We start from the raw sequence: 287,216 nt of genomic DNA, 5'->3' as shown, positions 1-287,216 counted from the left end.
TTAACTCCTGTCTCAGACAACTTTTATAAAAAATCCTTTCTTTAGGATTTTTCCTCCTGAGAAGCTGAGAGGCCTCAGGAACAAAATGTAAACAATGATTATCTGCTGCTGTGGAATGCAACAGGTGGATGGATCTTTGATTGCCCCATCTTTGATGTTTATAATTAATGGCCAATCACAGCCCAGCTGGCTCGGCTCTCTGTCCGAGCAGCAAACCTTTGTTATTCTTTCTTTTCTATTCTTAGCTTAGCTGGCCTTCTGAGATGAAACCTTTTCTTCTATTCTTTCAGTATAGTTTTAATGTAATATATATCATAAAACAATAAATCAAGCCTTCTGAAATATGGAGTCAGATCCTTGTCTCTTCCCTCAACATAAGACCCCTGTGAACACCGTCACAAACTCCCTATTGTTGAGAATTCCCCTTTTTGTCAGTACCACCCTGCCTGCTGCCAGGTGGATAACCCTTCTCGGACAGTGAAAGGAGGGGACATCGGAGGGCATACAAATGACCTCGGAGCCAGCATGCCACGGGAAAGCCATCCCACCAAACTTACCAAAAAGACCCCAAAAACAACGAGCCAACACAGAATTAAGAGATCAAAGTGATGTCTGGACGTGAGGAACAAAGTCCAGAGCCTGCAGAGACACTGAGACCCTTTTTTGCCCCTTGTCCTAGCCAAGGAGGACTTCAGCTAGTGGCGGGACCCTGAAGGTCAATCCAAAAAAGTGAACAAGGGATTTCCCGATGCTCTCATGTGGATGGAACCCCCAGCTCTGCCCACAGACCAATGGACACAGCTGCACTCTTCCTCCTCCTCTGAGTCACTCCTGGGAGGCAGCAGCAGTGTGAGTGCAGACCTGTTGGTTCTCCCCAACCGAGCTGATCACTTTTAATAAAGGCATTAAAAAGGAGAAAATTCTCCTGCCCGTGTTTATTTCAAACAGCACCTGGGAGATGGACACAGCAGCAAATCCAAAGGCATGGATGGGGCCAGACTGCACGCCCATGGCTGTGCTGGTCTGGGGTAACATTTGTTTTAACTGAATTATCTAGTTTTTGTTACAGTGCTAAGTGAATTAGCCCTCCATTTAGGTTTGTTACAAAATGCAGAAGAAGAAAAAGTGTATGGCAGGAAATTCTTTTTGTCCTCCCAACTAAAGCGCAGCAGGCCATGGGTCTGCAAGGGCACCATGGTGAGCAGAAGCCTAAAGATAGGAAATGCCAAGTCATGGTGAACAGGCTAGAAGCCCCTCTTCTGCCTTTTGGAACCCCTCTGTAACCCTATAGGTCACTTTCCTTTAACCCTTACCATTGGACCATTTCTGATCCCCCTGTACCCTATATAAAGGGCTGTTTTTGCCTGGTTCTGGTAGAAGATCTGTCAGTGGAACCCTTCACAGAAGAATCAACAAAGACAGCAGTGTGGAGCCCCACATGGCCTTCTCCTCTCTCTCCCTACATCTGCCTGCCTGCAGCACCTAGCAAGCTAAGAGCTAAAATCACAGGGAGCTAAAAATCACTAAATCACTAAAAGAGCTGATCTCACTTAAGCTTGCTAAGGTTGCCCGTGGCTGAGAACTGCTTGGGAACTTGGACAGTCTGTCCCAAACAGGACTGAGCTATCTGGACCCTGCAGCCTGCTGGGGACATCCTGAAACCCAGCAAAGGTGCATTACTAAAGGTCAACAGCAATGACTCATCTGGCATGAAATGTTCCTATCCTGGGCTGGTATCTCAAAACTTGTAGCACTGTTGACGTGCAGGAGGAGAAATGGAAAATACTAAGAGGATAAAATGAAATCCGGGTTGTCTGAGATGAAATAAAATCAGAAACTTGACTTTAGACTTTCACATTGATTCAAATCGGTTTGGATGTTATTGCTCCTGAAAAAAGGGAAATTTTGGTGTCTTTTGAAGATAGTCTAGATGTTCAAGATAGCACTTTTTTAGTGACATTCCTACAAAACTCGGGACAGAAGATTTCACCCAGATTTCCCTGCTTTCAGCCCAACACTGAACTGCTGGAGGTGAAGCCCTAAGTTCCATTTGAAGTATTATATCAGATTCTTGTTATTTCTGTCACACAGGGCTTTACAAACATTCACCAACTGATGGAAACTGTGCATTTTGAACTTTATATATACATAACTTGCCCAAATGGCTTTGACAGCTTATCTGTGATCCAAGTGTGAGCAGGCACCCAAAGCCATGTGCTCAGGTCTTGAGTGAAAGAGCAATTTAGACAAAGATAGCTGTATTGGCTGAAAGGTTGAAAAACTTGGCTAATGGTTGATTTAGGCTCAACATAAGTTTACGTTCCTTTGAAGCAGGTATAATCTAAGGAAATGAAGCAGAACTACACCTAAATGAGGACCAAGCCATGAAGATGCAGGCAATCAACTGAAAGCTGAATAAAATAACCTACTCCAGCTGAAGTGCAGGGAATTTAAGTAAACCAATTTTATTTCACATTGCACAAAGCAGCAATCACTGGCACTCAGCTGAGGAAGTGAAACCACACATGAGCTCTGTTATTGTCACCATGGGAAAAGCCCCCAGAAAACAACCCACACAGAGCTAAGTCTATTCCAGGTTTAATTTGGACATGAATCTTTGCTGAGGCTCAGAACCTGTTGTATCACACAGCAGACTGGAAAGACTGAGCCCTCAAATTCCATGTATTTGGGACACAAACCATTTGCATGTATGTTAAGCCTTGATGTTGTGAGCCAAAAAATATTAGGAATAGTTAAAAAATATATATAAAATTCCTTGAAACCACAATGGCTATGAGCTATTATTACTGATTACAATATTTGGAGATCTTAGACATGGATCAGAGAGCTCCTTCACTCTGCTAAATGCTGTGCAAAGTATCCAACAGGTTCATCTGCCTGCTTTTAAGGAAGGAAATAAAATAAAGAGATGAGTGAGCATTGGAAAGGTGGGAGCAAAAAATCTGCTTGCTACTTCTGAAATGGCCAAGGTAAAAATCCCCAAAGTGCCCCAAGAAACCAGACTGATCTTAGAATAACAGAGCAGCAAGGAAGGATCCAAAATAGAAACTGGAAGCATTCAGGTGTGCTGAGAAGCCCCACAAAAGGAAAATGCAGAAGGCACCAAGGGGTTTTTGCTGATTTATCCAGAGTGACACAAACCTCTGCAGAGCCTGCAGCATTGGAATCCACAGCTGATGATCTCCTTTTCTTCTGCACAAAGATGGATTTCCGCCTCTTTCTGCGTCTGGCTGGCTTGACATGGCCACCTTTCATGTTGTTATTTTCCCCAATTGGTGGCTTAATGATTTTTTTCCTCTTCCCATAATAATAAGCTGGAGAAAAGAAGCACAATGCCCATTAAAAGCTTTAACCACCCAAAGAAGGGAACCTTGGCTCGCTCCTTGCTACAGTTTCAGGAATGTACTCTAAGTGCAATTTAAACTTTAAAATACACTGATTTGGAAAAAAAAAAGTACAGCATAAATAGGTCATGTTGGACTAGCACAGAGTGTTACAGCTCTTATGTATCCAGATTTATTGATGATGAATGAAGACTTGAGAATTTAACAATGTGTTCAGGCAGAGCTGAGCAGTGATTTGGAGGGAAAGAGGCCAACAAGTTCCAGATTTGATCCAATGCAGTTCTGTGTGAGGTAAAATTGCTGAAGTTTTCAGCACAGAGGGGAGAGGGCCAGCTAGCCTCAGTCATGTACAAAGGAATGGGTTTTTATTAATTTAACTATTTTGTGGTCCAGGTTGAAATGAAGTCCTCTGACCTTACATTAAATGTTTGTATTAAATGCCTTAAGACACACTGTGGGGATGAAAGACACTGTCCTTGACCAGCAAGGGTATCTCAGGACAACTAAAATGGCCCTTGGCACCCATGGCAAAGTTCATAACTGAACTGAGCCTTTCAGCTAATCAATGGATTTCTGAGGAAAAATTCATCCAGTCACATAAACCACCAACTCTGAGATGGGACAACCTCAGCTGGAGCTCCTCCAGCTCTCCATTTGCTACCAGGGGAGCCAAGACTCCAGCTCAGGTGTAGATTTCTACAGAAACCCATCCCCAGGGATCTCAGTATCCCCCTGAGTGTGTTCCTCCTTCTACTGGCACCAAACTCAAGAGAATTGCTTTAGATCAATTACACTGCTTTTTGCAACCTTTGTGGAAGAAGGACAACACTCACTTCCACTTTCCTGACCTGTTTGAGAGCCAATAATACCAATAATATTGACAGCAAAAAGGATTGAACACTAACAACAACCTTCCTGAAGAGGCAGGATCATGTTTAAATATCAAACACTCTGAGTAGAGAGTCAGTGTTCAAACCTTCCAGCACCTCAGCACTGTGGTTCTGTCCTGTGCTGGTGTGTATGCCAGAAACTCATTACCAGGAGGATTCATCTCACCTAACAAAGCTGTCTCAGATGTGGCAAGTTAAAATCTCAGCTTCCCACAGCAGGTTCCTTTTACGTGCTCCGTGTGTGAACTTTAGATATGAAGAAAATTCAAGACTTCCAAAAAGTGATGATGTTCAAACAGATGCATTAGATGGAGTGAGAGGGACAGTTTTCTAGTAGATGATTCTAAGGGAACCTGTAGTGGCCTCAGGATTAAATAACTGCCCTTAGATGAGATGAATCCTCATCAGCATTGACATCATATCACACAACTCCTGTTCTTCACCACACACCACCTCCCACTTCTCTGGTTCCCAGCCAGCACCAAGAGGCATTCTCCCAGTACTCACTGTACTTGGTTTTGGTGTGGATGGAGCAGTTCTCAGGGCAGACTTCAGCCACCAGCACAGGGCTGAAGAGGTTGGGGCAGCACTCGAGCTTGGCACAGACCCTCCTGCAGAAATCTGCCACCTGGTCCGACGTGCGCACGATCTTCACCGTCGCCCTGTACGTCTTCCCCCTGTACCTAGGGAGGAGCACAGGACCCCACGTCACCCATCCAGCAAAATCCTGTGGTGCTGCAGACCAGACCCTCCTCTGCCAGGGAGAGATCCTCCCCAGGGACTTCTGGGAGAGTGTCTCTCTTGGTAATGCAGGCAGAACAGGTGTCTGCTTTTTTTAGTGGCTCCATTTCAGATGGACTGGAGGAAGGAAAGGGTGGAATAAATTGAAGGTGTGGACATGAATCTCAGTAGGCTTGGTGAGGATACTGCACAGGACAGCAAGCCCTTATTGTGAACTGATGCAAAGGTTTTTGGAGAGGGATGCAGTGTCTCTTCATATATTGACTCATGGTCAGATGCTTATACACCTGGTGACCACCCTGTGTTTGGACTGAACTCTCTAAGCCCTCAGTGCACTTTGGTTTTCTCCACTGCCATCTTTCCTGCTCCCATATCATGTTCCAGCTCCCAGCAATCCCCAAGACTCATGGTGCCAGCTGTGGCTATCAGGACACACTCGTTGTGAAGAAATATCTGTGTGAAACAACAATCTCTGCCACCCCAGGACCAGATGACTTCGCCACTCTGAGATGTGAGCACTACAAAACCCAAGGAACTCATCAGGAGTCTCTGGAGTTATTTAACAGGGCTGCAGCAAAGGTCCTAAAAACTGATTCCTGCAGGGAATGCTTGGAGCAGAAACCTGCAATGAAAGGTTTGTCTTAAATTTGCTATGCCACTAAAACATTTATTTCAGTGTTTCATATGAAGTGTTTCTGAGTGATAAATGGCTGAGAAAGATACAGTTACATCCCTGCTGTACTACATTGTAGATGTGAACCCTGGAAAACCAATTATCCCTGTAATTTATTAAACAGCAGCAGCAAGCTGTTGTAAACAGTGAGATAAGGTTTTTAAAACATCTCTTACGTATCCTGAGGAATGCAACACGAGAAACAACCATGCCAGAGGCCGGTGCTGGCATTACAAATGTGCTCACAGGAGGGAAAAGCAACACATAACCAAGAAAAAGAGGGAACAACAGTGGAAGAAAGATTACTGGATGGGAGGCAAGGAAAGAGAAAGATACAGTCACCAGGAAAAATGAAACAAAGCATTTGTCAGTGTATTAAGATCTGCAGTTTCCTAGCAGCTGCTGATAGATATGGGAGAGGAAGAGAAGGAGGTGGTGAAATAAAGATGTGACCAGAGAGTTAAAACATTCAGACAGCTCTTTCTGAAACAAAAAGGTGTGAGAAAAGGGTTTGAAACTGGCACATTAAGTGTTATAAAGGGGAAACCCAAATGAAACTTGGGTCTGAGAACAGCCCAGTCCAACCATGCTCAGGTCGCAATCCAAATTATCACCTCAGCATAAAACCCGAATGAGCACTCCTGCAAGGTGCCAGGCTCTGATACCCCTTTTGGTGCCAGGACAGTCCTGGATTCATTCACCTGAATGCATTAATGACTTCATGAGCCACCTTTTCACACACCCTTAAAGACCTGGCCAGATGATGTAAAAGGGAAAATGCTCCCTTCAGGTACAGAGCACTGTTATGATCCCAGCTTCCCCATGAAACAGCTGCAGAGGCAGGCTGGCTGAGCAGGTTTGGCAATACCTGATATACCAAAACCACTAAATGCCACAGGCATTTAAATGCACCTACTTACAAAAGTTTTATATTTCTTTTCAATGTGTTTGAAAAGACTCCTGCACTTATTACTTCTCCAGGAGCCATGACGTTTAATGACAGCCTGGATTGTTTGGTCAGTGAGTCTGCTCTCTGAGATTTCACTGTGCGGCTTTCACCTGGACCCAAATAACTCTGCTTGGACTAAACCAGCACTTCCAGACAAGCACCAGCCTCAAGGGTCTCCCCACTGGAAGAATCATGGCACAGGGAGCACCTGTACCTACACCTCATTTTATGTCTGGATGCATCTGAATTTAACTCACATTTATTTGTCCTTGTTCTGACTTTCAGCACTAGGATGAAAAGACTGCATCTGGTTTTGTTTCCCTGCAAAAGCACTCTAATCAAATTGCTTCTTGATCTTCTTTCTTATAAGCTAAGAAAGCTGCCTGATGGGTATTATTCAAGGATGGCTGACTTTTTCTAACTGTGTGCTTCCTATTGTGTTTGGCTGCCCAGGAAGGACCCATTGTACTGCAGTGACTGCTGAAAGGAAAAGATGAAACTAGGAAAATGAACAACTGACTGATTTCATCGTCTGCTTTGAATGCAACACACATTTTAATTAACAGAGAGGATGGCAAAATGGAGATCTCCATGACTGCAGCAATCAGTCTCAATAACCCAAGGTGCTAGCACTGGCCACAGCAATATTTTTTACATCATTTTGGTCTTGGCAGCACCTCATTCAACTATAAACCAGGTTCTCCTAATATTTTCCATATTCCTCACACACTAAAGATTTTTAACACAGGCACCACCAAATGTAATCTGAGCTGCTTCTAGGACAGCCATGTAGGAGCTCCTTTGTCAGAAAACATTTTCCATTAGCATCTCTCAAAAAGTTACCAACTACTGATGCTCCTATTTATGTTTTTACACCAGGGCTCCTATCTTCTCAATCACTTGCAAGCAGCAAGTATCTACATGCACAGCATGGCAGTACTGGAGACTCGGAAAATTGCTATGTCAAGGATAGTATTTTTGGTTTTCTTAGAAATCACTGTTCTTTTTTAAAAAAAATATTTTCCAACTAAAACCAAAGGAATCTTTCTTTCCTCTTCCCCCTTCTCTGCCCTCAGCTGCCAAACTCAGAGAAAACCTTAAGGCTGGAACTATTTCCATGAAAAATACACTTGCTGATCCACGAGCAAAAATATTAAATGAACATCACTTTGCAATAGAATTCTTCTGTTGAAGCTCCCTAAAATAGATTAGAGGGTCATGAGAACATAGTGCCTTCCAGAAGCCCCAGTTATGGACTGCTGTGTGATGACACAGAAAGTATTTTGCTGAAAAACTTCAAAAAGCAAGAACATTGAGAACCTCATTTTCAAAAGTCCCATTCTAAGGAGTTCTGACAATTCTTGTGACTAATTTGAGCAACTAAAAAGTCTCAATTTCCTTTTGGAGGACTTAAAACTCCTTTCTATTCTTTGCAAGAAATTTCTATTTTGTCTGTCTACCTTGAAGTCTGCCAAACATAAGTAGTTAACTTCCTTCAAAGCTATTTAATCATCCAGTGGCATTTTGTACTCTTGAACACTGGATTCAGAAAGGGCACTGGAATGCTCTGGTTGTAAGGCCTTGTCTCATTAAGTCTCCTAATTAGAGAAATAAAAGGTTTGAATAATTCCACTGATCCTGGCTTGTAAAGCCTTGCTCAAAATGAACACAAATTAATTTCCACTGTTTCTTCCTCAACCCCAAACCAGTTACCTCATCACATCAGGCACAACTCGCCCTTTGCTTCTTGCCAATCCCCTACTGGTCCTGCATGTTCTCAGAAATGGCTTCCAAGAGGATCTGGCTAATAACCTTTCCAGGAAAATTAATCTGAGAGCCTTGTTACTTGGATCCTCCTTCTTGCCCTTCCTAAGGAGCAGTGTGATAATTGTCTTTTCCAAAAATTAGGATTCTTCCCTCATCCTCATCAGCTTCCAAACACGCCAGCGAGCGGCCTTGCAATGACATTGGCCACTTCTCCCAGGCAGAGCTGGCTGCATCCCAACTGCTTCCATGCACTTGTGCACATCCACTTTGCTCCCAGGGTTTTTAGATTCTTTTCCACCTACTGTGGGTAACACCTCACTCCCTCAAACAGGATCAGGGCTCTGGGAAGCCTGAGAGCAAACCCTCACCAGCAAAGGCTGAGGCAAAGAAGATTTCAAACACCTCACCTATCACAAGTTGAAGGCAGTCTTCTAAAGCAGCTGCAGTGAAAAGAATTTCTTTGAAATGCTGCCTCATAAATAAGCAATGATGTCTGGCATAGGGGTAAATATTCCTGGAGTTCAGCTACTAGATTTGAGCACCTCTCAGGATTTCATTTAATGAAGGAGTCAAGGAATACTCATCTTTATTATTTTGATCAACTGGGCTTCATACAAGACCCAGGAGACAACTCTGTGCACACACTGCTTTTGTGTCCAAAGCCCTGCAAAAATGGGTAAATCCAAACAGCCCCTTTATCAGCCCTTAGAAATGAAACCCCTTGAAAAGCATGAAGTCCCTTAAGCATTTTATGTAAAATTGGGAAGGCAAATCAAGATGTAGGCACTGCACTTAAGAGCATCAAAACTATAAGGGTTGAATGCCAACAGCTTCAACCAGCCCTCATGGGAGCCCAGGTGGATCAAGGCTGACATTTCTAACTCATCATCACCAATAAATCAGGTTTGACTCTTCTCACATAGAGCCAGCAGTGCTGATGGGAAGCAGCTGCCATCACACCCTGCAAACACATCTTTCTGGACAATCTAAATTGTTTTATCTTCTTTGCAAGGTGAGTGTAATTGATTCCACAGTGGTCACTCATGGCAGCAGAGTGAACTAAACACAGGCTGCCCCAGGACTGAGATAATACATTCCTGGCAGTGCAAAACCTGGCTTTTGGAACAGTGGGAAAAGCAGCTTTCTCCTCACCAATCCCTTTGCTCCACCCTGCTGCAGGCACTGCAGACAAACAGCACTGCCAATATCCAAGGAGGTGCCAGCCCACGTCAGAAAGAAGGTGACACGATGTGTCCCATCACAGCTGGCTCTGGAGCTGTCACCCTTAGCAACAGGCACCATCCAGAGCCCATGGATTGGAAGTTGCTCATTGTAGGCCTGTGTTGCTCATTAGAGGTCTGTGTTTAAGATTCTGGAGCACTGTCACACCTGGTGGAAGATGTCATGTGCTATTTGAATGTTCCACAGTATCTGGTTTCATGACTGTGTTTTCTTTCTTGCTCCTGAAGAACCAAATGCAATTAAAACTTCAGAATGGAGCAACTCAAGCAAACTAAAAAGGAAAAAAGAAGGAAGTCCTAGGGTAGCTAGACAGTCTTGGGGCATGTCAACCCTCTGCCATCCACTCTTAGAAGTACTCAAACTACCCACAGGCAAGCTGGCACCAGCACCAAGCACTGCTCTGTGAGAAGATCAGCCACAGAAGCCAGAGAGCTTTAAGAACCAGGCACTGTCCAGCCCCATGAGCTTTGTCTCCTCAGGAGCCAGAGGGCAATGCCACACTGGAGGAGAATCCTCAGAAATCCCTTCAAAACTTGCTGTCCTGGCTCTGAGCCTGTGATGATCCACTCTGTGGCTTAATAAAGGTGAAAGATGCTGCCTGACTCCCTGCAGAGTGAGGTGGATGCCTGCTGGGGCAGCCAGCACACAGGAACACAAACATGGACTGTGACTAAAATACTACCATGGATGGTCAGTTAAACATCTCCCAGGCTGTCTCCCATTAGAAATATGGATTGCAGCTTTAAGAAATAGGTGTTTCTGCTTTTGCACCAGGCAGATCCCCACACTCAAATGGGAAACTCCAACAAAATCCTACTCAGGATACTGCTAATAGGAAAAGTGCCTGTAAGCTCAGTTCCTTGCAGAAGAGGGTGTTAAGTAATAAAGGGCATCACAACTTGATTTCACAACTGCTAAGTACCTGCAGGAGTGAATTATCTGATATTTGTAGCACAAGATGTGGGATCCTGGAATCAATGAAAACCAGGTCATGGACAAAGACCCGTTTTAAACGAAAATCTGCATGCACAAAGTTGACTTTTAGACTTCCATCCACAACAAACACAAAAGCCTGATACTCCACATGGGTGAAAGCAGAAAATTAAAAATAGGATGTTTTTAGTAGATTTTCATTTCAGTTTGCAATCCTCCTTACAGGAAAGCAGTTTAAGTGTACACAGAGTAAAAGTTTCTCAACTCCCTCCCTCAATCAGAGAACACATGAACTCTCTGTAATATCTGCATGGGCAAAGAGCAAATGCAGTAGCCATCAATAGTGCTGTGTTTGGTAGCTATTCATATCAAATAACCAAGAGAAAATTGCTTTTCTTTGAAAAGGAGTCACAGAGTTCAGTACAAAGTGTGAGATTCACTGCATTTAACTACAGTACTTAAAAAGTCAAGGTGACCATTAGTCAACAAAGAAAGCTTTCTTCAAAGAAATATTTATTGAGATCCATCTTCAAGTGGGAAGAATTATTCTTCAGGACTCTGGAGAGAGCTTAGGTAAGACTCCCTTCTTTCAGAGAGACAACAATTGTTGAAATACATCCAAAGTATAGTGCCCATTACATAAAGAAGACATAAACAGGTAGAGTTTAATGCTGGAAGGAGGAATTCAGTATTCTTTTGTGCTGTTTAGAAGAGAATTGAAGAATATATTCTAGAAATCTTGATCTGAATCTCTGATCTGTTACTACTTTGCCCTAATCACACTCCTGTTAAAAAATGTGTCCCTGCTAATCTGTTTGAACTTTTTTTGGTGCCATTCACTCTCACCAGTTTTTTCTGCATTACTCTGACAGGCTCTAACTTAAAAGCAGCCATACTCCTCCATCTAGAAAGCCAGGAATTTAGTTCATTCACTAATAGCCAAGCTTATAAGAACAGCTTATCATAAAACTCAGGACTTGACTTCATCAAAAACTGGATGGCTGCTTGGAGAAACACAAAAGAAATGAACTGTTCAGGAGAACATTTCTGAAGTTGCTACGAATGAGTCAAATAATTCAATGAAGCAAAACGATAATTAGAAAAGTAAAACTCTCACAATAGAAAAAAACCCTTTTCTTATATTTTTTCCCCAAGTCAGTTTCTTTTCTGAAACCTCCCAAATAAAAGAACACACACTGAAGACTTACTTTGCTTTGAGTGTTTCCTCCTGAAAATTCCACTGAGGGTCTTCCACAAGCTGCAGTTCTCGTAAAACACTCCCTGGCTTGTAAGCTGCATTGATCACCATGCTGAGAACCTATGGGGAGATAAAAGCAACAACAATGATGCCTTTAAAAGCAGTCCTTGACCACACAGGTGCTGCACAGGCAGGAGCAGCTTGTTTCTGTCCTGGTTGCACAGGTTAAGTGCTGGATACAAGGAGGAGAGATCTCAGAATGGATCATTATATATATATATATATATACATATTTTGCCATCATTGTTGCCATACTATAGATAACACCTGAGTCTAAAAAGATAACTGCATTAAATGCTGCTGTTTAACCCCAAAAATCTGCTAAGCAGTGATTCTGTCTTTGTGAAAAACCCTCTCACCCAAAGCAGATTGCACAGACTGCACCCATCATGGACCAGTTTAATAAAAAAATGAAAGCAGAAATAGTTCTGAAGGCACAACCAGGTACAGGTCATGTGCACCACCACACAGTGAACACTGAAGGGGAAATTCACACATTTGAAGTCAGCAATGTGCTTATGAGCCTGAGAGTTGTGTGCCTTGACTGTATTAACAGAATAGCAATGAAGTCTCCTCAAAAAGAGTTTGCAGGAGGTGTGCCTGGAGCCCAGTGTGTGTCCACTCTGTACAAGAGAGCACATGTGCCAATCCTTTTAATCCAAAGTCACTGAGAATAAAAATGATTCTTGCTATTGGCTCAGGAAATGCAAGCTTTAATAGCCTACACTTGGCATAGGGAGATAAACACAAGGAAAACAAATCTCTTAACAGCACCAGACTGTGTGTTTGAACACTCTGCATTGTATGCACACGAGTGATCCCACAGTGAATCTGGATTGGTTTTCATCTAATTTAGCTCATTACCTAATGCCTGTTCTTAATTCCTTGGGGGCCTGCAAATGATTTCAGTATGATGAACATGAAGTTTATCCAACAACCATGAACAGAGTTCACCAGAAATGAAAAAAATAACTAGGTCACACTGCAGTGACCAATGTGTTTATGTTTGTTTGGTTGGTTTTTTCCGGGTTGGTTTTTTCCCCCCTCTAAATCCAGCAACCTGAGGATTTGCTAGCATTTTGAAAGCCCTACAGGATTAATCATTTTCAGGCAAGGGCTTCACTTAATGCTGCAGAGCACTCTGTAAAATGGCACTGGCTAGAGTTTGCTTGGATAGGTTATTTACTAGAAGCAAAATTTAATTTATCATCGGGCCCTTGGAAACATAACTCAAACCACTCTTCAAAAAAGTCCAATTAGAGACACCAAACACTGACAGAAAGTAGATTTAGACTGGAAATGAGGAAGAAGCTCTTTCCTGAGGGTGGCAGGCCCTGGCACAGGGTGCCCAGAGCAGCTGTGGCTGCCCCTGGATCCCTGGCAGTGTCCAAGGCCAGGTTGGACAGGGCTTGGAGCAGCCTGGGATAGTGGAAGATGTCCCTGCCCATGGCAGGGGGAGGCACTGGATGATTTTATGGTCCCATACAACCCAAACCATTTTAAAATGCTATGAAATTACAGTTTCTGAGTGAGCCCTTCCAGCTGCTCACCCACATCTTTCTTGCTGGTCTCTCCCCACACAAACTGAGGAGCACTAGCCTGTGACACCTGGTGTCAGGAAGCCAGACAGAAGTGGGTTTTCAAAACATCAAGTGTCTGGGGAGCTGCCACACTCCTTCACAGCTCATCAGATGCCTTGATCAGCAAATCCAGGGAGTTTTAACCCCTGTGCAGGTGTGGGATCTCAGCACCTCAGGATGGAGGTGCAGAGTGGCCGAGACCACCCTTGGGGGGCTCGGGAGTCCTGGAATGTTGCCAGAAGTGTCTGGTGGCAGGGCTTTGATCCTACACAGGAGACGACACCTGTATGAGGATGGGAGGAATTCACTGGGTGAATGGTGAAGGGATAAGTTAATTAGAGTGTAAAACACAGGGTTTAGGATTTCTGTACAGGGGGGTCTAAAGAAGTAAGATGGAGGAATTGGGGCGTGTCCTGTTCTTCTTCTTCTTCTTCTTGGCCTCCATCTTCTGTGGTGATGTTGGCACTTTGGGATTGGTTATTACTAGAAGTGCACCGGTTAATAAGGGTAGAAGGTATTGGGGAAAAATGATAAATATTGTACACGTAACTTCGGGTATAAAGATAAGTGACTGCCCCGGGGGCTCGCAGTGTGCCCATGGCTGACTTGCTGTGCAGACCTCTGTCGGGCTGAAAGAAAATCTTTTAGATAAACAATTAATAAACACCGAGACCGAGACAAGATCAGAAGTCTCTCCTCGTCCTTTGAAGCGTCGGCTCTTCAAGGCCATCCCTGGGCCTTTCCAGGCCACCTAGACAGCACAGAAAACTTACAAGCCTAAACAGCCGAGAAACTGAGCAAGTGGCATCCCTGAGCTATCTCCGGACATAAATCAGCAAAAAGAGAAACATGAAATCTACATGCAGGTGTTTGTTTGGAAGGCTCTCCTTGAGCACACCTCTACACTCACCCTGGCTGGTGTAGATATATGGGGCAGAAAGCATCTTGCTGACCAATTTCCACCAGTGAAATGGTGCTTGTATGAGTTGTCAGAATAGCTGGGAAATGAGCAAGAAAAGAAAAGAAAACCCAAGCCTGCAATACCAGTGTGGCCCTGTCTGGGCGTTCTCCCAGACACCTAATCAACTCCAGCCCTGCACAGGCACCCACAGTGCCAGGACTTTTCTCAAAGCTGGCTTGTCACCAGCAGGACTCTGTGAACTTCTACACTCAGTTCAAAAAAATGAGTGTTTTGTAAGAACAATTATTTCCTTTTCAAGGAAGGCAAAAAAAAAAAAAAAAAGGAATTAAAACCTCTGGTCTTAAAATTTAAAACCTCTGGCTTTTACTCATCTTGTACCTCAAGTGAGTCACTAGGTTTGGCAATTTACCCTACAGAAAAGGTCCATCATCACAGTAACAGTGGTACCTTCTAGCAACAGCATCACTTCATATTGCACTCTATTAAATGCAAACAAACAGAATTTTGGAAAAAGAAATTAACTGTGATTTAAACAAAACCAGTGAAGAAACCTAGACCAGTTTCCAACTTTCTCTGGAGATGGAAAATTACATCAACCATCTCAGGTCAAATTTCCTTTGGCTGGAGCGTGACCAGTCAGAGATTTTGGTGGTTTCATTTCAGCCCTCTGCATCAGGATTGGTTTGGGTGCCTTGGAGCACAGGGGGGATTAGGCAAGCTCAGCCTCTGCTGTTATGCATCAGTGAGGTTTTATTTTGATGCTGCTGGCCTTCAGATTTCCAGAGCTGAGGGAGCTGGAGTCACACCAGTGAACACGATCAGGCAGCACCATCACAAGCCTCTGCCCCACCTCACAAGCACCTGATGATGTTCATAAAGTTCTCCAATGTATTTTCATGTGCACAGGGGCTCTTTTTGAGTATATCTGGTGTGTCTGATGCCACTGGGCAGTTCAGCACTTTTGTTACCATCACAGCTCTCTGGTGTTCACACATTTCCCATTTCCATCCCCCTTGAAACAGTCTCAAGTTTTGAGATGGATGAAGTTTTCTTAGGAGAACTCCTAACTTCCTTCCTAACTTTCACTGTCAAGGTACAGCTAAAATATGATCACAACTCTTTTCTCTTATTCAAGACCTCAATGATCAGCATTCTTATGAGGAAAAACTCCATTTCCTTCCTCTATCTGAGATATAATCCCATACTCCTAACAAGAGATGCTAAATCCTAGGGTGGCCTCAAAGCAGGGCAGTAAACTTATTTTTTTTAACTTGGAATACTGATATATCTGTGGGACAGAGAGAGGAGAGCAGAAGAGTTATCTGTGATTCTTTCATTAGATGATCAAGGATCTAAAGGGCATCTTTTGTCATGGTCCATTTTCTTTTTAAATAGAGAAAGAGCAAAGTGTCTTAAAAATAGTAAGAGCAGTAAGCAATGAAGCCAATTAATCTTTACAGCATATTTCTCTAAAACATGGGGGGCTTATAGATCATCTGGAGTCTTAAGAAGACACCTTGTTTTATTTTACAACGTTGCTGAAGAGTTCTTGGCACATATGAAGAACTGTTTGGGCTTCTCAGATATTCTGACCCCAGTACCAAAACTAAAGCTGACAATGTATTTATTTTAATTTAACTTCAAGTCAGCCTTTATTAAATAGAGCTACCTTACAGTCACCACTTTTTAGCCCAGGTGCAATGCCTGCATGGCAGTAGCTGATGTCCCCATTGTATTTGGCTCCAGGTTTCAACTTGTTTTCCAAGAAAATACTTCAGAAATGAGACAAACTTTGCAGCTGATGTCAAACAACAGGCACTGCCACCTCACTTGCCTCTTCCAGTGAAAGAAACCACAATAAACCAGTGGTCCCAGCAGAAAACCTGTGTTGGCACTGGGAATAATGAACAGCAAGGCTGTAAAAATAAGTTTGGTAATAATAAACTGCATAAGAGTTACTTGCTACTCACCTAAAACTTTGGGATTCAAGGGTACACAAATAGGATGATGCTTCATTGCATCAGTGGAGGTAACAACAAGCCTTAGGTGGAAATGGCTGAGAAGCATCAGGAACTTTAATTGTGCTGCAATTTTTCACCTCCATCCTGCCCAGGGCTCTCTGTGCTGCTGGCACCTCCCTCATCTCAGCAACAGCTAGCAGGAATCAGGTACAGCAACACCCTGAATGTTTTCTTGTCACCCTTCCCAGAATTTGGAACTGGTTCCCATGGCCAGAATGAGCTTGAGTTTTTCTTGAATATTTTCTGCAAAGTAACCAGTGCTGGGCCACTGCCATTGTCCTGCTCCTTGGGAGATTGTTTATGTCTCCAAAACAAGATGCCCACATCTCCATGACACTGCTGTTTGCTCCTGTGTTGATGGCAACCCACAGTGAATTTGCTTCCAACCAAAAGAACTCCCCATGCTTGAAAAGTTATCAGCTCTCCCATCAAAACCCACAATGCAAAACCTGCCCCTTCTTCCTGGCTTGCAGTTTGCCTCATGGAAACCACCCCAGGACAATTTTAGGTGCACTGTTTGCTAATTCTGGGTCTGGCAAGCCATGACCCAGACTTTCCTCTGAAACCCCCCCAAAAGAGAGCTGGGCCATACCTCCTTGAGGACCAGCACACACTTGCCAGGCCCCACAGACTGAGGTAGCTCTGCAATCCTGCCTTTGTTTAAATAAGGACCTGAGAAGCAGCGGTGGTTGATGTAGAGCTGGGGGCAGCAGTACCTCCCATTGATGGTGCCTGCAAGGAGAAAGCAGCAGTGAGGTGCCTGCAGCACTCTTATACCAAAAAATCAAGGGCATGTCTATATTATTATCATTGTTTTAACTGAAGAGATGGGACTACAGTTGGTTTAAAAATTATCTATTATTTAAATAAACATTAGTCTTAGAGTGTGTGAGATTTAAGAGAGTAAGTAGTCAGCTGTAGCTCAAAATGGTCTCAAGTTTTTCATTACAAGATAATATATGACTTTCTAATCTAATGGATAGCTGCCACAAAGTTTATTTGGTTTTTCTAACTTATCACCTTTACTTCTACTGTAATGTGTATACACTTTCATCTAATGGGTTACAATCACATAGTACATACACATACTTTTATTATAACTTCTAAACTCTTAGCTTATTGTATACAATTACACCCTTACATTATAAACCTTTCACTATCTTATCAATACAGTTTCTCACTTACTTAAGGCATATTCTTACTTATAACTATAGAAATGTAAGTTTATAATTTTTCTGTTTAATGTCTGTATACTTTATTTTTACATCAATTCAAGCTTCTTCCCAAGGCTGCAAATTAAACCATCCTGTGCCTGTGGAAGTTTGTATTTTTCTATTTTCCACACTTCTTCCTCCTGGATGTGGGAAGAAGGGGAGGAGTAAAAAGGAGGAACAAAATTCTGCCCTGGGATAGAGGGTAGGGAAGTCTCTGCTATTCAAATCCATCCAGCATGGGAAAATGAAGTGGTTTTGATAGTGACTGATTTGTCTGCTGAAAGGAGGACTGGGAAAGGAGTTAATCCATGACATGAGCCAGGGCTCTCCCAGAACTCACACTGCAGGGGGACACAAGCACCTCACTGCAACCTGCCAGGAGGGGATGCATGAGCTGAGCCTCACAGACAGGGGGGCAGCTCAGGGAGAACATTCTCTCAGTGAAAGAGCTTTAGAAACTCCTCTTCAGCTCCTGTCCACCCACACAAGTCCTGCAGTGCCATTCCCTGACCCAACATGGGTCTACAAAGCAGTTTTCCTTGTCTGGGCCAATTACTCTGGGCTCCTCTATAGACCATGGAGAGAAATGTGAACTTCTAGATGTGGTTCACATGCCTTCCAAGTGGTTATCCACTTTTTTTGGTTATCATACCCAAAAGGACCCTGATTCTCCCCATTTGATTGTAATGGGGTGTTGGCTGCAATGCCAACATGTGTCCCACAGCCTGCTGAAATCAAGTGAGTTAAATCCTGTCCCTGCTGCTAGGTTTACACCATTAATTGGATGAATATTGCACTCAGAGCCTCTTGCCTCTGCTAAAGGGGAGAGGAATTTGCCTCTGGCAGAAGCAGCAGCCACACCACACAGTCCTGACATAACAGAGGGGACCCATCAGGTCCTGCTGTACCCAATTTCATCAGTGTCAATTAACAACCTGCACCCATCTCCACCAGAGAGATTCATTAGCCTTGTCTTAATATCATCATATCAGCTGGGCAAGCTCCAGGGGAACTCTGATAGCCCCAGCAGGACATGTGGAGAACCAGACCCTCACCTGCTGTACATCAGGTGGGTTCACTCCACCTTACACCCCCTGAGGATGTGGTTCCATCTCCCCACCCCTACTGGAACTCACTGCCTTTTGGGGTCCTCCCCTTCCACAGAGGACATGGGTCTTTGAAATAAGGATCCTTACCTGTTGTGTCTAGCTGAGGAACTGGGCAGAGGTCATGAGGTATTTTCTCAACAGGCACTGTGGATGGTAACCTGTTAAAAGAGGAATGGGGTGTATTTAATAGAGTATTTGGTGTATTTAATAGCATCAGACAGGACAAAGGGCCAGAACCAGTCCCCAGGCTGGACCAAAAGCTACACCAGCAGCAGCCTGGGATGGGGAACAGAGATATCTCCAACCAGGGTATTGCAGATGAAGGAGCCAGATCCACCCCTTCTTGGAAAATATACTCTGATGTGTCAGCTTTAGACACCCAGGCTCCAAATATCTCCCTTAAATCCCTTAAATTCAAGTTTCTACAAACTGCAAGAGCTAGACAGGGAAATGCCCTCTTGGTATATGTCCATCTTCCCTAAGCATCCCTTGCTGGCCATCAGACAGGGGCTGTACAGCCCCAGCCAACAAAAAATGGCTGTTACAGAGACTTTCTAATATGCTAACAAATATTTCAGCCTTAAAAGAATCCTCTTGCTGGCTGTGCTGCAGTATCTGAGCAGTAGTTACTGAGCCACACAGCTGCTGTGTATTATCCCCCCTGGAAGACCTGATGCATTCCTGTGAAAACACCACCTTAAATAACAAAAAACCCCCAAACCAACTTACTGTTTTTCTGGCTGCACAACTGCAATTCTCCTCTTCCTTCGCACTGCAAAAATGAAGCAAGAAAGAAAAAAAGAATTTTGTCCCCTTCTGTCCTGTTAAGTACACCCAGAATGCATAAAAAGCTGTGTAAATGCACTGACTATAAAATGACTTTGAACACAATGAAATGGTACTTAATTACTATCACCATCTTTTCTTGGTATTTTTTAAGTAAGTCGCTACATCATTAAAACCTACTTTAAGGATGTAATAATACATTTAATCTTTCCTCTGGAATGCTAATATTGTGTTTTATGGGATCAGCATAAAAGAAAAAAAATTAAAATAAAAACACAAATATTTTTCCATACAGAAACACATATGGATAAGATTACATTTTACAAGCATGATTACCTCCAGCATAATTTATCCCCAGCAATAACTTGTGATAAGGCTGCATAATGTTGCCATAGCAGTATTCTCCTAAATTAGGCTCTGGCTGCCTGATTTTTAACTTAAGCATATTTAACTCTTTGAAAGGGATGATACATTTTAAAATTTGCCTTTCAGATGTTAATTAATATAAACAATGAGGCCAATTTTTCACCTGGTGGCTTGAGATTGGATATGTTGGAACAGGAGAGCAGCACCAAGCCACTGAGTTCTCATGAAATGCCCTCAAATGCAAATAGAAAGGAAAGAAATTTGTCTTAATGTGCACTGGAGGCAGGACAAAACACTGTGGGCTTAATTGTGCTGTGGGGGGATTTAAACTGAACACAAGGAAAATCTCTGAGTTGGCAAGGGCAGTGAAATAAGGGACACATACCCTGGGAAAAGGCAGAAATTCCATCACAGAATGGCAGCAATTATTTCTCTATTTAAATGAAGCAGATCCTGCTTTGGAAAGGGGCACCTGGATGGCCTCTGTCTGTCCACTGCACCTGACATTTTATGGTTTTGTTTTTTTTTCAATTTGAGGTCTTTGTCCCCAATCCACTCAGTTGCCTGAGTGAACCTGGCTCAGCACAACAAAACCTGGCTTCCCTCTGACAACCCCACTGACCAACAACCCCTCTGCAAACCCACAACCCCCTCTGCAATCTCAAACCATGGAACAGCCTTCTCCACCACAGACAACTCCCATTTTTGAAGGGGCTGATCACAGAGAAAAACACAAACTGTATCATTCCAGTCTGGTCACTAATTAGATTTATTATGATTTATTGCAGTACACTTGATTGTGTACTGTAAATAGCCTGGTTATTGGTCTGCTGGGTAGGTTGATAGTGTCAAAAATGGGATTAGAGACCTTAGGAAAAATCCCTGTTATCATCTGCACTTCTCAGGTCTCCATGTACTTACAAACAGCTTTGTGTGGTGGGGTGAGGTTATAAGCATTTGCTTCACACCAGCCAACAGGGAAAATGTCCATGGACTCCACATCAACAATGTACTCTGGAGAGGGCATCTGTGAACCTACAAACACAAATTTACAATGGGATTTAGGCATGGGAACACCAAGCTCAGAGCCATCCAAGCACCCATCACAAGCCTGGGGAAGCAAATGATGGAACATGTAAAAATAAATCTGCTTCCCTGCACCCAAATCAGGCACCATTTCATCTTCAGCTCTGCACAGACAGCAAGGATGGGGCTGCTGCATTTACAGTGCAATGTGGTTCAGAGGAAAACCCCATTAAGAGCACTTTGAGGGTGTGCAGTGAAGCAGCCAAAAGCCAGGGAGGTTAAACATACGTAACTTCCCTCAACCAGACAGCCTGGCTGACCCCTGGATATTTTGTGATGTTGCACATCTGAGTTAGAAGGATGTGTTGAATGCTTGCTCTTAATGGCAGGAGAGTGCATCCAGGCTTTCCCAGGTTGGCAGCTAATGTGAGAGAGAGGCTTTGATGTTCCAGTGCTTCCCTGAAGCTTTTTTGTGCAGCTCTGCCCTTGAGTCCCATTTTTTAAGGGTGAGAGGTGGCCACTCCTCTGTCCAGAAGTGCCCTGAATTCTCCTAGGGTTCATCACAGGAAGCAAGAGCTGGTCACCCAACAGGACAGAAGCAGTATGAAAATCCCAAGTGGGGCACATGCACCAAGGTCTACGGCACAATGCTGACTCCAAAACTTCACCTGAAGTCTCTAGTTAAAGCAATTATCTTCCAATTTGGTTATCACAGCTGTTTTAGAAGACAACCTCCTTTCTTCATTGATGTGGGTCCCATTCACAGAACAAATTAATTATTTAGGTTGGAAAAGACCTCCAAGATCATCAAGCCCAACCACTAACCCATCACTAACCCATGATGTCTCTCAGCACCACATCTACATGACTTTTGAACACTTCCAGAGACAGTTATTCCTCCACTACCCTGGGAAACCTGTTTCAATGCCTCACCACCCCTTCAGTGAAGGAAAATCTTCCTACTTTTTTTCCTAATTAACCTTATTTCCACTCAAAGTCCAATTAAGATATTCATGCTGGCTTTGAGTTCCTTCTATAAAACAACTCTTGTGTCCTGAGTCAAGGCACATTTAACTACTCCAATTCAAGCTGCTGGTACAGCTGGGCCAGCAACTTCACCTCCTCCCTCTGCCAATTCCACCCCAGGACAGACAGCTCCAGCACCAGCATGGGGTGATCTCCTAATAAAAGGGACCAAAGGATCAGCAGTTCCCCCTGCATCACCCTTGCCTTGGCATCTGTTAAAACATCTTTGCTTCCTGCTAAAGGCAGCAAGTGTTTGACTGTGCACAGCCAGAGGACTACAGGGAGCTTCTCACTAACGTGTGTTCATCAAGGGCTTGTGGTGTAATTGAAACAGTAATTGAACTTTGAGATGGGAACAGCACTGAGGCTGAGGTGCAACATTTGGATCAGTAATGAACCTGCTGCTCTGAGACTGTGGCTGCAGAAAAAAGCCTCCTCCTCAAAGGAGGCAGGGAAATAGGTGCACACTGCTGGAGGAAATAATGAAAAAAAATGCAATTATGATGTCTGTGTAGATCCAAGGATGTCCTCATGGTGTTTCCTGAGCCCTGCATCATCATGTTCATGCACTATCCACTGAAAATACATACTGGTATGTGAGGAAGAGAATGGGATGAAGGTATAGGGGAAGGACACAACTTGCTGAACACAAGATTTCAGCAGCTAAAGTTCCCTGAAAAACCATTTCCCTCCACGAGATAATACCAGTGGTCACTGCTCAGTTTGAACCTGATGAAAGCTCCAGTGGGGAGCTCCACTTCCACCTGACACAAATCCAGGCAAGGAGCCCATGTGACAACAGTGAGTCAGTGGTAAGGCATGCACACAGTGAGCAAGTCATGGATCAATGGCAAGACATGCAGACAGTGAGCAAGCCATGGATCAAGCCCTAAACACAGCAAGAAATCAACACAGCCCCCACTGAAATGTCACCAGTGGTCTGAGAAAACCAATTACTTCATTATTGTAATGGTGTTCTTCTGACAAAACAGACTCAATTATTTTAGAGGTCCTTTCCAACCTAATTATTCTACAATTCAAAATTATTATAAAGTAACCAGATGAAATGTACTTTCCTGCTTACAAGAAACAACAAATGAGACGTGAAGGGTCTTTTCCAACCAAAATGGTTCTATGAACATTCTGCTTCTGAAGTTTACAGCTGCAGCCACCCTGAGGAGCAAGAAAGCAGCACAATGCCTGTTCTCCAGCAACACTTTTGTTCCTCTTGCAAGACATATTCACAGCTCCTCTGTCCTCCTTGGCACTGCTTCTGCCCTCTGGCAATTGATAACCCTGCTTTCCACTTCCAACATCTCACTGCTTCCTCTGGCCTCACTCACAGGAGTGGAAAACAGCTTTTCTGAGACTCATTAGTTTCATCTGTTGCGTTTTATGCCGCTCTCTTCTCAGAGCAAGAAATGTCCATGGGAATTGAGAGGTTAAAGGGAAAACAAGGAAACTGGAAACAGGGTGAGGAAAATGTCTACCATGAATTTTACAGGATGGGTAGAACAGAGCAGCAACTCCAGAAAACTGTAAAAGAGGAAATTACAGGAAACCTCCCTGGAGAAGTGATTAACCAAAAGGGTTTTCCTCAAATTCCTGGGCTGTGCAGGGAGCGTGCATTATTACTTGTATAAATTCACAGCAGAAAGCTTCAAGCTCTAAAATCTAAAATGAACCAGTAAAAATTAACAATGCAGATGATGAGTAATAAAGTAGCAGAGAGCACAGAGCATCCCATCAGTCCTGAGCTGCTCCTCCACCACGGGGGAACCACACTGCTGCTCATTAAACGCTCGCCTTCGAGTTTAGGGTTTTGCTACTGTACAAAGTGTGATTTATCACACAGCCCTCCCCCATGTCTAACTCAGCCCTGCTTAACTCCTGTGCTCCTGGTTTATGGCTGCAGCCTGGGCTGTCCAACTGGGAAATGGGGAGGGCAACAATGAAAGCTGCAGAGGTGCCTGTGATAAATGGTGAGACCTGAGGTCTTCAGTGATGGGATCCTGTGGAAGCTGGGCAGCCTTGCTGCTTCCAGAATATAAAGAATCAGTCAGAAACAACACTATATTAATGGAGTCAAAAAAACCCATGCCTCACTTCAAGCCACATTTATTTTTCAACTCTGCAAGCAGTTGGCTGTGGGTTTTTTTTAATGCCTGCTTTTTGCATAACACTGTGCATACTGTAGTGATGTATTCCTAGAGCAGCAAAGATTTCTTTTTGTTTTTTGCAGTCTTATGCATCTTTTCTGTTTACAACAGATCATTCAATTCCTGGTACTGAGATATAAACCAAGCTTAAAGCATCTATATATCAGAACTCAAAAGAAAGTAGATGTACACAGGGCTTTTTTATGGTAAGTTGTAAAAAAACATCCTTTAAGAAATTAAAATAGTAAAAGGCAGGAAGAAAGAGATGAGGGAAGGAAGCAACGTGGGAGTGTGTTGCCCTCTTCCTGCATCTATCTACATCTTTGGCACATACAAGTGAAGACACCTGGTCATTTAAGAAAAGAAGCTGCCAAAATGGAACAAAGTCCTTCATCAGATAGGTGTAAATTCAACAGCAGCCTTAGTAGGAATGAAATTTATAACAATTAAAAAATAATATTTGCCCTGTGTCCAGACCAGGCTCCAGATAAGCTTTTGCTACCTTGAGCTAGAAGGCAAACAATCACCTCTGAGTTAAAAACCAAAACCTGCCATTGCACACAGCTCTACCAAAGGCAAACACTTGGGAGGAACTATAATCCTTTGGGTTACCTGGCAATGTTTTTACCAACTTTAAGGGCTTTGATTAGAGACCTCTCCTCCTGTACAAACTGTCAGGTTGGGAACTGCTATAGAAGTCTCTGCTGCACAAGTGAGGAAAACTATTCCTAGGATGAAGGTGTATGATGATGGCAGGGAGGAGGGTGTTATCATGGTGATAAAGACCATGTGGATGGAAGGGTGGAGGAACTTGCAGCTCCCCCAGAGAAAGAGCAGGTAAATGTAATTCCTCATAAAACATAAGTGGTCAATGTGTACAAAATTGAAAAGTTGGAGAGAGCAATTTTGTGCAGAGAATGAAGGACAAAATTGAGTGAGTGAGTGAGTGAGTGAGTGAGTGAGTGAGTGAGGCAGACAAACACCAGTAGCCTTTAGGGCATGTACCTTCCAGGTGCAGCCACATCAGCCGTCCTTTCACTGAGGTGATGGAAGCCACACAAATCTCTGCAGGGTTCCTGGGGTTCACTGCCTCCAGCTTCATGTTCTTGGTGAAGCCACGGCTGAAGGATGTCTGAAAGAGGCAAGAGACAATGCTGAAACATGGCACTGCAGCACTGCACAACTTCACCCAGACTGCTGGGAAGCATAGATTTAGCATGGTTTGCTTTCTGCTGGAAGGGCAGGATACCCTGCAGAATGCAAAGGCATCCAGAGCCAAATGAGAGCTGTGCTGGTGCAGCCCAGGGTGAGGCAGCTGTGCCCCTGCAGCACATGGGGGTGGAGATTGCTGCCCCTGAGTATCCCTGTCACAGGAGATGGATACCCAGAAGAGGCTGGGACCCTGGAGAGAGGAGCCCGTGCAGGAGCAGGTTTGCACCAACTGGAAAACTCAGTGATGAAATGCATGTCGTGTTCTATTCCTGACTCCTAGGGGACTGGGAGGAGGTTGCTCCACATCAGCTCCAAGGATGCCTGAATGTTTGCCAATTATGCATTTTCTGTTAATGTGATACTACACAGAGGGTTCCCAGAACTCTTGTGCTTAAGCATCTCTCACCTTGCTAGGAGAAACTTTATAAAGCAAAAAACCATCTTGCTTGAGACCAGAGAAACCTCTTCAAGCATGCAGTCACCCAAGCTGACTGAAGCTGAAGATATCTGAGTAACCTTTTCAAGAATGCTTTACTTCATGAATTTTTCAGGATGGACCTCTGAGCAACCAATCTAGTGGGTGGCAGCAGTGCCCATGGGATGGGAGGACTGGAACTAGACAGTCTTTAATGACCCTTCCAACCCAAACCATCCTATGATTCTATTTTAAGCTCAATGAACAAAGCTTTCAGGTACATTGGCTGGAGTGAAGATGGATCCAGCTGTGCTCATTACCACTGTTCCTTCCAGTGTCCCCTCCTGTCACTTAATTCGCAGTCCCTTCCCAGTATCTCCCCACCACTGTCCCTGCAAACACATTTATGCAACACGTGTGTCCATACCAGGGCTTCCTCTCCTTGGATTTCCCTCCCCTCTGTTCCACCTGCTCTGCATCTCTCTGCACACAGTAGCACAGAAAGGGTTCCCTCTCTGAGATAAGAGTTTTTACTAATAATAATTGGGATGGGTAATAATTGCCACTAACTCAAAATTACACCAAACCCTCATCCTGGAAGCCAGGCTCAAATTCAACCCTTCTCCTACTGATACAACACCAAGGACCATGGGCACTTCACCTTGAACAAGCATTGAGAGCTCTCTGAGAGACTAAAAACTCATGGCTTTGGTCTCTTTTCCATCCTAGAACAGGCTGCTACTCTCAAGCACACCTTGGACTGCCTCAAGCCTTGCTCAGCACACAGATCAGCTTCACCCTGCAAAAGCTGCTAATGGCCAGGGCTGCAGGAATGCAGGCTGAGTTTGTTTAAATGCCTTTTATGTTGCCTAACAAGGAAATGCCATTTATCATCACCCTGGCTCCTTTCATTGCAGTTCAGTGCTGGAGGCTCATTTATACAAAATCAACGGCAAAACAGTTAGGTGGAGTTTATTTTACTAAGCATTTGGGCACATCAATCCATTCCATAACTGCCTCTCCTTGTTAAAAATCCCTCCTGGGGAAACAGCTTCAGCACCTCCACTGCCAGCACCACGTCTGGCTGCACGAGGTGGGAGATGCAAAAAAAGCTTCCATCAAAGAGCCCCTCACAGCCACAATTCAAGGGGATCAGCCAGCCAGGAGGCTGCACAAGTGACAGCAGAGCAGTTCCCTCTAAAAAGAATTGTGTTATTGAGAGTGGAAGAATAAGAGACACATGTTCATCTGGTGAATGTTTCCTTAAAAAAAAAAAAAAAAAAAAAAAAAGGACCAAAAAGTGCCCAGACCTTACTTAATCTTAGAGGATATTATGCAGAGACTTTTCTCTGCTGAGAGAAGAGATTCACTACTTGGCAAAATTAAAAGAGATATAAAGAAAAGGTAGGGATGCTTGCAGAAGAGAAATGCAAAAACAGCCCCACTGTATTTGTGTGATGCAGCTTCCCTCAGGACTGCTGGAAATCTTTGCTTTAAGTCCCTTCAGGAAAAGGGCCTTTATGGGGGTAAGAAATCCTTACCCTGGTTTGACTCCCAAGTCAGACTCTGTTCATGGTACTGTGAGTTCATCAATAAAAAATTGACTAACTCACCCTCAAAGCTTCCAAGCCAGGCTCCCCCTAGGCCACCACAGATGAGGAAGGCATGGAAAACCAGAGCTGCTGCCTGTCTCCATTCTGCTATCCATAAACACCACATCCCTCAGTCCTGTGACTTCTGAGATCAGTGAAAAGCTGTAACAATCCTACAGAAACCTGTCTGTCCATCATTCACCACATCACTTCATTTTGCAAAGCTTTCTGTGCTCATTTTAGGTGCACCACTAACATTTAGGTACCACCATCAGGAGTATTTTCAGTTATTGATGGGATCTCAACCTCCATCAGCTGATGGGCACTGAAGGAGAGCACCAGGTTGCTGGGAAAGGCAGAGGCTGCATCTGCCTTTCCCCAAGCAATGAATCAGACTGATGTCAGATCAAGCCACACAGGACTGTCATTGCCATAAAACAGCCTGCAAAAGATTATTTCAAAAGCTGTGAATCTCAATGGCATCTATCACTCTCACATCACTGTTGCTACATCAAGGAAGGACATGAACTGTCCCAATGACCAGAGCATTCATGAGGGTTAATCATCTTCTCCGATATTTTCAACATTTAGCATTTTAATACATGTGGTTCGGTTTCTCTGTATCCCTGGGATACAGAGAGAACACCTAAAATGTAAAAAGGGACAAATGATACTCTGCAATTTCTTTACCTGAATTATTTTTAGTAGCACTTGAATTAATAGCAATAACCAGATGAGATCCTTATAGTGCTGCACAAAACCAGAGAGGGGATGAAGAGCAGGATAATTACAGATAAAGACAAGACTAAAATAAGTTTGTTCTCTTTAGGGTTGAAGACCTGGAAGATTTCCCCAGCTTCCTTCCTAAGGCATCCTCATGGTGCTCTGGAAGAACCTCTCAAAGCCTTGCAGCATTTCTTCTGTGCAAGCTGTTTTGTTTCACATGGCTGGACAGGAGCAAAAGGAAGAACTTACATTTCTAAAGCACAGGTGAGGTGCTGCCTCAGCTCCACACTGCTTCTGGTAGTCTGCCCAGTCAAAGTCCTGGCCAGAGTAACCTGCAGGAGGACAAAACAAAAAGAGCCATCAGCCACCACTCCACACCACAGAGAGAGGACAAAACAGACCACAAGCAGATGAATATTTGTGTTTCAGTATCTCATCCTGCCTCAGTGACCCGTGCAGTGTCAGCAGGGCCCCTGGTCACACACCATGAGAGCCAATGGCTCCTCCAGCCTCCACTCACACATCTGCATTTCACTGCCAACTCTCCACCAAAAAGTACTAAGACAATCATTTCCCTTATCTTCCCTTTTCTGTGAGCATCTCCCAACTTTTAACAAACCCGTAACTAATGACAAGTGCCACTTTCACAAGGGCCAAATTTCCACATGGGGCTAGTTATGGACTTCTTTCTCTTGCTTTTAGCTGTCTAAAAGGTGGATGGGGTTATGGAGCTGGACATGGGATATTTGCTGCTCCCTCAGGAGTGGACAGGGAGGGGATCAGCACAATCAGGAGCTGATCCATCCTCCCTTTCAAAGCAGGAGATAAATTCCCCTCTCTTCATTCATGCACCCTTTCTGACTGGCTCCCCAGCAGCTCAGGGTGTGTGAGCTGAATCCCATCACAGTAAAAATGGTACAGAAATCTGGAGCAGAGCAGGAAAATGAATGCAGATCTGCCTCAAACAGCCTCAGCAAGCAGATCATCCCTTCAGCCTCTGCTTCCAGGTAAAGTTAAGAGATTCCTTTATATGAACATCTCTCAAGGAGTCCCATCATACAAAGACAAATCAGATCTCTTGCTCATCCACTATTCCTACTTGGCAATTTAGCAATAAATTCTTGGGCAAGAACCTTTTGGGGGATTTTTCATTTGCTTTTGGGAGCTTTTTTTTTTTGGCCTTCCACTTAAATTTCTATTTTTGCAGTGCTTGAAACCAGTGAGTGCTAATCCTGTCCAGGGGCTTGAGGATACTCTAATGACATTACTGCAGAACTACTCCTACTGGAAAGTTTCAGGAGTCACCCAAAGGCCAAATTCTCCCCTCAATCTCCCTAGAAATCTCAGCTTGGCCTCATTTCACAGAACATCCCTAAATGCCTTTTGCATTGATAGTCAAAAAGGGACACTCAAGATCAAATGTGAATGAGTCTTTTATGACAATGAAAATTGTGGCTTTTTTTTTTATAGGCAAGAACTGGAATACTGAGTATAATCCCCTACCAGTCTGCCAGATCCCAAAAAAAGGAGACAAAATTTTTGCAAACAACATGCCAAGCATCCTGCTAAGATCCAAGTATCTTGGATAAGATGATTTCTATTCCTAGTAATTGCATTCATGATAAGCAAATTGCTGAGATAAAGCCTTGAGCTATGATGCCTGTCTCTGTGGGGCATTAAAGTGCATAATAATTAAAAAACTAAACATGCACAGGGAAGGAAAAAAGGGTAGTTACTTATAAAAAATGTTCCTTTTTTCATACAAAAAATATCCTTGCACTGTTTTTCAACAATTTCTGCAACAGTATTTTCTTCACACTTTGTGGTGTTTGTGAGGGTTTCTAGGACGAGGTGAGAGATGAGAATCTGGTTTCTTGTTTCCAGAAAGCTGATTTATTATTATATTATATTAAAAAATGCTATACTAAAACTACACTAAAGAAAGAAAAAAGATAAAACAGAAGGTTTAACAAGAATAAATAATAAAACCCTGTAATTCCTCAAAACCTTGACACAGCTAGACCATGATTGGTCATTAAATTAAAACAATTCACACAGAACCAATCAAACATTCACCTGCTGGTAAACAATGTCCAAGCCACATTCCAAAGTAACAAATACAAAAGCAACAATCAGATAATTATTGGTTGTATTTCCCTCTGAGGCTTCTCAGCTTCCCAGGAAAAAATCCTGGGCAACAAAAAATTTTCAAAAAATATCATAGTAACAACACTTAATCTCTTTTTTTTATCTCCAATTTAAACCCCTCAAGGTTGGGGTTTGAATCCTGATTTTAAGCTACGCAGATGTTAACAGAGTGGATTGAAAAGGCCCACTAGAGGTGTTTTGGTGAGGTACAAAAACCAGACTGTGCTGTCACCACACAACTGCCCCGCTGTGCCCTGCACCACTGGAACCACTGGAAGCCTTTTCCTTCAGGCTTCAGCAGGAATGGAACCCAGGAGGGCAGCTGGGGAGGTAAAAATAACTCCCCAAAGCAGCACAGGGAGGGTTCCAAGGGGGGAAACACCCAGGAATTGATTTCACATGAGCCATCTCCATTCCAGAGTGTTTGTAAGCCTTTCTTTTCGGGTTTACAAGGTTCCGTTTCCCTTCCCGAAAGGAAATTTCCTTTCGGGAAGGGAAACAGAATCTTGCAATTTCAATGGGGACCAATAGAGGAATCTTTGGTGCATGTCCCTGCCCTTGATGGCATGCCATGCCTTTTGATGGCTTTGACTTCGGGAAAGATTTTTTTCTTTTTTTTTTTTTTTTTTAAGTATCCATGCCATGTCCCTCATATCTTCCCCTTCATGTTGTGTCTTCCTCTGATTTTTTTCCCCTGCTTTTGCAACATCTGTGAGCTTTGTTTTGGCCTGGTTTGGTCCTTTGCACTGCACCTGATATAATCCCAGTCCATTTTCTTGTAGTCACTAATTTTCCCAAATTTCTTTTTTTTCCTCCTCCAATTGCAATTTCCTTTGATGGTATCTCCATTCCAGTGTGTTTCTAAGTCCATCTTTTCTGTTTTGGACTTCAGTGGGGATCAATTTTGGCAAGCTTTGCTGCATGTACCTGCACTTGATGGCATATGGCCTGCCTTTTGATAGCTTTGACTTTGGGGAAGATTTTTTTCTTTTTTCTTTTTTCTTTTTTTTTAAGTATCCATGCTATGTCCCTCATATCTTCCCCTCCAAGTTGTGCCTTCCTCCTTGACTTTTTCCCCTGCTTTTGCAACATCTGTGAGCTTAGTTTTGGCATGTTTTGGTCCTTTGCACTGCAGCTCATTTCCTCACAGACCATTTTTTGAAGACACTAATCTCCCAATTTTGGGGGGGTTTTTTGGGTTTTTTTCATTTGCATTTCATTTGGACTTCAAATGAGCCCTGACTTGTCTGTGGCCTTTGCATGGTGAGGCCGCACCTTGATGGCTGTCGCCAGTTCTGGGCCTTCATGGCCACAGAGCAGGAATGGAACCTGGGAGGGCAGCTGGGGAGGTAACAATAACTTTACTGCAGCACTACAGGAAAGATTCCAAGAGGGGAACACCCAGAAATTAATTTCAAATGAGCCCTGATTTGTCTGTGGCCTTTGCATGGCAAGGCTGCACCTCCAGGGCTGTGGCCGGTTCTGGGCCTTCATGGCCACAGAGCCCTGGAGGGGCTGGAGCTGTCCAGGGAAGGGATGGAGCTGGGAAGGGTCTGGAGAACTTGAGGGAGCTGGGAAGGGGCTCAGCCTGGGGAAAAGGAGACTCAGGGATGCAGACCTGGTGCTCTGCACAAGTCCCTGACAGGAGGGGACTATTGTATTGCAGGATTTGCCCCAATGAAAGAAGGAACAATGAATCTGACTCCATGTTTTCAGAAGGCATATTAATATTATATTATATTATATTATATTATATTATATTATATTATATTATATTATATTATATTATATTATATTATATTATATTATATTATATTATATCATATCATATCATATTATATTATATCATATTATACTAAAGAATACAGAAAGGATACTTACACAAGGCTAAAAAGGTAATAATGAAAACTCGTGACTCTCTCCAGAGTCCTGACACAGCTTGGCCCTGATTAGCCAAAGAATCAAACAACTCACAGCAGAATCTAATGAAACAATCACCGTGGATAAATAATCTCCAAACACATTCCACATGTGAGCACAACACAGGAGAAGCAAATAAGATAAATGAGATAAAAACTTGTTTTCCTTTTTCTCTGAAGCTTCTCAACTTCCCAGGAGAAAATCCTGGGTGAAGGGATTTTTCAGAGAATGTGAATGCCACAGGGGACAGCCAGGGGACTGGGCTCTGCTCCCAGGGAACAGGGACAGGAGGAGAGGGAACGACAGTAAGCTGCACTAGGGAAGGGTCAGGGTGGATATTAGGAAGAATTTCTTTGACTAAAAGGGTTGTCAGGCATTGGAATGGGGTGCCCAGGGAAGGGGTGGAGTGCCCACCCCTGGAAGTGATAAGAAACAACTGGACACTCAGTGCTGTGGTGTGGATGACAAGGTGGCCATCAAAACTTGGATTCAATGACCCAGCTTGCCTGGAGGTCTTTTCCAACCTCACTGATCCCTGATTCTGTGGTCCTGCCTCCCTCAGCACACAGAGAGGTGCCAGGTACCCAGTGCCTCCATCAGCACATGGCACTCACACCCTGCAAGGCTCAGCCCAAGGGACAGCACTGAGAGCTGTGTTTGCACAACTCCTCAAACATGCAACACCTTCACCATGTTTGCCACCTCAGCTCTGGGCATGGAAGAGCCCAGCATCAGAAGCTAATTCAGAGCAAATATAACAACACAAATGTACTGGAGGATTTGGAAGTGGCTTTTCCTTAGTAAGCTTTACAACAAGGAACATTATCAAATGTTGTTTTTTTTTTCCCCACTTAATAATAGCTCATAAAACAATGATTGTTACTCTGAAGGGAAGTGGTCTATAAATCCTGCTCTAATAAATACAAACAGAGCTTGTTCAATGTTTATACAGCAGCAGTTAATGGGTATTCATTTTTGGCACTGTACAGGAAAATACTGCTCTCTATTTCGAGTAGCAAATATTTGCACCTCCTGTTCATGACCCATTTACTCTTTGTTTGTCTTCAATAAAGCCAGATAAGCAAAAAGGAAAGAGAATGGATATCAGACAAATAAAGGACTCCAAACTCCAATATCCCAACCTGGCATATTGTTCTGACCAAAAAAAATCAGTTGATTTTGAGATCAGAAAACCTCCTTGTCAAGACTATATTAACCAGGGGTTTGGATGCTTTTCACTTTCCATCTGCTTTCTTTTTTTATGGTTTTTGGGTTTTTGTTCTGTTTAGTTTGTGCTTATTTTCAAATGACTCATTCTAATATCTGATTACATTTTAGTAACTCAAAGAAAGTCTCTCCCTATAGAAAAGGTTTTAAGGTGCTAAAATTCAGTTTGGACATGCAGCCCTTATACACAGTATAAAAATACAGCAACACATAGAATGCATCTATTTGCCACTGGCTTTTTGCCTTTTTAATAGCTTCCCCCCAGGATTTCTGATCTCAGAGCAGAAAGCCAATTTGATTTTCACCAGGGGAATAAGGAGAGACTTTCTGCACCTCCTCAGGTGCCCAGGTGGATCCCAATAACTAGGAACCACACAAGATCACAGAACCACAGAATCACAGAATGGTTTGGGCTGGAAGGGGCCTGGAGGGTGACCCAGTTCCACCCCTCTGCCATGGGCAGGGACACCTCCCACCAGAGCTCACCAAGCTGAAAAATATTCACATGACAGATGCTTCAGATATGCCTTCAAATGCTGGCATCTAAAATAGACTTCACACACACTTGACCCATAAACCAGCATCTCAGACAGGCTTTGTGTCAGCATGGATTGGAAATTTTTAAGCCTTATGGTCTCCTTCAGTTAATTATCCTGCCTGGGCAAGCTGCATGTAAATTTGGGTGGAAAATCCCCAAAATATTCCATTTACTTTGACTTCTAGCAACTTTTCTGGCCAGTATCAGTGAGTGCTTACACAGGACAGAGCTGAAGCCCCAGACAGCAGATTTATTTCAGCAGAAGCAGCAGAGCAATCATGGATGCACCACATGCAGCTGCAGGCACAGGGCTCCAGGACTTTGGTGGGAATTTCAAATTACACTCTGGATATACATAAGAGGATTCTGAATCTGGTAGGGAATAACCCTTCCCTTCCCTGGCTTTGGCAGCATCATGCTTTTTCCAAAATGAAGGCAAAAGTTCATACACAAAACTTAGCTTGATTTTTTTTTTTTGAGGCATTTCTTACTCCCAAGCAACATTGATTTCTGGCAACAGACCAACAACCCAACCAGCTTCAAAAACCTGAAATTCCAGCGAACCAACACATTTTGCAAGCAAAGAAATATTGCTAGGGCACCACAGGTGGTTGTCTGAAGTTGAGAGTAATTAACTGCAGTGCTACAAAGTTGAGGAACAGCAGGGCTGGAGGCTGTTTCTCCAGGCTCTGACCTGAACACTGCTTGCAGTGTGCCCTGGGATTTGCTGAGACAGCCAAGGAAATCCCTCCACACTGCCGGGCAGGCAGCTGTTTTTAGCTCAGACATTCAGATTTAGGAGCTCTGCTTGGCCTCAGTGTTGTACTGACATGGATGAAAGAGGGTTTGCCTCTGCAGTGATTGGAGTTTTAATGCTGCTTTTGCTCTCTACACACACAAAGAACTCTAGGATTCATCCCACAGGAATTCATGAGGATTTCACAAGCCTTAATCAGACTTCAAAGCACAGGGACATCAATCCACCAGCAAGAAACATTTGCTGAGATGTTCATGTTCAGAACAGCCCCAATCACTCCAGAGAACTACTGTGGCTTGAGATACTTCAGCTGATGCTCTGCAGCAACTACCAGCACAATTTTAAAGGCAATAATAACAAGCAAACGTGCTTCAGAGTAAACCCAAAAAATCACTGAGAAGGAATACAAACCCTTGGGAGGTGTGAGATTGACTCCATTTTTAAGGCACCACTGTATTGGCAAGATCCCCAAGGAATCTGCATGGCAAAGCATTGAGATTTTGCTGGGTTCAGGTCTCAAATCATCAATGGTCACTTGTAAATAATGATTGTTAAAAACCTAAGGGGTGAAAAAGAAGAGACCAAAATCAGGGGTTAGATTTGCTGCAACATTAAGTAACATGGAAAGCTGAAACAGCCAAAACCTGGGGATCAAACTACTGAAAATAATTTGCTTTCACCTAAACCTTTTCATCAAAGTGTTTCTACCCAAGAGACCAAAGCCTGAGTTTTAGAGATGGGAGAAATGAAGCAATGGAAAGTGCTGAGGTTCAGGGTCCCACAGCTGAGCAGACACTGGAGATGATCCTGAAGACCCCAGAGCTTTCCTCTCTCTTGTATTTGAGTGTGTGGATTAAATATCCAGCCACCACCTGGTGCAGCTGTTTTATTTCCAAAGGTTTCTCAGATGGGCAGGGAAAATACACATTGGATGGAGGGGAGATAAAGACAAAAGAGGGATCCTTTTTTTATTTTTTTTTTTTTGCATGCAAGTGGTAGATGAACATGCTCATCTCCATTGGTTTTAAGTTCATGGAATCAGATGGTAATGCTTGTGGGAAAGAAAGAATTAATTAGGAACATCCATGGATTTTAAACCTATTCCTTAATGTGTTCTCCAGCCACTTAAGTACCACTCTTTTTTTTTTTTTTTTTTTTTTTAAGTACCTTCCTGATTTCCACTACATTTTCCTAAATGCAGTAGAAATCAGGAAGGGTTTCCCAGACAGGTTCTTTCCATCCCTCCTTTCTGAGCACTCACCTTGGTCACTGATGCAGGACAGATATGAAATGGCTCCCTCATATTCACTGCCTCCAGCTTCATCCCCACAGTGAAGAAGTGGTTTCTCAAATCAGCATGGTCCTGTGGGAAGAGGAACACGTGGTGACACCAAGAAGCAGCCAATACATCTGAAAATCTGTTTGAAAGACATCCATGTGGGTTTTGTCAACTCAGCTGGTCCTGTGTTCTTTCCATGCCAACCCAGCCACAGAAAGAGAGGGGACAACCTCAGTCCTAGAGGACACATCTACAGCACCATGCCCATCATACCTAAAGCACAGAGTTTATGCCCATCTCAGGCATCCCACCAGAATTTGGTCCACAAGAATGTGCACACCAAAATGAGGACCTGGCTGAGAAACTGCTGCTTGAAAATCTCCTGTGGGCAGAGCCTCTCCACCTCTGTCACCAACATCACCCTCTGGGAGCAACTGAGAGTCCAGAGGTGCCAAGACTCAAACTGAAGCCCCCCAGGGTAATGCACAAGATGGATGCAAACAGCACAGCATGGTCCTGATTTACCCTGATGGATGTCCAGCACCTGCAGGGCACCAAAACTGGGCTGGAAATATGGAAAGGTATTTTTTTCCAGCGAGGAGATTGGAAATGGATTAGAGCCTGGACAGTGAAATCAGACCCAAAATGTGGGCAACCAGAGAAGATGATGGTAGGAAAACAGGCAGTTGTGTTCAAGCACATCCCCAACACAACACTTCCACCTGGGATAAAACCTGGCTGCACCACAGGCTACACACAGAGGGCTCCCCACAGCAGCTCTGGGGATGCAGAATGCAGTCCTGAAATGCAGAAGCAACCCAGATTCAACTCCCTGGTTTGCCACCAGTTTAGTTTAACACCTAATTACTCCATCCCTTGTGATCCCTATCTAACAGGCACACAAGCTGCCACCCTAATTCCAGGGTAATGACTGCATTTTGTGTTCATTCAATAAAAATGTCCCACAGTATTTCTAAACCACTGGTGCATTAGCCAATACAAGCATGAAGAGAGATGATGCTGTATTTAGCACACACTCACAGCCTACTCCAAAATACATGCAGAAAGCTTGCTATCTAATAAGTGGTTAGCAACAACAATCCCATCTACATTCATTGCTACACGTGGTATTCTTGCTCTAAAATGATTTTCTATTGATCCAAAGTTGTGTTTCATTGTGCTTTCTTTTCCCAAGAACTGTCTGCACTTGTAAGGGCTTAACAACTTCTATTTTGGGATCTTACATTCCAACTGCTGCTAGAGATAAGAATTTTTACAAGCTCCAACCACAGCTAAATGAATGGTTGTTTTCATCCTACCAACCTGCAGTGTGACTGAGCCCTTTTTGGTGAGAAACAAAAAGCAGAAAAACCAACAGAACAATAATGAATTTTGTCTCAAAGGAGAAGAAAATACTGATGAGGAATATTTAAGAATAATGGCCCAGAGCCCAAGGGACTAATGGTTGAGGATGGAGCAGACATCCAGGAGTTTGAGCATCCTTTTCATAAGGGCATGCAATGACAGGATGAGACAGAGTGGTTTTAAGCTGAAAAAAGGCAGATTTAAATCAGATATTAGGAACAAATTCTTTACTGTGAGGGAACTGAGTCACTGGGACAGGTTTCCCTGAGAAGTTGTGGATGTTCATCCCTGGAAATGTTCATGGCCAACAACCTGGGATAGTGGAAGGTGTCCCTGCCTGTGGCAGGGGAGTGGAAGGAGATGAGCTTTAAGGTACTATCAAAAACTGCCACCTTTAATACTGAAAAGGCTTCAGAGGGAAAAGATGATGCCTGCAAAACTCCAGTATCATCAGCACTGAACTTTAAACCCCTAAAGGAAAAACAGCATTTGGACTGGAGGGCTGCCTCCTCCTGCATGAGGATCCACACTCTGATTCTCTTAATCCTTGGGGTGGGGCTGTAAAGAAAAGGCAACTTTGCAAAATGTGCTCCTGGAATCAGCATCTCCCCACAAACGTTCCATGATTCAACTCACGCTCAGATCCAGCCTCAATGTGTAATAAGCCAAGATCCACCAAAGTACTTAATCATGTTTATCTTTAAACACACAAGTAGTTTAATCAACTTTTAAAGTGATTTGTTGATTGAGACCAAAATATACTGACACCAAACCACACTGCTTCTCCTTTTTATCTGAACCATTTTCTTTGGTGTTTATCCTTCTATTTGTTTTGGCTTTTTTTTTTCAAAGGGGAAAAATAATCAGATGGGGAAAAAAACCCCCACTAATAATATTTAAAAGTATTTTACTTCAAAAGCACTGTGTACCTTGGGATCTAATCTCCCTTGTCTTTCAGCACAGCAAGTAAATATTTTTCCCCATTAAATTAGTAGCAAGAGTGAACTCACAAGGGGAGTTCACAGGATCTCAAGTATGTCTCCCTTTTGAGGGTCAAAATCCTCTTTGAAGCAGAAACATGCATTTCTTTGGAGAAATGCTGAGGATGTAAAACCCTTTCTGTGTTAAATGTCATTTTTGAAATGGAAAAGCTTTCATGGAGAAAAAGCCTTTGTACTGCACCTCTCTGGAAAATGGTCAGGGTCTGGATATTTGATCTGTCTCATATACTGGCTAAAGAGAATCATTAGAATTTACCAAAGCAGCCTTATATTTTTGCAGCCATAAAAGGAAAGAAAAAAGATTCCTGATGCCATTCTCCAGTTCCAGTGCTGGAGCTGCCTCAGCCAGCAGGGAATTACTTAGGATTTGGCATATGCTCCTCTTCAAAACTCCAATTAATTTACATAATTTCTAAGAATAGGTTCCAGAGAAGTGATGGCAAAGCTTTTAATTAGTATTAGACTCAAAGTGATACACTGGATAATGAACTGCTCTCTCTTCCCTTTATTCACGTTGACAGGAACGACGCCTGTTTAATAAAAGCAGCTACAAGGAAAGGACTGGAGGGGTGAGACTTTCTCCTGGTCCCCGCCAGGCTCTGCAGCCGAACAAAAGAAATGCCTGACATGATAATGGGTGGCAGAATTCGACCCTTCGCTGCTATTTCACAGCATTCAATGCCACCAGCGAGGATGTCACCAGCCATTATTTTCTAGCAACTTCTCCCAGTGACTCAATTTCCTTTGAAATGGAGATCAACAGGCAGAATAGTTTTGACCAGCTGGAGCATTTTAAAGCCTCGTGCATGGTGGGCTTTTACTCCTGCTGGCTGTCAGTGCTTCCCAGGAGCAGCCTGGCTGACCACACAGAAGTTTGCTCTGGATATTAGGAAAAATTTCTACATTGAATGGGCTGCCAAGCACTGGCACAGGCTGCCCAGGGAAGTGCTGGAGTCACCATCCCTGGAGGGATTTAAGAATTGTGGAGGGATTTAAAAGTTGTGCAGATGTGGCATTTGGGGACATGGTTTAGTGGTGGCCTTGGCAGTCCTGGGTTAATGGTTGGACTCGATCTTGGAGGTGTTTTCCAAACAAAATGAGACAGTGATTCTGTGATTCTATAATTTACACCAGAATGCCTGTCCTGGGGTTCACAAGCCCTGAGAGGGCAATGCAAAGACCCTCTGGCTGCTGAGGAGCAGCCAAGTGACCTGGACTGACAGTCAACAAGGGTTCAGAACTCAGAGCAAAGTGAAAAACCATGCCACAAAACATTCAACAAATTAACGTGGCACGGGCAGCACAGCTGCTCACTCCAAGGGTCACAGTCTCCAACATGATGGATTACAGCTCAGGGGTAATGAGTGGAGCACTGCAAAAGCCCTCAATGAACGTCTGTCACTCACAGTCCAAACACACTGGCAACAGCCAGAGCTGTCACAGCTCTCACTATAATCCCAAAAAAAGCAATTAAACTCAGCCCCATGCTCACAGCCTTAGAGCAGGGGGTGCATTTGCAAATGCACAGGCTGTGACCCTCTGGGCCACCTGAAAGACAGCCCTGCTTTGATACACATCTGCACCCTGATTTCCATCTTTACGTGGCTTGTGTTTCTGTAATTATCCTGCAAAAATTACTGATGGGCTTTGCAACAGCTCACTGCATCCAGCATCACACACAGAACTGGGAACTGCACATCTGGAGGTCAACTAACAAGTTAGCCACAGTACTGGGAGCAGAAACAGGCTCCAAATTCCCAGGTTAGGGAGTTTATTCCCTTCCCAAATTCCCTTCTTTCTTTAGAGTCTGAGATAGCCACATAATTTTCTCCCTCACAGCTAACAAGCCACCAGCAGTGTGGATTTCAGAAATACCAGGTGACATGGAAGCCTAAATGTCACTCCAAAAGAGATCCACAAACAGATTTAGAAAAGCATTGCAACTCTTCAGGATCTGAGTAAGCCATAGGGAAGTACCTGTGTGGGTGACATGCTTAAGTCCTGATAATTACGCCAGGAAGTTTTAGTTTTAGGTGATGAACTCAGAAATTTCAAAATCATCATCACTGCCACTTGCCCAACCTGGTAGCTAAATACCAGGCCTACAAATGTAATTTCTGCTAAAAAAGTGCCATTTGGCTGTAAATAAACTCAATTCTGTCCATGTCACAAGAGTGGAGCTCAGGTAATTTTACAGTGCACTGGGTAAAGCTGATAGAGCAGGGGGACCTGGCTAAGCTGCTTTGGTCTGTGACACTCAGGGAAGCTGCACTCTGATAGAGCTGGCTGCTTTATCTGTGTCCCCAAAACCAAGGAAGGGCATCACTTTCAGACTGTGACATGTCCATTTTTAGCCCCTTCTGCTCAAGACCACTGGAGTAATATAATTTTAAACACAGCAGCTTACACAGTGTATGAAATGAGCAAAAGGCATCTAATTTGCATTTGCATCTAATTTTCAAATTTCAGGCTTATTTTCAAATATTTTTGGAAGTCAGGGCTCTTTTGGTCCAGGACAGTCAGATGCACACAATTTACAAAACTGCAACTCCATGTAAAATTCAGAACTAAGTCTGAATGCTGAAAAGCTGCAAGGTTGAGAGGCTAATTAGAAACACTGACCACTTAATAAATTACTGACCTGAGCCTCCTTTAACAGTGTGAACTACTCTTGCCTTCAGTCCCATCTCTCCTGGTTTACCCCAATAAAGGACACAGAGGAGCAGGCCCCATCTGGTATAACTGGGAACATATTAGTTGATTTGGTTTTTATTTTTGAAGAAATCATTTCCCCTCCATCTTTTCTCTCTAATTTCTCCAAGAAACTGGCTGTTCCTAATAGCCTAATTTTAATCACAAAGCTCACGTGTGGGAACTAGTCACAAACACAGTAATAGCAGTGCTTAAACTGCCTCCACAGGAATCTGGCATTTGTTTTTTTAATTGAGAAAAAAAAAAAGAGAAAATAAAGAAAGACACGCTACCCAATGCACCCTCTATGTTATTTGCAGATGAATCAGTCTTGTTTGTGATTCACCAACTTACTCTGCTAAACACAGAGCAATTTTCCCTGAAGGTGCACTCTCTGCAGGGAGACAGAAATCCCTGTAAGACACAACATGTACAAACTGTCCCCTTGCTCTGACAAGAGCCATCAGAGGAAGACCAAAATGTAGAGATGTGGGGTGGGATGATGAGGAAAGGGCGCTGAGAGGGACATTTTAGAGACACCACAACCCTGAAGCAACGAGAGCCAGCTACAAACTGCACCTACTGAAGAGCCCCTTGAAAATCTGCAGATGCTTCTGCCGAGGACTGCATTTAGCCCTATGGATTTTAAGCTCCTCTTGTTGAATAAAAAATAGTTACCATAGAAACAGCAACATTGCAGAGTAGCCGGTCGAAATCCAAGCACACCTTCTCCGTATGGCTCGGGCCAAGGCAGATGGCATTAGGGCAAAGATCCCCTCCCACACAGCGCCTGCTTGGCTCTGCCTGGCCACTGGAAGCATGGGCATAGGTAAATGAGATGCATATTCATCCACTTGGGGTTTTTTTGGTGTGTTTGTGTCCTAGGGTGATGTTATGATGCTTGTATCCCCATTTGTGTGTTCTGTTTATGCTGGATATCATGTTCTGTGCCTTCAAGACTGGCTCTGAAGAATGAGAGTTTTGTTTTGGTTTTGCTATCAGCTGCTCCCCCATGGCTGGTGGGACACAGAGATGGGGCAGTACATAGTGCTGCTTTTGCTTTTTGCTTCTGCTCATTAGCTAGTTTAGCTAAGCAGTCCAAATTTTTGCCTGGACTGTTTCTTCTTTCCCTTTTTTTGGATCTACTCAAACCTGCTCCAGACTGGGACCTGGCAAACCCCGAGAGTTTGCACCCTGTGGCCTACTGGGGCCTACTCTGGGCAGCAGCTGCCCCAGTGCCAGAGGGACTGATAACAGAGCGACCACCCCCAGGAAAGCGACTTTCTGATTTTGTCATCTTTTTCAGAGTGCTGTCACCCAATATTGTTCATTTTGTGTGCTGGGGGGTGCTGTGCCTGTTAAATAAACAGGTTCTTCGCACTTCTCTCTGAGAATCCTTCCCAAACCAGTTGAGGGCAGGAGCCCTGTGGGTTTGATTTCTGGAGGGGCCCCCTTTGGAGGTTTTTGCCCAAATTTTTCCAAAACCAGGAACAGTTTGGTTTGGGTTTTTTAGCATCTCAGAGCCACAGTGCTTCACAAGCGTTGGTGACACCCAGTTGTGTTACACACCCAGGTCCCCTTTCATGGAGGGTAAAGTCACACAGAAAGGGTGGCACAGGTGGGAACAGCTCCTTGAGTGCTCAGAGTGAAACCTGCAGTGTCTCTGCTCACACCCCCTCAACACACAGCCCCTCAACTGTGAGCAGACTCAGGCTGCCTGCAGTAACATCATGGCAGGAATCATTACTGAGAAATCAACAGGAATTTGTGAGAGCAGAAGGGATCAGGAGTCCATTCAATGCACTCTGTGAGCTGCAACCACCTTGGAAAACAGCTACGGACCACAGCTGCTTTTGCTTTCTTGGAGGACATTAATGCACCTTTAGATCATACAATTGTAGACCCATGGAATGGTTTGGGTTGGAAGAAACAGTAATGGTCACCTTATTCCAAAGCCTCTGCCATGAACAGGGACATCTTCCACTGTCCCAAGTTGTTCCAAGCCCCATCACACCTGGCCTTGGACACTTCCATGGATGGGGCAGCTATAACTTCTGGGCAACCCGTGCCAGGATCTCACCAGCTCTCTATTATGAAGAATTAATTTCTTGCTAATATCTAACCTAAACCTTCCCTTTTTCAGTTTTAAGCCCTATCAGTACATGCCCTCGCAAAATGCCCTAAAATGGGTGACTTCTAGGTATCACTACCCTAAACATGGCAGCAGATGCTGCTGCAGGTGCAGCAGCCCCTCTCAGTGGAAAACACTGCCCAGGGATATGGAAGGCAGGAGCTAAGGATGTCACAAACTCCCTCACACCAAGGCTAGATGCAGTGATTGAACTAAACCAGGCTCTTTTGCTGACCTCTCCCCATCCTGAGAGATCCCCAATGAAGAAAACTACACATGCCAGAGGATGAGGAAGGTTGAGGGACCTGGTTCTCACTCATCCCATCTGCTTGGCTTGAACTGCCTCTAGCATTTCCCTCCCAACCCTGACTTTCATATGGTGCTGCCAAACAGACCCTGGGGGCATCTCAGACAGGGCTTGGCTTCTCCCACCTCCCTGGACTGCTCTCCCAACCCAAATCCCTGCTCAGCCTTGGACAGTCAGGAGGGAGCTGGAGAGGGTTAGAGCTGTTCACTGCTCACAGAGGTAGCACCAGGCTGCATCTCACCCTCTTGACTCCCTCTGTGGTGTCCCATGGTTCTTACAGAGATAAGTGCTGAGGCAGGAGTGGATAAAAACACAGCAGAACAACAGAGGGATTGGGAAGCCACGTGTCCTGGATTGCCAAGCAAACTGTCTTCTATCTGCCATCTGGATGCAAGTTGTCTTCTGTTCAGTGGGCAGTTTTCCTTATCTCTTCCACAACCACTCCTCCCCACTGCATGACTGATAAGAACTACAGCATCCCATTGGGAGATGTGAGCCCAGAGGGAGGAGCCAAGCATTCCTACCTGGATACAATCTGGAGATTCTGGAACACCAGCACAGCTTCTCCACTGGATTCCCCAGAGGAACAGCAGCTGCCTCTTCCACTGGATCTTCAGAGGAAGAGACTGCACCTTTCTACAGGATCCCTGCTCCAGCAGAACCAACCCTGACACTGCAGGAGGGAAGAGCCACAATTCCAATGGGACTGACCCTGACCCACAGGGTGTCAGGTTGGGTTCTGACTCTGTCAGTGTTGTTTTGGTTTGCTGCATTGTTTATTTTATCTTTTTACTTTCTTCCCTAATAAAAAACTGTTATTCCTGCTCCCATATTTTTGCCTGAGAGCCCCTTAATTTCAAATTTATAACAATTCAGAGGGAGGGGTTTTACAGTTTCCATTTCAGGGGAGGCTCCTGCCTTCCTCAGCAGACACCTGGCTTTCCAAACCAAGACCCCCTGTCCTAGCCAGGCAAGCAGCAGCCATGGAAAAGGGCTGGAGAGCCCACAGATGAGGCAGAACAGATGGAGTATAAATAATCTGGCAGCCTGCAGACAACTCGTGGGTTATTAAAGCACGGCGTGCCGAGCCAGGGCCAGCCAGGCCAGCAGGGCATGAAGGAGCTCGAGATTGGGGCTTGGCTTCCAAGGGAGACCAAAGGCATAATCCTTTCAAACTGCTGCAGCAGCACGTGCCCGTCCACTGAGGGGAATGAAGACACAAAAACCCTGTTGGGCTTCAAGGCTACTCATGCAGCCAGGTCAGGATTGTCCATGAGTGAAAATCCTATGAGTTTCTCTAATTTCAACTCTTCCAGTACAGAAAACACTCTGAAGCACCCACAATGTTTACTAAATTCTGAGAGATGTTGTTTTCTGTGGTATTTTCTGCTGCAGTCCTCCATGGCAGGAAGGAGTGAATCTGACTCCATGTTCTCAGAAGGCTAACTTATTATTTTATGGTATTATATTAAAGAATACTATACTAAAACTGTACTAAAGAATAGAGAAAGAATACTTACAGAAGGCTACAAAGAATGATAATGAATCTCATGATTCTCTCTCCAGAGTCTGACACAGCCTGACCCTGATTGGTCATTAAGTTAAAATAATTCACATGAAACCAATCAAACAACCACCTGCTGGATAAACAATCTCCAAACCACATTCCAAAGCAGCAAAACACAGGAGAAGCAAATGAGATAATATTGTTTTCCTTTTTCTCTGAGGCTTCTCAGCTTCCCAGGAGAAGAATCCTGGGCACAGAGGATTTTTCAGAATATATGATGTGACAGTTTTCTTTAAAAAAAAAAATCAATGTCTTGGAGAAAATGTTCCTCTTACTCTCACTACTAAAATGCATTGTTCATCCACTGGAAAAAACTATTTATTTTTTTTGTTGGAAGGAGTCCTGTTCAATATTTGTTGACAGGCTTGTGAGTGTAGAGCTAGAAGCATCACTCTGTCCTGAATTTCAGGGGCAGCTCTTGCCTGGGTGGTGGATGGTCCCTCCATCTGTCTCTTTAAGAGAGATCTGTCCCAACTGATTCCTTCCATGTCACTAGTTTTAGTATTAATTAATACTTTTAACTGGTAACAGGAGACATCCAGAAGCTCCAGTCAGAAACAGGAGAACACTGGGCTGGGTATAATAAAGAAGGGTTTTTGCTAGAGAGATTTAGAGCTGGAAAGAACAAACAAGTTCAGGAAAGGAGGAATGGGACCAAAGGCTATAAAGCAGGAACTTCCACCTCTATTAGATATCTAACACCTCTCTCTCCTAGGTGCTCTCCAAGCAGTTTATCAGGATGTGGTTTAGGGAGGTGGCTGCTAACAGCTCCATCCAAGCCAGGCATCAGGATTCACTTCACAGGAATTTAGAACAGGATGCCAATGTGCAAAATCGATGGAAAGACGACGAGCACCCGAAATCCTGGGTAGGATTCAGCTGCCCAAACAGGTGAGGTGAGGATCCATGAGATCTGCATGGCACCCAAAGATCGGGCACAGGAGATTGGAGAAAGCAGAATGGGAGTCAGAGAGGATCCAGGATCTCCTGTCTGCCTCTCTCCAGGAAATGAAACCCATTCACCTTACACAAGCTGCTGGGCTGTAACTCTGCAATATGCACTGGTTTGTAGTATTAGGGCTGTGTTTGGAGCATGGCTCCCTCTTAGAGAGCACCAGCAATGCCAGCACTGAAGCAAAACACTGAAATTGTTCCACTTAACTTGCAATCAGGCCCCAGCAACATTTTGACCATTTTTATTCACAGCAAGCCCTGACCATTTTATCAGATGTCACCTGAAGCCCAAGCCATCATTTATGACCTGTACCAAACCAAGGGCGGGAGCATCTCAACAGCACTCTGAAATCAGAGCAGACACAGCAAAGGACACATGTCCTTGGGCTGTGGCCTTTTGGAAGGATTTGTGCTCCTAAGCCATTCAAACATCCTTGAAAACCCTGTCTGTATTTATTTTCCTTCAAGGATCAACATGTTTTCTGAAAGGCAGGGAACAACAAAATAGCAGGTGCATTGCAAAAAGCTTTCGTGAGGAGGAAAATTTATTCCAGGATGTGCAGTTTGCAAAACACTATGTTTAGTAGCTGCATAATAGCAGCATTTTGTGACAGTTAAACATCATGTTCCTTTCTCAAAGGATCCTAAAGCATTTTACAAACACTTCCAACATATGGCCAAGTGTAAAACAGCACCAGGAAAAAAAAATAGAGAAGAAAATCCTGTTTGCAGCTTTCTCTCCTGATTTTTGCAACCAGCTCATGGGGTCTGGTGTCTTCTCCCTGGATGCCAGGAGGGGATCAGGGCTGTGCTTCTGCAAGGGGTTTTTCAAGCTGCTGCTGAAGACCACCATGTGCCAAGCTCAGCTCTGCCACACTTGTGAGCATTGATAATTCAGGCTCAAACCCATGGTTTTTGAGCTCTCAGGCAGAACCCAATGCTGTGACACCGAAACTGAGGAGTGTCACAGCAGCAACAGGCTGACAGACCCCTGAGAGCTGCTGCTCCTCACCCTGCAAACGTGGCCCTGCTCTGCCAGTGCCACCTCCTGGGGACAGCTGGATGGCACCACGGTGACATTTCCCTCAGTCAGGCAGAGCTTTAAGGACAACATGGATTTAACTCACAATCCAGCCCAGGGGACGTGCTCATGGAGAGCAAGCACACACCTCCACCCTGCTCAGCCAGGGAATTCTGCAAGGAAATGTGGAAAAAACAGAATGTAACTGCTCAGTGTGCAGTCACCATGTCTGTCTGCCAAAGTAGACACTTTCAGCTTTCCAGAAGATCTCTAAGAGTTGCCAGCTGTCAAACCTTGTGTTTTTTATCTCATCTAACAAACCGCTACAATATCAAGGAGCCCCAGGCACGGTGTAGTGACACTACTTCTGTGCTGGGTTTGTAAATAAAACTTAAAAAACTAAAATTAGAAGGAAGTTATAAAAGACACCTTTGGATACAACACTGTTTGCTGGCATCTGGGATTCTACTTGAAGGTCCCACAGATAATCCTTGGCTTTCTTTGCAAGATCAGTTGAGTTTACTCCCAAGTCTCCTCAACCCTTAACTCATGTTTAAGTCATTACCAGAGGAAGACTTGCTCACAGGCACAGATGACATCTTGTCTTTTTCTCCTTAATAAAGATGTACAAAATGGGGTTGATTCACCCCAAACGGGCAGAATAAAGTGATGCCCACACACAGAAAATCTATTCAGTCTCTTGCCTGCCCAGCAATAAAATCTGAATTCTGTTCATCTTGTGCTCACCTTCCACATTATGATAAACAGATAAATCCTACTGACCTAATCATGGACCCAAAGATTTTGGCCACATTTGGCCCCAGAGTAACTCTACTCTTGGGCCATTCAAGCATTCCAAGGTTTTGCACTGTCTTCTAAGGTGAACATCTTTGCAAGTTCCAAAGCTCCAAGCACACAGCACAGCAACTGGGATTTTATGAATTCAAATTTATGACCTGCATGCAATAATTAAAATAAGTGGGTATAAGTCTGGCACACTGGGAAGAGGCAGCAACACAGCTGTTAGTCATAAACTTTTTTTTAAAAAAGGATGTTTCATGAGCCTCATCAGAAACATTCTTCACTCTTTCACACAGACAGGAATAAAATTTACACATTAGAAATTCCCTTCTGTGATATAATCCCTGCCCCACACAAAGCATTTTTGATCTTGAAGCTGCCAATGCAAACTTTTAATAGAGTTGGCAGATGGAAGCCTTGGATGAGATGAATGGCAGAGACCCAGAACTCCGTGCACTTCACTTCCAACCCAGCACAGGGCTCCTCAAACCCACATCTGTGCCCAAGGCCAACTCCAATCTTCCCTCTTCTCCCAGCCAATGAGCCTGGGCTATTAGCAAAGTGTCCCCTAATTAATGTGGCTAATTTGAGTGCATCCCAGCTGGGTGAGGAGCCTGGATTCCTCATGGAATCCAGGGAGGGTGAAGGTGGCACTGGGGTTTTGCGGCAGCCAGAATGGGACGTGGTAAGAGATTTATTCCAGTAACAGAACCATCAAATTGTTTCAGTTAGAAAAGCCCTCCAAGATCCAAATCCAGCACTGCCAAGGGCACCACCAAGTGCCACATCCACACATGAACTGCACCAATTCCAGGGATGTTTTTGAGCATCCCAGTGCAGTGCTGCTGAAGGACCAGAGGGTCCCCAGGCTGGTGGTGTCCCCGAGCAGGAGGTGACAGCAGAGCCATGGGGCACTGCTGTGCTCCCACACCCCTCCCTGAGCATCCCCTCACTGTCCATCCCACCCCAGCCAGGATGGAACTGCTGGAGCCAGGCAGGCACAGCTGTAAATCAGGATTAGCTGCAGCCACCATGGTTCTCAGCAGTGCAGATTTACATGGGAAATTAAAGGCAGTGCCTTGGGGCTGAAGCACCAGAGTGAGAATTAAAAAAAATTATAAAAAACAAGATGTAGGAACAAAATAATCTCTCACTTCTACTACAGGTCTCTGAAGGAGGTTTCTCTACCTTGTGGCTTGTGATCAGGTGCAAACTTTAGTGTAAGGCTCACAGAAATCTGTCCAGTTTGTGTCAACTTCTATAGTCACAGCCTTACTATTTCACAGTTATGTATGATGTCTTTGCAGAGATTTAACATAGTAAGACACAGGAAAAATAACTGGAGGAATCCCTGCTGGTCACCCCCAGCCCCCAGAAAACACCAACTAAGAAATAAGTCCACACATAAAAAGTGTTTTATACAAACATCCAACTTGTGACCTTCCACGGTTATGTATTATAGCAAATGCCTTTCCAGAGAAAGTTTAACATTAGCTACTAAACATGGCATGATATTTATTCATCACAGGTTCCACAAGCAAAGGAAAAATATCTTTTACCTTGAACACTTCCATTGGAAGAGGAAAATTTGCTGCATCATTAAGGGATTTTTCCAGAGCGCATTTCCACTCAGTTATAGTCTTCAGAGAATAGATATCTAAAGGGATGACAATAACAAAAAGAAAAAAAAAAGAACAACAAAACCAAGAGGTGACTGTTTGGAGATCAAACATTTTTGGAAGACTAAAGTTCTTAAGTCATATGAATGGACAGAGCAAGTGAAATGAACAGTGTCTACATTCCAAGCTGTGCAACATGGATAAATTCAACACAAAAGCAGCTAGCAGGGGCACACTGGATAAAGACTGTGTTTTATAACCTGGAGTAAAATCCAGAAAAATTCACATCCTTCAAATTATTCTGCTGAAGGAACGAGAATCATATTATCTCATTACTTGAAAATAGTGAAAAAACTAATTTTCATTTCTCAAAATACCTGATGTTTCCTAGTTTGAAGAGCCTCAGGTCTTCAAGCAATATTAGTCATATTTGAACAAAACAAATATTATCATTATTAAGACACCTATTCATCAGAAAGTGTTTAGGGTTTGGGTTTTTTTTTTTAATTGCAAGGTTGGGTGGGTGTGGGAAGAAACATTTCAGGTAAATCCCTACCCAGACACATTTTTTGGTATCACACTCAAACCAGAGCATCACAGCAGAGCAAACACTTACACTTATGAATTTTCATCATTATACTTTTAGGGAACATCTTTGTGCAGCTTCACATTGCTTGCAGTGAGTTTCTTTACACAGGTTTAATATTATTAAATCATGATATTAACAAGCCCTTTATGGTTCAGTGCAGTGAAATGCCTATGAATCATCAAAGGGAACAATGCAGGAACAATGCTGTGATGGGGAACATTATATTGGATTTACTCCTGCCCTAGAAAACACATTGTTATCTTGCACGTAACAAGTTATTGCAGAACATTCATATCAAGGCCTCAAAGAGAGAAGATAGGTAGATAGATTGCAACAATTATTAAAACGAAAATGAACACATGCTCAGTAATAAACTCGAGCCTTGATACAGAGTGAGGAGTGTGGAGCTTTTCTTTGCCCAGTCTGGCTCCCCTCATTCACATCAAGGTTCAATTTGGCCCAATTTGCATTTAAATCCTGTACATCTAATAACCACATTTATTTACTAGCTAGCAGAAGATTTACCGCTGTATCTTACAGTTCTGAAAGAGGGAATAAAAAATACGTGTAAAAAAAAAAAAAAGGAATTGGCAAGCACTGTTTCCACCTAGCACTGATGCTACAAGAGAATTTTATGCTCTGAACTCAACAGATTTAAGACCTTATCAAAGCAGGATTTGCAGAATCACTCACTGAAGTGGATGTATTTATACTTCCACTATATCAAATCTCACTACTTCAGAACAGACATCAAGGATATGCATATGAATTTAAACACGCTTGAAGGGGACTGTTAACCTTTCAGGGCAGCATTTTTAATTCCTCAGCTGTCTGGTTATTAATGGGAACATAGATTTCAAGTCTTTGTTTACAATGTGTGCAGCGGGCACAAGTGTTAAGAAGTGTACTCTTTATCTAATTGTTCATTATTTTATAGTTTTGTTGCCCCACTTCTCCCTTGCCTGCAGGAATTTTGATCAGCATCAAGTGCAGGGGAGGGGGATGACTCACCTTGTTTCTTTCTTTTTTGGTTTAATTTACAGGGAAATACTTAACACAACATGATTTTGCCCCATGCTGCAACCAGCCTGTTGTTTCAGGTCTGAGTTCAGAAAAACTCTGCCTGATGCTTCCCTGCTGGAAACAGACACTCATTTTCTATTGTGATGCTAGTGAAACACAGGAAAGTGGAAATTGCCATTTTGGGCAACTCTGGCCAAGTTTTGGGCAACTTTGGCCAAAATCAGTGAAAACAAGCAGCAACTTCTCTGGGCAGTATCAACAAAATTCAAGATACAGAGGCACCTCCAGTGGTTTCAAGGGCCAGCAAGGAATATCAGGTGTACATTTAATTAGTGGCATCTCACTTATGCTGGGCAAGTGTATGGACACTAAATTGCATGGTTAAAAGAGCATAAAGCATTTTATTTAAGTGTCAGGGCTCCAGGTAATTGAACAAAGTGTACTGTGTCAATTTGTATTAGGGTTCACAAGCAGTGAGCAATTAAAATGACTGGCAATTTGTCTTTAAATAGAAAGTGGCATAAACCAGGATGATCTTGTCCTGCATAAACAGCTGAGCTCAGGCCATCAGTGGCTCTGTGTCAAGCAGCCTGTGCCAATTTGCACTAGCAAGGAGGCTTATTCCAGACTCAGATATACATCTGAAGGGAAAAATAAGCTATAACCCCTTTGCTTCAGTTAAATGGGCTTGTGAGATATACAGAGTTGTTTGAAGGAGACAGCTGAGATGCTGTTTCATAGACTCACGGAATGGTTTGGGGTGGAAGGGACCTTAAACATCATCTAGTTCCAATCCCCAGAGGACCCTCTTTCACATTAAGTGGTGTTAGGATGTGGGTGGCTTCAGGAAAGAGACCCCTCCATCCAAAATATTGTTTGGGTCCATAGGATCTCCCTTATCTGAGATGCTCTGCATCCTGAAAGACTGACCTGGAAACCTGGGGTGGGGAATCTATAGAGAAGGATGCACAAACTGGATAAAAGGAAGAGCAGAAAGCAAATGGAATGAACAAAGAGGAAGCACAAATCTCCTCTGGGCCATTTCTATATTCCCCAAACCTATACAGGCCAAGAGGGTTCAGAGATGGTCAATGAAAAAATTGTTTCTCTGTAACACAAAGACTCTGTAAATAACAGTGGGTGATATTCATGCTCTCCAGCACTCACATCTAATTTAGAAGTGATGGGTAACACTGATTCCTACCTACCAGAGAAGAAAAACGCACACTTGCAAAAAGCACTGAGGACCCAAGTCCCAGACAAACTTGTGAACACAAGAATTGAACATGTCAGGGTCAACTCTCCTCATTAAGTGTGAGGGACAGAAGCCACAGCAGAAATACCTTCCCAGAGGAGGGGAACTTTCATGGAAAAACTTACACCCAGAGCACAAAGAAAAGGAGGCACAGACCTGGATGCACTTAACCTACACAGGAGAATGTGGATCAATCTGTGATCCCAGACTGGCTTAACTGCAGCCCCAATCCCTTTCCATTCCAGCTGGTTTGAACACTAAACTCAACCCTAGAGACTTCCAAACCCTAGAGACACTTCATCTCCAAGCTGTAATCTCCTGATGTCATACAGTCTGACAGACTTGCAAAGATTTCAAATGAATTTATTTAATAAGCAATACACTCCACAGGACCCACTCTGAACCCAAATTAGATGGATCTCACCTCCCATTTGTGCCACAACCAGAAACTACTGACAAAGCAATGTGAATGCTGGAAAAGGACAAAGCATCTCAAAACATCAGTGAACACCACAAAGGGAGACAATATTTCTAGGAGGTTCCTTACCTGCAGGTGGGTCCATTCTGTATTTATTCTCTTGACACCAACCGACTGGTCGAAGTCTGCAATCCAAGTAAAACAACCACTGGTCATAGGATTCAGTCTCCTCCAATCCCACATAGCGAAGGCGTAATCTTCCTCCAACATTTTCAACCACACTAACTATCCAGTACTGAAAGGGATTCTGGGAATCCTGCAGCTCTATTAAGGAATCAACTGTAATGAGGTCTACAGGGTTTTTTCCTCGCAGAGGCTGTTTGAATAGAAGCAAAACTCCTTATTTTAAACTTTATTTGAAGACTTCTCAAGGAAACAGATGACAGCAGAAGATTATTTTTGTTTTTCACACCATCATCCAAGCGATCAGCAAACAGTCTGTTCTTCTTCTATTTTACCCAATGTCTTCCAAGTGCAAATTCAGAAGTAAAACAGAAAACAACAGTTGTGCTAATTTCTCAAGCGACATCATCGACAACAACAAAAAAAAGAATAATAAAGGTGGAACAGCTTGTAAGGCCTATCCATTTAGGAGGCTCCTGTACTACTCAAAGCCCAGTTGTATTGAAGGATTTAAAACAAATTATCATTGATTGCAGCTGATAAGAACCAACCACAGGACTGGACCCTAATATTTACCTAGAAGGTGACTACTTTGTGCATGACCCAGAAATTTCACTCTGTGTACTGATCTCTTTCACCAAAGATCAGCTTTATCTTATTCCTACTAGCAAGAAGAGCAAATTATCCCCCCCAGCCACAGATGCAGGAGGCTGTGGGGGTTATTCCAAAGCTCAAAGCCCACAGCAGGTTTGGAGCCAAGCCCAAGGCACACAGGATTTGTTGGGTCAAGCCACCATGCCCAAGAAATCCCAGTGACTGAGGTTATTTGCTTCCACATGGTTATTTTATTTTCTGGGATCCCAGTTTTGCAGCATTTTACACATGTGTGTAACCTTCCACCTGCAAGCACAGGCATTAAAAAACCATGAGATGCTCTGCAGAACAACCCCTTTGGGGCTCAGTGGTTTTATTTTGTGACTGTGAGCATCTCTGTGTTCTCAAGCTTTAACATAGTGGTTAAGATTTCTTATTCTTTTATTAAATACAAGTTTGAATTCTTATGCAATGTCTCAGTTCCGGGGTTTTAAGAGCAGCATTAAAATGACCCCAAGACTTGGAAGCATTGGTCCCCAAAGGAGATGCTCAGCAAAGGCAAAATACATTAAAAACAAAGACTTTTTTTTTTCCTGTGTGTTTGTCTCACTTTTACTTAATTAAACCATATAAACATCTCACATTACTTTTTAAAATATTAACTCTGTAAATCAAGAGTTAGTCCAGGATGGTTCTTTCTAATAGTGGCTACAAAACAGAACAAGGAGAATGCCTTATTTTTCAAAAAGTTATTTTTCCTTCTGAATATTGAAAATATTGAAATTTTAAGATGCAATCGATTTTTGTATGTCTCTCTTAATACAAAGAAGCAGGCAAGAGCATGAGAATATGGTAAAAAATGCAATTAAAATTAACAAAAGCTTATCACATGTACAACTTTAAATAAATTTATGATTAACAGATATTTCTCAGAACAATATATTTGCCATAATAAGCTACTTTTCTACAGTGCAAGCTGCAAGCATCTGTATAATCTCTTCAAATATTATTTCATGGCAAAATGCAGTGTCAGAATTTAATAATACAACAGAAATCCACTTTAATGTGGATTTTTTTCCCCTCTCATACAACTGCTTGCAACCAAATATTCTTTAATATGAAAGGATGGTGTAATGATTTAACTTATTATAATAAATCCCTGGCTGTATCAAAGTGAATATTGCTTTTCTGATTTGTGTGCTAAATTTTAAGCCAATGGGCTGTCACTTACCCCATGAGAACTGAATGGCTAGGATTAATAATCAGCTTGCATGAAATATTAACATTTACCATCATGCAAGAACCCTTCACATGCATAGCTGGCACGTAAAAATTAAAAAAAAAGGATTTAAAAAGTAGCACTACATAGTGATTTAACAGCCTAACAACAATCTGCAGCACTCATGAACAGCAAACCTGTCAACAGGGGCCAACATACATTGCAGGACACAGCACTGAGCACATAAAACACCAGGAAAGGGTCAGAAACTGCTTCAAGCCAACTCAGTGTTTTCTCTCTCTGCTTTTCTGCCTGCAGAAAGGGGAGGTTTGGCACACACAGAGATGGGGGGCTGGGCACCACCAGATTTCTGCATGTGGTAGTCGAGGAATGGGGATGCAGCAGGATGTGGATTGTCTGGGGTCTGCAAGGCTGTTCTTCACTCAGACTGGGGGGGGAAGACCCTAATGGTACAATATTAATTATCCCTGCCAGGTCCATCCATACTGCTTGGGCACGTGGAAAAAGGATGCAGCTGTGGATGGTGGAAGTGAGCAGGGACAAAATGACCAGAAATGGTGCCTGGATGGACACTGGCTTCCCACAAGCCAAATGGGCACTTTCACAAATTCCTGTGTGGCCTTGCTTTCAGCCTAAACAGAGGGACAAAGAATGAGGGGCTCCTGCAGGAGCATCTGTCTCCTCTCCAAAGCACCCACAGCAGAGCAGGGCAGGCCCTGATGCAAAAGCTGCTCCTGGTTTCAAGGTGAAGCTGTGGGATTTTTGTCCAGGATCTGAGGCTGTCCCAAGTGCAAGCCACCCCTTGGATTTGCTGCAGACTGGGCTCTGGGAGCATCTAAAAAATGAACCCTTCTGCTCTTCTGAGGCCACCTCACCTAACAACTTCCCCGCTAAATGTGACTGCTGGATTTAGGTGGAGGGAATGTCCTTGAGGGAGCACTTCCCATATAAAGATAAACCTGACAATGCTCCCCATCAACCTAGCAAACCCCCTCTCCAAGCTGTGCCACAGAGTCACAGAATGGTCTGGGTTGGAAGGGACCTAAAGATCACCCAGTTCCAACCCCATGCCATGGGGCAGGGACACCTTCCACTAACCAGATTGCTCCCAGCCCCATCCAATCTGGTCTGAACACTTCCAGGGATGGGGCAGGGATGGATTGGCAGCTCAGGTCACCAGTTTGATGGATCTACTGGGGCACTGAAGGGCTGAGCTCCCCCTGTTGTGGATCCCCTCCACACTCTATGCCTTTTCTGAGCACCAACTTTGTAAAGATTGAAAAGGCAAAACTCCCCATGACTGGGGCCAGCAGAGTCCAGGCACTGCTGCCATGGATTTTGGGGCATGGTCAGGTCCCAGGGCTGGCAGACACAGACACTGCAAGCACACAGTGAGGAGGAGGAGGAGGAGGAATGCAATCTAATACATACACCTTCCAGCAAATTGGCAGGGGCCGTCCTGGCGCCGGTCAGATCCTGGATGAGGAACTCTGTCCAGTCCATGTATTTCTCCTTGATTGCTGGGGAAGAGAAGGGAAGGGAAGAAAAGAAATGCTTAGCACAGTAGACTGCAGTGACTTGCCATGTGTGTGTCACACAGTGGACCTGGTGTATTTATTAAGAAATTATTCATTATTAGAGGGATGAGGCCCTGGCACAGGGTGCCCAGAGAAGCTGTGGCTGCCCCATCCCTGGAAGTGTCCCAGGCCAGGTTGGACAGGGCTTGGAGCAACCTGGGATAGTGGAAGGTGTCCCTGCTCATGACAGGGCATGGAATGAGATGATCTTTCATGTTCCTTCCAACCCAAACCATCCTGTGATTCCATCAGAAACATCACCTCAAGATTTACCAGCTCTAAAGTTTTGGATGCAGCTGCAGTTCAGACAAAGCAGAAAAGCTGGTTTGTTGTCCAGTTCTTTGGGCAACCTGTTCACACAGTTAAATCCCGAAAAAAGGGAAGGTGTTGCTCCACTGTAGCCACTGACAATGATTTATAACATCATGGTTTATCATCCCCATCTCTCCCATTCAGAATTGGCCACTGCTTGTGCAACCACTCGTTTCCTGCTTATCACCTGGGCTCAGATGTGATTTATAAAGTCTCTCTGTATGTTCACTAATGACCTCTGGGAAAAAAAGAAGCTGTGCAAACTTTCAATTCCTTGACAGGAGACCAGAAACTGCAGGTGCTTTTCCAACAGAGTAGAAAAATCAACCCTGAGAACATCATATATCAGCTGCTGAGTCAATACACCAGCAAGAAGAAAGACTTAAAGTCTTTCCCTTATCAGGAAAAAAAAAAAGAATAATTTCTGAGGTAAACACTGTGAACCAGCATCAATTTAGGACGTGTATGCAGTTTTATAAGGTTTGAACTGAAATATATAAATTTTGCCTCTACGATTCACATTCCAGGTCAGTTCTGGTTTAAATCAGTGGACACATGAAGGCAATAATTCAGCAAATCTCAGCTTGACAGACAGAAATGCTTCTTCAAATGTACTGTGCAGTTGCTATCAAAAATCCAGAAATTCTACTTTAATTCTACCTGCCTGTAGAAGAGAATTAAATTACATCTGAAACTTTGTTTTCTCTCCAAACTAATCTTACTTATGTGTGAGAGAATCATCAGGAATGCAGTTATGCTGCTAACTCAGAAACACCTACAGAAGGGAAAAATCACAAACATTTGAAAATGTAAACATTTCCTCTGAATAAACAACCAGATATGTTATTTAAAAACCATTACCCCATGGTAATCCACAGGACTGAGCATGGATAAAGACACAAGCCATGCCCAGGGCACCTTGCCTCAACCTCATTTCTGAGCTCTGCTCCTTCCCCAAAAGCCAGTTCTCCCAGCTTGAGCTATACATCCCATTTAGCTATCTAAATTCCTTTAAATGTGCATTTAAATGTACTTAAAATTATCAAACCTTAAATGTACTTAAAATTATCAAACCTTGCACTGCTGGACTCGAGCCTCCATAAAATAGTGTTTGAACTTGCCTGGAACCATTCTAACTGTTTTGCAGCACCAGTTTTGCATGATTTCCAGAAGATTTATAACCTTTGCATTATTTAAGATGAAAGAACAGCCTGAGAAGAAATAGTTTGGATATGACACTTCCTCTCTCAACACTCCTGCTGTGTTGAACTCATCAGTTCCTGTCCACCTACCTTAGGATAAAGAAACCAAGCTGAATTTTGGCACCAGGGAGAGGATGGGGATTGTGGCAATGAATGAGGCTGGGGTCCCTCTAGCTCAGATTCTGCCTCCCCCTGAGCACAGCACTGGGTGCAGCACAGAAAGGTGCAAGTTGAACTCGATTCTGGCTCGTTCCCACCAAGTTGTCAGCCAAATCTCTGAATGCCAGAGCTTCGCTACCGAGGAATGACAAATGTGATAAAAAGCACACACTTTGAACTTTGAAAGCTGGCAGGACTGGGGGGGAGGGAGATGGGGGGAGAATAGGATTTTTCAAAGTTGACAACAGATTAACAGATTTCAGGGGCTTCCACTTCCAGATGCCCAACTGGAGATGTCATAACGATGCCTGATTCACAGATCTGCCTGTCTGTCAGTCTCCCAGTGCCTTTCAGAGAGAGAGGAAAAAAATCCCTGTCCTTTTTTAAAAGACTTGCACCTCACAGTTTGACATCTAAATAAGCTCCTCTCCACATTCAGATCTGGATTAGAGACTTCCAAAGTCCAAAAGTCACAAGGTGACCTCTGTTTTCAGACTAAACAGGCTCAGCTGAAAAAAAAAACCTGAGCTGTTCTCAGTTTCTAGGTGGTTTCAGAACCATCCTTCCCATACAAATCTAATTTCTAGGGTTTTCCTTTATTATGCTTTTGTGGCATAGATAAAACGGCTCTGAAAACCTCTGAGAGACAGGAAATTGCACTGGAAGTTGTAGAAACAGGGATTTGTACCTTCCTCTGTGCCTACAGAGCACAATCAGCCCGCTCAGCTTTACAGTTCAAGTCACCACAGTGCAAATATTAATTTTTAGTAGTAATGAAGTGAATCTGAATGATCACGATAGCTGCAAAAGCCTTTGAGGACCAAGCAAAATGTTAAACAAATATATTCAAACAAGGAAAATCTGCTGGATAAATGAGAATAGCTGTCAGTGCCATGCATGGGTGCCCAGCCTGAGCATCCCTCTCCAGAAATGCTGCTCCTCTGGAATATCAGACTCCTTCAGCACTGGGGAGTGAAGCAGTGAACTTCCCATCACTATTTCCCATTTTCCCTCATCATCAGCTACAGGAAAAGGCTCTACAGAACCTCTCCTACTGCTGGACAGGCTGGGAGAATTCTGCTTTTTTTTTGCTTTACATAAAAATAGTGTTTGAACTTGCCTGGATGGGTAGGAAGGTGGCCAGGACAAAGAATCCTGCTCCATAGTGACCTAAACTCCACTAGAATTCCTGTTTTCAAAACATTTTCCCCTGCCTTAAATTAATTCAGTGAGTCAGGAGTGGTCCATGGGCTTCAAACACCTGAAAAAAGACCCAAAATTTCCCTCCCCAATCCCTGAGGAGCAGCTGTAGGGATGAACCAGTCCCAGACTCAGTGATGGGCTGGTGAAGGGTGAACCACTCCCAACAGACCTCAGTGAAATTATCCACACCTGCAAAAGTAAAAATCAGTAAAAACCTTGCAGCTCACTGCCTCCTTCCATGAAAAAAATTATTATTTCAGAGATCACCTTCTAGTGTGGCAAATATTACAGCAAATTCTTCAATAAGAAAAAAGACTTTTCCGACATTAAGACTCAGGCTATAAAATTGAGTGCCCCTTCCACCAAGAATTGGATCATATCCAATATCCCTCAAATTCTTCCCACTTTTCCCTACTCAATTCACCTTGCCCACAACATCTCTGACTCCCATTCCTCTCTCCCCTTCTTACCCACTGCTATTTCCTCACTTTTACTCATTTTCCTCATTTTCCCAAGCTGTGTCCTGACACTCCAGGCTGCATTTGGAGCTGAGGAGCAGGGGCTGCTGCCAGCTGCTCACTGGCTGATGTATTTAGTATTTATCAGGTTTTCCCCATCAAGCCCAGCCTTTTCCCCTTGCTCTGTGTGTGCTGACCATGAAAACCATTCCAAGAGAAGCTGGAAATGCACATCCCATCCCATCCCATCCCATCCCATCCCATCCCATCCCATCCCATCCCATCCCATCCCATCCCATCCCATCCCATCCAAACCCTCTGAACACGTGCCCCAGAGCCAGGACAGCAGCTTCATTCCCTGCAATCCTGTAAATCTCTGTGCCCTGCCTCAGCCTCAGCACATAATGGGTTCAGATTTATCTGCCTCTCTAGAGAAATAAGAGATTAAAAGCACATTCACAGTCCCATGGCAGCACTGAGGCACAGGCACTCCATTCAATGAATATGAGATACTATTATCACATTAGCAGCTCTTGGGATTTTATCTCGTTTTCTAGTAGTTGCTGTTTTGCTGAGAGTCGCTTCTCTCAGGTTTACATGGAAATCCTCATTTTCCTTTTTTTTTTTTCCCCCCCAAGAACGGGACACTGCAAAGTGCAGGAAAAACCCTGAAATCTGAAAACTCGACAAGACAATGGGGAGAACGTGGTTGGTTTTTTACTTTTCAGGACTGTTTTTTTCCCCCCAAGGCACCCACTTGATTGGCAAGAACAAGATTCAGGGATCTGAACTGCTGCATTTGGTAAAATAAAGGAATGGTTGCATAAATAACTTACAGGCATACAGCACTTAAAAATAAGCTACTCCCTGGAAACACCTCAGCATGCCCCATGGATACATGTGCCCAACAAGCAGTAATATCAAATTATGCTCATTTTTGTCCATACCTAAAAAAACCCAACAACCAAAAAACAACAAAACACTCTTCACATTTGGATTTCCTTTTTTTTTTTAATAACCCAGGATCACCAGCAACCTGTCGACACCTCTGCTGGAAAATCCCCACTGGAACCCATCAACCTCTAAACAGCAGAGTTTTAATTTTCTCATACGTGAAGAACAGCATCTTAAACAGCTTTATAAAATGGTTTAAGATCTTTCAGATTAATCTGCTAAGTGACAACACTCTCAGTGTGGGAACTATTTTTATCATTAAAAAATTTAACTCTTTCCTAGGACTGCAACGAACAAAAATAATTAACAAGGGGAATTATAGCTGGGCAGGACTCAGGCAATTCTTTTGCCTCCATTGTGAAATGAACTAAAATACCAGGATCTCATTAAAAGATTAATTTTCAGGATGTTCAAAATTTAATACAGATATAAAAATTAGAAATATATAATACATATATTACATATATTTTATATATTATGTATATATGTTATATATTTTATGTATATATTTATTATATATTATGTATATATATTATATATATGTTATATATATTATGTTTTTATATATATATATATATATATGTATATGTATATATATGTATATATATATGAGATACAAGAATCAGATATACACTTAAGATACATTAAAATAAAGCTGCTGGTGCCAGAAAGAAATGCCCAGAGCCTGGAGAGAAGGATCACAGATCAGCAGGAGAACATCTGAAGGGCAACTCAAGGGAATTCCAGCCACTCCATCCAGCAGGGATAGGTGACATTATAGTGGAGATCTGCTACAGGTCACCCACCCAGCAAACCAAGGCTGGACAGGGCTTGGAGCATCCAAAATCCAGTGGAAAATGTCCCTGTCCATGGCATGGAGGTGGAAAAAGATGTTTTTTAAGGTCCCTTCCAACCCAAACCACTCTGTGACTCTGTGACAAGATATGCAGTTTTTTAAAAGCTAAACAGCATATTGCAAAACCATATAGAAAGCTTACAATATTGACATTTTCTTTTAATTTTAAAGTTGTCACAAATCTGATGCAATATTTATAAGTTACAAAAATATTAACACATAAATGTTGTAGCTATGTTATAAAGGTCTAAATGATGGAGTTGAAATGAGATGTCTTTATATCAAAATAACATAGATTGCTAAAACAATTTGTTTAGACTTCACCCATCAAAACAATTTGTCAAAACTGACATGTTCTCACAAAATATTTCCATTTTGATAAAACAGCATTTTGACAGGAAACGGTTGAATCCCCACATTTCCATTCCTCTTGCTGAACTATTTACATCCCTGGGAACCAGACTGGATGTGAAAACAGGATGGGGGCTGAGTGCTGTCCCCAAGTAAAGGCTCAGCCTGTTTCTGAACCCTCCCCAAGACCTTCAGGGCTGGGAACACAAAGCCAGATCCCCTACTAAGAATTTCCAAAATAAATCAAGTAAAACCTACATTTAAAAAAAATTTACTTAGTGCTTTAATGATTTTTTTTTTATATAAAAAATGACTGTTTGCTTCGAATTCTTTTGTGGGCTCCCTGAAAAAAAGCCAAATGGGGCTAAAGACATCTTTAAACAATTTCTTACTTAAAACTTCAAACAGTCTTCTGTTCTCACAGCAGCAGAGTTCTGTGGTTTGGACTGGATCACAAAATAATGCAAATTCAGTCCAGAAAAGAAAAGGAAGTGCATCAAAAGCTGTTGATCTGATTTCCTTGTGGTGCAGCCACAAATATCATGAGACCCCAACTTCAGAGCTCAGGCACTGCCTTCTACACACCTGTCTTAAATAAAGTGTTCAAGGAAAATAAAATAAAGAGGATTTTCATGGGAGCCAGAAGTCATAAACAACTGTCCACCAAAAAATGCAGGTGCTCAAATGACACCTCTGGACCAGCAGCACTCTGTGCTCCCATTCATGGGAATTTACAGCAGGCTAATGAGCAGATGCTGGAAGGAAGTGTGATGTCTGTAGGAGAATGTGTCACTCTTGCATTCTCTCAGTATTTGATCCTTAAAGCTGTTGATTAATCTGCTCGCTCCTAATTATCTCACTTTTTAAAAAATAAAACTGAGTTAAGTGCAAACTTCAAATTAATGTTTAGCCCATGTGAGCTACTTAATTTAATAACAATATTCGGCATATTTTTTTTAATGTTAATGTTTTAATGTTTTTAAATGTTTTTAAAATTTTCTTCAAGATATTTGGTGTCCTCTGTTTTTTCTATCCAAACCACCTTGATCTCATTTCTAAGATAAGATTACACCGTAGTTTTTGTGGTCCTGACCCAAGAAAGGGCCAGCACACAGACTTTAATCCTTGCACACCCAACTCTGCATGAAAAAGCAGCCCTTGATTAGAACAAAGGAGAAGAAAATTAAAAAACAGATAAAAGCATGAACACATACTTTAGGTTCTCACCTGAACAACTCCCTACAGTTTTTTTCTATTCAACTACACTGAATTTCAGTAAAATTCAACTTTTATCCTTCCTGCTGCCATTCAGAATTTCCAGAAATTATCTGCTCATATCCTCTGGGTCAAAACAATCAAGCTGATGAGCAAAAAGCTGCCTCAGTGTCCACAGGACACTTTGCTTCCCAACATCCTTTGAGCCCTTCACAGACGTGCACACCATTCCCCTTGTGTTTCCCTAGTCTTTAATTAACTGCTATCTTTTAACAATAAAAAAGCAGTGGGTGGCTTGGGAGTTGCTTTTCCATTTCTTGAAATGAAAAATGCACTGGCTACAAACTCCAACCAAGCTGCAGGGACTCTGGGTGGAAGAGGTGAATGTGGGATTCTGTGGGAAAACATCATCAGTGTGTGCAGACAGAATGAGGGATGCTATTATACCGATTTTATTTTTATTATTATGCAAAATCTTGTAAAAATCCCCTCCATCAACTCACTGAAGCTCAGGAAGCTGAACAAGACACTTTGGTCACCACCACCAACTACTGAGGCACTCCCAACAGCAGGATCAGCTGTGCTCACCCCAAACACAACATTATGGATACAGACACACTTTTCTGACATCCCACTGCTGTGGCTGTCTGCTTCCAAGTCAAACTGCCCAAGATCAGAGGAGAAATTTTCCTCAAAGATCCCAACAGTGCCACAAACCCTGCCCTGACTCCCTGAGCAGAAAAACCTCAGGTACCCATCCAGCAGTAAATTATTTAATCATAGTAACTGTGATTAATTACCTTCCTTCAGTCAAAGTCAATACCTGGTTTGCACTGAAGTACTTAAAATATTTTTTTAGAAAAAAGCTAAACAAGAGAAGGGTGCTGATAATGGGAAGGGACTCAGCTCTGTCTTGATGGTGTTACTTATCAATTGCAATCAGATTATGTAGATAAGGAGCAGCAGCAAACCCATCAGCTCCACCTGCACTTGTTTCAAGGCTTCATCCAGGTGTGATCAGCACTGAACTATTTAAAATAACTTTTTAGCAAAGGGGTAAAAAAGAGAGGGGTGTTGATAGTGGGAAGGGACTCAGCTCTATCTTGGTGGTGTCACTTATCAATTGCAATCAGATTATGCAGATAAGAAGCAGCAGCAAATCCATCAGCTCCCATTTGCACTTGTTTCAAGGTTTCACCCAGCTGTGATCAGCACCAGCCAGCCTGGAATGACCCAGACACAGCCCTGCTCTCCCTCAGGATCTGGGAATGAGGGGAGAGAGATGCAGGTGGGACACAGAAAGAGGAGAGGGGAATTAATCTCTTCCCACCCTTCACCTTGCAGGGATGCAGCCAATTCCTTCACCTGGTCCTTCAGCATAACAAAAAGTCATCCAGCCTCAACAGGTTGGAATTTAATGATGAAGTATTCAATTGTTTAAAGCATTTACCACATATTTATAGCCAGGTTAATGGTTGGGCTCAGTGATGTTTTCCAACCCAAACAAGTCTATGATCATTTATTTATTTTAAAGGTGGTTTTACACTGATTTCACCTGGAACACAATTCTGCCATGCTGTCACCTAGACTAGGTACCAAAACCCACCCTCATTAATACCATCAAAACTTGGGAAGGGAATGCAAAAATATCTTCTGGACACAACCATTTTTAAGTGGGTGTCCAGCTTTAGGGCAAATTTTGGGAGGAAGCTTCTGAAGGTATTTTCTTTGGGAGGAAGCTGGGAGGTCTTTTCTAGAAAGCAAATTCAAGCAGCCTCCCACCCCCAACCAGTTTGGGAGGTAAACCTCCTTCAAAAAAAGTGGAAAAAAACCTGTTTATGTAACAGGCAAAGTATTCACAAGCATAAAATTGAATAATATTAAACAATGGACCCTCTCATTGTTCTGAAGAGATGGCAAATTCAGAGAGTCCGTGTTGTGGGGTGTAGCTCAGCTCACTCAGGCTCTTACCAGTCTTTCCTGTGCTGGAAAATGCCACATCCCAGGCTCCAGTGGGTCACAGCTGTGAGCTCCTGATGCTTTTCTGAATTTTCAGTCCAGGGCAGATCAGTTCCAAGAAGAAGAAAAGCCACAGTGTGGGGAACTTCTCTGCCTCACCTAGCTAAAAAACCAACTAAAAGCAAAGGAGAGCTCTCTCCTGCTGCCCATGCTGCAGACAACACAGTCTGTGAGAAGGAAAGCTGAAGCTCTTTTATGTTTTTGCATACAGCCACCTCAGATATTCCACAGCTTCTCCTTCTCCCCCCTTGGCTCCCAGATGTGGTTTTAAAAGCACAGAATTCAATATCCAGCATAAGCAGAGCAGACAACTGGGGATACAAGCAGCATAAAGTCACCCTAAGACAGTGGGGCAGTTATCCATGAATGAAGGCTGATTATTCTCATTTTGTTACAGAATCCAACGTGGCAAAAATGGGCTGATTTTAGTCACAGTTACCTGTGTGATAAATTAGGAAAAATCCTGAGGTGTAACTACAGAGTCTGAGTGTTTCACCCAGAGTTAGTCATTTGTGCTCCTCCAAAATTTCTTACCTAAACATAAACTGCACACTCTTTAAAACAACAGCATTAAACTGCTCTCTGCACCATTCAATTCTAGGAACAAGGTACCTGAATTTCACTGCTGCCAACAACAGCCTTAGAAACAAATCCAACAAATCAGGGCTGGCTGACTGAAATGATCTTGGATGTGCACACAGAGCTCCTGAAAGGCATTTCTGAGAGGCAGGCAGTGCCTGGATTGTGAAAGCTCTGCACACACCACATCACCATGGGGGCTCTCCCATCATTAGTATCAATGACCATTAGGGTGATGGCTCACTGTGAAAATGAGCATCCAAACCCTGCAGCTCCTGGCACTTAACCCCAAGCCTCCACACACATTCCCTGATTATTTTTTTCCTTCCTTGTGCATTAAGCACCGTGCCCAGGGCTCACAAGAGATGGATGGAGAGCTCCAGCTCCCAATCTCCAGACCCAGGAGTCTTTAATGAAGGCCCTGTGAAATCAGCAGTTTGGGAGCTTTCAGGGAAAAGAGGGGGGAAGCTGATATTGTGACTGCAATTTCTACATCAGTTTTTAGCCCACAGAGATAAAAGAATAATAGCAATAACATTGTGAGAGTGCTGTTATCCAGGGAAAATCAGCATCTTAAGCAACATGCTCAGAAGCAAAACCAGATCACAGAGCTCACAGTGACTGCATGAGAAGGTTATGAATTCACCTGTGTGAGAAACAAGTACACACACCAGATTCCCTGCACTCAGCAGGCTTTGCATGGTTATTTCCTTCCAAATTGTAGCCCCTCTGGGTGAAAACTAAAATCTATTTAGTCATCTTTGCAAACCAAAAAACTATTTAGTCATCTTTGCAGGCAAAGAGATTTACTGTGGCAGGTAGACAGAAATGCATAGATAAATGTAACAGAAATTGTAAAATCCCGGAAAGTTTAAAAGTTTCAGAAGGAAATTTTTTTTTTTTTAAAGTATAATTTAAAAGTTTTGAAAGCCATGGGGGAGGATGTTTGTGCTGCTTGCCCAGCCATCAATCCTGGTAAGGTGTTCCTGTAGCATTCCACAGCTCCTTGTGCACTTGCTCCACATCAGAAACACAGAAAGAGGAAAAAAAGTGTGTCTGCAAAGCAAAACGCTGAATTTTAGATAAATCCCCATCCAAGTCAGAATTCCTAACCACAGCCAGAACTACTGCAAGCCAGCCACCAGCTTGGTTGAGAGCTGAATCAGTATTTCTGGGCAGCACGGGCACACACTGGCCCTTGCCAACAGTGGGTGTGAACTGGGGTCTTTCCCATAAAATGACATCGTCCCAGGTGTCACTGATGCCTCACAGTGAAAGAAAGACAACCTGGAGGTTTCCTGAACACCAAACACTGGTGAAAATGAGTGTCTGCCATGCCTAGGCAATGGACACGAGAGGCAGCTCCATGCCCCGTGCCTTTGGGATCTCAGACCAGCCCCAAATAGATTTTGTGGCACAACAACACCTAAAATTTATGGGCCATTCCATGCTGGGATGTCACTGCAGCATAAATATCCTGCCCAGGGCTCTGACCTCACACCTCCAAGCTCCATCCAATTATCCCCCACACTAAGGGCCTCTTCTCACTCCCAAACCCCACGGTCAGTTTTTGAAGGATATTCTTTGGAGACAGCTCTGCAAAACCCAGCAGATTTACAGCAGCACAATGTTCTTACATAAAGCATAAACCAGTTCACTGCACAATTATGTTGTTTCTCCCTGGTAGTGCCAACAGTCTACAGCAAATATCCACTACAAATAAAAGCATCAAAACATAGAAGACAAATAGAGGGATGTAATGTCCAAGAAATCCATTCTGATTTGGGGTTGGGATTTTGGGTTTTTCTTTTTTTTATCTTATTTTCTGTATTCTACAGAAAGAGGAGAATGTGTGGGGATGATGCTTGCAGTTTATTGTATGCATTACATTGTTTAATATACAATGGAAGAAACATCAATAAAAAAAAGGACTGAAATTTTGGTTCATGCTTAAAACTGGGGGAGTTTTTTTAGAATCACAGAATGGTTTGGATTGGAAGGGACCTTAAAGATCCTCTTGTTCCAAGCCCCTACAGTGGGAAGGGATGCTTTACACTAGACAAGGTGGCTCAAAGCCCCATCCAGCCTGGTCCTGAACACTTCCAGGGATGGAGCAACCACAACTTCTCTGGGCAGTGTATCCTAAATTTTTTCCAACATTTTTTTTCAGAGATTTCAAAGTGAAAAGCAATCTATTACTAGTTTCAGCCTGACACCTCCAACACAAAGATGCATCTCAGAGGCAAGAGGCAAAGGGATTCTTGGCTGGAAAATTCTGTCAGGACTCAGGGGGAGGCTGGTGCCACTGTGCTTGGGTTAGTGAGGAATTTATGTTTAAAGAGGCTGACCTGAAACAGAGACTAGACAGAGCTGAAGGAATAAAGTAGGTATTTCTTGTAAGGCCTTCAAAGGATACACCTTGGCCAGTACAAGAGCCTGGCTGTAGGCTCCAAGGTGCACTTGTAAGGTCGGATTTAAGGGTTTGCCTGTGCCTCTCCCCAAATGTCACTGCTCACCACCAGAGCTTGGGACAACAATGAAAATCCAACCACTCCCATGGCCCAGCACCCTCCCAAATTATCATGGAAATAGCAAACAAGCCTCATTCACCACGACTCCAACTTCTGACACCCCATGAAGCAGAAACATATGTTTTCCAAAAAATCCCATCAAACTCATTTCACAATTTACAGTGCGTTCTGTAATTAATCACATTTGTATTGCCAGCTCCTAATGACTGAATCCCGTTTAATCACTCTGGAGCCTTTCAGCTGTGTGATGTGAGCACCACAAATCAGAACCTGCAGGGCCTGATGAACATTCATCATGCATCCTTCCCCAAATTAATGGAACAGTCAAAGCACAGCCAGGCCCCATGAGGTGCTCAACATCCTATGCACAAAATGTAAATTCATAACCATCATCACAACACCATCAAAGAAATACTCCATCAAGGCTCATTTTGTGCTCGCTAGACATGTGTTTTCTTCACTTGGAAACAGAGAAGGGGCTTGAACTATAAATCCCAGGATCAAAAACATCCCCTGAAACTTTCAAGAGTTTAAATCTGAATCGGAGATCAACGTGGAACATTATTGTGAACTGAGAATAACAATGTGCTACAGGACAAGAAATGGGAGCAGCTTTTCCACAGCTCTCTGAATTTCCTTTGAATTACAAAACTTTAGCTTCTCCATCAATCTGGGATATTCTGACTGGAGATGATGATGCTCCATTGAACCCAAATGCCTTCACTGCTAAATCAAATATTACTGCAGAGCCATGGTTCATTCAACTGGTTTGTGAGCCCTTAATCTCATCTTCATCATACAATGCTTCCTCTTAAACTTTTTTGCCTTCTTTCTAAATAAATTTAGATATTCTACATAAAGAGGCCTTCCCAACAGATCCATCTGCTGAGAAGGTCAAATTCAACAGCAGAACTGCTCAAAGCAAAGAAGGATTCTATGGAAAAGGTAATTTCAGGAGTCAAAACATTCAGGGTGTAGATGCTTCACAAGGGCAGGGGACTCCTCATTGACCTTCCCAGAGTTTTTTGGCACAGGGGAATTGCAGGATTTCCCCCGCAGCAGTCAAACATTCAGGGTGTAGATGTTCCACTCCTCACTGACCTTCCCAGAGGTGTTTGGCACAGGGGAATTGCAGGATTTCCCCCTCTCTGTTCTGTACTCATCACAGCAGAGTCTCTTCAGTAAAACTGGTACAACACATAGCAGGATGATTTCCTGAATCTGGAAAAGGTTTCCCCTGGATATAATTCATCTCCTACATCAACTCCAGCCCTTTAGGAAGTAGCTACATTTTTTACACCTAAAAACACTGACTTTCCCCTCATTTCTTCACTCCCAAGTGACAGCATGGGGAAAGAAGCTTTTTTTAGCTACAAACACAGGAGGTGGATGCTCTGCCTCTCAACACAAAATAAACCATCAATCAGGATGGGTTTCAGCATGTCCTTAAACTCATTTGTAGGTCTGGGTTTTATTCCTTCTGTGACCAAAATCAAATGGAAGTGAGAGCACGCACACAGAGACACAGAAACGGATTATCTGGGAATTCAGAGCAAAAGTTCTCCAATCCAGAAGGGCCAGAATTTGCTGTCTGGGTTGGAAGAACTGATTTTTAGTTGTCATCAGGAAAATGCTTCATAGGAGCATCCCTTAAAGCTCTGCTCTGTGTTACCAGCCACCTCCACGGGCTGCAGGAGCATATGGCCTGCTTCAGGAACCCAGCCCCTTCCACGGTGACTGGGAGCCCACATTATCATGCATAATGAAGGAAAAATCAAGTGCAAGTCACAGCTGGCTCAGGATCATGCTGGTGCTTGCATCTGCCACGAGCAGCTTCCCAAATTCACTCCGTGCCTGTTCCTCACCAATCCCAGGCGCACCTGAAGGAAAGCTCTGCTGAAGACATGGCACTGGACATGGTGGTTTGTCCTTGGTCTAAAAGAGCTCAGAAAATCCTCCCTCACTCAGCACTAAAAGATATAATTTAATATTCAAGCTGATCAAACAAAGGTCCACTGCAGAAAAGTGTACTTCAATTTTGGCATGCTCTGGAGCAAATCCCTTGTGCTACTCACCCTTCCCAGTTCCTACCCAATGCACCAAAAATATCCTTCTCTGATATAAACACCCAAAACAGTCTACCTTTGAATATCAAAGACATGGGATTTTTTTTAAGTCTCCACAGATGTCTCCAATAGAGATTAATTAAGTTTGACCATGCTTTACCTTTTATATCATTAACTACCCAAGCCTAGTCTTACAGTTGAAGTGGCATTTCCATTCCAGAACTCCTCTGGGGAAAATTACAGGAGACTGGGGAAGGGAAATTAAATTCAATTATCAAGAATGACTATTTAAAAATCTCTCAAACTAATAATTTTTTAAGAGTATTTTATTAAAAATGCATTTAGCCAGACATTAATTAAATTGACAATTACAAAATGAGTGGTCTGCACCCACTGTTATGCTTTCAGGGTCAATCATCCCATTTTTCTGAGGTTTTTGGGTTTTTTAGCTGCACAGCTTGAGAGCAGATGTCCCAGGACATGGTGTGAGTGTGGAAGAACAACTGTGGATATTCACTGTGGAAGAACAACTGTGGATATTCACTGCTGGATATTCAAGGTGAGCAAGGTGCATATGTCAGTGGTCTTTGCTTGAATAATGACACTGTAATCTCCTCTGTGACCACAAACCAAGTCTACAAATGGGGCTGTAATTCTCCTCTTAGATACTGAACAGATTCTCAACTTTTCTGCATTTTCTTTCATATTCACATGGTCTGAACCAAGGAGTTGGATAATGTCAAGCACTGGTTAAACTCAGAGCAACAGGGCCTGTAGTTCTTAAACTTTTTTTTTTTCTTAAGGAGCCTCGCAGAGGCTAATTATGAAATAATTTCCATCTTGGCACTCAAATGTATTGGGAGGATTTTGCTGTTTCACTCAGTGGATGCAAGAAGCTTTTTGCAAGAACTGTCAAAGGGAATTGTTTTCTGAAATGGTCTCAAAGGTACCACCCAAAAACCAACCCTGCTGCTAAAGAAGGAGGAAATCTCAGGAAATCGACTTGCAGAAAAGCCTGGTGTCTGCTCACAGCCTTTCCCTGCAGTATTTCCTTGGAAATGCAGCTCCTCATTCACAGTCTCTGCCTCAAGCTGCAGTTACTCCTCTCCTGCCCCATCTCTGCTCCTCCAGCACAACCTGCACTGAACACCAGGCTCAGAACCAATGGTTTGGTCACGGTGGAGGCTGCAGGCTGTGATCAGAATCACGAGCAACACAAGGCAAAGCCAGGGGGTCTCACCTGCTCACCTCAGGCATCCTGAACAGAGCCTGAGTCCCACTGAAATGAGATTTCCTTGCAAGGGGTCAGGAGCTGCAGCAGAAATGGGTTCTGCCAACATTTTGGGCTGGATAAATCAGTTGTTGCAGCTCAGCATCACTTGCAAGGAGTTTTGCTGCATCAGCATTTGTTGAAGTTTAATGCTTTTGGGCTTGAGCTTTGATCTACAGAGACAGAATCTCATACGCTGCCTAATAACACCACCCAAATAATGGAATTCAGATCTGTGGGGGTTTGGACAAGCAAAACTCCCTCAGTTTCTAACACAACCTCTCTTCTAATACAAAGCCCTGCTCATCTGTAGCAGAAACCTCATGGGGCCATACTCCATCCAGCCAAGAGGGATAGATTTCAGTTCCCAAAGTTGCCCACTACAAAATCAACTGGTTGCACAAGAAAAAAAAAAAGGAAGAAAAAAAGAAAAAAAGGCACTTTTACTCCTTTGATGGCAAAAGCAGCTAAGAAACGTCTCATTCCATGCAACACCAACCCCAGCACTCCATGCAAGGTGTGGGATTGAGAGGATCCCCAGCCCATGCTGATGCCTTCCCAAAGTTATCTCTACCCCTCCAATCACCCTTGCTTTTATCTCCCTACTTGCCTCATTTGCTTTTTACTTGCTGGTCCAGCTGTGAAAACATCAACTGGCTTCAGTCCTGCTGTTCCCAAGGAGAAATCACATCCCCAAGGATTTTTTTAGAAATTATTGCAAAAGACATGGAACACAGAGCTAACACATACCCTGATGTCCTCCTGGCCATTTGTCATGACTGCCAACCACAAAGAAACTTCACCAGCACACCCAAGCCCCAGCCCTGCCAAGAGCCTGAGCTTGAAGAGAATTTCCATCTCCCTGCATAAATCTGTGATATCCAGTGCACAAGTGTCCAAGCCTCACTGGCCATAGGGGGCCAGACTCCAGAGCACTTTGGGCTTGTTCTGGTCCTTCAAGAAGCAGCAAACTGGGTGTTGAAGGCTTCCAAAACCCATAAAAATCCTATTTGCTTACAATCAGAAATGACCAGCAAGCTCAAGTGATTTTCCTGCTGGATAATGACCTCAGCTGGAGTCCTGAAACACCTCCAGCTGTGATGGTAGAGGATGGATGGCTCCTCAGGTTTTGGGAAAAGGAGAAAGTCAGGAGTTGTCTGCCTTGAAAACCCAGATGCACCATAAGGGCAGGATGAAATGAATCATTCTCTGATATTTGAGCATCTCCCAAACAGCAGAACAGGTATCAGGAGAAAACAAACAGAACCCAGTCCAGTGCTGTGTACAGAAAGGAACTAATATCAAGCTTGACTGGAAAAGTTGATTAAATTAGTTTAATTTAAAAGCCCAAACAAACCCTGAAGGAGGTTCTTTGTTTATTGCTTTTTACCAACAGCACACTTTACAGAAGAAGCACCATGTGGGCATGAAATATTCATTCATTAAATCTTTCATAAAGCTCCACACTATTGGTTTCACTCAGGATATATTTATAACTTGTCAAAGCCCCCAAAAATCACTGCTTTTCTTTCTCCCCCCCTCCAGACTGTTTATAAAAGGATTAGGCTTTCAGTTTTCATTGCAATATCCCTGATCCTCAGCCCTGCTTTTGCTTGTACACAAGGTGCTGCTTCTTTAATCATAACAGGATTCATCATTCAGCCTTCCCAACACCAAAGGCACCAAAGCACCCAAAGGCACCAGAGCACCCAAAAGGGACCCCTATAATGCACCAAACCATCCAGCTGCTATGGGAATGGCAGCATCACTTCTTTATGGGGGAAGGCAGAATGTGGAGATAAAAGTCAGAACAGAGTATTGGTGATATTTTTACCTGATGTCCAGGAGGAATGATGCATCTGACTCCATGGATATCAGAAAGCTAATTAATTATTTTATTATACTATATTATTCGTTATTACATTGCATCTGAACTGAATCTGCACAAGCACTCATCTGCACGTAGTATAATTAATTACTTTATTATGCTATATTTTTCTCTATTACATTACATCTAAAATGAATCTGCACAAGCACTCATCTGCACATAGTATAATTAATTACTTCATTATGCTATATTTTTCTCTATTACATTACATCTAAAATGAATCTGCACAAGCATCCAACTGCACAAAATCTTGTGACTGTCACCTGATAGTCCCAACACACAGACATGGATTCAACTGGTCAATGAATCAAAACACACCAGAATCCAATCAAGCAAATTCCTTCAGGTAAATAATCTAAACAAATTCCTTCAGGTAAATAATCTGCCACAATGCATTCCACTTGTGAGCAACAAGAGGCGCAGCAATTGAGATATTGGTTTTTGCTTCTCTGAGGTTCAGAGAATGTGAATCCCAGAAATATCCTTGGGAAGTTGTGCCTTGATTTTTCTCTGTGAAGAGAAATGTGGCTACAACAGAGAGTCCACCCAAGCCAGGGAAAAGCAGGCAGGGAGTGGATTCATTGCAGCAGGGCCATGTCTGAGGCTTCCAAACCTCATCCACTGGAGAACCACTTCTGGAACCCTTCCCTGGCTGCCAGCCAACCTCCAGATTAACCCCCTGCTCGGAGCTGGTTTATAACCCACTAGAGTAAACAGTGCTGCATTATCCTCAGTGTTAGCTGCAAAACTAAGTCATGTTTTTTACAAGGTTTGCTGACTACACGGCTCGGCCCAGTACAGGAACAAGGACAAGCTACAGTTATAGATGAAAAGTATTTCCACCCAGAAATCTGCAAAAATCCAGGATTTGCATTAGGGGAAAACTGCATCAGTGAAACTGTCAACCCTCTAGGGACTTGCACTGATATCTAACCCAGGTGTAGGCCAAATTTGATTTTTCCAAATTCTCCTCAGTAATACTCTGTTGTGTAGAAGGTGTCCCTGCCCATGGCAGGAGTTAGAATGAGATGATCAGCAAGATCCCGTCCAACCCAAACCATCTTTGGGTTCTGTGATAAAAAAGCACCCAAATACAGGTGCTGAACAGGAAAATGAGGCGCACTGAGGGTTCCTGAGCAGTTCTGATGCCCACAGACACTGCACCCATCCCTGCCTCGCTGGACCACAGGCTGCCTCCTCAGGCCTGCTCCTTCTTCCCTCCCTCCATTTGCTTGTGAGCATAAATAAATATAAATACAGCATAAGCAGATGTTGTTGTCCCTGGAAACTCGGCTTGCTGGGCATGTTTCTGCTGAAACGGCTTCTTAGTGGAAAATTAGGTTTTGATAAAAGTGTGTTTCTTTTCTTGCTTTTAATAAACAGAGCCTGCTTCATGTGCAAGCTCCAGGCTTTCTTTTTTCCACTGGAAAACTGAACAATCTTGCATGGTTTCAGTTCATCAAATGCCTGATCCTCAGCAAGGGCTGGGTTCCCCAAGAGAATCTCATGGGGGATGGAGGAGAAAAACCTCAAAATGAATGCACAAGGAGAAGCCAACACCCTCTAAGATAAAGTCTGACCCAGGCAAAAGGGCAAGGAGGGACCAGCACCCACTTTTGGGGTGCTGCAACTCAACTCAAAGACAGGTTTTTGGGTGTTTAAACCCAAAGACGGCCATCCTGATGTTTTTGAGTGGAAAAACACTAACTTTTTCCCGAAGGAAAATAAGGGCAAGTACAAAGCAGAGGTTTTGAGTTTATGGTTTCATGAAGGGGAAAAAGGAACTTTTCTAAGTCAGTTCCACCAGATACTGAAGAGAAGCAGGAAGAGTGACGCCAGCTGATGAGACTCGGCCTCAGGGAAGAAAACTTTCCCCTGAGCAGGGAGCTGAGAGTGCCCCAAGTTCACTACCTGAGCCACAGCCCTGGAGAGCCAAGGCTGGAAGTCTTGTCCACATTGCTAAAGAACACTTCTACTGCACTCCCTAAACTTCTACTGCACTCCCAAATCACTTTTAAACAAAAAGACTCGTGTTGAACCACTGTTTTTCCTCCTCAATTTTCTCCATCACTCACAGAGCCACAGCAGTGCACACCCTGCATTTCCCACTCAGGAAGTGTTTTTTTTTGTCTGAGTTTCACAATTAAAATATCAGGATAATTCATTTACTCCCCACTCCTCCTAATAAACCTGCCAGCATCTCATCCCTGCAAGGCTCTCTGCAGCTATGGACCAGAAAAATTATATTAAAAGGAAAATCAAAACAAAAAATGTTGACCTCAAGCCCAGCAGAGCTGGAGATGATCAAAACCCTCTGCATTCTGATGAAGTCTACAACTCAAACTTCTTGCAAAGCAGCAAGGTTGTGCCACATTTACACAGTAGCTCAACAATTAATTATATTCCCAAAACACACATGGGGGGCTGTTATGCCCAGTTTACCCCAAAAGGGCGTCTCTTGGCAATACTAAGTCTTCTGAAAGTAACTAAAGCCAGCAGCACAGGAAAAAGATTTACAGTTTCACACAACAGTGAAAAGAACATTTTCCCCATCAAGACAACGTTATCCTGATGCCACTCAAGACACGAGGAGACTCTTGAATTTTCACATCCCAGGCTGAGGGATCTGACTCATGCCAAGGAAGGGAAGGAAAAGCTACTGAGGGCGCTCTGATGAAAATATGCTTTTCTCAGGAGCAAGTCTGCAAGGGGCTACGAGGGGCTGGGTGGAAATGCCAAGCCATGACATGCTCCAATGAATTCCAGCTCCTGGAAACTCCCAAGATACACCAGAGCCAACTGACCTGACTCCTACTACAGCATATTTCAGGCAAACCCAGCATTTTTACCTCCTCTCCTCCCCTTTGCCGTCATCAGGAGAGCTTAGGGAGGAAAAAAAAAATCCAGTTTTTTTATGTGCTCATTAAGTATGATCTGCTAAATGTTCTATGCCAATGCATAAAGCTGCCTACTATGCTAATAGAATATTTAATTGACATTTATTTGCTGACTAGTTATTTATGCTAACGTCATCCCTGCATAATTAATAGTCTGCTAAAGTCGACTTGAAAAGCACACATAAAACACTGCACTAAGAGTCATTTGCAGCGTTTAAAATAAAGAAATCCTGCCATCTATTTACATTAGGCTAGTCTAAACTCAGTTTTGATGGAATAATAGGATAAAGATCAGGCAGAGATTTTAAGAACCAGCCCTGTATACTGCTTTAGAAACATCCACAGGCTTTGAGAGTGCAACCTGCCAAAGAAGATTTCCGAGTTTCATTTTACTTGGCTCGAGGGCCCAGTTCTTAGCTGATGTAAAACAGCATAAGCTCAGTGAATGCCTACTTATTTTCTCCAGCCTCAAGCTCTTAGGAAGTGATACTTCAGGTGAAAGAGCTAAACCAGGGCCAGATCTGCTCTCCATACCAGTCAAAAAGCAAAAGGAGAAGTCCACCTTGCCCATGTGATCTCTCTACCTGCAAGTACAATTTAATTTTTACTTCCTCTGTGATAAAAACAGGGGGAAGATAACTTCATCTAAAAAAAAAACAAAAACAAAAAAAAAAAAACTATATCCATGATCCATGATTATATTTTCTGAAAGGGAATCTCTGAACACCCTCATCCAATGTCAGAAACCTCTTCTCTGATGTCTGTGTCCCTCTTTTGAGAACCTGTGGACAAGCTTTGCATTCAGCAAGGCAGCTCCAAAAATGAGGCTGAAAGCCAAGGGTATGGACCCCAAAAAAACCCTTCTGTGTGCCTTGGAGTGCCATCAAACCCACACCTGCAACACAGCAGACCATCTTGTGGCCATTCAGAATCACCCTGCTATAAATTTCACCAAGTCCAACCAGATCCATTTCTCCCCTCCTTTACACTGCTGACCTCAAAGAGCAGGATTTTGCTCTGGGATAGATTCACATGATAATATATAAAACCAACCAAACAAAAAAAAGCAGTAAGTTGTTATTTGAAGGTAACTCAATATGCCCTGGCACAAATTTTATCTCCCTTTTCCACCATATCCTGCCCAGAATCTGACCCAGCACTTTGAATCACAGTGAAATTTCCTTTCTTTGGCCTACATCTGGGATAAGAGTGAATCTCACCTGAGAGCCACATGAAAACCTGTCTCAAATACTGACCAAATGATGGTGTTTGCCTTCACAGAAAGCCTGGGCAGGCAAAATGCTTTAACTCTACCCCAACTTAATGGTATGTTCGATGATTAAACTTTGTCAAGCTCAGCACCATGAAAGAGAAGGTTATTTTAACTCAGGATCAGACTTCTGAACTTTAATCCTCCTTGTATTGATGCAACAAGGAAGTGAAAGCTGCTTTCCCACACAGAATCACAGTGGGATTGATCTTCTTGGTAACCAAGCCCAGGTACAGAGGTTTCCCCATTTTTGCACCAGCCCACCACAAAATCAAAATATAGACCTGGTTCTCCCCCTGTTGTGTTGCTTCCCATCTCCACAGACCCCAGCTCACAGATCCGCCCCCAAAAATGCCCTGTTTGAATTTCCATCTGTCAATAGCATCAAAGCAGAGCCACTGCTGCAATTCCAAGCGCACAAAGCAATTCCCTCATCCGGTGTCTTTAGCTCATTCCAGGATGCATTACAACAGTGCCAGGGAAGCCTGGGCTCTGTCAGCTCAGCTGGAAATCTGCAAGCTGCACAAAAACCCCCTGAGTGTCAATCACAGGACGTCCCTGCTCTTTCACAATGCATAATTTAGCTACTACACTTGTCAGGTTCTCCACACCCGATGGTGGATATGGCCATGAACTCAACTGTCACCAGCAGAGGAAGACACACATGGAAATGAACAGGCTAAAGGACACCTCTTTTCCTTTCAGTAATCAACAAAGTTTAGTTAGGCTTCAATCTTTAATGCCCAGTGGGTAAAAGGGATGAAGGATGCTCAGTCCAAGGGATGAGGAACGCAACAAACTGCACTTAGAGGAGGAAGAGTTTTAGGTATGACATAGGAGGGGATAAATTCTATCCCTGCTACCATTCAGGTTGATAAAATGGGGAAATTTTAACTAATTGATGGAAAATCTACCTTATATCCCAGCCTTATAGAGCAGGAAACAAAGGCTCCCACGCCACCAGGGCCCTGCCACTGCCAGGGAACTCTGAAGTATGCTGCCCTTCCTCACATGAATTACAAGTGCTGAAGGGCCTTGTCAGGAAGGATGAAAATTTCACACTCAGCTACATCAGGCTGTAGTTACCCATTGCTTACACCACAGTTAATATGCAATAAAGAAGAAATCTCTGTCCCAGGACGTGACATTAGAGCTGATCAGTGCCAAAGCTACAGACCATAAGGACAGCTTCACACTTGCCTCAGCTAGTTCATGAATAAACATCCAATTCATTCAAATGAGTTCTATATTAACTAATTTAAATAATTTTCATTTTGCTTTGAATGGTAAACAGATCTATTCTGCCAGGATAGTTGAGTTTGCAATTCAAATTACACACCGATTTGTAATGAGAAAAATATAATTAATGGCAGAGCTTGAAGTAACTACAATTTTACTCCTTTGATTTCCTGTGTAGGAGGGAGTTGGAGCATGAAGCTCACAGGCACTCGTGCACTCACATCATCCTGCCATAAACCAAGACATTTTATTGTCACCTCAGGTATTCCTGGTCTGGTGACTGCACCATCACGTCACAGGAGGACAGAACATGACTTGACATTTTACTCACAGGCCACAGGCACCATGATGTAACTAATGTCACCCCATAAATAACAGAGCAGCAGTCTGCAAATTAATCAACTTCCTTCGATTTGGATCATAAACTACAATTATTTGGCAGCCGCCTCTTAAAAGCTCTGTGTGTGCTGGACTTTAAATCAAGTTCTATTGATCTGCTGAACTGAACCAGCCCATTTTGTTGCATCTCTCTCCCATCTAATGAAATTCTTTGTCCCATCACTCCACCATTCTTGTCTGGCAGCACATTTACGAGATGAGCACCCATCAGTCCAACCTGACTCATGAGCAGAAACGAAGCATTGTCCCAGTGCTGCCATCCTGGCTGTTAAACAAGTCTATTTTGGCAACTCTGCTTTTTAACCAAGGCCTTCAGCTCCTGATTAAAATCACAGCCTAATGACACACAACCAGCCCCAGCCATGCTGTAGCAAACAGATACAGCCACTGCGATGAAGATATACAGAACTGATGCCTTCACAACTGGGTCCGTGCAATTTAAAGCTGGTTTTTGTTTCTCCCAAAAGTCTGACAACAAAATAGAGATGTTTAAAAAAATCTCTACATAGAGAACATAGTTTCATAGAAAACATCAGTTTCTCTTTTATCAGTGCTTAGGTCCTATGATTCTTAAAGTTCCTGAAGGCTGAGATCCTCCTGGACATTTTAGATGCCTCATTCCAAAATGAGCCAAGCTTGTAAAAGATTAAATCTCCTTTGGAATAACAACCCATGCATTTAATTTCTTCTTTTTGAAAATTACACTGTGACATATTCAACAAAGTTCAGTCACTGAAAATGGGAGCGGGAATGAAAAAATAAACCAAAAAAGCCCCAAACTAACAGGGCAGCTGCCCACATTCAGCACCCTGGTGTCCAGTTACATCACCCACCAGAGAAAATGGGATGCAGGGCACACTGAACACTGGCAGTCAGTCAAGCAAGGCAATTCACACAGAGTGGCCACGACCCAAAGGGCAAATTCCAGCTGATCCATGAAAAGCAGTTGCCGCAGGTTATAAGGGAATTGCTATTTTCTATTATGACATTCAGTAAATTCTCTTACCCCCCTGACCCTCACTTTTGAGATTTGGTCTGTAGCACTGTATACCTTTCTGGTAACACTGATTGTAATCCACATAATAAAATGCAGTTTAAGAGGCCAATAAAATAAAACACCTCACCCCTCACATCAGCTTGATTTACTGGTACTAAGCCAAGAGATTTCTCAGCCGTATTTATCTTCAAGACTTCTTTTTTTTTTTTTTTCTTTTTTTTTTAAGCAATCAATCTTGTGTTTATTCAAAACACACAGACCAGAACAAAAAAGACAAGTTTATCTCACAGTTCGGCACATGCAAGGCAGGAATGTCAGCTTTGATTCAAAGACTGTGTGTACAGCTCACTTCAGGAGGAAGGCAGGGAACACTCACTCCAGGAGAATTCCCATGTGGCACACAACTGGCACATGCAATGGCCACACAGCAAAAAGGGAAAGAATAACTTCAGCAGCAGAGCCCTTAAATGAGACTTTCCTTAAATGTATGCACAAGCTGGAGGCTGAATATTCATCTCTTCTTCCCCTGATGCAGAATAAATGGGATATATGGCAGGAATACTTAGCAGCAACACTGACAATATGCCTCTGCTTGGAGCAATGTAATAGCAGGGATAGACCAAAGCTGCTCTGTTGAGGCACACAGCCTATATATACATTAATATATATATATATTTATATTCTTATACACAGGGGAACAAATTGCATTATTAACAAACTGCTCCACATGGGCCACTCAGAAATCCACAACACTTCCACTCAGCTTTTGTGCATCTGAGAGCTGCCAATCAGGACATGCCTTAACCAATAACAATCAAGTTCTGCTATCTTTAATCACATGGATCTACCATTGGAATTAAAAGCTGACAGAGTCTGGCGATGGAAGGTTTTAAATTTTCAGGGCAAAACAGTTTTGAGTGCAAAGTCAGCTTCTGATTTTGGTTACACCCAAGCTGATCTTGCTTATTTTAGTTTGTTCTCACTCTTGAATTTCACCTCTCCTTTCCACAAGAACAGGACTTCTCCGCGAAGTGAAAATCACAGCATTACAGTTCAGCAGTAAAAAGACATCTCCCTATGGAAGTGCCTTCTGTTGTCACCAACTAAGGCAAAAACTCCTTTGCTGGGAGCTGAGTGGCAAACTGAATCCTGTGGGGATACAACCCTGCCCACATCACCCAACAGCAGCCAAGGACCTGCAGTACCCATCCCATGTGGCATTCACAATCTCTGAACAATCCCTTCCCACAGGATTTCTCTCCTGGGAAGCTCAGAAGCCTCAGAGAAAAAGGAAAACAATAATTATCTCATTTGCTTCTCCTGTGTTGTGCTCAAGTGGAATGTGTTTGGAGATTGTTTACCCACAGGTGATTGTTTCATTGGATTCCAGTGTGAGTTGTTTGGACTCTTTGGCTAATCAGTGCCAGGAGAAAAACTAAACCAATTATTAACTAATTTGCTTCTCCTGTGTTTTGCTCACGTGGAATGTGTTTGGAGATTGTTTTGTTGGTTTCATGTTAATTGTTTCCACTCTTTGGCCAATCAGTGCCAAGCTGTGTTGAGACTCTGGAGAGAGTCAGGAGTTTTCATTATTATCTTTTTAGCATTGTGTAAGTATCCTTTCTGCATTCTTTAGTATAGTATAGTTTAGTATTCTTTAATATAACATAGATCATAAAATAACAAATTAGCCTTCTGAGCACATGGAGTTCTCAGATTCATCACAGAGTCAGACTCATCACTCCTCCCTTCATCAGCGCACCCCACAAATCCAGCAATCCCAGCCCAACCAGAAACCTGGAGCCCAACAGCAGAGCAGGACCCCAACAGAGCAGGCAGAACTCACCCTCTGGGGGCATCAGGACCTTGTTGTTCTGCGTGCACCAGCCCACGGGGTGCAGGTCTGCTGTCATCACGTCACACCAGAAGTCAGCCCTGCGGTCGTCGCCGTAGCCGCAGTAGCGCAGCAGCAGCAGCTGCCCGCACGTGGTGATGATGGTCGCCACCCAGTACGTGTCTGGGCTGCTCTTGTTGGCCACCTCCAGCTTCATCCCTGGCTGGAAGCTGCTCTGAAGGCTGATTTCAACCTTGCAAAAGGAGAATGGAATGGTGTTAACTCTTTCTGCTTGGCAGGGAGATCCCCTCACCTCCCCTGGGAATGCTGCCCTTGAAGAGCAGCCCTGGGATAGGACATGAGCTGGCTGTGCTTCTTAATCCAACCACCTCCTCCTCCTTCTCTCTGGGCAGTTCCAGTCCTACTTCACTGGCTCAGATCCCATCATGCAGCCTCTGAAGTGGTACCTTCAGGTGTACAACATCCAAGAGAGGACTGGCACTCATCTCCAACCCCCAAATGTCCCCAGTGCCTTGGATACAGCCAGCATAACTCAAATGAAGCTTCATTTCCCACTATACAGCTCCACCAGGCACATCACAGGGTACAGAAAGGCAGGTATGGAGCTGTCACAGACATCTTTTATGAAAATCCTTTCCTTAGGATTTTTTCCTCCTGAGAAGCTGAGAGGCCTCAGGAACAAAATGTAAACAATGATTACCTGCTGCTGTGGAATGCAACAGGTGCATCTGTGATTGGCCCATGTTGGATGTTTCTAATTAATGGCCAATCACAGTCAGCTGGCTTGGACAGAGTCTAGGACAGCTGCCTTTGTTATCATTCTTTCTTTTTCTATTCTTAGCTTAGCTAGCCTTCTAATGAAACCTTTTCTTCTATTCTTTTAGTATAGTTTTAATGTAATATATATCATAAAATAATAAATCAGCCTTCTGAAACATGGAGTCAGATCCTCGTCTCTTCCCTCAACATAAGACCCTTGTGAACACCATCACATGGAGCACCTCGAGGAGTTAAGCCCAACTACATTATTTAGTCACATCACAACAGTGAAGCACCTCTAGGGGCTTGATAAGCATCAAGGGTTGAATGCTGTACCAGACAGACCAAGGAGAGAATTTCCTCTGCACCTATCCTCAGCAGCTCAAGCCTCAACCAATTCCCCCATGGAAAACAAGGTATGACCTGTCACTGACAGAAGTAAATTGTCTGGGTCGCTGATGGAGATGTCACTTCCACTCATCTCAGCAGTGACAGGGCACCTGTAATGTGCCCTAGGACACTGCAGATGCCAGTGCATCTCTTTTGGGACACTGCTGATGAACACCAGGGCCTGCTGTAGCACCACCTGTGTCCCAAGCACCAGTGGGATGCCTCTAGCTGTTGCTGATAAAGAAGAGGTGGATGCCAGTGCACTGGTCAGGTGCCAGCCTTGTCTTCACAAAACCATCCAAAATGTAACCTGCCACTCCTCAGGAGTTATTTAAGGACAGGCTGTCACAGGTTTCTTAGAACCTTATCAGCTCCTGAATGCAGAGGGATTATAACTCTAGGTAAGCTTGCCTCTGATAGATTTCCAATTGAAATGGCAGTTTTAAATTACTCTTTTATTTATAAAGACAAATATAACATGGTCTACTTGCTCAAGGATTTCACAGATGTGGGGATGCCAAGCTGCTGAGAAAACACTCCTCTGGTCCATCAGCAGTAATCCCTCACTCATCCAGCTCCAGCTTCTGACCCCAGGGCTGCCCAGCCAAACCCATTTCTCATCTGCACTGCCTGTGCCTTTCCTGGTGCGGGCACTTCCAGCAGAACCAATGCCCAGAGGCACAGAACAACTGAGAGGGACCTTTGGACATGGTGTGACACTGAGGGTGACCTGTGACATGCACTGCTTAATCAGTGCCGAACCAGGACCTCAGAGATGCTCAGAGTCCTCACAAATAATCCAGGCTACAGACTGGCCCATGTCCCAGTACCAACTGGATCTCCTGGCCTCCTCCCAGTACAGAATCGCAGCTGCAGCTCAAAGCACCTCAGCCTGATGCCTGTCACAGACATCTTTTATGAAAAATCCTTTCCTTAGGATTTTTCCTCCCGAGAAGATGAGAGGCCTCAGGAACAAAATGTAAACAATGATTATCTGCTGCTGTGGAATGTAACAGGTAAATTTGTGATTGGCCCATGTTGGTTGTTTTTAATTAGTGGCCAATCACAGCCAGCTGGCTCAGACTCTGTCCAAGCCACAAGCCTTCATCATTCTTTCTTTTTCTATTCTTAGCCAGTCTTCTGATGAAATCCTTTCTTCTATTCTTTTAGTATAGTTTTAATATAATATAATAATAAAATAATAAATCAGCCTTCTGAAACATGGAGTCAGATCCTCATCTCTTCCCTCATCCTAAGACCCCTGTGAACACCGTCACAGATGCCTGCAGAGAGTGATTCATTTACTGGTTTTTGGGGTTTTCTGAGCCCTGTGCTCACTGTAACACCAGCAAGGTACTCTGGAACCAAGAGACTTGTGACTAGAAATCACATCCAGAGGAGAATCAGACAGACAGATAATACAATCTCCTTCTACAGCTTTTGGCCAGATTTTTGAGTTTCAGATTGTGAAGCAGTCACTAAGGGCTGTTCCAGCACCAATCTGTCCCACAATGACAATCCCAGGACTGAGGTGCTGTGAGACACTGCAGTCAGCAGGATCAGCAGGATGAGCTGGACATCTCCTCACAACTGAAGACATCCTTAAGGGCTTCATGAAGCACAAAACTTTCTACTTTGAGCCTGGAGCAGAAATCTGGGACAAGATGCTCTCTCCAAGCAGCTGCTGGATCAAGAATAAACTCCACAATAAGCACTGCCCTGCAGATCTCCAGTATAGAGAATTATGGTCCTTCATCCTGCAATGCTCTGGGTTAACTGTTGTTAACATGAAAGCAAAACAGGAAATAGCGGAGTGTACTGGTCTTCCAGACTAGATAAAAGAGAGGTTTTTCATCCCTGCAGCTCTTTCAGCCCTACAAAACAAGCCACAAAATCACCTGGAGACAAAGGTGGTTGGACCAGGTGATCTCCAGAGGTGCCCTCAAATGCATTTTGAGGGTATAGAGAATTATGGTCCTTCATCCTGCAATGCTCTGGGTTAACTGTTGTTAAAATAAGAGCAAAATAAGGACTAGAGGACTGTACTGGTTTCTCAGACTAGATAAAAGAGAGGTTTTTCATCCCTGCAGCTCCTTTAGCCCTACAAAACAAGCCACAAAATCACCTGGAGACAAAGGTGGTTGGACCAGGTGATCTCCAGAGGTGCCCTCAAATGCTGCTGGTGCTAACACAGAGCAGAGCACAGACCAGCCACTACCACAGGATTCTTAGAACCTTATCAGCTGCTGAATCCAGAGAGATTATAACTCTAGGTAAGCTTGTCTCTGATAGATTTCCAATTGAAATGGCAGTTTTAAATGGCTCTTTTATTTATAAAGACAAATATAATATGGTCTTGCTCAGCTGAGGATTGCTCTACTTGCTCAACCACAAAATTTCTCCCCAAAATGGGAAGATTTTACTTTCAGTTCTCCAGGGAGCCTCTGAAAACCAAAAGAGGGAACGTGTCCAACACCCCCAGGGCTCAGAGGGAGCACATACATGTTTGAAAGAGGTGTGGGGAGCAGCACTGGCTCCTGTTTCCTCCAGGAACTCGTCCCAGTTGAAGTCTGCATCCTCAATGCTGGAGCCCTCATCTGTTCAAGAGAAGAAAAAAAAAATAAATTAAAAAAAAATGAGAGAAAGAAAAGCAGCCTAAAACACAGCCAAAGAAGGCAAAAGTTGTGTCAAAGAGTTCAGGGTGAGAATAGCAACCAGTATAAACATCAACAGAAGGGAAAACAGAAAGCCTGCTTTAAGGATCTGTGTTTTGACCAGCCCTTGCTATGAATTCAGCAGACTCTGGGCTTTTAGCAGCCAACACTGAGACCAGAAATGACTCTGCTTCCATGGCAGTGGGGGCACAAAGCTGTCACACACTGCAAGAGGCACTTGGGCTCTTTTATTTTGCATTTGGTGACTCCCAGGCTGTGAGGGATGTGGCTGCCTGCCCACCCTCACTGGTGCAATGTCCTTGTGCCCTCACAGTGCTCCCCAGCCCTGGTGGTGCCCCAGGGATAAATTACAGGATGTTTCTGTTGGCTGAGCTGTGTGTACACCAAACACCAACCCTTGGGGTGAGTGAGACCCATTCTCACTCCTGCCACCCCTTCTTCTCTTTCCTCAGCATCACTGCTCCCATAAATCTCAGATAAACCCCTTTTACAAGCTACAGCTGCTTTCCCCAAACCTCACCAGACCCCTGCTGCCTTCTTATCCCTGCTCCCCTTCACATTTGGGGCTCTGTGTCCCCTCTCCCCCATCCACACCCCACAGCAAGGGCTGGACACGACCACTTTTTATTTTCTTCCTTTATAACCACACTGAGGCACAGCCAAGGCCACAAAACCATCTCTGAAACTCGCCCAGCAATAATTAAAAATAAATCTTCTTTCACTTCCAGAAAATCAGCCAAATCTGATTGTTTTCATTTTGTTCCCAAGCAATCTTGCAAGCCCAGTTTCATCCCCAGAGCAAAAATATTTACAGTCTGGCAATGAGCTCTTTGCAATAAGCATTTATCAGGCAAACTCTGCAAGACCCTTTACCTGCCCCAGCATTCATCAGCGTGGCCATGATGTAATTAAAGTGACTCATGACAAACTGAATTAAGAACCCTCCCCAGACAGTTTTATGAAGAAAAAGGCTAGGTTAATTTATTGCAATTATTGCTACAGGTCTCCAGTTTCCACGACCAGAGAAAATGATGTTGTGCAAGGGGAAATTTCTCATTATTAAAAGGGGAAGACACAGTTTTTATTTGCTGCCTGTGGCACCAAACCCATGTAGATGAGGGAGAAAAAAGGGGAAAAGAGAGTTTTTGAGAGGGTAAAGATCTGTCTGGGAGTTCAAAGCTGAGCTGTCAACACTATTAAACATCTGCATACTGCTGCATCAAGTCTGACTCCTTGCCCTAAAATCATCTTCTTAAATATGGAGATGCAAACCACCTTTTACTCCAGTGATAAAGAGGCTACCAGATGACTCTCCAACACAACAAGAAATAACCCAACTGCATGATTACAACCCAAAAATAGACAAATTCATGGCAGAATAAAGAATGGGCTTTATTTTGTTTTTTTGCAATCACTGCAAAAACCTCCAGGCTCAGAAGCTGGCTCTGCTTGAGATACCTGACCCAGAATGAGGGGTTTGTTCAACCTTGACTGAATGATAAGCCACAACTTAACCACAAGGTAGGAGCTCGGTGGAACAATTCTGTATCATGCAGGCAGGCAATTTAGATGAACAGGGATATTTTTCAGCCTTCATGCCTGCAACCCTGCAGAGTTAATGTTACTGAGAAGAGCTGTGTGCAGAGATTGCAAAGGCTGAGCCTCTAAAACCAAGTCCATCAGGAGATGGGCAAATATGATTATCCATTCCAGGCTTAAAATTGCTAAAACAACTTTTTACCCTGAGCACAACCCACCAAAGGTCAGAAGCACCTGACATGGAAACTTGAAGAGCATCATCCCCTGTGCCTCATCTCTCCCTGCTAGCTGTGTCTGTGGGGTTGGGATGGGCTGTTCCAACAATCCCAAGGGCATCTCCACCTCAGGACATGGCCAGGACACCTGGAACAGGCTGCCCAGGGCAGTGGTGGAGTCACCATCAGATTTAAAATTCACAGGGATGTGGCACTTGGGGACATGGCTCAGGGTGAGCTCTTGGCAGTGCGGGGGGAATGGCTGGACCCAAAGTTCTCAGAGGTTTCTTCCAACCTAAATAATTCTGTGATTCTGTGACCTCCAGGTCAGCTCTCTGCTCTCCTGGTCAGGCACTTCCATGTCAGAGCATTTCCCTTTCCCTCAGATCTGTGTACTGTCAGTTTTTATTCCTGTTTTTGCTCTAAATTCCTGTGTGAGTCTCTCCTTTAGCACATATCTCCTTTTCTCCAGCCCTCCTCAGCAGCCTTACAGCAAAGATTCATTCCACAGAGGTTTTCAGTCAGTTCAGTGCATCATCCCCAGACCCTGCAAGGAGCAAAGTCTCCAGGCAGGTCAGAGTCCTCTCCAGAATTTGGAAAAAGGCTTTTAACAAATATAAATAGATGCTCGTTATGGATGCATCAAGTCCTTCACAACCTTATTAACCCCGACTGTCACAGGGTTAATATGAAAAATCCTTTCCTTAGGATTTTTCCTCCTGAGAAGCTGAGAGGCCTCAGGAATAAAATGTAAACAATGGTTATCTGCTGCTGTGGAATGCAACAGGAGGATTGTGACCATGTTCACAGGGGTCTTATGTTGAGGGAAGAGATGAGGATCTGACTCCATGTTTCAGAAGGCTGATTTATTATTTTATGATATATATTACATTAAAACTATACTAAAAGAATAGAAGAAAAGGTTTCATCTCAGAAGGGTAGCTAAGCTAAGAATAGGAAAGAATGAATAACAAAGGTTTGTGGCTCGGACAGAGAGCTGAGCCAGCTGACTGTAATTGGCCATTAATTAGAAACATCCAAGATGGGGCAATCAAAGATCCATCCACCTGTTGCATTCCACAGCAGCAGATAATCATTGATTACATTTTGTTCCTGAGGCCTCTCAGATTCTCAGGAGGAAAAATCCTAAGGAAAGGGTTTTTTTATAAAAGTTGTCTGCGACAGTGGATCTTTGGCCCATGTTGTTTCTAATTAATGGCCAATCACAGTCAGCTGGCTCGGACAGAGAGTCCGAGACACAAACCTTTGTTATTCATTCTTTCTTTTTCTATTCTTAGCTAGTCTTCTGATGAAATCCTTTCTTCTGTTCTTTTAGTATAGTTGTAATGTAGTATATATCATAAAATAATAAATCAGCCTCCTGAAACATGGAGTCAGATCCTCATCTCTTCCCTCACCCTCAGACCCCTGTGAACACCATCACACCTGACCTGCTCTGCCACAGAGACTCTCACTGGAAGGTTATTTCACATCCTGCCCAGCAAAACTCCCCCCACCACCTGTTTAACAAAATACCACCCAGATCTCTCCTTTCCAAACCCAAATAAAGAGGTTTTATAAGGCCCAGAGGCAAGGCAGAGTGAGAGCTGCAGCCTTCCCTCGCTGTCAACTCATTCCTCTCTGACACATCACCAGCCTGGCTCCTCCACCAGGCTTTATCTGCAGACTTTATCAGGAAATTACTTTTACAAGGTCTGTAAAAATAATGTCAGAGTACTCATTTATCACAGCATCACTGGTTTATTTTGCTTCATTTCACCACAAGGGATTCTGAAGGGACTGTATGTTTTCTAAAATGGTTTTTCAATGGACTTGGTTCCCTGCTGGAATTCTGGCAGAGCAGACACAGGGATGGGACCAGCCCAAAGGACCCAACACCACCCACAGGCTGCACACCAACCTCCTCATCCATCACAAAAAAAACCCAACTGCTGAGGAGCACAGGACACCCTGAAAGGTGATAAATCTGCCATTAAACTGGTTTTACATACCAGCTCCCTTTCCAATTATTGGCACTTAGGTCCAGAGCTTTTTCTTAATGAAAGAGTCAAGGCTGGCTGCTTTACAATACGGTGATGTATAAACAAGCCCAGGATGACAAATAAAATCAACAAGTCATTATCTGAGAGCCTCTCAATGGCTTTAAAGTGCTCATGCATTGACATTATAAAAATGCAACTGCTCCAGCTGTTAACAGCCCCCTGGAACGTTCAGCTATGGAAAAGAAAAGGTATAAAAGACCCAAACCCTTTGGCACCAGAAACACTGATTTTTTAATTTTTTTTCCCCTCAGGCTTCACTGTAGGAGAAAGTATTTAAGGCAAATTGCTTAGACATCTTATTTATAGCACCTAGATACACATACATGACTTTTTGAGTGAACAGAGCACTGAAATGCTCCCACAACAGGTGTGGGGAGACACACAGACACCTGATCAACCACAAACCTCTGGCACAGCCTTGGGAAAGCCATCAAAATCCTTATCCCCACCAAAATTTAGGCATTGCAGGCCAGTTCTCCTCATTCCCAAAAAAAGTCTATGGTTGGCCAACTGAATCTCGCCTTAGAGATTCCTATCTATCAAAATAGATAAAAATAGATAAAAATAGATAAAAATAGATAAAAGTAGATAAAAATAGATCCAGTGGGGACCAGACCAACCCAGATGTGTCCACTCTGGAAATCCAAGGATCTGGTGTCCAAGGAAATAGGAAAACCACTGAGCTGCTACAAGATGTGAGGAAACTGAAGGCTGAGTGCCCAAATTTCTGACCTGCTGAGGGAGAAGCAGGGAAAAGCTTGGCTTCAGAAAGAAAGTAGGTTAGGTCTAGCCATAATGTACTTTTCCATCATATGACACAGTCTCCTCCTGCTTTGGCTGGATGTGGGAAGCTAAAGCACCTGATTCCATCAAAAATCACCAGAATGAAGCATTTACTTTTCTGCTTCATAGAACACCCAAATTTAGCACAGCAGATCCTGACACCTTCAGGAGCCCATCCCAGAGCATTACAAAGCATCCAGTCATGAGCACAAGGACAATATGGGACCAGCTCTCCTCTCCTCAGTGTTTGTGAAACTTTCTCACCTGAAGCACTCCAAAAAATAGTGAAGGAAATGAGGGGAAAGCTCAAAACAAAGGACAAATGCTGTAAATTTATCTACATCCACTGTTCTGGAGTGGATGTAGATTGTTATTGGGATTAGGCTGATTAAGAAGGAGGTTTGGACTGTGTTTGTAATTGAGTTGGGGGTGTTCTTGACGTTGTTGGATAGAAGTGGAAACAGGATATTTTCTGAATGTTTGTTCTGTCTCTCTTTACCACAAAATTTCAACAGGATACAAAATTGTGGGGAAGCTGGGAGAACACAATATGCTGCCTTGGGAAAGGTTTTCCATGGCTGTTTGTTTAAATTTTGAATAGCTGATACTGCAAATGAGGTCCAGAAGAGGAAAAACTTTTATTGCCCATCAATCACAGGACACAGTCCAATCTTAAGACCCAAAAAAGGGCTTGGAGCTGTACAACCATTCCCAATACCTCCCTGGCTCCCAGATCTACCTGCAAGGAGCTGCAGCAGTGAGGAGTGTGGCAGCTCAGCTGTGGAAACCCAGGGCACAGGGAATATTCCTCTGTCTGCTCTGGGGTGCCCTGACCCCCAGGGCAGCACTGACTCTGACCCCCATTCATGGAGAAAGTTTCCCAGACTTCAAGATAGACTGGAATCCACAAAAGTGTGCAATAGATTATAGAGAGCAGTGTAGGTGTATCACTTGGTGCGAAATTGAGGTTTTGGGATTTTTAGTGTGTTGTGGATGGAAGCAAGATGGAGGGCACAGGGTGTCATCCTGGGTTTCTCCTTCATGCTGCTTGTTCCTCCTTCTCCATGGGTTTGGGTGGTGTTTTGTAGTTGGGCAGAAAAGTCCCCATTGCAGCTCTGTGGGATCAGTTATTGGGTTAAAAGGGAAAATAATCCAGGTGTCAGCTCTTAATTGGACAGTTCAGTCTTAAAAGCCCTTGTAACAAGAGATTGTTGCCATTTTGTGCCTTCTAATGAAAAGCTGCAAAACTCACAGTAGTGAGACTGTTTTACTGATAAGAAATAATAAACACCTGAGTCTGAACATGAACTGCCATCTCAAGTGCCTTCAATCCAGACCCAGAGACACCCACAACTGGGACCCCACACTCACCTGAATCAAAGTGCTCCCCATCACCATTGGCTGGGCTGGGATCCTGCTCTGGGGAGAGCTGCTGGGTCTCTTTCATGCTGGCAATGAAGGATGCCCTGGTCTCCATGGCTCAGAGGAACAGGCTTGGCCTTCCTAATTCATCCTGCAGCACAGAGGACAAGCTGGAAGGAAAATCTGGAAAAAAAGCAATGAGTGATTTATGGTACACCAACCCATTCCCTCAGCCTTTCCCCACTCTTTTCACATCACCCCATCTTGATACAGTTGGAATGAAAGATCTCAGAGGTCTTTTACAACCTAAATAATTCTGTGACCCTCTGATGGTGCCCCTTCCATCCTGCTCTTGTTTCCAGCCTGAAGCTGGGGTTGGATGAAAACCACAACTAAGGACCTTAGTGGCAATAATATCATACGAGCAACAGCAAAATTAATGACAAGAGAGAAGATAATAAGGTAATGAACAGCATCCAGAGGCTTCACACCTCAAGGTTCCCTCCAGCTCACCAACAGAGAGAGAAGGATGAACCCACAAGGCAGCACAACCCATGCTAAAAAAACATCTCCACCATCTTCCAGCCATTTCAGCCCTTGATTTCCAGCATTTTAATAACTAACACTATATCTCACTCCATAAATATTCAAACTTCCAAAGAGGGAGATCTGTGATAATGAAACAGAGGAAACACTGAAGTGAAATACTCATGAGAGACTGGAGTAACTCTAGAAAATAAAACTGAGCATGCAAAGTGCAGACACCTTCATGTAATAGTGCTGGCTATTTATTGAGTGAGGACTGAGCTAAGGTAACTGTACCAGTTTTAACATGCAGGGCAGGAAATAGTAGCTTATTTTAAATTGGGTTGTGTTAGCAGAAGAGTTTCTTCTAGCAGGAGTGACCACAGTAAACTCAAAGTGGAGTAAAAGCACACAGAAATGAAAAGCAGTATGAGGAAGGGCACAATGCTCAGATCTTGCATGAGACTAAATGAGAACTGTATTTCCAGCCACACCAGACAAGCAACACCCCAGGATACACCTTTAGGAGCAGATTAAAAACAACTCCAGAGTGAGCTTTTCAGTAAAACTCCAAGATGCTGATGAATTACGAGGTGTCAAAGGAGAACTGAAAAAGAGAAAGCAGAGCTGGGGTTATGGGCACAGAGGGAAGCAGCTATTCACACAAGATATGCTAAAGCCAAGCCAGGCAGCAGGGAAGGTGTGTGGCCAGAATATCTGATGGGGAGATCTGGTCCTGCTTATTTTATTAGAGGAGCCTCCAAACCCTGCATGACAAGAGAGGACTGTGCCAAATGCTCTGCAAAATGTGTGACTAAAAGTAGGAAAGAAGTTTACAGCCACGGGCCAGGCAAAGCAGGATGTAATAAGATTGTAAAAATAGATGGGATTTTTTCAACTTTTACTACTCTGGAGGCATATTCTAGAAGACTAGATATGATGGTTGTAAAATAGAAAGGAGGAGAGTGTTCTGCTGTGGATTTCTCACTCCCAGTTTTTAAGGCAGCTCCTGTGGCAATTTAAAAGAAGAAATGGACGTGTGTGAGCAGTTATATCAGAACTGAAAAAGATGAGGAGCATGTCAAGTGTCTCATATCCATCAGCTGGACCATGGTGGGAATGTCTGCTGGAGCTGCAATTAAAACCTGCAAAAACCATGGCTGTTTCACAAAAAAACCACTGGTGAAAGCAAATTACCAAGGCAGGTGATTCTACCCCCACCAAAGATTGTTCAGGCAAAGTTAGAAATTTTTATTCCCCACCCCAAAGGAATCTGCTAATGAAAGAAAAAGGAGTATTTTAAAAAATGAAGATCATAACCCAGCTCAGAGCAATATGGTTGTTGGTGTGCTCACAGAGTGCTCAGCAAATCTGAAATACTCCCCAAATATGACCCTTTTCCCACTGCCACTGCACTACATCTTTATTCTTTGTTGACATGAGACTTGCTAATGACTTAAGTGTATTATAGACTCCAATATTAGAGTGCAGCTAACCTCTGAACATACACATCACTCATCCCCAGTGTATATTAAGTTTCAATTAACCATGAAACTAGAAGCAGTCAGTTTACTGAAAGTCAAAAAAAAAAAACCACTTCTCCTTTGATAGAGACACTTCCGTAAATATCATTAATAATAAATTAGCTAAGTATCAGGACTTTACATCAAGCTTGTTAAATGTCAGAGGAGGGGAGATGCCAGCTGAAGCTAAACCTTGGGGGGATGTGGCTGTTTTAATTTTTGCCAGGGACCAGACAAGGATTGAAGATAGTCTGGGTCTAACAAAAAAAAAATTCAAAGAATGGAGAGAAAAAGAAGCTTCAATTTAAACACAACAAATCCATCATCTTAAAGAGAGCTCAGGGTTAACAATATAAATACCAAGAAGAAACATAATCCTCTCAGTATTGTAGTTAAATCTTGTGATGCTTCTATGATGCTGATAAAACAGAGTTATGAGCTGACAAAAAGCTGAAGGTGCCCAATCAGACAACAACAGTATTTGCCTCTTTTTTTTTTTACACAGCCCAAATCTGCCACCAGAGCCATGGGAGGGACTCAAACCCCTGGATCATGGAATTTGCCATCAGAAATGGAAAGTGGACAGGCAAATCAGCAGGAACCTGCCCAAGGTGTCAGCAACACAACTGGGACCCATCCTCAGTGGCCCCATGTGGGACTGGGCTTTGAGCCCACTTGAATTAAAAGGGGGAAATACAGAATCTCTGAGGCACATTCAGCAACATCATCAACATTTTTGGGGTTTTAAACTCTATTTTTATGTGTTTTTTGCTTAAGCTATGGACAATTTACTGGTTTTGAAATGTCATGTTGAGAGCATCCATGTCCCAAGGAAACTGGATCTATTAGAGGCCATTACTTGGTTTATTTTGGGAATAACAAGTTTACCAGTTATGGCAGGAGAGCACTTCAGTATTTTCCCAACAGCATGTGACAACAAGACCAAACTCTTATGCAAACACCAGCCTCAAAACAGCACTGAGCTTTAGTGTTGGTATTACTAACTAGCAAAGAAAGCTGACACAGGGTATTAATTTTTCACTTCTTATTAATTGCTGCTAATTAACACTTCAAACAGAGTCCCCAGCCATCCTGTTAACAGTAGCACAACACATTACACCAGCAGCACACACCACTGTACTCCCAGTGAAATCCACTGTAAACCAAATCAAGGTTTGCTGGGAACAAGGTGATGGGAAACAGCACCAGAAGAGGCTCAAGGTGACATTACACCAGGCAGGAGCACAAAGGAAAAATCCTATGAAATGCATTTGAATGAGCAGGGAGGGGGAAATTCCCTGGTTTCAGATCCCTTGCTCATTGTTTCTGCACAGTGGTGGCTCAGACTGAGCCGATTCTTCCCCCCACGCAGCTCCCATTCCCTTGGTATTTAATTCAGATCCAGGCTCTTAACTCACAGGCAGGAAAAGGCAGGCAATATAATGAAGAATCTCTTTTATTTCCTCCTTCCCACGGCTGTCAGTCTCAGCCCTGCCCTGTCATCTGTATCAATATTGGCTCTTTGTACAAGCACAGCATTGGCTTCCTCACACCATTTTACACTTCTCATCTCCTGTCAGCTCCATCCTGGTTTTCTTCCTTTGGAGCGATCATCTGTAGGGAGAGGTTTCTTACCCACACACAAATCCAGCACCCCTAGGGCTCCTCCTTAAAACTACTCCTGAAAAACTCATTTTCTCCCTCCAATGCATGCTTGGTTAATCGGGATTGACACAAGAAGAAAGGAAAGATGCTGAATCCCTGAAACCTCTAGCCTGAAGAGTGAACCAGGTGTGCCAATGCAATGCTGAGTCCTGAATGATGGAGAAATAAATTTCATTGCTTTCCCAGTGATCTGGGACTGATTCTGGCCCCTCCAAAACCCAGCAAGGGGCACTGACCGGAGATGGTCCCACCTCGCAGCACGGCGAAACCTGAGAGTGGCAGCAGGGCCAGGGAATTACAGAATGTCCTGAGTTGGAAAGGACTTACCAGAACCATCAAAGTCCAGCTCCTGGCCCTGCAGAAGACAACCCCAACAATCCTACCACGTGCCTGAGTGTTGTCCGAACACTCTACGGTCTCTGTCAGGCTTGGTGCTGTGACCATGTCCTAGGATGACGTTATGATGCTTGTATCCCCATTTGTGTGTTCTGTTTATGCTGGATATTGTGTTCTGTGCCTTCAAGACTGGCTCTGAACAGCGAATGTTTTGTTTTGGTTTTGTTATTAGCTGCTCCACCACGGCTGGAGGGACACACAGATGGGGCAGTAGATGGTGCTGCTTCTGCTTTTTTCTGGGCTTTTTGCTTTGCTCTTGCTTCTGCTCATTAGTTAGTTTAGCTGAACAGCCCAAATTTCTTCCTGGAGTGTTTCTCCTTTTCTTTTTTTGGACCTTCTCAAACCTGCTCTGGACTGGGGCCTGGCAAACACCGAGAGTTTGCACACTGTGGCCTACTGGGGCCTACTCTGGGCAGCAGCTGCCTCAGTGCCAGAGGGACTGAGAACAGAGCGAGCACCCCCAGAGAGACTTTCTGAATTTGTCATCTTTTCGGAGCAGTGAAAGAGTGGTGTCACCTGGTATTGTTCATTCTGTGTGCTGGGGGGTGCCGTGCCTGTTAAATAAACAGATCCTTTCCACTTCTCTCTGAGGAATCCTTCCTGACCCAGTTGGGAGCAGGGGCTGTGTGGGTTTGCTTTCTGGAGGGCTCCCCTTTGGAGGTTTTCTCCCAAATTTGCCCTAAACCAGGACAGACCAATTCCCTGGGGAGCCTGTTCCAGTGCTCAATCTCTGTCATGGACGTATTTTCTGAAACATCCCTTGCTAGGATTTTTTCTCCTGAGAAGCTGAGAAGTCTCAGAGGAAAAGAAAAACAATGATTATCTGCTGCTGTGAAATGCAACAGGTGCATCTTTGATTGGTCCATGTGAGTTGTTTCTACTTGATGACCAATTGCAGGTCCAGCTGTGTTGGGACTGAGCAGTCACAAGATTTTATCATTCTTTTCCATGCCTTTCTTTTCCTTCTGATGAAACCTTTTCTTCTATTCTTTTAGTATAGTTTTAGTATACTAAATATATATAATTTTAATATATCATAAAAGATATAATTTTATTTTAATAAAATATATAATAAATATATATAATTTTTATATATTTTATTATATACAATTATAATTATATATAATAATATATAATTTTAATAATTAATAATAAATCAACTTTCTGAAACATAGACTTAAGATTCTCATCTCTTCCCTCATCCTGGGACCATCACCACAAACCATCCTCTGGAGGAAGAACCTTTTCCAAATACCCAGCCTAAACCAAGCCAAGAGAAATCACATCCAAAGGATGACTGCCTTAATTTCAGACACCTGCAATTCCAATGAGATGAACAACCCTCAGGGGGTTCCTGCTCTTGCACAGCACCTGCTAATGTTTTAAATACCCAAATTTCCCAGCAGACAAGCTGCATCAGTCACAGGATTGTTTGGGTAGGAAGAGGCCATAAAGATCACCTGGTTCCAGCCCTGGTGCCATGGGCAGAGGGACACATCAGATTCCAGGTGGTCCTGGTGCTGTTTGTGGAGCAGGATGAAGGAGATCTCATCCCTGTGGGACATGATCCAGGGGTTTTTTTATTATTTATCTGAGAGCTCCCCTCCCCCAAATGTTTTCACTTATATCAACTGACAATTTCTCTTTCATATTGAAGACCCCACAGGATTTTAATAAGGGAAATTTGCTGCTTTGAACAGCTCTGTGTTGCACTCTGGGGTGGAAGAAACAAATCCCATGTACTCTGGAGAACCAGGAATGTTCACAATATTCAAATACATAAAAAACATCTGAATGGGGAAAGAACATAATCTGTTCTCCATGTTCTTCCTGGATTGAAGAAAGCAGCTTGGTTGAAACTGCAGGGAGGGGACAAGATTTGGGCAAGAGAAGAAATCACTTATCATGAATTTGGTGAAGAAGTGGGATACACTGTGGGAAGGGCACAGAGCTCTGCTTTTTGGAGGAGTTAGGATGTTAATTAACTCTTAGTAGAGTTAATCCTGCCCTGGGTTAAGGGATGATCAGTCCAAGTCCCCTCAGTCCCCCTGCTCCAGCCACTCACGCATCCTTCTGCTCTTGAAGTCAGCATTTGTGCAGCAGAGAAAATAAATGAGCAGGGAAAACATGTAAAAATGGGAGGGAAAACATGTAAAACCAGGAAATTAGGGAACCACCAGAGCAGGGATGGTCTGGATTGTCCATCTCAAAGTCAGAGAAGAAAAGGAACCAAACTTCTCTGAAAAAGGGATTGTGCAAAGAGGTGGCAGCCTCTGTAACTCAGCTGGTCCCTGCTCTCCTCTCTCCTTGCACTGGTGCCAAAAGTTTCACACTTCTGATGCCAACAGAGACAAACCTGTTCCACAAAGCAATTTTCTCTACCTGGCACACTCCTGAGTGCAGGATACACACAGAGATAAATGGTAGTAAGATAAGATAACAGAAAGTAAAATGAACCTAATTAGGGACTGTTAACTTGTTTACAGCAACAAGCCCTGCAGTATTAAAAGAAAGAGAGAGAGATGACAGGCAGACACTGAGGCTTGGGTACGCATTACCCTCTTAACTGTCCTGTGTGTGAATAAAACCTAAGGACCTAGAGATGGACTTCAAGCCAAAACCTGCCACAGACTTCTCTGAGGATTAGATCAGACCTCAAAAATTAAAGCACTTTTTCATTCAATTTTCCTTCTCCTGAGTGAGCTGGACATTTTATAGGCAGGGCAAGGGGGCACTGCTGCCCCACCTGTACTCCTGCCACTAGCCCTGGTTACCCTGGACATGCCCACCTTCAGCACCCCACAAAGCATGTCTCCCAAGGACAGGGAGGCCACCACCCACTAATCATTCCTGTTTCCAGCTGTTCTGTCACCTCACAGGTGTCTGCACCTCCTTCATGACTCAACAGGCAATTTCCATGATGTTGCCCCCCACTTTGGTAGAGCACTTCTACCCATGCTAAGCACCCAACATACACCAACTACTTGGAAATGTGGCATATTTAAATCTGGGCATCTTCTAAATCTCTCAGGTGAAGCAGGGCTGTGAAGAAGATTGGGAGAATGTCCTTGATAACAGGAAAATGCCCTTTATAACAAGAAAAAGGAACTGCAAGGAAGAAGCACAGCAACAAACATGTCCTCTCCCTCCTCTGTGTTTGAAACTGAGCTGAAACCAGGAAGAATTTGAGATGGATAACTTGAAGACACAGAGCTGCTTGAGCATCCTGAGACACTTCATCTTGTTAGGCAATATCACAGAACTCAGTGGAGTGGGCTGGGAAGGACCTCAAAGATCAGGGATTTCCAGCCCCCACCAAGTGATGCTGATCACGTCAGAGCAGCAGCCACATGGACCAAATTAATCAGTCAGACCCCCTGAGTGGCACCAATCAGCCCAGAGACAGAAGTCACCCAGCAGGAAACACAAAACACTGTTTTCACAGACTTAATTTAGAGCCCAATTCAGAAGTCCCTCATCAACCAAACTCCCATTGTCCAGGGCAATCAGTTCTGCCTTCTATGTCATTGCACCAGTCAGAGTCATTCTCAAAAAAGAAGAAAAAAATAAAAGATGCAAAGCAGAATCCAGTAAACATCTGCCACCTGATTCCAACACTTTTTAGGAAAAAAAAAAAAAAAAAAAAAAAAGACATTTTACATCTTGGCAGTGTTTGGCTCATTTAAACAGCACAGCTGATCAGCACTTGGGCTCAGTCCTACACACACTCACATCCCTGTGGGTGCTTCACATCCAGAAGCAGCTTCACTGATTGGCAGGATCTGCCAAAACAAGGAAAATTGAAAGAAGATGCAGCCCTCACAACCATCTCCAGCCATCTCAGAGGAATAGGAGAACCCTTCCCTTTGCCAAGCACATGTGAGAGCAGCCAGCACAGCCCTGCCAAGGTCCACCAGAACCACACTGCACAAGGAATTTTAACTCATAGACTCCTACAAGTCACATTTACAGAGCTAATTCCACTCCATTTCTCCAAGGTAAAACAAACTGGATTCCCTTTCACGTGAACATGAGGACTCCTGCAAAACACCCAGGTTTAATGCCCCAGCACCATCCCAACAAAGCATCATGGAGCCTGATCTGACACTGGCACTGAGCTCCCATGGCAAAAACACCTTCCAAGAAACACTTAACTTTTGCTTTTTCCTGAACTTTCTTTAAAGGTGTATTTTTGATGCACCTAGGAGAACTTATGGCTTTCTACCCAAAAAACCACTTATAACCCTTTAGACTTTAAGGATCCTCAGCCTGTGGTTGTCTTGTCTGATCTAGACATCAGGGGAAGGCAGAATGTCACCTCCTGGATTTTAGGAGGGAATTCCACTTCCTTGCCAAGCAAATAAATGCAAGACTTTCTAATTAACTTTTATTCAAATTGGGTCTCAGATCTTTACCCAAGGAAATAAGGCTCTTTTGCACAAGCCACCCAGTGATGCTTAGAGTATTAGTCATGAAAGCAGGAATTGGGAGTAAAAATAGCCAGGATTCTGCACATACTTTTTTTTAAGCCTCACACCTACTCAGAACTGATCTCTGGGTCAGCTGTCAAGAGCTGCTTGGTTTTAGGCTTTTTTTTCTTTCTTTTTATTACTATTTTATTTTAGATCATCACTTGTGATTCATAGAAATGGGAGTAACTGTGAACACATTTTCCAAATCAGCCTTCACAAAAATGCTTTGTTGAGGTCTTACAAAAGGCCAATCTCAAAATAAACTTTTTCAGGAGTTTTTTAAATGTCAGTGGAGAAATCTTCGCTCTTATTTCTGTATTTCCTTATTTTGCAACTCCAACTTTTTTAACCACTGTAGGAGTGGCTTAAAAAGACACAGAAAATAAAGGAAAGAGAAATCTTTTGGCAAAAAACAAAAAAAAAAGTAGGATGGATTTGACAGGTTTCAACAGGGTCTGTCATGATCAACAATTTCAAATGATGAGTTTTAAATATTGACAAGGTACCATCAGCAACTCTAATCCCAAAAAAACTGCTCCTAGGGGCAGATGTTACAATAACAGAACTCGTATTTACAGGTGGCATCACTATTACCAAGAGCATTTCATTTTCAGCATTGAGGGCCCTGCTGCACCAGCTGATAGACTCTGCATCAATATTTATAGTAATAAAATACTTCTGACACCTTCAGGTCATCTAAAGCATGGACCCTGTGGTCACCACATTAATTTTTTTTGTGAACCCTCATGAACACACCCCTGGCTCCTCTGCTTCAAGTTTTGGCTGTTTGTCACAAGTTCTGGGGTTTTTCACAACTCCTTTATTTGATCACTTGGACACAGTCAGGGACAAGCCACCTCCTTCACTCCTTGTAGACCCCCTCAGATGCTCTCCATGCCTCTGCTTACCCCACACCAAGATGAATTTAAGCAGTGAAATGCCCCTGAAAACTCACAGAAACACAGAATGGTTTGAGCTGGAAGGGACCTTGAAGATCATCTCATTCCACTGCCTGCCATGGGCAGGGACACCTTCCACCATCCCAAGTGGCTCCAAGCCCTGTCCAACCTGGACAGCCTTGGACACTTTCAGGGATCCAGGGGCAGCCACAGCTGCTCTGGACACCTGTGCCAGGGCCTCACCACCCTCACAATAAAGAATTTCTCCCCAAAATCTGCTGGACAAATAAGGTGGCACCTTCTCTACCATGTCCTGTTCTTCACTAAAGTCAACATCACATCCCCTCACTCATCTGAGAGCAGCATCCCATGGCTCTGAAAGGCCAGAAGCAGTGACCCAAAATACACCAACTCAGCACAGAACAAACCAGGAGTGAGTGAAAAGCATCCCCAGTCCAAAGTGTCAGCAGTTGTGGTGTTTACCCTATTTCTAGAAACACTTCCATAAAGTTTTAATAAATGCTTCATTAAAACATCAACTGCCTGTCCAGCCAGGCAATTATCACTCATAATCACAGCTATATAACTGTATACTGTCTTCTGCAGATGTTCCTACATCTGTGCAAAACACACTCTCCACCTCTGTCACATGTAACATCTGTTGAATATTTGCAAACGTTTTCTCAATACGGAACTGAAATTATACTGCCTTGCTCATAATGTATTTACTGTCCCACTACCCTATGCACCCCTTAAAAATCATTAAAAAGGTATTTCCTTGCTGTGTACAAGGTACCGATCTCTCCATAGCTCTTTGCTGCATTTATTTAAACGGCTTTTAGATTTTCGCTTAGTAACAGATTACACCGAGCCTCCATCTTATCACAGGAGTTATTAGGACCTAATCCTTTATAAGCACTGAAGTTATTAGACTTGTGAGGATATTTTCTTCCCTTTCATAAATAATCTGTTGGAGAGAGGGGAAAAAAATAAGAAAAAAAGAGGAGGGAAAAAGCCACTTCTTGCATCCCTGCTCACTCAGGCAACAGTTCCAACCCCAGAGAAAGAGCAGGTGAGGCAGGTTCTTATTTTACCAGCAGCAAAGGAAATCAAATTTGTTTTCACCTAAAGGCTTCTAGAGAGGGAAAACAAATTGCACTAAATCCTGGCCAGCACCCTCCTCTGTGTAAGAAGAAGAAGAAACTCCTTGGGGAAGGTGGGATCTCCACAGAGCTTTCCAAATCCCCTCCATCTCCACGTCCCCATCACACAACCAGGTGAAGCTGCTGCTCTGCTCAGACACAAGGTCACATCACTCTGCTACCACACCTTCTTCCCCAGAACACCAGGGGCACAAACTGATTTTAGAAAAGCTGTTCTGTCCAAGGGACAGCAAAGCTGGGGATGGGGAGATCCATGGGGGGCAGAGAGGGAAGATACCTTCCCTTTCTAAAGTTCTTCCAGTCTCTTCCCATCCCAAAGAAAACCCCACTGCAGCTCTTGGATTTTGCCACCCAAATCCCACCACAGCTTGATAACTGCCTTCCAAGCCTCTCTGCTTATAATTAATGCCATTTTCTGCTTTTTTGCCAAGAAATCACAATTTCACCCCCATCTTCTCCTCTGCCCCCCTTCCCCAACACTGCACCCTGCAATGTGAGTTTGAGGGATCCCTGAACCAGCTTGGTCCTGGCAGGGGCTGGAGAAAGGAGGCGGAAATGTGTGGTCTGATGGATCAGAACCCTTTTGGAATGGGAAACCTCACTCTGCAATACAAGGTGTGCAAACAGCATCACCAACCAATAAAACAAAAATAAATAAAACCACAGCGAGATTCTGGGCAGCATCTCCAAGAGGCACCGGGAAATGAGCAGCAGAGCAGCTCCTCAGCCACTCCTGGATTCTCCCTGGCTCCTCCATCCACTCCTGGATTAACCATCCACTCCTGGATTCTCCCTGGCTCCTCCATTCACTCCTGGATTAACCATCCACTCCTGGATTCTCCCTGGCTCCTCCATTCACTTCTGGTTCTCCCTGGCTCCTCCATCCACTCCTGGATTCTCCCTGGATTCCCCATCCTCTCCTGGATCCTCCCTGGCTCCTCCATCCACTCCTGGTTCTCCCTGGCTCCTCCATTCACTCCTGGATCCTCCCTGGCTCCTCCATCCACTCCTGGTTCTCCCTGGCTCCTCCATCCACTCCTGGATTATCCCTGGATCCTCCATCCACACCAGGCACTGACAGTCCACGGTGCTGGAGCATCCCATCCCCTCCCACACTTCAGAACACAAGATGCTCCAAAATTAACACCTTACATCCACGGGGGAACAGCAGCAGCACCTAAATGCTCCCTGCACAGGATCAGGGAAGTTTTCCCTGCCTCTGTAACAACCTCGCTCCCCGCTCCCCTGGAAAATACATCTGGAAAAGGCAGCCGGGAAGGGCACAAACAACTCCGGGAGAACTCTCTGCAAACTCCTTGTCTGGCTTTGCAGAAGCTGCGATTCCATCCCCGGGGGTTTTCAGGGTCTCTCTGTAAGAGATGCAGCTCGCACTGCCCATCTCGCTTCTCTGCCGCCCGAATTTCCGCGTGGAGCGATTCCAGAGCGGCTTTTTGCCAAACAAAAACATGCAAAAAGCGAAAATAATTAAAAAAAAACCACCCCAGCCATCCCCAGCTGCCTGCACCCAGGAAGGTTTGACAGCTCCAACAGGACATCTCATCCCACGACATGTCTACAGCTAATGCAAAATAAATCAGCGCTCCGTCTCCCGGCGCATTATTTTATTTTTTTTTTTTTTTTTGTTCCACTCTCACGGCACGCCTGCGATTTTGGCATTCAAAGGCAAATCGGCCGCGGTTCCAACTCCACGCATCCATTCCCAGCACACAGAAATGCCCCGGTGCTTTTCCCAGCGCCGGGTCCTGCAGGGGGAGCATCCCGAATTGGGGATCCCATCCTCATCCCTCCGCAAGGAATTCACCAGCGCACCTCTCCGAGCAACAAAAGAGAGTTCAACTAAACGCCTTTTGCCTCTTTTTCCCCCTCTCAAAATGTTTATTTGCAGTTTTTGAAGACACCTTAACCCGCCATGTTGAACAAGCTTTATAAATATTCATTTACCGCAGTTCGGGAGCGCTACGGGAAAATGTGTCTAGATCAGGGCTGCACATTTTGGCACAGCTGATCGCTTTCTTCTCCTTTCTTTTCTTTTTATTTTTTTTCCCCTTCCCTTTCGCCTCCTGCAGCAGCTTGTTCTTTCCCCCGCAGATTCAGAAGAAACCCACCCGCACACCCAAAATAACTCTTTCCGAGAGGTGTGCATCACCAGCCTCGTAAATCTGAAAAGAGGTCGCACGAGCGTTTGGCAGGGAAGCAGAAAAAAGATAGGTGTAACTTTAAAAAAATTTTTTTAAAAATATTGAAAAATAAGGGAAAGAAAGATGGGGAAAGGGAAACATATGGGAAAAAAAAAAAAAGAAAGGGGAAAAAAAGAAGGGAGGGAAGCAAAAGAAAGGTGGGGGAAAGCAAGAAAAGGGGGGAAAGCAAAAAAGGGGAAAAAGGCAAAAAAAGCGGGGGAAAGGCAAAAAAGGGGAGGGAAAGCAAAAAAGGGGGAAAGGGAGGGGAAGAAAGAAAGGGAAAAAAGAAGATGAGAGCATGTAAAACGCGATCTCCCGAGTAAAAAAGCTCGATGCAGCCGAGGGGCAGCGCGGAGCTCCCGGGGCGCAGCCGGGCAGCGGCAGCCGCGCTCCGAGCGCCGGTCCCGGCCGGGGGCTCAGCCCCGGCACTTCCACAACTCCACCGCGGGCTCGCCCTCTGCAAAACGGACAGATGAAATACCCACACCCACCTCTAACGCTTAAAAAAAAAAAAAAATAATAATTGGAAAGAATTTTTAATACATCGTAAAAAGGGGAAAGCGACCCTCTCCACCCAAACGCGATAAATAAAATAAAAGGAAATGCCAGCCGGGAGGGTTCGGGAGGGGTGGCTGCTGGGAGCCGTGCCTTACCTGTGCGAGTTTGGGTGATTTGGGGGTGTTTTTCCCGTTTTCGCCCCGCGGAGCGGTGCGCGGCGCTGCGCGGAGCGGAGCCCGGCCGTGCCTGCACCCGCGCCCGCGGCAGGCTCCTTCCAATATGGCATCCGCGCAGTGCGCATGCCTGCCGCTCTTTTTAGGGCGCTTTTTTTTTTTTTTTCTTTCTTTCTTTCTCGCTTTTTTTTTTTTTTTTTTTTTTTTTTTTGCCCTTTTAATATTTAGCAGCCAACTCCTTTCGTTGACCTTTTTCAGCAGTTTCAAGAAAAGGGATAAAAAAAATTAATAATAATAAAATAATCGGGCGCGCATCCCAACCCGCTGCTCCGCGCCCGCGGTGCCTCCGCGCTTTGAGCCGCGCCTCTGCCGGGGATTTGGGCAGGGATGGAATCCCGACTTCCACACGCGGATTCCATCCCTGTCCCCACCCGGGACAGCATGCAGCGGCATCCAGGGCTGGCCGCCCGCACCCTAAATGCCACAAAATACCATCAAATGCCATAAAACACCATCAAATACCATCAAATACCATAAAACACCATCAAATACCATAAAACATCATCAAATCCAAGCCTTTAACACCGGAGCGCTGCCTCCCGGCTTGCCTTCCTCACAAGCTTTTATTTCGCTTTTCCTCCTCGTTTCGCGTCGCCAAGAAACTTCCAAGGGAGGGAGATGGGGGAAGAAGACGGGGAAAAGAGGGAAAGCAAAAAAAAATACGGCGCATCACTCAGCCCAGCCCGTTCCCTCCGCTCCGCCGGGCTCCGGCATTACCTATTTATTCCCTGTTGCGGAAAATAAATAAAATATATCACGAAAAGCCGGCGAAGGAATGTAAAATCAACTGGTGGGCACCCTCCGGTGCACAGGGACACGCACAACTTTCCCTCCTTTGCTCCTCAGGTTATCGGATGGGATTTTTATTTTTTCCTTTCGGGTTTTTTGGTGGTTTTTCCTTTCTTTGGCGAGTGCGGGGGATTCGCGCTGCGTTCGCTGCTTCTGCGGGGGTGTTCGCACGTACAGCCACACTGCGGGGTTTTTTTCAGATTGCACGGATATTCTGTTCTTCCCTCCCGAGAAAATCAGCCCCGCTGCAGGACTGGGAAATCACTCCAGACATCACTGCCCGTGCCCCCTGCTATCGGGGAGGGGGTCAGAAAAATCCCCTGGTGTGGGAGGGATGGGGATAAATCCGCATTTCTGCAGCCGGGGTTTCTCGGGATGCTCCGAGCGCCCGCAGATCCCGGAGCTTCCCCTACCCCTGCTCAGCAGCGGGGCTGGGGGTGAATTTTGCAGGCTTTTCGCCTCCTCCCCGCCCCTTACAGCCCTGTTCAGGGGCTGTGTAAATCATCTTTGATGGGGATTTTTGGAGCTCCAGCTCCCGTTTTCCTGCAGGCACGATTGAGGAATCAAGTGGATGCTTTTGGAGCATCCTCCGAGGTGGGGGTTGGTGCAGGAACACACATTCAACAGGTCTGGAGGAGAGCACAGGGAAAGGAAATCCCTCAAAACATCCCAGTTTTGAGGCAGCAACCAGTCCTGGACTTTGTCTTTTCCACAAACTCCTTTTGGAATTAACCCCAAACGCTGCTATGTCCATCCCCACACCAGGGCTGCCAAATTGACGTCACCCCTTGTGCTTAATCGACCTGGAAACTTCAAACCTCGGCTCAGAAATGTCCAGAGCCGTCTCTACTTGCCTTTCTCTGGACATTTCTGAGCAAAGGTTTGAAGTTTGCATGTTGATTTTGTGAGCATCCCTCCTTGCAGGAGCAGGGAAGGAAGAGCTGGTTTCCCACAGGTGACCCCAGATCTTCTCTGCCCTGTTGCAAGCACCTTTCCACTGGTTCTTGCTGGGGATTCATCACTGAACCTCCCAAACCCCTTTCCCTTCCACTCTCTCCAATCCATTTCCCTTCCACTCTCTCCAGTCCCTTTCCCTTCCACTCTCTCCAGTCCCTTTCCCTTCCACCAGCCTCTCATGGATTTTATGCAAGAAGAGAAGTGAGGGGTGGAATAAAGACGAAGAAATATTTTGATTCTGGAATACATTTGAGAAGATAGTGAACGCTTGGAAAGAAGAGCAAATACTGCAGACAGTGTTTCTTCAAGACAATCCATGTTCTTGCCATTCACACTCCAGAAGGCCACGGGCATGGGCTCAGCCTCTCCTGTTCCAGCAGATTTCCTGGAAAACAAGTACAAATACATATATACATATACATATACATATACATATACATATACATATACATATACATATACATACAAATACAAATCAAGCAGCTCCTATTTACAGACTTTGGGCTGGATGGGATTTCAAAACAGCAAGGAAACACTCTCAGAACTTCAAAACAAGACCAGAACCCCAGCTAGATGCCCGGAGAGCATTGAAGTCCTGTTTATCCAGATGATTGTGGAAGTGGGTGACATTTTCAGCGTAGTGACATTTCAAATTTTCAACATAGTTTTGAAGGGAAGATGCTCTGCAAGCACCATATCTGTGTTCTCTGTCCTTTTAATCTGCTCTGAATTAGGGTACACTGAGATTCCTCTGGCTGCAGCCCCTCCTGATCTAAAGCTGGTGGCATCATCCAGTTCAGGACAGACACAGCCACAGTGGATCTCACAGCACTTTAGGTGTTTCTCCATCTCCTTTCCTTTAACACCAGATGCCTTTGTGCTTTATTTATTTATATATTTATTATCCAATCAGGCCGAAGAGGTTTTCCCAGAAGTTTTGGTTCCTCTGGAACTTCTTCCCTCTTCACCTTGATTTTCTCTTTTAGTTTCATTCAGAGACTATTTCTGAAGCACTGATGGTTCAATTGGCCCTCTACGGGGAGATGTGGAAAAAAGCCTTCGAAGTTTGTGATCTAAATTAGGTTTGTGGATGGTGTCCAAAGAGGTGGTTTGAAAAAAAAATAATAATAGTAATTAAAGCTGAGAACAAAATTCCCTTGGAACTTTTCTAAGTGGCTGCTACAACAAAGCTCTGAAATGAATGAAAAGGTGCAGATTTATATCAGGGCTGAGCTGGAGATGACTCTAACAGCTCCTGTTGGCAGCAGAGACTTTGCATCTTGCTCGTTGCTGAGAATACCAATTGGTTTAGTGGACGTGAGCTGCAGGAATTGCTGAGAGATTTCACTCTAATACTGCCTTTGAGAGCATCACTGGGAAAAAAGAAAGTGCTTTGAGAAATACTGAATTGTGCCAGTGTAGCATCCCAAGATGTAAAATGGATTTAAGCCCTGCAGAAACCCACCCTGAGATCAGCTCCAGTTTCAGACTCAGTGACTCTCAGGGATGAATTTTCCACTGATCTAAGGGAACTCCATTAATTTCACTGCTGTCCCTGATCCTTAGTGCTGCTTTTGTTAGCAACCATGATCTTGTGTTTTAAGTTGGGAACAGAAGTTTCACATCTGAATTTTGCTGTTGTTTTTAACTAAAGCACTTTTATGCAAGTAGCATAAAAAAAGATTTAAAAATATAAAGAAATATCTACCTGAGTACCAAGTACCCAAGCTGTAATGAACATCCACCTGCTGTTGCCTCTGATGATCACTCCCAAAGGATGGAACTGTTCACATCCCAAACTCTCCATAGCTGCACACACAAAAACTCTCCAACCCAGTGAAATCCAGACAGTCCCATTGCTTTAGATCAGATATTAGCAGCTCCTGATCTACAGGATAAGATTACTAAGACACAAAAATTTTCCCATTTTCCAGTCTGCTGCCTTCAGCACATTCATGTTTTTGGAGGACAGATGGAGATGTAAAAAGGTCCCCTACACAAGGAGGCACAAGCACACACACAAGCAGTGATGTTATGGCATTAACACTCCTAATTTTTCTCTTTTCTCCTTGGCTTGGGAAGAGAAATGCTCAGAGGGACACTGTGGGATTTGTAGGTGGTTGTGTGTTTGGTTATCCATTTCTGGCCCAAATTTAAGCAGGTGCCTGAAGGACTCATAAGCTGAACATGGTGCTGACATGACATTTGTGTTCATGAATAAATGGCATTAGCCTTGCAGACAGAGAAATTGAAGGGAAATGAGACAACTTTTCTGCAAATAAAATGGCAAAGTTGAGACTCTGGAGCTTCATCTGTGATAAACACTGTGAGTGAGACTGGGCAGAAGTTCCTTGGTGGCGGCCAGGTTTCCTTCTAACCCAAAGAATGGGGTTATCTCCACTTTGGGAGGTGTTTTCCTGCTTTTGGGGTGCTGATTCCTGCACTGGAAAAGGGGCAAGGCAGTGCAGCTGGCACTGGGGAATTCTTTGGGGCTAACAGTGTCCAGCATGAGTGAGCTGAAGGGTGGAGAGTGTCTGACAGGAGTTTGGTGTCAGAGGGGACACAGGACATCATTGGGGCCACTCCACACTCGAGTGCAGCTCCTGTTAGCTCCTCTGCAATATTCATCTCCTGGCACTGCTCCTGGGCTCACAGCAAAGCCTCTCTGCATTTTCCCTCTCCTCTCAACAAACTGTGGCCTTCAGCTCCCAAGTTTTCACCCCACCTTATCACAATCTTTACAGGAGGTAAAGACACCATCAGCCCCTTATTTCATGACAGCCCCTGGGCCAGAGCTTTCACTTCTACCTTTGTCTTCTTTTTGTCTATCAGCCCTAGTTCATAAAGAAGTTGGTCCCTGGGAGGTGGCGTTGGGATGCTGAAAGACTTGTTTCACAGTGCCATCTCCTGGAGATCCCATTTAGGCTGAATTTCTCTGATACCTTTTCTTTTCAGCGTATCTGAGCTTTGAAGGCAGGTGTTTAAGGCATGATCTAAAGGAGAGATTAGCCTAAATGAAGTTAATCCAAAATTTAAACGCCCTCTTTATGCTTCACAGTAAAAGTCCTGCCTCTCGAATGCTGTGAACAGCAAAGGAATTGCTGGCTTGGGATTCATGAAATATTCATTGGGTTGTGGTCCCACAGGCTTTGCACCTCTTGGCAGCACCAGCCCTGTGTGCAGTGATTGCAGAGGCAAAAAACATCCCCTGGAGAGGTGAAAGGTGCCTTGGTGCAGCCCTTCTCCTGCAGGAACTCAAGGAACACCAGGGAAAAGGGATCATTGTGACCGTGCTCACAGGGGTCTTTAGATGAGGGAGGAGACGAGGATTTGACTCTATATTTCAGAAGGCTGATTTATTATTTTATGATATATATTACATTAAAACTATACTAAAAGAATAGAAGAAAAAGTTCTCAGAAGGCTGGCTATGCTAAGAATAGAAAAGAAAGAATGATAACAAAGATTTGTGGTTCGGACACGGTGTCCAAGCCAGCTGACTGTGATTGGCCATTAATTCCAAACATCCACATGAGACCAATCCCAGATGCACCTGTTGCATTCCACAGCAGCAGATAACCATTGTTTACTTTTTTTTTTTTTTTGTCTTTGAAGCCTCTCAGCTTCTCAAGAAGAAAAAAAATCTTAAAGAAAGATTTCTCATAAAAAGATGTCTGCGACAGATCATCACCTCTCAAATGGGAGCTCTCAGGGCCAGGCACCCCCAGAGCCTCCAGCTGCCCTGCACACCCTGCCCCAGACACAAACACAGACCCACACACCACCTCCACGGCCCAAAGCACTTTATTCACCCAATTTTAATTTATTTTTATTGCTTGTTGATTGGAAATCGCTGCATAGGGGTTGTGGCTGTTCAGCAGAGGAGCAATAAGTGGCTTTAATATTAACGGGAAAGTCTGAGCCAGTACCTCATGCCCGCAGCTCAGGAATGTCCAGCAAGCGTGGTCTCTGTGCTAAACAATGCCTTTCCCACCTTAGCAGTAAATGAAAAGGAAGCACATGCTATAGCCAATAAATCGCAGAGCTGAGGTTCAATACTGAGGCTCTCAGCTATGAGCCTTATTGATCGTGCCAGCACTACAGGTGAGACCCACTCTCATACCAAAAACTTGCTCATTTCTACCATTTGCTAACAGCTTCTTTATTTATTTCAAGTATTTATAGGCTTTGCCTGGGCAGGAAAGCTCCTCCTGGCTTTTAGCTGGTGTTGGGAAGGGAGGCTGGGGAAACTGAGGCAGGAGGAGCTGAGCTCACACACAGATATGCAATTCCAGGGAAAGGCTGTGACAATGGAAATGGATTTACACCTCAGATGCAGCACTGTGGTTACAGCTTTCACTTCACAGAGGTGTTTCTGCTGAGTTCTGTGGTGTCAAACCAGACATTTCCCTCCTGTTTCATACAGGAATACCCACAATGGCAGAACGAGACCAAAACCTCTGACTGACAAGGATGACCAGGAGCTCATGTTTCATTAAAGTGCAAATTATGCACCACATTTGCATTTCTCATCATGCTGCACATGGAGTGAATTCTGTATCATAGCCTGCAAAATATTGAGCTGGTCTGGCTCTCTCAGTGCCCTCCTTGCATGGTGGGCTCAAAACCCAGCTCAGGCACTTCCATGGTTTTGGTACCTAATAGGATTTAGGAGCTGGGCAGCTGTGGGCAGAAATACCCACAACAGCCCAAAAGCCCATCCACAACACAATTTGTGCCCAAAATTTCTCTGGCAAACATCTCACCATGGAAAAAACCTAATTTTGCAATTATCCATTTGACCTTGTCCTCCCTCCTTCCAGCTCCCTCTCAGCACCACCCCCAAATTCACAGCAGCATTGAAAGGTCATATCAGTACTTTGAGGGATGTTTTTGACAGTACTAAGACGAAAATGATGCATTTTGAAGTGTCTTTATGAAGCTGACTATGAAAAGGGCTTGTGGATGGCTTTTGCTCTTTTAATGGCTCCTTCTGTATTAAGGAGGAAGATTAGGAACAAAATGCCACTAATTGCACATAAAGGGCCCAGCTTCCACAACAGAGTAACTGTACATTGTATTCAGCTTAATCTCCATCTGCCCCTAAGAGCATAATTGATTTTTTATTTTAATTTGAAGAGGCTGACACTTCTAGTTCTTCATTGCCAGGTTGCTAAGCACATTTAATAAGCAACTGGAGGAGTCTAGAGGATGCCATTAAAGGTAATAGGTAACATATTTAAGGTTATAATGAGCTCAGGACTGAGTATCTCAGTGCAGGGATCAGGAGGGGAGGTGTTTAAATACTTTTCTTACTGGAACTCTGGGGTTTTTTTTCATGAAGTGAATTTTCTGATCTCATTTCACCCATGCTCCCTTGGTAGTTCATGTCCTGCCTGCAGGTGAGGTGCCCATGGTTTTACCCTAGGCTGGCTGAGCCCTGACAAGGGACAGCCTCTGTGCCTCAGTTTCCCCATCCCTAAAATGAAAAGAATAATGCCCTGGTTTTATAAACTGCTTGAAGAATTCACTGCTGAAAAATCCCATATTCTGTACCTTATAAGCATCCTCTACTTCGTCTTTAGAAAGGAAGCACTGTACAGCTGGGAGATTGAAATCTAGGCAAATTAAAAGCCAGGTCCATAAAAATATTTAATCATTTAAATCCCTCTTGGACTTCCTATTGCAAATAATAGGTTTTAGGAATGGAGGGAGATTTTTAAGGAAGTCAAACAGCTGCAAGCAGCTTTGGACGTGACTCCAGGATCAAGTCAGTTCCTCAAAGTCCTCACTTTTACTATGACATTGATACCATTTTCTCCACTTTTAGACTCTTTTTTAACTAAAGCATTTTTATTCAAGTAGCACTGGTAAAAAAGATCTACCTGAATACCAAGTACCCAAGCTGTAATGAACATCCACCTGCTGTTGCCTCTGATGATCACTCCCAAAGGATGGAACTGTTCACATCCCAAACTCTCCATAGCTGCACACACAAAAACTCTCCAACCCAGTGAAATCCAGACAGTCCCATTGCTTTAGATCAGATATTAGCAGTTCCTGATCTGCAGGATAAGATTACTAAGACACAAATTTTTTTCCATTTTCCAGGCTGCTGCCTTCAGCACATTCATGTTTTTGGAGGACAGATGGAGATGTCAAAAGGTCCCCTACACAAGGAGGCACAAGCACACACACAAGCAGTGATGTTATGGCATTAACACTCCTAATTTTTCTCTTTTCTCCTTGGCTTGGGAAGAGAAATGCTCAGAGGGACACTGTGGGATTTGTAGGTGGTTGTGTGTTTGGTTGTCCATTTCTGGCCCAAATTTAAGCAGGTGCCTGAAGGACTCACAAGCTGTACATGGTGCTGAGATGACATTTGTGTTCATGAATAAATGGCATTAGCCTTGCTTGTTTCAGACAATAAACCTGCCCAGGACATGTCTGGTTACCTTCAGGCACCCCCAGGAGCCTCAGGAAGATTTGGTCCTGGAGCAGCATCTGCTCTGTTTGAGATTCACACCCTCTCTGAAATCCTGCACAGAGACTCAGCTCCTGCATTTGTCACAAACTTGCATCCAAACCCCCCAAAAAATTCAGGCTTGGAAAAAAAAATTGTAACTGCTGCCACACAGAGAGAGGGTGAAAATCCTCAGCACCCACCCTGGCTGCTCAGAAATTCCTCTTAAAGGGGTGAGATGATGATGGGACAACTTCAGCCCCCAAAGCCAGGACTCTTACCTGAGTATCCCATCCATTAAAATGATGAGATTTCAACCATCATTTGGGTAATGCTCAAAATCATTTGTTTAAAATCAAATTATTTTAGCCATCATTTGGATCCCAGTGGGATCCAACAAAAAATCCAAGTTTGGGTGGATCTGGCTGTACAATAATGGCTGCACTTTTTCATAATTCACATACAGGAAGGATCATAGGAATAAAGAACCTGGATTTTGGCTGTGTGCATACACCCTCACACACAGTCACAGTGCCAGGAGAAGAATGTGCCCTCAGGCATCAACTGTGTCATCTGAGTCAACCCCTCTGATTTATGTGGTGGAACTGATCTGAAACCTTAAGACATGGCATGGGGCGTGCTGGCATTTAATGAGACAGAGATTTTGTGCAATTCAACCTAATTGCTGATTCCCTTTTGATTTTAGAAACTGGCACTGCTTCAGGTCAGGATTTACAGTCTGGACAGGAGTCTTTTCCAGTGGGAATCTCCAAACATCTCCTAAATTCTGACATTTATGCCAGCCCTGTGTGTTCAGATGTAACATGAAAAAGAAAATTCTCAGCTTGTTCCTGTCACACATTATAAATATTAACCATCTTTCAGGTTTTCTTTTGGATTGAACCAGGTTGTTCCCTGATGGATCCAGGGTGCATTCAGGGGTCACTTGAAGGAAAATTTCCCTTTGCCCATAATATGACTGAGGATGAGTTTGCCTTTCTGGCTCCCCAACACTATCACTGGGGAAGGTGTGCTTCCAACAGCTGAAACATTTTAACATGAAAAAATTATTCTCCTTCCTTGCTTTTTGATCATCTCTCATTATAAATGTGAGATATGAATGTAAAAGCTTCTTGGCATGGTGTTGGGAAAATAATAGGTTTTAGTGCTCTGAAAAAAAAGTTTTTATCTAAAGGAACACAACTCTACACAGGAAAAATCACTTTTTTATAACTGCTGCTTTCTTGCTCACACCTACAATTTCATAATGCAAAATGAGAGAATGCTTTACCCTGACAAATCTTCTTAGTTCTCATCTCAATGTCCTTTTAAATTACCTCTTTACAAACAAAAGGATGTTGCACAGCTCTGTCAAGAGGAAATGCTTGCTGACAAGCACTGGATTTAAAGTCCTGTTTAGGTAAACAAATCATGATTGCAGTCGATTAATTGATTATGTTACTGTCTATGAAATATCCCATTTATCCAAGATCCACAAAGGCAGCTCATTAGCTATTAGCATAAACAGAGAGTGAAAAGTAGGGGCAAAGGCAAAAGGGGGCTTTGGAAGAGGAGCCAACAAGACAGGGAGAATGATTTCTGTTTGAAAAGCAATGTCAGGGATGAAGGTTTGTGTGAAAATGCCTTCTAAAACTGGCCAGTGCAGTGTCCCTGTCTCATATTTGGAATACCTCAATGGATGTGCCCAAGACTGCATTCTGAAAGATAGAATTGGGTGTTTTTCCCCATGGAAATGTCAGTATTCTGGGGATATTTCCATGCTCTATCCCTGGAAGTACTCAAGGCCAGGTTGGATAGGGCTCTAACCAACCCAGTCAAGGGAAAAGCATCTCTGTCCATGGCAGGGGGATGGAATGAGATGATCTTTGAGGTTCCTTCCAACCCAAACCATTCTGTGATTCTGTAACTTTTATTATTTATTTATTACCTCTATTCCTACGCAATTATTTGTGCCCATTCCTCCTGGATGGGAGCAGTGAGAAATATCCCTGGAGACTGATCCAGACCTGATCAATGTGACAGCACAGGGCACAGAATTCCTGTTCCTCCTCTGCTGAGTAACAACAGGTGGCCAGGTAGGAAAGGACTTTGATTTTCCTCATGACAAGTTTTCAAATGCATTTGATTTTCAGCTCAGCTTTTCAAAAACTGGGGCCAGGAGAAAATGGGAGCACACTTCCTGGCAGAACAGGCTCCAAAGGATTTTCTTTTTTAGAAAAAAGGCAGAAAACTCAGCATGCAAAGTCATTCAAAGGCATTTACACAGCAAAGGCAGCACTCTCAAAGCAGACCAAGAAAACTCAGGCCCAGCAGGAGAGGGTCAACATTTCCTTTGGACTGCTTGGAAAATCCTGCCTGTGTGTGCTGAGAGAGGTGGCCCTTGTGGGGGCAAACCAGGCAATTACAGAGAAACATCCCCAAAAATGATTAGTGCCAGTGCCAGCAGGTGTGAGGCACAGAAAGGTGACATCCCCAGTCACTGGTCATACTCCAAGGATCCATCATTGGCCGTTCTGCCTCCCCATTTTTCATCTCACCGGGTAGTTTTAATGCTAATCTGCTTAACTGCCTTTTTATAGCTGCTAGCTGGAGGCTGGTGGAGTTAAGAAACCTTTACAGCTGTACAGTTTACAGGGCTGCTTTAAGACATGGCATATATTATGTATGAAGCCTTATAACAACCATCCATATCAGAGCTGATGGAGAACATGAAAGCAATCCAGCACTGCTCCTTCCTACAGCACTTTGTTACAGGTGACAAGAGATAGGAGATCCAAAGGCTCAGTTAAAAATGGGAGCAGGAAATTATTTGCTTAAGAGACTTCTAAAGGATTTAATGATAAATAAGACTTTCAGAGGCACAGTGAGACAAAGGGCTGCTTTAATTAAAAAGAAATCTGATCCCATGAAATGTTGAAGGTTGTATTCATCTGTCTGAGCTGGGAGATATTGAGATAAGTGCAGCTGAAGTATTAATCCCCTTTGTAATTGGGGGGAGAAATCACTGCTGGAAAAGAAATTCATCTCCCTCCAGGGTAAATAGCAAATATTTTATCTGTGCTTGAGACTTTCAAACTTCCACGTTTGAGTATTAGCCACAATCTGTCTCAATAAGGCAAAACTGGTTTCCAGGCCCAGAGCAGCCTGTGAGACGCCTTGGTCTGGACCTTTGGGTGAGAAGAATCCCAAACCCAGCCCAAAGCCAAGAAGAGCCCTGGCCCCAGAGATTCCAGAAAGGAGCAGAGATTCCCCACAGGATAACTACTTGTATGAAAAACTTTTGCTGGGACTTGTGAGGTTTGCTCCACTGGAGCTACACTGTTTGGAACTTCTTTGAATTAAACCCTCCAAGAGTGTGGAAATTGGGAAGATTTTTCCTTCCAGAGTACGAATCAGAGTCTGCAAACTGTATTAAATTCAATTTCACTGTAATCCTTTGCAAAGCAGACAGAAGTTTAAATCATCTTCCTCCCTACCCCAAAACAAAGCTCTCAGCTCCTATCTCAATTTCAAGGCTAATTACAAACAGAAAGTCTTGCCCCTCCTGGAGTTTAATCAGTTTTGCTTTCATGCCAAAGACAAGCACAAAAGTTGAGTTTCAATCTTAGTGATTCTGGGCTTTTTCATTCTGGAGAGCTCAAGAGCCAGCTCCTGTAAATAAAACCACTTTCCAGCACTAAATACTTCTCATTTTCACCCACAGAGCACCTGGGGCAGCTTTTCCAAGAAATCCATTTGGTTTCTCACTCCTCGCCATGACAGGGCACACACAAATGTGCATAAAGGCACTATAAGAAGTTCATGAGAAAGACACATGGTGTAATGACACTAAATGAAAATAGATGTAATGAAAGCTTGGAGAAAAACCATTCGCACACTGGTTACAAAGAGCTAATGTCCACTTTAAGTGGCATCAAGAGCTGGAGCAATTGAAAGATAATAAGGAGAAAATGAGTAATGAATCAATTTTATTGTGTGCTGTTGAGCAGTCCTGGCTGGAAGAGAGTGTGTTGATACTGCCTGATAAAATGGATGGATGGGAGCTGACAGCAGCAGGGACAAGTACTCCCACACTTTCTGAAGAAATAAATGATTTCTGGAGTTATTTTTGCCTCAGCCAATAGGATCCCACTGAAAAAAAATGGGATGTTTTCTTGTGGAGATCAGTATAGACACAGCAATTGAGCAGCAGGATATTTATGGAGAGTGAAAATTCCAGCTTTAGTGGAGACACAAACTCACTCTGCATTTTCCTTGAATGTGGCTGTGCTGGCTCCCCCAGGAAAAGGGACCCACCCAGATCTCCCTGTGGGACTCAACTTTGCTGGCACATCTCTCTTTTTTATGCATTATATAAAGCCTGAGCCACCACTTTCCACTCTAGCTCTTTGGTTTGGTGTGGGTTCCAAATTCACGCTTGCCTCCCTGGACTCACAGAAGGGTTTGGGTTGGAAGGGACCATAAACACCATCCAAAGACCATCCAGACCATTTGGTTCCAGCTCCCTGCCATGGGCAGGGATGTTTTCCACTATCCCAGGTGTTACAACCTGCTGCAGGTTGGTGAGGCTAACTCAGGTTCTTGTTAAGAGGACTAGGGGCAGCTTAGAGTGAAATGACACCACACACCCAGGAACTCTCTGCCTCCCACTCTGGGGTGCAAACCTGGCACCAGCAAAGCACAAAAGGACAAATGGAAACCACAAAAGGAAAATCAAAGTCCTTTCCTACCTGGCCACCTGTTGTTTCTCAGCAGAAGAGGAACAGGAATTCTGTGCCCTGTGCTGTCACATTGATCAGGTCTGGATCAGTCTCCAGGGACATTTCTCACTGCTCCCATCCCACCACTGGGCTGGGCACAAATCATTGAGTAGGAATAGAGGAACATAAAAGTTACAGAGGCACAGAATGGTTGGCTCCCTCAGGAAAAGGGAATCTCCTAGATCTCCCTGTAGGACTCATCTCTGCTGGCACATCTCTCTTTTTCATGCATTATATAAAGCCTAAGCCACCACTTTCCACTCCAGCACTTTGGTTTGGTGTGGGTTCCAAATTCATGCTTGCCTCCCTGGACTCACAGAAGGGTTTGGGTTGGAAGGGACCATAAACACCATCCAAAGACCATCCAGACCATCCAAAGACCATCCAGACCATTTGGTTCCAGCTCCCTGCCATGGGCAGGGATGTTTTCCACTATCCCAGGTGTTACAACCTGCTGCAGGTTGGTGAGGCTAACTCAGGTTCTTGTTAAGAGGACTAGGGGCAGGTTAGGGTGAAATGACACCACACACCCAGGAACTCTCTGCCTCCCTCTCTGGGGTGCAAACCTGGCACCAGCAAAGCACAAAAGGACAAATGTTGGAACCATCCACCCTAAACATTGCAGTGTCTCACCCCAGGCTTCTCAGAGCCCTTTCCAGCCTGGCCTTGACTCATGCTGCAGACACACTTATCCAGAAACCACAAAGCTGCTGTAGTACCTTCCCTGTTGAAAACAGGGCAAAATGAGTGCACACAGGCATTTCTTCCTGCTACAGCAAGACTGATTCCTGTAACACCCTGATTTGGGTGTCTTCACTCCAGTCTGAAGGCTGGAAATCTATTAGGCAACTGTTGTCAACTGATGCCTATGTTTCAATTTTTTCATCCCTGTTTAATTCTTCATCAAAGCACCATTTATGCTTAATTGTAGAAATCTGAATCAGTTCTGAATCTCACTGACTAATATGATTCCATCCATGTGTTAACTTGCAAACATCTGTGATGGCAAGCAGATGTCTTCTGGCCTTTGGAAATCCCTGGGCATTCAGGGATTTGTGTTACAGCTGTAACATCCAGAAGTGAGGAGATGGGGAGGAAAAGAACATATGGCCTACATCAGCATCAGGCTAAGGGGTCACCTGCTAAAACAGCAACCCTTGATTAGGGTGAGGCTGAAAATAGAAAAAATACAGTAGAAGAAAGTAGAAACACTGTTGAGGCTGAGTTTGAAATAAGTATTGAAATAAAAATAATTTTTTATTGAATGGTACAGGCCTATTCCTCCCAAGCAAGGAGGAAAAGTCTCCCACTTTGAGCTATGCCAAAAGCTAAGAACTCTGCAGAACTCATCTGAGTCACCAGGCACAAATCTCCTTGAAAAAAAATTAGCTTTTCAGACTGTACAGTTACTATTCTGGTGCAATCAGAATTTAGGCCAGTTAAAAGCCTTTTTTCAATTGCATGTACCAGAGGAAGGTAATTGGAAAACTCTACCCCTTCACTGTCAGAAAAACTTTCAAAGAGCAGATCTGGTGTCAGCCACATAGAGTGACGGGGGGTTTGCACATCACCCTGTAAAGCAATTTTCTAACCCTTTTTGTTTTACAAAGAACTTGTAGCTGTGTTATAGACTCATTCAGATTGGAAAGGTGTGTCTTGCCCATGCAGTTACAGAAAGCAAGAGCAGGGCTGCAGGGTGGGATGCATTTGTAGGACCATCTCTAGCAGCAGTCTTGTTCCTTCAAATATTTTTCTCTTCTCCTGCTAAAGATGGAAATGCAGTAAAAATATGGCTCCTCTGGGATGCTCAGCTTCTCTGGGATAAAGCTGGCAGGCATTTTGTTCAGCTCTGCATCCACACAGAGCCACAGAAAGCTTTGTGTGCTAGCTGTGCTCATGTGAGCACTGGGACTTCTCTGTAAATAACTTTAAGGATCCTTCCAGAAGTTCATTCAGGCACGGGGTGAAGAGGCACGATTTGAGGAAGCCTAGAAAGCCAGTTTGGGCTGCAGGGCTCCATCTCAAAGACCTCAAAAGCAGCAGACCCAACTCCCTGCAGTTCCAGCCTCCCCTCCAGTGCTGAAGGAGGCTCTGGGCTCACAATGTGTGCAGATCCATGCTGCAATAATTCTGCCTGAAAAGGAGTTGTACATTGTGGCATATACCCAGTGTTTGGGAGCTAAAATGTGAAAACACAGCTCTGGTAAATGGATTCTTTCAATGGAGATTGTTTTGTATCAGGTCTCATCTAAGGGTGAGATTTACACATTTGATCTAAGGCTATTGTGTTTGCAGGGATCCCCATGGCAGGGAGGAATGATGAATCTGACTCCATGCTCTCAGAAGGCTAATTTATTATTTTCTGATACTATATTTTGTTAAAGAATACTGAACTATACTAAAGAATACAGAAAGGATATTTGCAGAAGGCTAAAAAGATAATAATGAAAATAAAGTCTCAACACAGTTTGGCACTGATTGGCCAAAGAGTCAAAACAACTCACAGCAGAATCCAATGAAACAATCACCTGTACCCACAATCTCCAACACAATCTCCAAACACATTCCACATGAGCAAAACAGAGGAGAAGCAAATGAGATAAGATTTGTTTTCCTTTTCTCTGAGGTTTCTCAGCTTCCCAGCAGAAGAATCCTGGGCAAAGGGATTTTTCAGAGAATGTGAATGCCACATAAGGCCAGCTGGAATCAGGAAAAAGATTCCCCTTGAGTTCACAAAACACAGGAATGACCAAAGCAACCTCAGCACTTACTGCTTTGGAAAACCACTGGATATTGTAGTGTAAAACAAAATAACAACAGGAAAGTTATTATTTTAAATGAAATGCATATTTCATAGCCAAGTGTTTTAGTAATCACCACCAGATCTGAGGTTACCCATCACAGGAGAAATGAGCAATCCTCCCCTTGGTGTTTTCTTTGTGACTTTTGTTCCTTGCTTAACTAGATGAAGTCACTAAGGAGGAGTTAAACCTAAAATCAAGATTCCAGCAGGTCTTCAGGAAGAACTGGTTTAGCTGAACAGATCTCTGTGCCTTGTGCAGTGCACGCCCAATGTTTGCATGTTGGATAATGAACTGGGGTGGGACTCAAAATTATTGATTTCCTGGGCAGGATCCTGAGGATGCTAAGGGAAGTAATACACAATTCCTTGCTTTAATTCTTCCTCTCATTTAGTGTCTGTGGCTGACACCAGATCTGCTTTTTGAAAGTTTTTCTGACATTGTTTCTCTTCATTGTACCAGTGAAGGGGTGGAGTTTTACAATCACCTTCCTCTGGTACATGCAATTGAAAAAAGGCTTTTAACTGGCTTAAATTTTACTGATTACACCAGAATAGAAACTCTACAGGCTGGAAAGCTAATTTTTTTCAAGGATATTTATGCCTAATGACTCAGATGAGTTCTGCAGAGTTCTTAGCTTTTGGCATAGCTCAAAGTGGAGGTCCCAATCCTGAGACTTTTCTCCTTGTCTGGGAGGAATAGGCCTGTACCATTTAATACCCAACAGGATCATTATGGGCTTTTGTGTGCATGTTTCTCATCAGAGACCCTCTAGGTGAGTAAAAATCAAATTTTAAGACAGTTCATGAGGTTTATTTAGCAATCCCTGGGAAGAAACACTGCAAGTATCACAGGGGCAGATTTGGCTGAGGTTTCTAGGCTGGAGACAATCTTCTTCCTGAGCCTTGAGAAGGTTTGTTTGTTGCGATATTTGTTGCACCATTTCTAATCCAAACACCATTAACACCCCTTTTCTTCCACATCCAGGTATTTTTTTCTCACGGAAATTCATCCATGTGAAATTCAGCCAAGGTTGAGCTCTCTTTTGAAAGCTTTTTTGTACCTGTAAGGATCCATCAGGCTCCTGACCTGTGGCTCTGCAGCTGAGATTGCACAGAAAATGTGAAATGGGGTCCTTGAGCAGGTTGTTAGCTTCAGGTCAGGCAGCATGAGCTGTTTTGGGAGCACCTCAGGAGAGGTAACTGAGGTCCCTTCCAGGATGACTCTTTGCAGCCTGAATGGAAATAAAACCTCTGCTGCAGCTGTAAAAAATGCATTAAAGGGAGAAGAAGTGATGTCTCAGCTATAACATTTATAAAACATCAAGGGTGGCTTGTGAAGGAACCTGTGGTTTTCAAGTGCTAATGGAGAAAGGTTTGGGAGCAGGGAATACTCACCAGGTCTTGGCAAATTAGCATTTTATTTCAAGGCTCCCAGTGAGCAATAGAGCTCAGGGGAATATAACCAAGGTCCTCTCTACATGCTACATTAATGTGAATATTTAACATTTCTCTAGTAGGGTAGGTCTTCATTTCGTAACTGATCTTTTTGCATAAATAGTCACCCAGGCTGTCAGATGCCAACATCCAGACCCACAACTGTGCAGAGAAAAAAATCCTTCTTTTTCCTGAGGCAACCTCAGGTCTGCCAGAGACACAAGAGCTGTAAGGAACAAATCTGTATTTGATTGGATTTTTTCTCTCTTTACCTTTTTTTTATTTTTCATCCTGAGGAGGAATCTGATCCCTCTGAAGTGGAAGGATGTTGAGAGGAGTAAGATCTCCAAAAGCACAGGACTGGGACAATTTCTGTTTGTCCAATAAACCACAGCAACACAAGGTCAGGCTGGAGATACAGGCAGGCAAAAGGGAGCAGGGCAGCCAAGGAAATGCAGCTCATGGGGAATTTAGATCAGCTCATCAATTCTCCCACCTCTAGTAGCAATTACCCAGCTGTCCCAGGGAGAAGACTATTGGTTGGACCAATTAATAGTTGGACTTGATGATTTTAGAGGTCTTTTCCAACCTACATGATTCTCTGATTCTAGAAAGATAGATATTCTTAAAATTCTCCAATGGCAGAATTTCTGCGTCTGCCCCCAACAACTTATTGCAGCTCTAAACTAGCCTTAGTCCTGGAAAAGGTGTCCTGATGCCAGCCTAAATCCACTCTGTTGCAGTTCAGACCCAGGAAATTTTGGCCAGGTCTCAATAGCCATAAATTCAAATATATCTTAAGCTTGAAGGAACCTGCATCTGGCCATTCTTACATAAGAATAGAACAAGTTTAATTTTCAAGGAAGAAATTGATTGGAAAAGCAAATGTTGAGCCATTCTAGCAGTCCTACCCTTGTCCAAACAGTCACAAACCCAAGGATTATCTTAGAACCATGGAATGGTTTGGTTTGGAAGTGACCTTAAAGGTCATCCAGTCCAATCCCCTCCAAGGGCTCACCTTGCAGGAATGTGGGTGGTACATGGCCTCAAGAGAGTCAAACCTGAAGCAGCGACAGCTATTGTATTTGTGGGGTGCCCCAATAAAGGAAGGAATGATAAATCTGACTCCATGCTCTCAGAAGGCTAATTTATTATTTTATGATACTATATTATATTAAAGAATACTAAACTATACTAAAGAATATGGAAAAGATACTTACAGAAGGCTAAAAAGATAATAATGAAAACTTTTGACTCTGAAAAGAGTCCTGACACAGCTTGGCCCTGATTGGCCAAAGAGTCAAAACAACTCACACCAGAAATCCAATGAAACAATCACCTGTGGGTAAACAATCTCCAAACACATTCCACATGAGCAAAACACGGGAGAAGCAAATGAGATAATTATTGTTTTCCTTTTCTCTGAGGCTTCGCAGCTTCCCAGGTGAGAAATCCTGGGCGAGGGGATTTTTCATAGAATTTGAATGCCACAGACATCAGCCCAAGGGTTGGTGGGAGCTGTGAGGGTTTCCCTGGTGCTGTTGTAGGAGCTCCCACTCTGCCCTGGGTGAGGGATGGCCATGCAGAGGAGGGGGCTGTGCCCAGGGGCTGGATTGCAGAGCTGGGGTGTTCTGAACAAGGCAAGGGAGAAAGGGAAGCTGAAACCTTTCTTTCTGCCTTTCCCAGCTGGGCACATCTCAGGTTTCTGTGGTTGAAACGGCTCCCAAGGCATTAAAAGTCTTTTTTCCCAGCCCCAAGGCAGAAGAAGTCGAGATTCCTCAGTTCTGCTTTTCAGGGTTGTTTATTTTCTCCTGTCTATTCCATTCTTTCTCTGACCTGCTGAGATCTGTCCAGCAGGTTGGGTTGTGGCACAGTCCCTGTCCTTGGGGTGGTGTTGGCTTTTTATACTAAGAACTACCTGTACTTTATTTACAATAATTTTCCAATTCCTATCACCTGTGTTAGACAGTCTGTCTCTACTCTAAACCAATCCAGAAGTGTCACCATCCCAGCAGAAGATGGAGGACAAGAAGAAGGAGAAGGACAGGACAGGCCCAGATTCCTTCATTTTGCCTCTTAAACCCCCATTCTGAACCCCCAAAATTCTACTTTTTCACCCTGTGACAAATTCACTATCATTCTACTCAAACTTTTGTGGCTTGTAACTCCTCACACAAGGCTGGGAATTGTTTCCATGGGCTAAAATCAAAGGCACAGGTGTTTGTCACTCTGTGCCAAGGTCTCTGAGCCCCCTGCCAGGGTCTGGAATCACCCAGGGCAGCCAGAGGGATGTCCTGGGTCCCAACAGGCACAGACCTGCAGGTGTCCCCTGCCCCTCTCACTCACACAGCCAGGGTCAGCAAGGCTGGCAATACTGGAGAACCTCAGCTCCAAGCCAGCCACAGGCCCTGTAAAGTGGGAAATTATTCCCATTCATTGCGAGCAAGACATTGAACATCTCATAATAACACAGCTAAATCACTTAGTGAAAATAGGAAAGAATTACCTTGACAATTACTCCTTGGAGTATCCTGCAATACAAAGCCCTGGCTGATACAGAAATTGGTGTTGGCCTCTTGCTTATGAATATAACCTGGGACTGATTGTTCAATGTGTTAGGCCCTGTCAAATGGGTAATTCAGCAAGAATAAAGTCCAGCTACTGTTTAATCAGCAGGGATCACTGCTGCTGGCAGCATGAATAAAGTCTGTTCCAATATCAGCTAAAGGAAGCTTTCCCAAGGGATCTTGTTTTCAGAAGTAATTTCTTCACCACGTGATAAATAAAAGCAGATGAATAATTTCCCTGAGCACCATCCTGGGAAGGGCAGCTTGGTGTGGCCCCCTCTAATTTACCACAATAACCCTCTGCAGACCTGCCACTGTCCTTTCCTCATCCCCACCATCAAGCTGGGGACTCTGGGGGTACAAAACACCTGAGTGTTCTGGGGGCAAGTGAGTTGCAGAAAACATAAATCCTGCTCTGCCTTTGGTGGGAGTATCAGGGTGCAGGATTTGGGCTGGGCTCCCTCCCTGGATCCATCCTGGGAGCAGGCACAGCCATTCCCTGGGTGCTGGTGCTGGGGAAATTTGTTTTTTCTTGGAGCTGTGCCTGGTTTTTGCTTCACTCAGCCTTTAACAAGGTGAGAGTTCCCACCAGGGCTGCTCTGTGCTGTCCCATCTCTGGCCTTTCCTGATCTTGGGTCTTTCCAGCTGTTCCTCAAAGGTTTGCCTCTGTTCCAACCTCCCCAGAGTTTGAATATTTTGTGGGTGTAAATCCTGCTGTGCCTTTGGTGGGGGTATCAGGATCCAGGCTTTGGGCTGTGCTCCATCCTGGGAGCAGGCACAGCCATTCTCTGGGTGCTGGTGCTGGGGAAATTTGGTTTCTCTTGGAGCTGTGCCTCCTTTTTGAAGAAAAACATTGGAGAAAACAATACTGTGTTGCTAGAAAAAAAAAAAATGGACATTGATGCTTTTGTGGCTCTTTTCTGACATGAGGCCATCACTGAACTGCCTGGAGCAAGAGCAGATTTAACTCATCTGACAGGATGGACAAAGGAAGATGTTATTCCTGAAAGAAGTTATTCCTGTCCACCGGCTATGAGAGGAGATGTCTCAAAAAGGGACCTCTGAAGGTGGATCCCACCCAAAGGTAACTTGTGCAGAACAGGGGTTGGGTTTTTCATCCTGTGACCGTACCAGGACTGCGCTGAGGGCATCAAGACAATGCTACAAAAAGGAGTAGGTCTAAAAAAAGAGGATCCCACTGGAAACCAAGCCAGTTTTTCACAGTTCAGTGGCCTTGCAGTGAGGAAGCCTTGAAGAAAAGCCTTGGCCCTCCTCTCAGGTCTGTTTTGAACCCAGGCCCAGCTGAGTGTGAGCAGGTACCTGTGCTCAGTGTGAGATATGGGCTGGACAATTTTCCCAGCGCTGCAAAGCACTTTTTATTTTTTTTTAATTTATTTTTTTGAAACAAAAAAACCCTGACTTGTCTTTTTTGAAGCAGAAAAATTCCAATAACTTTATTAACTTTTTGTAACTGTACCTTAACAGTTTTGTCACAAAGCCTGTTCCTCCAATGACAGCTACTATTGCTGCAGGAGAAAATATCCCATTTCCTTTCTGTTTCTTATTTTCTCAAATGCTTTCCATTCTTCCTTGCTTTCTCCAGACTCCAGCACATCTCTGTGTGATGGCAAAACTGGGCTGAACCCAGCATTGCCCAATTTTTCTATAAAACACTCCAGATCACCTCCTCAAACAGGGAGGTGCAACATTCCTCATTGCAACACCTTTTCTGTTTTCTACTCACATTTTGTCTGCAGGACATTTACATCTCCTGGGATTCTTTCCAGCCACTTTCTGCCTCCTTCCTTCCCTACCACTCACTGCATTTCCTTCTGTTGGCTCTGGAACCATCCCTTCAATTTAACAAAATAATTCCTAATTTTCACCCTAACCCCATGAAGGGTTGCAGACTCTTCTAGTTTGATATTCAGCTTTAAATGTCCCCCTGGAGCCATCACGCTGCTCCTGATGCAGCAGCAAACAGATTTTGGGAGCAGCTGGTGGGGGTTTGTCCAGAGCTGGTGCTCCTGCAGAGCTGATGGGTTTTTATGGGGCAGCAACACAAACCTTCCCCAAGCCAAGATACACCCAGTCATCCTCTCAGAGCAGAAATAAATCCCTTGACATGATTTATTCTAATCAAATCCACATTGGTTGGTTTTTATTACATTCTTTTCTGCTAGGTGCTTATAAATTGATTATTTGGTAATTTTTACCAGTGTCCTCCTGGCTACTGGAATAAAGCTGGTGGGTCTCAGATTCCTGAGGAGCCAAACTTTACCCTGCTCACTTCTCAGCTACTTTTGCTTTGTTTCTTCAGGCCCTTGAATCCATCAGTCTTGATTCCTCTCATCTTTTAACCTGTTTTTGTCTTGGATTATCACTGCTCATGTTTTTTTAAGTTATTTTTACTTGCTAATCCTTTTTTTGGAAGAATGGGGAAATTAAGGTTCTGCGTTTATATTTATATAATATAAAGGTTCTGTGATTACATTTATATAATTTTATATTTGTTATAAATATTCTGTGGTTTCTATTATTTGGTCTTCCATTCTCTCATAAAGTAGACTATTGTTCTTATAGAGAATTCACAGATTTCTTCCATCTTCCATTTTTTTTCCTTATACTTTCATAAATAGCCTGGGTTAGTTTTTACATTCCTTATCACTTGAAATCACTTTGGTGTTTCTGATTTTATGCTTAAGCACGTGGCCTAACATTTTAATTCATTTTTCTTAGTTTTTCTTTTTTTTCTTCTTTAATGATTCCTTCATTAAATTCTACTTCTTGCATAAGTGCTTACTTGACTTGCTTTTTTCTTTTGCTGGGTGTTTTTCAAATGTTAGAGGCACGGAATGGTTTGGGTTGGATGGGACCTTGAAGATGATCTCGTTCCACCCCTCTGCCATGGGCAGGGACACCTTCCACTGTCCCAGGCTGCTCCAAGCCCTGTCCAGCCTGGCCTTGGGCACTGCCAGGGATCCAGGGGCAGCCACAGCTGCTCTGGGCACCTTCTTCTAGGGCCTCACCAACTTAACAGGGAAGGATTTCTTCCCAATATCTGATCTAACCCTGCCCTCTGGCAGTGTGGATCCATTCCCCCTTATCCTATCACTCCAGGCCCTTGTCCAAAGTCCTTCTCCAGCTGCTTTGGAGCCCCTTTACATACTGAAAGAGGCTCTGAAGTCTCCTGAGAGAGAGAGAAAAAACTCAGGGGAAAAAAGAAAACCCAAAAAACCAACAACAACAACAAAACCCCCCCAAACAAACAAACAAACAACAAAAAAAGAGCCATTGGTGAGGCATCTTAGTTGCCAAAATTCTAGCGTTAGCATTCAATAACCAAAGCTGAACTCCACTTGGGATACAGACAAAACTTCAAGAGTTTTAGCACGGGCTCAGAGAACACAAATATTTTGAAGTGCAAACGGTGCCTTTGATAAAGCAGAGCTGTGCTTTCGCGGAGGAGTGAGGAGCACCAAGGGACACTGAAGGATTCCTGCCCCTCCTGCAAGGAGGGGGAATCAAGGCTCTGTTTATTGCCCTCCTGGAGCCGCATTGTTCTCACACATGGGAGGCACCCTGCTCTCCTGTAAAACCATCAGCACCTGGAAATAAGGCCTGGGATAACTCTGTCCTGCTGATAAAGCAGCTGGGAGGAATCACCATTGATTAGGCTTGAGGAAAGGGGAGGAGAGAGAACTGACTCTGAGAGAGCTTTTGAGAAATTGTCCCCTTGGGCAAAGCCCTGATACATCACAGATAATTTGCAGGTTATTCACAGAAACTGAAATTTTGTTTGAGAAATTCTCATCTTGGCTAAATGTCTTTTTTTTCCCCTTTGTTTTCTCCAATTGCTGTGCTGTACCTGGGCAAGCAGAGTCCAAGGCGCCTCCCAGGGGAGAAATTACCATCCAGCAATTCTTGAAAATGTCTTTATAGCAGCGACCTAGGAAATCTGAGAAAATGCAAAAAAAAAGTTAAGAGCCTGAAGAAATCTCTGTTAAAGTGTGTACTTGCTTAATAGATGCTTCCCCATACCATGTGTTCAACTGGCTTACATAAAAGCATCAACTTTAATATTTGATTTACAATTTCATATAAAGGCAACTGACTGCAAAACACAATCAGATTTACCAGCTCAGGGGAATGAACCTTTTTATGAAACTAACAATTGCACATACAAAATCAGCTGAAAATGAGTTAGTGAGATGAAACTTCCACCTTCGTGGCTGAAGCTGTGATTAAACCATGATTGAAGTCAGTGAGCTAAGTGAACAGCAATCAACCCAAGATTCAATTCACCCTTGGAAAAAATAAAATAAAAAATTAAAAAAGAAAAGAGGAAGGACTATTTTTGTTATTTCAGTGATGTGCTGACTGAGTTGAGGAGGAACAAGGCTCCAGCCTAAACTGCCTGGCACTAATGACCTCCCCAGAACAGGGGATTCCCACGCCCAGGAACAACACAATTCCCTCCTGTGTTGTAAACTGGACCTGTTTGGGAAGCACGCCAGCTCCCATGATTTTCTTTTCTCATAACATTTACTGCTGGTTTTAAGGCCATCCCTCAGAGTCATATGACAGGATAAGATTTGCAGCCTCTCTGGTTTTGTAACTAAACAGAAGCTGCAAAATCAGGGAGGGAAATTTCACCATGTGACCCCAGTGCTCCCTGCAGATGGCCTCGAGGGTATTGAAATGAAAGAGAAAACGAAACCTGCCCTGTGGGGAGGAGGCTGCAGAGGGGGGTGGCAGCAGGGTTACACAGAGGAACAAAAAAATGAGATTTGAGGCTGAAGTTTGAGAACAGAACCCCAGCACTCTAAACCTGCTGGGATCCTCTCCAGCCTGGTACCCCAAACCCTGCTGTGAGCTCCCAAACCCAGCACCGCCATCCCTGCTGGAATCCCCCAATCTGGCACCCCAATCTTGACCAGGATCCCTACCAACCCTCCCCAGTCAAGCATCTCAAACTTTGTGAGGACCTCTCCAGCCAGGACAACCCAAACCCTGCTGGGATCTGCACATCCTGACACCTGAAACGCTGCTGGGACTCCCTCAGAACAGCATCTCAAATCCCAACAGGGGGATCCCAACAGGACCCCTATCCTCCCTCCCCAGCCCAGCACCCCTGTCCCACCAGGACTCCCCAACCCAGCTCTCCAAACCTCAACACAATTTCCAGCACCCCCGTTCCCCCCTGGACTTCACATCCTCATCTCCATCATCATCCCCACCTTTACCTCTGTCCTCACCCATGTCCATAACTCCTGTCCCCATCACTGTCTCTGCCTGCATCTCCATCTGGATTTCCCTCTTCATCTCCATCTCCTTCCCCATCCCCATCTCCAGTCTATCTCCAGCCTCATCTACATTCACATTGTCATCTCCATCTCTGTCCCATCGTCATCCCCACCCATTTCCATCTTCATCTCCATTGCATCCCCACCTCCTACCCCTCCACATCCACCCCTCCATCTTAATTTCCATCCTCAACTCCATGCCTCTGTCTGCCTGTTCCCACTGCATCCCCATCTCCAACCTCTTCCACATTCCCATCTCCATCTCTGTCCCCATCCTTATTCCCTTCCCTATCACCACACTCATCCCCATCTCCATTCCCATTTCCATCCCTGTCCCCATCACCACACCCATTCCCATGACTGCCTCTGTCTCAATGTCTGTGTCCACTGCATCCCCATCTCCAACGCCTTCCACCTCCTTCTATCTTCTTTGTCCCTGTTCCCATCCCCAACTCAACTCCATTTCCATTCTTATTCCCATTCATCTCCATCTCTGTCTGTCTCCATTTTTATCTCTCTATCCCCTTTGTATCCTCATCTCCAACTTTTTCCCAATCTCTGCCTGTGTCCCCTTCCCCATCCCTGTCCTGATCCTCATCCCTGTCCCCAACTCCATTCCCATCCCTGCCTCCATCCCCATCCCTCTGTCTCTCTGTCCCCTTTATATCCTCATCTCCAACTTCTTCCATATCTCAATCTCCATGTCTGTCCCCATCCTTATCCCCTTCCCCATCCCTGTGCTGATCCTCATCCCTGTCCCTAACTCAGCTCCATCCCCATCCCTGTCTCTCTGTCCCCTTTGTAACCTCATCTCCAACTTCTCCCACATCCTCTGCTCCGTCCCCATCCATGTCCCTTTTCCCGGTCCCTCTCCCCATCTCCATCCACATGCCCATCCATGTCCCTTTTCCCTGTCCCCATCCCCATCTCCATCCCCATCCATGTCCCTTTTCCCTGTCCCTCTCTCCATCCCCATCTCTGTCCCCATCCATGTCCCTCTCCCCATCTCCATCCATGTCCCTTTTCCCTGTCCCCATCTCCATCCCCATCTCCATGTCCCTTTTCCCGGTCCCCATCTCCATGTCCCTTTTCCCGGTCCCCATCTCCATCCCCATCCCCTCCTCGGTCCCTCCCTCCCGCCCCGCCCCGGGCGCTGCTGCGGGCAGGGCGGGCCGTGGGGCGGGAGCGGCGGCTCGGGGCCGCCTTTGTGCGGCTCGGGGCCGTCCCGTCCCCATTGCCGTCCCCGTTCCCGCTCCGTCCCGGGCTCTCCCGCACCTCTCCGCGCTTTCCCGTCCCTCGGCATCCCCATGGCCGCCCCCCGGCCGGCGCACGGCTGCGGCAGCGGAGCGCTGCTGGGGCGCTTCGGGGTGCTGCTGCAGGCGCTGCTGGCTCTCTGCGCCTTCAGCACCCTCATGCGTGAGTACCGGGGGCACCGAGGGGACCAGGGACACCTCGGTGGGATGGGGTGGGTGCCCGTTCTCTTTAAAAGCACCAAGTTTGGGTTGGGGAGGAAGGGACGCGCTGGGGATGTTCCCGAGCAGCAGCAGCAGCAGCGCCAGATGCTCCTTCTTGCAAACTCCCTAATCTGATGGTAATGAAGCTCCGCGGAAAGCGAGGCTGTAATCTCTTAAAATTGGCCGCGCTTGTGCGAGGCATTGCTCAGTCACTTAGAAAATTTTAATGAGGGGTAAAAAAAAGCTTTTGGTGTGACCCCTGCGAGTGGCCGGGGAGGAGCTGATAGAAACGGGGCGGGTGTCCGACACGGCGCTGCGTGCTGAGCGTGATTTCATTGCGCTGCGATATTGTTTTGTTGAGTTTTCGCTAAGGTTTTAGGGCTTGAGCGACTGGGGAAGGAGTTACAGAGAGAGAACATGTTTTTCTGGTTACTGGGAAGAGCTGGCAGTGAGAGAAATCAGCTGAGAAAAATCACCCGGAGTGTGATTTCCAGAGCTTACCAAGTTACGCTGTAGAAAGTTCAGAGTGGATATTTGGGAAAGCTTTTTCCCCGGAAGGGGAAGGCATTGGAACAGGCTGGAGCCTCTGTCCCGGGAGGGATTTAAAATACGTGTGGATGTGGTTTAGTGGAGCACTTGGCAGTGCTGGGTTAATGATTGCACTTGATGATATTAGAATTAGATATTAGAATATAGAAAGGGGACAGAGAGACAGAGGGATGAAGATGAAGGCAGGGATGGGAATGGAGTTGGGGACGGGGATGGGGTCAGAGGCGGAGATTGGGATGTGAAAGAAGTCGGAGATGAGGTTGCAAAGGGGGCAGAGATTGAGATGGAGACGGACAGAAATGGGAACGGGGAAGAGAGGGTGAATATTTGGAAAAGCTTTTTCCCCGGAAGGGGAAGGCATTGGAACAGGCTGAATATTTTTCTGGAGCCTCGTCCCGGGAGGGATTTAAAATCCGTGTGGATGTAGTTTAGTGGAGCACTTGGCAGTGCTGGGTTAATGATTGTATTTGATGATATTAGAATTCTTTTCCAGCCTCGGTGATCCTGTGAAAAGGTGCGGACGCTGAGGCTGAAGGAGCCGTGAAAATTCCCTGTTATTCTGTGCCGCAGCTGTGTTTTGCTCAGAGCGATGTGTGTGTGTGTGTGTGTTACTGCTCTCAGGGTTAAGTGGTTTAGCACAAGTTGAATCAACATGCCAGAACTCGATCTGTTTTCCTTGTTTAAAAGCCTGTGGTGACAGTGAACCGAAACTTCCAAGTTTTCTGGCTAGGTAGCTGCAGATTTTGAGGTTCTCTTGCCCCCTCTGCCTTTTGGAAACCGCTTTCAAAGGCTCCAGCGCTGCGGTTAACGCCGAGCTGCCAGAGAAAATTGCAGCAAGTTCTTCCAGGGATAGCTGATACCTTCTCCAGCTGGAGCAGCCCAGTTGCAACATGCCACTGCTTGCGTTCCACCAAATATTTTCAGTAAGAATAGTGCTAATTTCTTTTTCTGTTCCTGTTCCCCCTAGTGATGTGTGCATGTGGGTTAATTCTCCCATAAACGCCATGGGGTGTCCCATAAAATCAGGGACTTGAGTAAATCATGTTGGAATACCTCTGTGGATGAGGCTGCCAGAAAATCAGCAACTCTGGGCTAACTGCTGGTGCAGGGGCTGGTATTTCTGTGAACATTAACAGCCTCTTGGTTAATGAAGAGAAACTGAAAGCTGATCCTGTGTGGTTTTGCTGTGACTCAGCTGAGGAGGAACTGCAGCCCGGCACCCCGAGGGCAGATGTGTTTGCAGCCCTGGGGTCCCAGCCATGGTACCTCCTGTGGCTGCAGCTGGGCTGGTGGTCCCTGACCCACCCCAGCTGGTCCTTTCCTGTGCCTTTCCTGTACTCATTTCCAGCTGGATCTGCTGGAGAGGCTGTTTGTGTGCTGACTCCTAACCCAGGGTGGTTGTGGGCTCACCAACAGTTTTGTGTTGGGCATCAGCCTTCAGCTTTTGGGTTGTTTCTGTGGCACATCCAGCTGGGAAGGAGAAGGATCCAATGCCTGGGAGGTGTGGAGGCCTCTGGAGCTGAGACAAAAAAACTTCCTGGGAATTTTGGTTGCACCTTCATTTCACACAGCCAGGCAGTCCCAGCTGGGTGACTCATGTAGAGTTTAGGATGACTAAATGACATCAGGTAGATCCCAGTTTAGGATGAGTCATGACATCATTTATTTAGGGATTTAGGGTGTTGCTGTTGTTAAGTCAGCTCTTTGATACTTCTTTCCTTCAATACTTTCTTCTTTCCTTCAGTGTTCCTGTTGGTTTTATTACTGTGATTTCTTCTTTGCCAGGATGTTGCAGGCCATGGGTTAATAAGTGGAAACAACATCCATGAGGGTGGTGAGGCCCTGGGACAGGGTGCTCACTGAAGCTGTGGCTGTCCCTGGATCCCTGGCAGTGTCCAAGGCCAGGGTGGATGGGGCTTGGAGCAACCTGGGATAGTGGAAAGTGTCCCTGTCCATGGCAGGGGGTTGGAACTGGATGATCTTTAAAGTCCTTTTTGACCCAAACCATGTTACAGAATTCCTGTCCAAACCCAAACCAATGCCTTTTCTACTTTAAAGTACCAGCTCAGATATAGGAACACATGCATTTGGAGGGAAAAAAAATTCCAAATTGTGCAGAAACTGTTCAGAGCTCTTGAAAACACGTAGAGGAACTCAGACTAACAATAATGTGGCATTCTGCTAAGTTTTGCTGGTGTGTGTGCATGGATTGATCAGAGTATTCCTCCAGAATGTGAGTCCCAAGCATGGCCATTGCAAGGAGGATACATTTAATTTTTATCACACCAATTCGTATCCTTGAATTTGTGTTTCCTGGGGTTGTGGAAAGATTCTCTTCTGTCAACCTGGAAGGAAAACCTAATGGAGGAGGAAATTAGTTTTGAATGATTGAGTGGTGTGGTTGCTCCCCATTGCTGTGGATTTTGTGAAATGGATCCTTTTGAGTGGTGAACACAGGACCCAGAAGTAAATGATGCCTGGCCTTGGCAGGGAGTCAAGACAGCTGTTTAATGGGGTTTTATTATTATGTCAACTACCATGAGCAATAGTGGGAACAGTTCATTTTAGCCTACAAACACTCTTTGCTTTTCCAGCAAGGTCTTCAAGGCTGTATTCAAGCCTAATCCCGGTATGACCAGAGCTTGCTCTGTTTGCAGCTTTGCCCCATTTGGGAGTCAAATGGCAAAGAGGTGTCACCCTTTCCACCTGCCTGGGTGGCTGTGGAGCCTCTTTGGCTGTAAGGACAGTCCTGGAACTGATGGCAAACACTTTAAGGCAGAGGAGCCCAGCAGCTGTGTGTGTGTGGTAATCTGGATTCCTGTGCAAGACCCTCCCCTGGGGAGGTCGTGGCCGTGAGGAGTGGGGATAATTGTGCAATCCCATCTGAAGCAGTTTGCAGTGCTTTTCCTTGAGCATCACCCAGCTGGGTGGGGAAAGCTCCTTGCAGTTACCTCAGCTGCCAGGGCTGGGTGAGCCCCTGCAGTTGCTGCTCTTCTCTCTTCTCTCTTCTCTCTCCTCTCTCCTCTCTCCTCTCTCCTCTCTTCTCTCTTCTCTCTCTTCTCTTTTTTTTTTTTTTTTTTTGAGGAAGGGGTTGTTACAAATGATCAAATCGTGAGCCAAAATTATCAAAAATTTAGCAAAGATTTGTTAATTTGTCCGCGAGACCAAAGTTCGGTCGTCGAAACCACCACAGCAAAAAAGAGTTCAGTGTCGAGCCTGGGATCCAGACCGGGTGAACCTGGATCTGACCTCCAGAGTGTCAGAGTCTCCCCAGTTCACACTCGAGGTTTTATACAGTTTATTCTGCCCGAGGCAAAGATGACCAAATGTTCTTTGTGTCTCTTCACGTGCATCGCTGTTGCTTTCCATGTGCAGAGCTGGACAAAGGTCCCATCCAGGTGTGCCATTGGTGTCAATCGACTCTGGAGAAGCCATGTATTCAGATATATCAGGATGGTTATCTGGACAGATGCAATCAGCAAGGTGATAATTGCTCTTAGGTGGCTCCCCGACAACCATCAAAGCTTCTATTCTTACCTTAAGGCATTGATCATTATCTTAACTTGTGTCTGGGAACTAGTTGAATCTGAATAGGACAGCTGCTGCCAGCCAGGGTGGTCAAAAGACGTGGTTTGGATTTCACAATATTTTATACCCTGCATTAATAGCATGAATTATCCCTACCATATATTACAGGGTTCTAGACCAGCAAAAGTTGTCCAGGTTTGCACAGGGGACAGCAAAACTCTTTGAAATGAGGGAAGATTTTTTGTACAAATTACATCCATAGCCTTCTTTGTGAATTAACTAGAGTGCAGGAGAAACGCATTTGGGGAGTTAAAGAATTTTTGTCTCTGTTGTGAATGGAAAAAGTTTTCCCTGGAGCTGGTATCCTCATTTTCTACTCTACCACAAACAGCATTGAGGAAACGCATGAACCTTTGTTTTTCTTCCAGCTTTTTCTGAAACTGTCTTGGAAGTGCTCTGAGCTGCTGGATGAGGTGTAGTAGCCCTTGTGATGTTGGCATGAAAATAGATGTTGCTCTTGGAAAACACTCCTACTGCCAGGCAAGGAGAGCCTGACTGGACTGAGCTCCCACAGCCCCGTGGGAAATCTGGTTTTCAGCTGTACTTTTAAAAATGTCCTGATCCTGCCTCGTGTGACAGCAGCGTCCCTCTCTCCTGTTGCATGTCACTGCTGGACATGCTCTTCCAGCATATCTTGCCTTGAGCTTAGTCTTAAGAAGTTTGCAGTAGGGACCCTGGTGCTGACCCCAGGCAGGAATTGGTGCTGGAGATGCTCTTTGAGCATCTGGGATGGTGTTCCAGACATTGGTCCAAGTAGCTTGTCCTGAGGCAGAGCCACAGAATGGGAATTTGCCAGAAAAAGAAACAGTGTCTCTGTGGTGGAAAACAGTTGTCAGAGAGCATCAGAAGTATCCCCTTGGTCTGTGGCCTGTGTTTTCCTGGTCCCTGTGGATTTTCCAGCTGAGCTTTCAATGTTGATTTTCTCCTGGATGGTGAAGTGGGAGAGAGCATCCTTGTGTTGAGAAGTGTCTGAACTTTGAGAGGGAGTCATGGAAGCTGTTGCACTCATCTCCCCCAGATAAATCAAACTTGACCCACCTTTTGTGACTTTTTACTGGGTCCTTTAGTGATAGGGAAAGGGGCATTGGTTTCAAACTGAAAGACGATAGATTTAGACTAAATACAAGAGGAATTTTTTTACAATGAGGGTGCTGAAACAGGTTGCTTAGCAGAATGATAGATGCCCTATCCCTGGAAACATTCAGGGTCAGATTGGATGGAGCTCTGACCAACCTGGTCTAGTGAAAGGTGTCCCTGTCCATGGCAGGGGGTTGGAATGAGGTGACCATCAAAGGTTCCTTCCAACCCAAACCATGCTGTGATTGTGACCCAGTGCTAAGTTCAGGGTGGTACATAGTTTAGTTTGTTGTCCATAGTTTGTTGTAGATATGGTATTTGTCCATAGTTTGTTGTAGATATGGTATTTGTCCATATTTGTTGTCCATAGCTTGTTGTAGAAATGGTATTTGTACATAGTTTGCTGTAGAAATGGTATTTGTACATAGTTTTTGTAGATATGGTATTTTGTATGTAGTTTGTTGTCCATAGTTTGTTGTCAGATGCTGTACATAGTTTGAAGAGAAGTGCTGTCTCTGTGCTTCAAAAGTATCCCGAGTGCTTTCTGATTTGTGTTTCGACTTGACACTGAAAATCCCTCATAAGTGTGGGTGAAAGTGTGAGTCCCTGCCAGGAAAAAGAAGTAGTAAATGCTAGAGCACTTGATCTGTCCAGCCTTCCATTCTGTTCTGAAACAGATCTGCCCAAGACACAAAACCACTGCAGCTTCCCGTGCCCAAGGCAGGCTCTGCTGCCTTTGCTTGCTGTCACACAAGTGCATGACTGTGTGTGATTTTAATTGTTCACACACAAGAACATGCAAATTCCAGCTTCACCCCTGTAAATGCTTTTGCCTCTAGAGAAAAACAAAGCCACAGAGGTTAACTGTGTCTGGCAGTGTGGAGCCTGGGTCCTTGCTGATTTACATGTAGGTTTGTGGGTTAAGCTGCACATGGCAGGGCTCTCAGCACGTTTCTCTTCTGCTTCAGTACATCTGAAAACTGGCTGAGCTGGAGAACATGTGTTGCACTTTGTGGGCTGGAAGGTCTGTGCAGCACTCAGTGTGCTTCATTAAGCTGCACACAGCTTTCCACAAAGCTTTAGAATTGCAGTTGTTGGTTGCTCTGACCTCTCCTTGGCTGTCGCCCCTCAAGCGGCCGAGCTGAGCGGGGGGTGGGAATGATTTATTTTTAAAAATATGGATATTGATCTAGTACCAATATCCAGGTGTGATGGACAAAAACTCTCTAACAGTTTAGAGTTAGAAAGTGTGTGTTTATTGTACAGGTGATTACAAAGTCCTTTTATCTATACAAGTATTGAATATCCAGAACACAAATGCATATTCATCACTTTGGTACATCCCATTCCCAATATGGATATTGATCTAGTACCAATATCAAAAACTCCTTAACAGTTTAGAGTTAGAAAGTGTATGTTTATTGTGGGATAGCTCCCAAATACCACAATTTACAGGTGATTACAGAGTCCTTTTATCTATACAAGTATTGAATACCCAAAATACAAATACAGAATCATAACTTTGGTACATCCCATTCCCAGCTTCCTATGGTAATTAGTTCAAAAGCTATTAAGCATTTGTTCCTTAAAATGGGTAGGTGGTCCCTTTTGTGGGGAGGGGTCCCAAAATGAAGAAGTAAATGAAGTCTTCTTCATTCTGACCTTTCTACCTTTTCAATGCAAATCTGACAAATGAACCCTTGGTAGGACTCCCATTCCCCATCTTCAATTGGTTTCAGAACAGAGGAGGTCACAATTGTCTTATATTCCTAAAAGCTATTTATCAATTTCTATATTTTTCATTATAAACCCAGCTAACCAAACATTGTGCTGACAAGCAATTATTAGTTAACTACTAACTCATAACTTCATCAAGGCCTACCTATTTATTTTAATTAAACTCCAATAAAGCTTAACTCTAACTAAAATCTTAGCTCCTCTAAAATCTCTAAATTCCTTAAAGTTTATGTCTCAGGGAGCTCCTGGTTTCTGAGAGAACAGGAGCATTGGGGAAGATAAGAAATGAGCTGGCAGAGTAGAGCTCCATGAGAAGTTTCCTGTGATCCTTCACCTTGCACCTTTCTGAGTTGGTTCTGCCACGTGTGGTGAGCAGTTCATGTTATGGGTGACTTAACCAGACAAAAATCTGTACAGGGAAATTAGTATTTTATAATTATGAGGTGGAGCATGCAATGCTTTAAGGAGTCTCTTAAATTTACAGCTTGTTTGTTTAAGCAGCATTTGTAAGAAAACTGTATGGCAGAGGGGCTTTAATGATAAAAGTTGGGTTGGGGTAAAATGCTGTCTTTAATAATAAAATGGAGTAGAAAGTACATGATGGTTAAGGTGCCTTCCAACCCAAACCATCTGTGATTCTTTGACAGCTGCTTGTGCACCACTTCATTCTTCAGGTGGTGTTCTCTTAGTGATCTTGGATTTTATTGCCTTACTTTTGTCTTTCCTTGTCTAAACTCCATTTTCCAAGGGACTGGCTTGCAATGCTTTATATGGGGAGTCACAACTGCCTCCCCAGGATGTTCTGCATTGAGTTGGAGCCCAGCCTCAGTCCAGGTGTCCTGCAGGACTTGCTGTGTCAGTAAATGATGAGTTCTGTTCAAAACATGCAAAGCACAACTGGTGGTTGTGTCTCACAGCTTTGCTTGGTGACCATCTGGCACTCAGCTAAAATAACAGCTTTAAAAATCTGTGTAAAAATAAGACACAAAGGGTAGAGCTTCAGGCTGAGAACCATGCCAGGGTCCTCTGTGGCCTTCATTGGGGCAGCTGGGGTCTCCAGAAGGATGAGTGTTCCAGCTGAGGCTCCAGAGCAGCCTGCTCTGGTGGAATTGGAACGGGATGTCTTTAAAGACCCTTCCTGTGAAAAATGCATTTATTTTATGATTGGTTTTTTGCAATATTATATGTGTTGTGTTAGAAAGTTATGCTGTATTAATTCTCTTAAGTAGTGTGGTAAATATAGTTTTAGGTTATAACATAATGTTAAAATAGAAACTAAGTTATGTAGGATACTTTTTTTAAAGAAAGGACTCGCAGTGAGACAGCAGCCACAGGACACCTGAATCTTTCTGAGAAAAAGAATTTATTGCTCCATTATCAGGAGAAACGAACTTCTTCCTGCCTTGAAGGTGCTGTTGGGATTCAGAGGAAGAAGTTGATGATGACCAGGCAGAATCCTGTATTTAAATGGAATTTATGCATCATGTATGAGGTGTATGAATATAGAACAGGGTATTGCTTTTAAGGGTTAATCCTTTGTTAATGTGGGTCCTTTTTTGTTCTTGTGCTGCCCAGAAAAGGTACCCAGACTGTGCATAACTCTGTCTCTATTGTCTCATATTGTCCTAATTCAAATTGTCCAAATTGTTATTCCTCGAATTGTATTACTATTTTTATAACCATTTTATTACTATTAAACTTTTAAAATTTTAAAAACAAGCGACTGGCGTTTTTCACACTTCCCATCAAACCACTCAGTGATTCCATGCACACCATCTCAATTTCTGCTCCTTCCTCTGCCAGTTTTGCTGGAGGTGCTTTCATCCTCCTCACAGGTACCAGGCTCTTTGGGAGGGAATACAGAAAACACCCAGTGCAGACCTGAGGATGGAGGTCAGCAGCAGTCCGTGCCCTCAAACCACTGACAGCTGCTTTGAGGAGGAAAACCAGGACTTTGGCTGCTCCCTGAACTGATGGGGGATATAATTTCACACTTTTCTGGCTGCTCTCTGCAAACAGTGGCTGCTGCTGCTTCCTCCCATTGTGTCTGGGGTCGAACTGTCTGAGTGGCTGCATGCTCAGGCTAAGAATAGTGCAGACCCCAGGGTTTTGGCTCTGTATCCTGAATGTTGGCTTCTTTCCTGCCTGGGGCTTGGAAACAGCCTGGGAAAGGGTGTGTCCTGCAAAATAGGTTGAGATGTGTTATTGGAGACTGTACTGCTGAAAATAACACAGGGGAAGAGCTGCTGTTTCCTCCCTGGTACAGTAGCTCCAAGTCCTCTCTGGCACAGGCCAGAAATAAAGTCCTGACCCTCTTGCTAATGGGATGTGGCCCTGGATATGGGGTTTATGGCAGTCAGTTTAGTCCCCTCTTAAATGCAGGTGGCAGTATCACCAGTTTGGGGCATCTCTGACTTTATTTTTGATGGACCTTTCCCAGTCTAGGTGTATTAATGCATCTAAAAGTGCTTTTATATCAGGTTCATTTTCAGTATCCACCCCACCCCAGGCCTGCTGCTGTGCTCAGTGGGGTCTGGCTTGGATCCCTGTAAATCAAATCCCAAAAGTTCTGTCAGTTGTGTCAACGCCTCCCTCCCAAACCTCAGCTTCAGACTCCTGTGGTTGGTTGCAGTGAGATCTGTCAGGGAGGTGGTCTGGCTCTCAGCCAAGCATGTCTAACCATATCCCAGGAAGATAAGTTTCCCCCTATAATTTTGGGGAAATCCAGGGCACAGGGAATATTCCTCTGTCTGCTCTGGGGTGCCCTGACCTGCAGGGCAGCTCTGACTCTGACCCCCATTCATGGAGAAAGTTTTCCAGACTTCAAGATAGACCAGAATCCACAAAAGTGTGCAATAGATTATAGAGAGCAGTGTAGGTGTATCACTTGGTGAGAAATTGAGGTTTTGGGATTTTTAGTGTGTTGTGGATGGAAGCAAGATGGAGGGCACAGGGTGTCACCCTGGGTTTCTCCTTCATGCTTCTTCTTCCTTCTTCTCCATGGGTTTGGGTGGCATTTTGTAATTGGGCAGGAAAGTCCACATTGCAGCTCTGTGGGATCAGTTATTGGGTTAAAAGGGAAAATAATCCAGGTGTCAGTTCTTAATTGGACAGTTGAGTCTTAAAAGCCCTTGTAACAAGAGATTCTTGGCCATTTTGTGCCTTCTAATGAAAAGGTGCCCAACTCACAGCAGTGAGACTGTTTTACTGATAAGAAATAATAAACATTTGAGTCTGAACATGAACTGCCATCTCAAGTGCCTTCAATCCAGACCCAGAAAAACCCACAACTGGGACCCCCACAGAAACCTGACTTGGTAGCCTGTTTTGCTGATCAGCAGCTGGTTGATGCTGCAGCTAATTCTGATTAAATTAGGGAATTTATACCTGTGATGCTGCACAACTCTGCAGCAGATCTGCCTGAATGCAGTGTGGGGTCAATGGGGATGCAGGGAAGAACAGCATGAGGGAAAGAGCTGCTGTTGCTACTGTCCTTGTCTTAATAAATTTTTAGAATCAGAGAATTTGTTTAAAAGCAGAAGTAGGCTGTGGGACATTGACTATGACAAGCTCTGGTAATTTCACAGCATTTGTCTTTGTGTAGGGCAGCAAAGCTGTCTGTCCCCTTTCTGCTGCATCAAGAGAACAAACACCATTATGAATATTAACCTCTGTATTACTCTGGAAAAAGAGTGAGGACAGCTGTCAGTGTGCTTTTATCTTTCTGACTATTCCCAGATCTATCTTGAAAGACTCCAGCAAATGTTTTTTTTCTTCTAACTTTTCACAAGGTTCTCATTCAGTTGTCAGCTTCCACCCAGCCTGGTGGTTCTGAGGGGATTTCAAACATGTACGATCTTTATCGTCCTTGGCTGATGAGGAAGGGCTGGGAAGTGTTTTATTTCCTGCCCTCCCCTCTCTGTGCTGTGGTCAGGGGATCTCTCAGATTGTCCCTCATCTTCTTTCCCTTCTGGTTCAGCCTCACAGCTTTTTGTCTGCAGGGGTGGAGTGGGGGCTTGTGAGGGCAGAGCCTGCTGAAGGCCTCATCCCAGAGGCGCTCTGCTCATGTTTAATGGGACAGACCTGGCTCCCCTTCTCCTGGCTCCTACAGAATCTCAGTTGCTGCCATTACATTGCAAAGGTTCCATATTGGTGTCTCCTTAGTGCAAGAGTTTCATACCTCCTTGATGTTTCTCATAGACAGCTTGTCCAAGCACTGACTCTTCCTTCTTCTCCCAGCAGCCAACTGACTCCAATTCCTCTCAACCAACCCATCCAATCTTTTATAGCACTCTTCTTCTCATTGGCTACAGCTGTGGCCTGTTAAAGTCAGGCCTGCTCCTAATCTTTAATAATTAGCCCAGCTGCAACTCCTTAGGGGTAAGATTACTTTCTATACTACCTTTATTTACTTATATTCTATCCCCCTCCACGCAGTCACAGAATGGTGAGCACAGATTGGATCCAGTGCCACCTCCTGCCATGGGCAGGGACACCTCCCACTGTCCCAGGTTGTTCCAAGCCCCGTCCTGCCTGGCCTTGGGCACTTCCAGGGATCCAGGGCCTCACCACCCTCACAGGGAAGAATTTCTTCCCAAGATGTGCAATAACATTGCTTCCTTGCACATGGACACAGCTTAGAAGGGAAGCAGCATTAAAATATTCAGTACTGTGGTTGGGGACACAAATTCCTGATGCCTTCTGATCTAGAGCAGCTGCTTTCCAGTCTCATGTTCAATCTAATTAAATTTAGGTTCTCTTCCATTTTGTGCAACTCTGCGTGCAGCAAACTACATTTTAAATTTGTTTCAGGTGTTTTTATGGAGTTTGATTTGGTTATAGGTGCTAGAACTCAAATATCACCTTTTTTTTTTTTTTTGATGCAGAGATTATTTCCCTTAAAGTAAATATTAAGGATGGACTGGTCTCTCTGAGCCAGGGTAGCAAACCCACCTGCAGCTGGTGGAAAACTGAGTGATTGGAAACACATTTTGAGAAGAACAGAGGAGATTTCAGCCTTTCTCCAGCTGATCCAGCTGAGCCTGTGCCTGTGCATGCCATGGCTTGTCTCTCTGCAGCATTTGGAAGAGGGGACGGAAGCTTTGCTGTTGCTGCTCATTCTCCAGAGCCCTGCTGTGCTCACTGAGCACAAAGTGCTGCTTCATGGAGGGCTCCATCATCTCCTGGAGTCTCCAGAGATGTGGTGCTGCTCCTGTGGATTTAACATCCCCCCTAACCCCGGGCCACAGCTACCAAACAACTCTGCTCCCTGTTTAAGCTCTGGTAATCTTGGCTGGATTTCTGGTTTAATTTGGAGCCAGCCTGCTGCAGCTCTGCACAGTAAATGCCCTATTAAGCAGTTAATTATTTCTCTATAATAGCAGCTTTTATCTTTAATACAACAGTTTTACTGTCTCTGATAATTACACAGTCTCAGATAACTCTCTTAAATCTAATGAGGCATGACAAGCTGTGTTCAACAAGGCACCACACCATTAACTTCTTACCTCTTACTTGTCATTTTATCACACTGAATTACTGTGTTTCTAGCCTGAGTGGCTGTGGATACATAACACGTCACTTCTCATTAAGAAAATCATGAAAATCACCCCTGGTGCTCCTGTGGTTGGGCTAGTGGTCAGCTGGCTGGCCTGAAGACTCCTCCAAAAGCTTTTTTTCAGCATTGTGCTCTTTGCCCCTATCAGCTGAGGGTTGCTTTAAACAATTCTGGCCCCTTTGGTCCATGGCTCTGATGCTTGTGGGTAGGTGAAATGAAAATTGGCTTTTGAAGGGCATCAGTGGTGATGGATCTTGTCTGAGCTGATGGCAGTCATTGCTGCAGGAATGGCTCATGGTGGGATTCCGCTGGGTGAGGGAAACTGGTGGGTTTTTTCTGGACAGGGGTAGGACAAGCTGCTGCAGCAGGGTCTGGTGGGACTTGACTGGTGCCTTGTTACTCATCACTGGCAATAACGGATCAGGTTTTAACAGTGCTGGTTTTCTGTGGATTTGAGACTGGCACCAAATCCCTGCATGTGCCTGACTAAATCCTAGGATTAGGGGAGATCACAGGACTGGGGAATGGTTTGGGGTGGAAGGGACACCTTAGAGACTGTCTTGTTCCACCCCCTGCCATGGGCAGGGACAACTCCCAGTGTCCCAGGTGGCTCCAAACCCCGTCCTGTTGCAGACATCTTTTATGAAGAATCCTTTCTTAGGATTTTTCCTCCTGAGAAGCTGAGAGGCCTCAGGAACAAAAACAATGTAAACAATGGTTATCTGCTGCTGTGGAATGCAACAGGTGCATCTGTGATTGATCTCAGGTGGTTGTTTCTAATTAATGGCCAATCACAGTCCAGCTGGCTCAGACTCTGTCCAACACACAAGCCTTTGTTATCATTCCTTAGTTTTCAATTCTTAGCTAGCCTTCTGATGAAATCCTTTCTTCTATTTTTTAGTATAGTTTTAATGTAATTTATATCATAAAATAATAAATCACCCTTCTGAAACATGGAGTCAGATCCTCATCTCTTCCCTCATCCTAAGACCCCTGTGAACACTGTCACACCATCCAACTTGGCCTTGGACACTTCCAGAGGTGGAGCAGCCACAGCTTTTCTGCGCTACCTTTTCAATGCTTCCCCATCCTCACAATAAAGAATTTCTCCCCAATCTCCCACCTAAATATCTCTTCTTTTAGTTGTACAAAGTTCCTCATTGTCGTTTCACCCTTGTATTTTCATCTATGGCTCTGTCATCTTGCCAATAAAACCAGGACAAAGCTGCACTTCTGAAATGTCAAGGCTCCTGTCAGGGAAGTCCCTGCATCCTTCCATGCTGGATCAGGAAGGCATTTCCCAGGGGAAGGAGCCCAGGCTGCCTTTGGGGTTATTATATTTGTGGGGACCCTCATGGCAGGAAGGAATGATGGATCTTACTCCATGCCTCAGAAGGCTAATTTATTATTTTATGATACTATATTATATTAAAGAATGCTGTACTAAAGAATACAGAAGGGATACTTACAGAAGGCTAAAAAGATAATAATGAAAACTCGTGACTCTTTCCACAGTCCTGACACAGCTTGGCCCTGATTGGCCAAAGAGTGAAAACAACTCACAGCAGAATCCAATGAAACAATCACCTGTGGGTAAACAATCTCCGAACACATTCCACATGAGCAAGACACAGGAGAAGCAAATGAGATAAGAATTGTTTTCACTTTTTTCCTGAGGCTTCGTATCTTCCCAGGAGACGAAATCCTGGCAAAGGGATTTTCCAGAAAATATGACTGTGACAACGCTGGTTGCTTTGCTCCAGGCCAGAGAACAAAATCATGGAATCATTCTGGCTGGAAAAGCCATCCAGGATCATCAAGTCCAACCATTAACTCAGCAGTGCCAAGCCCACCCCTAAACACAACATCTGTGTCTTCTGGACACTTCCAGGGACAGCAATGCCACCACTGCCCTGGGAAGGTCCCTTGGCTTTGTTCAGCTTTAAATTTACAAATGCTCAGGGTCCTGTGTCACTGTCATATTTTCTGAAAAATCCTCTTTGCCCAGGATTCGTCTCTTGGGAAGCTGAGAAGCCTCAGAGAAAAAGGAAAACAATATTATCTGATTTGCTTCTCCTGTGTTTTGCTGCTTTGGAATGTGGTTGGAAATTGTTTATCCAACAGGTGGTTGTTTGATTGGTTTCATGTGAATTGTTTTGATTTAATGACCAATCAGTGCCAAGCTGTGTCAGGACTCTGGAAGGAATCATGAGTTTTCATTAGTATCTTTTAGCCTTCTGAAAATATCCTTTCCGTATAATATGATATGATAACGATATAATATTATAATGTAATGTAATAATGTAATGTAATATTGTAATGTAATAATGTAATATAATAATATATAATGCTATAATATTATAGAAATATATTATATTATATTATATTATATTATATTATATTATATTATATTATATTATATTATATTATATTATATTATATTATATTATATATACCTTCTAAGAACATGGAGTCAGATTCATTCCTTCCTGCCATGAAGAACCCCAGAAAACACCACAGTCCTGCAGGGTTTTTGGGTTGCTTTTGCAGTGCAGGTGGGTGCAGGCTGCACACCTGGAGGGTTCACCTGGGTAATGGAACCTCTCTGATTCTCTTTGCAGTGAAACGATTTAAGGAGCCAAAGGCAGAGCGGCGTCCCTGGAGGATATGGTGAGATTTTTTTCATTTGAAACTTGAAAAAACTGTGTTTCTGATATTTTTTTTCTCTTATACTAACAATCTTCTATGCCCCCTGTGTATCCTGTATGACATTTAATTGTTGAATGAAATGTGCTGCTGCTTTCCCAAGGAAACTTCCATAAAGTAGCTGGTGCTCCCTAGAAATAAAATATCCTGCTTGACTCCCTCAGAAAATCTTGGTTTTTCCTCCAGGTTCTATGATACCTCCAAGCAAGCCATAGGTGCCCTCTTCATCCACTTTGCCAATGTTTTTCTGTCTGATCTCACTGAGGAGGACCCTTGCTCTCTGTAAGTACACAAGGCACTTGCCTTCATGCCCTACGCCTGTCAAGGGGAGAATTGTGTTGGGAATGGTGATGAGCAGTGGAAATGGATCCATCTGAAGCACTGCATGGGGATAAACCCTGCTGAGCTTGTTTTTGTGCTCTCTGTTGCCTTCTTTGCTGGTCCTGTTTGGGAGATTTCTAAACCAAACTCCAGAAACTAAAATTTTCTAAAATGCTGAAACTAAATTTTTATCTGCAAAGTGTCTGAAGTAAAGGTGGGACTTCTACATTTACTTCAGACCTTTGCAGATAAAAATTTAGTTTCAGCATTAACCTCATCTCATTTTGAGAAACTCTTTTAGGTTTCAAAATGCTCCTTAAAACCTTCTGGCCCATCTCCTTTTTATATTAAAAATATTACATTTATAATTTTTTTTTAATATATAATCTGCACCTTGATATGTTTCTTTAAGCAGACACAAGCTTGGCTAGGGCTGCACATAACCTCTCAAATAATGTATTGTTGTTTTTTTTTTAAACAGACAGTGTTTTAAAACAAACCCTCTCATGCTTATGCTGTGCCCTTTGGGTGTGTTGTTTATTTTTCATGTGTGTTTTATGTTTCCCTGCACTGCCTGACTTGTCATCCTGAAGCAGCTCAAAACCCTCCAGCCCTGTCCCTGTGTCCTGCCCAGAATAAACCACCAGAGCTCCATGTCTGCATGGAATGCTCTGATTTTCCAGCAGCTGGAAGCTGTAAAAAGCCAGTCTTGAGCTTTTGGATGTAGAAAAACTTAATGTTATGCATTCAAAGTGGATATCAAAAGCAGATTGCTGTTTGCAATTTCTTGGTTCAGAGGCAGAGTTCTGGAAAAGGAAATGTTCACTGCTGTAGCCCTGTGCTTGGCATTTTCTTCATCCTGTAGAAATCTGGCAGAAAATATTGCAATAATGGAAAACTGCATAAAAAACCACATTAGTCTATGTGATTTTTTTTTTTTTTTTTCTTTTTGGAGTTCATTAAATTACCAAGCCCTGGATTGGAGCTTGGACCCTGCAATCCCCAGAAGGTCCCTGCAGCTCTCCTGCCTCTGGCACTCTGCCCAGGGACCCTTCAGCATCCAGAGCTGCAGAACTCAAACCCATTGAGCCAAAATCTCCTGGCAGGGATGGGTTCAGCTCCTGGATCTGCAGTGGGACCTGAACTTGAGGTGTTTGGGACCTCAGGGCTCTTGCTGCTGAGCCAGGGCCCATCACCTCTCCCAAAACCTGCCTCTCAGTCTGTGTCTCTGCTTTTGGGAGCCTCTTGCAGCTGCTCAGAAAAATGGACTTTTTGCCTCTTCTGCTGCCAGTTTGTAGAGTAGCTGTGGTGCCCAAAAAGGTGCCATTTTCTTGTGTGAAATTCTGGGGACAGTTTGGTTCTGTTTCCTCTGAAACTTGAGATTCCTTTTTTTTTTTTTTTTTAATTAAAAAAAATACGCTGCAAGTGGAAAATCTCCTTTTTGCAGGGGGTAACTTTTAAGAAGTATTTATTGCTATATGAATAAATAAGCAGTGCCAGAGAGTTGGTGGAGCCTGTCCCTTCTCTTCTGCACAAGCTTTTAAACTAAGAAATTGCTGGTAAGGCTCAGAAAAATGCAATAAAAGAGAAAGGAAGCGAATTTGGATTGTTAAGCAGGCTTATTTAAAATCTTGGAGTTTTAAAATTCATTTCCATTATGAAATTAAAGATTTTTGAATAATACTTAAGCACACTGAAGCTGAAACCTGAATTTTTCTCTGCTCTTAGCTACCTTATTAATTTCATCCTGGATGCCACGCTGGGGATGCTGCTGATCTGGCTGGGTGTGAAAGTTGTCTCCTGGATTGTTCAGCACAAGAAATACACATACCTGGTCTTTGGGGAGTATGGTAGGTGTCACCTGCTCTGCCCACAGGGGCTTGGTGTGCTCACACCTGGGAATGGGGGCAGGAATGGCAGGAGCTGCAGTCTGGGGCTGGAATGGGAGCAGTGTTATCCCTTCTTCAGGGAGCCCCTGAGGGTGAGTTAAATGCCAAAAGCATTCTGGAAATGGGAGCAGTGTTATCCCTTCCTCAGGGGGCTCCTGAGGGTGAGTTAAATGCCAAAACCATCCTGGAAATGGGAGCAGTGTTATCCCTTCCTCAGGGGGCTCCTGAGGGTGAGTTAAATGCCAAAACCACCCTGGAAATGGGAGCAGTGTTATCCCTTCCTCAGGGGGCTCCTGAGGGTGAGTTAAATGCTAAAACCATCCTGGAAATGGGAGCAGTGTTATCCCTTCCTCAGGGGGCTCCTGAGGGTGAGTTAAATGCTAAAACCACCCTGGAAATGGGAGCTGGAATGGGAGCAGTGTTATCCCTTCCTCAGGGAGCCCCTGAGGGTGAGTTAAATGCTAAAACCATCCTGGAAATGGGAGCTGGAATGGGAGCAGTGTTATCCCTTCTTCAGGGAGCCCCTGAGGGTGAGTTAAATGCCAAAACCATCCTGGAAATGGGAGCAGTGTTATCCCTTCCTCAGGGGGCTCCTGAGGGTGAGTTAAATGCTGGAACCACCCTGGAAATGGGAGCTGGAATGGGAGCAGTGTTATCCCTTCCTCAGGGAGCCCCTGAGGGTGAGTTAAATGCTAAAACCACCCTGGAGTGAAGCAGGGGGGTGAGGAAAACCATGTTCAGGAAGCTGAACATTTCCTTGGGTGTAAAATATACCCCAGGGCATCTTTGTGGTAAATTAAGGTGTGTAAAGTTCTTTCTGGACTTCTGTGGGTTTTTACCTCCCATCTCCATTGAGAATATGGAGTTTTTCTTGCATTTGCCTTGAGCTGTTGTGGGGATCTGCCAGGCACAGTCTGACCCTAAAAGTTGAGTTTTCAAGTGTTGCCTCTTTCTCTTTAAATTCCTGCCTTGAGATGGAGAAAAAACTTCCAAAAAGCTGCTCTCAGCCAGCCCCACTAGAGGGTAGCAGTTCCCTTCCAAAAGAGCAGAGCCAGGTTGCTGGAGAAGCTGCAGGAAAAGGGAAAAATTAATGCTCAGCCTATTTTACATTACATCTGATGTACAGATGAATTCTGTCCTATTTCAGAAAATACATCTTATTCATAAAAATTGCAGTCTTGCCATTAAGATGTTAATCATGAAGTCTGTTCTGAAGTTAGTCTGGGGGGCTTTTTTTGTGTTTTTAGTAGCTGGTCTGGTATTTGAGCTGGTGAAACTTGGACCCAGCTGGGATCAGTTTGGGGACCCCAGTGCCCTGTGAATTTCCTCAGGCTCTGCAGATGGGTCATGGCAGAGGGTGAAGGGCCTGGCTGGGTTTGTGAGGCAGCAAAAGCAGCTACAGACTGGGAATGAGATGATGTGGGCAGGGCTGGCTCTCCTCAAGCCTGAGAGGGGCTTTCCAGGCTGATCTCCAGAGCAGTTTGAGCATCCTGACAGCAGGCACTGGGTGGGGGCAATACCTTCTGTATTTTCCCTTTTAGCTCCTCCTTTATAATGGATCCCTAAACTTGGATGAGACAGAAGAATATAATACAATAAATATAATACAATAAATATAATATAATAAATCATAAATTATGATTGATATAATATGTGATATGTGACATATGTGATATACATATATATACATAATATATAATATGTATATATTATATATTATATATTATATATTATATATTATATATTATATATTATATATTATATATTATCCAGATATTCTTAGTTCAGGAACTGGAGGTTTTCCCCTTTGGAGCAACAAGGACTGGAAGCCCAAGCACCTCAGGACACAGCTTCAGCTTTGTGTGCCACGTCTGCAGTTGAGCAGAAGCAAAAAACATGAAAAGTGTCTTGGCAGAGCAGGGATGAACTTCTGTTGAGCTGTAGCTGGCCCCTCATTAGGGCTGGCTTAGACCACAGAAACAGCTCAGTCCTTTGAGAAAATCTTGCTTTCATTAGTGAAAAACAAGTTTGTGCTGTTGCTTGAATTTGGTTCTTGGATTGGGGGTTAAATATCTCATCCATCAAGTACAGTTTTTGGGGCAGGTCTCTGGCCAGAGTGGCCCCAGTGGAAAATACAGGTGGGGAGACAAGTGACATGTCCAAGGCAATCCTGTGGCAGGGCTGGGGAAGGAAAACACTCCTGCCCTCATCTCTGCTGTTAAGTAACTTCCAAAACAGTTGGGAAGACGCTTGTAAACTTTGTACGGTTTGATGCAGGCTCCAGGAACATGATTCATTTGCTGGGCTAATTGCTGTACCAGACTTCTGCTCCTCAGGAGAATTGAGGGAAGCAACATAAGTCCTGCAGAGGAGAAAGCCAGGGGAGCACAAAATCCATGTTGCAAACAGCAGTCAGTGCCACTGCTGCAGCCATCAGAACAGAAGGGTTGTGATTTTGTCCAATACCCATCTTCCTGCATCAACCTGGAGGGGGAAAAAAAATAAATCTGTCACAGCTGTGTCCTTCCAGCAGCCCTGCAGCTGATGCAAAGCACTGCAGCTGTCCTTTGGTGTGGGCTGCAGCAGTTCCTGCTGCTCTCTGGTTGCTTCTCCTGCCTCCACAGCCCTGGCTGGCTCCCCCTGTGCAGCTGCAAGAGCTGCATTAATGGGGAAGTAAAGTAAAGTAAAGGGGAGGGGAAGCACCTAAATCTATGCTGCTATTTTAAGCATCCAGCTGTCCAGAATTGTTTAGAAAAATCAATTATTTCCATATTTCCAAAAAGCCAGGAACAGGCATTCTGAGATGAGCCTCTCTTGTGCCTGAGCTCCTGGCCAAACACTGCTGCAGCCAGGAATGACCTGTTTTACAGCTAGTGAGGAATCAAAGGCTCCTGTTTGCTCATGTTAATCCATCTTTTGCCCAAAAGCTCCTGATTACTCTCTGAACTGCCTCTAAGCACAGGAAACTGCATTTTGGAAAGTGCTGTCTCTTCTTAGGATGCCTCAGGATCAAAGATTGGGCAGTGTGTTCTTGGCACAGGTGGGCTTTGGGCAGTGAGGGTTGCCTTACACCTACTCAGAGCTAACAAACTCCTACCCCTGGAGGTGTTGGAGGCCAGGTTGGATGGGACCCTGAGAAACTCCCATGGCAGGGTGTGATGGTGTTCACAGGGGTCTCAGGCTGAGGGAAGAGATGAGGATTTGACTCCATGTTTCAGAAGGCTGATTTATTATTTTATGATATATATTACATTAGAGCTATACTAAAAGAATAGAAGAAAGGATTTCATCAGAAGGCTAGCTAAGAATAGAAAAAGAAAGAATGATAACAAAGGTTTGTGGCTCGGACAGAGAGTCTGAGCCAGCTGACTGTGATTGGCCACTAATTAAAAACAACCAACATGGGCCAATCACAAATTTACCTGTTACATTCCACAGCAGCAGATAACCATTGTTTACATTTTGTTCCTGAGGCCTCTCAGCTTCTCAAGAGGAAAAATCTTAAGGAAAAGATTTTTCCTAAAAGATGTCTGTGACAGCAGGGTGTTTGGAGCTAGGTGATATTTTTAATGTCCATTCCAACCCAAACCATTCTGTGATGATTCTGTGAAATTCCACAAATACACCATTGCTGTAGCAGGTTATAGGAGCTGTTCCTGTAGGGAACCATCACAGGGAGGAGAACAAAGCAGAGTTAAAGCTTCTAAAGATGTGGGAGATGGATGCCCAAGTTCTTGGAGGTGCTGTTGGGTGGGACAGACTGAGCAGGGGACGTGCTGGCTCCAGTCAGGGTGTGCAGATCAAGCCTGACTGAGCTTTGTGCCTCATCTCCAAGCTGGTCCAGCTCTCTTCTCCCTCCCCATGGCAATGAGCAGCTCCCTAGAGAACACCTTTGTATGGCTGCAGTGCCCTGACATTTTAATTGTGTTCAGTAATTCTCCAGCATAACTTTAGAAATACCCCAGTATTTGTTTTAAATAAGCAAATGCAATGAATTTGCATTGAGAGTCAGATTCCTGCAGTGTGCAAGTCAATTTTTCTAGAGGAGCATTAAGAAATGAGGGGGAGGAAAAGTGTTCTCAGTGGAAATTGTCCCTCTGGATGCCCATCTGGATGTTGACTTGTGGCTGTGGTCACTGGCTAGCTAAGCCTGATGCTTTTTTCAGTGTCTGGAAATGGAAAGGCATCCTGCTTGGAGGCCTTCAAAGTCTGTTTAGTGGCCTGTTGAACTCTGCTGGTCAAATTTAGTTCTAGGAGAACGTGCTCTGTGCCAGCTGCTGAGTTTAACTGAGGACCTGTGTAGGCTGAATCTGGCCCCGTGGTGATGCTGTGCAAAATTTCCATAACAAATATTCCCACGTCCTGGAGCAGCCAAGGGAGCTGGCTGCTAATGCCTGAGGAAATACTGCTGGAAATGGAAATAGCTCTAACCTGAGGGGCTGCCTGTCCTCAGCCTGCTGGGCTTTTCCGTCCTGGGGCCAAGAGGGAAAAGTGAGGAGAGGGCTGAGGGTCCTGCTCAGGGACTGAGTGTGTGGTTGGGTCTCTTGCTCTGAGCAGGGGTTTGAGGAGAGGAAAGTGTTTGAAAGCAGTGGAAGCTATACTGGGTGACAGGCTGGGGGTAGGAAAAGTCAATAAAAACTTCTTAGGAGACACACAAATGGTACCACCAAAACCAAGGGATCCAATTATCAGTGCCAAGTACAAAGGGCAGTGTCACAGACATATTTTCATGAAAAATCTTTTCTTTAGGATTTTTCCTCCTGAGAAGCTGAGAGGCCCAAGGAACAAAATGTAAACAATGATTATCTGCTGCTGTGGAATGCAACAGGTGCATCTGTGATTGGTCTCATAAGAGTTGTTTCTAATTAATGGCCAATCACAGTCAGCTGGCTCAGACTCTCTGTCTGAGCCACAAACCTTTGTTATCATTCCTTTCTATTCTTAGCTTAGCTACTCTTCTGATGAAACCTTTTCTTCTATTCTTTTAGTACAGTTTTAATGTAATATATATCATAAAATAATAAATCAGCCTTCTGAAACACGGAGTCAGATCCTTGTCTCTTCCCCAATTCAAGAACCCCTGTGAACACAGTCACACAGTAGGAAACAGCAGTAAACTCTGAACTGTGTGAAATGTTCACTTGCAGGGCAAACCCAGGTTTTTAGAGATGGGAATGTGATGAATCAGAGCAGCCAGGTGGGTCCAGTGAACACCCCAAGCCCTCTCTGGCATTTTCTGCACCTGAACTAAAATGATTGAACCATAGAATGGTGTGGGTTGGTGTCAGAACCCAGGAAATTCCTCTGGCTGCCCTGGAGGACTCGAGCCCCTGCCCAGGGGGCTCAGAGAGCCTGGCACAGAGCCCAAGACCCCTGTGCCTTTGATTTAGCCCTTGGAAAAAACAATTACCGACCTTATATGAAGAATTACAAGCCACAAATGGTTAAATAGCGTGATAGTGAATTTATCACAGGGTGAAAAATAGATTTTTTAGCATTTTTAGCATAGAAGTTCAAGGAGCAAGACAGAAGAATCTAAGTGTGTCCAACCTTTCTCCTTCTTCTTGGCCTCTTCTGCTCTGAATTTGGATGACAGCAACTCTGCTCCCTGCAGTTTGAATATCCACAAGGACCAAAGATCCAGAGCAGGGGTGGTGACACGGCACCCTGGGGACAGATTCCAACTGGGCACTCACTTTTCTCTGCTTCAGCAATGACCAGTGACAGGGTGTCCAGGGAAGCTGGGAATGCCCCATCCCTGGAAGTGTTCAAGGCCAGGTTGGATGGGTTTTGAACAGCCTGGTCTAGTGGGAGATGTCCCTGCTCACAGGATCCCTTCCAACCTTTCAGGTCTCTTGCTGGTCACGGTGACCCTGAGATGTGTTAGAAAGTCTCTTTTCCCAGCCCAGCAGTCAAAGAAGGAGTCAGAACTCTTCAGCTCTCAGTCTCAAGGTTGTTTATTGTATCTTATCTATAAAATTCTTTCTCTTGTCCTGCCAAGGTCTGCTCAGCAAGACAGACAAAGGCACACTGGCCACCCTCAGGGCAGTGTTATCTTTTTATACTAAAAACTACATGTACAATATTTACAATTACTTCCCAATACCTATCACCGATGTTAGCCAGTGAGCTTCTACTCTAAACCAATCTGTGAGTGCCAACATCACAGGAGAAGATGGATGCCAAGAAGAAGAAGAAGGAGAAAGGCTGGACATGCCCAGATTCCTCCATCTTGGCCCCTGAACCCCCATTCTAAAAACCCCAAAAATAAATTTTTCACCCTGTGATAAATTCACTATCACGCTATTTAACCATTTGTGGCTTGTAATTCTTCATATAAGGTCGGTAATTGTTTTTTCCAAGGGCTAAATCAAAGGCACAGGGGTCTTGGGCTCTGTGCCAGGCTCTCTGAGCCCCCTGGGCAGGGGCTCGAGTGCTCCAGGGCAGCCAGAGGAATTTCCTGGGTTCTGACACCAACCCACACCATTCTATGGTTCAATCATTTTAGTTCAGGTGCAGAAAATGCCAGAGAGGGCCTGGGGTGTTCACTGGACCCACCTGGCTGCTCTGATTCATCACATTCCCATCTCTAAAAACCTGGGTTTGCCCTGCAAGTGAACATTTCACACAGTTCAGAGTTTACTGCTGTTTCCTACCGTGTGACTGTGTTCACAGGGGTTCTTGAATTGGGGAAGAGACAAGGATCTGACTCCGTGTTTCAGAAGGCTGATTTATTATTTTATGATATATACTACATTAAAACTGTACTAAAAGAATAGAAGAAAAGGTTTCATCAGAAGAGTAGCTAAGCTAAGAATAGAAAGGAATGATAACAAAGGTTTGTGGCTCGGACAGAGAGTCTGAGCCAGCTGACTGTGATTGGCCATTAATTAGAAACAACCACATGAGACCAATCACAGATGCACCTGTTGCATTCCACAGCAGCAGATAATCATTGTTCACATTTTGTTTCTGAGGCCTCTCAGGAGGAAAAATCCTAAAGAAAAGATTTTTCATGAAAATATGTCTGTGACACTGCCCTTTGTACTTGGCACTGATAATTCCCTTGGTTTTGGTGGTACCATTTGTGTGTCTCCTAAGAAGTTTTTGTTGACTTTTTCTACCCCCAGCCTGTCACCCAGTACAGCTTCCACTGCTTTCAAACACTTTCCTCTCCTCAAACCCCCTGAACCCTCCACTTTGGCTGTGACTGAGCCTTTTTCCTACCTGCTCTGTGCACACCAGTCCCCAGAAGAGTGTAAATAAAGCTGTCTGGCAGCAACACTTGGGCTGTGCTGACAGCTTGGTGCATTCGGCAGCCTGGATTGAGGCTAATCCTGTTGTGTGCTAACAGCTCCAATTCCTCAGGCACTGCTGCTCTGCTCCCCAGCACCACTGGGGTTTGGGACACTTTTCTGTGAGGGACTCCAGGGGTTCTTGGGCTGCTCCAAGGAAGTTTTGCTGGTGCAGGGAGCACTGGGAATGCTGCTGGAGGAGAGCAGTCAGAATTCAGTGGGTGCATCCTTTGGAGCTGTGAAATACGCCAATCACTTGTTTTTAAAATTTTAAAAGTTTAATAAAATGGTTAAAAATAGTAATACAATTAAAGTAATAATAATTTAGATAATTTGAATTAGGACAAAATGGAACAATAGAAACAAAGAGTTACAGATGGTCTGGGTACCTTTTCTGGACAGCACGAGCCTGAAAAAGGACCCACATTAACAAAGGATTAACCCTTAAAAAAATAACCTGTTGCATTTTCATACACCTCATACATGGTGCATAAATTCCATTCAAACACAGGATTCTGTCTGGTCAATGTCAGCTTCTTCCTCTGAACCCCAACAGCACCTTCAAGGCAGAAAGAAGTTCATTTCTTCTGATAATGGGGCAATAAATTCTCTTTCTCTGAAAGATTCAGGTGTCCTGTGGCTGCTATCTCACTTCCAGTCCTTTCTTTAGAAAAAGTATCCTACATAGCATAGTTTCTATTTTAATATTTTTATAACCTAAAACTATATTTAACACACTACTCAAGAGAATGCATACAGCATAACTTTCTAACACAACACATATAATACTCATTTTAATATTTGTGAAAAGCCACTCATAAAACACATGCATTTTTCACAGGAGTGAAGGAGAACATTAATTTCTCCTTTCTCTTCTTTGGCCTGGAGAGCCCAAACCTGCCCCGAGCTGTGCAGAGAATGCAAAGAGCCATGGCTGTGGTGGGGAATGGCAGTGACCTGTCCCTGCAAGGGGGAAGGTGTTTGGGACAGATCTCAGTCCTGCTGCTGCTTTTTGGGCAAGCTGAGAGGATGGAGGGAAGTGCTGTCACTGTCACAGAGAGCCAGCTCACAAAGGCTGCTGTGGCTTCAGCCCTGTCCCTCCGCGGGGGACAGAGCACAGCTGACAACACACGGCAGAGGGGAAAGAGTTCAAAAGCAGGAAGGACACAACAGATGTGTGTTTGTTTTCCTGTTTTGTTTGTGCTCGGAGCTCTGATGGGTGCTGATAATGTGGGGGATCCTGGGAGAATTGGTTTGTTTTGGGGTAAAAAGGTTCACTGGACCCAGAGTGTGTGCCAAAGGCAGCCAGGCACCCCAGTCTATTGGGAGAGGCTTTTAGGAGGATCAGAGCCTCTCTGACACCAGCCTGTGCTGCTCCAACACTGCTCCCATCTCCTCCAAGACCACCCATTGTGCTGCTGCCTGCCAGAGAGCAGAGATTCCTGTCTCCAAAACCTCCACAGGCTCTGCTGGGAGTGCTTCCACATAACCTTCCTCGCTCCCTGTTCCTGCCTTCCCTCCATGCAGTTCCTGCTGCTTTGGCTCTCTGTGCTTGCTCTCCTCACCCCTGCACCCTCAGCTTCCCTCCTTCCCTCTCCTTTTGTTTGCTTCCTTCTCATGGCTTGAGCAATTAAGAATTTGGGGCACAAGGGGATCCTTGGACACTACCAGGATGCCTCTGCTTTGTAGCTGTAGCTTTGCAACAAGGCAGGCGTGTGACGGTGTTCACAGGGGTCTCAGGTTGAGGGAAGAGATGAGGATCTGACTCCATGTTTCAGAAGGCTGATTCATTATTTTATGATATATATTACATTAAAACTATACTAAAAGAATGGAAGAAAAGGTTTCATCAGAAGGCTAGCTAAGAACAGAATAGCAAAGAATGATAACAAAGGTTTGTGGCTCAGCTCTCTGTCCGAGCCAGCTGGGCTGTGATTGACCATTAATTACAAACATTTAACATGGGCCAATCACAGATGCACCTGTTGCATTCCACAGCAGCAGATAACCATTGTTTACATTTTGTTCCTTGGGCCTCTCAGCTTCTCAGGAGGAAAAATCTTAAGGAAAAGATTTTTCCTAAAAGATGTCTGCGACACAGGTGTTTTGGTATGTTGCTAACAAATGACAGAATCAGGACAAATGTACTTGAAACCCCATTTTGCAATTGCTTGGAAGCTGATCCCCACAGGGCTGGGGCTGGTTGGGCACCAGCTCTTACCAAATCCCAGCACGTGCTGCTGGGTTTTGTGGCCAGAGGTTTTTATTGGTGTGGATCAATGTGCCTTTGCAGGCTGCCGGTGTTGTTTTCCCCTGCCACATCTCAGAATTGTGCTGAAAAGTGGGGAAAAATGGCAAAAGTCTCTCAGCCTGCTGACATCTAACCACATCAAGTGTTGGCATCTCAGTGCCAACTGCACAGGCTCCCCTTGCATGGATGGAATCCCAAATTCTGGGCAGATTATGCTGGAACAAGTGCTGCCAGGGGTTATCTTTGTCTGTAAGTGGTAAGAGGAAATGCTGCAGCTTTCCTGAGCCAGATAGAGTAGCTCAGTTTTGCAGAGCTGAGATATTCTGGTGAGCCAGGGGAGGTGATAACCAGCTGGCAGGGGCTGAAGCAAGCACATGTAATAGATACAGAACCATTATTGTTGTTAGCAATACAAATATGCTTTTCCTTATTTCTTGGTGAGTGCCCTGTTGGAAACATTCATATTTAATTAGCATTGATTCTTTTTGAGTGAATTGCTTTAAAAGCTGGGGTGATGGAGCCCCTGTTTCTTGCTCAGACAGTATCACATAACCAGCCCTTCACTTCATCAGCACAATGAAATAATTCTGTTCAGCACTGACAAGTTATGCTGCTTGTAGTGAAAATGGTGACTTGAAATTTTCAAACTGTTTCTGGTAACTGTGTGGCTAAGGCTTGGCAGGGAGCACTTTGCAGATTATATTTTAATGATTTATTTGTGTTTATTTTATTTTATAGAAGAGTGTGCAGGTACTGACTGGTCCTTATAGAGAAGAGGGTCAGTGTCAAGCATGAGGCAACTTTTCTGTCTCCTCCTGTCCTCTGTCCCAGATTTAATATTCTGCTTTTCCAGGTGACCCTCCACAAGCTGCTGCCTGGATTGGCCAGTGTATCCTCTACTTGCTGATAATGGTTTTTGAGAAGACTGTGATTAGCCTTGTCCTGCTTATCCCTGGTTGGACAAAGGTAAGCAGTGTTTTTCTAGCTGTAGCTGTTGTGGTTTCTTTTTGCTTTGCCTGATTCATGGTTCCCATTATTGAAGGCCTTTAATCCTCACACTTATTGACAGCACTCTGTAATCATTAGATATTACTTAAATTTTGGGAAACATTACTTTCATAATCGTTTGGCTTCTGGTGCATTATCTTGCTAGTCAAAAGCTAATGGAATAATGTTTTAATTTTCTTTCCTATTCTTGGAAGGCTAAAAAGGGCTGGGCTGGCAGCTGAGCTCCTTCAGTTCTGCCAGAGGATTTCTATGTTATTCTGTCAAGTCAGTCCATGTTGGTGTTTTGTGATCCTGTGCTTAAACGGGGGGATTAGAGATTAATGTGAGAAGTGCTACATGAGTAGCGTGTTGTCTTTTCCTGCTCAGCTGCTTCTGTATGCCAGCAATGTTAATTGTGCTGATCAGAAGTTTATCTTTAAGAAAATAAAAAAAATAATAACCTGTGGGGTTTTTAGCCACTAACCTGTTGGCAGGTAGATGTGATGGGTGTAAAAACTTAATTCTGAGAGGTTGGAGTCCTCTTCCAGCAGGCTCTGAGGTGCCAGGCACTGTGTGTAACTTCACTGAGGAGTTGTCTCCAGCAATCTGGGAGCACTCATCTCTTCAAGGGTTGTCCTTCAAACCCAGTAGCCCACAGTGCTCACACTGGGATGTGAATTTGTCCAGCAGCACCAATCCAGATCCAGAGAAGCTGCTGGACTCCTCTCCATGATTACTGCTCATGGCCGGTGTCCTTGTTCTGCAGATGAGCTCCAGGGAGCCAAGGGAAGTCCCACCAGTTGTTGTCATGGATAGTTACACTGAAAGTCTCGTTTCTGTACAAAATCATGTGTTTGGCAGCTGGGCTGAGGGAATATTCTGTGTCATCCTTTAAGAGCTGGGCTGAAGCACAGGCTGCAGGGCTCTGGCTGCTCATATGAGAAGACAAGCAGTTTTCATCAAAGAACTTGCAACAGAGCTGTTCAAACAATGATGAAGTGTTCTAAGTAATGTTATAAATAATGTTAAAGTGTTCTAAATGTTTTCTCCTCTGCAGCTTCAGCAGATCCTCCTGGGTTACATCCCAAGCCCTCAGCTGGAGCTCGTCCTGGTGATGTTTGTTGTGCCTTTCATAGTCAATGTAAGTGGTGCCTCTGCAGTGCTGGGGGGTGGTTTGGAGATTTCAGTGCATCCTCATGGGAATGTGCACAGGGAGTGGCTGGGGACAGCCTCAAAGTGCTGGGACAGGGTGCAGGGGTGTGCCAAGAAATCTGTGTGTCACAAATCTGTCACTGCCACAGTCTGTGCCCAGTTCCCTTCCCTTTCTCTGAGCTGCTGTGGGGTTGACTCTTCACCTTTTGGAATAAAGCTGGGTCTCCTTAGGTGAGGGCTCATCTCAACAGCATGGGGATGCCCAAAACACTTTAATGTCCTATAGGATGGCTTGTGACCCTGACAATCCAGTAATTTGGCTGGATGTCAGATTGTATTACAGCAAGACAAGGTGCTCAAGGTTACCCAGAACTGTTCTTCTCAAAACTAGTTTGACAAAACCCTCTTGAAAGCTTAGCTCTTTCCTGCTTCCCCTGGTTCTGGGTAATCCTTGAGCTGCTGCCCAGTTCCTGCTAAGGTGGGCAGTGGGAACAAGGTGTTAACACTCAGATGCTCCCTGGACAAGCAGGGAGTTGAGCGTTGAGCTTTCAGCTCATCCCAGGCACATTTCAATGGATGCAGCACTGGCAAAGCTGGATTGATCTGCCTCTCTCCACCATCCCAAGCTGCATTTCCACATTGGAAAGAAAATTCTGGTCCTCAGAGACCTGACCAGGGGTTACTGGTTCAGGCAGATGAGCTTTGGGTGGAGCTTGGTTCAGGGGTTATGTTCTGGTGGAAACTCAGCCTATTGTGGTTTTATTTAATCTGGAAACAATAGGACTTGTGTAAGAAGGGACTTAAGGAATTGGACTCATCCAATCCCCATGGACGCAATTGATGCAGGGCTGGTTTGGATGTCAGCTTGATCAAGGCTGGATGTATGGAGAACCCAAGAGGAGAAGAGATATCTGTGATTGATTTACTCTGCATTTTGGTCTCTGCAATCTGCTGATGTAACTTCTTTCCCCCCAAGGCCATTATGTTCTGGGTTGTGGACAGCTTGATCATGAGGAAATACAAGCAGAAGGATGCCCTAGACATCAATGGATCCACAGAAACCCCTCGGGCCAGGAGGACTGAGGAATCTCAGGTGAGACCAGGGATGCAACCTTGTGTTTCAGACCAAGATGCAGATTTGTGGGCTGGTCTGTGTGTTTTACCACAAACCTGTAACAGGACATCACATTGCCTGGGCCTGGGGTGGTGCTTCATGGATGTGAATCACCCTGCCAAGGCAAACTCTCTCTAACCATGAGCAATATGACAGTCCAGGAGATGCTGCTGCAATACTGCCCTGGATGATGACAATGATGGGGGGATGAGCTGGCTTCTGCACTGATCTGTGTGTGCAGGCTAAAACTGCCCCTCTGAGCTTTGCTGTGTTTAATTGTAATTAATTTTGGCTGGGAAGAGTTTACTTCCCTCTCTGTAATTGTTAGCATCCCTTTTAGAGGACAGGGCTTAGCTGGGAATCCTATTTTGGTATTTGGTATTTTGTATTTTTGGTATTTTTTCAACCAGATTATTGTCCCTTAGCTGGAGGAGGCTGTGTTTTGTTTAGTCTGAGCCTGACAGTTTGAAAGTTCTGGTGGGGGAGGAAATGCTGCAGTTCCAGCAGACTTTGAGATGACTTTGTTCTTCTTATTCATGTGTGGTTTGTAGGGTAGGTGGTGTCTACTTCTCACTGACCTCTGGGCAGAGTCCACACTCCTGGTCCCTGGGAGGAATTCCTTCCTTTCTCCTGGCACCCAGGCCTGGTTCCAGTGTGTTCTGTGTGTATCTGCTGATATCCTCCAGCTCACTGGTGAGACTCACCAAGAAAAGATAATTTCTGGCAATCCCAGCCTGGCTACTGCTGGAGCTCCTGCTGGGGAATTCAGGGTGAACAGAAATAGCTCTTGCTCTCTGAGTTCTTTCCTAAGGAGTAACTCAGCTCTTGTGCTCTCCACTGGAACACTGCAGGTGTCTGGGAGCTCTCTGGGACAGCATGAGTGGCTGTGAGGATTAATCCTGAACATATTCCCCTTTGTGAGAGAGGGAAGTGTTGTGATGCCCACTTCAGAGCTGTAAAAAATTTGAATTTATAGCCCATGACCGGCCTTTGCTCTCGGGGCAGCAGGAGCACAAACTGTTTTCCCATGCCCTGTTCTGCTGTATTTAAAGTCTGTGGTTAAACTCTCATTTCAGTGTGGGGGTAGAAGCCTAGGGTCTGTTCTTGCCTCCTACCAAGTGTATAGAGACTAAAGAACACCAGTGACCTTTAACTTTCAACTGAAATTACTTATTCCCAATTTATTGTTAACTGGTGAGTGGCTCTTTCAGTCCTCTGGTGTTGTGAGCCTGTCCAGCAGCATAAAACACACACAGCCTTAGCTTCAAAGCTTGTTTTTTATCTTTGCCAAATGAAAGCTTCACTGCAGTGTTCACTGTACAATATTTATTGTGAAATGGATAACTGGAAGGAACAATACCTGCTAATTTCCAGATGCTGAGAAATCCTCTTCTGGCAGCTCAACAGGCTGTGGAAGCAATTCCCACAACCTGCCACTTTCTGTCAAAGGTTTCTCTCACCTTCCAAGAACCTGACTGCTTTTCTCTGAAGACTTCAGCAAGAATTCAACAATGGGCAGCTCACCTGTTCATCCTGAACCCTCTGATCCATCCCTGCAGCACCAAGGGACTGGTTTTTCCTTGGAGCAGTCTGCAGGGATTGCCTCCTTCAGGCTCAGACACGTTCCTGTGCCTCTGGCCAACAAATATTTTGGGCAGAGAAGGAAGTTTATGAAGAAATACAGAAGTGGGTGACCTGTTTTCCAACTCTTTCTTGGCACTGGGCCTTGAGGAATAGCCTTAAGCTCCTGCTTCAGGTGTCAGCCTCTTGAGCTGTGAACTACAGATCATGTTTGACTGCCTGAGCCCTGCAGCTGTATTGACTGGAATTTAGGCTCAGAAGCAGCAAATGAGCATTTGCTGGGCTTGTTGCTGCTAAATCACCTGTTCAAGTGGGGGAATTTCAGCCCAGGGCAGGGGGAAGGGGGGCTGGGCAGAGCTGATGTGTCCCCCAGGTTTATCAGGGCTCATCGGGGCCGTCTCGCTGCAGGCGCCACCAGCTCCCACTCACTGCTGGCTTCAATTTCAAACCTCTGCCTATCTCACCAAGGCAGTGTCAGTATTGTCACATGAAGCAGCAGTTTGTGCTTGGAGAAGGAGGGGCAGAGATAGAGTGGGCTGAGTTAACCTGTTAGAAGCCCACGCTCTGTGCTTTCCCCAGGGGCAGCAGGAAAGCTCAGCTCTGTCCTTGGCTCCTTGGTGGAGCAGCAAGAAGAAACCCAGCAGCAGCAATCCTGGAGGAGGATTGTGCCTCCTGGAGAAGGCTGTAGCCAGGTGGGGATCAGTCTCTTCTCCCAGGAGAACTAAAGGGAATGGCCCCAAGTTGCATCAGAGGAGGTTTAGATTGGATATTAAAGAAAATTTATTTAATGAAAGGGTGGTCAGGCACTGGCACAGGCACTGGCTCATCCTTTGGTGAACCAGAGGATGAGCTTTTGCTACTTCTTTTACACTGAATCCCTGAAAGGGACAAACTCCCTCTTATGGTTGGAAGAATTTCATCCTTCTTTCCTTCCACTCAGTCTTAAGCTTTGGGTTGTTTCAGTCCCCTGCCCTGCCTTGCAAATTTTCATGGAGTAATTTTTTTCCCCCTTTTGTGGGATAGAAAAGGATCTCTTGAATGCCAGTTTGCATCCAGTGCTGTTCAGCCTGGGGAAATTATTTCATCTGCAAGGCCCTTATTTTTGCTTTGTATGTGTCCTGCCCTTGACCTGAGGCTCTTTTCCCTTGCCCTTGTAACTCCCATGAACTTTAGATCTTATCAGTGATTTCTTTGTTTCCTCCACTCAGGAAAACAAGTCAGTTTTAATAATGTTTTATTTGATCTTTTTTCAGTTGTGTTTTTTTTTTCCCCCAGGGAGGTGGATGAGTTTCTGTTCCTTTCCTGAAGGATTACATTTTTAGAGATAGCCCTTAAAGCAAAAGTCCACTAACAGTGGTACTTGTGAGAAAAATTAAGGTGAAATCAGAGGCTGGAAGGAAAGTTAATATACTGCATGAGGGCCTGCCTTTGGTCAGGATAGAGTTCAGCACCTGCCCTAATTCCCTTCATAAGGAACTCTGTATTTTGGCAGGTGAACTCTGTATTTTGGCACTCATTAGATGAAGATGCTGATAGACACCAATACAGTGCTGCTTACTTACATTGAAACATTTAGAAAGTCCAAGAGCAAGTTGGATTTGTTGAGAAACAATTTTATTTTTTTATTTTTAAATTTTTTTAAAAATTTTAATTAGTTCAAACTCGTGGTGAACTCAGGTGCCAGGAAGATAAATGAAGGTGGACATGGAAATACTTCTGGAAGGAAACTGTCCCACCTCACAGCCCTCCTGACTGGTGGCAAATCCCTCTGTGGAATGTGAGGTGTTTGAGGACTGCTGAGTGAGACAGCAGCACATTGTCCCAGGATGGAAAACCACGGGCAGAGAAGGAAGTTTATGAAGAAATACAGAAGTGGCTGACTTGTTTTCCAACTCTTTCTTGGCACTGGGCCTTGAGGAATGGCCACAGGTCCCAGCTGTGCCACCAACCCTGTGTGATCCTGACCTGGATGCACCTGTAGTGAAAGAGCCTTGTCCAAGCTGTTCTGAAAACTCCCAAACTGGAGCTGGGCTTGCAGATGATACCTAAGGGTGTGTCCTGTGTCTGTCATGTCAATGAGGGGCTCTCTCATGGTGCTGCTTCCTGGGGAATTGTGGAAAGGTTCTGGGGGACTGTTGCTGGTGTAGTTTCCTGTAATTGAGGTGTTGGGGCATGGCTTGGACTTGATGATCTTGCAGGTCTCTTCTGTGAATTCTGTGCAGTGTGTGGTGGGCAGGTGGCAGCCTGGATGGGTCTGGATGCACAGATCCCTGCTTGGCTGCAAGGGGATTTGCGTTTTTAGCTGAAATCCACCCAAATCACCAGTTCAGCAGGCCCCACAACCAACCTGTCAGAGCTCAGTGAGTTCACAGTGCTGCCTGTGAGTAATTACACACACATTTCTTCAGGTCCAACAGCATCACAATATTAATGTGATAAACAGAGGAAATCTTCACGTCAGAAAGATGGAAACTTGCCAGTGTGTGTCCTGAACCACAAAAAAAAATTCCTTGAGACCAATGAGGGGGACAACAAGAGAGCTTAATCCACTCTGCTGCTGTTCTTTGGGTGTCTGGCAGTGAGGAGGATGATGGAGGGGCTGGGGTGTGTGTGAGGGTGGGGAGCAGGAAATCTTCCCCTGCGGCTCTGCTGCTGCTTTGAAGTCTCACTGACTCACTGGAGTTGTGTTAGTTTTGTTTTCCTGTTTGGTGCTTTTGTTGCTGTGGAGACTGGCCCTGTGGCTGACAAGTGGAGGGCTTGTTAATTCACAGCTGTGTGTGGAGATACAGATAGGTGTGATTCCCCCTGCTCCTGGTTTTGCCCAAGGGATCCTGAGCTCTGTTGGGAACGGTCTGTGGGTGAGCACTGGGATGAAAGTACATGAAAATCCATCCTTTGACTTGGGTCTTGGAGCTGGAAGGCTGCTGAGTCAGGCACAGGGAGATTTCATGGTGACAGTGCAGCTTCTCTTGCTCAAATGAGGGTGTTTGAGGAGATGGGGGTGGGATGGGGTTCAGCAAACAGCCTGGTCTGATGGGGAGCAGCTGAGGGCATGCAGGAGAAAAGGAGGCTCAGGGGTGACCTTATTCCTCTCTAAAACTCCCTGAAAGGAGGTTGTAGCCAGGTCTCTTCTCCCAGGTAACGAGAACTGAAGGGAACAGCCCCAAGTTGCACCAAGGAGGTTTAGATTGGATATTAAAGAAAATTTATTTACTGAAAGTGTGGATAGGCACTGGCACAGGCTGCCCAGAGAAATGGTGGAATCACCATCCCATAGAAGTGTTGAAGAAACATGTAGATGTGGTGCTTAGGGACATTCAGGTTTAATGGTGAACCTGGCAGTGCTGGGTTAATGGTGGGACTCAGCCTGGAGGTCTTTTCCAACCTTGAGGATTCAATGATTCCAACCTGTCCAGCCATGAATATTATCCGTGCACATTGCTGGCTGGCTAGAATTGTGTTTCACCTCTTCTGCTGAAACCCAATGCCAGCCATCTCCTTGATAAAATCCAGCCTTTTTCCTCTAACAGAGGATGTGGCTGCCCACACGTGGCTCCGTAGGCATCTTGCTAATGCTCCAGGCTGGTGGCAGCCAGTTCAGAGCAGCCCATGGTAGCCTCAGGTGTGGAGTTAACTACTGAGGGTGTAGGGGTTCCTTTGGGTCCTCCAGCAAAAAAAAAAAAAAAAAAGTTTTTTTTACCTCAAACACCAGTGAGAGGTGTCAGTGCTGTGCTTTGGCTCCCAGGAGCTGCTGTGCCAGGTGGAAATGAGGTGCTGCCAGGCCAGGACACCCCTCCTGAGCTGACTCCATGGCTGAGGCTGAGCCTGCAGCCCTGCTTGCCCTTGTGGCTGAGCTGTGCAGGTGACAAGCAGCTGGGGGCCTGGGAAATGGTCTACGTGTGGTACAGCTGTTCCCAAAATGTGTGGCCTCGTTTTTGTGCATCTCCACTGAGGCCTCAGCCAGGCCTGGGCATCCATGTGTGAGTTGTGTCCCATGGGGATCAGAGCCTTCAGCTGCCTGTTCTGCTCTCAAGGAAGGCGCTGGGACACCAGATGGTTGTGGTGCCCAAATCTCCTTGGCTGCTGTTGGAGAGATGGTCTAGATGAACTTGAGGCCTTACCCATCTGCCAGAGTGTAGCCATGATATTTTCTGAAAAATCCTTTCCTTAGGATTTTTCCTCCTGAGAAGCTGAGAGGCCTCAGGAACAAAATGTAAACAATGGTTATCTGCTGCTGTGGAATGCAACAGGTGCATTTGGGATTGGTCTCATGGGGTTGTTTCTAATTAATGGCCAATCACAGTGAGTGGCTCAGACAGAGTCTGAGCCACAAGCTTTTGTTATCATTCATTCTTTTTCTATTCTTAGCTAGCCTTCTGATGAAATCCTTTCTTCTATTCTTTTAGTATAGTTTTAATGTAATATATATCATAAAATAATAAATCAGCCTTCTGAAATATGGAGTCAGATCCTCATCTCTTCCCTCATCCTGGGACCCCTGCAAACACCACCACACCAGAGAGGATTGGATCTGGCAGCAGACCCCTCTGTAGGATTGCTTGACTCATTCAGCAAGCAGAATTGAGAAGCTCTGAGGCCTTTGATTCCATCTGTCTGTTCTCCTTTCCAGGTATTGCTCTCTCCAGACATGGATTTTGATCAGTCTGAAAGCGACCAGGACATTCCAGGGCTCTGGGGAGCCAGCCAGAAGATGAAGCAGCCCAGCTACCAAGTGGTCATCTGACAGCAGCAGGACAAGGAGTGGAGGAAGGAGCAGCACTGTGATCCTTGAGCTGGCCAAGGAAGGGCAGGGTGGGGAAAAATGGGTGTCCCTTGTGGATTTGCAGAGATCCTTTTGCCTGCCTCATCTTGGATTTATCCTGCAATTGTGGATGCTGTCTGTGCATCCTGGACAGGCTTGAGCAGTATCTGCTTTACCTGTTTCCCCCACACGCAGGCACGTTGAGGTTGGGGATACAGGGATGGATTTTCCCTGGCTGGACAACTGGGTGTGACTTTTTTCCTTTTGTCAGGGCTAGAGACTGAAATGAAAATATTGTCTGTTTTTTTAATAGAAAAAGAAAGAAAAAAAAAAAGGCTCTATTCTGTAGTACCTGAACTGTGACACTTTTATATGCACAATGCTCAAAAGAATTGGTTTGCAATATGTATTTAAATGTCTTGAATTGGGAAGCTTGTCCCAGTGGATCTGATTCTTTTTACTGTTTTATAAGGAATCCAATAAATCTTTGAGCTAAAATTGCTTCATAGATTAAATGCCTTCATGTGCTTAATGTTCTGCACAACCCCAGTGCTGTGAAAGGGAGGAAGGGGAGAAAGGGAGCTATTGAGATCTTTTCTGACGGGTGAGATTGTGTTTCTGCAGCAGGGCTGGTCTGGTAAACCTAAAGATGAAGAGCTTGAGCCACAGAGGTTGGTTTGGGTTGCAGGAGCTGCTTCAGTGCAAACCCTGATGCTGCAGCCTCAGCCTGTGCTGGGCTCCAGAGCAGACTCAGAGATGGATCCCAGTCAGCACCTTACAAGGGAGTGTTTACTGGAAGCTGACAGCTCCCCTTTCACTCAGTTTAAAATAAACAGCTGGAATGTCTGCAGGGTCTGATTCAAGCTGTGTCTGCAGCCCCATTAGCCAGCCCTGTTTTGGGGTGAGGAAGGACCTGGGGTGGTGCAGCTGATGGAGGAGACCCTGGCTCACCCCAGGACTGGCACTTTCTGCTCCAAGTGTGAAGTGCAGGGCCTTGCCCTGTTTGCTTTCCTCTGTATTTGTCCATAAACACAAAAATGCAAAACACTTTGCAGCTGTCCTGGGGAGAGGGTGAGCACAGAGCAGCTGCACCAGCCCACTCCCAGGCTGGATGCAGAGACACAGCTGTGCAGCCAGAGCCCAAATGGGAGGACAGTCCTTGGAGCAGGGATCCAGGATCCCTCATGGAGCCTTAGACAGCCTTTGCAAGACAACTCCCCTTAAGTGATGGGTGGGAATGTTCTTTTATTTTTCCTTTCTCCCTTGTATTTTTCCCCAAGAAAAGAGTCCTTGTTAAGAAGTGAAAATTAAAGGATTTGGATTTTCTAACTTGGATGGATTTAGATGTGAAGGCTGAGTTCGGAGCATGAGAAGATATTTGGTGGGGGGTTTTTTTGGGGTTTGGTTTGTTGTTTTTCTCCTGACTTCAAAGTGGTTTGAAGCCTTAGATGCAAATCAAAGTCTGGGATGCCCCTCAGTGAGCGAGACACGCTTGGCTACACTTGCAGCTGTGCAGCTTTAGAGTGTTTTTCTGGAAATTAAGTACTTTTTTTTTTTTGTTTTTCTTCCTTAATGAAGGGTCAAAATCCTACTTCTGCTGGCACATCAAAAGGCTTTTGGAACACACGGCACACAGCTCTCTGAATGGATTATTTATATTGCTCAGTGCAGTTGGTTTCAGAGCACAACTTCTGCTTGTCTGGGGGGTTCTGCACTGGTAAGGGTGGAATAAGTCCTGTGCTGTACAAGGTTTTGACTGGAAATAGATGGAAACAGCTTCCCTATTGGACACTTGCTCCCTGTTTTGAGCAACACTGGTATTTTGGAGTTTTGCTTTTGCTATGGGGCTGCACAGTGCAATGCTGCAGTGGGTGGAGAGTGCAAATTTGGCCAAAGCAATGTCCTTGTCCTAAACTGTGAGTGATATGATCTTCATTTTAGCTCTTAATTGAGGCTGAGAAGGTTCACAATCAGCAATAGCAGGACAAGTAAAATGTGGGGGAAGGTTCTCCCCCCCAATCCTTGTGAAGCCAGTGCTGTCCCAGCAGCCCTGTTCCCATCTCTGGAACGGTGCCATGCAATCCATGCAATTGTTTCCATTGCACTCCAGAGTGAGTGCTCAGCCTCATTCCTGAGCTGTCTGAGCAATGTGCAATCACTGGGCACATCCCTGTGAATCCAAGTGCTCTGTGACACTCTTGGAGATGGGAGCAAATGCAACTTCACTGCAATGACTGCACAGAGGTCTGGGAGCTCTCTGGGACAGCATCAAGGGCTGTGAGGACCAAGCCTGAACATATTCCCCCTCATATTTTCAATATTCTCATATTCCTCCCCATATGAGAGAGGGAAGTGTCGTGATGCTCACTTCAGAGCTGAGAAAAATTGGAATTTACAGTCCATAGTCTTTGCTCTTGGGGCAGCAGGAGCACAAACTGTTTTCCCATGCCCTGTTCTACTGTATTTAAAGTCTGTTGTTAAACTCTCATTTCAGGGTGGGGGTAGAAGCCTAGGGTCTGTTCTTGCCTCCTACCAAGTGTATAGAGACTAAAGAACATCAGTGACCTTTAACTTTCCACTGAAATTACTTATTCCCAATTTATTGTTAACTGGTGAGTGGCTCTTTCAGTCACCTGGTATTGTGAGCCTGTCCAGCAGCATAAAACACACACAGCCTTAGCTTCAAAGCTTGTTTTTTATCTTTGCCAAATGAAAGCTTCACTGCAGTGTTCACTGTAAAATATTTATTGTGAAATGGATAACTGGAGCCTTCAGGAGACCTTGAGTATATTGCTCCAGGTGCTTCATTGGGCTTGATCCTTGTTACCTTCAGGCCCTGAAAGAAATGTGTTTCCTTGGCTGGAGGAGGAGAAAGAGGAGCAATGATGAATTATCAGCAGTAAGTGTGTGTTTATATATATTATATACATATCTATATACAGAGGAGAGGAGGGAGAGCCTGAGCCATCCCTCCCCTTAGCAATACACGTGGACAGCACAATGTGGGAGGAGAGGGGAGGCTTCAGTAAGGACAGCATGGAGACACCTGCCAAACCCTGGGGTGTCCAAACCCTGCCACTTTCCTGTGTGCTCCTTGCCAGTGAAAGGGGAGGTTGTTTGGGTGTGGGCCTGGGTGATTTCCTCCTCTCTTCTTGGGCAGAGGAGTCAACTTCACAGCTGTTCTTCCTCATCTCTTCCTGGCCCACAAGCAAACTGCAGAGCATTAAACCTTATTATTACTATTATTTAGTGTTATTATTCCACACTCAGGACTGTGCTGAAGGCCTTGCCTTCAGCTCTCCCTCGCAGGAGAGCTATTTCTCAAGATAGCAGGGCCCAAAGCAGTAGTTTCTTCTTTATGTTCTGTTCCAAAGTACGAGCCTTGGCACGAGTTTTGTGCTAACTGAGCTCTCTGTAAGGATCTTCCAGAGTGCAGTTCAATCTTGCTGGTTGCTTTTGGCTGTTTGCAGGCAGCACATGGTGTGAGTCAAGAAACCATGCTTGCCACCTGCTCTGCTCCACGGTGCTTGCAGCACTAACGAGCTGATCAGGCAACTGGAAAATCACCACCCCACCCCCAGCAGCTGGAGCTCCAACAGCAACAATATGATTTAATTGTTAAATATGGAAAAAAAATAAAAATCAGTCAAGATTGAACCTATTTCTGTGGGTCCCTGGCAACTGTTTTCTCCTAACACATGGATGTCATTTAATTCCTGGAGATGCTTCCACACCCAGCCTCCCTCCTTTTCAGTTCTGGAAAGGCAGAGTGTTCATGAGCTCAGTTTGGCCTTGCCATGTAAATCTCTTTGTGGTTGTCAAGTCCCCTTTGGACAAGCTCTTTGCTAAAACTCCCCCGTGGCTGATCTGCAGCATTGCTCAGGGATGCCTCACTTTAAAACACAGCACAGCCTTGCAGTTTTGGGTTTGGAGCACCACCTGCAGTGGGGGTGGCTGGCAGACCCTTCTGTAACCTCCTGCTGCCAAATTCCTGCTGCGCACAAATTCCTGCAGGGTAAGGAAGGAGAAGAAGCCAGGGGAAATCGGGATGAAAATTTTCTGACAATTTGGAATAAATAAAGACTTCCTCCCTGATTACAAAAGCAGCTAGAGTCGTCTAGTAGAAATTCAGAGGCTGCTTTGTAGGCTCACAAGCTGTTATGGGTACTGGGTTGTCATCCCTTAGGAAGTTTTAGTATTTGCTGAGCAGGAGGAGTGTGATGCTTAAGGACATGGCAGATCACAGTGGAACTTTGTTTCCTCCTGAGGGAGTCAAGACTCAAGAAATCACCAACCTGCAATGTTGTTTAAATTGAATTATGCTGAATTAACTGATTCACAGAATGGGAGCCTGCACCACTGCTGTTGCTGAGGACCAGAGGTGCTTTTTAAGCACACAGCCTGTGCACCAAGACAGCAAAAAACCCCATCAAGGTTTTCACCACTGTTTTAAGGGTTTGTAGTGATTCAGGGAAGGTCATGTTTAGTGGCAAATCCAGACCTCATCCCAATAACCAGGAAAGCAATACCCTCCTGTGGCCTGTTGATTTAAGGTTTTGATTTTGTTTGATGTTAATGGGTCATTGCAGATGAATATCCACCCACCTCTCCTCTCTCTTTTTTTCTTTTTCTCCTTTCCCCATGGACCAAGGTTGGAGCAGGTGCTCCAAGTCACTTCTTTGCAAAGCCCATCACCTCAACAGGCACTGTTCTGTATGATCTGCCTTTCGTGGGGTGACTCACCAGCCCCAGGGGGTACTGCACAGATCCCTACATGGGTTTATTTTAAGGCCAGCAGCCTCTGCACTGTTCACTGGGTCATTCCTCCCCCCCTTCCCACTGAGAGAGCATCAATCATGCCTTTAACCACGTCCTTTCCCCCAGCCTTCTTTTTCTTCAGGAATCTGATGAGCATTCATTTGGCATGAAAGAGAGACAGCTGATTTCCAAGGACAAAATCCTTGGTTTCTTTGGCACCAAAAGATAAGGAAACACTCATAAGCTGCCTAGAACAGGCTTCAGGAGGGACCTTATATCCCACATGCTGCTGCAATGCATTGCTGTGACCAGTTTTAAAAGCTGTTGATTGTCCCAAAGCTGGTCCCCGTGTCGAAGGGATGAGAAGCCAAATAGTCCTGGTAGCTCCCATCGATCAGTTTGTCCGCGTTGTTTTTGGCAAACCAGCACTCGACCTCCTGCTGCCCATTGTAGATCCTCCTCTGCTTCCACACCACAGGAACCAGCCTCCCCTTCACCTTCAGGGTGTTTGTAGGGTTTGCCTTCAACGCCTCTGTTTGGTTCTGCCCGACCTCCCGATGACTTGTGTTCAGGGATTCCTGGAGAAGTTTAACTTCATGGCTCAAGAACTGACCTGCAAGGCAAGATGAAATAAGAGTCCATGACTGGCTGATTTGTGCCTGTTTATAAATTGTTGTGGCTTGGTGGTTTGTTTGTTTTTTGGGTTTTTTTTTGGTAGGATGCATTTGAGGATTCTCAGCGTATGGATCTTCTCTGAAAATAGCAGGATGAGTCTTGTTCCTGTGATTCATTTCTAAATCCCACAAACACAGAGGTTAGAATAAAACCCTATTTATTTTTTTTTTTCATGGGTCACTAAAGAGCTAAAGTGTTTTTTTAGCTGTCAGTAGTAAGCTCCCTTCTGTGGGACATGGTTACTGGAGGTTAATAACCCACACAATGTCCAACAGCAACCAAAAAGTTCTAGGCCTGAAGATTCAAATTCTGTTCCCTTGCTTTCTTGGGAGAAAGTTCTTCTAGGCCAGACCTAAGTGTGGATTTAGGGATTTGTGAGAATGGCATGAGTCCAAAACTCCATTCCTAAGGGATTACTTTCTCCTTCACCTGGGGGTGGCTGAGTGGCAAAGAAACTATGGTAGAAGCTTTAGAGTTCTGCACATGTACATGACCAAAACCATCAATACTTCTCATTGGCTGAAAGAACACAACCATCTGGCCATTAGCTGAGCCTACCTACAGCCTAATTCCTTCAAAAGGTAAAGGTGGCTCTTCTTTCATTTCACATTTGAAAAAAAGGGGCCACAAAAATTTCTTGGGGAAGATTTGGTTTCTGTCTGTACTTGGGAGCATCAAGCACGTGTATTCTAATAGGAACTGTACTGAACAATCATTAAAAGAGTGGAAATGTGAAAACCAGGCACAGCTGGGATAGGGAGAGAAAGCTCCTACAGGGTAAGGCAGGAGAGGAGTTGGAGGTACTAGAAAGAGAGAAGTTGTTTGAGAGAGGATGTGAAAGTCTCACCTGGGAACTTAATCCCCACCTGCCTTGCTCCTTCCCTCCTGTCTCCCCTCAGAAACACCATTTTTGTCTGATTTACAGCTCTGAACCTGAGAACCTGCCACCTACCCAGTAGCCCGTGGGAGTCAGAAGAGAGGCCTTTACTGTTGGAGATGTAGAACCCCAGGTGATTCCTCTGGTACAGGGCTGGCTTCTTGTAGTGGTGGATGAGGATGACGAAGCTGATGGAGTCCCGGATGGTCACGGTGATGTTGGAGAAGGCAGAGATGGACACCTCCAGGCTCCTGCTCCGCACCACAGCACTCCGGCCACAGGACAGGACAAGCCTCTCCCCATCGTCCAGGATGACCCTCTTGGGTGTGATCTCCAGGTAAGACCTCTCTGGCTTGTTGCTGAGGATGGTGATGGTGCTGAAGTAAGTCCGATGCTTCTTGTGGCCGTTGGGCGGTGCAGGAGCTCCGATTAACTGTCCGTTCACAGTTACACCTTGCAGGAAAACAATCAAAAAATCGTTTTAAGTGAAAGCTGGAACCCAGGATCACAGGGCCACAGAACAGTCTGAGCTGGAAGGGGCCCAGCAGGAACAGGTCTATTGTCTCAATGACACAAGCCTTGGGACTGAGGACATGCAGGCTCGCCACCTCGTGCTCAATTATTTCACTTACCAGCCTTCAAACGAGTATAGTCAGTCTGTTATGGAATTGTGACCTCATACAGAGCACATAAATTTACCCAAGCTCAGAAATACTGGCCTTCTCTGCAGGCAGGTGCCCCCAGTCCCATTAATCACAGTGTACACAGTGCCACAAAAAAAGCACTTTTGAGTATTCCAAGGTGCAGATCCTAATGAGTCAATTAAAGCCTAAAAGTCCACAATGAGTCAATTAAAGCCTAAAAGCAAGTTTCCCAGTCATTTTAATATTTGTTGCGACCTATTGTCCATAAGACAGTGACTCACTTCCCACAAGCCTCTGAACACTGACAATTAAGGAGGAGGCTTGTTGCTAACCAAGGCTAAACCCAAGCCATTAACACTGAAATTAAATGTCTCCATATCCCATTATTCCTGATGGGATCTCATTTCTGTCTTCAAAGATTCAAGGTTCTAGTGCTACAGAGTCTATTTTCCTCAAGCTCATTCTGCACTTGAGCCACAAAATCATTCAAGCAGTGGCACAAACAGTCTGTGAAAGAAGTTGAAGGGAAATATTGTCTGGAGCTGTACTTTGTATTTTTAAGGCACACATGAACACAGAAATATGGGGGTTAGACCACTGCCACACAGAACAGAATCATACAAATTTATTGTGGGGTTTTGTAAAACAAGCCTGTGAATTGTCTCTGGTTTTGACACCCCTTTCTCTCCCAGACATAATCTGCTTATTAGCTGCCCTGCTTAGAATTCCAGATGGGATCAGACCATGCTTTGGCTCAGATTGGCTTGGGTAAAACAGATCCTGAATCATGTGGGTTTTCTCAAGACTGTCATGACTCTCCAGCCAGTTTGGTGATTTCTTTACTAAAGGAACAGTGGTGCTTGGGTACTTTGCTCTGTCCTAAACCAAACAGTACTGTGAGTAAAGAGGGAATTTCCCACAGCAGAGCAATTTTGGCAAGTCCAAACCTTTTATTTGCAAGCTGTGACTTTGTAAATGGTGAAGCTGAACCATAGAAGAAACTTTTTCTAATTTCCTATCATTTTCTTGCCTGAGGCACCTTGGTGCTTGGTCTGCTGCAAGGCTTGGCCTTACAGTTTGATTTTCCTCCACAAGAAACTGCTTGACTTGGCTGCTCACCAGATTCCTTGTGATCAGAGACCAGCCTGAGAATGTCCCCTGGTTCTCCATCAATATTGAAGCAGACAGAGAACTTGCTGGAGGGAAAATCAATGACGAAGTGAGGGTCCCCATCCGCTGAGAAGACATGGAAAAAGAGACAAATGTGAGAAGCCCACACAAAACTCCAGTGTCTAACAGATTGCAACAAAGCTGCTGTTTAAAGTGTGTTTGTCCCTGTTTTTTTCTAAGTCCTCCTGATTTGTTGTTTTTAGAGGGTCAGATGGAGTTTGCCAGGAAATGCCAAGTTTTGCTTTGTTTTTCACAAAGATTGTTTTGTTTTTCTCACAGATGAGGTTGAGTTTTCAATGACAACTCAAAACCCAAAACAGTTCTAGATGAAAATCAGGATATTTTCTTTCTGGAATATAATATATTTTGGTGATTTATGGGAATTATCATGTAGATGTTTTGAACTCTTCTACATTCTTTTTTGGCAAGCTACATCCCCACATAGAAATGCACTTTCTGACCAAGGGCTGCTGCATGGCTCCACCTCACAGTGACCCCTCCTGGCCCTCAGTATCATACTGGAGCAGTCAACAACAGCTGTTGATCCCATAATCCTAATTTTTCAACAATCCTTGACCTACCATCAACTATCAGACAGCTGCCATTAATAAGGCTCGCCAAAAATGCTATTTTCTAAAGTAAAATTGACCCTATCAAGAGAAATTCAAGTCAGAGTTCTTGATCTGGACTTATTCTTCAGTGTTTAATGTATGAAAAGTTAAGTAAAGGTGCAGGACAAACAGGAAAATTGTAAAATACTACAGAACTTTCTCCTTTTTCTATTGTCAACAACTTTTTTATATTTCAGCATTATTATTTTTAAAAGGGTTTTCCAATATTTCTAGTACAGAGAGAATGTGTTTCTGTTCTCCCCTAACCTGCAGAAGTCTCAAATATGAGGATTAACTGTTGTAGATCATCTGCCTTCTCACTACTGATCCTTTCTGTATTTTGGATTTGTTTTCATTTTCCTCTCTGCTCTTGTAGTTCTGACAAACAGAACTTTGTAACCATTTGGATGATTATACCACAGTGATATGCATCTGAGGTTTCCATAAATCAGTCACCATTATTTTGCATTATGAGAGGCATGAAAGCAGGCACTGACCTGAAGTTTTGGAGATTTTAATCCTCTGTTTATCTTTCCCTCTGCGTATACCTAGAAGAGGGGAAGGAAGGCTGTTACAATTACTTACTGAGCAGCAGAAAGAGACATATTTTAAAAATGTTCCCCAAATATTATTCAGAGAGATGATGGGATATATATTCCTGCAGCCACTTTAAGTTTCATGTAGAACACCAATTTTTCTCCAATAGTTTCTGCAAAACAGTAAGTGCTTTAAAAGGGTGAGGGGCCTAAAAGTTTTGCTAAAGGTTACCCAGCCCACAATTAGCAAAATTAGTATGAAAATCTCAGCTTTACCCCTCAATTCACTGTCTGGATCACCCCTGTGCCAAAGTCAGCCATGAGGCATTGCCCAGAATGAAGATTTTTTTACCAGAACAAGGTGATTCTGGTCTCATACCTGGTGGGGCCTTGTGCCCCTGCAGGCTCTGCACCTTTTCCCCGATGCCGTCAGTGGAAGGGCTGATAAACTCCTCCTGAGGTGGCTCCGAGTGGAGTCCAGCCTCTTTCATCTTCAGAACAGTGAAGGGGGTAACAAAATTGTAAGCCAGGGCCATGGACTTGGCTTTCTCCATCAATTTGTCCTTCTCCTGAATGTCATCACTCTTCAGCCGCAAGTTGAGCAGTTCCTTGATGGTGAGGTAACTCCAGGCCCTCTCAATGTAATTATTGTCACCTTTGCCATCCTCCAGGCCGGGGACACCCCTGATGTCATTTCTGCTGGGCAGGTCAATAGCCACATCTGTTTTGAGCAGGATGTACTTCTTGGAATTGCTGGCAGTCACCTCCACATGGAGCTTATCCGAGGTGCGGTTGATGAGTTTGCCGGCAATGATAATTTCAGAGCCATTGAAGTAGTTGGGGAAGAAGTTCTGGGTGACCTGCTCCACATCATCTTCAGGGTAATCAACACGGATGTCAGAGAGAAGGGGAGTTCCTATTTCATCATAGAACCTTAAAGCAAGACACATTTTTCACTGTTGGCACTGTGTGAACACACTCTTGTACTGGTACAGCGACAAGGACACAGGTTATCTAAAATGGCTCCTAAGTCATTCAGGGCAGTTTGAGCCATCAGAAACCAAATTTAACTACCATGTCCACTCTAACTTGGCCTAGAAAAACAGGGTGGGAGGGTCTCTGCCTTTAGGGCTTTTCAAAATCTGAGTGGACAAAGCCCTTAAAGTCCTCACCTAAATTTGAAGTTAGCTCTTCTCAGAACAGGAAGGCTGAACTACACAATCTCCAGAGGTCTCTGTCAACCAAAAATATTTCTGCCTCATTTTAGTGTTCACTGTTCCTTAGGTACCTAAACAGAATCTCTTAATTATGTTCAGAACCATCCCAGCATGGCCTGGCAGGCACCTCCCTTCCACTGTGGTTCCAGATCTCTGCAAGGAGATATTTGTGACCACTTAAAAGTGAATTATTGGCTTCCAAGATTCACAGAAAGCACTCCAGTTATTTAAAAATGTACTTAGACAAGATGCTGTAACCCACAGGTCTCTAGCGGTGTTACACATGGTATTCCAGGGCCAGAAACTGTAAGGCCAAAATCTTAAGTCCACCAAAGCTGAAGAGATTCCAAACCAGAGCTCCTGAATCTCTGAAAGACCCCTAGATTGGGTTGGTCAGTGTAGGACAGGCAGGAATACAGTTTTATGAGGGCCAACAGAGAAAGAAAATCAAGAAGGAATCTCACCATGGCCCCCATAAATGATTCCAAGGAATGACATAAATGACATTTCCAAGGAATGGAGGAATTCTAGCTGCTATGTACAGGCACCCTGGCACAAGACAGCTCACTTCCTCATGGCTGATTTTCTGTTGGAGCAAGGCATGGCTTTCCTGAAACCAGGGAGGTTACCCCTTTAATACCTTGTTAACGTGACCAACCACACTCGTGAGAACACCTTGCACCAGACAGCCAAGAAAACCTTCCCAAGGCTCAAAGCCCAAGTTTACAGTACTGTGTTTTCCCTACAGCAATGTGCTTTTGAAGGTTCCTCCCAAGCTGCTCCAAGAATACCACATTTCCCATTCAGATGCCAAACTGCTCATCTCTTGGCAAGCCATTTGAGTTTAATTTGGTAAATAAACAAAGAATTGGCCTCAGCCCTTTTTCTAGTTCAAGCTGCATTTATTTGACACATCTGGTTAAACAGACTGTCTGGAAGCTAAAGTCACAGTTTCTGCTTTATTCTCCCTCCAAGGGAACCCAAAGCCTGAATTGGTTGACTTTCTTTTAAAGTCTGTCTGAGCACTCATTGTCTTTCATGCAGAGACCTCACCAGATTTAAAAACACGACTAAATTAAACTTGAGCACTCTCTAAAATAACTTCTGAGCTGTAACAAATGGTGGAGATACACAACCTGTCTTAGAGTACAATTCAAGGAAGTATCTGTATAAAAATATAACCCACTGAGCATTAAAAAAAAAAATTAAATTGGCACCCATTTAGGTTTTCCCTTCAACTGAGGTTTGAATTGGCCTCCAGCAGTGATTGTGCTTTTCTGTATAAATTTGGCACCAGGTGCCAAATGGGTTTGCCATGACTGAGCTTGATAAACAGGGAGCTGTTCATCAGAGAGAGGCGTTTGAACAAGCACTTGCAGCACTGGGCTCCTGCAGCCCAATCCATCAGAACATCCTCTCTCTGCCAGGGAATGCCACTTGCTATCCAAAATACATGTCCTGGGGAGGAAATTACATGTGTGGAGTGACAGATGGATCTATAGAATTTCGTTTCAAAGGAATTCTTGTCCATGTTTTACTGGTTTGCCACAGAAGGCAAAGCCCTGGTGGAAAGTGCTTGGATTTATTGCTCCAGAGGAGTTAGGCATGAGCCAGGAGAGAGGTAACTCAATAACTGTCTTTTTTTGGTTTCTGTGGTTAAAACACTAACATTTTGGGAGTGAAAGCCAAGAATTTTATTTGGAAACATTGACACATTGCTAAACATTTTGGTCAGAGATGTGGTCACACATCTTTCTGCTGTTCCTTACCAGGAACTGATACTTACCCTTGGACTACAGCTCCCTTATCACAGAAGAGGAACACAATCTCTGGTCCTACTGAAGCATGAGGATTTCAGGAAATTTATGAGGAGTTTGGGTCACAAAAAATAATGGAAATGAATGGTCACAAAGAATGAGGAAATTAATGACTATAATGGTTATCCCAGGAATGATCTTAGTGTGTTATTCTAAGTCAAATATTTCAGATCTCGGGCAAAATGTTATAATTTTCAAAAAATAAAGAAATAATTTTTTTTGCTCCAAATTGGAATCTTCATTCCCGATCCCCTCCATGCTGTTTATGTTGTTGATTTGATGTATGAAATGCATCCTCTCCTCCTACCATCTCCCTGTGAGGAGTTGGGACCTCAGCTGTGCCCCCCAGCTCAGTGGGTTTACATGTCCTAAACAATGATCTGAATTAGGGAAACAAATGCCTTGTTCTGAGGGGCTGGGAGCTCCAGTACATCTCAGGGGATCTGATAAGAGAAAGGGAATTTTTGGGTAGCCATTCAGAATATCTGATCGTACTCTGGCTCTCCCAGCCAGAGCTGAGTCTCAGGGAAACTCCAATTTCTCACCATATCTCATTAGAGGATTTTCCATCCCAAAATGCTTTCCCAGAGAACCCAAAGAACAAAAAAAGCAGAACAAACCCCTTGAGGTGGCTGGCTGCATCCTCATCCTCCTGGAAAAGCCTCGTCATGCCGCAGTTCTCCAGTGCCATCCTCTCCAGCAGCTTGTGGTCCACATCGTTGCCAATGCCAATGGTGAAGAGGCAGAATTTATCCCTGATGGCCTCCTTGGTGTTGCTGAGGATTTTGGAGGACTGAGTTTCCCCCACAGTCGGCCTCCCATCCGTGAGGAAGATGATCAGGGACACGCTCCTGGCGTCGATGTCGTTCTGAGCAATGTAATCATTCAGCAGCTTTGCCCCAGTCTGCAGAGCCCCATTGATATTAGTCCCTGGGAAGGTACCAGAATGATTAAAGATCATTTCTCCTGCTAAGAGTGGTGTGAATCATTTCCCTGAGCTCCCTTCAGTGAGGTGACAGCTTCTCTGGACATCAGGATGTCCCTTTTCTCCACATGAAGTTGCTCTAGCCTTTGAATTCAGTTCAGCTCTTTTACTCAGAATGAGTTTGGCACAGCTGTTTATGGTCTTATGAATTGAATTATGAATTTCACTTTGTCATGTGGAATTGCTGTTGAATGTCTCAATGTACAACAATCAGCCTGGTAAACAGTCATACTATGTCTGGCTGGTACAAACAAAAATTGTTAAACTTAATTACAGGACTCTCCCAGATTATATCTGAACTAGGAAATGTTCTGCTAATTTTTTTTCTGAAGGGCACCACACTTGGAGTCAGGAAAAAAACCTTCAAATTGGAAAACAAGTGGATAGGCTCCTTCTTCACACCCCAGGGGATAAAAAGTTTAAAGGGAAGAGCTTGGTTAGCTGAGGAGTGTGTTTGCACAGAACAACTGGGTAGCGAAGAATAAAACTGCCTGAAGTGGTATGGGAGGGAGAAAACAAAGTAAATGAGAGAACAGATGCACATTGGAATAGGCATTAAAAGGATCCAAGCCCACTGTGTGTTAAAAAAAAAAAAAAAAGGAAAACAGGAAAATGAGTACAAGTATTCCCTTTCTCCATGTATTTCTAGTCAAAGCACAGAGGGATTGGCTGCGGGACCTTGGCAAAATCAGCACATTGGGGTTAAAAACAGCTCTTGGGAAACAAAGCAGGTGAAATGGGTTAAGAGCCATACACAGCTGACTCTGGGGGTCTGGAAAGGGAGATCTAGGAAGGTTATCAACAGGATGTGATGGAAAGTCAGCACAAACCTAGAAACTCAGTGTGCACACCTCCAGTGTGTGGCAGCAAGACAAGGAACAGGAAAGCAGCAAAGGATTCTGAAAAGTCCTCAAAATCCTGACTGTCTTCTGCAAAATGGTTCTCAACCAAAAAACATACACCCAAATATTCTAACTCTCTCAGTCCCCAAGCAGATCCAAAATTTCAGGAAGTACTTTTTCCCCAAAACCAGAGGAAAACCATGTCATGTAGCAGAGTGTTTAATTTATACTCAGTTGTATCATAGAACTACCAAGCACTGAAAACTGCCTTTTGCCACATGCTCAGGTAATTAGCAGCAGGATTTTTCTCCCGTTTCTTTGGTCTGTAAGTACAACACAGGGGTGTAACCACACCATGTTCTTTGTGTGTGTTCATGTTCAGTGGGAGATACTCAAGGAATAGCACCTTTATAGGGAAAACAGAGTTAGCCAAGCCTGAAAAAGACCTGAAGTACCTGTGGTGGAGAATCACTGTGGAGAATCACAGTCAATAATTTCCTTTTACTTTTGTTCTCTGGCAGGTTCATGGCAAACCCAGCTGGTTCCTGCACACCTCTCCTGGCACTTCAGGAGTAAAAGGCTTTGTTCTCTGAGTTTTGTCCCAATTACTATTGGTAATTGTTTAACTGGGCAGGTCCCTTCACCACTTCCTAAGCAATTCCTCTCACAGCACAAGCAGCACAGCCAACCATCCTGTTTGCTGTGTTTTTCCATCAGAGGTTTCCTCTGCTAGGAGTGGTCCCTGCTCAGGGGCAGCCATGGGAAGGCCCTCCCTGACCTTCAGCCAGCTGTGACCACTTCCATGGGGAAGGGTTTGAAAAGGTCATTCTGCAGCTCTCTGGGCACAGATGCTGGAATATGTTTGATTGCAAACCTCACTGTAGTTGGAGATTTTTTATGCTACTGTCCATAGCCTCACAGGAGACCTATGAATCAAATTAAAACTCACACCTGCACTCTGCCACTGCTCTGGGGTTTTCTCTGCCCACCTCCCTCCAGGCAACAAGGCACAAGCAAAAAGGGCTGAGAAATTCTTAAAATATGATTTTGGTAGAGACAAGAGGACAGTACTGGGTGAGAAGCTAAATCCTGCAGAATGTAATCCCACATCCCACAGTGTGTGCTCCATCCCTGGGATTTCCAGCCCAGACAAAACCATGAGCCTGCTTTCACAGAGCCTTTCAGAAACTGCACAATACTGGCACTGTGTGTCTTTTGCCAGGGTATATTTTCATCTGTGTCCTCAAGAAATAACCTTGGAGGCTTTCCCATTCTGAGGGTGTCGCCAGATAAGCGAGAGAATGGAATCAAATTTGGTTTAATGAGTGTATGGAATCACAGACTAATTTTGGTTGGAAAGAACATTTAAAGTCCAACTTGTCCAAACCCCCTGCAATGGGCAGGGTCTGAGGAAACCTTCCCACAATGTGTGTTAATAAAGAACACATAACCCTGAGTGGAGATGAAGGGACCCCCTTGTCCCACGACCTAAATCCCAATGTCTTTGTATTCCATATGCTCCAGGACCACATTCCCCACTCTTTGTTCTGTTGTAGTTAATTGGATGGCACAGTTAATCCCATCTGTATCTCTGATCATACCTCCAGTGGGTGACATGTTATGGATGTACTTTTTGGCATCCCTGATGTTATTTGGAGTAACTGGCACCAGCCTGTCCTGCTGCCAGACCTTGATTCGGTTGGAAAAGCCAATGATATTGAAGTGGTCTTCAGGCCTTAGGTCCTGGAGAATTGTGAAGAGAGCTTCTTTGGTCTAGAAAGAGAAAAGAGAGCAGCTATTGGTTTCTCTGGGTCTGGGTTGAAGGCACTTGAGATGGCAGTTCATGTTCAGACTCAAATGTTTATTATTTCTTATCAGTAAAACAGTCTCGCTGCTGTGAGTTCTGCAGCTTTTTATTAGAAGGCACAAAATGGCAACAATCTCTTGTTACAAGGGCTTTTAAGACTGAACTATCCAATTAAGAACTGACACCTGGATTATTTTCCTTTTTAACTCAACAACTGATCCCAAAGAGCTGCAACTCTTCTGCCCAATTACAAAATGCCACCCAAACCCATGGAGAAGAAGGAAGAAGAAGCATGAAGAAGAAACCCAGGATGACACCCTGTGCCCTTCCATCTCCAACATACTAAAAATACCAAAACCTAAATTTCTTACCAAGTGATGCACCCACACTACTCTCTATAATCTATTTCACACTTTTGTGGATTTCAGTCCATCTTGAAGTCTAGGAAACTTTCTCCATGGATGAGGGTCACAGTCAGTGCTCCCCTGAGGGTCAGGGCACCCCAGAGCAGACACAGAAATATTCCCAGTGCCCTGGGTTTCCACAAGCAGCAGACAGAGCTGTCAGTGTTTTAGGGGGCAAGAATTTAGTTTCAAGATGTTTACTGATCTTTTAGATATTTCTACACTGCCATTTTGGCTGATGAAGAATATTGGGATGTCCTTCCCTATCTCAAGGCCTGATCTCTGTGGTGCCAGGGGCTGGGCAAATGTGAGATGAAAAACAACTCTTGCCCAAAAGGTCTTGTGAGGCACATCTAGACCTAACTAAGCTTAAAAATCAGGCACCACAATTGGGATAAAAGCTCTCAATGACTGGGAGAACCATGTTCTGAATTAAGGGATAGTGAATAATAATGACTAATAACAAAAACCTCATAGAGTGTGTCTAACACCCTCTAGCCTGGCAGTAAGCTGCAAGTGTCATATACTTAAAACAGGTTACTTATAAGTTAAAAAACCAGCAAACATGTCAAAGGATGCACATTCTCTGCTCATAATTAGGATACTATTTGCTACAGTTAAACTCTAATGAATAATTTCAGCAATTAATAAATGTTTAGGTCAATATATTCAAAAAAAGTCCTGCCTAGTCACTGTAGATTCTCCCTGCCAGTCAGTTTTGTCCCAGGCACATTGTTTTTAATCAATATGCCAACTGTTCATCATCCTCTGTAAACACAGGCAACCAGGGTGAGGAAAGCTGGTCACAAGATGAGTCTTAGCAAAGGAAGTTAAGGATCCTGGGTTCTGGGAAAGCCAGACCACTGAGGAAAAGGCAAGAGGAAGACTGCAGAGGTGTCCAGCTCCCCTCAGTGAGACCAGCTTGGATTTAGCAGCCATGCAGCTGTGTTCACATGGAGACAGACTTCAGCTGAGTAAGACTCAAGAGAAGTTACCCAAAAGCAGCCTCTGTCCATGCAAACATACCCTATATTTGGATGCAAAACACATGGGAGGAATATGAGGCAATATCTGGGCAGAGGAATCAGCAGATTCTCAGCTCAGCCCCTTCTTGGCCTCCATTCAGCCTTCAAATTCCAAGGAAAGCTATGCAAGAAATAATATTGTGGGCTCACCAGCATTTAAAGTTTCCTCTCATGCCTGTCAGGAAAATACATGAAGGGCTTGTCCAGAAGAAATGCAGGAGTAATCAGCAGTGCTGGAAACCACATCAGCCTAGGCCTGATGTTGCTATGCAAAGACAGTTTGGAAAAGGGCTCAAAGGACTGATCAAGCTGTGTCATCAACATATCCCCCTGGATTCTGCATGGCAGATGATGATGATGCAATGATGCAAACAAACCTAATCCTCACAGCTGGTGCCTTGGCTCCCAGTCCACCTGGAATTAAGGGGAATATTTCCCATAGCTTCAAACATTCTGGAGCCAGGTCTGGAGACTCTCCCTGCCTGTTTCTGTCCTCTGTACAAATAATTTTTGCTCTGCAGGGATCTCAGGCTTAATCCCTCCACTTGCTTAGCTGGAACATTCCTCCACGTCCCATCATTGTTTCAGAGACAAGAATATTAAAGCAAGTGCTGGTGGAAGAGATTCTTTCAAAGAGAAGAGGAGATTCCCATCAGGTTCATGTCATGATGTGCACCAAATAAACCTGCACAAAGGTGAATTCCTGCACCAAACATGGAGGCTGCCTCCAGTCTAACAGTCCACAGAAAATGGAAAAGTTGGGCAAAATAATCAGCTATTTGAAGAAGAAGGGGAGGTTTTACCCTCTCTCATCTGCTCTTTTACACCACCATTTTTATAGTAAAAATGCTTCAGATAATGCATGACATCATCCTTCAGAGACACTATCCATCAATATCCCATTTTACAGAGAGAAAAACCAGGCTGCTTTTCTAATTATGTCAAGGTCAGAAAGTGAGAGGTTCCCAAAACCTGGGGTTCCCAGTCCTCAGTTCAGTCAGCCAAACCATCCCACATGCACAGGCAGCAATCACACAGTAGAGAAAAGGACTCTTGGATTTATTCCATTATAACAAGGCTGGCCCAAGTATTTGTCCCTCAAAAAATGGATCAAAATAAGCAGAAAGTGAAAATGGAGACCCTTCTATCCTGTGTGTGAGCAGGCCTCAGTGCCAAGCTCTGCTGAGGGAACTTTAGGCAGGGTGTTAGAGCAAGGAGCAATGAGACCACAACAACTCCCTACATACACATCCCCCCTCCACCCCACAAAGGAGAGGAAAAGAGGCTCCTAGAGGCAATGATTTCAAGAAAAACTCCCCAAATCTCATTATCTACATTACAGCTCTGATTATAATTAACACTGCTTGACCTCTCCCATTACAAAACCCCTCTCTTTAGGTTTTTTTCCAATTCTGTGAAACTGCACTTTTCTCAGAGGGATTTATTGGGCCCAAATAAGCTCTGCTGTTTCTGAGAACAAGGCAGGAGGAGAAATAATCTTGCTTTGGCCTACTTGCAGAGAGGCTGCATCTCACTTCCCTTGTGCTCACAAATTCCTTTTGACGTTCTTGCCTGTGTTCAGCCAAAAGAAAAGGAAAGGAAAAAGTAAAACAACACAGAGCAGAAGTAGCTGGGTGTACACAGCATCCAAGCTAGAATTGCAGAGAGGATCAGGAGGGAACTGAAACACACATTCCCAGGAAACCCAGCACTTCCCCACACCCTCAAACAGGGGCCAAATGTGGGGCTGGGACCATCTCTCTCTCCCCTTCTTTCATTTCCTCTTTGCTTTTTGTCTCATTTTCGTCACTCCGTGCAGTTTGAGTCAATTTTTCCCAGGAAAAAAACTTCTGCCATATTTTAATGGATATGCACTGACAGCCTGGATTCTGGCATCTGTATCCTGTGCTTGCCTCTGCAGCTTAAATGAAAACCTTTGAATTTATGTGACATGCACACAAACATATGTACAAGTGTGCGTGTGTGCACATGGGTTTGCTCCAAAGCAAACAGAATGAGGGAGGCCATGTAGTTCATTCTCCTGCAGCTTCTACTCCATCGTCAGCACAAAAAATAAAGAGTGGGATTCAGCTTTGCCAACTCAGTCATCAGAAAGCTGGGCATCACATCTAATCCTGCTCAGGGCAGGGGAAGCCACCTCCAGGGAATAATCCATCCCATCTGTTTTGGACAGATTTTAGGATGGGCTGAGTCACTGTCTGGAAGTGCCTGTCTCCAGACAAGCAGAGAAGGTGGGACTCACCTCAACAGCTAATCCTGTCCCATCCTGAGCATTCTGACTCTTGCTGGAGCCAAAAGGAGCTGAACTGTCTCTCCAGCTCTCCCAGAGTGCTCTGAATCCCCTGCCTCTTCCTATTTCCATCTCTCTTCCAGGTGTGTCCTAAAGACCGCACTCCTGATGGGGTGGAGCAACATGCTTTGAAACCTACCAGCCTTCCTCACCCTCTAATGGTTCATGAGAGAGATGTGCCTTCCCCCAGAGTGCTGGATATGATTCAGCAGCTGGCAGGCAAAAACAGCTTTTAATAAGGAGAATATCTTGATAAAAGTGCACTGGTTGAAATCCTGTAGGACTCAGCCATGGACAAGTGCAGTTGGTGCCCAGCCCTCTCCTCCCATCTCCACCAGAGCCCAGGCAAGGCTCTGCAAAACTCTTGTGGCTGCAGCTTCAGCTGGGATTCAGGTTTCTGATCCTGTCCTTGCAAGGCCACAGCTGGAATTTCTCCTGGCTCCAAGGAGCCAAAGGCTGTGGCTGCCATGGGATTCCCAAACTGCTCTGCTGCCAATGGGGTCCTTGCAGTCCCACTCCCACCTGGCCCCACTGAGTCATTCCACTGAAACTGCTGCCTAAGAGCAGAAAATGACCCATTTCTACCCTGCTGTGCACATGACACTGGTTCATTTTGGAGATAAGCTGGACCCACTCACACTGAGGAAAAAGAGTTTAGGGGTCCAGTGCCTCTGTGCCAGGTGCTGCAAGGTGAAATATTTTTCCCAACATGTTTGCCTGGGGAGATGCATTTGGAGCAAGGATTAAAGCAGAGGATGGCAAGAAGTAACAACACAGAACAGCTGAATAAAAGTCCTTTGTTGCCGTTTGGGAATAGTTTGTACATGTCAGAGTCAGGTTTTAAATGAGTGTTTAAAACAGGATAACTTGGTGGGGGGAGATTCCTCCATTTCCCTCAAATTATCATGGATAAAACTGAGGTGAGAGATGGAGACTGAATTGCCACTGCATTTGAGATGTAGAATTGTGCTGCTGAATGAGCTGCCAACACAGCTGGGACTGAACCAGCCACCTCCAGGGCTAGGAAATTTCACCCCCAAACCTGGAGCAGCACAGCCCTGGTCTACAGCTGGGGACAGGTGATGTGACCATGACTGCCAGGGAGTGAGCACAGCTCATGTCTGTGCTTTGTGAATGATGAGAGGAGGGAGAAGAGGAGCTCACACTGCCTAAATTATTGATGTGCAAACAATGTCTGCTCAAGCCTACAAGGCCAGAGACAAGCCAGCTCCCAGCCACCACTCTGACCTTCCTTGTCACTTCTGCACTGACATCTGGACATCCAATATTGTATTTTTGGGGTGCCCCAATGATGAATCTGACTCCATGTTCTCAGAAGGCTAATTTATTATTTTATGAAACTCTATTATATTAAAGAATACTAAACCAAACTATACAGAAGGGATACTTACAAGAGGCTAAAAAGCTAATAATGAAAACTCGTGACTCTTTCCAGAGTCCTGACACAGCTTGGCCCTGATTGGCCAAAGAGTGAAAACTACTCACACCAGAAATCCAATGGAATAATCACCTGTAGGTAAACAATTTCCAAACACATTCCACATGAGCACAACACAGGAGAAGCAAATGAGATAAGAATTGTTTTCCTTTTTATCTGAGGCTTCTCGGCTTCACAGGAGAAAAATCCTGGGCAAAGGGATTTTTCAGAGAATGTGAATACCACATTGCAACACAGCTGCTGCCTGCCTGGTTCTTGCCTTGCTGCAGGCCCTGTATCACAGCCAAGGTGATTCAGAGCTGTACCAGCCCCAGCAGAAAGAGCAGAATCCCTCAGCTACACTTGAGTTTGGCTGTGATTTGTCACCCTTGTACTCAGCCCTTGGAGTTAGCTCTGACAGACCTCATCTTGCTTAAACACTGGTGGAGCAGTGGGAAGATACACACACTTATGTGAAAGCTGAGAGTTTTCAGCTTTTTTGGGGGTCAAAGATGTGCCTCAGAGACATCTGGGATGATGTCAGACCATCTGGGCACCTTTGAGGAGGAATCTGACATTTCTTTCACAGTCCCTTGTTTGTCTGGGGAGCAGGGCGAGGGTGAGGCCTTGGCTACCCCGGGAGCTGTGCAGCTCACAGGGACACAATGTGTGGTTGTTAGGAGCTGTGGCACTGCCAGACACTGGCCCTGCTGGCCAGCAAGGGGAGAATTCAAGCACCTCATTAAAATGCATATCCCAAGCCCACGTATTCACACTTTCCATTGCCTTAGGAGCACTTCTAAGTGTTTCATCCAGCCACCCTCGCAGCAGCTGGGCAGCAGGACTCCATCACCAGTGGCACAGCCTCTCCCAGCTCAGCCAGCACCAGGGAACTGCCTGGGCTTGGGATCAGCCAGTCTGAGAGCACTGCTAGCAGAGAGGAAAGCATTCCCAACCACTGCCTTTGGAAAACAGGACCCACTGACAGGAGGAGATGCACAAGAACAGCCTGCAGAGAGCAGCCTATAGAGAGCAGACCTGAGGCCAACTGCATCCATGTGCTAAAAGAGCTCACAACTAAAGACAAAATTTACCACCTTTTGTCCTTTCAGATCCCTTGTGAGAAAGCAAATTTGCCAAGAAAGGAGCTAAGGCACAAGATGTAAGCTCAGAGGGAATTAGGAAGCCATAGCTCTGTCCAGGAATGAGTCTGAGAGTGCAACAGCGCAGGGAAGGGCTCAGAAATGAGATCTCCTACAGCAAAAAGGAGAAAAGTACAAGTGAAGATATGGTTTGTCAAAAGATTGCAAGGCAATACAGGGAGAAAAACCAAAAGAGCTCCTTCTTCCTCCTTCAATATCCTCTTTCCCTTTCCAAACATGCAGAGGCAGCTGATTAAAAGGTCCTGAGCTGGGTTTCAAACAGCAACAACCAAAGCTCATCAATGTCCCCATGGTCTGTCAGAAGGATTAATTAGTGCTGTGACTTAAGGAAAGGCTGCCATCACAGTCACACCTGAAATGGTGCAAACATGGCCAGACAAGGCTGCCCTAGGTTTGGTTTGGGTCCAGAGCCAGGGGAATGCAGTGGGAGCACCACAGCCACATTACAGGGAGCAGGCAGAGCAAAGGTTTGGGCAGTGCTGTTCTGCTGAGGTTGGAAGCCACATCATGTGAGTTTTGCTTTCCTCTGTGTCCCAGTGTCCTTTCTGCCCACATAATGCTGCTCACACATCACCTGCCAGTGTGACAGTGTTCACAGGGTCCCAGGATGAGGGAAGAGACGAGGATCTGACTCCATGTTTCAGAAGGCTGATTTATTATCTTATTATATATATTACATTAAAACTATACTGAAAGAATAGAAGAAAGGATTTCATCAGAAGGCTGGCTAAGAATAGATAAAGAAAGAATGAAAAACAAAGGCTTGTGTCTTGGACTCTCTGTCCAAACCCGCTCACTGTGATTGGCCATTAATTAGAAACAACCAACATGGGCCAATCACAGATCCACCTGTTGCATTCCACGGCAGTGGATAATCATTGTTTACATTTTGTTCCTGAGGCCTCTTTCCCCCTTTCTCAAGAGGAAAAATCCTAAGGAAAGGATTTTTCATAACAGATGTCTGTGACATGCCAGCAACAGGGACTTCTGCACCAAAACCCAGGGTTAACCCCAAAGTGTATCCCTGGATTGTTTCACCTTCCTGCATCCCACTCTCAGAGAGGACAATTGGCCCTTTCTGCCTCCACAGGGAATGTCCTGCAGCTGAGGAACTGCAATGCCCCTCTCCCTGTCAATGTATCTTTGTGTTTTTCTTCCTGGCAGGCAAGAACGGCGTAACCAGGGAAAACTCCTTCGCAATCCTGCACAAGAAGCATTTTGTTCAATACTGACACAGGCCTGTCATGGGAGGCAGTTTGAATGTGGAGTTCTGGACAATAAAGGTCTGTCTCCAGTCCATGGTCCAGTCTCTTCCTCCTGAGCATCCCAGATCCTTTGCTGGTCACTTGAACATTGCTGACTCCCTACATGGCCTTAAAAAATGTTGCTTTGCTGTTTCCCAGGCTGAAAAACAACAATCTTTTAGAGCAAATGTTTGTTCCTATTGTCTTTTCTGAAAAAGGTTTTCCACTTAATATTGAGTGAAACACTTAGCTCCACATCCATCCAGGACACTTAAGCACTGAATTTTTGCTCAGTAGATAATAAAACTCTCTTCAAGGATGTGATCAGTTGGGGTAACTCACTTGTCTAGTAAACATGGTGAGGATAAATACATGAAAAACTAATCTGAAGATCAAAAGCTGATCTGATTTCTCAGGAGCTGGAGTTCCATGGGTCCACAGGGCAGAGTAGATGCTGAGTCTTTGCAATCTCACTGCAGCACTGAGGATGTGAATAAATGCCAGTGTGAAAATTTAAGGAGGCAAGTTCTAATCAGCACCAAGCATTGTTACTTGAAGCCCAGTGCAGAATGGATTACAGCTGGAGCGGTGAACAATTCTGTACAGTAAATAAGGCAAAGGGAAAAGCTCAAGGGCTGTCCCACAGTGTTACACTGAAATAACCCCAAATAACCCCACTGGAAACAACGGGGCTGCATGGGCACACAGCCAGACTGACACAGCAATGTCTGAAGGCCACATTCTTCCCTTAGCTCATTTCTTCATTCTTCTTCATTCTTCTCTTGTGCTTAGCTCATTTTAAGTGCAATCAGATCCCATAACATGCCCATCAGACAGTGAAACTCCCACCCTGCCAACGTGATGAAACATTTCCATGGAGATAGCAGCACAAAGGTCAGCACCAAGGGGAAAATGCCCCATGCCCTCCATGCAGAGCTTGACATCTCTCCCTCTGCCCATCCTCAGAAGATGGAGTTCATCCCAGGGCACAGGAACTGTTCCAATAACTGGATACTGTCATTTTCTGTCACAAAGATCAGCCCCAGCACAATGCTGGGAAGAGCTGGCACACTCAAAAGCTGCCCACAACACATCCCCTCAATTCCAGCAATCAACTGCTGTGTTACAGAGCAGGAATTGAGCTGAGGCATGGCTCAGCATGCTCTTCATACTGATGACAACCATCCATCCTTCATCTGCAGCCACTCTCACAGAGTGGGTGTCCCAGCACACAGAAGCCTGACAGGTTTGGAGCTTTGTAGCCCCCACTCAGAACATCCCATCCATGGGTGTCACAGACATCTTTTAGGAAAAATCCTTTCCTTAGGATTTTTCCTCCTGAGAAGCTGGGAGGCCTCAGGAACAAAATGTAAACAATGGTTATCTGCTGCTGTGGAATGCAACAGGTGCATCTGTGATTGAACTACTCACAGAGCTGTTTCTAGTTAATGGCCAATCACAGTCCCCTGGCTCAGACTCTCTGTCCAAGAGACAGAAGCTTTTGTTATCATTTTCTTTCCTATTCTAGTCTTAGCTAGCCTTCTGATGAAACCTTTTCTTCTATTCTTTTAGTATAGTTTTAATGTAATATATATCACAAAATAATAAATCAAGCCTTCTGAAACATGGAGTCAGATCCTCATCTCTTCCCTCATCCAAGAACCCTGTGAACACCATCACACATGGGTGTGACCTGCTGGGAGAGATGTGCTGTTCCTCCCCTGGGGCCTCCCCATTTCATTTCTTTTCACAGGATGTGCAGTAGGGACCTTACAAGAGGATGCTATTGATAGGACAAAAGGGAGTGGCTTTAAGCTAAAAGAGGACAGATTTAGGTTGGATATTGGGGAGAAATTCTCTGTGAGGGTGGTGAAGCCTGGCACGGGGTGCCCAGAGAAGCTGTGGCTGCCCCTGGAAGTGTCCAAGGCCAGGTTGGACAGGGCTTGGAGCAACCTGATCTAGTGGAAGATGTCCCTGCCCATGGCAGGTGGTTGGAACTGGATGTTCTTTAAGGTTCTTTCCAATTCACACCATTCTGGGATTCTCTGATGTCCAGTGAGTGAGGGATGGTGGCAGTGGTTTGTTGGTTGAAGCAAAGACCCAGCACTTTTGCTCAGGATTAGCTTTAAGCAATGCAAGAGCACTAAATGGTTCCTTTAAAAAAGCAAAGTTGCCAGTTTTCCCACTAAGAGTGGCCACAGGGCCCTCATAGCCCTCCAACACCTGCCCCCCTCCAATTTTCACCATTTCCAAACCCCGTCAGCATCTCCAGCTGCAGGATCCCCACTCCCTTCTGAACATTTCTGCCTCCAGCTTTTCCCCTACCCACTTCCATCCCAAGCCGCTGCCTCAGGCACCAAATACTTCACCCAAAACTCTGCAGATGTTTTGGAGATTATGCCACAGCATCAGGGGTAACTATCCAAGCAAAACCTCCCCCCTCATGACACAGCCTCACATCCCTCACTCCTAAGGGACCTCAAATGACATCATGTGGAACCTCAGAGCTGCCTGTGAGCACTGTCTGATGAGAGCAACACAGCCTGGAGGGGCTGACTCCAGCAGGATTCCACCAGAGGTGCCACAAGCACTTCTGAGCTCCAGCTGCTCTCCAGAGCCAGAAACAACCGGTCCCAGTTGAGCAACGTGTGGGACACACCCTGCTTTGGGGGCAAGGGGTATTTGCCTGGAAACAGCAGTGTTGTTGCTGCAAACAGTGCTAATCTAATAACCTCAGTCCTGACAAAGGTCTGCTGGTGTCTTTTAGGCTTGGGGGACCTTTGTGCAGCCATAAGCCAGACAGGGGTTTGCCAGCTAAAGAGGCAAGACTCTGCAAAGAGACAAGCACAGGCAAGGAAAATAACCTGCCTAAATGCACATAACAGACCCATGATGAAAACACAGGCAGAAGCCAGGTCTGGCTTCCAGGTGTTGCTCCAGCAGCTGGAAAAAACCCCTTTAATTCCAGCTTGGAAAGGACTACTAAGGAAAGATCTTTCACTTCACTGACTTTCATGCATTTGCCAGAGCCTTGAGGATACCAAGAGGCTTCAAAGGCTCTGCCCAGCCCCAGCTGGGGCCTCCACCCTCTCTCCTGCCCATTTAAGCACCAGCCTGGGCCCTCATCCCAGTCCCGGACCAAGAGCTGTGCTGTCTGCAGCTCTGCTCCATAAACCTCAATGACCCCAATCCTTGGAAAGACTTCCCAGCTGGATTTAGCCACTTCCATTTCACTGCAGCCCTGTCTGGGGGTCACTGGGCTGTGTCTGGCACCTGTTTCCAGTCCATCCTTTGATGAACTCAGTGATGGTCCCATTGAAACATCTGGGAGAGCTCTCAGCATCTTCATGAGTTTTCAGTTCAAGCCCCAACACCATTCCCATGCAAGCTCTGCCCTCACCTTTGCCTCCTATTTTCTCCAAACTCAATTAAAGGACTTGCACTTTATAGGTGGCCTGGGACCTTCCTGGGAAATTTTGTCTCTGCTTTTACTGCCTCAGAATGAAGCAAAATTGGCTTCAAAGCAGATGCTCTGTGTCCTGGATACTTGAGAGCATCTTGCTCTGAAGGCTGTTTCTCTGTATGACCCCATCATTATTTAGTAGTTTTAGGGTTAGGCAGACTATTTTGCTTTGTGACAAGTACTTGCATTTCTCTTGGAAGAGAAATTTTATTATTTTAGTACTTTTAGACTATTTTGTAGACAGTTTAGTACTTTTAGACTATTATTTTAGTACTTTTAGACTATTTTGTAGACATTTTAGTACTTTTAGTACTTTTAGACTATCTTGTTAGACATTTTAGTACATTTAGACTATTTTGCTTTGTGACAAGTACTTGCATTTCTCTTGGAAGAGAAATTTTATTTTCTTTGAGCAAATAAAGTCTACATAGGTCTGATGTGTTATTTACTGTGGTATTTCCTATATCCCAAATTCACCCCTCCAGAGAGGACTGAGATGACACTGCTGTGTTGTGCTCCTGAGCAGGAGGCAGCTGCATGGGGCTCTTGGTGCTGCAGGCAGCTCTTCTGTGCTCTCTGGGCTTGTTTCTTTCCAGCAGAAATGGAAAACCTGACAAAACTTTCCTTGTCACAGTAGCTTTTAATGCTCTGCAGGCTGTAATTAGAATTAGCATTTTTTCCAAAGCTCCCTGGTGATTTAAGGTTGTTCTCCTGGGCAGCAGCTGTTACTTGGACTAACAGACATCAGGCTCACAGCCAGTTCTGCACCAACCAGCAGCAATCAGAGGAGTTTGCAAGGAGAACATTAAGTGCTCAGGTGCTTTCTGCTCCTTCACCACCCTGAAACTCCTCAGGGTGTTGATGCTCAGAGGGTGAGGTTGGGCACACAGAGCCCTCAGATGGGGCTCCAGCGCTGTGGGTGACTCAAAAATATCAACAGTGCCCCTTGGACAGGCACAGGCAAATGAACTGGAGCCCTTGCAAATGCCCAGCAGGTCCCAGTTTCAGCTGGGTTCCTCCTGGAGCAATTAACCTCAGAGAAAATTACAGTCTGGCACGGCACCACTGACAGGCTGCCAGGCTTGTGGTGAAGCCAAGTGCTGAACTGAGTGTGTGGCATTTATTGCCGGTGGGAAAGGTAAGGTGAAACCAATCTGTGGTTGGAACAACTCTATTTTACAGCTGCAAAATACCTGCAAACTCATCCCCTTGTGGACATATTCACAGCTTGGAACGTTCTTGCTCTCTTTTCTCACCAGGTTCAGTGAAGCTGGGTACAATGATGGTAATCACAAGGTGCTGAACTTATAACTGGTTCTTTTTTCTCCTGGTTATACCAATGTAAAGCTGCTGTATCCCCTTCCACCTAGCCAAAGGCACCATAAAATCAGCAGGGTAGATTGTTCAAAAGCAGTCATTTTGCTTCATTTTTGCAAATTTTTGTCGTTTTTGCAAACCGTTTTGCTTCCCAGTAAACCCTGCAGATAGAAGCTCTTCCCCAGGCCCTCCTGGCTGTTAAAAGCAACTATTCCACACAGAACTTGCTGTCTCTTTGCAAAGGAAGGAACAAAGTTAATGAGGATTTTCCTTGCCAGTGGGACAGCAGTAATGATGTGCAAAGCCTTGAGCACATTAATATTTTTTCCTCATCGTGCTCAAGAATTTTCTATTCATGAACTCCATCTCCCTGCCAGTGCTAAAAGGAGATTGCAGCAAAGGCTCAGATTCTCAGAGGGGTTTGACTGCTGCAACACATCTGAGTCTGCTGGACATCACCAGAGCTCAGAGGCTGTGAAAACAGGAGAAATATCTTCCCCTCAAAGCTGATTCATCTCTTAGTGATGTGAGGGGAATGCTTCAAGGGTCCTGATCACAGAACCAAAGAGCTGTTAAAGCTGGAAAAGACTTCTAAGATCATCAAGTCCAATTATTAACACAGCACCCCTGTGTTCACCACTTAACCACGTCTCCAAGTGCCACATCCACAGGTGTCACAGAATCACAGAATCACAGAATTTTCAAGACTGGAAGAGACCTATAAGATCATCTAGTCCAGCCGATGTTCTAACTGTTCAGCTAGATCATGGCAGCAAGTGCCACATCCAGTCTTTTTTTAAATTCTTCAAGGGATGATGCCTCTACCACCTCACTGGGTAAATTATTCCAGTTTCTGACCACTCTTTCTGTGAAGTATTTCCTTCTTACTTCTAACTTACATCTAGCTTGACGCAACTTGAGACTGTGTCCTCTTGTTCTATCCGTTGTCGCCCGGAGAAAGAGGCCGACCCCCAGCTCACTACAGCCACCCTTCAGGAAGTTGTAGAGAGTGATGAGGTCACCCCTTAGTCTCCTTTTCTCCAGGCTGAACAACCCCAGCTCCCTCAGTCGCTCTTCGTATGGCTTGTGCTCCAAGCCCCTTATTAGTTTCGTTGCTCTCCTCTGGACACGCTCAAGTAACTCAACGTCCCTCCTAAAGTGAGGGGCCCAGAACTGGATACAATACTCCAAGTGAGGCCTCACCAGTGCCGAGTACAGGGGAAGAATGACCTCTCTGTTCCTGCTGGCCACACCATTCCTGATACTGGCCAGGATGGCATTGGCCCTCTTGGCTACCTGGGCACATTGCTGGCTCATATTCAATCGACTGTCAACCAGCACCCCCAGGTCCCTTTCCACCTGGGCACTATCCAGCCACTCCATCCCCAGCTTGTATCGGTACAGGGGATTATTATGGCCGAAGTGCAATACTCGGCACTTGGACTTATTGAAGTTCATCCCATTTGATTCTGTCCATTTGTCCAGCCGTTCCAAGTCTCTCTGGAGAGCCCTACACCCCTCTAGTTGATCTACACTCATACCCAATTTGGGTCACAGACATCTTTTATGAAAAATCCTTTCCTTAGGATTTTTCCTCCTGAGAATCTGGAGGCCTCAGGAACAAAATGTAAACAATGATTATCTGCTGCTGTGGGATGCAACAGGTGCATCTGTGATTGGTCTCATGTGGTTGTTTCTAATTAATGGCCAATCACAGTCAGCTGGCTCAGACGGTCTGAGCCACAAGCTTTTGTTATCATTCTTTCTTTTTCTATTCTTAGCCAGCCTTCTGATGAAATCCTTTCTTTCAGTATAGATATAATATAATATAATATAATATAATATAATATAATATAATATAATATAATATAATATAATATAATATAATATAATATAATATAATATAATATATATCATAAAATAATAAATCAGCCTTCTGAAACATGGAGTCAGATCCTCATCTCTTCCCTCATCCTGGGACCCCTGTGAACACAGTCACAGACATGCTTTTAGAACACCTCCAATGATCTGATTGAAGTTGATTAACCAGTCTCACTCACTCTGTGTGTTTGCAGCTGGACATTTGTTGCTTCAAAGCCTGAGATACAGGAAAAAAGGGATGGCAAAACAGATGAAAATTCATGTTGGAAAAGGAAAACCTTGGGAGAGGAAAATATAAATGACTCACAATTGGGTTGTGGGAACTGCAGGATGAAATCCTGACCCCACCTGAGTCACTTTGCCATTTGCTTTGTGAAGGCAGGTGACTGAAGAGTCCAAAATCTCCTCCAGTTTCTACAGAAAAAGGTGCACAGCTAATGTTTCCCATCCTGGCTTACACAATCCTAGAAACTGTCCTTTGCCACAGTCACTGCAGCTGACCCACAGGAGCACCCTTTACAATTGCTGGCTGTATTTTTAGCTGACCTTGCACGTGACTCAGTGGAGAGAAATGAGGAAAGACAGTCCCATGGGATTCCCCAGCTCTGTACACACCACCAGAGATCACCGCAGCTGTGAGAGTCCAAGAGAAAGGACAAAAAGGAGACATTTCCTCTGCTCAGATGTATCCTGCCACCAGGGAATCTGTTTGTAATTTAATAAGCATCTCAATGACATCAGCAACTGGTAAAAAGGACAATGAGCAGACGTGGCTGTAACTGATCACATTTTCCTAGAGAACCAAGAGAGGTTTCTTTTTCAGCCAGTCCTGGATTTTGGTCTTTTCTTGATTAATCTTTGGGGGGGCTTTATGATTTTGATCTTAACTCCATAAAGTTCTATTTTTTGGAGCAGCTGGAACCAAAGGAAGATAAGTGCTTAGCACTCCTTCATAATGTACCAACTCCAGTGGTTCTCCATAAAAAACATATACTGAGATAACAGACAAAAAGTTGGGTGTGGATTTTTTGGTTGTATTTTTATTTTTGTTGAGGTTGAGATTGAAGGTACTTGAGATAGTATTTCATGTTCAGACTTAGGTGTTTATTATTTTTTATTAGTGTAATAGCTTGACAACTATGAGCTTTGTAGTCTTTTATTAGTAAGGCACAAAATGGCTAACTATGTTTTGTTACAAGGTCTTTTAAGAGTAACCTTTCTAATTAAGAAATGATACTTTATTTTTTTATTTAATAAATGATTCTTCAAAGCTTGTAATGCAGAATTTTCTCCTTAATTAGAAAATACTACTTAAACTCATGAAGAAGGAACAAGAAGGTGAAGAAGAATAATTTGCCTCTGCTCTAAAACGTTCATCTTGGTTTATATTTATTACTATAACTCTAAACTTTAAGTTTTCTACCCTGTGATATTGTACACTTCTAACTAACTATATTCTTGTAATTTTAGGGCTATTAATAAATTTTGGAAGTCTTCTCTACAGCCTCAGGTTAAATGTAGTCCTCTCTTGTGAGTCTGTGCCTTTCAGCACAGAAAGGTTAAAATTCTCAGCATCCAGGGTTCCAACAGTTGGGCACAGCCTCAACAAAGGTTCTGGGCTCAGGAGGAACCTCTCTATAGCTGATTTGCCTGAGATCCATGTTTAGCAGCACAAACTGCCCAGGGTATGAATTTAACCTTTAGGGGTTAATGGCTGTGTGGTGTTTAGTAGGTGTAATGAAAAGAAACTCTGATACTTGGGAGGAGAATAAAAGCTTTCATAGTGCAAGGTTAATCTGCTGGCTACTTGTGCAGCTCACAGAAGCACCAAAGCCCTTTGGAGTTTTAATCTCCCTGGTTCAGCACGTGGTCACTGGGTGTCTGCTTCCAGCCTGCAGGACTGGGGGTGTTTGTGCCAGAACTGTTTATTCTAAGAGGCACAGTGGTTATTTTTCAGCAGGAGGATACTGAAAGCTAGGGGCCAGGCTCTGTCCACAGGGCTTTTTACAGATTCAGAAGCATCTTGATTTGAGATCTCATTCAGGACAGGACTAGGATTGCTTGCTAACAACTCTTTTGATGAGTCATCTTTTTCCCCAGTCACTGGGGAAGATAATTTGGATCCACAGAATCCATATTCCATTTATATTTGATGTCCCCTTCAGCTTGCTATGGTGGCTCACATTAAGGTCTGTGTCATGTAGAAATGTCTGAGATTTGTTCTGAAAGACTCAGATTCCCAAAAAGGAAAAAATGACTTTTCTTTCAGCAGAACCTCTTGAGTTATATTTCACTGAGTGTTTTGCTGTTGTCATTACTGCACAAGATGTTCTACTATCATTACATTGCAAGGGTTCCATATTGCTAGAGTTTCATACCTCCTTGATGTTTCTTGTAGGCAACTCCTCTAGCACGGACTGGTCCTTGTCCTTGCAGTAACCAACTGACTCCAGTTTCCACCAATCCACTCTTTTATAACACTCTTATTATTGGCTACAGGTGTGGCCTGTTAACATCAGGCCTCCTCCTAATCTTTAGTAATTGGTTCAGCTGCAACTCTTTAGGGGATAAGATTACATTCTATACCACCTTCATTTACCCATACTGTATCCCCCTACAATTCCACCTTTTTCTTTCAATTACAGAGTTGCAGCATTTCTAGAAGGACATGTTCACATAAATTAACATTATGACATTTTGCCAAGGTAATTTAAAGGCAGCAGTGTCTTATCTGTGCTGCTAGACTGGATACAGAGTCTGCTGAATGCACTTTGCTGGGAATTCTGCCTAATCTACCCCTTCTCAACCCACTCAGAACAGAACCACCCTGGACAATCCTATGCTCAATTTTGACAGCACTGACATTTACAGAGTGGTGAATCCTTCTACATTCCTCACTCCCATCCCATTTCCACTGACACAACCATTTCTCATTGCAGGCAGATCACCTCACCTCGAGGTGTCTCCAGAGCCACCTCTCACCTCAGACACACCAAACACTTTGCAGAGGAGAAGTGGTGAGAGAGATCTGAGCCAAGCTTTGCCACCCCAGGGCTGAGCAGCCCAGAGAAGACACGAGGAGGAGGAGCTCACCTGCTTCAGCTTGGTGCCCACCATGGAGGCGCTGCTGTCCAGCACGAACACCACGTTCTTGGGCAGGGGAGGGAGGTCTGTGGGGGCGAAGTAGTGCACAAAATATCCATTGAGGATCTGGGGAAGAGCAAGGCAGTCAGGAATCAAAGGTAGGTCGTGGTGCAATGTTTTACACACATCATTATGGGATATCTGGATATTTGGGTGCTTTCAGTAGCTGTGTCTACACTGGAGGGTGTGAATGCTCCTTGGAATCCCTTTTAATTCTGTTCCCAGATACCCTTGGGTTCCCCCCTTAATTCAACTGGATGAGCTAACTGGAGCTCTCCATGGAGAGATCCATGGAGATCTCCTTCCATGGTTGACATCCAAATGCAGTTTGAGTCATCCAAATGATTTTCCTTCCAAATGCAGCAAGGATGTAACACATGTGCCCACAGATCAGAACCACATCATTCCCTTGAAAAACTGGCCTTGTATCCAGATATCTATAACCAGTATACTGAGAAACTGAAAAGCAGACACAAAAAAGAAGCTCAGTGAAGCTGGGATTTAAGTCCATCTTGTGGCTGCTAACTGACTGGTTTTATTTTTGATAGTTCTTACAAGATGGAGGAGTAGCTTTCACTTGGAAATCATTTTCTAGGAATTTGGAGCAGGCAAAACAATTAAACCATCTCAGGTACAGTTAATAAAACATAAAAGATGAATCATGTGTACAGTACCTGAACATCCCCAACACTCAGCTCCCTGCTGACATCATATCTGATTATGAAGTCTCCCAAAATTCCATTTCGGGCAATCCTGGTTTGCTCAACAACACTGGGGTTGAATGTAACCTTAGCTAAGGTTTTGGTGTGCCCAATGACAGTAGAGGGGGGAGGAGACACATCACCTGTTGAGATAAAACCACAATATCACAGGTTTTTCCCATTGCCTTACAGATGTCAAAGCACAGCACAGGTGGTGTGGCCATGGAGCCAAGCCAGCCAGCAGAGTGATTTACTGGGATTGAAGATTCAGTGATAAAAAAAAAGAGAGATTAAAAAAAAAAAAATAACCCATCTCCTCAAACTTTAAACTGAAACCCATCTTACACTGCCCTCAAGGATAAGAATGTTTGTAGGAAATTCCTGTTTTCAGTTCTGTTTGGCCAAACACACAACCTCAGACATGCTGATGCTGTTCATTCCAGCCAGCTCCAGACATCCAGGACGCAGATCCTACACCTGAGATCCCGACAGTCAATGCAGGTATGATTTCTCTGACCTGCTTAAACATTTATTCCAGGATTAGATTAATCACACTATAGATTTTTCCTTATTGATTATTAGGAATTCTTGAGGTGGCATGTTCAGGCATGTGGGTGGGATTGATCTGAGTGACTGATCTTTGGATCTGACACGTGTCTTATGTGTAACGTCTACCTTTCAACAATTCCTCTTAGCTGCCTTTATGTTCAGCAAAAGTTATCATTGTAGTCACTGTAATTTCAGTCTAATTCAGACAAAATCCAGCACTGCCAGTGCAGTCACACAAATTGCATCCCTGAGATGTAACTCATCCTAAACTCTGAAATTCCTTCCTCAATCAACAAAGAGGGATGTGCCTGGCAGAGGGCACCTCTGATAAAGACAATTATTTAGGTCTAAGTCACCCTGCAGGAAACTCTCCTTGTATTGTTATCTGTGCTCATTCTCTAAAAGCTGAGGGATGTGGAAGTTCCCTGTTGCCTCTCTATGTAAACAAATTCCACCTTACCCTCTTTTGGTTTGCCAGCTGTTTCCCTCTTAACTCCATCCTTACATGACATGGATTTGGCCCCTGAACTTCTCCAGATTTTGAGGGATTTCACCTTTTTCCTAACTGGCTTTTGAAAACACAAAATATATATTGTCAGCTGAAGTTGTTCTTGGGGGCTTTAGCTCTCACAGGGATTATTCCAACAATCCTCTGAGGCACAGAAGTTCTATTATGTTTGCTCCTGGGCTGGTTAGAATTGGTAGGAATCAGCTGCTTAATTATACTGTGAGGGGAAATCTCAAATCTTTTCCAAACATGCCCCAAAAAATCTGTGGTATGGCAAGGAAATTAGGGATGGGAGAGGTTCAGTTTCAGTTTTGGTGTACACAATGCAAATATCTACATATAAGTTTATTTTCTAGGCTCCACTATGCAAATGGAGGTCAGGTCAAGAGAGTCAGAGATTAGGGTATGATACATCTGTCCAGACAGACATCTGCTTTAGGGTAATTTTAATTAACAATGAATTAACAATAGTGATCCAAATGACAAGGTGCAGGCAGTCTGGGAAAGCTCCATTCCAGGGGGTCACAAAACTCTGTTTATGTAATGAGCAGAGGCATTTCACCTTTGTAAAGGGCTTTGAGCAGCATTAGGGAAAGGCAATGTGACATCTGTGAGCAACAATGAACACAACCTCATATCCAGACCCCACTGTGATTTACAAAACCAGAAAGATGTGATTATGTCCATTTAACAAGTAGGAAAATGGAAGCATGGAGTGGTTACCTAACTTATCTGACTTCCCACAGGTGGAAGTCCATAGAAATGCCAGGATTGGGGTCCTTGTGGGTTTATGAAATGATTACCAAAATCTGTAACTTTTACTCTGAAGTGCCATGTACAATCTAGGTTCCTCTAGGCAAAGGAATGAGAATAAGATTCATAAATCAATAGCACTCTAGGATGTTACTGTCAGGACGATTTTGCTGTATTTTCACAGCTGTCCTGTGAGTGCATTTGAAAAGACGAGGCACAAGACTGTTCTACTGATATAGGGAAGGGTTTTATCACAGGCCCGATTTTACACAAGCAAATTATAGCTAGAACACCTGGACTTTGAAGCAAACTCCTCAGCAAAAGCCTTGCCCAAGGAGACTGAATCACAGAATCACAGAATCACAGAATCACAGAATTTTTGACAGAGATCACTCAATTTCAGTAAAATCAAGAACTGACTCTGCATCACAGAATCTCTGTGAGAACTCCTATCCATTCATCCTGATGGAAACAGAGAGGGATGTCCCAGCCAATACACTGAAACCACATAAGGACACTAGTTTTGTATCTTAGAGGGAGCTCATAAAATGATTATCCAGAGCTTTGATATTTTTTCTAAAATCCATGTACAGTTCAGATTTCTCCTGGCAAAGAAAAGTTATAAATCAACATTGCTGTAAGATTGTACCTCAGTCTTTATTTTTATCTGTTTTTATTTTTATAGCTGCCCTTTGATCTGATGAATCAACTGACACAATATGTTTTTAATACAAAATGTATCAGATTTGCTTGTATCTGCCTTCTTGAATTTTCCATCTGTCTTCTATTGCTTCCAGAAATCCCATTTAACTGCCAGTGTGGGAAAAGCCTAAAATACATAGAAATGGCTTTAAAGTCCATTTGTAATTTCTGATCTGGAGGTTTCACATTACTTCTCCTCAACTGCTAAAGGGAAGGCCTGCTGAGGGTTAGGCTGCCAGGGTCAGTGAGAATCAGTCAGAAGCTCCCTCCTTATTCCTTCTGCACATCCATATCCATTTAACATTTCTCTGGACCATTGGAAATCAGCTGATTTAGGCAGCAACCCCCTGCCTCAGTTTCCCCACCTGTTAAATGAGCATAATCACACGAAACCCATTTTTTAAAACAATGTGGAGTCTAAGTGGATCACATTGCCTCCCTCTACTGCTCCTCAGAACACTCTCTGGAGGTGATAAATGTCATCATTTCTAACCCAGGCAGTGCTTTAGGGATCTCTGCAGAGGAAGTTTCCAAGGCTGTCTCACACAGCCATTTTAAGTGACAAGGATTGCTGAGGAATCTCTCCCATCCTCTTCATCTCCATCCCAGGGGCAGAAGTTAAGAGCCAAAAACTGTTCTGATAGAAAGGGTCCAAGAGAACTTTTTTTTCTCTGGAATAACAAAAATCAGGTCTGGAAGGTAACTTATCTAATTCATCCCATGTTCTCAGACTGAATCCCTTCCTACTTAGTTTTTTGATACAATCAGGAAACACTCCAGACCTCCAGTAATGGAAACTCAGTGCCTGCACTTGCCAGTCCTTCCCAGAGCTTCACTTTTTTCACTCTTGAACATTTTCAATGGCCAAATTACATTTTTCCTTGTGGATTATAAACCCATGACTTCTTGTTTTTTCACTTATTGACACAGAAGCCACAGTATCCTTTTCCTTCTTGCAGCAGCTTTTTATATTCTAAAACACAGTTCCTATGTCTTTCCCCAGGTTTCTTTTTTAGGCAGCACTTGATATCTGGATCACAATTAGTCTCCTTTGTTTATTGGCCTTGTTCTTTTTAAACAAGTGGCAGAGAGAGAAAAATCTGTGAGATATTTCAGAGTCCAGAGCATGGATGAGCTCCAAATGCTTGGGCTGGTTTGTGCTCACACTGAGAGAGCTAGTAGAGCCTTCAGACAAACTTTCCACTAAATTCAGCTGAAGAAGTAAACAGAGCAGGAAAAAGCATTTTCCAGATGAAACTTTCATCCTCACAGGAGGAACAGTTAAACCTAAATTATTTTGGAGTCCGGCAGATTCAGGCTTAGAGACCAAATGCAAAGTTTGTCCTCTGCTAACATGTGGAAACTTCCAGACAGCTGTTATAAGAAATAAAAAGCTTTCTGAGACCTTTGACTTCAGAAAGAAACACTCATCCTCGAGCAGCCTAGAGTCTTCTGCCCAAGCCCATGGCTAGTTCTCACACAGCTACACTGCAGGAACAAAATTAGGGCAACATCCAGGGCATCATTCAGAAAGTGGCTCCATTGTGAGGTCACCAGAGAAGGTCAGGATCACTGGCCTCAATGCCTCCTGTTTTGGGGTTTGTATGGGACAGACAACACCTGCACATGCCAAAATATCATTTTCCAAAACTCCCATGCCTAATGCCTTCCTTTGGGAAAAATACAACTCCCAGATGGAGCCATGTGCGCAGGAGTTACTGCACCAGGAAATATCCTAGAAAGATCTGTCATCACATTGTCTGCTCCCTGTTCAGAGAGGATGGACACAGGACTTCCTGAGAGACAAGAAAAGGACACATCCATAAGTGAGGCTGGGAGAGACACTGGGATGCTCAAACACTCAGGGGAAGCTGCCCATGGGCAAAGCACCCACCCAGGTGCCAGGGGCAGCTCAGCCCAGCTCAGGCTGCAGCTGGTGTGGGACCAGATAAGGAAAGAGGTGAATCCTGGGAGGTGGGAACTTTGTCCTTATCAAGTGAACTCAGCTGTGATGGGCCATGATGGGACATAACTGACAACAGCACTAATTTATCAGGCAGCTGTATCTTGTGAGAAGGTGTAAAAGACTCCCCGAGTGTCCCATGATCCACAATATTCCATCACTCAGGCGTCCTTGATCCACAGCATTTCAACAGCCATTACAAGCTCCCCACCCCTGGGCATTCCCACCTGAACCTGAGTGAATATAAACCCAATAGATTGTGCATTCTGTGGGTTTCCCTATAGGATTTTCCTCACCACATGATGGATCTAGCCTGTAATCAGCACTTTGACCAATGGACAGTGAAATTGCAACAGCCAAGTCTCATCACAAGTCTTTCAGGTGGTGAGATCTTTCTACTCTTACACATTTTCTTAAGTGATATATTTATGGTTTTATATTGTTATATTACTGTAGATAATATGTATATATACTGTAGATAATATTATTTTGTAGATAATAAGAATCAAAGCCAATTGTAATTATGTTCTTATTGTAGGCAAAAAGAACCAAGACAATTTGGTTCTTATTGTCTAGAATAATACTGTCTACAATATTACAATTGTCTACAATTACAATTGTAATATTGTAGACAATATCATTCTAGACAATAAGAACCAAAACATATCTGTTTTCCTGTGCAACCAGGTTGTTCTAAAATAAATAAAACAAACCTAAATATGTGTATTTATAAACACTGATGAATCAGTGTTGTTTCCAGAACTTGGGTTGCCCTCACCTTTTGGGATGGGTTGTAACAATCTGATGGCACAATACATTTTTCTTCCACTATTCTCGAGATAATTTATTAATACTTATCAAAATCTCATATTTTATAATTAACTGTGAGATAGTTTAGACATAAGAAATAGAGGAAGAGAGCTTTAATGACATATTCAACTTCAAACCAGTCAGGCAGTACAATTTTCCAGTGTTCCAATGTCCAACCAAGTGGTACTGAAGGGTTTTAAGCCGTGGGAATCCAAGAGAGAGCAGATACTTTTTTCTGGTTTGCATTTGAGCTCTAATCCTGAATCTGCCAGAATCCAAAATAATTTAGGTTTAACTCTTGTGAGGATGACAGTTTCATCTGGGAAATGCTTTTTCCTGCTCTGTTTACTTTTTCTGGAGGTCTCACTGAATGTGCACCCACTTTTTGGGTGTCATATGAGCAAGAAGGCTTCACAGGGAGCAAATAATGGCTCTAATGGTTCGGTTTTGGATCCATCTTGAGAGGTGACAGTCAGCTGGAATATAGTGAACAACCACATGGGATGATTCCAGACAGAAAGGGTGTGAAATTGAATTCTGAACACAGATAAAACACTAAGAATCTGAGCTTCAGTTGCATTACCCCTCCTGCAATGGAACACGTATTTTATATACATTTTACTGGCTAGGGAGGATTACAGAATCCAACAGCTCAGGCCCATTTTTATATGAGCTCTTTGAAATCTGAAGCATGATGCCAAGAATGTCAGTGCTCCCAGATTGCCATTTGCATAGTGACTTACACGAGTTTTCCCTGTATGTCATTTACGTATAGGAATTTCCATCCTGTGCTGGACCAGCAGTGTGTCTGCTCTGCTCAGTCTGTCTCTACCCTTGATCAATGCCAGATGTCCTGCAGGAAACCACATGCCAACAATTCCCTGATAGGTGAAAAAGGCTTCCTGCCTCTCCTGATGAGGAGCAGAGCACATTTATCACTTGGCACATGGATGCAGGACAGTGAGACTAATGAGGCTTGACCTGAAGAGAGCCCAAGTCACTGAGAGCCTTGGTTTCACGTGATTTGGATTAAATCAGTAGGATCCCACTGAGCAATCAGTTTAACTCCATTTCACATGCATTAGGATCTTTCAGTGCAGCTCCACTGATTTTGCTGGCATTGAGTCACTTGGAGTATTGAGGGTCAAGTCCCAAAAGACTCTGCATCCTCCTGCCATACTTTTTTTTGGTGTTTTTTGCCAACATGCAGCAATCACAGCATCCTGAGCTGTTGGTTTACACCAGAAAGAGTTATATTTACACTGTCTGAACAGTGAGCAAGGATGGTTAGGGGTAAGAGCTGATGCTCAGATAGCACTTAGCGTTTGGCAAAATATGGATTTTCCTCTTGGAATTTCCCATGTTCTGAAGTGCAGGATTTCCTATCTTCCTTGGCATGGATGGATGGAAAAAACAATTCACTTAAAATAAACAGTTCCCAGGAGATGCAGAGGCCGGGGAAGAGCCTGCTCCAGTGCTGAGCACAAGGCCTAAAGGCTTAGTTCAAAGCTCTTCAAGACAATAGCAAAGAAGAACAAAAACTATTGAGATGAATGGGATCAGCCCTGTATTCATTAAGCTTCAAAGTCCTCACAGGCTGAGGCACAGATACCACACAGACACAGCCATACAGAGAAAATAGATCCAGCACTGCCAGGCCCCACAAATAACCATGAGAACCATAGGTCATAAAATCTCTCCTTACCTGTGGGGTCCCAGCTGTGGGTTTCTCTGGATTGAAGGCCCTTGAGATGGCAGTTCATGTTCACACTCTGTTTATTATTTATGAGTAAAACAGTCTCACTACTGTGAGTTCAGCAGCTTTTCATTAGAAGGCACAAAATGGCCAACAATCTCTTGTTCCAAGGTCTTTTAAGACTAAACTGTTCAATTAAGAACTGACACCTAGATTATTCTCTCTTTTAACCCAATAATTGATCGCAAAAAGCTGCAATGGGGACTTTCCTGCCCAATTACAAAATGCCACCCAAACCCATGGAGAAGGAGGGAAAAGAAGCATGAAGAAGAAACCCAGGACAACACCCTGTGCCCTCCATCTTGCTTCCATCCACAACGTACTAAAAATCCCAAAACCTAAATAGTTCTATAGCAGCTACACTACTCTCTATCTTCTATTTCACACTTTTGTGGATTCCAGTCTATCTTGAAGCCTGGGAAACTTTCTCCATGGATGAGGGTCAAAGTCAGAGCTGCCCTGCGGGTCAGGGCACCCCAGAGCAGACAGAGGAATATTCCCTGTGCCCTGGGTTTGTTTCCACACTCACCTTCAGCTTTCCCATTGCCTTTCTGCCTGCTGTTCCTGAGGGGAGGCACCTCCAGGGACACAATTCCTGAGTTCTCCAGGATGTTCACCTCCACCCTCAGCCTCCCCACCAGCTGCTGGGGCCGGATGCTGACGGTGTACTCGTATTTCCCCAGCCTCCTCTGCAGCAGCTCCTCGTAATGCAGCGTGAACCTGGCCTGCATCTTGCGGGGGATGAAGACAGAGGCCTTGAATGTCTCATAGCCATTCTCCCTGGAAGGAAAATCCAAAGAGAGCTTCACATCCCATACACATCACACAATTGCCCCCTTCACCTCCCCCCTGATAGTTTTGCCTGACCTTGTTCCCTGTAAATAATCAACTGAACACTCCATTGAATCTTGTTGAACACCTGTTGCATTTACCATTGAACTTTGCTGATTTATGTAAAATAGAAATAGAATACATTAATACTATAAATAAAATATTATTATTTATAATAAAGATTATAAACTTAAATAAATATAAAAATATCATTATCTGCCAATTTTTATTTATTTATAATATTATTATAAATAAATATAAATAAAATAGTAATATTTAAAATTATCATAAATAAATGAAATATAAATATTATAATTATTTACTCATTTTTTATTTATTTATAATTTTATTATTATAAATAAAATATTACTTTTTATGAATAAGATATTAATAAAGTATATTCTTGCTTCCCTCTTGAGGGAAGTGGATGACTCTGCTCATGACAGCACCCCAAGTTTCCTTTCTGTTATTCAGGAAGTAACAAGAATTCTTTCCCCCAGTAGTATATCCTGGAGCATCTTGGAATTTAAAAAGTTGTGTGACAGGGTTAGAGAAGGCCACACACAATTTTTCATGGCTTGGAGTATAGGAATGACACCGAGCAGTGCAGATAACATTCAGTTTAGCTGCTCCTTCCTATAAATCCATGGATAAGCATGCCAAGGCAGCCAAGATGAAGATGGCAGGAGAGGGCATCACCTCCCACAGCACAGCCAAATTCACAACACTCACCTTCCTTCTGTGGGGCTTGGAGGTTTCTTGTGCCTTTCTTTGTCATCCGTGCTGTTTTTCTTTTCTTTCCCCGTGACCTCTCCATAGTAAGTCTTGTTGCCAATGCTCCTGGAGAGATCAGAGGTGTCAGCATGGTCACCCTGCACCCAAGTACAGTGACAGGTGGACATTTGCTGCACGTGCATTCACAGACTTGGATGTCAGATCTCAGAGTGCTGCTGGTGTCACTCTCCTGAGTCCACCCAAGCCTCTGGGACAAAACCCAACTCAGAAGTTCCCTGGCTGGAAATATCAGCCCAGTACAAAAGCAAAAGTCTCTTATTCTTCCTATTGACTCTAAATGGAAGTATTTCTTAAAGAGTGGGTCCCCTATCCCCTTTGGTCAAGTCTGAAGCTGTGGCCCCAGTATCTATCTGTAGAAGGGATCTGAGCGTGATCAAACCAAATATGTTTGAGACCAAGAGTTTAATTTCTTGGTCATTTCACTATGAGATTTCTCTCTATTTGATTAATCATTCACACCTCCAGCAGCCATTGAACCTATCTGCTGGCTGGAGTTGACTTCTGCTGTTGACATGAAATAACAAGAAAATTCTTAGGCATTACATTCAGTCAGGTGAGATAAATATATCTGCCAGTGTTGCTGAAACTTTGTCTGGAAAGGTTTTTAAGGTCTTCAAGAGAGTTTTCTCATTCAAATCAGAGAGTGGAGGAAAAGGAAGTGGTTAAAAGACACTCAGAGGGGAAGTAGAATAGTTTAGAATAGTTTCCCTCCCTGTTTACACCGAGGATTTAGTATCATGGCATCCATAGACCTGGTCTGTGCATTACTTACTTCTCGGGACTTCTGCTGGTCACAGTGACTCTGAGATATGTACAAGTCTCTTTTTCCCAGCCCAGCACTCAAAGAAGGAGTCAGGATTCTTTTGTTCTCGTTCTCAAGGTTGTTTATTATTTCTTATCTATAACATTCTTTCTCCAATCCTCCACAGGTCTGTCTGGCAGGTCGGGTTGTGGCATACTGGTTTTTATACTAAAAACTACCTTATTTACCATAACTTCCCAATACCTATCACCTATGTTAGACAGTGAGTTTCTGCCTTAAACCAATCCTAAAGTGCCAACATCACCCAGAACATGGAGGCTAGGAAGGAGAAAGAAGAAGGATGGGGCATGCCCAAATTCCTCCATCTTGGGACCCCGAGCCCCCATTCTAAAAACCTCAAAAATCTATTTTTCACCCCGTGACAAATTAACTATTACTCTACTTAAACTTTCATGGCTTGCAGATCCTCACATAAGGTTGGTAATTTTTTCCATGGGTCATAATCAAAGTCACAGGGGTCTTGGGCTCTGTGCCAGGGTCTCTGAGCCCTTTAGCAGGGTCCCGAGCCATCCAGGGCAGCCAGAGGGATTTCCTGGGTCCTGACACTTACTTACATGGTAAAGTTGGAGATGAAAGCTGCAGCTGGGATCTGCATCTCAAACACAGCTTCCCGTGCCTCGGAGCCACTGTTGACCATGGTGCAGGACACGGTGGTGAAGGCGTAGCGGGAGATGATCGTGGACCTCACGTGGAACTCGGACATCCGAGGCCTGGTTTCCTGTGGGAATCAGAAAGGTCACCCCTAAACAGGCAGCAAACTCACCCCTTCAGTGTTTCAATGGGTTTAAGATTTAGTGTGGACTACAAGCTCCCATGCAATGGGTATTAGATCTCCTGACAGCAACAGGCAAGGTGGGCTTGTCCTCAAAGTTTCAGGTGAGCTGCAAACAGTAAATGAGGAATGTGGTACTCCCTTTGTTCATTCACAGAGGCCACAGACATTGTCCAGTGCTTGGGAAAGGTCTGAGAGCTGTGCTTATGCCAGCCTTTAAGTTGTGAAACACCCTGACAAAATCCATCTGTATCCCGAACTGAAGCCTTCAACTCTGACTGTGTGAGAGGATCAGCATTATTCCCTTGTGGCCTGGGAAGAGAAGCCCAAAATATGTCCCCATGGGGTCCAGAACTGTGTCAGACCTTGCTCTGTGCACTGTGCACAAGAGCAGATGGAAGACTTCTTGAAAGACTGACATTTATTGAAGAAGCACCTTCAAATTCATCCAGTCAGATCCCTGAGTTATGTAAACAGAGAAACTGCTGTCAATGGAGTCAACTGAGTCCTCCTCTGCTGAGAATCCATCCTGGAATTCTGCGCCAATGGATGAAGAGACTTAATAAAAAACATTGACACTGTGACATCTCAAGCAAAATATTTTAAGCTTTTTAAGCCCACACTGGACTCCTTCCAGCAGAGAAGCAGCAGAGACAGCAGTGAATGACACACGATGTAGCAATGGAAGCTGAAAGCCAATTTCTGCTTCTTGGGAATGTGTTTTCGTGCACAAGTCCTGAGTTGGAGCATTTCTCCAGACTAATGTGTTTTTTGACAGCAACATCTCCATGGAGCTCAAATGTTTTCTTCCTGGAATACTTCAGTATACTTAACTGTAAGCAGCCCTTGAAAAAGGAAAATCTGTGCATTGACTTACACAATCAAAGACCAAGCCCTCAAAAGCAGAAGGGAGATAAAGGGTAAAATGCACTTTAAATACAGAGCAACCCCACTGAGCCAAATACAGTGAGACTCTTCCTATTGAGGTTGGTGAAAGCTCACAGTCACGTAAGAGTTGTGAGGACAGGAACAGGCTCTTCAGCTGCATGTCCAGGCTTTCTTTCAGAACAAAAATAATTTTGGCAAACAGCTGAAGAAAGGGAGCAAGTGTTTGTCTGAGTATGAAACAAGAACATTTCTGCAGTAGCTGATGGCATCAGGAGTAACTGAGCATCCAACTAACCAAGCTGCTGGGCTTGTGGATTCCAGGCAAATGGAAGAACGAGGATCCACTGCAGGATCTAACAAGATCTGCCAACAGACTTGGCCTAAAGCCCTGCCTGCCTACACTTGCAAGGCTTGGAAAGGCTGATCATGTGTCTCAGATGAACCTAGTCATGATAAATATCTTTAATTTTAGGCAGATCAGAGCAATGGATCTGTGGATATAGGCAAGAACACCCCTGCACAGATCTAATGCCCCACCCTTAGACCACTGCTTAATTAATGCTGTTAATTAGAACTAGATCCTGCTGTTCTCAGGGCCTTCTCTGATACATGGGCATGGCTTCCCAGTCTCATTATCCTGAAGGTGGAGAAGATGGGGAGTTTTGATTGAAACAGGGTTGTAGGAATGTTTTCAGATATAATGAAATTCATTCAGATTCATTCAGTCTTCCATACCACTAATTGCCCGTGGCATAGCAAGGTACACAGAGGATTTAATAACACAAGTTATAGAAAGAATTGGAAACTACAGCAAATTCTTTGGTGTCAGACCTTCTGCATTCACCCCCATGTGCTGCAGCTCATAAAAATCTGTAGGTTTATATGTAGCTGACAGATGATCAGCAAAAGAGGATCAAGCCCTTTGCCTTTCACTTGAGATACAAGTGGCTCTGCAGTGACCTGTCTGACACTGAGAATGCACTGATGGATTCACAGGAGCTCAGGAAGTCTTTCAAATGTGACAGAGAGCATGAACTTGCCTTTGTTGTGACAACAACAGGAGAATGGTTGTGTTGGGTGAGAAAAAAACCAGCTTCAACCCTGTAGCCTGTCACTGGCAGAGACCAACAGCACATGCTTAGAGGAAAGTGTAAAATCAGTGTACAGTCCAACCTGCACTGATACTACCCTGAAATATTCTCTCAGTTTTCAGTAATTTGTGGCTGAAGGAACTCTGGGGTCAAGGGTGGTATTTTCGTGGTATATTTCTATTCTCTGCATTTCTCTTCTATTACTTTACACAGCTGCTTTTTGAATCCATGTAAACTTTTAGCATCCACAACATCCTGCTGCAAGTTCCACAGCTCAGTGGTATTTTATATGCAAAAAAAAAGTCACTTAGGGGTCTTTTTGCTAAAAACACCCTTTGCTGGCTTCAGCTGATCTCTGTTATAGAATCACAGAATGGATTGGGCTGGAAGAGACCTTAAAGCCCATCCAGTTCTAACCCTTGACATGGACAGGAATACTTTCCACTAAACCAGGTTGCTCCAAGCCTTGTCCAACTTGGCCTTGGACACTTCCAGGGATGGGGAAAATATCTCTATCCCACTGAACAATCTCCGGCTCTGATAGCCTTACAATCTGAGGAGTGGCAAAAAAACACAACAAAAAAAGACATTCAACATCCCTCCCTCTTCCTGGTGGGTGTGAGTTGGGAAAATCAAACACCTGAATAAGGGCATCACACAGAGCTGAGAATGAAAGAATTGGTTCACCTTCCCATCGCTGGAAGGGACCTGCTATTCCCTGTATATAGAAAATATAAATGGTGGGGGCACAGGCCATTTCCAAGCAGGTTGCTCAGTCAGGCTGGGCAGGCAGCCCAAGTTCCACTCTGTGATTCCTGTGCTGCATTCCCTGGAGCTCCTGCACAATCCATCAGTGCCTGGTGATCTGACTTGCAGCTGCACAAACACCTGTTTGCTTTCTGCACTTTTTACTGAGGTTTTGTCTGAGGTTGGAAATGGGGGTGTGTGTTCTATTTGCCACCTGTCAGAGGTGGGGCAGTTCTCTCTGTCCATGGGGCAGTTTTTTCTTTATCTCTCCCACAGCCAACCCTCCCTCCAGCAGATCTCTGCTGTCCATGGCCACTGAGTGTCCCTGCAGGGCTGATCCAATCCCAGCATCCCATGGGAGAGGCTCCGCCCAGGGGAGGAGCCAAGCATTCCTACCTGGATCCAATCTGAGCCTGGCACAGCACAGCAGCCTTTGCCCCCTGCACTGCCAGAGGAGCAGCTTTCTGCTGCCCTGCATGGCCAGAGGGAGCCCAGGCCCATCTGCAGCAGCCCTGGAGCTGCAGAGGAAAACTCCCCCCTTGTGCAGGATCCCTGCTGCAGCAGAGCCACAGCTGGCACTGCAGGAGGGCTGAGCCCCCATGGCATGGGGCTGGGACACCCCCTGGCACACAGGGGGCAGGGACTGCTCTCACTCTGGCAGTGCTGTTTTCTTTTTTGGTACTATTGCATTTGTATTTTTTAATTTTCCCATTAAAGAACTATTATTCCTATTCCCATATCTTTGCCTGAGAGCCCCTTAATTTCAAAATTATAATAATTCACAGGGAGGGGGTTTACATTTTCCATTTCCTTAGCAGACACCTGGCTTTCCAAACCAAGACAGCCTTCAGAAGAGGCAGCTCAAAGGGGAAAAAAAAGCAAAACAAACAATTTGTTTAATGTTATTATTACAATGACTTATCATCCCTATTAGAAATTAAGTGAGGGAATCCCAAGGCAGCAGATTAGCACACTGCCATTAGGCATGTTGGCTGGATGCTTTGTGGAGGTTTCCTGGTCATGATGATGAACTGGCAGCTGAGATTTTCTCACCAAGCAAATTATTTTATGCTCATTTACATGAAATATTTGGAAGAACAGAAAAAGAGCTGAATATATGAAATCCATTCAGTATTTTTGCCTTTATCAGTTACTTTTATCAAAACAAATTGACTGTCTCTCAAATTAGAAGTAATAAACTGGTAATAAGCCTGGGAGTTTCTCTCTATGCTGCTGATTGCAGTTTGTCAAAGATGAAGGGGACCAGAAGCTGTTAAGGTGATGGCTGCTCAATGTGTGAAATGAACTGGGAATTCCCCAGAAAAGCCAGAAAAATAACTGGCCATGAGCAGCAATTCTACTGGCTGCCCCTCTGCATCTAAATTTTAGATTTATGTGCTGGAAGAAGGATATTGGCTTCCTTGTTTTCTTCCTTTCTCCAGGAAATTTTGGCTGAAAACTACAGAGGTCTTCAAATTCCAAGGCAAACCCCCCTTCTCTTCAAACTCAGTGAGATTTCATCAGGCTAATATTCACTGTGTTGTTAAGGTTGGTAACATTAGATGTTCTTCCTGAAAATCTGGGCTTGAGAAGATGGATTGGGAAATATTAGAAGAATTTGTACCTGTTGCATTGATCAAAATGAAGATTTCTTTTTTCAGAATCTCACTGTACCATCAAATAGTTCATCCCTGGGCACAAGGATGTATGGAAACCCAGGGCACAGGGAATATTCCTGTGTCTGCTCTGGGGTGCCCTGACCCCCAGGGCAGCACTGACTGTGACCCTCATCCATGGAGAAAGTTTCCCAGCCTTCAAGATAGACTGGAAGCCACTAAAGTGTGAAACAGATTATAGAGAGCAGTGTAGGTGTATCACTTGGTGAGAAATTGAGGTTTTGGGATTTTTAGTGTGTTGTGGATGGAAGCAAGATGGAGGGCACAGGGTGTCACCCTGGGCTTCTTCTTCATGCTTCTTCTTGGGTTTGGTGGCATTTTGTAATTGGGCAGAAAAGTCCCCATTGCAGCTCTTTGGGATCAGTTATTGGGTTAAAAGGGAAAATAATCCAGGTGTCAGCTCTTAATTGGATAGTTTAGTCTTAAAAGCCCTTGTAACAAGAGATTGTTGGCCATTTTGTGCCTTCTAATGAAAAGCTGCTGAACTCACAGTAGTGAGACTGTTTTACTAACAAGAAATAATAAACACCTGAGTGTGAACATGAACTGCCATCTCAAGGGCCTTCAATCCAGACCCAGAGAAACCCACAACTGGTGCCCCAGCAGGGATGCACACACACACAGACACATATCCAGGGAAAATGTAGCTCCCATGAGGTAAAACAAAGACAGGGTGTGATACATACCAGCCTCTGCAGGAATTTGGCCTGTCTTGGGACGCGCCGAGCAACCTGCAAAGAGTTCAGGGAGTGAGTGGGGTCAGTTCAGCCTACAGCAGACATGTCACTTGTTCAATCCCAGACACGGGGCTGTGTGACTGATCACCCATGGCCAGGTTCAAATGCTCCTCTGGTTAAAATTAAAACCTGGGTCTCTTCTGTATTAACAGAGCCACTGATCAAAGCTCAGCAGTGGAATGTGGCTGTCTTGGGCAAGGAGGTGCTGGTGTTTGGGCAGTGGTGTTTGGCAAGAGACCCTCTGTATGATGGCTGTTGTACTTGAAGGGTTCCCCAGATGGAGGAAGGAATGATGAATCTGACTCCATGTTCTCAGAAGTCTAATTTATTATTTTATCATACTATATTATATTAAAGAATGCTATACTAAACTATACTAAAGAATACAGAAAGGATACTTACAGAAGGCTAAAAAGATAATAATGAAAACTTGTGACTCTTCCAGAGTCCTGACACAGCTTGGCACTGATTAGCCAAAGAGTCAAAGCAACCCCCAGCAGAAACCAATAAAACAATCACCTGTTGGTGAACAATTTCCAAACACATTCCACGTGAGCAAAACACAGGAGAAGCAAATGAGATAATTGTTGTTTTCCTTTTTCTCTGAGGCTTCCCTGCTTCCCAGGGCAAAAATCCTGGGTAAAAGGTTTTTTCCAGAAAATATGAATGCCACATGATGGCAGGAAGGTCAGACTTTAGCCCTGGCCCTGGATGTTAAGAACATCCCTGGAATACTGAAGGCCAGGCTGGATGGGGTTTTGAGCAGCCTATTCTAGTGGAAGATGTCCCTGCTCAAGGCAAAGGTTTGGGGACTGGATGCTCTTTAAAGTTCCCTCCAACCCAAATCATTCTATGGTTCTATAACTTGTTTAAATTAGTGCTACAGCTTCAGCTGTATGAATATTATCTCAAGAGCAGATCTGTTGCCTAAATACTCTCCACAGCTACTGTGTATTTATTGTGCAGTGACAGAAAAACAATGGTTATGTGCAAAACACGAATAAAGATATTGAAATTCAGCCACAGACCTTGTTATGAAACAAAGTGCTTCACCTATGACAGTGCAATTGTGCTCCCTGTCTCACCCTTGTCATCAACTCCTCTGACTTCTCACATGGCTGCTCAACAACATCTCCAAATGAAGCCCCTCCCCAAAGCAAGGCTTTTGTCAATGAGGCAAGCCCAGTGCCATCTTAAACTGTCAGTGGAACCCCAGAGAGAAGAAGAATGCAACAATATGTTTTACCTGGTTTGCCCTTTCAGTTTATTTACTCTGAAATAGCAGCAGCCCTTGCCAAAGAGATGATTTTATGCATGTTTATATTGTGCATTGAAAAGCTCAGGAATGCCCAACGGGGAAATTAAAGTTTCATCCACGAGAATCTTTACTATTTCCTTCTGCATCGTTTTAGCCAACATCTTGTGAAATTAGAACCAAGGGAAAACAGCTCCCTTGGGAAAGGAGAGGAGAGGAGAGGAGAGGAGAGGAGAGGAGAGGAGAGGAGAGGAGAGGAGAGGAGAGGAGAGGAGAGGAGAGGAGAGGAGAGGAGAGGAGAGGAGAGGAGAGGAGAGGAGAGGAGAGGAGAGGAGAGGAGAGGAGAGGAGAGGAGAGGAGAGGAGAGGAGAGGAGAGGAGAGGAGAGGAGAGGAGAGGAGAGGAATCATTTGCATGTTAAGTTTTGGAAGAAACTTTCTGTCTGGGTCTGTTATCTCAGACAAATAAAGCCCCTCAGGAGCCTGCTGTGAGAGGCTGCAGATTCTCCATCACTGCAAGTTCTTCAGAACAAGACAGATAAATGTCTGTGAAGTTTGCCCTGCTTAGAGCAGAGTCAGGGATGAGAGATCAGTAGCCCTCAGTATTTTTTTACTGAAAATTTACCTTTTGGAAGAAATCCACCTGTTGTTCTGGTCACAGGAGTTTTTGAAGACTAATCAGTGAAACTGGAAACTTGGTTCCTATTTTTAGGAACCTATCTTTATTTTTAGGTTCCTATCTTTCCCCACCAAAACCCGCCTTGTTTGCTTGCTGAATTGCATAAGAAGGTTCTGTGTGACTTCAAGAACCACCTTCCAAAGTCTGGGGATCATCAGTGATGAGTTAAGGATCCCCATATAGCAGCATCTTGTTTTCTAGGACTTCTTGACTACTACCAAAATACTGCTGCAGGGTTTGTTACCAGTCCATTGGTAGCTTCACTGGCGTAATCTAATGGAACCAAATTTCCAAATTACCAAACTTTTAGCTTTAAAGCTTTCCAACACCCTCATTGAAGCCAGATAATTGCTAGTAGTGACCCCATAGGGCAGAGATGTCAATGCTTCTGGAGAGAGATTCTTTCTATTCTAGGAGGGATAGATACAGATATATGTGAAGAGTCTCACCCTTCCCACCTGCTGCATGGCAGAAGATGGCAAATACAGACAAATACTGACATTTTAAACAAACTGGAGTATCCCACCTGACCTCCAGCAAGGCACAGGTATTCCACAGTTCCTGCATTGTATCTCAGCTCCACATGGGTGCCTCGGGTGCCACAGAGCCTCTCAGACCTGATCAAATTTAAGTCACTGATGCCCTAAGTGACCCAAAGTCACACATGGAAACATATGGTCCTGAAAGATGTGAGTGCAGACCCGAAGGCCTCTTTTATAGAATCCAAGTGGTTTGGATTGGAAGAAACATTAAAGATTATCTAATTCCAGCCCCTCTGCCATGGGCAGGGACACTTTCCACTTGAAATAGATCACAGCCTCCCAAACCACCACCCAAACTCTTGCAAAAAGTTCATTGCTCTTTCAACCCCATTTCCTTAGAAAATATAAGCCACACAACAACACAACATAATAGCCCTCCCTCACTTGTAGAACTTTTTTCCCTTTCATTGTCAAGAAGCCTTTTAGAAGCTGAAATTCATGTGCTTTGTTTCATGAATTAAAAATGTTGCGAGTTAAAACTGCGCGAGTTAAAAACGCACGAGTTAAAAATCAAGTACAGTAACACCATGGGCAGAAAGAAAAACTGTCCCCGGAGCTTGAAATACTCGGGATTACTCAGACTGGAGCGTGGCCAGGACACGGCTTTAGCTCCCCTGTGCCTGTGAAAAGCCTCGTTAGCACAGCGTGGGGATGGACGGGGCTCGGACCGAGCCGTGCCGGGACAGCAGCACCAGCAGGGCAGGGTGATCACCAGGGTGATGTCCTGGGTGATGTCCGGGGTGATGTCCTGGTTTAGCACATCCAGCACAGCCCCGTGCTGGCTGCAGCACCTCGCACGGAGCCCGGCCGCACAGACAGGTGGAATAATCGCATTTTTACCAGCCTGCCCCGCTTGTCAATGCTGCTGCTCCCGATCCACCTCCGCCTCCAAACCTACCTGCTCCACGATGCTGTAGTCGGCCAGCAGCTGCTCCTCCAGGTACCTGGCCATGAGCTCCGAGTCGGGCTGTCCGGCCGAGGGGGAGAAGCCCCAGCAGAGGCACAGCCACAGGATCATGGTGCCCGGAGCGCCGGGCTCCTGCCCCGCCGTGAGCGCACAGCCTGCGAGCCTGACAGGAGACAGAGAGAGCGACCCAGCCTCGCCTCCTCCTCCTCCTCCTCCTCCCCGGCTCGGGACCGGCCCCTTTTGCGCGCAGGGCGGCCTCCTGTGCTGCAGGGGATCCCTGCAGGGCTGGCATCCCTCGGCCGGGTCCCGCATCCCTCGGCCGGGTCCCGCATCCCTCGGCCGGATCCCGCATCCCTCGGCCGGGTCCCGCATCCCTCAGCCGGGTCCCGCATTTCTCAGGGGGGTCTCACATCCCTCAGCCCTTCCCGCATCCCTCAGCCCTTCCCGCACCCCTCAGCTGAGCCGAGTCCCGCATCCCTCAGCCCCTCCCGCATCCCTCAGCCCTTCCCGCATCCCTCAGCCGAGTCCCGCATCCCTTAGAGGGATCCCGCATCTCTCAGCCGGGTCCCGCATCCCTCTGCCCCCTCTTGTCCCCTGCAGGACAGGGGCGGTGCTGGGGGTGCCATTTGTCATTTTGGCACCTACAGCCCCTCTGAGCGAGGGGGATGCTGAGGGGACAGTTCCTGCAGCTGGCTGGGTGCCGAGGAAGGGTGCCCCACTGCCAGTGTCTCCTACTCACGCTCCCTTGGGGAGCACAAGCCCGGGAGATGCTTCAAGGCTGGGGCTTTCCTCAGGGCTGGTAAAACCTATCACTGGCTGGGGGCTATGTACAAATTACAAACAGGACAGGGCTGCTGTGGAATATGCCTTGAGCTCTTTTATTTTCCAGCATCACTCCCATTACATGGTTATGACAATGGGAAGATGCCATCAGCTCATGTCCCAGGTAGCAAAGCTCCAAGTTCTTCTTGGTAAAACCCTCTCGTTCCATCCTCTGGGAAGGGAAAGCTTCTCTTGCTTGCCATCTGGGGAGCCCTGGCTGGTTTAGGAAAACTGCCCACAGGGCAGGGCAGGGTTCCCTCCACCTCTCACCTTGGCAGCCACCGAGTGCAAAGGTGGCCAAGGCCCCAAATTCCACCTCTCTCTTGCCATCCAGACTGTGCTTCTCAGCCGGACAGAGCTGGGGTGACCTCCTGCCTTTCCCTCCATTTCCCAAAGGCAGAGCCCCCTCCTGCCAGACCAGCCCGGGTGAAGGTGGACTGTGGTGGGACAGGCTGGGCTCTGCCTGGCAGCTGCCAGGGACACTCCTGGGGCAGGGCTCTGCCAGCTGGCACCGACCCGGCAGCGCCACTCACCTCCGGGCGCTCACCTCGCCCCAAATCAGGCGTGTTTGCTACTTTGTTTTTCTATAACAGCAGTAACTTCTCAAACTAGCTGGCACAAACTTCCTCTTTTTGCTTTGTTTCGGGATTTTTTATCTGGTTGGGGGTTTTTTGTTTTGTTCCTCTCCTCTCCTCTCCTCTCCTCTCCTCTCCTCTCCTCTCCTCTCCTCTCCTCTCCTCTCCTCTCCTCTCCTCTCCTCTCCTCTCCTCTCCTCTCCTCTCCTCTCCTCTCCTCTCCTCTCCTCTCCTCTCCTCTCCTCTCCTCTCCTCTCCTCTCCTCTCCAATGCTCATTATCTCTCTGGCCTTTCTGAAGCTTTGTGTCCTCCAAATCTCACAAGCATTTTCCAGATGCTCTCCTTTCAGAAGGGAAGAGGGCAGCTGGAGATGGAGCACAGGGAAGGTCATGGTCAGCATCTTTGAAACTCCTTATCAGCAAATCAATGGCTCAAACTGAGGCTGAGGTGACACTATGCTCACACACAAGGCCCTCTGGCATTGCCAACAGGAGGAAGAAATCAAAACCTGTCCAGTCCTCTTCCCACTGGGACCACTGGCAGCTGCAAAGGCTGCTGTGGTGGCCACACCATCAATGGGAGCTGCAAGACTGGGCAGCACTGCAGGGAGTGATGGAAGGCTGGCGTGGATGGGAAGAGAAGATGCTGGCAGAAAGCTGGAGGGAGGCTGGGACAGGATACTCAGGCCCCCAGAGACAGCCCAAGTGGTTTCTGTACTGATTTGATCCCTGCCAGAAGAAGTTGAAGCATTTTCTTCAGCTCCTTACCATTTCAAAGTGTGGTGGAAGAGGTCTCTACCATCCATTTGGGAATCAGTGAAGACACTGCCATGGTTCAGACTGAGACCTGGCTTAAGAATACACCAACAGGATGGTTTTAAGTATTTTTCATCTGTTTCCAGTTATTCCCACATGTCTTGCCTAGCTCAGACATGGGAGCAGTGTGGGAAATAGGACTGCAGCCTCCTGTGCCCTCACTACTGACATTAGAATAGTATCAACCTGCTCTGTTTCACTACCCTGGGGACACAGATGTGTAAAAGTCCTACAGTGAATGTTTAGAAATGCTGAAAACAGGCATCCAAACCAGTACAAATAGCATGATTTTCCTCCTGTTCTGGAAAACCTAAAGGGAATCAAGACCCCTCTGTAAAAGCAAGGCAAAAGCAGCCTGCTAACCCAAGGGGTAACAGTAGTTTCTGGGCAGGAAGGGGAGATGTTTTCCAGTCTGAAATGACCATTGCACAGTCAGGAGGCATTTGGAATGCCATCCAAATCTCACCAGCTGCAGCATTTGGCCTCTCTGCATCTCCCACTGCCCAGGTAGGGATCTGAGGGCCAGGTGTGTCACAACACTGAGACTCTGCAGAGATGCTGCAGTAAAGCTGAGCCTAAGCACACCTGGTGAAAGGAGGGTGTTAAAGCCACAACAGGATCCTCCAGCAGGTACAGGATAACCAACAGGCATGAGAGAGTGGGCTGGGAAAAGCACTGCCCTTCCTAAAGGGATTAGGAACAGCCAGCTCCGCTTATGCTCCCCTCAGCAAGGGCAGGTGAGGACACAGCGCACCGTGGGTGAGACCAAGGTGTGTTTTCATGTGGTTCAGATGCAGTTAGGCTTGCTGAGTGAACATTGAGCCTGGGGTCTTGATTGTTCACATTATCCCCTCTTTCTCCTCCTAGGAATCCATTCTCCTGGTGTGGGTGTGAACGTGGCAGGCACTGTTCAGGGATGCTGCTGCAGTCCAGGAAAAGCACTCACTCAGGTGTGCTCACATCAGGCATGTTCAGTGCTGACTTTTGCAGACTTAGCAAGATGAGCAGCTGTTACTTGGATGGGGGCTCAGCAAATTAAATTTCCTAATGAGCAGAGCCAGCAGAGAGAGGGGCATGATCCAACAGCTGAGCTCTCACACACATTTCACCTGGAAAAGATCATTTTATATCAAGGAACTCTCTCTGTGTTAACACACAAACACGAGCACCTTGGTGACCTCAAGCAGGGTTAAATGCCCAACCAAAAGTGTCTGAAACAGCAACTAAATGTACACAAATCACCAACAAACTGTACCACTTTTAGTGGCACTCAAAGGCAGCAAATGGATCAAGAAATTGGCAAGAGTCCCAAAGGGTTACGCAGGTGTGGGCATAGAGAAATGTCCAGAGGTAAAATTGATTTCCATGAAGTTCAGGGAATTGCATTCCATATTTTCCTGCAGGTCTTAATCTAAGCAATCTCCTCTGAAGCATCTGGATGTGATCTGCTACTCTCCAATTCTGGCACTATTGAGAGGTGCCTGTGTTCCTGAAAGAATCACAGAATGGTTTGGGTTGGAAGGGAGCATAAAGATCATCTAGTTCCAACCACTCTGGCATAAGCAGGAATGCCACCAGCTTGCTCCAACCTGGACTTTCACACTTCCAGGGATGGGGCACCCACATCTTCTCTGGGCAGCCTCTTCCAGTGCCTCACCATCGTCTGCAAAAATAATTTCTTTCTAATATCTAACCTAAACATCTCCTCTTTTAGTTTAAAACTGCTACCCCTTGTCCTGTCACTAAATGCCCAGGTAAAAAGCCTGTCTCCCTGGTTTTTGTAAGCTCCCTGTAAGCACTGAAAGGCTGCAATAAGGTGCCTCCAGAGCCTTTTCTTCTCCAGGCTGAGCACCCCCAGCTCTCCCAGCCTGTTTCCATAGCAGAGGTTCTCCAGCCCCTAGAGCATCTTTGTGGCCTCCTCTGGACCCACTCCAACACTTTTTTGTCCTCTTGAAGGCTCTAAACCTGGGTGAATCCCTCCAGGCAGGGTTCCATGAGGACAGAGAAGGGTAGGAAGGAGTTTTCTGGGGTGCCAGTGCCTGCTGGTCTCCCTGCTGCCATTAGCTGTGTGCACCATGGGCCAGCAGAGCATTTCAAAGCTTCCAAATCTGGTATTATTCTTATGAAAACCTGGTATTATTCTGATGAAAGTTATCCAAATTTTCTCCCAAAGGGCCTTGATTCTGGGGGTGTCTGACCGTGTCTGAGGCACTGCTGTACATCCATATATGTAATTTTCCAGAATGGCTGGAGTGTGATGGGATTAATGTCAGGGCAGTCACACCAAATCTGTTCTTTGCAGGTACACCCTGATCTTACCTGGATCACTGGAAATTTCCAGATATGAAGTGCAATATGAGAAGAGGATGCTGGCTACCTTATCAGAGACAGGAATTGTGACATTTCTCCCAATTTGGTGCAAGCCAAGCTAGCAAAATTAAATTATTTTGAGGGGCAGGCTCTGCAAAGCACTAATTCAGGTGGTTCAGGGCAGACAGTGCATTAAAACCTCATTCCAGAGGAATTCCATCCATGAGAGGACAGCTCATGGAACAGCCCAGTGGACACCTAGCACAAAACATCCTACTGAGATCCTGTCCTCATCACTAAATCCTCAGGACGTTCACCTAAACTGATGGGAGGGCTCTGAGCACCCTCAGCGCTTGTTTCTCAGTATACTGTCTGTAGTTTGGGAGGTTTCAGCTTTTTGGGCTCTTTTGGGCAGTATATTTGAGCAGTTTGTGCCACCTAGTGGTCAAACTAATTTCCCAATCGAGACTTTAACCAAAAAAATTTTAAAAAAATTAAAACACATTTAGTGGTCGTGAGATGACTGAAATAAGGGGTTGCAAAAAAATTGGTTTTTTAAAGTAAGCTTTGCTTTAAAGGAATTTTAATATTATATTATTTAATTATGAGATATGATGAGATTATATATATATGATATTATATGATATTATATGATATCATATTATATCATATGATATATATGATATGATATTAGTGAATATCATGTAACACAATATAGTATACAAGATAATTTAATGTACTGTCATAGAATGCAATATAATATAAAATAATATTATATAATGTGATATAATCTAATAAATATTAGATTATGATATATGATATATGATATAGTACCATATAATAAATCATATTATATTGCATTATGTTATGTTATTTTTCATGTTTTCAGTTAGTTTCAACTCCCACATATCTTGCCTAGCTCAGACATGGGAAATATAATATAATATTATATTAATTTCTACTAAATATAATATAATATAATATAATATAATATAATATAATATAATATAATATAATATAATATAATATAATATAATAGTTGATATTATATTATATTATATTATATTATATTATATTATATTATATTATATTGTCACATTACATTATATCATGTCATGTTATGTTATATTGTAATATAATATCATATCATATCATATCATATCATATCATATCATATCATATAATAGCAACACACCACAACAACATAAGTATCATATAATATCAATCATATCATATCATATCATATCATATCATATCATATCATATCAATCATATATATTTGGCTGCTGTTTTATCCCAGAGTTCAGACAGTAATTCTGTCACTTGCTTTGAAGCTACTCAGGTGTTTCCAACAATCCTTTCCTTGTGGAAGAGTGGGAGGGATACCCCAACAACTTTTCCCAAAAGGCATCTTCCTCCCTTCTTTTCCCCTTTTTCTTTGCTCTTGTTATCTCATCACTTTAAGCACCCAAATAACCAGGGAGGCAAAAAAAACCTATTTCAAAATTTCCCAGGAGAAATGTGCACCTGCAAATACCATCAGATGTTCTCATGTGGCTGATTTTGGAAAATTGGAGCTATCACACCATCAGCTGTGATTTTTTTCCCCAGCAGAATGGAGCAAAGGGGTTTGTGTGGGTCAGGCTGCAGCCCCAGGGTCTCAGCAGCCCCTGTGTGTTGGCTGGGTGGGAGAGCCCAGCTCTGCTGCCTCCTTCACACTGAGAGCCAAACTTCACCTCCTCTGCTATAAACAGGCAGGGCTGGAGCTCTTGCTGAGACCTTTTGAAGTTTTTGGACACTGCAAGCTCTGTGCCTAGCGGGAAATTAGTCAAACATCACAAAAGCAAGGAGGGAGCCTATCCAAGGCAGGGCTGTTATCGAGCGAGGACTCTGTTTGGATAACCCTTGCTCAGGCACCACAGCTCAGGCTTGTGTTGCAAGGCTAATATTTACCCACGGCCTAAACAAAGTCAGCATTTCAGAACTTTGCTCAAAATGCTGCACAAACCTGGGCAGTTTCCTTGAACTTGTCTCAGAGAAGGGAAGAACTTGCGCCTGTACCTGAGTGAGCTGCTCTCAGGAGGAAGCAAGAGGGAAGAAAATGAAGAATCTGAGCAGCTTCTTGGTTTTGTTCCTCATTTCTGGAGTCAGGAGCTTTGAGCTGGTGATTGGGGACATCCCAGATGTGAGTATTTGGGGGCAGGGCCCAGCTCTCCCTTCCCTGCTGAACTCTGGATAGAAGCAGCAATGGGAGCAGAACTGGGTCACTGCTTCACAATTCTCTTCTACTTTTAGCTGTACTTCTACTTTCAGCTGTAAATATTTCTGATAATTGGTCTTCATTTGTCATTTGTAATGTTTTATTTAATATTATTAAATCTTATTATTATTACTATTTAATATTATTAAATGGAGAGTGAGAGCATAAGTCCAAATTTCAGTCCAAGCAGTTTCATATTCTTACTTCAGTGTTGCCTTCTCTGGTGTGGTTTTAACCTTTAAGCATTTAAGTGGGCTTCTGTACTCAGATCTTCAGCATATTTTACACCCTGTTTCCCTGGACTAAGCAGAAACAGGGCACCTAGACAACTTTGTAAATGGAACCTCTGTGAACTTCAGCAAAGCTTTGTATGGAATTGGGTTTTTGTTAACAGGAATTCAAATATAGAGTGAATATCCTAATGACTTTACATTCCTCAGCAGAGGGATGAGAGAATTTATGAAAGAGACCATCAGTTATTAGGATAATACAATGATGAGAAGAAGTATAGTTATGGCTTTGACTCTGAAACTGAGTCTAAATTTAAACCCCCAGGCTCAGGTGAACTTAGATTTGGTGTCTACACCCATTTCCACGTTGTAGTTTTGAAATATTTCTGTGAAGTCAGCAGGGATGTCGTGAGGCTTTCTTTTCCTTTGCAGGATCAATAAAAGTCTTCACTGAGCTGGATATCCTATTTTTCTTTATTTTTATGGCTTTTTTCTTGACTCAATGAGATTTTAAAACTGGGTTTGTAATTCCCAGGAAAAATATTCCAGACCTGTGTTTCTTTCTCATTGTAGATGCCTTATCAATTTAACATCAGTATGCTTAAACAATTTAAATTAATTTTGTGCAAACCTTTCTGGCTATGCTATCACATAAGCTGGAAAGGAACTCATGCACTTAAACTTCTTCTATAAATTAAACTCATAACAAAATTTAATTAAGACTGTTGCTGTGGTGTGACCCACACTTGTAAATGAATCAGTGCAGCTTTGCACTTGGAAAAGACCTGATGTTCTTCTGCTGTCATTGGGGGAAATTTAGTTCTCAGGTGTATTGGTGTAAAACCAGAGACAATTTCTACTGGTTTGAGCAGAAATTCTCTGAACTTCTGAGTGAGTGAGATTCCCATCTCACTATTTGAGTGATATCAGTGTCTGAAATGCTGTAATTTCCATGGTTAGACCCATCCTGATGATAATCATCTGCCTCTTGCTCTTTGTGGTCACTTTATGTTAAATATTACTCCTTGTTTCAGAAGGAAAGGCTGTGAAGGGATGGTAAAGGTTGTGATTTTACAGGAGTTCACAGAGCTGGTTGGCCACTGAGGGAAACTGAATGTGCGAGGGTTTTGGTCTGAGATGGTTTGTGCTCCCCATTAGCATCCAGGGGAGGTAAATTCCCTTTGGAACTCTCCTGTAAAGTGCTAATCAATAATAAATCAAGTGATAAATCAAACGGTAAGGCAGCAGCAACTCTTTCTTCTTCTGCCTCCTCTAGGAAGTGGAAAACCTGATTGATCTGGAAATGGATGGGTTTCCCTCGAGCCCCAGGGCCAGAAACGGCAGGTACCAGGTACAGTACCAGAAATGCTTCAAAGAGGAGAGAGGCCAGAATGCCTGGGGGCTTTCTCCAGGTGTCTTTTCCCATCTCCAGGGCTGTGAGAGTGAAATCATGTGGGACCAGATGGTTTTTTAGGCATTTATCTGGCACTGAGACTTCCATATCTCTGGTTGGGACAAGAACTGCTGCTCTCCCTTAAGCACAGCAAGGCTTTGCCCTGTCTCTGTGCTCCTGAGGTGATAAAAAATGGACATACTTGTCTAACTTCATGTCTGGGGAAAATCCCATCCCATTGAAACAGGTGAGGTTTTTCCATGAGAACGTGGAAAAGGACTTCAGGCACTGGCAAGTGCAGGCTGTGAACATTCAGTCCATGTATTCATATTTAACTCTGGTCAAAGAGTGACACTCAGTGATGAGCTGGGGCCATCTGAGACCTGGGAAGAAAATTTGTTTGCAGCACACTGATGGGTTGCAGATTATTTTAGTCTGTTGGCTTGGGAGACAGAAACATTTAGAGCAGTATTGCAAGAGTTTTTCTGTGTTTTACTTGGTAGCAATTAATTATAATACTCATGAAATCAGTTGTTTGAATGTATTAAATTTTTCATTACACTGCATGAAAGAAATGAGGATCAGAGTGGACCTTGTCCTCCACCAAGCTCTGGTGCTGCTTTTCTTGAGCTTGTTCAATGAGTGAAAAAGAAAGATCCTCTTGAGTAATGTTGGATTTCCCAGTCTTTGAAATCACACAGAGACAAACCTGATTTTCCTTTATCCTAAGGCTTTGGATGGAACTTTTTGATACCTAAAGCCTGCATAGCAGTGGAAGGAAAGGCAGATTTTAGCATGAGTATGAATCAAGCCCTGTCACACTTGCCAGTCCAGTATTTAAATAGTTGAATCATGATCCAAACAGAAATCCTTCCTAGCTGCACTTCTTCAAGGTATCATTTCTTTCCAATATGTCTCTATCAGTGCCATATGTATTGTGTTGCCTCTGTTCCCAAAATTTCTGGGTAGACAGAGGCACAGACATATGCATGCAGTAATTTACAATTGTACCACTGGTTTCATTATACCAGTTACTACTTTTAATCCCATAAATTATTTGCTATCCTTTACCTATCAAATAAATCTTTGCAAACCAGTGAAACTAAGATCTCAAATACTCTTGTATTAGTTGAGCCACAATAAAATATAATAAATTAGATTAAACTGAACTGTGCAAGTCATCTTGAGACAGCAGCAGGCACACAGTTATTTCCTGTTCATCACCACAGGAAGGCTGTCTCCCAAATTATTTTTTCAGCACCATGCTTTCCTGCAAAGAGCTCACCAGCCCATTGGCAATGAGGGAACAGAGCTCCCTGCAGACCCTATTGATTGGCTCCAAACACAGAGGATGGTTTCCTGGAAACAGATAAGGTATTCTGCTATTTTGCCCCTGAGTAATTCCTGAAATGCTGTGCCTCAGGTGGGTCCATGGTCCTCGTGACCACAGCAGCAGAATTTTCCATGGGCTGGAATGCAGCTGACCTTGTGAACATCTATATGGCGGTGCACAGCTCTTATCTCTGTTTGGGAGATAGATAAAGTGTCCAGACCTGTGAGGCACCCTGTGAGCTGGGATGTTCTGCAGCACATTGCCCAGGCCTGGGTCCTGGTCTCTGCCTGTCCAGGGGTGGGTGAGATCTCACCTTTTTCCTTTTCTGCCTACCTGGTGTCCCCTCCAAGAGAAGCAGCACAGGAAAGATTTATGGAAAGAGATAGGATGGAATGATAGAATCACAGCATGGTTTGGGTTGGAAGGGATTTTAAAGCTCATCTTATTCCAACCTCCCTGCCATGGGCAGGAACACCTCCCACACCTTCCACACCTTCTACTATCCCAGGGTGCTCCAAGCCCCACTGTCGTAGACATCTTTTAGTGAGAATCTTTTCTTAGGTTTTTCTTTTTCTCTTCTGAGAAGCTGAGGCTTCAGAAACAAAATGTAAACAATGGTTATCTGCTGCTGTAGAATGCATCAGGTAGATTTTTGATTGGCACATCTTAGATGTTCATAATTAATGGCCAATCAAGGCCGAGCTATCTCAGACAGAGTCTGAGAGAGCTGCCTTTTGTTATCATTCTTTTCTATTCTATTCTTAGCTAGCTTTCTGAGAGGAAACCTTTCTTTCTATTCTTTTTACTATAGTTATAATGTAATATAAATATCACAAAATAATAAATCAGCCTTCTGAAATATAGAGTCAAATCCTCGTCTCTTCCCTCATCCAAAGACCCCTGTGACCACTGTCACACCCCACCCAACATGGAACACTTCCAGGGATGGGGCAGCCACAGCTTCTCTGGATATCTTCTTCCAGGACCTCACCACCCTCACACTGAAGAATTTCCCCTAAATCAGCTGGTTGGAGACTCTTCCAGCTGCCAGGGTGTAAATGGAACCAAACAGACAAGGATCCATCTGCAGCACTGTGAAGACAATCTGCCTTAGGTCTGGAATTTCTCTTCTTGCACCTCACAGTGAGGATCCCCTGAAAGGAGTGTGAAGAGGCTGCAATGGATTTGGAGAGTGTTAAAAACTGCTTAGGGAATTACAGGAAAATAGCTGAATTATGAGGGAACAGCACCTCAAAGAACTGGAAGGGCATTCCAGGTAGATCAGAGAAACATGGAGTGGTTTGGGTTGGAAGGGAGCTGAAAGATCATCTAATTCCATTCTCCTCCCATGGGCAGGGACACCTTCCAGTGTCCCAGGCTGCTCTAAGCCCTGTCCAACCTGGCCTTGGGCACTTGCAGATCACTTCTTCTTTCCGGTTTCTCCTGTGGGGCATCTGCTTTTCAACATTTTTCATGCCCCAGTAGAAAAGCAATTTCTGTCAAGTGCAGAACATCTGTGATTGTGCTCTCCTTATTTTACTAAATAGCTGCAATATCCATGCATAATGATGTCAACAAAGATCGCTGTGAAGGGTTGAATATCCATGTCCTGCACAGGTTTCAGGAGAAGATGCATCTCAGTACATGAAGACAGAGCCCAGCATCTGTCCTTCAAACAGTTCCTGAGGCTCACATTGTCTTCATTCAGATTAGCAATTTGGCATGCATGAGATGTGGCTCAAGATCCTGTTTTTGTGCAGTGATCAGCAGGTCTGGATGTGGTTTAAAAGCCAGGATCAGCCATGAGTCCTCATGCTGGAAATTGTCTCAGGTCCCACAGAAGTCCCTGATCTCAATAATCGCATCGGCAGATCCTCAGACCTGAAGCAGGATCTTCAAGGCCAGATTGCATGGCGCTTGGAGTAACCTGATTTTGTGGAAACTGTCCCTGGCCATGGCAAGGGAGGTGGAACTAAAGGATCTTTAGGGTTCCTTCCAACTCAAACCATTCTGTGATTCTGTGTTTCCATGATTCTGGGGCTCAGGTGCCTGAAGATGAAGGTACAGCTCTGTCCTCCTGGCCTCCGCAGCCTCTGGGTTCCCAGGGGTATGGCTGGCCCAGGCCACGTCTGATCTCTAACAACATCCCTGGCAGTCACTACATGTGCACTGATAAGCTCCCTCTCCTTCAGATACCCCTTCTTCACCACCAAAAACTATCAGGAGGGAAAGCTGGGCATCCTGAAAGCTTTAACCACCATTCCTAAAGTGGGTCAGGAGCCCTAAGCTGAGAACCAGAAAAGTACCCCAATAAAACAAAACCCCTGTGTTCTAAGGTCTTGGTCTTCATCTTTCCAAAATTAAATTTGTTTCAGTTAATGTTGGTTTAATCTTAATTTGTATTCAAGCCGATGATGTTCCCTGTGCCAAGGGTATGTGTGGGGCCAAAAATCACTCTTCATGGCCTGGTCCTTTATCAGGTGTGGAAATCCAATTCACTGTGCATGAATTTTGTGGGGTGTGACAGGATCAGTCTGCAGAGGGTCTCTAGAGAGCCATAAACTTCCATATCCTGAAATCCCACTCTGAATGGTTCAGGTAGAGCCTTTAGAGCCAGAAAATGAAAACCTGCATTTGTTATCAGGCAGGGAGAAATCCTCTCCATCTGCCTTTAAAGGGTCCTTAAAATCATCTTTAACAGGAACTTGCTATGACATCATCATCTCTTATACAGCACAACATTTCTCTAGAACAGAAAATTAATTCAAGTGAAAATAATTCAAAATTAATTAATAGCTTCAAGTGAATTTAACAACTGCAGAGCAATCTTCCAGTGCACCATGGGATTAAATGATGTTTTCATGAGCATCTTCTGTGGTTTTGGGTCCTCTTGACCCTGGAGAGCTGAGCTGGCCTAGGTGTGATGATAACTCAAAAGCAGATCTCTGCATTAAAAAGTTGCATCTAGGTGAGGCAAGTTCCCTTTCAGGGGATTAATAGAAACATCCATTATGTGGGGGAGATTTTTTGGGAATTAAAGAGAATTATTTGAATGGCCACAAGATGTCAGCATAGACATAGAAATTTCCAAACGGAGCAAATCATAGGGCAGGGGGAAAACCACAACCATTAATGAGCAATTTCTTCTAAGTAATCCATGCATAACAAATTTCCATAGGCACAAGCATGTAAATGTAATATTGATTACACAATGTTTTTTTTAATTTATACATATTGCATATAATACATAAATATTTTCTAATGTAACTGGCTACAAAGTGAGCTAAATAAGTCTGGAGTTTGAGGGTTTTTTCACTTTTCATAGAAAAACAAAGAGAACTTTTCTGTTAAAAACAAGGGTGTTTGAGGATGACTTTCTGCCAGCATGATTTGCTTTCAGGAAGAATGTTTTTCTAAAAGAGAATGTTTTCTTTAAAAATAAAATAAAAGGCAGAGGAAGAAAGCTGTCCTGTTTATGATAGGTTCTGAGGCACAGCTGGGAAATCACATGCTCCAACATCCCACGTAGAAATACATGAAATGAGACAAAAGGAATATTCACACTTTGGGAGTTCAAATTAATTCTCGTTCATGTCCAGAGAAGGGCAGTGGAACTGGGAAAGGGTTTGGAGCACAAGTCTGAGGAGGAGCAGCTGATGGAGCTGGGAAGGGGCTCAGCCTGGAGCAAAGGAGGCTCAGGGGGCCCCTGTGGCTCTGCACAGCCCCTGACAGGAGGGGACAGCCAGGGGGGATCAGGCTCTGCTCCCAGGAACGGGGACAGGACAAGAGGGAATGGCCTCAGGTTGTGCCAGGAGAGGTTTAGGTTGGATATTAGGGAGCAGTTCCTCAATGAAAAGGTTGTCAAAAATTGGAACAGGTTTCCCATGGAGGTGTTGGAGTCACTATTGATGGACGCATTCAAAAAAGCATGTAAATGTTTTGTGGCAGTGTTGGGTTAATGGTTGGACTTGATCTTCGATGTCTTTCCCAAACCAAATAGTTCTGTAATTCCTTGTTTTATGATTCATAATCTTAGAAAACAACTTTTAGACACTGATCCCTGCCTTGAAACAGCCAGTCAGTGCTTTAGCTTTGCTGAAATGTCCCCTCCATGTTTCTCTTTTCCAGCGGAGCACGTCTGACTGGGGGTATGATGGAGATCTGGTGAGTATTTTTATCCCTCTATGGTAAATATTACTGAACAAAGTGTTTTTCTGGTTAACCATTTTTTTTGGAAATCAATCCCTCTGTTTGTTCAGTTCCTTGTTTTTACTGCTGGTTGGGTATTAACCTATTTTCTTTAAACAGGGTGCTGTTTGCACAACACTATTGATGCATCTGCTCTTGGAAGGAAAAGGGTATGATAAAGGTGAAGAAATAAGCATCAAAACAGATTAGAAAAAGACAATGTCTTAATAAAACACTTAAATACTGTTATCCCCCTGCTGTGGTTTAACAATTTACAACACTAAGTCAGTAACCAGTGCTTCAAGTCTCCTCTATTTGGGACTTCTATGGAAAATGTGAGCTCTCTCCTCATCATCGTATGATGTTCAGGATTACTGTGTAGCTGACCATGCTGGATTGCACTCTTAGAGTCATTCCAAGGACTGGTTGCATGGTAAAAAGCAAGGAAAACCTTGCAGTTTAAAAAATACCTTCTTTCAGCTGAAATGTTATAATGAACTATATTCATGTGAATATCCTGCCACGATTTCCAGGTAAAACATGGAGATGTCCTGAACTTGGGCCCATACCCCCTCCAGCTGCCAGCAATTAAAAAGTAGCACTGAGACTACAAAAACGGTTGATATTTTCCTCTAGGGCATTTTTTCCAGTCATGCCCTGAATTTACGGAGCGGTTTTGTCAAATGCAGGTGGAGGATGACGACAAGGTAGGTCTGTACAGCTACAAGGTGCAATCCACCATCACATCCAGGCTGGCCAACACCATGATCCAGGCCAAGATGGTGAACAATGCCAGGAGGCCCCAGCCCATCGTGTTTGACGTGCAAGTGCCCAAAGGAGCCTTCATTGACAACTTTACCATGTAAGTAGGGGTCAGGAGGGGTACAAGCCTCTCTGGGTTCCTCAGAGAGAGAGATGAACACAAGAGTTAATTAAAACCTTTAAAAAAAAAAGATTTATTAAACCCCATAAATATGAATTAAAAGTATAAGTCTAATTTTATGTAAATAGAAATATAAGTTATAATTTTAAATAAGTAGAAATACATTTTAAGTACCTTTAAAAACTGTGTTAACTAGTAAAGGCCCTAAGGCTAAGTTTAAAGTTCAATAACTTAACTCCAAACATAACAAAAACATAACAGAGCTTTACTTACATCTCTAAGATTGATAGAACTATATGCATAAATAAATAGAACTATTCACATAAATAAATAAATAAATCAAGTTAAATTTCAACTAAGAAAACAAGTAATATAATTACATAAATAAATAATATTATATACATAATTTTTAAAGTAAAAATAACACTACTTTCACACATTAAAATTAATTTAGATTAGTTTAGAAAGAATATTTTAGAATCGTACTTTTAGCTAATTAGTTGTTTTATGTATAAAAATCCCCCTGTATTAGAAAAAAGAGCAACAAGAAGAAATAGAGAAGAAAGAAAAAGAAAAAAACAATAGTTCCTACTACTACTAAAAACATCAGACTCTACACCAGAGAACAACTATTACCACTACTGCCACTGTTCCTACACAGAACCTTAGAACTCTGTACCAGAAAGTTTTTAATACAGACTTTAATACTTTAACACAGACTTTAATATCTTAAACTCTTCACCTTTGAAACTAATTGTCATAGTGTCATATTCATACAGCAAACAACTTTATAACAATACATAACTACTCATGTCTCTGTGAAGTCCCAAGGCCCAATTAAAATTAAGGTATCAGCCTCATCTTCTGGAAGCATTCAATGGGATGGGAAGGAAGTATTTGTAAACCAAAAAAGCTGTCCTTATTTTCCAGGTTCAGTGTAAATTTTACAGACTTTCTCAGGAGGTTCATGCATCAGTCTGCCTGTCTGTCCAGGTCCTCCTCCCCAGTAATTATTGAGCCATTGGTCAATGTCAACAAAAATGGACAAAAGTCTCAAACAGACTAAGCCTTGCCAAATCAAAGGAGAGAGACCCAAATCAGAGCCCTCACTGAGCAGAAACTGGCCTGGTTCAGTTTCCATTCAGAGAGGCAGCAGCCAGGTTGCTGGTCAGGAGATGTCCTGATCCATGTCCCAAACAATCCATGGCATCAGGAGCTGCCTTCCCTGCCCAAAGCATGGGGAAAGTGTGGAGGAGCTGGAGGAGAGCAGATCCTCCTCCTCAGAGCACAATGGTGCTGGCTACTTGAAATAAAAATCAGGTAGGGAAAAAGATAGAGCTCTAGTGAAAATCAGAATTCATTACTTTGGGGTTAAGTAAGAACCTTGTTATTTCATTTCCCACCAGCTTAGATTTCACTGATGTAAACTGAAGAAACAGTCCTCGATTGTAAAGTTGTTTCTTTTGCAAGCTGACTGTGTTTCTCTCTCCTAGGGATATCAATGGTATCACATTTACCAGCCATATTCGGGAAAAATCTGAAGCCAGAAAAATGTATGCTCAAGCAAAAGCCAAAGGCAAAGCTGCTGGAATAGTCAGGTATAAACACTCTGGTATATGGGTTTTGTACTGAATTTACTCACAGGAGAGCTGAGATGACCCATCCCAGGAGGGGATAGATGAGGGGGAATCCTGCAAAGGAAAATGCTTACTTACAGCAACTCTGCTATTTAATTGTCATGGATTTTACTGTGTTTCAGCTTTCAGCTTGCTAAAACGTCCCATGCTAGCAGCCACATGCTGCTCCCTGACAGAGGCCACAGTTAGAATCAAAACCCTCAATCTAAACCAAAGCTCAAAGCTTTTCCTTCTCCTTGTATTTCCTCAAAATAACCCCATAGCTGATTTTTCAGGAGCAATGCCTTGGACATGGAAAACTTCCAAACCGAAGTGAATGTGCCCCCAGGAATGAGGATCCAGTTCCAGCTTCACTACCACGAAATGATCCGAAGGAAGCTGAGCTCCTACGAGCACGTCATCTCTGTGAAGCCAGGACGCCTGGCCAAGCACTTGGAGGTGAGGCAGAGCTGGGGTGTGTGGGAAGAGCCCCACAGGTGAATTCTTGCTGAGAAAGCACCCACAGTTTTCAGGGAGGTGTTCCTGTCCATGGCAGGGGGCTTGGAACTGGATGAACTTTAGGATCCCTTCCATCCCGAACCATTCTGTGATTCTAAGACAAATCTTGGCTCTGGAGAGATCATCAGCTCTCACAGGACACTACCTCGTGAAGTTGGGGTTTTTGTGAAAAGCGCTGTTCCAAATAAACAGCAAGTACTGTTTGTTTTCCTTCAGTCCAGTTTACACAAGAGTATAAAAATGTCAAAGCTTGTTTAGTCCTGACGTGAGCCAGTCACGATTCAGGAGACTCTCAGCTGTATTTACAACTGGGGACAGGACACATTTGTTCCTCACTAGACCAGGCTGCTCCAAAACCTGGTCCAACTTGGCCTTGAGCACTTCCAGGGATGGGAAAGCTCTCCAAAATAAATGTCCTCCCTTCCTGCCCTTAGGTGGATGTCCGCATCATTGAGCCACAGGGACTGCGCTATGTGCACGTTCCTAATTCACTTGGAGATCACTTCAATGGAATCACCACCATCTCCAAGGGAGAGAAAAAGGTAACCAGTCACAGACTGGAAAAAACACAAAATCTTCAAGGGAGAGAAAAAGGTAACCAGTCACAGACTAGAAAAAACACAATATCTTCAAGGGAGAGAAAAAGGTAACCAGTCACAGACTGGAAAAAACACAAAATCTTCAAGGGAGATAAAAAGGTAACCTGTCACAGACTGGAAAAAAACACAGAATCTTCAGTTTTCATGCTTACTCTGCACAGTCCTGGCAATTTTTTGTACCTGCAAAAATGGGCCAAAATCTGTCTTTAATTCCACAGTAATATGCCAGGCAGTATTGTTTCCTGACATTCAAATTCACCTCCATTTCTTGTTTAGCAAATTATTTCAGAGGTACTATGTGTCTATATTAAGTCTTGTCTTCTCAGGTAATTTCAAGTTATCCAGTTAAAACAGAAAAAAATGCCATAAAGTCTGCATAATCAGTCACATGACTAATGAAAATATTTCCTACTACTCAATTCACAGACAAATGGCAATCCTCTTTGTCTGGGGGGGGGAAGTCAATTAGAAACCTATTAAAAATGTTGATAAAATTGTGGATAGTTTCAACTAGGAAAATGTTAATAAAACCCAGTGTGTTGCTTAATAGAAATGGTTTGCCCAGCTCTAGTTGAAATTCTTGGTGCTGTAGATGGGTCGTGTGATTTGTGTCACATTTGCTACAACTGAATCAACAAATCCAGGCAAACCTCAGTGCTGTTTTTCTTCTGAAGTGACAAAGTCCATTTTCCACAAATAATGAAAGCATGAAATCAGTGAAAATCAGACAATTCATGAAGATGTGGAGCCTCTTTGTGCCAAGCACCCCCTCTCCCACAGCACCTCCGTGACTGATGGTCTCTCCTCATCCCAAGGCTCACGTTTCCTTCAAGCCAACAATGGATCAGCAGAGAAAATGCCCCAAGTGCTCGTCCACGGCCGTGGATGGAAATTTTGTGGTGCAGTACGATGTGAACAGAGAGACCACGGGGGGAGAGCTGGAAGTAAGTGTGGCTGCTCAGAGAGCTGTGAATAAAGGAATTGCTGTCCTTCGCAAACTGTGCTAAACTTCATCCTTCAGGGAAATAAGCATGAGGACAAGCTCTGTATCCAATTGAAAGAACAGAGGGATTTTAAGTGGGCAGAATGGATTTATTTAATTTATGACTAAGACATGGGCTTACATACAGCAGGAGAAGATTCCTGTCATGTCCAAAAGCCAGTGTCTTTATACCTGGCAGCACTCTGGTGATTTAATGTAGAATCAGAGGATGGAGTCATTGGATGTTGTACCAATACATCACAAGGAGACGACCAGAACATCACTATTTTTATGTTAACATGAAGCTGAGTTATGAGGTTGAATTATTACAGGCAGAACAGTCTTTTTCAAAGCTTTTTTCATTCCTCCCTGTGCTAGGGTATAGAAGTTGTTTGAGAACCAGGCTCTGCCTTTATTTAGTAAAAATTGTGTAAGGCTGCAGAGACATGCAGAGATGAAAGTTAGAACTGGCCAATAAAGAAGAGAAAGAGACAAAAGGGAAAAATAATTAACTCAGTGAGAAAAATAAGAATTTTATGCTCTGTCACTGTCTTGAGTTTTCTGAAATCTTTGCTATAGCTCATTTCTATAGTGATTTTTTTATTTTATTTTACAGATTTTTAATGGCTATTTTATTCACTTCTTTGCTCCGGAAAATCTTGATCCACTGCCCAAAAACATTTTATTTGTTATAGATGTCAGTGGCTCCATGTGGGGACTAAAAATGAAACAGGTAAGTGTTTGACCTCTGTTGCAAAATGAATGTCCTGCCAACTTTCCCCATGTGCTTTACCATGCACTTCTGTACCACACTGGCATGTAAAATTAGCAGTTTAATTTGGAGACTATTTGGAACCAGGGACTCCATGATTTTACCCCATTATTTATAATGCTTTTTCCATGTTTTAAGGAAGAGGTGGTGCCAGATTTTAACTCTAAATTTAAATTTTAAAGGACAGATCACGAGATATTTTGCAAAGGCTCTGACCCCCTTTTTCTCTAATGCTCCATACTGAATCCTGGGAAAGTCTCAATGGGGATACTCCATCCCTGCTTTCCAAACATGGATGAATTGTTGACAGCCCTCTGAAGACCACTAAGGATTGTTTAGACAACATAACCCATAAAGGGGAAAAAATGTTAAAATAAGATATTTTAGTCTGCAAGAGAAAATGCTTCAAGAAAGATAATCAGCCTCCAAATATGCAAACAATTTTTCTGAAGGGGAAACTCATCAACTGACTTTCATGCCCAGACAGGGTAGAATAAGATGGAATCAGATGGATTTGCAGCAGGAGAAGTTTATCTCAGATATTAGGGAAAACCCTGTAGGTCTGAGTGAGTTTGGGAAATTGTATATCGTGTGTCACTGAAGGGTTTTAAGGACTGAATGGACAAACATTAGCTGGGGATCATCCAGGTGTATTTGAATTTCCTTCAGAGCACAATAGTAAGGCTTGGCAGATTGCTTCCTTGGGGAAATCAGTGCTGCAAGACTGGGATTCAGGTTAATTGTCACTTGTTTAAATTACACATCTTCAAAGAGATGTTAGCCAGCCTGAAACGACTGCCTTGCAGACAGAGCTAAGTCTCCTGAGCTGAGCCCAGCAGTTCCTCTCTCCTGAACCCCAAATGTTTCTTCCTTTCACTTCACCTTGTGTTAGCAGGAGTAAAGAAAGTTGAGCCATGAATTTATCCTTCCTAATTGCAATTATTCTGCGTTTCTTCGGTGAAAATTTCGACATTATGCAAGAAGTGCAAAAAAGAATTTAAAAGAGAGATTTGGATAGCAGATTCTAACTCGGATTTCAGTGCTCATGTGCTTATTGCTCACAGGCTTATATTTTCCTGTGGTCACAAGTTAAGAAGAGGCTTTCATAAGCAGGAAGCATAACCTGTCTTCTCTTAAACTTCTCCCAGACCATTGAGGCCATGAAAGCAATCCTGAGTGAGCTCCGTGCTGCTGACCAGTTCTCCCTGATCGACTTCAACCACAACGTCCGCTGCTGGAGGGACAATCTGGTCTCAGCCACCCCAGCACAGGTGGAAGATGCCAAGAAGTACATCCAGGCAATCCATCCCAACGGGGGTATGAGGTTTTGGTTGCAGGGTGCTCACAGAAGTTGTATGTCACAGGAATGGGTGGCTCAGACAGCCTTCAGGCTGTCAGAGTATTCCTAAAAAAAGTGTCTGATTCCTAAAAGAGAAAAAGCATGCTTAAAAGAAGAGCAGAAGAATTGCAGTTTATTGTATTAGGGGATGGGATGGCATTTCCTTCTGTGGCAGATAGAACACAGACCACAGAACAGCTGCCTTAATCTATCTTACCTCCCACCTCAGAGATCCCAAACACCACTGAAAGATGAAGTCCATCTCATAGGCCTGGATGAACAGGCAGATGAAATATTCCCTAAGCAGGGAACCACAATAATTTTTCCTGGGCTGGCAGCCAGCTGAACATGAGCCAGCAGTGTGCCCAGTGGCCAGGAAAGCCAATGGTGTCCTGGCAGGGATCAGCACTTGCGTGGCCAGCAGGACCAGCTGGTGACCCTCCCTGTGCTGGGCATGGTGAGCCCACACCTGTCCCATGCTCAGTTTTGGGCCCCTCTCAGCAGGAAGGACATTGAGGGGCTGGAGCATGTCAGAGAAGGAAACAAAGCTGGGGAAAGGGCTGGACCACAAATCCTACAAGAAACAGCTGCAGGAATTTAAGGACGTGGTTTAGTGGTGGACTGGGGTTAATGGTTGGGCTCTATCTGAGAGGTCATTTCCAACCTTAAAGATTCAATGAGCTACTAAATGCCATGTGTGCAAACTGTTTATCCTCTTTGTGCCTTCATTCCCTGTCTGATAAACAAGGACAGATGCCTTTTTCATCTGCACAGGTCTTTGGAATGAGTTTACGATGATTTTAATCTGCCACTCTCTGAAGTGCAGTTCTGGATTTGTTATTCAGTTATTTGTGCATCAGTAGTGTGGAGAGATTTTCCCAAAAGTCAGAGGCTTCTGGTGCTGTGGCACCTTCATCTCCAGAAGTTTTCACTACAATGAACATGAAGTTAGGGACTTGTCCAAAATCATCACTGTGTTGGAAATAGGAAACCAAGCTCTTTATATGAGTGACTGTTACCCCAAAAGAATTGACAGATAAGCTTAGAGATCAGCTCCCATCCAGCAAAGCCACTCTAAATGCAGCATTTTATTATCTTGTCTCTGGAGCTGCTGACTTATTTCTTTCTTGACAAAAAAAAATTACCTATTTTCTGACTGCTCAGCCTTCAGATTTCTGTTCCTCTCATCCTGATTTCTTACTCTGCTCCTTCTGTGTCACAAATCAAACCTTAGATAAGCTCAGCAAACATACAGCTCTTCTTGTCCAAGGAATGGGCTGATGGCCAGAACAGGAAGTTTTTCCATGCTCTCATTCAATCACCTCCCTGCAAACCCAGTAATTCTTCCCACACCAAGGAGTTCCCAACGCCACAAATGGTCACACTGGAATTAGTGAGGGGGAGTGGGGGATCCTCATGAAGGTGATAGCCTGGGATGAAAAAGGGAACCAGAGTGCAGAAAGGTGTACCTAAACATCAGAAAGGAGGGTTTTTTAACTTAACTGACTCTTAACTCCACTAGAATCTTAGAACTGATCTGGATTCAACGAGAATAAAAAACTTGTTTTCTTCATTGTGTCTTTGACAGGCACAAATATCAATGAAGCTCTTCTCCGAGCCACTTTCATCCTGAACGAAGCCAAAAGTTTAGGCATGCTGGACCCAAACTCAGTTTCCATGATTGTACTGGTATCTGATGGAGACCCAACAGTAGGTAAGGATCCTGCTTTGGGTGAGAAGAAAGGCTGGTGGGGTAAGCCTGAGAAAAGCAACAAGTAGACAATTTGGCAGTAAGTTTAAAAAATTCCATTCATCTTTCTTCCAATGCCTTCTGCTGCCCATTTGCCAAGTGCTAGAAGTGCCATGGGGCTTTGCACAGAAGGTTTCAAAAGATGAGCAGCTTGTTATGCAGGTTGATTTTTTTGCAATTTACAGAAGTGCACAAGTCCTGTAGGATAGGTGATCAAAACAACCTCAGAGAAATTGGGGTTTTGAGCAACCTGGACTAGTGGAAAGTGTCCCTGCCTATAGCAGGGGGGTTGGAACTGGATGAGCTTTGAAGTTCTTTTCAACACAAGCCATTCTATGATCCTGTCATTTTACAACAATTTCCACTTCCTATGAGCTTAGCCCACACAGATCTATGCAGTCACAAGCATAACATCAAAAGCAGGAAAAGAGAGAAGAAAGCAAATTAATTTGAATTGGATTTGGTACAGGTCAAAGCAATTGCTGACTTGAAGATGTCAGGTCCAAAAATCCTGCCATTTAAAATAAGTCTAAATGTTTTAAACATCTTAAGTATGAGAAACACAATAAAGTCTTCATGGCGATGGCTCAATTTGGAGAGATCTTGAATCACTAATTTTGGGAGAACTCCAGATGTTCTAAAATTTCAAATCCCTCTAGGACTGAAAGAGACTAAGAGCCCTGGATGTACAATGAAAAAACCATCATATTTTTAAAAAGTGTCAAAAAGGATTGTCTTCAGTGCAAACACTTTGTTAATCTCTATCCAGGAGAAGCTCAAATGTTGCTGTAGGCAATGGAAATCTGGCACTGAGCTTGGATTTCCCTGATATCCAGAGAGAACCAGAGACACAGGGAGAGCAGGAACGCGCTCACCTTGATGGAGACTTTGCTGTTGCTCAGGTGAATGTCACCCTTTCTGTGTCTCCAAGGTGAGCTGAAGCTGACAACCATCCAGAAGAATGTGAAGCAGAGCATCAAGGATGAGTTCTCTCTCTTCTGCCTCGGGATTGGGTTTGATGTGGATTACGATTTCCTGCAGAGGATCGCAACCGACAACCGCGGCATGGCCCACAGGATTTTTGGAAATCAGGAGACTTCTCTCCAAATGAAGGTGAGTTTCTGCCTCATTGCCTCTGAAACTCTCCTGTTCTGTTCACAGCTGTAGCTCCACTAGCAAGAAGTTCTCAAAACCCATCATTTTTTCTGGAGAGTCCTGCAAGGTATCAATCATATTTCAGCTCAAGTGGTCCTAGATACAGTTTTAGTAATATCTATAACACATACTTTCCTTCCCTGTGTGGGATTAATATTCTATAAAACATCCTTGACTATAAAAAGATACTTTCTGAATTAAAATTAAGGCCTGGATATTACTTTAGGCCATTTCATCCCTAACAAAAACCCTACATATAAATGCTCAATGATAATCCAGACTTAGCCAGTGCAAGAAAAAGTCAACTCTACCTCTGGCTCCAAATCAGTGAACAGGAATTGCTGCTGATCAAACTCTGACACCCTTATACTGTTACTGTTCCCTGATTTCACCATCTATACAAAAATTAGGTGGAAGAGTAGCTGTGTGTTTTATGCAATAGCCCAAAGCTGACCATCTTGAGGAGGGATTCAGGCCCACACACATCTGTGCTCAAGACTTTTAGGTCTGAGAACAACTTAACCCATGGACTTCTGACCATCCTTTGACTTTCACAAGACTTGGACCAGATATTCTTGCTGTACCCCCTTAAAAGTGTGCCAAGTATGAAGAAGTCTGCATTCAATGAGATGAGGAAATTTGTGGTATTTGCTGGGTCCCCAGGATGAAGGAGGAAATAATGAATCTGACTCCATGTTCTTAGAAGGCTAATTTATTATTTTATGTAATTATATTACATTATATTACATTATATTACATTATATTACATTATATTACATTATATTACATTATATTACATATTATATTATATTATATTATATTATATTATATTATATTATATTATATTATATTATATTATATTATATTATGCTATACTAAAACTATACTAAAGAATAGAGAAAGGATACAGGCAGAAGACAGAAGTCCACAAAGAATGAGAGTCAAAACTCATGACTTTCTCTTCCAGAGTCCTGACATAGCCTGATCGTGATTGGTCATTAAGTAAAAACAATTCACATGTTGGATAAACAATCTCCAAACACGTTCCAAAGCAGCAAAACACAGGAGAAGCAAATGAGATAATATTGTTTTCCTTTTTCTCCAAGGCTTCTCAGCTTCCCAGGAGGAGAATCCTGGGCAAATATGATGGTGACAGAAATTCCCTCTTGCTCATTAGGGCTCCAGGTTTTGTCACCTGCTGTCCTTTCAGTAAGAGTGGCCTTGCAAAAGAATCACTTCAAACTCACTTCTCTGCCTCCTTCCCCCTCAGAATTTCTACAACCAGGTCTCCACCCCGCTCCTGAGGAAGATTCAGTTCAACTACCCCCAGGAGTCAGTGTCAGACGTCACCCAGAGCAGCTTCCACAACTACTTTGGTGGCTCAGAGATCGTGGTGGCCGGGAAGGTGGACACAGAGAACCTGCAGCACCTGGAGAGCATCGTCACCGCGACTGCAGTGAGTGAAGGTGTCCCTGGGACACCTGCCCAGGGCGTTTGGGCTGCTCCATTCCCTCCTGTGGGCAGTGTCTCTGCTGAAGGTTAATGCCCAGTCGAGGGTTTTGTCCTCTTGGCGTCTGGATGGGGAGGTTTTTCCGACAGTGTTTCACAATAGCTTCGAGCACAGCCACTTCCTGCAGCCTGCAGCTTGCCAGAGGAACTTGTTGCTGATAAATGTACCAAAAAGATTAAATCCAGACAAAAGTATGGATTTTCCTTCATGCTTTGTGGAGATGCAGGAGTGATCCCCTAAAATAACTCCTTTCATGACTGAACTTTCCACCATCAGGGAGTTCAAGGTGGTGGATCTACAGCATATCAAGTCCTAGCACTGCCCTTTGATGTGTGTATATTATGTGTGATGAGCCTTTCCCTATGTTTTCAGGTCTGCTTTTCCAGGTGGAGTGGGGTGGGATGGGAATATTACATTGAGACCCTTCTTTCTGAGGAGGAACAGAATTATCTGCACTCTTACAGAGCTTAGGAGTTATCATTTGTCAGCTGTTGGAAAAACTCAAACATATTCAGTATTTTTCCTGCCAAAGTACAGTGCAGTCCAAGGGCCTGTGTGAGAAAGTAGAGTGTGGTTGGTGTTCTTCAGTGGAACTGGATGTGAAAAAGCCTGAGGAGAGGATTACAGAGCTCTGTCAAGAGCCTCTTCTGGCATGAGGTAGCACCTCTTGGGCTCCTTGAACTACTTTAATCCACTACCACAGAAGTGCCTTTAGCAGAAGGATCTCCTGCTACACCTTCCTTCTCCATTGCAGTCAGGCCAACAGTGCTGGGACTTTCTGATCTGGAACTGACCACAGGCAGGGCCAGAGTGGGTCCTTAACCCCAACCAAGAGGGGAATTCCAGGCACCCCATTCTCCTGGCTCCCATCCTTTATCTTTTTCTCTCTTTGCACAGGCAAACGCAGAGCTCGTCTTGGAAACCCTGAGAGATGTTGAAGAGCTGGATGGATTCATGAAGAAGGACAAATATGCAGATCCTGACTTCACCAGGAAGCTGTGGGCCTATCTGACTGTCAACCAGATGATGGCAGAGAGGTGAGGAGCAATGTGCTCAAACAGGCCTGGATGTGGGGCTGAGGGAATGAAATGGTGGAGATTCACCTTATGGAGCCTGAGTGAGAGCCATGGAACAGCTCAGGATTAATCCCCTCAGCCTTTCCTCTTGGCTCTGTGACCCTTCCATGCCACTGCCATGGCAGCTGCCCTGTAGACCTGCTGACCAGGAGTTCTGCTTCTGTTTCCTCCCAGAAACTCAGCCCCCACTGCAGCTTTGAAGAGGAACATCACCAAATCCATCCTGCAGATGTCTCTGGACCATCACATCGTCACCCCCTTCACGGCCATGCTGATAGAGAATGCTGAGAAGGATGAGATAATGCTGGCAGACCAGCCCAAAGACCCCAGGAAGGGCTGCTGCCCAGGTCAGTGTCTCACTCTGACCATGACTGTCTCTCATGTTGTGTGAAACAGCCTCTGGTCTGAATTAGGGACACAAGGAAAAGATGCTAGCAGAGATGTAACCTGTGCAATCCCCCAGCTCTGTGGGGGGATAGAATGTAAGCAAATAAAGACAGTGCAGAAGGTAATGTCACTCCTGAGGAGTTGCAGCTGTAGAATCACCAAAGACTGGGAACAGGCCTGCCCTTAACAGGCCACAACGGTGTCCAATAAGGATAAGTGCTATAAAAGACTGGGTTAGCTGGGTGAGGAGTGACTTGGAGTTTGTTGGCTGTGCTGTGAGGAGGTGCCCATCAGAAATCACTGAGAAGGTATGGGAGCTTTGCAATAATATGATAACTCCTCTTTCCTCTTACTCCTCTTCACAGCAGGGTCAGCAGATGTGAGTGTCAGCCCAGCACATCAAACAAACCAAGTTTCATGGATTGTTTAAGATCATGTTGCTTTATGAACTGAATGGGAGAGAGACAGGACTAGTTACTTTGCCCATCATGTTACTTTGTCTCCATCATGGAAGGAAGAACATGGTCACAGATATTAAATTATTGCACTTCTCTGAAATCTTTATTCACATGGGTCATCCCAGAGCATGCAGAAAGAGTCCTGTCTTTTTTCAGGCACCTCAAATTCAGGACCCAAGTCAGATTTTACCATGTGCCAAGTTTTTAAAAGTCAGCTTTTTTTATTGGCGAAACACTTCAAGCCTTACATTGGAGGCTTTGCTAAAGTGGGAGCTGCTCTCATGAATGAGAAATAAAAAGCCAGACTCCATTTTGTCACTGCTAACTTATGGTGAGCTATCTACCCTCTTAAGTCATATTTCATTGGTGAAGACTCTGGAGCAAATCCAACTTTACGACATTACACAAATTCATTGTAAATGGTGTTGCACCTGCTTTATATTGGTATAACAACATCAACCTTTGATCTACTGCAGATGTTCTAAAACTTACACTGTTAAACATGTCAGCAGTAACAGAACCCTAATTGTGACTGTTTTCTAACAGGAACCCTGGGATTAACTCCAAATGCACCCAATAACAACAAAGGGATCCCACCCTGGGCCAATGTCACAGCTGTGCCAGTCAGCTTCATGCCTGAGCAAAGGGGCTCACCTACGTCCTCTCTGACAATCAACAGAGGTAAAACCACAGCATTTCTCTACCAGGAGCACCAGACACATCAACACTCATCCCCTAATCACTCACCACCATCCCTGAAGTGTTTCAGGCTGGGCTGGATGGGATTTGAGCAGCCTGGTCTAATGGAAGGTGTCCCTGTCCCTGGCAAGGGGCTTGGAACAAGATACTCTTTAAGGTTCTTCCAACCCAAGCTTTTTCTTTATAAATCATGGAGTAATTTTGGTTTAGAATAGATGAACCTGTAAAAATATGCTGTAAGCTACAAGGATGAAACTATTTTGGATGCTAATAGGATCTAAAGTGACCTCATAAGCTCCTCATGTGTGCTTCCCAGAGGCTGGGGCTGTTTGCTGAGCTTAACTTCAGCTTCTCTGCAGTAGCAAAGTTGCCTCCATTGTAAATGACAGATGAAAGCTATTGTGGAGTTACTGCTGTTGTAAATGGCAGATAAATGTTCTGTGGCAGATAAAAATCTCTGAGTGCACTGGTGACTGATGGCTCCTGTTAACTCTTGGGCCTTTGCCCCAGTTTAGTGGCAGTTTATTTGAGCAAGCCAGCTGTGAGAACCACTGCCCATAAACACAGTGTTGCTACAATAACTCTCTGTGAGATGTGTGTATTTATGTAGTGATTTCACAAAGAGCTCTCAAACTCCTTCTCAGCACAGGGAAATGCCAGACACCACCAACCCAGCAGGAGCTGGGGTATATGAATTTCTGAGGGGCCCAATCCTATCAGGTTGTGTGAAAAATGCATGTATTTTATGGTTGGCTTTTCGCAAATATTCAAATGAATATTCTATGTGTTGTGTTAGAAAGTAATGCTGTATTACATCTCTTAAGTAGTCTGTTAAATATAGTTTTAGGTTATAAAAAATGTTAAAATAGAAACTGTGCTATGTAGGATACTTTTTTTAAAGAAAGGACTCGCAGTGAGACAGCAGCCACAGGACACCTGAATCTTTCAGAGAAAAAAAAAATTATTGCCCCATTATCAGGAGAAATGAACTTCTTACTGCCTCAAAGGCTCTGTTGGGATTCAGAGGAAGAAGCTGACACTGACCAGACAGAATCCTGTGTTTGAATGGAATTTATGCATCATGTATGAAGTGTGTGAATATGCAACAGGTTATTGCTCTTAAGGGTTAATCCTCTGTTAACGTGGGTCCTTTTTTGGGCTTATTTTGCCGGAAAAGGTACCCGGACATCTGTAACTTTCTGTCTCTATTGTCTCATATTATCCTAATCCAAATTGTCCAAATTATTATTACTCTAATTGTATTACTATTTTTATAACCATTTTATTACTATTAAACTTTTAAAATTTTAAAAACAAGTGATTTTTTACAGGTTGTTAAATATACTGTGAGAAGCTGTCCTGGATTGTATTCCTCAGTGGGATTAGTAGGCAGGATGTGTTTTAACCTGGCATCACTGCATTTGGCAGCTCTCAAACCAGGAATGTCGCTTCCTTCCCTTAAACCAGGGAATTGTATGAGGGGGAAATGTCTGAGAGCCTGTTGTGAGGAGCATCTGAGAACTTAGGGTGGAAAGAGACCTCAATTTACTATGAGGAACCCCAAAAAGTGCTTCAAAATCCTTTTGAAAAGCTTTTGTGTCTCTCCCTTCCAGTGCAGGTGCTGACCTGCTTCTCACAATTGTTTGTTTGTGTGTTTCAGTGGACAATGACCCACATTTCACCATACACCTGCCCAAGAGCCAAAAGAACATCTGCTTCAACATCAACTCGGAGCCTGGGAAGATCCTAAACTTGGTTTCTGACCCTGGCACTGGTAAGGGAGTAAAACGTGGCTTATTTTACGGCACAACCTTTTTCTTTTGGTTCTGAAAGGTGTTTGGAAGCACCAGGGGAATTGCCCACAGGGGGGACTGTGTGCTGGCAGGAGTGTGAGCAGCAAGCTGAGGAAAATGGTTGTTTCCCTCCACATCTGGACCATCGTGTCCAGTTTGGATCTTGCCAGTACAAGAGAGATGTTGAAAAACTGGGTTGAATTCAGTGGTGGCCATCAAGATGAATTTGGGGCTGGAGCAGAGGACAGAGAGGCTGAGGCAGCTGGGTTTGGTCAAGCTTAAGAAAAGAAGTGGTGGATCCATGGTTGGTGCTCTTAACCATGTGATCAGCAGGTGAAGTGAAACCTTGCACATCTCCAAGGTGCACAGCTAAGGGACAAGAGGCTGCAGAAACAAGGTGAAACTCAGAGTAGAAGTGAGCTACTGGGGAAAACCCTTTCACTGTGAGGGTGGCCAAACACAGGGAAAGGAGCCAAGATCATGGAATAACAGGACAGTTGGAGTTGGCAAAGACCATAAAGATGATCAAGTCCAAGTTTTAACCCAGCACTGCCAACCCCACCAGGAAAATGTGTCCCCCAAGCATCACATCCACAGGATTTTTGAACATTTTCAGGGATGGTGACCACCATTTCCCTGGGCAGCCTGTTCCAATGACCAGCCTTTTAGTGAAGAAACTTTCCCTAACATCCAATCTAAACCTCCTATGGCACAACCTGAGGCCACTTCCTCTAGTCCTATGCACCCCTTACACTACACCTGAAGGGGTTTTGCTCCCATCCCAGCAAGATCTAACAGCAATTCCCACCAAATTATTGTGCTAAGGGGTGAACAGTAGCATCAGGAGGCAATTTAATAAATTATCTCTTCTCTTGGCTGGAAAAATGAGAAAAACGGGGTCAGAGGGATTCCTGTTTCTGTTGATCTCATGGTGCTCCCTGTTGAGATCAGAACTCCAAATCTCCAGGCAGTGCTCCAAGACTGATGCAACGTTTCCTTCTCTGCTCTTCACAGGAGTTGTGGTCAATGGGCAGCTCGTCGGGGCCAAGAAAGCAGAGAATAAGAAACTCAACACATACTTTGGCAAGATTGGGTTTTATTTCCAAAAGAAAGGCCTGAAAGTGGAGATAAGCACGGAAAAGATCACGCTGAAGGATGGCTCATATGCCATCACACTGAGCTGGGCTGACACGGGGCACGTCATCCGCAAACAGTGAGTCGAGCATTTTTCACCTGCTCCCACCTAATTCTGTTTGAGATATGCTCAGGGTTCCTGCCATGCCTTGACTCACGTCATCCAGGAGAGTTTTCCCTGCAGGTTAACAGCTCTCAGCCATGCTGGACACCCTAGAGCACTGTTTAGGCAACAGCACCACATCCAAAATCTGTATTCACTGCAGAAAGAGCTTAAATTTGTAGGGGAAATTAGGTTGCCCCAACATGGGGGTGAAGTGTTTGTTTATTAGGCACTGTCCTGCCAGAACTCTCGGTACCACTCCCAAGGCTCAGGGCTTTTAATGGATCCTCTGACATACCTGCCATCCCTGTGGGATTGTTCTGGATGGGTGAATCTCAAGGGTTGGGAGCTGTTGTGTGGGCAGATGAACTGACCCTGCCCTTTTGGTCCCTCTCTTCCAGACTCCTCATATCTGTGAAGAGAGAAAGCAACGTTACCATCACTGTGGGGAAGGAGATGTCCTTCATGGTTTTGCTGCACCGTGTGTGGAAGAAACACCCCGTGAATGTTGATTTCCTGGGGATCTACATTCCCCCAGAAAACCAGTTCTCTCCTGCAGCCCACGGGCTGATAGGTAAGGGCTGGGTGGGGGCCAGGCAGTGGGAATGGTGGAGCACTAGGAAGGGGTTTTGCTAGATCTTGGAGGGAATTTTACAGAGTCACAGGCATAAAAATATCCTGAGTTGGAAGGGACCCACAAGGAGTCCAGCTCCCAAGAATCCCATCCTCTACCTGACAGCATTTTCCAAATGCTCCTTAACTCTCATTTAGTGCAGTGATCACTTCCTGGGGAGCCTCTTCCACCCCCTGAGTGAAGAACCTTTTCCCAATATCCAGCCTAAACATCTCCTGGCACACCTTCATGCTGTCAATTTGTTGGTGACTGTGTCCTGATGGAAAAGCTGTGGAGATCATTCAAAAAGAGAGTAGGGCAATTCCTGTAGTGTTCTGGAAGGCCCAAGGACATAGTGGAACATCAGGGACCAGGAGATTATTCCTTATTCCAGCTGGGGAGGGTGTTTTCAAAACAAACCTGACTAGATTTGGTGTCACTGAGACAGGACCTTCCCTGGCTGGCTAAACTGCTGCATGTTGAAAATAAAAAGACCGAAACAAACTCCTCAAAACTTTCTGAGGAGATTTATGTGCAAACATCTGTAATCAGCTCCTCCCTAAATGACAGCCTTTTCTGGGAGTGGTATAAAACAAAACCTCATTTTACAAGACAAATGTACCTTCTGAGTCCTGGACCCATGCAGAACTCCTTTTGAGGAGCAGAGGTTGTTTTCCTGATTATCTAGAGACAGTACCCCATGGTCCATGCAGGATTGGTTTGCCTGCTGGAGCTGGTTTGATGTTCCAAAAGTGTCTGGCAGCAGCTGACATGGAGCTTCAAAGGTCGGGGCACACAAACAGCTTTAAACTCTCCCTGACCAGGTCAGTTTGTGTCTGAACCAGAAGTGTCAATCCACCACCAAACACCTGGGCAAGCTCCAGAGAAACCACAAGCCATCATGGAAGTGAAGGGCAACAAGCTCACTGTTACCAGGTAGGATTCATGTGCTTTATTGCTCTCTTTCTAAATCAGTTCTGTCCTTGGAGCTGCCCAGCCTGGAACCCTCCAGAATAGGCCCATGAGCTCACAGAACTGTAAAATTAATTGCATTTTGTGGTTATTTCCACTTCCTGCTGGTGGAAGACACCTCTCCCCACAGTAGCAATATTGAGCAGTCACAGAATTTCTGCTGGTCAGAGAGACCCCAAGATGTGTTAGAAAGTCTCTTTTACCCAGCCCAGCAGTCAAAGAAAGAGTCAGGATTCTTCTATTCTCATTCTCAAGGTTTTTATTATTTCTTATCTGTAATATTCCTTCTCTGGCCTGCCGAGGTCTGCTCAGCAGGACAGACAGAGGCACTCTGGCCACCCTTGGGGTGGTGTTATCTTTTTATACTAAAAACTATGTGTATGTTATTTACAATAATTTCCCAATACCTATCACCTATGTAGAGAGTCTGTCTCTACTCTAAACCAATCCAAAAGTGCCAACATCACAGCAGAAGATGTAGGCCAAGAAGAAGAAGGAGAAAGACTGGACATGCCCAGATTCCTCCATCTTGCCTCCTGGACCCCCATTTAAAAAACCCCAAAATTCTACATTTTCACCTGGTGATAAATTCACTATCATTCTACTTAAACTTTTGTGGCTTGCCGATCCTCATATAAGGTTGGTAATTTTTTCCATGGGTCAAGACCATGGAAAAGGTGCCTTGGGCTCTGTGCCAAGGTCTCTGAGCCCCCTTGCCAGGGTCTCGAGCCATCCAGGACAGCCAGAGGGATGTCCTGGGTTCTGACAGAGCAGGATCTCTCCGTGTCTCTTTGCCATGTTTGACCCTCCTTTGGGTGTCCTGTCCCTGCAGGGGTGTGCAGAAGGACTACAGGACAGACCGTGTGCTGGGGACGGACGTGCTGTGCTGGTTTGTGCACAACAGTGGCAAAGGCTTCATAGATGGCCACTACAGGGATTACCTGGTCCCCCACCTCTACAGCTTCATGAAGAAACCCTGAATGCTCCAGTTTAGTACAAAACGTTCCCATCTGCTCCTTCATGCCCAAACAACTCCTCCGAGCAGCAGCTGTCACACCAGGGTGACTGGAGGTGACCCCACCACTGTTTGTTTTGTTTTATTGAGGTTTCAAAGACATGTAAACTCCCTTTTCTGCTGAGAAATTCAATCTGTAATAAAGGGTTGGAGGAGGTGTCTTCCTCTTGCTGTGTCTGATTTAATGGGCTGTCAACTCCATTAAAAATTTCTACTGTTTTCTAATCTCCATTTCATAGTAGAGGTGTAACAGTGTTGTGGCTCCTGCAGTGTGGGTAACACAAATGACCAGATTTATTTTGTATTAATATAACATTTAATATGTATTTAATACTTACACCTTTGTTTCCAGACTGCTGGAGAAAATACAAGTTCATACAATGTTGGACTGGGCAAAAAGAAGGATGTGCAATAAGTAAAGGAAATTTAACAGGGAAGGAACATGGGTCTGGAATGGGTGTTATGAGTAGTTTCCAGTATTTAAAGATGGATTAACCAGTGATAAGGAGGGTCCTTGCAATAATTGTTGCTGCTATATTAGCCAGGAATTAGGTAGATGAGTCTCAGACAGCCTCCAGCCCTTTTGTAAAAATTCAACATCAGAATGGGGCTTCACACAGATATACAAATCTTTGAAAGTGGGAAATATTGACACTATATAGAAATAATCAGCATTAAAAGTTTCTCATCCAGAGAGCTTAGCTCCCAAAAGATCTCTTACTTTTCAGGAGCATTCAGCAATGAATGAGATCAGTAGTGAAACAAGTATACCTGTGTGTGTACCAGAAGCTGGATTTAAAACTCTGCTTTTGGAACACCTTACTAAAACACATTGGCCTTATCCTTTTCATCAGCCCTAATTTAGGAAAGGAACTCAAGTAGTCTCCTTACCCTTCCCAACTTTGGTTTCCTTCACTTGGGCACTAAAAGCTGGTACAGGATCTTTCTTGCAGCTGTGTCAGGATCAGTGAGGTTTTGAAATGTCTTTTCAAAGTTCCTCTTGAAGTGTCAGCAACTTCCTACAAATTATTTATTGCTTCTTTCAACTCACCCATCATTTCTGACCTCCACAACATCCTGCAACAGCCACTTCAGTGAGATACCATTCTCTGGTCTTCTCCATACCATTTGTCTACATATTTACTCTAATTCATCAGGTTGCAGAATGTCATGTGTGATTATTTTCAGTGATACAGAAGCTGCTCTGTTCTGTCACTTGCCCTCGTTACCCCCCACAAACCTCCTCTCTCTCACTGCCTGTTCTCTGGGAGAGGGCAGTGCTGTTAACACAGCCCAGGCTGCACAAAGAGCCTGAATTTACAGACAAGTGTTCTGTGCCTCCAGTTCTCATAAGTCTCTGCACTCTTTATGCTTGAGAAGACAGCTGATGTCCTGCGTGAGGCTGTTCCAGGCTACCTCAGACAGCAGCTGTTTCATTAAACCTCTGCAGACCCCCAGTTCTGTGCAGGTTTCCCCTGGAAACCACAAATCAACCATTTGAGGCAATGAAAGGAAATAGATTCCAGAGACACACAACCTTCAGTTGAGTTTAGTTTCCCCAGGACCACCCACATGGTTTTTTTTACCCAAATAATGTGGTGCACCAACCCAGCACTTCACTGTGCTCTTTGGTGGACTTAAATCAACAGCATTGGAAAGGTTGGTAAGAAACACACTGGCCTAAGAAAGGTTTCTGTTTATTCCTGAAGTGCCTTAGAAATTAAACATTGTACAAAATGGGACACTTTTAAAAAAATAAAATAAGTAATGCTACATCATTTAGCACAAGTAACATTACTCATGTAGCAGAGCAACAATGGAAGAAAGGAAAAGGCTTTGGAAAACCAAAGAAGCAACCCCCAATTCATATCTGGCCAAGCTTCACCTGGCATCCCAAAACACTCCACAAGTAACATCCATGAGCAGCTCCATATGGAGTCCCTATGAAGATAAATTCCATATCAGTATTTTCAGGAGCCCTGACAAACCTGCTGGAGGAGTAATGACTTGCATTCTACTGTCACTGCTGTGCTGATCAAAAATAAACTGGTGACTGCACATAATAAACCAGAGCATTCTTACAGCATCCAGGAAATAACCCCTTGCAGCACTGGAATCTTCCTGCTATCCCCTCAATCCCATGGCTTCTTCATGCACTCTGAAGTCCATTTTGACTCTAAATTGCAAAGTGTGTTAACTCCTCTGGCTCCAACACACTCTGCCTCCCTGTAGGTAATTCTCTCTTTAGGACCTGCCCACATACTCCAGTTTGCAGCTCTCTGCTACATTTTACAAAAGGAAATTGAAGGAAATATTATAACTTTGATATAAAATTAGATGAAAATTTCCACTGATAGTATTTCCATAAACATTTTATGTAACAAAAAATCAATTGCTATCTTTAAATAAATCAAGTTTGCTGTTTTTGAATGTCTATATACATTATAAATACATACACACACAATTAAAACCCTGACATGGTAGAGTCTTGTGTCTGCCTGAAAGATGTCACAAAGAAGGCTTTGAGAACCAAAATCTTCTCGGATGTATGATTTAGCACCTCAGGCAAGTTTGGAAACATCTTCATACTGGATATCTTCAACTCTGCGCCCTTTTAAAGGTCCCTGGAGAATGACAAAAAAAAAAAACCAAACATCATAACATAAAATTGTTTCTTGAATTCTCAACAGGGAGATTATAGTAGGAGAAGTAAAGAGGATTTGTTCATGATACAATGTTCTTTGATTAATAATTTTCAGCCTGACCACAGAATGTGACCAGGCCTCAACACCATGCCAGAAACTCTTTCACTTTCAGTTTGCTTTTAGTGCCAAAGTTCCTCCCTCTCATCAGGGCATCTGCACAGTCTCTTCCCAAATCCTCCAGAATCCAACCTGGGCTGAGTTTGTGCAGCCCTTCTTTGAATTGCAAGCTGTGTTTAAGAAGATTGACAGTGAGCCAGTGTCATCTGTGCTTTATCAATCAGTTTAAAGATTGGTTTTGCAGAGCAGAATAAAGAAAGAGCCACACAGACATGGTGGCATGGACTGACTGTTAACCATAACTGTTAACCATAAACCAGACAAAAAATGAGCACATAAAGCCCCATATCAATCTGGAAAAGGCAGGAGTAAATTCACATCCTTGCATATTTTGCATTTTTTACCTTCCCACAAAACAGTCCCACGACAGCCATGTTCAAAATAAACACACAAAATATTTTCCAAATCTCTTGCAAGTTCAAAACTTGCTAAGTTCAGCACCCTAGCATCTTTTTGAAGATTCTTAGCAAACAGCAAAGAATAAGCCTGTGACAGGTGGGAATATGTGGCTGTTGATAGGTGGGGGCTGTCCACAGAACTCTGCACACCACAAATCCCACCTGTAAGGCAAGATTAAGGATAACATGGTTCTTTCTGAAAGCTCTCCATGTACAGATGGAAAACTCTCTGTAAACAAGAGCTTGCAATGTCTGGTACTTACTGAGTCAATTGTTATTGTCACTGAAAACCTCTTCTCATTGATAGACTCCAAAATGCCTTCATTTCCCCTGTAGCCACCATTTAATACCATCACTTTCTTGCCTGAAATAGAAATAGGAAAAATTACAAAACAGGGTTCCAAACTTCTGCTGGAAAGTTTTTCCCCATCTTTCTTATAAACCCCCTGTAAGTATTTGAAGGTGCTTTAAGGTCTTCACAGGCTGAAAAACCCCAACTCTCTCAGCCTGTCTTCTCAGGAGAGGTTATGGTACCTTCAAGTGGATGAATTATAGTATAAAAGAAATTAAATATAAGTTTTGCAGTGGCAGAAACTGAAAACAGAAGGAAACAGCTGTACCTGGTGCTGGTATTACAGTTTCTAGATGTGTCTGATCAAGCTTCAGCTTGTCCCCAGAGTCAATCACCTTCACAACTGCTGTGTATTTGTCAATCACTTCCTGTTTTGAAAGGCAAACAGAAATACCAAACATTTTTCTCTAAATTTACATTTCAAAGTTAAAAAACTTTGGCATTGTGACTCTGCAATTCTGCATTTTCAAAACCAGGAAAATGCAAGGGCTTCAGCCTGGAGATTTTATGTGCAAATGAGATCCTGCAGCTTGAAATATCAGTGCAGAACTGTCTTGGGTTAAAATTCAACTGCACTGCTGTTGTCACATCCCATGGATACAGGGATTATTATTATGGACGTGTTAATAGGGACAAACTACACAGGCCAAAACTGTGCTTAAGAAAAGATCACTGAATAGATGCCCTTAAACCAATTCAGAGGCTCACAGCCTGTCCAGAGTAAGTCCCAATACAGGTGAGGTGACATTTCAGTCCTCAACAGTGTTGTCTTAAGGCTGAACAATCAGCACAAAGAAACAAATCTCCCTAAATTATCTAATTCCAGAAAAGCCAAACCAGTGTTCCCCATAGCCCACCTTACCTTAACAATTGCCTTCTTCTTGTGGTATTTCTCTCCAAGCTTTTTTGTTACAATTTTTACAATAATTTCCTGGGAGATTTGAAAGGAGAGAAAAAATAAAATAAAGTGCCAAAACATGCAAACAATTCTACAATCTAAATTAACAGTACAGCAGAGTGCAGGAAGCAACAATAGTGAAGATGTGGCTTTCAGGAATTTGTGTATATTGTCAAATTACTGGCTCAAAGTAGCATCCCTCAAGACTTTCTTGGGTTTCTTTGACACATACAGTTATACTTGAATTCACAATCTAATGTGACAGCCCTCAATGGGTCAAGAGCAGGAAAGGGCAGATAAGTGTGAATTTAGTTTGCAATCTGCTTTTGGATCTTTACACTAATAAAAAATGGCTTTAGAAATGCAGAATTGGCTGGATTTGGTATAACAATTTTAAAGTCACTTACAGGCTGTAACCAGTAGTCTCTTCGAGATGTTCTTTTCTTCTCCTCTTCAAGCTAAAGAACAACAAATAATCACCATTTACTTCTTCCTTCCACTGCTGTCCCATGCCTTTGATCAGCTCTGAACCAATTCTCCAGCCCCATGTCATGTGGGGAACAAAAACAATCCCCAAACCCTAAATTAGGGTGAGTCAGTATAGTCTTGCCTCATAAATCCATTGGATGAATCCAGGAACTCATGACAAAATGATGGTGATTTGTATTTTGTTTTTTGCAAGTGTTTCTAGGTATTTTCTTCTCTTGCAAAATCTGTATTCCTTTACTTCCCAACACCTTAGTCATCTGGGGAATAGGCAGAGTTGAGCAGCCAGTTTTATGAAGAAATGAAACCAGTTTTATGGGGAAATGAAATTATTTTGCCTGGTAAGATGTGAAAGTTGGAATTCCATGTGAACTGAAGGTCTGAGGTCACTTCAAAGGTGAAGTGGACATTGTCACAGGGCCACAGAAACAGATCCTGCATGATTATTACCTCCATGATCTCATCCAGTGCAGATTTCTTCTTTTTCTCTTTGGACTGACCAGAGCTATGAGCTACTTCTTTTCTTTTAACTGCCCCCTCCACCATCTTCAGTGCATTCTGTCCAAGGACACTGCTGGAAAAGTAAGATGGTGTTTTCACAGCAGACCTAACATTTTTTCCCCTCTCCCAAGATGCATTTGAAGAGCTGGTTGTGCTGCTCTGCTTGATTTCAGTTGTCCCAGTCCCCTTGCAGACCCTACACAGCTCCTCCTCTAGAACTGATCTCCTTGGGGTGCAAACCCCATGTCCACTGAGGGTCACTGCTGGCAGTGCAGCAGAATGGACACAGCCCCATGACCAGGTCACCACTGCACAAACAAAAAGTTGATCAAGGTCTTGAGTTCAGCAAAGAAGACAAAAGCTGGTCTGCAAGTAAGGTTTTCAAATTTGAAAGCACAAACTTTAGAGAAGCCATCTGGACAGAGGAACTCTCAGACCGGGCAGATATCTAGAACTCCTTCCAGACAGAGATATTGAGCTTATCTGGCAATGGGAGAAAACACCCTGGAATCTGTAGAAAAGAGCTCCACACTCAGCAACCAAATGTCACCTTCATAACCATATTCAAAACAGGCAAACAGCCTAACTGTGCAAAATAAAGAGCAATCAGCAGAAAAAGTTACATCTCAGGGATCAGGGAACATCTAGGTAAAGTGAGAACTGCCCATGGGCAGCTTCAGTTCAGCCATTTTTATAACAGGCATTTGAACACAGTAAAAAAATTTAGATATTGTGTCAACTCAAAAGATGAAGGCAGCTGCTCTGAGGTGAACAGTGATGCAATAATTAATATGGCCTTAGGACAAATTGCATGCTCTGCCTGTGGTGAGGATGTTGGATATACACCCACAGGGAAGATACCCCACAGGAATGAAGAGACAGGAATTGCAGTACAAGTAACTTTAAGAGAAAAACTATATTTCAGAGAAAATCTGAATAATCAAAATTGCACATTAAATCACAAATCAAATAGCAAGTACTTAAAAAAATCTCATAAAGGGGCAATATACAATTAAAACATAACTGCAGTGTCCATATTTAAGAAGATAAACATATCTAGCTGTGAACTTACTACCATTTCAAAGTTTACAGATAAGTATTTTGTATATGCTGTGAAGAAATTAGACTACTTGATATAGGATTTCACATTTGGCCAAATTTTAGCAAGGACCTGCAGTATTCCTCACTGAAACTATTCAAGTGAGAGTCTGGATTAAGTTTCAGAACCATCTTAAGCACAACTCAATGCTTAGGGATAATTTACAAGTTTTCCTTAAAGCCTGCAATCTGTCTCTATTATTGCAAAGAGCTGCTTTACTGTCTCATTTTCTGCCTGGCATATATCCCATCAGATACCTTATCTAAGAGCTGAGTGAGATGAAGGAAAAGCTTTCTTTTACCTGGAATACATTTAATTACAATATTGCCTTACATGAGAAGATGTACTACTCATCAAACAGTTCCCCAGGCTGCTGTAAGTCAGTATTATTTGCATTATTGATCCCTTTTGTCCTGCATTGCTTGTGGTTACACAGTGACAATTAAATTCCAGAGCTCTGGGAAGATTTATTTCAGGCAGATTTAGCTGCTTAAACGATGACCAAAGAAAGTATTGTCTCCAATTAGACAAGGCAATGAAACCTTTTAGGAACCAAAATTAACCAGTCAGGAATATCCATTCATAGAAGGCAGCTGGGGCTGGATGGCATCACTGCAAATGCTTTGGCTGGATCCCTTTCCCACCCTCCATGGAGGAAGCTGTAACTAACTATTATTTTATGGGCATCTGAATTCAACAAGGCTCCTCACAGCTCCCATTTAAGATACACCCACTCATCATTTCAAATACAAAACCAACCATGAAGTCACTCAGTCACCCTTGTGAATACCGACAGAGGATGACAGATTAGACTCCAAATATTTCAGGACAAGACAAACCTTCCTGTTCACACAAATATCACTGTCATAGAAGTTCTTTAAGGATTGGCCTTAAATTCTTTTCTCACCTTGTTTTAGAAGATGCTGCAACTGAAGAACTTGCTCCTTTGTTTAAATTAAATGTAACTAAAAAATAAAGAGACGTTACTCTATTTCTATCTTTACGAATAACTGCATTGAAGGATGTTAACAATTTTTAAAATCCGCAAATAGAAAAGAAGCACAAATTTGAAAATATTTACTAATCTATATTTTGGTTTAGCTTTTAAAGTAAATTAAATTTTGTAATACAGAATACTCTGTATTTCCATTTTCTAGTGCTTTTTATGACTGATCTCAAAGCATTTTATGAAGAACCAAGCAGGCTTCAATGCTCATTTCATTTGAATCAGTTCCAAAATCTCACAAAATTTTCTCATTTTTACTGATTTCACAGAATCAGCTCCAGTAGGTTCCAGAAAATTACATCCATCAAAATCTAGTTACCTTTTTCTTCTTCGTTTTCTCTGTTCAGTTCAGTATAGACTGGCATTTCCTGCCAAAAAACACAAAGCACATTTAAAGAATCAAACAGAAAACTGAGTCAAGATATCATAATCATTGATTAGCTCAGTATTACAGACAGTAACTATAATATTCAAGCTGGTTTGATTTATAAAAGATCAAACTTGAAAACATCATCTCATTACAGGCTCCTGTGCAAAACTCTCCAGTTAACAGAGATGCTGCCTAAACTTGCTCAATTCCAGCATAAAAGGCAAGTGGCCTTGCTGCAGCAGTTTTCTCTACCTGAACCAGCATGATGTGACTGGTTTCTGGACAGACTGCTAACTCAAAGAAGGAAATTCTGGTATCTTTCCAATTTTTAAGCACCAAAGGCTCAGGCCATTTAAATTTCAATTAGTTTTAAATTAAGAAGCAGGTAATTGTTTACAACAGGATTTAAATGTACCCATCAATACCCAGGATCAAATGGGAGATTTTAGCCCCAGGCAACATGTATGGGGGTCATGGCATGATGCCCAGTAAACAGATCCCAAATAACCACACCAGCACCACCAAAACAGAACTTTTCACTTTGTGAACTTGATTATGCCAGAGCCCCCTGGTTATTTATCTCAGCCTTCTCCATGCACCAGGTACTTGTTATCTGCAGCCCTATTAGTTGTGAAATTCCATAAATGAAGACATGATGCAGCTTAATGGATTGTTTGCTGCCCCTTCCTAAATTCAAGAGTGATTTTTAAATCACTAATCACTGGAAGAGCAGTAATTATTACTTCCTTATTACTACTGCAAGCTAGGTACAATGTAACTCCAAGTTAGGAAGCAAAGGAAATACCAGTCAAGGATTCCAGCAGCATCAAATTCCCCACTGACTTAACCACAAGGAGCTTTGAGCTGAAGGTTCACACACAGTGCAATTTTTCTCACCAGTTCTTTCCCCTCCAAACCTCTTCTAACTTGCTGCTCAATGAATTTGGCAGTTTTTTCCTCATCATCAAGGTCCTGTTTCTTTTTCCTCTCTTGCTCTTGCTGCCTGCGAATGGTCTCTGGGTCCCTGTCGATGTACTGAATGTACCAGCCCTTAGGGGTCTCATCAACCTTGCAAAGACCTAAAAAGTCAAGGCAAAACAAAGTCAGATTAGTGTTAACAATATCAAGATCATTTTCAGTCCAAGTTTGTGGGAATCCTTAAAATCAGAGGGTTTTGGGAAAGCTGCAAAAGGCAGGCCTTAGGAACTGCAGAACTGCAATTAGAGCTAAGCAGTAGCCATAAGATTTGTCAGCAGAAAAGTGATATGAGATGTAGAAAGTAAGGACAAATAAAACTGTGTAATTTGTTCGCTGTAGCAATGTGGATACTTCACCAGAGACAACACACTCCTTACTGGGCTACTAAAACTGACTTTGAATTATCTGTAGCATGTGTTTCTGCCCTCAGATATGTTTGGACACATTCCAGTGTACATCACAAAGTGCATGAAGTGTTTTACAACCCTTTCCTTATTGAAGAAAATGTTTCCTTCCCACTGTTTTAACAAGGAAGAAGACAGAAATCTAACATGTATAAATGATACACACTCACAGTGTCATACTAAAGGAAATACTGCAGCACTGTGCTATTGTTACTGAGCCTGGCTAGAGTGACTTTCCAAACACTCTGTAACTGCTGGATGTATCCTGCAGAACAGAGCCAAAGTAAACTTTCTGTCACACCACAGTGCCATTTAATCTCTCTTCCTCCCACCAAACACAGAACTGCAGATCTCCAGCTTTAACCCTTCCACTAGGCCAGGAATGAAAATAACTGCTTGCCTCTTGTCAGATGTGGAAAGAATCTGTAATTTTTAAATGGCAACTGTTAGAAGCTGATTTAGAATTTAGCAATGTATCCAGTAAATCCAGACCAGCAGATGGAACAAGGAAAGGCTCACAACTGATGTACTTATCCCAGACTTCTAACATTTTCCACAAGCAAACTCCTAATGGTCAGCACAGAAATATGTCTGGAAATCTTTTCATGATATATACAGGAGGGGAGGGGAGGGGAAGAAAGAAAAAGAATTAGCACAAATATTTACTGATCAATTATCAGGAATTTAATTACCAAATAATTTTAAGATTTCCCAACCCTGAGCAGGTGCACTCACCTTCTCTCCCCAGCCATTTTGTAAAATCAGTCAGTGTCTCCCACTGTGTGGCATTCATGTGGATGTGCTCTCGATGGCTGATGTATTCATTGTACACAATATTATTGTGCACTCTCTTTGTTCCTAAAGCAAAGAAGTATTATTATTATTATTATTATTATTATTATTATTATTATGTGGCTTGCACTGAACCAACAAGACACTAAAACAAACAAACAAACAGGAAAATATTTACCAAATCTCCTCCTGAGCAATTCTAGGAAATCATTTCGGAATTCCCTTAGGAAATAAAAAAAAAGGTATTTTTAGTAAAACTTTAACAACTAAGAAGCAATTTTCTGTTGTCATTAACAAATAAACATCTGGAGTATAAATCTGATTATTCTTTTGAGCTGAGCATGACGATATTCAGACACATTTCCCTTTTTCAGTAGACCAGGATTAAATACAGGATGAAACACAACATGATACATGCACACACCTTAAATATCCAAGAGAGTAACAGCCTCTCAGAGGGATAAAATGGAGCAGAGGAATCTCAACACTTCCCACTAATTGCTGGCATTTGGTTACCAGGTGTCTTCCCAGGCTGACTGACACAGAGCACAGGGCAGGACAAAGGGCAGAGGAGTGGATGGGGCAGATGGATCACTCATCTCCCTGCTAATTCCAGGGCTGCAGCATAAAGCCTCACTTCAAACTCGTGCTGAGGACAGCTCCAGTCATCCCAGCTGTCATGCAGGTCAGCTGGACAAAGGCCTGGGAGAAGCTGGGGGATGTCAGTCCCTCCCCTGACTTGTTCTCTCTCTGTTTTGGCTCTTTTAGCTCATGTGTGTGTGGCAGTCACTCAGTGGGGACAGAAAGGTGATGTATTGGTAACGCAGCAACTTTAAACAGGATTAAAACGCGAGACAAAACTGTCAATTTTTACTAAAATCATGGCTTCTTGAAATCTCCTACCTAAAGTTTAAAGGTGGCAATGCCTAAATTTTCAATTACAAGAAAAGGTGACACTAACATGTATCACAACCAAGTGTCTTCAATAGGATGTTATTGGGCCTTAGGGGTGTGGCTGTGCAGACCTGAAATGGGGATAAAGATCTGGGTAAGAATACACAGAAAACTTACTCAGAGAAATAATCCATGAATTGCTGAGGATTTTCAGAAGCCAGCAGCAACTGCCTCTGGTGGGACTCAGACATGCAGTGACACTTGAAGCCATTCTATAAAGCAGAAATAAATACTTGGCTTGTCTTTGTCTCAATTTGCAACACTCATAGAATGAAGAGAGTATTAAATCCTACAAGTAAACTCCTACAGGTGTGATCGCAGCTCCCACTTTGTTCCCTTCAATAATACTGGGAAAGAAATTGGTGGGACAAGGGACAATGACTTTAAACTGATAGAGAGCAGAGTTAGATAAGATATTGGGAAGAAATAATTCCCTGTGAGGGTGGGGAGGCCCTGAGGCTTCTCAGGTTGCCCAGAGAAGCTGTGGCTGTCCCTGGATCCCTGGCAGTGTCCAAGGCCAGGCTGGACAGGCTTGGAGCAACCTGGGACAGTGGAAGGTGTCCCCGCCCATGGCAGAGGTTGGAAGCAGATGATCTTTAAGGTCCTCCCAACCCAAACCATCCTGTGATCCCATGAGATAGGAGCTGTCACACGAGCTGACCTGAACCAAGGGGCCCTGACCCTGGGAGAACCGGGACTGGACGTCCTCAGACGGAGATCGGAGCCGCCCGCAGGACCGGGGACCCCAGCGCGCCCCCATTTACCTCATCGCGGCACTGCTTCTGGCACATCTGGCAGTACCAGCGCAGCTTCTGCAGCCCCTTGGACTTGATGCGGTTGGCGATGGCCTTGGGGCTGAGGAAATCCGACTTGCCCATGATGCCGGTCCCGTCCCGATCCTGATCCTGCTCCCGACCCGGCGCCGCTCCCGGTCCCGATCCCGCCCCCTCCGGAAATGGCGGCGGCGCCCTGGAAGCGGATCCCGGCGGGGCGGCGCAGGCGCGGTGCGGGCGCGCTGACCTTCAGCGGGGCTGTGGTGGAGGCGCCGCCATGTTCGCCCGGGGCGCCGCGGTCGTGCTGGTCCAGCCGCAATGGTACCGCCACGGGCTGGGACGGGCGCTGTGGGCACGGGGGAGCGCGTCCCGATGGCCGGGGTGGCCCTGCGGGGTGAGGGGGGGATGGCTTCCCTCGGCCGTGCGGCGCCTGGGGGCGGCGGGGTCGCGGCCGCAGGCGGCCCTGAGGGGCTGCGGGCTCTGAGGAGTGGTGGCGGAGCCGGGACCGGGAGATGAGGGCAGCGGGGACCCGCAGGGATGGAGGGTCCGTCCTTGGTGGGGGTGGGTGAATGGGACAGGCAAGGGTTGAAGGACAGATTTGGCAGGAGACCCTGCTCTGGCCAGGAAATGGTGCGGCTTCCTATGCTTCATTTTAATAGAATTTAGAAACGAATTGCACTGCACGAAGCTTTGTTTAAAATTATTTTTTTATTTCTAATTTGCCCTTCTAATGCCCTCGTTTGCCCCGTGTCATTAACCAAGGCGGTGGGTAACGCGTTAAAGCGTTCTGTGTCCTGGGCCAGTTCTGGCCCCTCAGTTCAGGGAGGACATTGAGGTGCTGGAGCGAGTCCGGAGAAGGGCAGTGGGGTTGGAGAAGGGGCTGGAGAAGGGTCCGGAGAAGGGCAGTGGCACTGGGGAAGGGTCCGGAGAAGGGCAGTGGCACTGGGGAAGGGTCCGGAGAAGGGCAGTGGCACTGGAGAAGGGGCTGGAGAAGGGCAGTGGCACTGGAGAAGGGGCTCAGGTCCTCTGGAGAGCAGCTGGGGGAGCTCAGCCTGGAGAAAAGAAGGCTTGTGGTGACCTTATCACTCTATAACTCCCTGACAGCAAAGTGCAGTCAGGTGGGAGTTGGCCTTTTCTGCCAGGCAGCCAGCGGCAGGACATGATTAACACAGGTCTAGGTTGTACATTAGGAGCAATTTCTTCACAGAAAGTGTAATTAGGCATTGGAATGGGCTGCCCAGGGAGGTTGAGGAGTCACCGTCCCTGGAGGTATCTGGAGGAAGACTGGATGTGGCACTCGGTGGTTTAGTTGATAAGGGGGTGTTTGGTCATAGGTTGGACTTGATGATCTCAGAGGTCTTTTCCAACCTCATTGATTCTGTGAAATTATACAGGTAGGGAAGGATGAAGGTGTGCATGCAAGCCACAGGTCAGAGTGGCTGCAGCAAATCTTTGAATTTCCATCACTCTGAAAGGGACTTGCCCTTGGGAGGTGTTGGTTTGTGGAGACCTAGTGAATTATCCTAATTTCTCCTGCATTCCTTTGCAGGGGCCAAGTCAGGAATATGGCAACGCTAAAAGACAGTAAGTAAAGGTTTTGTCTGCTCTTGAGAGGGGAAAATGTTGCAGGAAAACCACATGTTAAAATATAATTCTCTTTATCCTCTGTTGGGTAAAATGATTGTGATACATAATGATATACAGGCCTGCAGTGCTAATTACATTAAACAAGTGTCCTTCAGAAGAGGTTTTAGCAGTAATTTAGATGTCTTTTTATAGTTTTACTCAAATAGATTTTAAAAAATATTTTTATCATATGTGCTAAACCAGGTTTCTGCTTACCTCTAAGAGTTACCTTAATTTCTCTTTTGTTTCTTTCCTTGTGCTTTTATGAAGCATTTGGGGGGAAAAGGGATTGACTGAATGGTTTTTGTGTGAGAATGCTTCCTTAAGCCATCCCTCATAGTTCTTAAACAGGGATATTGCCTTGGAATTGTGCTTGTCAATGGGATACCTGTTTTGGTTTCTTTTTCCATTAGTGTTTTTATAAATGTCATTTTACCACAGTCTAAATAGAGAAGGAAGTTTATTCTGTCTTCATACTGTGGGGACTTTTTGTTTATTTTCTCTGCTTGTCATCTGTGAAAGAAGACATTATACCTCAAATAATATATTTGTGAAACAGGTAGATTTGGAAGTAAAGAGAATGGCAAATAGACTTCATAGTGGGATAAATATTAAATGAATGTCATGTCTGAAAAAAATAATGTCTGTATTGTAAAGATGAACTTGTGTCAGCTATGTTCTTACATCAACGTCTCTTATGAGGTTTATTTGTGTGCTGTTTGTTTATTTGTTTCCTCTTCTTTGAGGAACGTGGCAAAATCTTTCTGGATGGCTCTTGCTGGCAGATTGTTGTTTGGGTTTGAGTTGTTATACCCAGTACAGTCTCTGACCTTGAACCCTTAACCCTGCAGTCACCAGGCGTTTGAAGTCCATCAAGAACATCCAGAAGATCACCAAGTCCATGAAGATGGTGTCTGCAGCCAAATATGCAAGAGCTGAGAGGGAGCTGAAGCCTGCCAGGGTCTATGGAACAGGAGCTCTGTGTGAGAGAAACATCTTGCACTTCATGATGGGGGAGCAGAGGAGGAGGTTTTCATACTGGTGATAAAATGCCAAGGCTTTTTAACCTTCCAGTAGTCTGTTTGCACAGTGAACTTCACTGATGTGATCAGAGCTGTGACTGGCTTTGAAATGTTTCTTGCTCACATCTGGTCTGACCATGTGCAAGCTTGGAACAATTGCAAAGGAAATAAAATTAATCTAGCTGAGATCTGGAGCCTCTTTGGTATTGGTTTTAGTTAGAATAATTCAGAGCATTTTTTATTACTTACTTTCTTTTTTTTGCCACCCTTGAAAAATGTAATTTTTTTTTTTTTTCAGCTCTTTATGAGAAAGCAGAAATAAAGGCACCTGAGGACAAGAAGAAGCATCTCCTCATTGGTGTGTCCTCTGACCGAGGCCTGTGTGGTGCTATCCACACATCCATTGCTAAAACCCTGAAGAATGAGATTACCAACCTCTCAAATGCAGGGAAAGAGGTTATGGTGGTTGGAGTAGGTGACAAGATCAGAGGCCTGCTTCAAAGGTAAAAAGGATGGGGCCCAAAAGTGCAGTTTGGAGTTTTGTTTTCTGTGGTAGAAATTTCAAGACTGGCAGGAAATTGCATTTAAGGGAACTGTGTTAAATTCAAATTCCTGCAAAAAAAATCTGCAAATACTCAGAAGGTGGTTTTGATACACAATTTGGGAAACTGTTACACAGCACTGTTATATTCTTGAAATAAAAGTCTGAAAGCTGGCAACTGGTGCTGTTACATGTGTGTATTGTGAAGCTGTGGTAATTTAACTAAAGGCAAAGTTTCTTTCTGACTCTACTTCAGTAAATTGTTTCATTCTAAACACTCCTAAGTTACAGTTACTTCTAGTAAGTCTTGCTGCTCTTGTACTTCAGAGCATCCACTTGGCTCTAACACAGGTTTGTTGTTGCTGCAGGACACATGGCAACTATTTCCTGCTGACATTCAAAGAGGTGGGACGGAGACCTCCGAGCTTTGGGGACGCTTCAGCCATTGCTTTGGAGCTGTTAAACTCTGGGTATGAGTTTGATGAAGGCTCTGTCATCTACAATCGCTTCAGGTAAGGTGGAACTGAAACTTCACTGGGAAAATAGCTGGCAGAATGCCTCAGAGAGTATATTGGCCCAATGAAGTTGTATGAAAACTGACTGTCATTTGGCATATTCACTTTACTTCTTGATTTTGTTGTTTGTCAAGAACTGGGCTGTTTTTTTTCTGTGGTTGGAACTCCCTTTTAACTTGTGTATAGCTGTTATATTTACAGTCAACACATTATTATATCCACATGGTATCCAAGATCTTTTCATCAGGGTTATCACAAAACTTTGTGGCATTGGAAAGCCAGAATTTGTCTATTCTAATTTGATTTGAACCATTCAGTTTAGAGTCAGTTCAGTTGAACTGAAGAGCCTGTTTTGCTCTTTTTATGCAGGTCTGTCATCTCTTACAAGACTGATGAAAAACCAATCTTCTCCTTTGAAACTGTGGCTGGCTCTGGTAAGTAGGGAGCTAGAAACCACCAGTTACATGCAGTGATAAATCACAAGAAAAGCACTCTTAAAATGGGAATATGATATTAAAGCATCTTATTATGGTGCTTGTATCATAGTTTAACAGATGGTTTTGTCTTGGTCTAAATCAGTCCAAGGCTGGCTCACAAAGGTGCTGCGGGGCAAGGAGGTTAAAAGGAAAGGTGATACTAATTCTGGTTTGAGATTCTGTCTCAAGCAAGATTTGTGCATATGTAAATTCTGTCAGTTCCAAAATTTTCAGCACTGAATAGTCTGAGTAGTGAGTGACTTTTCACTGCTCACTAAAAATACCCCCAAATGCAGCATTGTGTGGGAAGGTTAAACATAATATGGCAATAATGTATTTTGCTTTGGTCTGACTTTCTAATATTGAATTGAAATCGCTAAAAGAATTATAACTAGCATAGAGATTCTGAAGGTACACATAATATGTTCAGAAAATCCCTCTGTTCTGCCTTAAGTATTGAAACAGCCCAGCCAAGGAAACTTCTCCATGTCATTGCATTTTGCTGGAAGTAGTAAATCCTGGCTGTGTGTAAGCCTGCTGCTGCATGTTTTGCAGAAAGCCTGAGTATCTATGATGACATTGATGCTGATGTGCTGAGGAACTACCAGGAGTTCACGCTAGCAAACATTCTGTACTACTCCCTGAAGGAATCCACCACCAGCGAGCAGAGCGCCAGGATGACTGCCATGGACAACGCCAGCAAGAATGCCTGTAAGCTCCTCCCTGCTTCTCCAGGACTTCAGTTGTTCAGCAGGAAAGTGCTGACCTCCCTTTGTGTGATACTTCACTTCAAAAATCAGCTGTTTGCTATCTTAATTCCATTTTGAGTTATTTTTTCGAGCCAGTTGAACAGATTTTGTTTCAAACTGTATTTAGTCCCTAGAAAGAGGGATTGCTGCCAAGAAACAGGCCTAGGACTGGAAATGCAATAACAGATTATTTTAAAAGGCATATGAAATACTAAACTAGTCTTGTAATGGCTAAATATTCTCTATGCTCCTTTCATGTGGCTGCTCTGAGGATTTCCTGAATTTTTATAAATCTGTACTTACTCGTTCGGCAAATACAATTAGTGCAGTGCAATTTAAAGGTGGGAAAACAAACAATAGTTAAAAAATCATCTGTCATGGAGCAAGTAGAGAATATGTAGGTATGCTTTGGAGGGATACTGGTGATTGTGTGAAGCTGATGTGATGTGCAGTTGGGCTGCCTGCAGTGGTAGGCATGGCTCTGATGACTAACTTGAGAGAAAGAGGTGATACTGCTGTGTTTAGAAATAATTGAGAAGAAATATTGAGAAAAATCTGTCTCCATTTGCCACAACTTGAAGGAAAGAACAATGCAGTTAATTGACAGTGAAATCTAATTTCAAAACAAATGATGCCTGCTTGTCTTGTGTTACAATAAGCTATGTCATGCCTGGTATTTACAAGTCTGCCAGCTGTTCTGCAGATGTTTAAGTGACAAGCTGAATTCTCAGATTGTTTACTGGTGATATTACCTGTAGGGAAAAAATGTCAGGAGCACTCTGGTATTTGGCACTATTTGACACTTGCAAATGCCAAGAGGCACTAAGCCTTGTATTGCTACTTGGTATTGCAGTAGTTTACAAGCCTCTTGGATATTGTGCCCATCCAGCCTCTCTGTGTGTGCATTTATAGACATTTCTACACTGATTTTGTGTTTAAACTCCAACCTTGCCTTGCTGCAGCTGAGATGATTGACAAGCTGACCTTGACCTTCAACCGCACCCGTCAGGCCGTCATCACCAAGGAGCTCATTGAGATCATCTCTGGTGCTGCTGCTCTGTGAGTATTGGTGGGAAGGTGCCCTCAGAGCTCTTGCAGTCATGTGCTGCTTGTGTGCCAGGGGAACAGGCAGATTTTGGGATTCCCTAAAACCTGGCATGGCTCCCAAGCTTTTCAGCTTGTGCAGTTCTACTAACCAGAGAGAAGTTTGGCAGTTTTTTCTGATCAAATGCAGTTTAAAAGCTGGTGAAACAGATCTTCAGCCTCACCATGCATCCTTGCTGGAGAGGTGAGGGTTTTCCTCCTGGCCTTTGGTGGATTTACCCTCTCCTCCCTTTTACCTGGACATTTCCTACTTTGCCTGGTCAAATAGCCCAGTAGTGTTGAGTGAGGGAGAGCAAATGGTGTGACTGAAATGCTTTTGGATAAATCAGGTGTTCAGAAGCTGAGAGTTTGGGGCTGGGTTTGCAAAGAGGGAATTTCCACAATATTTTATATTTTCATATGGAATATGTATTTTACTTGAAGTTGAGCATTTTGCTTGTCTGCCTGAGGATGAGGTTTTGTGCAGGTGTGTGTGCTGCAGGTTACAAATGTGTGGGCTTAGACCACAGTTTGTAACTGCATGTAGCTCATGTGTATTACTGTAACAGTTAAAAATTTCTGCTCTGTATGGAAATCCATGTGTTCATATCCTGTGTATTGACAGAATGCCTGGAATCTGTACTTTGTATGATTTTGGTGCTGTATTGTGCTCCTCACAATACATTTGTGGTCATAAATCCATGCAGAGTTTTGCCTGAATTTGCATGAGTTGCTTCCTAACCTGCTTGTTTTGTTTTCTCTCATAATACCATAACCAGGGATTAATCGGAAAAAGCGCTTCAGCCAAAGCCAAGAGGTAAAGTTGTGTCACAGAAACTGGATTGTGTTTGAAATTAATGAACACAGAAAATATGAAATCAGATTAGGAAGTCAGAATTAAATGGTTTTGGTCAGACAGAAACTTTTTTCCTGAACAGCTGTGAAATTGGACATTTTTAGTTTGAATTTGTCCAAAGAGTTCTTAATTTTCACTAATTTTAAGGAAACTATGTCCATGGGAGCATAATCTCATATGAATTATAATTTTCTGTGGGGTTTATTTTGTTCTCTATTATTGGATATTAATTTGCAATTACTGTTTGAATTTTTGCATAGTGGCCTGACTTAATGCAATTGCTTAAAAATGTCTGTATATAAAGACATACCTAAAGAGGTTTCTGTACTAACATGAACATATTCAAAATCTAAAATATAAGAAAAATTTTGAAATTTAAAATATAAGAAAAAAATAGATTTGATGAATAGTTGGGGGGTGGTAAGGAATATTAGTGAAGTATTCAAATTGGGGAAGATAGGAGTTTAAAATAAATACATAAATAGATGGAAAGGTTTTAATTTGTTTCAATTTTCCTTACAGGTGAAGAGGAGCTCTTCTGAGCATATGTGGTTTAGCCTGCCCCTGTGTCTGTGTTGACAAGACTGCTCTGTTATCTTGTGAAGAAGTGGAAAAGCCCCAGAAATCTGTAAATTCTTAAAATAAACCACCTCCATGAAAGAGATTCTTTTGCTTGTCTGTGGAACAAATGCTCTTGGAGTCTAAATATCTGGGTTTGGCTTGGGTGTGCTTTGAAACTTTATTTTTTAAGTCTGTGCTCTACACTTTTAATTTATTTGCCACATGAAACATTTAAGTGGATGTTTCTTTTGAAGAGTGGAAGAGATTTTCTGACTTCACCCTGCTTTGGAAGATGAAGTGACCTATTTTGGGAGGTGCATTGCATTGTGGGCTGCAGGAGGAGACTGGAATAACCTCTGCATCACACAGCTGGAACACTGATCTCTTCTTTTCATTTTGTATTGCTACTGTTTGCAGATGTTGAATTTTTAACATTAACTGATGTGATTATGTGAGTCACTACAGAGGTTGTTCAGAATGCACAGTTTAAAGCACGGTCAGTGTGTGCAGAGAAATGTAAATGTCAGAGGGCTGGGGCACCTCTGCTTGGAGACACCCTGAGAGCTGCAGAAGAGAAGGTCCCAGGGAGACCTTTCAGCATCTGAAGGGGATCCAGGGGAGCTGGGGAGGGACTCTGGATCAGGGCATGGAACAGGACAAGGGGCAATGCATTTAAACTGATGGAGGGCAGGGATAGACTGGATATTGGGAATAAATTCTTTACTGTGAGAGGGTGAGGCCCTGCCCAGAGAAGCTCACGCTTTGGTGGATGTTAACTAAACCAGGAGCTTCAGGACTTGGTTCAGAGTCCAGGTCATCTTCAGGCTGCAGATGGGAGATGTGAATGTGACAGACTACTGATAAAGCAAAATGCTAATTTATGAACTAATTAGGTTTTCATACTAGAGTTCTGCTACTTACAGTTCTGTCCTCCATGCTCTGATTAGTTACATGCAGCTTCTTAGTTTAGCTCTTGTGTATCTCCACAGCCACCACTGTAAGAGCTCTGCTGCTCCTCTCTGCACCTTCTATACCACTCAGTTACTGTAAATTTTCTTTCTGGATTCTTTCTGCCACTGGAGTTCCATTCTTTTCCTACTTGTTTATTTTTTTTTCCCAATTAACTCACCCAGAAACACTTTTTCCTTATTGCTGCCAGTTTGGTGTTCCATCCAGCTGGAAAGAAAAAAAAAGAGGAAAATAACCTTCCTGGGCAGCCTGTTCCACTGCTCTGCCACCCTCTGTGTAAGGAAGTTCTTCCTCTTGATGAGGTGAAACTCCTTGTGATGTGGTTTTGTTTACAGCCATTGCTTCTCATCCTGTCACTGGACATCAGTTAGAATTCTGAGACTGGCACCATCCTCTTGACAGCCGTCTCTGAGATATTTCTTGAGACATATTAATTAGATGAATAGATTAAGAGATATTAATTCAATAGGTTAATTGCGATATTTCTTTAGAGATACTGAGATTATTTCTAGAGATCATAGAATCACGGGATGGTTTGGGTTAAAGGGGACATTAAAGATGATCTTGTAGCACCCGCTGCGATGGGCAGGGACACTTTGCACTATCCCGAGTTGCTCAGAGCCCTGTTATCCTAACTTTGAATGCTGCCGCGACTGGGACAATGCCCCTGGGCACCCTGTGGCAGTGTTTCATCACCTCCACAGTGCAGAATTTCTTCCGCACATCCCATCCCAAACTCAGCGTGAAGACATTTCTCTGTCCTGTCACTCCCTACCCTTGGAAAGAGCCTTGTCGCATCCTTCCTGTGAGATCCCTTGGGGCACTGGGGGACATTTAGCGATGCCAAAGTACCGATATTGATCCATTTACCTCCTCCCGCCCCCAAGGAGGTGCCGATATTGATATATTTACCTTCTCCCGGCCCCAGCGAGGTACCAATATTGATATTTTCACCTTTTCCCGCGTGTCCCCTCAGCAGCAGGACGCGGCCCCGGGCGCGCATCCCGCGCTCCGCCCCGCTCGATGCGCTCGGCGCTGGAGCGGCGCTGCCTGGCGGGGGCGGGGCGGCGCCAAGATGGCGGCGGCGATGGCGGCGGTGGCGGGCGGTGCGTGAGAGCTCCCGCGGCGCCCGGCCCCGGCGGGATGTGCGAGACCTATTCCCGCTGGCTGCTGCGGGTGTCGGTGGCGCAGATCTGCCAGGCCCTCGGCTGGGACTCCGTGCAGGTCTCGGCCTGCGACCTGCTCACCGACGTGCTGCAGCGGTACCTGCAGGGGCTGGGCCGGGGCTGCCACCGCTACTGCGAGCTCTGTGAGTGCGGGCTGGGGCTGGGGCTGGGCCGGGGGGATCGGCTGGACACGGTTCTCGGAGGGCTCTGTGAGGGGCCCTGCTTGAGCAGGGTCCGGGCTGAGCGAGCTCCCTGAGCCCTGCCGGTCTCGGCCATCCCGCCAAGGAAGCAGCGCTGGGCACTGCTGGGGCACGCAGGAGCACGGGAGGGGGGATTTGGGCACGGCAGGAGGGCACAGGGAGGGGTTTGGGCACTGCTGGGGCTGGGGGCCAGGGCAGGAGGGCACGGAGAGGTGGGATTTGGTAGTGCTGGGGGACAGGGCAGGAGAGGTGTGGGGAATGGGGAGGTGTGATTTGGGGAGAGCAAGGGTCTGGGGAATAGGGCAGGAGGGCATAGGGAAGTGGATTTGGGCAGGGGTCTGGGGGGCACAGAGGAGTTGGTTTGGGCAGGGATCTGGGGGACAGGGAGGTGGATTTGGGCAGGGGTCTGGGGGACAGGGCAGGAGGGCACAGGGAAGTGAATTTGGGCAGGGGTCTGGGGGACAGGGAGGTGGATTTGGGCAGGGGTCTGGGGGACAGGGCAGGAGAGCACAGAGAGGTGGATTTGGGCAGGGCAGGGGTTTGAGGGACAGGGCAGGAGGGCACAGGGAGGTGGGATTTTGGTAGTGCTGGGGTTTGAGGGACAGGGCAGGAGGGCACAGGGAGGTGGGATTTTGGTAGTGCTGGGGTTTGAGGGACAGGGCAGGAAGGCACAGGGAGGTGGGCTTGGGCAGCACTGGGGGCCCTGGGTGTGGGGGAAGGCTGTGGGGTAGCATTGTGGAGGTGTGGGGAGGGCAGCTGGGAGCTGCTGCTTGTCGGGCAGTGCCAGGAGCTGGGGATGCTTGGCAGGGAAGGGTTGTGGAGCTGTGGCCATTCGGGCAGGATAGGAGGGTGCAGGGAGGTGGCATTTGGGCAGTGCTGGGGTCTTTGGTCAGTGAGTGCCAGGTGTGGGTTTGGGAAGATCAGCCCGTGGGCTGGGGGCTGTGGGGAAGGGGAGCTGAGCTGTGGGGCAGGGCACAGGACTGGGAGGGTGGGGAGGGAAGCCATGGGGCAGCTCAGGGACCAGAGGTCCTGGTGCCAGGGAGAACTGTGGGGCAGTGGGTCTGGGTGTGGGAGTTGGGACTGTGGGGATGGAGTTGGAGAAGAGAAGGCTCTAGGGCAGTGGGTTTGGGGACATGGGGGTTCTGTCCCACTCTCTCTGGCTGCAGGGTGCTGGGGAGGGGGAGACATGAATACAGGATGGGGAGAGGGGACTGTTGGCCCCATTGCTGGGATGTTGTGAGTCTGGGAGGGGATGAACTGGAGGGAGAAGGGGCAGCCAGCCTCTTCTCCTGGTGGGATGTGTCCATGGGAGGATGATGTGCTGTGTTCTCGTGGCTCATCTTTGGGTGCCAGTGCTGAGGGGGCTGTGGGGGCCCACTGCAGGCGGGGATGTGTGTGGGAGATTCCCTGTTCTGGCACAAGGGGAGGTGCTGAGGATGGAGGGTGCAGGCTTGGGCTCCCTCCTGCCTGGGGAGGGAGTGGTGTGCCTGGAAGCCCTGTTTTGGGGTGCTCTGGGAATGTTTGTGTGCAGGGGGGAGGCAGTGGGACCGTGGGACTGGGAACATGTGTATGGGGAGTGTGGGAAGGCGGGGATGCACTAAATGTGTTTTGGGGGAAGTGGAGCTGTAGTGCACAGGGTGTGGGAGTGTGGCAGGGCTGCACATGGGAATTGTGGAGTGCAGGAGGGGTGGGCTGGGGATGATTTAGTGCACATGGCATGAGGTGTGGGTGTCCTTGTGTGGATGCAGAGGAGGAGGTTTGGCGGGGTATGTGGGGTACTGGAATTAGCCAGCACTGCCAGGTGGAGGTGCTATAGAAGGAGCTGGAAGTGATGCCCAGGGCCCCAGTAGATTTGGGGTGAGTGGTGTGGGGTGGGAGCATGGAAGGGCAAGGGCTGAGTTTGCAGCAAGTGGGAGAAGAGAAAGAGGAGAGGCCTGGGAATGAGTGCCCAGGATTGTGGGATGTGGGTGTTGATGGGATTGGGAAGGGAGCACCACTGCTGGCTCTGGGCCTGCAGCAGGGGATGCAGTTGTGTGTCCCTTGGGGTTGTGAGTGTCCCTGCAGAGCCTGCAGTGGAGGGCATTGGAGGGTGGGATGTCCACTTGCTTGCTTGCTTGGTCAGTAATGGTGCTAGAGGAGCTGAGAGGGTGCTAACGGGTGTGCTGGATCTGGGAATGTCAGGAAAAGGTGCTGATGGGTCAGGAAGGGGTGGGGAGGTGACAATCTGCCTGCAGGGTGAGGGAGGCTGTCAGGGTCAGTGCCAGCTGTAAACACGGGAAATGTGGGCAATGAGGAGCAGGGCTCAGGCTGTGGTCCTGGGTCTATGTGTGGAGGCTTTTGCTGCCCTCCATGGGGCAGGGAGGGTCTCATGTGGCAGTGATGGGGCTGTCAGTGCTCCTGATGCATCTGTGGGTAACAGGAAGGAAATGAAGGGAGATCTCCATTTTGGAGGGGCTTGGGGGAACAGGGATACCCTGGAGAGGTGGATGTAGGCTGTGTGCCTGGGACAACCGGGCTACTTGTGCCTCCTGTGCCAGGAGGGACATGCTCCCCCTTCCTTTGGCGTGCTGGGGAGCTGTGGCTTTGGGGGCAGCTGCTGCTCCATGTGTCCTTTACTTGTGGAGAGGAAGGTCTTGGAGAGCCCCTGGGGCAGAGGTCAGAGCAGATGGGTCTGGCTGGGGTGGATAATTGATTGCCTGAAGTGCTGGCTAGGGAGAAGGTGACTCACTGGTGGTGGATTTGGGGGCTGCTGTGGCCAACACCAGTTCAGAGATTGTGCTGGGACCTTTGGGAGGTGACTGGCAAAGTAACAGGGATGGGAGCCCTGAAATACAGCACCGGGAATGTTTGCCAGTTCCTCTGTCCAAGCTGTGGGAGCTGTGCTGATGAGGTGAGAGGAACACCAGAGGCTGTTGCTGTCAGCTGGTGGTGGACTGGATGCAACATGAAGATCCAAGGGACTGTGAGGGCCGGGTGTGTTGGATTTGGGTGAATTTGGAGAGTGTGCAGGGCTGGGAAGCACACTGTGAGTGGCTTGGTCAGGAGAGGAGCAACCACAGCCTGGAAGTGCTGCTGCTGGAGGTTGTGTCCCTTCTCTGAAGAAGGGAAGAGAAATTCTCACTGCTGCAGGGATCCCTCATGAAGCACAGTGTGTGTACCTGGTCCTGGCTCTGCATCATCATTTCAGCAATAATTGAGATCAAGTCTGACAGTGTAACCAAGCTTTGGAACAACTGTGTTCTGCAAACTAGATTTCTCAGGTTGAATAGAGAAATCCATTCTCAAGTTGAATAGAGAAAGTTATTTGTACAGCTTTCCCCAAATTTGAGAGCAAGTTAGTCTAGAAATGGGACTGTGCAATTTTGACCCATACATCCCAGCAGCACAGGTGCAGCTCTGAAGTTTGTATCCCAATCCACACAGAAATTATCTTTAAAGCATTTAAAGGAGACAACAGAGAGGGTTTAGGAGGATGGAGTTATGAGGTGAAAAAGAAGCTCACCCAGGTTTGGCCAGAGCTGCCCTTTCATAGGGTTGTTACAAATTCTGGGGAAGAGACTGGGAGGAAAAGACATAGAGCTGATGCAAATAAAATTTTTGGTGCTGAGGACAGGAGTTTGTATAGCTCAGGTTTACCTCTCTTCCTTTGGGTTTGCTTATTGAAAAATGGAGAAAGGATTTTTCCCCTCTGTGAATGGTGAAGCAAGTACCACAAGTATCACAATATTTTTGTTTGGTGTTTTTTTGCTTTTTTGTTTTCTTTGAGGAGAAGGGGAATATGCTGTGTTTGTGCCAGTGATGTGCTGGTTTTTGTACAACGTCTCTTAAAACGATCCCTGTATTTCTTTCTTTAAAAAGGTTTGTAAAGGACATCTTAATACTGAGCTGACATCTCCCTGCAATTTCAGAATTGTTTCCTTTTGCTCCTGAAATAAGTTACTGTACAAACCCAGCTCTGGATGAATGAGCTTAATTCTGCCATGGTTTTGCATAAGTAGAATTAATTAAATTCCAATTGTAGCATCTTCATTGTCAGGGCGTTATCTCGGAGTCAGACCAGTGGGGTTTGAGTTAGCAGGGCTGTCAGCTGAGGGACATAATCTTTGTGTTCCAAACGGAATGGATTTACTCTGGCAGAGTTGAGACACCATGGGATGGCTGTGAAAAGCCTGTCATCGCTGCTCACGTGTTCCCTCACTTGCACAGGAAAATGATGCCTCTCCCAGCTGGGTTAGATCTTTGTTCCAGCTGTTACATCCCATTAGGAGAGCTACATTCAAGATTTTCATTACTTTTCTGCTGTTTCTTTGCATTTGCTGTAGCTGTAGTTGATGGGAGCTTCTGTGGCTGCAAAGAGAAGGCAAAAGGATTTGCAAAGAAGGTTTGAGATGTGTTTGATGCCGTGAAATGCTTCTGAATGCTGTGTTGGGGGCTGGAGGAGAGGCTGAACTTACAGGGAGAAAATCAGGGTTTTCCTCCTAAAGTACACCATATTATGCTGCTCGGATTTGTGGAAAGCTTGTCAAAGGAACACCATTCAATATGCTGCGAGCTGTTTTATCCTCAAATTTAAATTAAATATTTGAAAGCCAATGTTGGAGTAGTTAATTAAGGTATCAGGCTACAAAACAAACTTGTAAGTTTTCTGTGCTGTCTAGGTGGCCTGGAAAGGCCCAGGGATGGCCTTGAAGAGCCCGGCGCTTCAAAGGACGAGGAGAGACTTCTGATCTTGTCTCGGTCTCGGTGTTTATTAATTGTTTATCTAAAAGATTTTCTTTCAGCCCGACAGAGGTCTGCACAGCAAGTCAGCCATGGGCACACTGCGAGCCCCCGGGGCGGTCACTTATCTTTATACCCGAAGTTACGTGTACAATATTTATCATTTTTCCCCAATACCTTCTACCCTTATTAACCGGTGCACTTCTAGTAATAACCAATCCCAAAGTGCCACCATCACCACAGAAGATGGAGGCCAAGAAGAAGAAGAAGAAGAACAGGACACACCCCAATTCCTCCATCTTACTTCTTTAGACCCCCCTGTACCAAAATCCTAAACCCTGTGTTTTACACTCTAATTAACTTATCCCTTCACCATTCACCCAGTGAATTCCTCCCATCCTCATACAGGTGTCGTCTCCTGTGTCGGATCAAAGTCCAGCCACCAGACACTTCTGGCAACATTCCAGGACTCCCGAGCCTCCCAAGGGTGGTCTCGGCCACTCTGCACCTCCATCCTGAGGTGCTGAGATCCCACACAAACTGATGTAGAGTGGTTTCTGAGAGCAGAGTTCTGTGTTGGTGTTGGTTTTAAGCAGAGGTGAAAAGGGAAAGGCTCCCTGGTAGGTGCCACTTTGTTCTGCACTCCTGTTCCACGTGGTTTGATAGAGGGGTGCCAGAGCTGGTGCTTGGAGGTGTCTGCTCTGGGTTGTGTAGGTTGGGGTTTTTACGCTGGGGAGCTGTCCATGAGGAGAGATCAGAATCTGCTTTGTTTGCCATGAATTTAGCTAAGGTGGCTTGGCAGTGGGTTATAGACATGCACAATATATCATGTTTTACCTCTTAACACATGCAGTGAGGGAGTTCAGTTCCCAGTCTGGTTGTGTGAGTGTTGCAGTTCATGGGAGGGATGGGGAGGGGAGCTGTTGGTCACAGCCCCTAAAGTCTCTTTTTTTCCTCTTTTTTTTTACATTGCTCTAAAAACCAGTCAGATAGAAGCTACTTACCTTCTATCACTGAGGGCACCTGGGCATATTTCAACAGGACAAATTTAGGTTACGTGCTGCTACAACTTGAAGTGTAATAAGTTGCGTAATTCATTTTTAAATTCAGAAGTGGATTTTCCTCTGCTTTCCTTTAATTTTCAGTGTTGAGCTTATATACTATGATTTTTTTTCCTCCTGAAATTTGCTAACAGTTAGGAAATAAAGTTTAAAAGTTGATCTTTAGTTTCATATTGTTTTACTTTTTTTGAAGATTATTTTTATGCAAACATAGAATTATAAAATATTTAAGTTGGAAGGGACCCATTCCCTGATCCCAATGATCCCTCAATGGATCATTGAGTCCAAGTCCCTATTCCTTGCAGGACTACATACTAATTATATATACACATAAAAATATTAATGACTATATTGTAAATGGTATTATTAATGCAACTGCAGTTTTGTTGGAAGGCAGGTTTGATCTGGTGAGAGCATTATTATAACTGGAAGGAAAAATTGCTGATATTGCAAAATGTTTTCCAAGGCAGAACTGCTCCAGAACTGCTCCAATGCCTGACAGTCTCTCCTGTAAACTTCATTGTAGCAAAGAGAGAATGCAAACAGCATAATTACCAATATTTTTATTGATGATTACCACAGAGGAAAGAATTCACCTGGCATCAGCCAATTTTTTATTTCTTTATAATGTCAAATTTACCTCATATGTTTTCTTGGATTTTGTTCTTTTTTTAGTTACTTCATTCTTACCACTATACAGTAATAATCTCTATCAAAGGATTAGATTGTTGGTGATCAGCTTAAATGAGCTGATTCTCTCTGCTGGTCCTTGAATGACTTTGTAACAAGGATCTGTCCTGGGCCTCTAACATTCATTATAAGTGTGCATTTTATGTCCTGATTACCTTAAATATTGATGCTTTTAAGCTAATTAACTTACTGGCAACTAATATAAAGAAGGACAATGTGGGTTTTTTGCTTGATGTTTCTGAAGTTACTGGGAAAAGGAGCAGACTGAGCACCAATGGCAAGAAGATGCTTTTGCCCTGACTGGTAACTACATTAATAGGACCCTTTTTTTCCCACTTAAGTGCATTTAAGTAAGGCATCTAAACTTATTAAATAACCTATTGTGCATGCTTATGACTCAGCTGGATAGAAGCTGTGTTGTCTCCTTGAAACAGTTATCTTGGAGTGACTTGGTGTGACAAGCACAGGAATCTGTGAGAGAGCCTGTAATTAAAATACCAAGGAGCTATACCTAATAATTTGCTGGTTAAAATAAAATCTAAAAAAAATCTCTTTTATAGCAGCCATGAGGGGGAATGCTGAGCTATTTATAACACATGTGCATGTTGCATGGGTGGTGACTCATTAATTTTTCTCAGTATATTTATTACAGAATTGTAGTTGTTTCCTTTAAGAAACTTGGCATGAAACTAAAAGCTCTTCTGTTCTGTACTTACTTGCCTGTTCAATTTTCACTCATTCATACAAACTTTGGGCCAGGAAGGAGGAGGTGGAGGGGTTGAGTTTGACAAAAGGAAATCAGCTATTCCTGAGACTGAATTTAAGGCAAGTAAGACAATTCCCCAACTCCCACACAGCCCCTCACAGTGCCTTTGGATGACACGAGCACTGGCCAGCTTTGATGGAGGAATTCTTGTGACTTTTGCAAAAATAACTCAGCTTTAGGAGCTTCTAAAACTTCCTTTTCCCCACAACCAAACCCTTGTTCGTAGGGGAGTTTAGTGCTCCATCCTCATTCTGTTTGATTTGGTTTTCCTTGTGGATCAGGTGATGCTGAGCAGTGGGGCTGAGTGCTGGATAACTTTCCACACAAATATTCTGCTCTGCCTGGATTCTCTTTGCCCATCACTTCAGTCCAGCACTTTTTTGGGATGCAATTCCATGTGGAGATTCCTCTTCACCTGGTGCTTGTTCTCATGCCCAGGGAAGCTGAGAGTACCTTCAGCCATTCCCTGGGTTTCTGGTGAGCTGTTTTCAGACCAAATGATCTTAATTTAGCTCTGCTGCTGCCACAGCTTTACCACTTTTGGAGCACAGGGAGATAGTGCAGCTTAAAATCTTGTGAGAAAGATATTTTCCTAGTTCACTGTTCATGGGGCATAAGGAGGAGAGTTGTAACTTGCTGGAAAAACTATTCCCACCTCCTTCAGTCTCATTCCCTGAACAATGATAGTATTTAAAGTGTTGTGGTATAAAGAACAAGAGACTGGAAACCAAAGCTCTGAAGTTTCTGTGATCTGGCACTGACTTGCTGTGTGACATTAGATTAATTATTTCACTGGGAGGCTTCAGCACCTGAATTTTTAAACTGAGGATAGCACAGATATGTGGAGAATATTGAGATAAGTTCAGAATGCAGAGATTAAACTTCTTTTCTTGGCATCATCTGCTCACAGAAAAAAGCCTAAGACTAAATGAAACACCAGGAGAGTGTATTGCATGTTTGTCAGCATTCCCTTTTGTGTGTCTGGCTTCTGCTATTTTACTGATTTTTTTTATTAAGCCAGAGAAATGCTAAACTGTTGAAATAAAAGTGTAAAGCCTTTATTTGATGAATAACCTGAAAATACACTTAATGCATTTTTGTGCTGTCATAATTTCCAGTTGATAACTGGTTTGATTTTAAATACAGATATTTAAAGACTATTTACAGAATACAGACCTGAAAGTTTTTTCAAACACTTTTATCACTGAGGACACTCCCTTGAAAAGAAGGGTTAACTGCTGCATCCTTTCATCCCTCTGACAGTTGCAGGTTTAAACATTATTTTTAGCTTTCAGTCAAACTTTAAACTTGGTATTGTCTCTTTGGAGGCAAATGTCAAAGCTGTGAGAAAATTGAATCTTCTTTGGGGTTTTTTGGTCACCTTTTGAACCCACTTTCTAATACACATAATTGTTTCATGATACAGTTGATAAATATTTCCATGCTTCAGTTACACATAGTAGCTGTTTCTCTGCCACGTGTTCTGAAAAAGCACTTGTAGAAAGAATTCCTTTTTAGCATTTATCACTTGCTGATCATGTCAGCACACTTTTCTGGAGGTTAAAAAGATCATGTGCAGATCCAGGAAAAGACCTTTGAAAAGTTTTCCCCAAGTTTTTCTTTTCAGCTGTCTGTCAGACTTGTTCCTGTTATATCTTGACACCTTAGAAAATGCTTCAGTGAGTTCACAGGTACCTTCATAGCCTGCAGAGCAACTAAATGCAACAACACAAAATTTCTTAGTGGTGTCAATTGCCTGAATTTAATTTTTTAAGCATAAAGCACACTTTCCCCCCCCTAATTAGTATAAGGATCTCTGGAGTGGTGATATCCTCATGTAATTATGTGCATGCAAGCCTGGAGTTTGCAGAGCAGACTGGTATTGCAGTTATACAAACACTCAGGTGTTGCACAAACACAAACTATGAGGTGCTTCTCACCCTGCAGAATTCACATTCCAGATACAGGAGGGTAAAAGTGGCAGTAACTTGGTCTGCTCTCCCTTTTAGCTGTGCAAAGAATTAAAACACAAGGAAGACTTGCCTGGAGTCACACAAGAGGCCAGTGTTGGAGAGCTGAGAATCAACCCCATAATCTGAGTATTATCCTTATCTTCACCACAAGACTTAAGAAGGGAAATTCTAGAACAAAATTCTCATTTTCTAAACGTACCTGCAGGCGTGAGTTGGCTGGGGGGTGGAATTCATGCAGTGATGTGAGAACCAGCTGCCTTGGCTTCAAGATAAACCAAGAAGAGATTAGGTTAAAGGACAAACAAAAGAGCATGCCCCCATTCTCTGGAGCCAGGGCTCCACAATAGCCATTGTGTTCCTTCAATAAGCGCTGGCTGCTTTTCCATAATTACTTTTGAAAGGAAATCACAGCTTATCATCATATAGGGATGTAATATCTTCATAAGCCAATTCTACAGAATTGTAATAATTCAGATTTTATTGAATTAAAAGTCATGTTTGGGGTTTACAGCATTGTTTTTGGGTATTGTTGTTATGAGAAGTCAGGAATAGACTCCAAGTGGTGCCTTGGCTGCCAAAGCCAGGTGCCCACTTCTCCCTCTGGAGGCCTTTCGAGGGATTTTCCTCTGTCCAGTCAGGGAAACTGAGGTACTTGGACTTCTGCAAGTGTAATTTAAAGCTTTGAGCCAAATTAATGGTATAGCACAAACTGCATCCTCTGTTGGACTGTTTTCTTGAAAATCCTATTAAATAAATATCCTGACTACCTGGCCAGTGAGATTTCATTGTGCTTTTTCTGAAGAAAGTAAGATTTTTGCTGGAGAATCAAACTTAAGTTGCCTCCCAGGAAATCAACCCTGAAGTATAGTATAAAATATTCTCTCCTCATCAGACCACTGCTTAATATTCCTCTCTTTTATCCAGGAGGTTTAGCTAACCAGTAGATGAAGTGGCTCATAGTTTATGAAACCTGTAGATTTCATCTGGTGGAAAGATACTTTGTGAAGGTTTTTTTTTAATATCTTTTTTTCTTTCCTCTCTGTAAACTACAGTCAGTTCAAAAAAATGAAATTATTCCTTTTCTAGCTTGAGCAATAATATTTGATCTGTTCCAACTGATAAAGAGCACTTTCTGCATATGGGGTTGTGTGGTGTTAATTTACTGTTGCCAGGTAAAGCTGCCTGTTCCTCCCTCCTTTGGGTTTGATTTACTTTCCTGGAGTGCAGTTTTTCAATGGTATGATTTGAAACAAAGTGATGAGATTGGGAAGGGAAAACAAAACTCTTCTGAAAGTAAGAAAACAAAACTCTTCTGAAAGTAAACTTGATAGAACTGTGGGGCAGTAAGTCCATTTCTCTTACAGCTGGTGAGCTGGGGGACTGTAACCTCAAAGCATCTTCAGGTTGAATTTTTTAACCTGGATTTCTGTGAAAATTTTATTCTTTTTTTGTTTTTTTTGTTCCAGATGGCCGCACAGATCCGATTTTGGATGACGTAGGCGATGCCTTCAAGCTTATGGGGGTTAACCTGCATGAGCTGGAAGATTACATCCACAATATTGAACCTGTCACTTTTGCACATCAAATCCCTTCGTTCCCTGTCAGCAAGAACAATGTCCTCCAGTTCCCCCAGGTGGGAAGTAAGGATGCAGAGGAGAGGAAGGAGTACATCCCTGATTACCTGCCACCTATTGTCTCCTCTCAGGAAGGTGGGAAATCCTTTGCTTTCACTTCTGGTGTGTTTGGGTGTTTGTGGGCATCCCCCAGCAGCTCCAGCTTGTGGCTTGTGGGGTTTTACCAAAGCAGGGTTGCCAGACAGGTAGCAGTGCTGTGACAGGTTTGTTCACTGTTTTTACTTTCCTTCCAGATCAACTCGTGCCAAAAATTCACCGTGTTATGTCATGTTTCAGTAATGCATTCTA

At 44.2% G+C, this 287,216-nt stretch overlaps 7 protein-coding genes across 10 annotated transcripts in view; 4 read left to right on the top strand and 3 right to left on the bottom strand.

The window, feature by feature from the left end:
* SFMBT2 (Scm like with four mbt domains 2) overlaps positions 1-105,306 on the bottom strand; it is a 109,845-nt gene extending 4,539 nt beyond the window's left edge. The window contains exons 1-18 of the mRNA XM_058805530.1: positions 105,178-105,306; positions 91,693-91,853; positions 85,549-85,643; positions 81,889-82,129; positions 56,032-56,120; positions 52,713-52,959; positions 49,239-49,336; positions 35,824-35,925; positions 34,974-35,121; positions 28,222-28,304; positions 25,033-25,159; positions 20,738-20,851; positions 19,394-19,436; positions 18,752-18,822; positions 16,934-17,073; positions 11,769-11,878; positions 4,763-4,938; positions 3,163-3,335 (exon numbers count right to left, since the gene is read on the bottom strand). Coding sequence (XP_058661513.1) covers positions 3,163-3,335; positions 4,763-4,938; positions 11,769-11,878; positions 16,934-17,073; positions 18,752-18,822; positions 19,394-19,436; positions 20,738-20,851; positions 25,033-25,159; positions 28,222-28,304; positions 34,974-35,121; positions 35,824-35,925; positions 49,239-49,336; positions 52,713-52,959; positions 56,032-56,120; positions 81,889-82,129; positions 85,549-85,643; positions 91,693-91,798 — 2,163 coding nt within the window. The 5' untranslated portion in view covers positions 91,799-91,853; positions 105,178-105,306. The remainder of the gene's footprint in view (positions 1-3,162; positions 3,336-4,762; positions 4,939-11,768; positions 11,879-16,933; positions 17,074-18,751; positions 18,823-19,393; positions 19,437-20,737; positions 20,852-25,032; positions 25,160-28,221; positions 28,305-34,973; positions 35,122-35,823; positions 35,926-49,238; positions 49,337-52,712; positions 52,960-56,031; positions 56,121-81,888; positions 82,130-85,548; positions 85,644-91,692; positions 91,854-105,177) is intronic.
* Positions 105,307-131,575: 26,269 nt separating this feature from the next.
* LOC131558057 (store-operated calcium entry regulator STIMATE-like) lies at positions 131,576-168,861 on the top strand. The gene is made up of 8 exons (XM_058805623.1): positions 131,576-131,771; positions 146,939-146,987; positions 147,210-147,305; positions 149,073-149,194; positions 159,633-159,745; positions 160,824-160,907; positions 161,895-162,011; positions 168,244-168,861. The coding sequence occupies exons 1-8, from the start codon at positions 131,663-131,665 to the stop codon at positions 168,355-168,357; spliced, it is 804 nt and encodes a 267-aa protein (XP_058661606.1). The 5' UTR covers positions 131,576-131,662; the 3' UTR covers positions 168,358-168,861.
* A 4,148-nt stretch (positions 168,862-173,009) lies between these two features.
* ITIH5 (inter-alpha-trypsin inhibitor heavy chain 5) lies at positions 173,010-221,370 on the bottom strand. The gene is made up of 14 exons (XM_058804854.1): positions 221,179-221,370; positions 217,756-217,800; positions 212,450-212,613; positions 211,010-211,117; positions 209,976-210,226; positions 202,379-202,548; positions 201,654-201,770; positions 184,109-184,280; positions 181,301-181,610; positions 178,026-178,579; positions 177,608-177,658; positions 176,449-176,565; positions 174,761-175,138; positions 173,010-173,746 (listed from the first exon to the last, which is right to left on the bottom strand). The coding sequence occupies exons 1-14, from the start codon at positions 221,296-221,298 to the stop codon at positions 173,448-173,450; spliced, it is 2,856 nt and encodes a 951-aa protein (XP_058660837.1). The 5' UTR covers positions 221,299-221,370; the 3' UTR covers positions 173,010-173,447.
* Positions 221,371-227,668: 6,298 nt separating this feature from the next.
* Positions 227,669-254,645, top strand: ITIH2 (inter-alpha-trypsin inhibitor heavy chain 2). Its single transcript, XM_058805499.1, has 21 exons — positions 227,669-227,894; positions 229,476-229,550; positions 235,054-235,089; positions 235,803-235,975; positions 237,490-237,594; positions 237,909-238,071; positions 238,566-238,673; positions 239,546-239,674; positions 240,329-240,445; positions 241,633-241,801; positions 243,412-243,537; positions 244,505-244,686; positions 245,999-246,184; positions 247,136-247,275; positions 247,489-247,661; positions 248,706-248,840; positions 250,519-250,632; positions 251,666-251,864; positions 252,290-252,462; positions 253,326-253,437; positions 254,306-254,645. The coding sequence occupies exons 1-21, from the start codon at positions 227,811-227,813 to the stop codon at positions 254,451-254,453; spliced, it is 2,847 nt and encodes a 948-aa protein (XP_058661482.1). The 5' UTR covers positions 227,669-227,810; the 3' UTR covers positions 254,454-254,645.
* Positions 254,646-256,207: 1,562 nt separating this feature from the next.
* On the bottom strand, positions 256,208-266,472 carry KIN (Kin17 DNA and RNA binding protein). 2 transcript variants are annotated; one of them, XM_058805486.1, is made up of 13 exons: positions 266,313-266,472; positions 265,666-265,760; positions 264,773-264,816; positions 264,538-264,660; positions 263,318-263,499; positions 262,370-262,418; positions 261,952-262,009; positions 259,895-260,018; positions 259,366-259,416; positions 258,923-258,991; positions 258,329-258,428; positions 257,972-258,072; positions 256,208-257,112 (listed from the first exon to the last, which is right to left on the bottom strand). In XM_058805486.1, exons 1-13 carry the CDS (start codon positions 266,424-266,426, stop codon positions 257,050-257,052), a joined length of 1,173 nt encoding a protein of 390 aa, XP_058661469.1. In that variant the 5' UTR covers positions 266,427-266,472; the 3' UTR covers positions 256,208-257,049. The 2 variants fall into 2 exon arrangements, with proteins under 2 accessions (XP_058661469.1, XP_058661470.1); XM_058805487.1 differs by having other exon boundaries at positions 259,895-260,015.
* Positions 266,473-266,563: 91 nt separating this feature from the next.
* On the top strand, positions 266,564-273,849 carry ATP5F1C (ATP synthase F1 subunit gamma). Of its 3 annotated transcripts, XM_058805371.1 has the most exons (10): positions 266,564-266,642; positions 267,871-267,905; positions 268,799-268,930; positions 269,268-269,472; positions 269,879-270,022; positions 270,395-270,459; positions 271,057-271,212; positions 272,213-272,309; positions 273,113-273,150; positions 273,712-273,849. In XM_058805371.1, the coding sequence occupies exons 1-9, from the start codon at positions 266,599-266,601 to the stop codon at positions 273,117-273,119; spliced, it is 885 nt and encodes a 294-aa protein (XP_058661354.1). In that variant the 5' UTR covers positions 266,564-266,598; the 3' UTR covers positions 273,120-273,150; positions 273,712-273,849. The 3 variants fall into 3 exon arrangements, with proteins under 3 accessions (XP_058661354.1, XP_058661355.1, XP_058661356.1); XM_058805372.1 differs by lacking the exon at positions 273,113-273,150; XM_058805373.1 differs by lacking the exons at positions 273,113-273,150; positions 273,712-273,849 and having other exon boundaries at positions 272,213-272,313.
* A 1,965-nt stretch (positions 273,850-275,814) lies between these two features.
* The window catches only part of TAF3 (TATA-box binding protein associated factor 3), a 116,340-nt gene continuing 104,938 nt past the window's right edge, over positions 275,815-287,216 (top strand). Inside the window, exons 1-2 of the mRNA XM_058804955.1 lie at positions 275,815-276,028; positions 286,761-287,003. Of these exons, the coding sequence (XP_058660938.1) occupies positions 275,863-276,028; positions 286,761-287,003 (409 nt within the window). The 5' untranslated portion in view covers positions 275,815-275,862. The remainder of the gene's footprint in view (positions 276,029-286,760; positions 287,004-287,216) is intronic.

Source organism: Ammospiza caudacuta, chromosome 5 (assembly GCF_027887145.1).
Source record: "Ammospiza caudacuta isolate bAmmCau1 chromosome 5, bAmmCau1.pri, whole genome shotgun sequence".
Classification (NCBI taxonomy): domain Eukaryota; kingdom Metazoa; phylum Chordata; class Aves; order Passeriformes; family Passerellidae; genus Ammospiza; species Ammospiza caudacuta.
This window is presented reverse-complemented; position numbering and strand designations above follow the sequence as displayed.

What these genes read in the sequence shown, in the direction of transcription:
- LOC131558057 (XM_058805623.1), top strand. Translation starts at nt 131,663, where the DNA reads ATGGCCGCCCCCCGGCCGGCGCACGGCTGCGGCAGCGGAGCGCTGCTG. An exon ending in TTGTGCCTTTCATAGTCAAT is followed by an intron (nt 160,908 to 161,894) that starts GTAAGTGGTGCC and finishes TTTCCCCCCAAG; the next exon opens with GCCATTATGTTCTGGGTTGT. An exon ending in GGAGGACTGAGGAATCTCAG is followed by an intron (nt 162,012 to 168,243) that starts GTGAGACCAGGG and finishes TCTCCTTTCCAG; the next exon opens with GTATTGCTCTCTCCAGACAT.
- ITIH5 (XM_058804854.1), bottom strand. Translation starts at nt 221,298, where the DNA reads ATGATCCTGTGGCTGTGCCTCTGCTGGGGCTTCTCCCCCTCGGCCGGA. An exon ending in ACTACAGCATCGTGGAGCAG is followed by an intron (nt 217,801 to 221,178) that starts GTAGGTTTGGAG and finishes AACTCTTTGCAG; the next exon opens with GTTGCTCGGCGCGTCCCAAG. An exon ending in GCAGCCAGCCACCTCAAGGG is followed by an intron (nt 178,580 to 181,300) that starts GTTTGTTCTGCT and finishes TCTTGCTTTAAG; the next exon opens with GTTCTATGATGAAATAGGAA.
- ITIH2 (XM_058805499.1), top strand. Translation starts at nt 227,811, where the DNA reads ATGAAGAATCTGAGCAGCTTCTTGGTTTTGTTCCTCATTTCTGGAGTC. An exon ending in TGATTGGGGACATCCCAGAT is followed by an intron (nt 227,895 to 229,475) that starts GTGAGTATTTGG and finishes TGCCTCCTCTAG; the next exon opens with GAAGTGGAAAACCTGATTGA. An exon ending in AGACTTCTCTCCAAATGAAG is followed by an intron (nt 244,687 to 245,998) that starts GTGAGTTTCTGC and finishes CTTCCCCCTCAG; the next exon opens with AATTTCTACAACCAGGTCTC.
- KIN (XM_058805486.1), bottom strand. Translation starts at nt 266,426, where the DNA reads ATGGGCAAGTCGGATTTCCTCAGCCCCAAGGCCATCGCCAACCGCATC. An exon ending in AGAAGAAGGCAATTGTTAAG is followed by an intron (nt 258,429 to 258,922) that starts GTAAGGTGGGCT and finishes CTTTCAAAACAG; the next exon opens with GAAGTGATTGACAAATACAC. An exon ending in AACTGTAATACCAGCACCAG is followed by an intron (nt 258,073 to 258,328) that starts GTACAGCTGTTT and finishes TTTCTATTTCAG; the next exon opens with GCAAGAAAGTGATGGTATTA.
- ATP5F1C (XM_058805371.1), top strand. Translation starts at nt 266,599, where the DNA reads ATGTTCGCCCGGGGCGCCGCGGTCGTGCTGGTCCAGCCGCAATG. An exon ending in TGAAACTGTGGCTGGCTCTG is followed by an intron (nt 270,460 to 271,056) that starts GTAAGTAGGGAG and finishes CATGTTTTGCAG; the next exon opens with AAAGCCTGAGTATCTATGAT. An exon ending in CAACGCCAGCAAGAATGCCT is followed by an intron (nt 271,213 to 272,212) that starts GTAAGCTCCTCC and finishes GCCTTGCTGCAG; the next exon opens with CTGAGATGATTGACAAGCTG.